We start from the raw sequence: 288,358 nt of genomic DNA on the forward strand, positions 1-288,358 counted from the left end.
TATATATATATATATATATATATATTTCTCTTAGTCTTTTTGTATGTCTGTTCGTTTTGCTTTTTCTCGGTAACTAATTTATCGATCTGAATTAATTTTTTATGGATTTTTGTTATTATACGATGAAACAAACTATTATGGAAATTTTTCTATGCAAAAGTAAGTATTAACAGGAATTAATCCACCACGATACAACATTTATCCTATAAGTTTCTCAGGAAGTAATGAGAAGATAAGACTTAAATTTTGTGTAAACAGTTGTTATGATAAGGTGCAGCGAGTATAGTATTACAGAATTCGTTTAATGCACAGTTAAGGATTAATAGAGATTAATAGATATCATTCAATACAAGTTTGTCATAATTCTAAGTTAACAAAGTAAAATTCTTGACAGGTCATGACGGGCCGTTACTGTACTGTATCTATATATTTATCTTCTATACTCCTATAAATTCGTTTTTCTTTTTTGCGTATTGATATTCATATTAAAAACGATCTTTTCAATTTATTTAAAAAGAAAATACAATTTTCTTATATATGGGTTGTGAAAATGCATTCACTAGCAAATGATCTAGCAAGTTTGCATATTCCTTTAAACATTCATTTCAATTAATTCCCTATTAGTTTTTTCGGTTTTCTTATGGGATGATCATCTAGAGTTAACTATTACGTGTAGTTATATTCATGCAGATATTCTACGTGATTTATACTTGCATATTTGCGTAAAATCTTTACAGTAAACAAAACATTGTTTCCATGTATATTTATGTATACGTATATATTTTTGTTTAATCTATCTATCTATCTATCTATCTATCTGTCTATCTATCTATTTATCTATTTATCAATCTATATATCTATAAAAGTGAAAGTGTTTATTGTCTGTGTATCTGTGTATCTGTGTGTCTGTGTGTGTACATTTCCCTACGCAATAACTCTGTCAATTTTACATCTACAGACTCGAAATTTGATATACAGGGTACTGAGATTTGGGAAAATCGATATGATCGGTTTTCGGTCAGAAATTTGGCGATTAAGGGCCTAAAGTCAAACGATTTGACATTTGAGAACTCTATCAAAATCCTCCGACAATTCTGGGTCTAAACACTTGAAATTTTAGATATAGATTCCTTGGACAGAGCTCTAACTTGATTTGAGCCCCAAACAATAAATCTTTAGGGGTCATAATAGGGGTCAAAGTTTAAAAAATTGACCGTTTTTTTATTTTTGCTCAACATACACCTCCAAATACCCGGGCAATGCCGGGCACCCATGCTAGTATATCTGTAAAAGTGAACATGTATGTGTATCTGTCTGTCTGTGTATCTGTCTATCTGTGTCTCTGTGTGTGTACATTTCCCTACGCAATAACTCTGTCAATTTTAAGTCTACAGACTGGAAATTTGATATACAGGGTACTGAGGTTTGGGAAAATCGTTGTGATCGGTTTTCGGAGAGAAATCTGGCGATTACGGTTTTGTATGGCAATCGAGATAGTGACTGATTTCCCGTGGCGCAATATACTTGCGTTCTCAGTTCTTCAGCGTGATTATGCCATTTTATTTTACATATTTCCCCACCAAACCTTATACCATTTCTCAACTCCGCTATTCCGAATGCACGTGTCTCACATCTTGTGTGATCAATTCCACGCATTTTCATATTAATTACACAATCAATAAAGAAGAGGCGAGCCGCTAGATGATTCGAAATGTTAGTGACCTGCACGGTAGAGAGCATTTACAATTCACTCGACTTCGCACCGCACGTTTCCTTTTGTAATCCAGTCACGTCATAAAAACTGAGGCAAGTTATTTTCAAATTATTTTTTAAATTTTAGTCATTTATTTCATTTATTATAAGTATCTTATTTTATTTATTTAATTACGTTGTATTTGCTTTTTGTTTGTTTTGCGTTCGTTTCTCTTTATTTTTAACGATACCGCTTTATTATTTCAAATAACATTTTGAAAGTAAATTAATGTCACGTACTATTATAAAGTATATTCTGGTATGATGTTATCCGTAAATTATTATTAAACCTAATAGTTTTTTTATAAAAGTATATCGAATTCTTGTTATGATAATGCTGTTTAAATTTATATTATAAAATTATCAAGGGTGAAATGCTTCAGTCATTGAATATATAAGAATATATTAAGAATTGCAGAGGCAGAAATAACATTTTTTTTCGGCATGCTTTAAAATTCATTTGAAATTTGAAATGATTACGAATATTAAAAAAAAATGACTACGCTTGGTTTGTTTATGAAAAAGCAGAAATGCACTCTGGTTAATTAAATGTAGTTATTACACACACACACATACACACACATATATGTATGTATGTATGTATCTATATTCTTTTTTACCTGAAACAAAACGTATTGCAACTTGAACATGAATATTAAAAAAAAATGAATACGTTTGATTTGTTTACGAAGAAACAGAAATGCATTGTGGTTGATTTAAATAATTACACACACAATTATATATATATATACACATATATATGTATGCATATATATACAGATATATACAGATATATACATATATATACATATATATACACATATATATGCATATATATACACACATATAAACATATACATATATAACAGTCCCACACTGGACCTTGATTCTTCGGCACCAATGCTGACAAGTGAAATACCACAAACACCAGCAACACTCCCTCAGGAAATGCCCGAGGTGGATGATGACCAGTTAGTCTTGGAAGAAGAACTATGTAAGACCAGTGAGGAGGTCCAACGGATGGGACTTCAAGAAAGACAAATGCTGCCTAAAATAACAACCACGAGAGCAACAAAGGTAGCAATAAAAAGGGTTAATGTTGCTCTCAAGAGACTAGTGCCATATAGCACAACCCTGACTGAATTAAATCAGGTGTCTTATGCCTCAGGACTCTACATTGTAAGGAAAGTAATGCCAACATTCCCAAAACAACGGGAACCAGAGGCAAAAGACAAAATACCACGCTGGAAACAAAAGATCCAAAACCAGCTAAACCTGTGCCGAAGGGAATTGTCCCAGATTAAATAATTCCTAGCCGCCCCTGCTGTACAGGGACGACTGAAGAACATCATCGGCAAACTCAGCAGGAAATATGGTACAAAAGCAGGACAGCTACAAAACGTAGCTACAGAATTAGAAGGAAAAATCCCAGCACTTTCCAAACGCATTAAGAAAAGAGAAAGCAAGAATAGGGCAAAGCATGAAAACAAAACATTTAAGCAGAATGCTCGGTTATTTTACCGTAACCTAATAAGGGACACTATAACGGTGAATAACCCGCCCAAAATGCAAGAACTGGAGGATTATTGGAGGCCTCTCTTTGAGAACGAGATCACCCATAACAAAGAGGCTCAATGGATCCATACCATTGAGAGGAGCCTAGAAAATAAGCCAGAGATGCCGGAGCCAAAGATAACAGCTGGCACTATAAAAACGAAGTTAAATGGCGTCTCAAATTACAAAAAGCCTGGCATAGACAATCTCCCCAATTTCTGGCTGAAACAACTAACATCATTACATGGGCATTATAGCAGTTGTTTCAACAGAATATTGAGCGGTGAAGAAACCACACCAGAATGGCTATTAAGAGGAGATACAACCCTCATAGCAAAGACAAAAGAAACGAAACACCCTAATAAATACAGGCCCATTTGCTGTCTCACTACCACCTACAAACTCTTCACTGGCCTTGTTGCGGACAGTATATACCAACACCTCTCCTGCGCCACATATCTTGAAAAAGAACAAGCAGGCTGTAGGAGGGACTGTCTAGGTACCAAAGACCAGCCCTTAACAAATAAAACTATCTTGGAAGACTGTAGGAAGAGACAGCGAAATTTAAGTATGGCTTGGATTGATTATCAGAAGGCTCATGACAGTGTACCACACACGTGGCTTCTACGCTGTCTAGAGCTATATAAGATACACCCGATAATCAAACAGGCCATAGCTACATAAATGAAAATGTGGCAAACAAGCATGACATTAAGCCACACAAAAGGAAATATAAGGGTCACGGACGTAAACATTAGGCGAGGAATCTTCCAAGGAGATAGTTTATCCCCTTTACTCTTCTGCTTGGCAATAGATCCGTTAAGCAAACTTTTAAACAAAAACAAATGTGCTTACAATCTAATCCAGGACCGCCGAAAAGACCCAAACAAACGAATTAACCACCTGCTCTTCATGGATGACCTCAAGCTGTATGCCAGTTCTGATGCCGACAAATGAACTCTTGCAAGTCGTACATAACTTCTCCAGAGATATTGGCATGAAATTTGGACTGGACAAATGTGCCAAGTGCTCCATCAAATCTGGGAAGAAGATCGAAAGTGAAAATATACAGCTTGATGAATATACCACCATCAAGGACCTAGAAGGGCAGGAAGGATACAAATACCTTGGCATAGAAGAGAATGATACCATCCAGCATGCCAAGATGAGAAACAAAATTGGAAGTGAGTACATACGCCGAGTCAAGAAGATATGCAAAACAGAACTCACAGCCAGAAACAAAATAACTGCCATTAACCAACTAGCCATGCCAGTGGTAACATACAGTTTTGGTATTGTCGACTGGCCACAAAAAGACATAAATAGACTAGACACTAAGACACGTAAAATGCTGACAATGTATAAAGTAATATACAGAAACCAGTGTCTGTCTAGAATGTATCTGCCCAGATGGAAAGGAGGTATGGGGCTCTCGGAGATTGATCATCAACATCGTGCAACTATTGTGAGCACCGGACAATATCTGATGAGCTCTAAAAACCCAACTCTCAAGATGGTACACCAACATCAGGAATCAAGAGCCAGTAGAACAACATCCATCACAAAACTGGCCAAACATTTTGGGAAAGACTGTCTTACAAGTGAGACAGAAACAGAAAAGATACCTGCGACTGAAATAGCCAGAAAAAGTCGCCAGAAATACACTAAAGCTTTCCATGACAAGAAAGTTGAAGAATGGGCCAACCAACAACGGGCCAAGTATTTTCTGGGCGAATATAACCAAGACTATATTGATAAGGAAGGGTCTATAAGCTGGCTAAAGGATGGATCGCTCCACTATGACCAGGAGAAGTTTATAATAGCTGCCCAAGATCAAGGCTTGATGACCAATGCGTTTAAAAAAATGAGTGGTCTCAGCAAAGACAAGAAATGCAGGTTCTGCCACACAGAAGTAGAGAGTGTGAGCCACCTGATTTCTAGCTGTAAGGTTCTGCTAGGGGACAGCTACTATACAATGCGACACAATGAAGTATGCAAATATCTCCACTGAACGATCTGCAATAAGTTAAATATCGAATGCAGTAAGAAGTCATGGGAACATATACCCGAAAAAACAGTCGGAAACAAGTCATATACCATCCACTATGACTATGCAATCCCTACAGCCACGTACCTAGAAAACGGAGCTATAAAACCCGACATTGTAATATGGGACAAGAAGGAGAAGGAAGCAACCTTGGTGGAAGTTAGTGTCCCGAATGATGCTGGGTTAAACAGAGCTGAGAGGGAAAAGATTACCAAATACCAGGGTCTTATGTATGACATGAAAAGAAACTGGAACCTTAAGAAGATCTCTATCATTCCAGTAATTATAGGAGCAACCGGACTTATGAAAAAGAATTTTACAAACTATCTTACAAATATACCAGGTAAACCAAGTGCAAAGGAGAGTCAAACAATTGCACTTAAAGGGACGGTTAGAATCTTAAAAAGATCTCTCGGTTGGAGTGTCTAAAATAGCAGGTGTATGTTTGGCATCTGGTAGGATGCCCCATCCCTGGCTGAAACAAAATGATAAGAAAAATGAAAAAAGGAAAAATATAAATACATGCACAATTATATATATATATATATATATATATATATATATATATATATATATATATATATATATATATATATTCTTTTTTCATCTGAAGCAACTTGGACATAAAGATTTTCTTTGGCCTTTTGGTCAAGATCAAAGTGTAGTATCTGTTCTTCAGATGCTGCACTTCCATTTCTTGTTCTCTTTCGGTGGAGGAGAAATCCTTCACGACTGAGACAATTTTTATTTTTGTACCTTTTCTCCACGTTAAAAAACGACCCTGGTGTCTAACTCTACCCCGTGGGGAGGCATAGTAAATAGGTACTATTAATAGTTGTGTCTGCAACTAAACGAAAATTCAAGGAATAATTTTTTTCCAAAACGGAATATCTGTGGGACACAATACCGCGTGGTTGCTTCTCAGCTGACTACAATACAGTCGTTTACAAGTCCAGCATTTTTTGTTAGGTTGTCCTCTAAAATAAACACATTTTACTCAATTTCCATCATCACCGACTATCACGGTGATTTCTCACAAGCCACGCGACACTCATTTAACCCTTATTCTCGAGTAGCTTTCACGTCTTGATAAGCGGTGACTCCCCCCAGTGAAAAAAATTAAATGTTCTTCGTTGATAAACATGAGGAAATGGATTTAACCTTTTTACGAGGAAGATGCTACAATGCCTCAAATGAGTGTTCTCTAATTACTTCTGTATAACTCTAGTTATAAGTCGCGTGTCTACTTCTTCATTATTTATACTTATAGAACGCTATTTGTATACTATGGTGTCAGCACTCATCAAAACACAAAGGCAACTTGAGGATAACGTTTTTTGTTTTACAAAGGGTCACCACTTATCAAGGCCTGGAGGCCACTCGAGGATAAGGGTTAATAAATGTACGGTAGTCGTTAGGACAATAGCGTATTAATCGTTAGTAGTTGAAATTGGTTAAATTGGATTATTTAAGGGAACGACTCAGCAAGAACTTGTTTACGTTGGATTTAAAGACTACCGTATTGTAGTAATCTGGAAAGCAGGCAATCAGAACAGAGTTCCAAATGCGGACAGTTCTAAGAAAGACGCTTTGTCATGGAATCTACGTTTAGGGCATGAAGAGTGGGGGAAATTATTGATAGCGGCTTTGATTAAATGAGTGTTTTTCGTGAAAGTTTGGCGAGGGGAGGGGACATAGACTTGAAATTAGACGAGCATTTATCATCAAAATAACGATGGAGCAGAGACAGGTTTGCAACGTCCTTCCGTGGGGAAAAAGTTGCTGAGAAGAGAAAAGGTCATCACCTACTAGGTTACGAAGTCTGTTTTGAACTCTATCAAAGCATGAGAAGGTGCTTCAAGCAGCTCCTGCCCAGATGTGACAGCAGTATTTCGTCCTTGGACGTACTTGGCTCTTATACAGGGAAAGAATTGCATCGACAGTGAGATATCTACTGTAGCGGTAGAATGATCCGACTATTTTTACAGTGACCTTTTAATATTTGTAAATATTTAATTAGAGATTTGTTGTTTTTTTTTTGTATTTTTTTTGTTTTTTGTTTCTTTTGTAAATTTTCAAATTATTGCATAAACCCCCGGGTATTTTTTCTCAAATGTTTTCGTTGTAATGTATTGCAAATTGAAAGACAACAAAAGGTTTAATATAAATTTTAAGCAAATCCAAATTGTATTAGTTTCTCGTTACGAGGAATTAATACAACATGCTACTTGAAAGTTTTCATAAACAGTCGAAAATAGCTGACGATTGGTAGGTAAAATGAGAAAACGGTGTAAGAACAAAATATTAAAAACGGCCCCCTCACATTGTTACGAACGAATTTCTAAATAATAATGTTACTATTTGGAAAACCATTTTTAACATGGAGAGGGCGTTGGGCGTCGTTAACTATTGTGTGCCTTCCTTCTATGGATGTTCAACTTTTGTTTTAATTATATAAATTTGGTTTATTATTAATTTGATTTGCTTTGCTGTAAAAAAAATCGAAAACCAAAACGAGATGCAAATAATAATAACAACTAGTGGGGCCTGTGGAAATTCCACAGAGGACTCATTCATATGTAATATATTGGTGTTTGGAATTCATGGCGTAAATAGAGACGCTCTGAAAGTATTGGAACTCTTGTTAAAACTACAAAAAAATATTTATCTAAGCTAGCAGGGACGTCTGGCATAGCCAGGTCATAAAGTACGCTTAAATATGATATTTTAATTCTTGCACATTTCGTATATATTATTATAGAGTTAATGTTCTATCGATTTTATATAGGATAAAATTGCGATTTTAAAAATAAAAACATATATCCATATGACTTGGGTACATCAGCTTGAGTTCCTTCAGCTATAATCGAAACTGAAACCAAAATTTATGAAGAATTCTTGATAAAATTATTTATAAAAATAAATGGATCACTGGAGTTCCATCAGCTATAATCGAAACTGAAACCAAAACTTATGAAGAATTCTTGGTAAAATCATTCATAAAAAGCAAATAGATGACTTACGTGCCATCAGCTATAATTTAAACCAAAACCAAAACTTATGAAAAATTCTTGGTAAAAGTATTTATTATAAGAAATGGAAATCCATAACAATTAAACAATAGTCACTCAGATGTAATCGTGAAAAACAAAATAAATAACACATACTATTGTATTAATATATAGTATTGTTAAAAGTCACAACACCCACGCTCTTTTCCTACTACTAACCCTCAGTACGAGTGGCAATATAAAAAATATAGCAATGACACGTAATTTATGATCAGCCTTAGAATTAGTGGTAAAAATTACTTAACTGCTTAAAAAGTTATAATGTACCGGAATAGGATCAGTTTACATTATATTTATATGCACAACTGAACCCTCATTCTAAAAAAGTAGAATCTTATATGTTTTGGGTATTTTAAATGTAAATGAAAGTTTTTTTTTAAGTTAATAAACTTCTCAGTGTTTGCTCTTCCAAAGTTTTGATAAACTTATGAGATTTTCATCTATATTTTCACTTGTGCCAAAACCAAACAAAATATAAAGAAACATGAAATATTTCAAAAGATGTGGTGATCAGACAAATCCACCGCTAGAAAAAAATTCCAAGCATTTTAAATCTTGATATTAAAGTGTGAAGTCTCTAATAGACACCATATAGCCATTTATCAAATGAGTGCGAAAAGCTTTTTAAAATCTGTGATATTGAATAGGCAAGTTAACTCTAGAATATTTACTTTGCTTGCAGTAAAAACTAATAAAAACAAATTAAATTAGGTTTGGGGAGTCTACATCTGGGAATGGATTTTCAAATATGCTTGAATTAACAATTGCCACAGCCGCGAAGGATTCCCTTGTGTCAAAAGAGATCCCAGAAAAATGTAATTATTTTAGAAGAAGCCGATGACAGACATTCCAATGTACAGCTGGCGGCAACGGAATTACCCTCCTCCCGTCCAGAGCATTTAAAACTTTTTAATAACCATATGAACTCCCTCGGGTGAGGACACATAGGCATTTTAGTGAATATATGCAAAACGATTACAAAGGCAATAGGCAAGTTATCTCTTAATAAATGACCAATAAACAAGTTAAACCTTGCTAATCGATGTTAAATCTATAAATGAGTTTTATAATTCATTCTGGGGGCCCTTCTCAGTCTTATTTTGTAAAGGAACAACTTCTAAAAAAACAAAAAAAAAGCTGTGCTTGTTTCATTTTTTATTTTAAACCTATTAAGAATCGGGTTGGAATAAGAAATCAGACAATAATTTTTCCAATTCCTATACCCTCAAAAGTTCCGATTTTTCCGATTCCTTATTCCAATTCTGATTAATCGTCCCAACACTAATTATTCCTTACTTAAAAGTAATTTCGAGATAGGTAAAAACCATAAGGTGCTTTTGTGTATTAGGGATGTTTAAACCTACACATTTCAGGTGAAAACATTATTACTTATTTGTTATTGTTGTTGTTGTTATTATTATCATTATTATTATTATTGCAGCAAACTATGTACGTAATGGGTTTTCCCTTTCCCTTTTACAAAACTCAATCATGTTCTGAAAAACCAATAACAACATTTAAAACATTTGTTTAATCTAAAAAATAATCAAATTAAGCACAATGAAAAAAATATTTGAAGATGAAAACAACCTGAAGAATAAAACCCTTTTTAGATAATTAGTATAGTATATAGATAACCTAATTTGATGGTTGTAGTATGCTGCCACCTTCTGTTCTCCTTTATAATAAATGGGAGTATGTCGCGGTGGGGTGATTTGTACCCCACAACACACACACACACACACACACACACACACACACACACACACACACACACAGAGGAGAATTACTTACAGGAGTCCTGTGTTTTATACTAATGGGTCAGCACTTATTAAGTAACATAGCGCAAATGCATGCGAAACAGCGTCACCGGTACGGATAAATAAAAGTTTTAAACGAAAGACCACGTTAGAGAGTGAGATAACGTTCCAACGCACATTAAATTGATACAAACATTCTCGGAATTTCCCCAAGAATTTCCGATATAAATCTTTCCTTGTAATGTCCAGAAAATATATTTTACTTTTATGTATCTCGAAAGGAAAATTTACAAGGACTTAAATCTTTTCATTTTATTGATTATTTCACTTCACGAGTAAAAACTGTGGTACCAGTTTACAAGAATTGTATCAAAAGAACTTACCCATCAAATTACTACCCCATTTTATCGTCAAAATATTTGAGTCTATAATAAATCAAGCTGTAGTCTACCATCTTACAGTTGCTAAACTTCTGCCCGACCATGAATATGGATTTAGGAAAGCCCATTCTACTGCAGATATCCTAACTATAATCTCTGAACGTATATACCATGCACTAGATAAAGCAGGGGAAGATAGGGCAGCAGCCGTAGATATATCTAAGGCTTTAAATAGGGTGTGGCACTATGGTATTCTCAGGAAAATTATATGATATGGTATTACTGGAAAAATAATTAACATAACTAAATCTTTTTTAAATTAGAGAAAAATCCAGATTGTCCTCGATGGTCGTACGTCAAAATAATATGATATAAATGCGGGTGTACCTCAGGGGTCAATCTTTGGACCTTTATTATTCCTGATATTAATCAATGACCTCTCTGATAAAATAGTCTCTGAGATGAGTATAATTACTGATGACATTACGCTCTATGGTAGGCATGAGGGGAAAACGAATGAACACACATCCAAGGCAATAGCGGAAATCCTAAAGGAAGACCTCCAGTCTGTAGTAAAATGGGGACAAAAATGGAGGGTAACATTCAATGCTGCAAAGACTATGCTCGTTTCCTGTAATAATTACAAGAAACCTTCTCAACCACCAATAGCTATGGCTAACGATAAATTACCTGAAAGTATTTCGTTCAAACTCCTTGGTTTACCGTTCACAGGGAACATGAGTTGGAACAGATACATCGAGGGCATTGCCAACGCTGCTGCGAGGAAGCTTGGCTCTCTACTGTGCTAGAAAGTTACTTACACCTTAAAGTACCCTGTACTTCTATAAGGCTACTATTCGCCCATGTATAGAGTTTGTTGTCATATTTGGACTGGTGAGTGTCGCCAACCTAATAGGCCCCGAACTCTCAGCTAAGCCTGAGCCTCTCTCCCGAAATGTTGCATTCCTCTGCCTGTTTTACAAGTATTTTAATGGTATATGCTTCGAAGAACTACAAGCGCTTGTACCACCTGAATGTAAAAACCCCCGAGAAACCCGACAAGCAGCAAATTCGCACCCCTATTCATTAGAGACAACGAAGATTCCAGAAAGCCTAATACTGTAATAGTTATTTCCTCAGAACTGCTAGACTTTGGAATTCCTTTCCAGGTTCCTACTTCCCCGACTGTACTGACATGCAGAAGTTCAAGTATAATATAAACAGACATCTTGCTGCTCAACTCCCTACATAGTATCTCTTCAATTGTGTCCCAGATAGTAGTCCCCTACATCAAAGTGGCACCGTGCCTTGTTTGGGATGAAAATGCAATAAAAAAAGTCCAATAGTCATTTCATTGAATACTCCACGATAAACGATAAAGAAAGCGATAATAAACTTATCTTATAGTAATTGTACAAAATATAAAGTATAAAGAGCATAAGATATCGATTAATTCCATGAAGTCGCGCAGTACCCACGGTAATTATGCAAGATTGTTACGGCCCACCCTATAGCATATTCATTACAGAAAATCAATGCCTACTGCTTAAACAATAATACATGGACATGGTGTGTCTCTTCAAACGGACAGAGTTTACTTCTATCCAACATTTGCTATATCAAAATTAATTGATTATTAGAACACTCTGTAATCATAAAGGATGTAACGTATTCATTCCTAAACTAATTGATTGGAGGTAGCGAGTTCTGGAACAAAGTCGCAAGATGTAAGTATATATATGTAGTTTAATTGAAGTTCATGCAAATAATGGATAGAAGTACTTCATTTAAATTTCACATATTCTTCTCACTATCCATTTGAATATATATATATATATATATATATATATATATATATATATATATATATATATGTATATATATATATATATATATATATATATATATATATATATATATATATATGATATGCACCTTGTATGCTCGTAATAATATTTACCAATACAAAATAAATGAAAATACGTAACTAAAATATAAACAATAAGGCGACTCATTCAAATATATATATATATATATATATATATATATATATATATATATATATATATATATATATATATATATATAGTGGAAGGATAAAATTGTCGCCATAGAAAAAACGACATTTCCGTTCGGTTTTCTTTTTTCGTAGCAGACCATTTACCAGTTCGCCAGTCGTTTACAAATCCCAAGAGCGGCAGAAGTCTTATATCATGTATGAAAATGACACAATGTTGAACGAGCTCTGCTGTACAACTAATGCTTTCTACCGATCCAAGTTATCAATCAGCCAAGTATTCGCCCAGCTTTCGCCGGCGCCTGTGGAAATGGCATGTTCCCAGTTCCGTACTTGTATCAAAGCGGTGATTGAGGCTAAAGGCGGCTGCATTAACTAGATGTCAGCTCTACTACATAATCAAGCTATCCGAGTTGATTTTTTCAATAAAATTTTAAAATAAAACTATAGTAGTGTTTTCTTTAGGGCGGAAAATTTATCCTCAGTTGTAGAGCATACGACTAAAGATCGAATGATCCCGGGTTTTCCTCACCATTTTATTTTATTTTTTTCTTATTAATGAGTTCAATTTACAATAAAAAAAAACGATCAACTTACAGCAAATCATTTCTTCGTTTGCATGTTTTAAAACTAATCGTTAATCAGAAGTAACTTTTCTAGAGCATTCATCAAGTTCAAATATCAGCTGACGTGATACTGTAAACAAACACAGACGAAATTCGATGAACGATATAATCATTGTTATTTTTTATATTGTTTTTTAGCAAATTAGTCCACCGGCAATATTCTTCCAAATTATATATAATATCTATCTATCTATCTATCTATCTATCTATCTACAATTATACAAATGCAACTTTGTCTGCGTGTGTGAGTGAGTTGGTTCCTTATATACTCCGAAACGACTCAATAGATTTTCTTTAAAATTTACAGGACTTTAGTGTATAAGTCTGGGAATGATCTTAGTTAAGCTTTCTTTCAGATTTACCTCGATAATTTTACAACCATGTTTGTTGCACCATATGTGCACATAACTAAAATATTGTGAGAATAACCTCTAAGATGAGAACACACCGGTTCTTATTAGATCATCAAAGTTAAGTAATGTTGAGCTTGGTTATTATCAAATGAATGACCATATGGGAATATTAGGTGCTGTATGTATTCAGGTAAACACGTAGGTATAATACCCAGGAGATATGACCTCCCTCTTGTTTTACACAGTTTCAAATTATCCTTAGCCTCCCTCTGATATTCTGGGGGATTACCATACAAGGGGTAGATGGAGTTTGTCAGCCATCCTGAAAGCAAAACATCTAGGAAAATTTTATTCATTTTAAGATTATTAAAATGTTATTCATTTTAAGATGACTAAAATTGTGTTTAGCTTATTAAAATTTGATTCATTTTAATAATTTAAAAAAAGATTAAAGTTTTCATGATCTTAAAATGAATAAAACTTTATTCGTTTTAAGATTATTTAAATTTTATTCATTTTAAGATTATTTGAATTTTATTCATTTTAAGATTAATAAAGTTTTTATTCATTTTAAGATTATTAAAATGAAAACCAATTTTATTTATCTCCTCTCTAGGAGGTAGACAAAGTCAGTTGTGGTTTTTAACAGTCAGCACACTAAGGGAAGCACACACTCTCTTACAAAAAATTCCTAAGCAACCCTGTTGGTATTTCTTTTAGAAAGTGCAGCTCACAATATTAGCAATAAACTAACAATTTTTCAAAGAGAAAAGGCCGGAAAAAGTGGACTTCTTATGATTGAACAGAAGCATACCTCAGTTTGACATTAACAAAGTCTCTGTCAGACTGACTTTCTAGAGGTGAGAAAAAGTATGCCTTAAAAGAAATGATTTTCTTTGTACTTGCTTAATGCAATTATTTACTTTGAAAAATTATGAACTTCAAAATGCCAGTATTTATTACTAAGGTAAGGTGTTTCTGGTATTGAAAATAGATTTGTATATTTGTTGTAAAAAAAGTACCTATTTACTATGCCTCCCCACGGGACAGAGTTAGACACCAGGGTCGTTTTTTAACGTGGAGAAAAGGTACAAAAATAAAAAATTGTCTCAGTCGTGAAGGACTGATCCTCCACCGAAAAAGAACAAGAAATGGAAGTGCAGCATCTGAAGAACAGATGGTGTTTATTTGCTCCCCCACTGAGCAAATTAGGCACAAGGCCGTTTTTAATGTGAGGTAAAAACCAGCTCCCCTAAAAGGGGTCACTCTGGTTACCAAAAATAATAATTGTCCCAGTATAGAGGGTTTCCCCTCCATTGACTGGTACAAATTATCTTAAGTGCAGCATCTGAAGAACAGATACTACACTTTGATCTTGACCAAAAAAAGTAATACATATACATGAATTCAAATAAAAAAAGGCGTCTGATTCAGCCAGAAATTATGCAAACATAATAGATAGAAAAGGAATTGGCTTAAATCGACAAGAAAGCTGTGTAGACGCATGTATAGAAAACTTGCAATATATATATATGTATAGATATAGATATTAACCAGCACAGAGGCCCAATATTGCCCAGGATCAATAAAGGTTTCACACCTATATTTTTATTGTAATCAAAATTGGTGAAATTTTCTATTTTTCAATTAAATCAATTGATTACCTGCTCCTTACGGTGCACCGGGAAGATGCTGCACATGCCTCCAAACAGTGACTTAGTTTATAATACATTGTAATCTACATTGCACTGTTGAGAATCTACTGTTAATTTTATAAAATTATTTTTGCATATAACGGCTTGACTTAAAGTTTAAAATGCAAAAGTCAAATATCATAGTTCAATTGTACTCTTAGCAGAAAAATTCCAAAGTCCAGCAGTTCTAGGGAAGAAACTATTAGAGTAGAAGGCTTTCCAGCATCTGGAGATTTCTACTGTGTAGGGTGGGATTCTGCTGTTTGTCAGGGGTATTTACGTCGGTGGGGTACAAAGATTTGTAGTTTGTGAACACATACTATTAAAATACATGTAAAACAGGCAGAGAAATTTGTTTTTAGATCATTAAAGTTAAGCCATGCTGAGCCTGACCAGTGCTAGATGGGTCATAATTATTGATTAATAAATTTAAATGAGCCTCAAATGTACACACTTAATAAATACATATAGCAATCGATTATTTAAGATAAAATAAATCTTCAAAAAGCATACAATAAAAGTATTAGATGCCGCTATGCAAAGGATAAGCTCTGCTGTCCAAATACTGTGCATACCGACATTAAGAAATATATAAGACTAGCGAAGGGTACCCGGCGTTACCCGGGTGTTTGGAGATGTGTGTGGAAACTTCAGGGGGAGGGGGTTAAAAAAAAAGTAAGTATGAGGATCAAACCCGAACCCTTGAGACAAAGTTGTAAATTAAAGTGTGAAAAAAAAAACGTGCGACGTTAACCATTGCCCCACCGTGACATGCTAATGGAAACACGTTTGAATTTATTTAATTACTTGGATTTAGCAGGTGCCAGTTTTAATGAGTTAATGAGGTCAAGATTGACTGTGGGATTTCATTTACTGCTGAACGCATTTTTTCCCCCCCAAGATGTTATAGGAAAAAGACTAACCCACATGCGGTGAGCGACAAATGTTGAATATTTATCTTCCCGAAATCGAACAAATTAAATAGACAGACGAGCTTCGTTGTTAACTGTGCGATATTATGATTTATATGTGATATAAAAAGTTTTAAAAAGTTGTGAAGCGAGCGACCGCTTCTCTGAAAAAAGCCTTTTGTAGACACACAGAAAAAGCGAACACACATACAAACATTTTCGCTTTTATATTTATAGATTTTGACACAAGATGGAGGATCCTTGTTATTTTTGTCCAAATTGGAAAGATTTTCCAATTTTCACCTTTACAGAATTGTATTTCTTTTGCCCATGTCTTTTTAAGTTGAATCACTTAAGGATAACTAAACAAAGCAAATAAAAAAAATGAAAACAACAGCAACAACTATATTATATTTTTAAAACAGCTCGATTAGTTAGAGTAACGCATCAGTATTTTTAGTTGGAAAAGTTAAATTCTTGAAAGTTTGATGTTTTCTATTTTTTTGAAAATAACTAAACAGATAACTAAAGAAAACAACTTATTAAACAACAAAAATACAAGAAAACAACAGCAGCAACAACATTTTATTTTCATGTATTAGAGGAACGCATTGGTTTTTAAGCAGAAAAAAAATTAAGAGCTAGAAAATTATGAAAGTAGCACAATGTGTGAGAACCCTTTTAGAGGGAGCCCCACATTTTGGGGACTTGCACCAAATTTGCTCTCATGTCATGCAGGTGTTGTTTGATTTTCAACCAGGTTTGACTGACAGGTGTTTACAAAACTCGATTGTATCCAAACGATCCGGGACCCCAGGCTTCAAAAGGTCAAATCCAAAGAAACTCTTAACCGAGCATGTGAGGTATGCATCTCACCCCCTCTCTCTCTCTCTCTCTCTCTCTCTCTCTCTCTCTCTCCAGTCTATTTCTCTTACTAAGAAAGAGAATTGAATTATAATTGTAATTCTAAACAGTTTAAGCTTGGATTCTGACGGCAATGGACGGGTCTCAACTGTCAATTCTCAAAATGTTCCGTAATTGCGTAATTTGATTAAAAAAAAAAAAGATGATTTGCTCACTATTTTGTGAAGCTTTCAATTTTCAGCAGCAGAGGTCCCTGCCTGCCATTACGGACAATGGAAATGTTACCCGTAAAGACGACCCACTCGAACCGCCGCATAACTAATTATAGCCGACGTCATATTGGTCCCTTCATGAAAGGAGATAGAACTATTGTTTCATTGGTTTTATTGCCCCGGGGAGCTGGTGCCAAATCAGGACGGAACAACCTTCTCTCTTAAGAGAAAACCAACGAACCAACGATATTTTTGTTGGATAAAAACCTTTAAAAAAAATGAAAGCTGCGGCAACTTTTTTTAACTTAAAAAGTAAATGTTATAAGGTTTAAAAAAATAGTTTTTAACCTTAAAAAATGCAAAGAATTAAATTCTTTGATAAAACCAGGGTGAAAACTTTAAAACTCCGTTTACATTTCCTCTACAACTATCGTGGCATTTTCATTTTCTGTAATGTTAAAAACTAGATGTTGGTGGTATTAATACTGTAAGCTTTGTTACAGTAAAAAAAAAAAAAAAACACAAAGTCGCTGCAGCTTTAAAAGTTTCGTCCTTGTTTTATTAAAGAGTTTCATTCTTTGTATTTTTTAAGGTTAAAGAGTTTTTTTTTTTTAAACCTTACTATAACATTTACTTTTTAATTAAACAATAAATAAATAAATAAAATAAACAGATGCCGCAGCTTCTTTCTAAATGTTTTGATCTAATGAAAATAGCGTTGGTTCGTTGGGTGTTCTCTTGTAAAGGACTAGGATATATAAATCCTTATCCCGTTAAAAAAGAAAATAATGAAACGAATGGAATGAAGTAAACAATAACTCAATATAAACATGTCGTTTATTTTCTGTGAAAATAAAATGGTTTAGGTGTAACACGTGTTCATTCAGGCGTTGACGACTATACGCGTGAAAAAGAAAGAAATGAAGTCGAGGGAGAGAAATGGCCGTCCCGCACGTAGAAAGGAAAAATAGAAAGGGAGTGTTTGACTCAGCAAAACCGTGCGTTCATGTTTCGTGTTTACATAATTGGCGCTTTAAAATAACGTCCCTATGTAGTAGACATTCCGAACGTGAAAACGTACCCGTATTTAATAAATCTAGGAAAAATCAACTAATGGTCAGATTTTCGAGAAATATTCGATACTTATCCATTTTAGAATGAAATTACATATAAAATGCAGTTTTCGTAAAATATACGAGGGGAAATATTCTTTTAGTGCGTGCCCGCCCGCCGTATTTATTTTTTCGAAATTCGAACAAAATATATTTAAATCTATCGAAATTTCTATTTATTATGAAACATAAGAGTTCAAATAAGTAATATATATATATTTTTTTTTTAAATTTAAATACACATATTGAACAAAGATTTACCTTGAAGTTGCAATTAAAAAATTTATAAAAACTTAATATTATTATGTTTTTTAATAGCGTTTTTTTAAATTAATATATATTATAATCAGTTGAATTGCCAAGAAAAAGAAACTTCGTAAACATTAATTAATTTTTAAAAGATTAAAACGATTAAAATTCCATTATTTCAAAATGTTCCGTTACAACAGAGATTTTTAATTAATTGTGTTTAATTTTTTTAAATATTAAGTTTTTAATATAGACATGACTCTTGTCAGCTATTTTATCGCCAGATTAAAACCAATTTGAAAATATTATAGCACACATATGCAGCATTTTATAAGGCCCCTCATATTTTGTTTGTTTCTTTTTACCGAACAAAATATGGAAGCCCGTAGGTAACCAAATGAACATTCAGTAAAACCGTATGTCATATTTAATATACAAATGTTTATAATATTATTAATCGTTAAACTGTGTGAATCTTTAGACCTAACAAAATTATAACACAGATTAATTATTAATTGCAGTTTGAAGAAGATAAACAAAGGTTTTAAAAAAAAATTATTAAGTCGCTTCTGCTTTTCCATAGTTCATATAGTTAACACAAATCTGGATTTGTTGTACTGTACACCTAGATTCGAAAAAGTTGTCACAAAACAAATATCGGACAAATAAATGTTATCAAAGACAAGATAAGTTACTTTTCTACTCAACTGGATATGTTTTTAGTGTTTATATTTAATGTAACATGTTTATTCAGCTCGAAAAACATAGAGTGCTTACCGATGTATTGGAAAATTCAAAATGGCAGCCGACTCTCTCTTTGAGGCGGTAAGTTTGAGATAATGAGTTATAAATAAAAATCCAGTCAAAATACTGTTAGATATGAACATATCGGAGAGAAATGATTTAATAATTGAGAAAACATTTCCAGTGTTACCGTAGCTGGAAATCTTGTGAAGTAGGCCCTTATGCCATACCTTATCGAAGGCCTTTGATATGTCAAGAGCAATAGCCCTGGAAAGGAAGCCTTTGTCAAGAGATTCACTAATCCTATGAGATATAACCGTTAGCACATCTGCTGTAGATCTTGTGGAGTGGAAGCCATATTGCATGTCACTAAGAAGGTTGTTTCTGCTGAGGTGGTTGACTACTTATTTAATATGGATTCCAACAACTTACTTACGACACACAGGAGACATTGGTCTGTACTGAGAGGGAGATGACTTATCACCCGAATTCTTAAATACAGGGCATACTGATGAGGTTTTCCAGGGTGTTGGAAAGCACTATATATATATATATATATATATATATATATATATATATATATATATATATATATATATATATATATACGTCGTATGAATAAATTGTCTGCATAAAATTTAGTAGCTTATCTGTATCTGAGTACAGAAAGCTAGAAGCTTATCTGAAATTTTTCTTGGTCGAAATATAGATTACGCGTGTAGATGAATACATATTCTCTACATGACCCATCTTGTCTCCGAGACCCCCTTTCTCTCTTCATCTCCGTTTGTCTGTCTGTTTCCCTTTCTATGCCATGCACCCTAAACAGGCCCATAGGTCAAAATTTGTCTAAAATAACAAAATAAATAAATAAATAAAAATAATAAAAATAAAAAAAAACAAACAAACAGATAAGTCACAATTGAATGTCATCGCTTTTACATCAATTAATCGTTTTCAGAATAAATTCAGTTATTTATTTTGATAATCCTGCGTTTCGCTAAAAAGAAAAGAAATAAATATTAAAATCCGCCCAATACAGCTTTTATATCACACTTTATGGTGACAGTCGATATTTGTATATAATTATAATACCCTGTGGACTTAGCTTGCTTTGTTGCTTGCTTCGATTTTGGATGATAATTCCATCTTCATGCAGGATAATGCTCCCATTCACACAGCTGACAATGTCAAGAGATTCCTGGAAGAGCATGATATTCCGTGTTTGGATTCGCCTGCACACTCTCCAGACCTCAATCCTATCGAAAACGTATGGCATTACATTAAGCAACAAAATTTGGACAAAATTAAAGTAAAGTGGGATGCCCTTTTCCCGGAGTATTGCTGCAATCTAATTAAAGAGATTCCCAAAAGATTGCAGGCTGTCAAATTGCAGAAAGGCTATGCTACTAAATATTACCTAGTTCATTGTGTTCCAGTTGTATTTGTGTTGCATTAAGCCAACCAAATGAGTTATAATTTGTTTAAACAGTTACATTAAGTTTAGCGTTAATTTGCAGTTTTTGAAAAAATTACAAGTGCGGACTTTCTTTTTGCTGCCTGTATATAATCGAGGAGTTATCTTGTTCTTCTGATGCATTCCTTTCCAATTCTCTCTTTCATTTCTGTTGCTTTGATGTCTGCTTCCAGCACTCCCAAGTATGTGTAGCCATCATGTTCACCTAATGTCCTCATCGCTGTCTGATTAGGTAGGATTATATCTTCTGTTGTTTCTATTTTTCCATTTTTCATGGTCAACAATGTGCATTTTTTCATACCGAATTCCAATCGGATATCCTGGCTTAAGATTCTGGTCGTGTTTATTAGCATCACTAGTTCTGTCTTTGTTCTTGCAAACAGTTTCAGGTCATCCATGTACATCAGGTGGTTCATTCTTTCTTCTGTGTTGGTGAACTTGTATCTGGTTTGGCATTTTCTTCTTCTTCTTCTTCTTCTTCTTCTTCTTCTTCTTCTTCTTATTATTATTATTATTGGCTCACAAGGAGTATTATAACAGGTCACAGTCTGCATTTGCTGTTATTATTATTATAATTATTATAATTATTATTATTATTATTATTTACTTTTTGTAACGTTGTCCGTTGTGACTTTCTGTAATGTTATCCGCCGAATCAACATGCAAACAAAGAATAGGAAAGAACTCCAACTCGCTTGTTCTTTGTAGTAACAACATTGTATTTCCTCATTCTCTCTTTACTCTCTGTGACGTCTCTCACATGATCGTCTTTTCGACTGTCCTTCATGCATCGCACATGATCGCGAACGTTATCCACGTCTCTCACGTGATCGTTCTCTTTGGTTTTTATAATCTCCACCGCTAGTAACGTTACATCGCATACATTTGCATCCACGCTATGTTTCATTTCATATTCATTCAACCACTTTCTCCGTAAACGCAACCAAATTATCATCACTTAAACGTCATCCCATCTTATACTAATATTTACAGATAAGTTAACATTGGATTAATTCCTAGGCTTACTTAGCGGTGTTTTGTGAACTTCGTAAGTCTCTTCACGAAAGAGATATTATTTACGTCTTGAAAATGTCTGTTCTTGAGATCGTATTACGTCTATGTCATGTGCGCTCCTATCTTTCTTGGGACGTATTTCTTGTCAGACGAATATAGTATTTATTTATATTAAGATCTTCATGTTCTTTTATGTGAACCTAGTAAACAACAGATGTTTTTATACATTTTTGTTTAAAGGAATTCTGACTTGCACATACAACTACATGTTTACAACTACATGTTTACAGCTACATGTTTTTGCGTTCTTATTGTGGTTAGATTCAGTATTGTCATTTAGAATTTTGTTATTATGATTCTTTATTATTTTCTCAACTATTAGTATAACTATAGCCTAATTTAATAGTATTTTTAATTTATTTTTAATTTAATAGCATTTTTAATTTATTGTTAATTTTATAATATTTTTAATTTATTTTAATTTAATAGTATATTTAATTTATTTTTAATTTAATAGTATTTTTAATTCATTTTTAATAGTATTTTTAATTAATTTTTAATTTAATAGTAATTTTAATTTATTTTTAATTTAATAGTATTTTTATTTATTTTTAATTTAATATTATTTTTAATTTAATAGTATTTTTAATTTAATAGTATTTTTAATTTATTTTTAATTTAATAGTATTTTAATTTATTTTTAATTTAATAGTATTTTTAATTTAATAGTAATTTTAATTAATTTTTAATTTAATAGTATTTTTAATTTATTTTTAATTTAATCGTATTTTTATTCAAAATTTTACGAAACATGTTACTAAGAGGGAAATGTGTCTTAATAAGATTTAGAAATCTTTTTCCTGGGTTGATTTTAACCATTTAGTTAAATGATCTTATTTTACATTCTTTGTTAAGATTTATTAATAAATTAGAATAGAAAAATGAGAGCATGAAAAGTAATATCGTTAAGCTTATGAATTAGTAGCAGGACTAGTCGCTAAAGCGACATGGTTTCTATGGACACCGCCATAAAAACCTTCGCTCGCCTCCTTATATTTTTTACGATTTTGAATACCAGCAAATTAATCATAATTTTTGTTTTACTGAACGAAAATTTAAATCTTTTGCAAAATATAGCTGAGAAGGTTATCTATTAACTGTAATAATTGTTTGAAATTTGGTCGAAAAATTAGTGAGCAGTGAAGCTTTAAAGCAGTTTTAAATGACTAAAACTGCCCCTTAAATATATATTCAAACACGGTAGTGCTTGAATAATAATGCAGGTTCAGTGTAGTCTAGTGTGGTGTTTTTGTAGGACCTTATAAAGGTTTTGTGAGTGTCAAAAAATTATTTACTTTTTTACTGTTAGATTTGGAGAGGTTTTCTTATAGATTTTGGGTGGTTGGAAAGTACGTGGACGTAAATAGGATTTTTATTCTCTTTTTTATAAGGTTCACACATTTCTATACTAAGGTTAAGAAAAACATTTTTTTTAATATTTGAGGTTATTAAGACATTTCTCCCATGATTACTTTTTAAAATTTTATCACGTTTAGGAACATCAACATTTTTACTACGACAAGGCTGTCATCCCTATAAATACCAATAGATTCTACTTCTATACCTCTCGTAACGTTATATCCTATATATAGGCCTACTAAATCTGCCATCCTGGCTAAATCGAAAGAGTCTATAGAAACATTAAAAGGGTCCAACTTGTTTTTTATCCATTGTTCAATTCTGCTATTTAGCACACTATTTATATACTTTCGGATACTGTCTATTTAATCATTTAATATATTAGAAAAAATAGTTGTAAAATCCACAACATCATAATTTTTAATACAATGTGACTGCTCTCCAAACCAGAACTTCTGTGAAATTTCTCTAAAATGCATTAATGACTGAATTTTTCGAAAAGCAACATCGCCTGATGATTTCCGTAGTTATTTATGACTAGCTAATTGCAATATAGGCACGATTGGGTAGCGATATATAAATGATTATGTAAACACAAATAAAAAGTATATCTTGCTTTACTTTGTACTTGTGTAAACCTCGATAAATTCATTGGGTGTTTTACCTCTGAATAGTTTTAACCTGGAATATATATATATATATATATATATATATATGTATATATATATATATATGTATATATATATATATATATTTATATATATATATATGAAAATCATTGAAATTATGGAAATAAAAAATCAACAGGATATAGAGATGAGTATGAAAAAAATACAACAAAATTATATGTACATCAACGTTACGTCTTTATTTCAAGTCTTCCTTGGAATGATTGATTTGAAGAAATAAAATACAAGTGCAACATTTGAAATAAAAAAAAATACACATTTTGTATTGTTATTTAATTTCTTCAAATAAACCATCCCAAAGAAGGTTTGAAATAAAGACGAAACGTTCATGAACATATAATTTTGGTTTGTTCTTTTTTCATCTCTTCACACACAGAAGACACACACAGACACACACATACACACACAGACGAACAAACAGACACACACACAGACACACACAGACATACACACACATATATATACACACACAAACAGAACGAAAACGAAAAAAAACAATATAAAGATATATCCTAATGCATATAAATTTAATCGTTCATTCCATAGGAAGATTACATCAATTATGGGTGCGAGATATATATGCTCTTTATGCTTAGGTATTTAGAAGCCGAATGCTTCTCATCAGAAGAGGTGAGAAGGTGCTATGCAACATATTAGCGATAACTACATTAGGAACGAAATAATGTGGTGTAAAAGGAATAGGTATGACTTAACCGTCTTGAGGAGCGATACTGCTTCCCATTGGGGAGGTTAACATCCCCAAAAATTCTGAGTAAGACCGGGTAAATATGCTGAGATTGTCCGTTAAACGTTAATCGAATCCCGGACAGCGGCGGGTGGCCTATAAAAAGGGGTGAGTTTATTGTGTTTTGTAAAAAAACGGACAGACATTTTTATTGTTTAGAACAATGACAGGAAATGTCAGAATAATGTAGAAACGAAACCATGTACTTGTTGGCCTGATGAACCCCGGCTCAGATGTTCTGGGTTTCTGAGTAGAGAAAATTGACAGGATTTTACCCCTTGGGGTCGTGCGAACGCACAGTTGAGACTTGGTCTCAGATTTACAAAGCCCTGGACGTATTGCTGAAATTCACACACGCAAAACGGAATTTCCCCAGAGACGTGGCTCGCCTTGATTGGTCTAGCGAATCGTCAGACCCACCCTGTCACCTTAATATTAGAACACGTACCCGGGCTGAATTAGACAGTTTGAAGCCAAATCTCCAGAGAAACACACGCTCCCGGAGGACGCCAGACACCCCCTCCATTCATCCTGACCGCCATCAAGAGAACGAAGAATAAGATTTTGTGAGAACTTTGATGTTTTGGTGAACTGACGATGTACATATGTAAAAACCTTGTAGGGTAGAGAAAAGGGCATCCCCCACTAATCCACGAAGTCTATTTTGTACTCTATCAAGGCAGGATAGGCTGTTTTTAGCAGCTCCTGCCCAGATATGGCAGCAGTATTCCATCCTTGGACGTACTTGGCTTTTATATAGATAGAGAATTGCATCAGTAGTGAGATATCTTCTAGAGCGGTAGAAGGATCCCACCATCTTTCCAGCTATTTGCTTTTCAGCAGAAATCAACACAGAGCTGAGGCAGGTAGAGTCTTTATAAACATAAAGTCTTAGAAGAGGTGTTTCTTGAAATAGAGCAAGGAAGTTAAGTCAGTATATAGAATATATACAAGGCAGTCTTAATCAACGTATTAATTATAAGAAAATAAAAATTTTAAAAATTAAAAATTAAAATAAAGACCAAATAAATGAAGAATAATGAAGCAAAGATAAGAATTACACACATTTAAAACAATAAAATGAATAAAGAAAATGGAAATATATAAAAAAAATAATTAAAAAGATGAAAACAAATGCAAAAATATAAAAAAATAGAAAAATTAAAATAATAGAATGAAAAGTATGAACGATAAAAAACATCAAATGAAAGTTATAGCATTAATATGAATACAGTATCTAATGATAAACCAAAGTAAAACGCATAGTGCATAAAAACACATAGAGTGAAAATAAAGATGTGATAAAAACAGTAGAACACATGAAAATCTAATAGTTAAGATCAACAGCGGACACAAAAGAAAATTTAATTATGAACTTATTTTCGTCAGCTATATGTTTAGTATTACTTAATTTATAAGCTAGGTCGTTTGTCATGGGGGAGAAAGTTGCTCGCTTTAAATATGTTTTTACTTTTATTTTCTCATATGTACCCCAGAAGAAATGTAAATAGACCCTGAAAAATAACGAAGAAAATAAAAAATGACGCTAAAACTAAAAGAAAAAGCAAAAGAAAAATTAAAAGAAAAAAATTAGGGTACGTTCCAGGTTGTCGACTGAATTTCAGTTTGGAAGAGTTTTCTGTCTTTCTAGAAATATCTCACACACTCACACACGCACACACATGCACAGAACACACACACACACACACACACACACACACACACACACACACACACACACACACATATATATATATATATATATATATATATATATATATATATATATATATATATATATATATATAAGCTGGCCGCCCATAATATACACTTGAACTATCGTCTGATGGATACCAAATAGTTAAAAATGAACTGACTTTAACGTATAAATTTGCGCATGCGTACCAACCCATGTAGTCGGGCTGAACATGACCAGTTCCATATTTTTCAATTTTGACCTTTTAGCAGCTATTTCTATCGACTAACCCCCCCCCCCAAAAAAAAAGATCCGGCCACAAAAAAAATGCAATTGTTTGACCCGCATCGCTTTGCTTTGCAACCTGGCGTCTCGGAGAGATGCTTTTTGAAAAAAAAAATGGAGACAGACACACACACACAGACACACACACATACACACACACTCAACATAATGAGTTATATATATATATATATATATATATATATATATATATATATATATATATATATATATATATATATATATATATATACGTTTATTTGAAAGTGCAATTTTATAACCGACTTTGTGTCGGTCTAACTTGAATCTCGTTTTATGAATATAAATATTTATTAGTATAACATAAATAAACAGCTGCGAATTGTAAACTGAAAATCAGAAAGAAAAAGAGATTCATAAACATGACGCTAATCTATCACACGTTACAATGTGTAGTTTAGATTTCTGTGTCAATATTTCGAGAAAGGTTGAGTGGAAGAAGACGACGTTTTATTTTCTTTCGACGCTTGCAAATGCATCCATATAGAGCTTGTTCAATTACTGCTTCGTTTTATACATGAAAAATTCCTCTTTTAACACTCCGCAAATAAGACGTTCTAAATAAGTTAGATCCACGTCCAAGGAACCTTTATCTAAAATTTAAAGTGTTTAGACTCAAAATTGTCGGAGGAGTTTGGTAGAGTTCTCCAAGGTTAAATCGTTAAAATTTGACCCCTTAACAGCTTAATTTCTGGCCAAAAACCGATCACATCGATTTTCCCAAATCTCAGTACACTGTATATCAAATTTTGAGTCTGTAGACTAAAAATTGACAGAGTTATTGCGTAGGGAAATGTACACAGACACACACACATACAGACAGACACTTTCACTTTTATAGATATACTAGCATGGGTGCCCGGCGTTGCCCGGGTATTTGCAGGTGTATGCTGAGCAAAAAAAAAAAACAAACAAACAAAAAAAACGTATTTTTTTAAAACTTTGACCCCTATTATGACCCCTTAATATTTATTGTTTTGGGCTCAAATAAAGTTATTAAGTTAGATCCATGTCCAAGGAATCAATATCTAAAATATCAAGTGTTTAGACCTAAAATTGTCGGAGGAGTTTGGTAGAGTTCTCAAAGGTCAAATCGTTGAACTTTGACCCCTTAAAAGAAAAATTTCTGGCCGAAACCCGATCAGATCGATTTTCCCAAATCTCAGTACCCTGTATATCAAATTTTGAGTCTGTAGACTAAAAATTGACAGAGTTATTGCGTAGGGAAATGTACACATACACACACAGACACGTTCACTTTTATAGATATATAGATAAGATAATAAAAACTTATCCTGTGAAACTTAAAATAACAAATGGCGTACCATGGAGCCCGAATGACAACAAGTCTTCCTAGATTTCCAACACTTCCCATCTCTTTCGATATCCATTAGAATGTATTTTGCGTTATCTCAACATCGGTCTATCATTGAATTTTTTTTTATCTATGTGTAACTGGTAATGTATCATTGAATTTTTGTGCTTCTATGTATAACTGGTAATGTATCAATCTTTTCGTTTTCTGGAATTCCTTCTGATCTTCACGATTATTTTAGGTTTTGTAAATTGTTTTCTTAATTCTACTGCTAGAACATTTTCCACATGGTTGTTAAGGAACTTTTCTGACTTTTTGGGATGAAGATCGGTTATTCATATTATTTAGATTAATCGGACTACTGTTCTCATATTTAGTGTGATTTTCACAACGTTTGAGTCGATGTAACTTCCGACCTTCTTCAGGTATATCTTGTCGAACTCGGGAATGTTTCTGTCGAACTCGGGAATTTAAGAGTATGCTACCACCGTGAAGTAAATAAAGGGTTATGCTCGAAATTCCACTAGAATTCCCGAGTTCGACCAGACACACCTGAAGAAGGTCGGAGGTTACATCGAATGAAACGTTGTGAAAATCACACTCAAGATGAGAAAAGTAGTCCGATGAATCCAGATAATACGTAGTAAAGTAGATGATTTTCTATAGTTTCTTGGGATGGTTCTTGTCTGTTAATATAGATGTAGTTCTTCATTTGATCATCTAATTTGTTATGTCTGTTTCCTATACACACATTCTCATGTTCTGTGCGAACTTTTTATGTAAATTCGTGAATTATTTTTAAGCAGAATGCATGTCTTGCCATCTTTCAGTTTGCAATTTTCTTAGGATCATCTTGAACATTTTTTCATTAATTTCGCTATTATTAATTTTGTCTGTTTCTTCCACATTTTCCTGCTTCTGCTGGCTTTCCTTTATATTTTCCAATTATTTATTGTTGTGGTCTTGTCTCCCTTCCCACATATTGCTCCAGTAGTTTTTTTATCTCTCAGATCCTATTCCTATGCTTTTCTTACTCCTCAGTTTATGTTTTAGTCAAACTAGATTTCATTGTTTCCAAACGCAATGTTTTTGTGTGTACTGTCAATTTTGTATTTTTTATCGTCTCAGTCGTCGCTTTAGTATATTTTATTTTAGTTCTTGATATTTCTTGTTTAGTTACACTATTTATCATGCGCGTTTCATCTGTTCTCGTTTTTCTGCTTTCTTTTGCCTTATTTACTATTCTACTTTCTTGTTGTAATTTGCTGATCTAAATGTCAAATCTGGCTTACCATCTGGACATTGATAGTTTATTGTGTTAGTTTCTATTTTAGTCTCAGATTTACTGATTTGGTTCTTGCGTGAATTAAGTTGTTTAGATCTGTAATGTATGTTAGGATATATGTGATGCGGTTTTTCAACTTTTCTGTTTCTAATTTATATTTTCTTCATTCTTCATTCCTTAGGGATGGAAGGTTGGTTTTGTATCCGGCTTGACATTTTCTTAGTATAATGTTCAGGGGCATGGCATCTATAATGAACAGTAATGGTGATAGAGAATCACCTTGGAAGACCCCTCTTTGTATTTTGATTTCAGTTATGCATTGTCCATCAGCTATTAGTTCAAATCTCCATGTTCTCATCGCATTTTCTATCAAATTGATTATTTTAGCCGGTACTTTGCATATTATCCGCCATTCTATTATCCTCTCTTGCGGGATTCCATCATGTGCATTCTTATAGTCTATTCATGCCATGGCAAATTCTTTTTTTTTTTTTTTTTTACTTCTAACCTCTTTCAGAATCCTTTGGTCTATGTATAAAAATCATGTGTTCCTCTTTTTCCTTTTTGGCTTCCTTTCTGTTCCTCTGGGAATAGTCCGCGGTTATGAAGAAAATGATAAATTTGTCCTCTCAGTTGAGAAGTTAGTATTTTCCACATTGTAGGTAAACAGGTTACATGCCTGTAGTTTCTGGGGGTGTCCCCCACCTTTGTGTGTCTTTTAATAAGAGTGTCGTTGCACCTTTTATTATTATTATTATTATTATTATTATTATAAATTTTTCCAACAGCACGTCATGGAAGCAAAAAAATCTAAGGGAAAAGACTGTCCTGATAATGTCTCAGACCAGAAAAGCAACTCGACAACTAAAGATGCAGATCAACAAGAGCTTTTGTCTTATGCCGACAACTTATTCGAGGAAAGAAGTGACCTGATGTGCGGCATTGGTTCCTTCCATCCGACCTGTTTAACGCCGTGCACCAATATGTACTGCTTCGTGTTTTTCTACTCGCTTGCAGGCCTCTCCACATCCACATTAAATTTTTATATCGCATCACAAATAACCGCTCTGGAACGCCAGTTCGGCTTCAGTAGCGCCGAAAGTGGGTTTCTCCTCGCTTGCAACGATATTGGATTCCTGTTGACGGTCCTTTTCATCAGTTATTACCTTCGCAATGGCCACGCACCAAGATGGCTATCATTTCTGACTGGGCTATTCGGAATTTCTGGTCTAATATGTGCATTGCCATACTTTCTAGGTTCAACGAACGAGGGGAGCAGAAAAATAATGGAAACAATGGATAATAATGGTAAGTACCTTTAAAAGAATTTGTTTTTATTAAAACTCTGTAGATGGAAAATTGGATGTGTTTTCTTGCCATATTGTTTTGGAAATCGTATTAGCATATTCTTTGTTTCCTGCTCTATTCTATCTCTCAAGATATAAAGTGAAGTTCAAGTGAAATTAAAGTGAAGTTAAAATTCCCCTATGCCTATGACCGGAATAACTTTCCTAGCAAGAGGTTGATTAAAACATCTGTTACCCATGTGATTTAGTCCACTTTTAGACCGGAATTGACCATGTACAGCATAATAATATCGACACACCGTCCCCCGTTAGATCACCGAAGTTAAGCCTCGTTGAGCTTAAAACAGGCGACCATTTGGGAATACTACGTTCTTTATGTGTTCTCCGCTTATCGCGGCATTGTTTCCAGTCGTCTTTGACTTTTTCTTGTCTCTGGAATGGCTAGAGATTGTGCAACCCTTGCTTCACAATTCAGTGATCCAGGATGATCGGTGATCCTCTTCGTTTCAACGGATGAACATCCTATGACGCTCATTTAAACTAAAAGTATATTTTATTTTCAATATCTGTGATCGCTTTTAATATTTATTTTAATATTTTAATATTTATTTTTTGTTGATAATAATTAATCCATGTATATTTTGTTTGTAATAAATTTCGATTTAAAATACCATATTTTTCGCATTTACAAAATAAAATCAATGACTCACGTTAAACATAACATGCTCTAGTCCATCACCTTACAGATGCTAAACTTCTGACTGACAAACAATATGGATTTAGACATGCCCGTTCCACAGCAGACATCCTTACTGTAATCTCTGAACGTATATACCATACACTGGACAAAACAGGGGGAGGGCAGATCGGTAGCTCTAGATATATCTAAGGCTTTTGACAGGGTATGTCATGAGGGCCTCCTCAGGAAAATTAGATCATATCACTGGTAAAATACTGAACATAATTAAATCCTTCTTAGAGAAGAGAAAAATCGAGGTTGCCCTCGACGGTCGTACATCTAAACAATATGATATAAATGCGGGAGTGTCTCAGGGGTCTATCCTTGGATTCTACTGTTCCTGATATTCATAAATGACCTCCCCGACAAAATTGCCTCTTATATGGGTATATATGCTGATGACACCACGCTCTATAACAGGCACGACAGGAAAACAAATGAACACATATCTAAAGAAATGGCAGAAACACTAAAGGATGACCTCCAATCTGTAGTGGAATGGGGACAAAAATGTATGGTCACGTTCAATGCCTCCTAAACTAAACTAGTTTCATTCAATAATTACAAGAAACCCTCTCTACAACCTATAGCAATGGTCAATAACTCTTTATCTGAGAGTACATCTTTCAAACTCCTTGACCTAACGTTCACAGGAAACATGAGTTGGAACAATTACATTGAAGGCATCGCCAGGGCCGCTGCAAGGAAGGTGGGCTCTCTCTGCCGTGCTAGAAAACTACTAACACCCAAAAGTATCTTGTACTTGTATAAGGCAACCATTCGCCCATGTATGGAATATTCCTGTCATATTTGGGCTGGTGTATCTGCTACTAGTCTCTTGCTCCTTGACAAGGTTAAAAAGAGAGTCGCAATTCTGATAGGCCCTGAACTTGCATCTGAGCTTCAGCCTCTGTCCCATCGACGAAACGTTGCATCCCTCTGCATGTTCTACAAGTATTTTAATGGTGAATGCTTTGACGAACTGCAAGCACTTGTGTCCACACGACGTGAACACCCTCTACAAACCCGACAGGCTGCTAAATCCCACCCCACACTGTAGAGATCCCTAGATGTAAAAGATAGTTCTACTCCAGTAGTTTCTTCCCCAGAACCGCTAGACTCTGGAATTCAATTCCACGTCCCTGCTTCCTCAACTGTTCTGGCATGCAGAAGTTCAAGTGTAACGTGAACCGACATCTTGCTTCCCAAATCCCAACATAGTAACCCAGTAGTTGTTGCTCCTGATAGTAGCCCCCTACACCAAAGTGGCAATGTGCAGCCTTGTTTGGGATGAAAATGTAATAAAAAAAAAAATAAAAAATAATAGTATGTGAATTATAAGTGTTGATGTATTTTTAATATTTCAAGGAGTGCACTGTACTTAATTACACACGCACGCATACACACACATACGATGCGTTTTTTAAAAAATCTTTTTAATTTTGTATTAGGACTGGACGTGAATTTCACAAAGTACCAACGTGATTACGAATACATGTGCCACACACAACCAATCTTAACAGTTGGTAACAATGAAGAAGGTGGGGCGGACGCTGGCGGTAGAAGTCGTTATTCACACTGGAAAAACACGTTGGCACTGGTGATACTAGCAAATGGAATGGTCCTGCAAGGAGCAGCTAAATCCGGCAGATCACCCCTCATTACGTCATATGTGGATAACAATGTCAAGAAGACACAAACTGGTAAATATATTGGTGAGTTTCCTTCTTTAACTATTCCAATCTTTATCCTTGTACCTTTGATTTTTAACTATTCTGATTTTGACCCTTGCTTTTTTATCACTATGAGACACCATTCATCAAGGCCTAAATACCGCTTAAAGATAATTGTTCAATTGATTGTCATTTGGTATTTCACAATACTATGAAGGGATTGGAAACGATGTTTGAAATTGCAACATTTGATTGAATAAGAGAAATTATTGATAAGCATTTGTAGACAGAAGATTATAAGACGATTCATTGTTTGGTTGCTTTGTTTTACGGCATATCAACCGAATTCCGAATTAAACGTTTGTATACTTCAAATGTGTTTTATATCTTAAAATATTGATTCATGGTGTTCAGTTTACTGATTTCTTAAGGATAAATTGTTGCTTTTATTTTTAAATTTGCAGAATATGATTGAGTTTAGTAAAGGAAATGAAGAATGCAATAACACCACTGTTTGGTGAATTTTAAGTCAGGAAGACTATGTTTTAAGGCAGCCTCATCTAGAAGCTTTAATTAATATAAGACGACTATGTAGTAGTAAGGAAAGAATCAGTCATACGCTATTGTTACACGAACGGGAAATTCTTGAAAATTATTGTGGAGACATACACACCCTATAACCGCTCAGATGGACTTGTCCATTAGGTATATAACCAGCACGTCTAGACTGTTCGATGAGAGCTATCCCGGATGTCGTACAAAGACGACTCTCCCTGGACTTACTTACAATTTCTGTACCACTAACCTTTGCTTGGTATAAATGTTCTTATTCTCATCAAGTCGTTGTATTCCTACTTCACCCTTTCCGACTGCACTTCAGAAATAAACTATGATTTTAGATCCACAGAAAAATAATGGACAGTTATTTGTTTGTAGGACGAGTTCTTCTTGTGAATATTTTACAGAAAGGAACCAGAAAAAAACGTTCTGACAGTTATATATTATTTGGGCTAAGATGTTTTTAGTGTGTAACGTAGACTTAGTTATTAGGTATGATTTTACCGTCTATGGTGGCCACATATGCTATGATTGATATAAAATATCATCGGATAGTCAAGTAACTTGTTATAAAAAAAAACACATTTAGTTACCATTTAGAATTTAGAAGTCCGGATATATAGAGGTTATATATCCGTCATATTTGAGAATATATAGTCTGGTTAGATAGGATATTTAGATACTCCGTATTTTAGAATGTAATGCGCGAATATATAGATTATTATTAGCCTGACGATTTGCCCCGAGAATGTAGCATATATCTTTATGGGTATATTTTCATACTACGATGGAACCTTAATAACATGTTGAGCACTGTTGAAGTAAATACTTAAAAACATTATAATATATTATATCACTTTCTAATATTATATGTGAAGTAGTCAGTGTGTATATATATATGTGTGTGTGTATTTGTGTGTTTGTGTTTGTGCACGTATGTGTGTGCGTGTGAGATAAAACTTTTTTAAAGTTGGAAATAGTTTGGTTTGACAAAGATCTTATATTTGTTCTTACAAAATAATTTATTTCATCGAAAAAACTTTGAAAGATTTTTAAAAATTTTAAAATAATATTTAAAACGTTTTATTATATCACAGGATGACGAAAACGTATTGTGTTTGAAAAATTCGGATTTAAGATAAATTGACTTTTAGTAGAACATATTAAGAAAATAAACATATTAGGGTGTTCAGTTTTGCAAAATATTTTCTTGGGTTTTTATATATTTGTTATCATTGATCTGTTTACAATATTGGTCATCTACTATCGTATTAGAAATTACGATGATATTGTTGGATACCCTCCTTTAGGACAGCGTTTCACAACTTGGCCCTTAAGTTGATCACAGCCTTCGATCGAAAAGCCAGAAAAGGACGCTTGAAAAAGGTAATTGAAAATGCAGAAATTTGCAATGTTAATACATAAGGTGGCCATGAAAAAAAGTCATTATTTTTATATACAATAGAACCTCTAGATACGAAATTAATTGGTTTCAGCTTGGCTTTCATAAATCGTCTAATTCATTCCATGGTCTATGAGAACACTCATTTGATAAGAAGAGTAAAACCAGAATAAAATAAGAGCCAAACAGTACCTAACCCAAACGTTAATACATTTACATAAAGTAGATATTAGAACATAATGCAATAATAAATAAAAAAAAAAATAATACGAAAATGTGGAACATTAGTTTTTAAGTGAGGCGATGTTCGAATTTTACGAAAACCAATTTTTTTCAGTTTCTAATTTCCAAGATATTCAGATTTCGAAAATTGAATGACAGCTACGTCAAGTTTACACCCATGATTCAAAGACGTTGTCATGACAACAGGGAGCTGGTCGAGCTGATTAATTCAGATCCCGCAGTTCAGACTTTTCTACCTGCGACCTTTGGTTATTTCCTTAGCTCAAGAAAATCTTTGAAGCGGTCGTTATAATAATTGAGGACAACTGAGAACAATTGAGATGAAATAGGCTGTGACGAGGGTCATTGACACACTCACACAAGAGGACTTTCATGGGGCTTTCCAGAAGTTGTTGGAACGGTACAATATGTGAATTGCAACCGGAGGAAATTACTTCGAAGGGAACTAGAGTTTCATGTGTGTACTATCAATATAAGTGCCTATAGGAAAAATTCTGGAACTTTATTCAAGGCACCTCGTATCTATACATGGCTTAAAATTATAATCGAAAAGGGATACTTGTATAAAATTTGAACAGGAATGTTATTTTTAATCCTAAATGTAAATTTCACGTAAGTTAGTTTGAAAAATGTCGATACTCAAAAAGGACTGATTTTACAGAATTAGAACTTGAAAGCACTTTTTTAAAACTCTAACTGTAAACTAACCGTAAGTTAAGTTTAGGTTTAGTTTGAAAGAAGTTTATCTGGCAAGGTTCAAATTCTGTAGGAGCAACTCCCTCCTTTTTATTTGCTCCAAGATTACATATTTGAAAAGATTGTTGTTTAAATATAATGGGATGGATTCAAGAATCTTTTTAATTCCATTTGTTTCTTCAGCCTCTGCCACATCGACGAAATGTTGCATCTCTCTGCCTGTTCTACAGTACTTTAACGGTGAATGCTCTGACGAACTGCAAGCATGTAAATACCCCCGACAAACCCGACAAGCATCTAAATCCCGCCCCTTCACAGTTGAGATCCCTAGATATAAGAGAGCCTACTACTCCAGTAGTTTCTTCCCCAGAACCGCTAGACTTTGGAATTCCCTTCCGGGTCCCTGCTTCCCCAACTGTACTGACATACTAAAGTTCAAGTGTAACGTGAACCGACATACTGCTGCCCAACTCTCTACATAGTAACTTGATGCTTATGTCCCTGATAGTAGCCCCCTACATTAAAAGTGGCAATGTGCCTTGTTTGGGATGAAAATGTAAAAAAAAGAAGAATGGAACAATGAAATATAAATGTCCATGGAGGAAATCTGATGCCTGTGCTATAAGGACACGTGTTGGAAGCATGTGCATGAAATTCACGTGTCTAGCCCACTTGCTGACGTCAAAGAGAAGGATTAAATTAATATATACACTTAAGTTAGCTCTAGAAGAGCAGTTTGCGACAGTCATTAAGAGAGTTTGAGTGAGTCCGGTAGAGCGAACCGGGGAGACTGACAGAAACTCCTTAGAAAGCTAAGGGGAGGAAAAGACGACAATATAGCATCGAATTCAAATCACCAGCTTAAAGAATAAACGTTTTGTATTTATTATGTAAGCCTTTTGTCTTCGTTTGTCATTCAACTGCAAGGTAATGTGTTTTGTCTTCATCGTCTTGTATAATGAACTTTGTATGTAAACCCCTTCCAAAGACTGACTGTATCACCCTTTTCGATAATGCATCTCGCTCCAGTTTAAAGAACTATCATTAACACTTCTCCTCACTATACCTCAGTCCCACTGTCTATCGCTTCTATTATAAAGATGAACCCCTAGTGTGTCGTTTTTATAAATACGAGGTACGGAGAGTAAGGGCGAGGGGAATAGAATCGTCGATTTTTTTTACGCTATATTTTAAAGCAATATGCTAGCTAAAATGAGTACGTTCTTGGACCAGAAACTCTTATACATTTAATAAATTTTCGCAAATTAACAAATTATCTGCTATCAGCACCCATCTTCAATACATAATTCCAACACATTATTCTATGTTTTATTATTAGTAAAAATGTGGTTTCTGTACAGTAATCATGTTTTTGTATTTATTTTCTTTTCTTTTGTAGGTATCATCACTTCTGTGTCGATCTTCGCACCATCTATTTCATTCTCTTCCGCCACAATCTTTAGTCGACTTTACTTCACATTAGAAGGTAAGAATTTTACATTTTTTCCATTCAGACATAGCGATGTATTAGTGTGAAAATGGATGCCCCAAAAGAGATCTCGGTTGGTTTCAATAAAAAAGCAGGGCAATGTTGGCAACTGGTGTGGCTGCTCCATACCCAACATTACAATCTTCAAAGGAAGAAAATTAAAAAAAAAAAGTCAGATGAAGTTTGACGGAAGGTTAAAATTTAAATCCTATAAATTCTTTCGAGTTTTAACTTCATAAATTATTAAGAACATAAGCATTTTAAATAATCAGTTTTGTAATAGAAATCAGACGTCTTACATTTAAATTGCAGAAACACTTTTTACTCAGAAATCTGTTTTTTTTCCAGCAGAAATTTGTGGCATTCATTGAGTTCAATCTGTCTTTGTTGACAATATCACGTGAGATGATATTTGGGCTTGGGGATGAATACCCAAGAACAATCATTTCTGATTAATGTTTACTAGTTTTAAAACATGCAAACAAACTTGATTGTTTTGCAGAATAACGGTATATTTTAAAACTGGTAGAAATTACTCCTCATAAGGTGACGTGATATTGTAGACAAACACAGACGGAACTTGCCGAATGCTGGATTTATTTTCAATATTTTCGTACGCTAGAACCAAGTTTATGAGAGTAACTAAATTTTTATATATGTACGTATATATATATATATATATATATATATATATATATATATATATATATATCAGTCTGAGACAGATTAGAGATAACGAAAAACAAATAGTTTAAGTATTTTGGAATACTTATTACAAACAAATTTATAATTACTTCAGTCTAATAAGGATTCTCAATAAAGGAAAGAGTTGAGACAGCGAAAAGTGAATAGTTTCAACATTTAAAATATTATTTATGAGACTTAGTCTTTCTTTTTTAGAAACTGCGAGAGGGGTCTTATTGTTCTTCTAACAGAAAACTTGAAGCTGACAGTTTCATATATTAATTTCTTTCATGAAGGTAGTTCTTAATTCTTAACTAACCGACTACTTCAGAAACAAAAAATTTCAAAGACGAAAAAAGGAATTATATTTTTTGGTCAACACACTGAAATTTCCAGTTCAAATACACATGTAAACACAAAACATGTGCCAGATGCATATAACATTTTTCAACAATATTACCTTAGTCTAGAAGTATTGCTTTTTCACGGAAAGACTGCATACCTAATGGTTTCAGCATTTTTTAAAAATAATTCTTAATAAACATTTAATCATTCAATTTTAGTTATGGTGGGGGGGTTATCAGTTTCATACGGAGAATTCTGTTTTTAACTGTTTTCAATACACACGAAAGTATTTTTCGAGTTGTTTATATTTTAATACTTAATTTACTTACCTCTTCATGAAACAAATACATTTCAATTTCACTAATTTACGAAACTAACATAGGGAATACATTTTCTTTGCTACGCCTAAAGTATATTATTGTTTTCTAGTTAACACGTGCATGTAAACAAAAAACAAGGTTCCATGTAAATTTACCATTGGGAGATTGGGTGCAAATGTACGCGCAAACATAAAACAAAAACAGGTTTTACACAAATTAAATAAGAAAAGAAAAATGTTAGCAATTCCAAATCAAATAGTCAATATTATATATACCAAATGTGTAGCCATATGTAGAATTATGTACGAATATATATATATATATATATATATATATATATGTGTGTGTGTGTGTGTGTGTGTGTGTGTGGAAGAACTAACGACACAAACAAACATCACATAAAAACAATACTTGAATGAACTCTACATATAGAAAATTAATAAATTCTGAATTATAGTCTCTTTTTGAGTCTTTTCCATTTTAATCGCACATAAAATCGTTACCAACCTACAGTAACTACATTTACATGGATAAAAACCTTCACTAACTGACTTGTAGAATCTTTTCTATAAATTAACTCGTTTTTTTCATTGATTGGTATAGCTTCATAAACAAAACATTCTTTTTCGTAGACACTTCAGTCTCATTCTTGATGTGTTTTTTCTGTCATTATCGGGCTGTTTATTTTTGTATTCAGTACTTTTAACTGATATCTGATCATCGGTCTTCTTATTATCTAATTTCACGACTTGAGTAGGAGTGACTACCCTCTCACAGCAATAAATACTATATCGTCGAACCAGAACACCTTGATTTAAATATGTTCATTATTATTCTCAGTTTTTATAATTATTTAAATTTGATTTATGACAAGGCTCATAAAATCATAAAATATTACAAACATAAAGCTTAGTCAATTTTCGCAGTTGAAGTGATTATTTCATCTCAATTTATTTTTTTAATAAAATCCAAATTTTTGCAACTTTCTAACTTTACACTATTTAAGATATTTATATAAAATAGTATATGCAGTTTTGGTGTTTGTGTATAGACGCTACAGTTAGAAATTACCAAACAGACAAAAGCGTATACCAGCTTCTTTGTAATGTATATTTCTATATTTATTCAATAGAAACGGATTTGACCCCGGAAGATCCACGATGGATCGGAGCCTGGTGGCTTGGTTTTCTTTTATTTGGTTGTGTATCTCTCATCGTTATGCTTCCGGTGATGTTGTTCCCACGAAAACTGCCAGGGAAAAAAAAGAGAAATGAGATTCCACTTAAAAACGAGATTACACGCACAAATGAAATTATACTCGACCATAAACCAAAGAGGAAATCATCAGAAAACGTAAAAAACATGGGAAAGGAGTCTAAGAAAAAAGTTAACATTTCCTCTTTGAAACGTTCATTTCTTGGTAAGTAAATACTAACATAAGTCACTGATTATTGTTCAACAAATTTCAAGTTAAAAAAATATGTAATACCTATTTCGGGGTACAAAAAGTATCCTAACACTAAATCTAACATTTTTTTTTTTTAGACAAGACACCGTTTTCATGTACCATGAATCATATTTTATTATTGGTTATGAATGAAAAAAAAAAACAGAATTGTCGGTTGAAACAAAATGTGCTCTATTAATCGTCTGATATTGAGTATCATCCTCCCTTTTAATATTCCAGCAGTACTCCGCCAATATGGTAGGGTTCCATTTTTATTTAAAATGTTTCTCAATTACTGAAATATCCTAATGAAATCTCTCGCCATGTTTATCGCTTACATCATTAAGATTCTCCGTAAAATTCTTGAAAGTGACAATTTTGCAAAAGAACATGACCTAATTCGATAAAAAGGGCTCGAAATAGATTTTCCATACCAATGTATATATGCCTTGTACTTTTCAATGTTGCACAGCGTTATTGATGATGACAACCCCCCCACACATGTTAGAAAGTAAAGTAATATGTTTTTTAAAGAGGACCAAATGCTTTATATGGAAAAATTAAATGTGTACATCTATTTAATTGAAAAATTAAATAGATGCACACATTAAATTATTGATCTTTTTTATTGGAAAGAAATATGATACATAACTACAGGTGCAAAGAGCTTTAGGATGGTTCATGAAAAATAGAATAAAATTAAATTAACAAAAACACTTTAACAATTTTTTAATTAATCAAAACTAAAAAAAATTTGTAAATATTATCATTAATTAATGTTAAAATTTGAAAGTAATTTTTTTTGTATTTATTTTAGCGATTATCTTTTTAGTACTTCGTGAAAAACCTTTGCCCTTCTCAGGGGCCTTATAGTGTCCTGAAGTTTTGAAAACCTTGGTCCAATCAATAGTTTTACTTAAACCGAATGCTAACTCTAATTCTGTGAATTTCCATCTACGACTGTAAATAACTTGACATCCATATGTATGTCCAAAATATTGCCAAACTTATCAAGTTCCTTAATGCCAGCAAGTAAGGTGATAATATTTCAATGATAATGCATAGCAAGCTACTACGAGGACTAGCTACTATTTTTACGAGCTTTCCAATCGTTACGTCATGTCACCCGAAAAACTTTTGTTAGTTAACCTTATATTTAAAAATACTGGATCCTCTGCATCTTAATACATATCAATCAGTTTCTTATACATCACGAGGAAGTTATTTGAATCTGTGGTAATTAAGAATTTGTCAACTGACTAAGCAAAACAATATGCACGCAGAATTAGTACATCTATAGAACAGTCCATTTGGAGGGTAATTCCCCCACAACAACCCCCTCCCAAGCTGATTTCCGCGGTTGTGAGAATTAGTATTTCTTCCTTTTGGAGCAGACCATCAAGGGGTCTGTGCGTTTCCTCTTTCTGCCGGAGCGTCTCGGTTCTGACATCCCTTTTGAAGGGTCTATATCAAAACAGTCATACACAGTTTCAATCGCCTCACTGCCGTCCTGCGGTGGTTCTTCTTGATCCTTGTAGAAGCTTTTCCTGATTTGATTCAGGTGCTTCTTATGTTGGAACTTTGGGCCCTGAATTATGTATGTAATATGGCCGATTCTTCGTAAGATCGTGCCCTGTTCCCAAAAAGAAACGTTATTTCTAAAATGTCTAAAATACACATTATCTCCGCTGTTAAACCGTTTCGTTTGCATTGTAGAGGTTCTGTTGTGTACTATGTGTTTGTGTAGTAGTTTATCAAATACGGATTTTATTTTCCGTCCAAACATGATTTCTGCTGGGGATCCCGCATCTGGTTTGTCTGGATTTCTCGTGATTCTGTAAACCTGCAGAAATTGCTGAAAGGCCTTTTGTGTCGGTGTACCGGACGCCTTTTTTTAATGCCATTTTAAGTGTATCGACGAAGCATTCGGCTTGGCCGTTGCTTCTGGCGTGGTACTGGGGTGTCGTAATATGCTTGACTTGATACGTCTCGCAGAATTCTCTGAATCTGTCGAGATGAACTGTGTAGCGTTGTCGCTAACCAGACAGTCTACAACCCCAAACCGAGCAAACACTTCCAATAAAAAAATTGTCGTTGTTGCCGTGGTCGGTTTTTTGCATCTTAGTACCTCTGGTCATTCAGAATAAGAGTCAACTACTATCAGGTAATAAAAATCCTCCATAGATCCAGAACCAGAAAAAATGTCTGAACTGGTGTCACCCAGTGCTAATTTCTGCTTCGTGGTTTGAATGAAATTGTCATTTAGGGATTCTGACTTAATTTCCTGAAGTGTGACCGGCAGTTCGCGGATAATATTGTTTATCATGGTTTTTACATCACTATTAATACGTAGTGCCACGCTTACTGAATCTTCAAGAGGTTTCATTTTGGCAGGAATCAGTCTCGATAGACATTCTGCATGGGCTAGTTGTTTTGAGGGAAGAAATTGAATTGTAAAATTATAGTTCAGCAGAATACTTTCCCATCTTAATAGTCGGTTCGAAGTGAATGTTGGAAGTCTTTTTTTTTTATCCAAAAATGGATATCAATGGCTTACGGTCGGTTTGTAGAAAAAATGTCTTCCGTACAAGAACCAGTGGAATTTTGAAACTGCAATTATAATTCCTAGGGCCTCTTTCTCGATCTGAGAATAATTCTTTTCCGCTGGCAAGAGAGTCCGTGATGCGAAAAGCAATAGGCTGTTTCGAGCTATCCGGCATTCGATTTAGCATACGGACCCCAACGCCATATTGACTAGCGTCGCTAGCTACTATTATGTCCAACTGCGGGTTGAAATGCGCTAGGAATAGTTTTGAAGTCAGGATTCTTTTTATTTCTTGGAATGATGTTTGGCAATCTTCTGTCCACTCCCAAGCCTTATCCTTTTTCAGCAATTCATTAAGTGGTGCGCACAATTTGTGCATATTTAGGATGAACCCCTGGTAATAATTTGCCAAACCTAAAAAACTCTGCAATTGAGTTATGTTTACTGATGCCGGCATTTCTTTAATAGCGGTCTCTCTATCTGGGTCTAGGCGTCTGCCATCTTTGTCGATTATTTGACCCAGGTATTTAATTGTTTGTAAAAAGAACTCGCATTTATCTGCTTTGATCTTAAATCCATAATCTTGTATTCGACTTAATACTTGTCTGATATGCTTTTGCTCGTTATGATAAAGATATGCGATTGTGGTGTCCAAGCCGGACAGCATAGTATCCATTACTTGCTGGAATATTACGAGTGCCACCTTGATACCAAACACGAGTCTTTCGTATCTGTACAAACCCCGATGAGTGTTAATACAGAGGAGGTTAGCGCTTTTTTCGTTTACCGGAATCTGCAGGTAAGCGTCGTTTAGGTCGATATTAGAAAAAAACTTGCCGCCATTTAATTTCGTGAACACTTCTTCTGGACTAGGTAATGGATAATGAAAATCTTCTAAGGACCCGTTGAGTCCAGTCGCGAAGTCGGCGCAAACGCGAATTTCCCCGGACCTTTTCTTTACATAAACTACTGGAGCAGTCCACTCACTATATTCAATTTTAGCCAGTATACTGATGCTTTCCAAGCTGTCTAGTTCCTGATTTATTTTGTTCAAGGAAGCTAACGGGACATTATGTTTCTTTTTAAACATCGGTTGTGTGCCAGGTTTCAACTTAAAATCTGCGGCCATTTTTGTACATCTCCCGAGGCCAGGAGTAAATACGTTTGTGAATTCTTTTTTAAAACAAGTTATAAGTTTCTCCGTTTCTGCTGGGCGGGTATCTATTTTCTTGCAGAATGTGGATATAGGAAGATCCCAGAGACGAAACTCCTCCATGCTGTCAGAACAGAACAGGTTCTCACTATCTTTTAGCACATACAATCTTAGTTGTTTTTGTTTTCCCCCGTAAAGTGACGTTTGTAATTTATTCACATTCAAAATGAATTTTTGTACCATTAACGGCCGTCGCCGTTCTATTAGTTTTTAACATAGTCGGCTTTCGTAATATTTTCCACGTTTTGATATTTATTATTGAAAGATCCGATCCAGTGTCTAATTGGAATTTAATAACCTTGCCGAAAATGTTAACTGTTACATATTTGCGTAGATTTTCATCTACGAGGTCCTTAGTTCTGGTTTGACGCACACGGCTTCTATTCTGAGTTTTGCGAACTTTTATGACCGATCTTATTGCATAAATGGCATCTTTTTGTTAAAAATGGGCAATCCCTTACCCAATGTATTCTACCACATCTGAAACAAGCGCTCGGTGCTTTTAGTTTTCTGAGTTTCGGTGGTTAGTGTCTGTGTGCTATTTCGACGGTTTTTTTCTTAGTTATTTTTTTATATTCGCGATGCTTGCTTCGATATTTCTTGCATCTTTTTTTATAATTTCTACTTTTTGACAATCCTCAGTCAACTTTTGATGCGTTAAGTTCGGTTCATTTTCTAACTTTGTAAGGACTCTGCGACTGATTTCCGCATCTTTTCCCGAGGTTAACCCTTACGCAAACACAGACATTGAAAATTGTCTGCTGTTAGTTTAGACAACTTAAAGTCATCACAGTGTTTGTTCACTACAGCTGCGTAGGTGGCAAAATCGTCAATAAGCCACAAAGAAAACAGAACAACGGAATAGAGTTTAAACAATATATTACTGGAACAACAATGTAAAAAGGTTACAACTGAAAAGAGTAGTAAACGTCACCGAACAGGCGAGGGTCGCTCTGGCGTTTAATCCACACCTGGGTCGAAAGGTCTATGGTTTATATAATGGATAGAACATTTAGAGGGTGATTCCCCCACAACAATATCAAAGGCTTTCAGCAGGGTTTAGCTACTAACTATGTAATATATGAAAAAATATTTTCAACCACAAACCAACCCTCTCTGTCTCTGGTACGATTATAAATCTAGTCGTTGATGCCTAGAAGTATAAAGTACGTCGTATTAATGCCACGGATCAATTCAGGGCTCAAATTCCTTCCTGGTCTTTATCAGTGATTTTCTTACATTCTAAAATCCTGCTTTGAGATTTCTGCAAAATGTCTTCTTAAACATTCATTTATTTATGTTTGAGATATTTGATCGTTGGCTTTAGTGTAGTCAATTTATACCTGTTCATGTCTAGAATATTTATTATTATTATTATTATTATTATTATTATTATTATTATTATTGTTGTTGCTATTATTATTATTATCATTATTATCATCATCATCATCATCATCATTATTATTATTATTTTTTTCTTCTAATGACCCAAAGAAAAACAAATATTTGACCTTTTGTATTTGGTTTCTTTCTGAATTGATTGCAAATGGTAGGGATTGTCTTACTTATTATCTATTTTTTCACTTCCTGTCATCACTTGAAATCGTTGCATCCAGAGACTAGCAAAACATACGGTTATTACTAGTTAACTTTCGTGACGGGAGGGATATATATTTATTAATATGAAAATATACGAATAATTGCACATTGGTCTTCATTATAGAGTAGGGTGTAATGTTTTTCGGATTTCTATTGCAACACTACGAAGATTTATGCTGAACATCTTTTTGATGCTCTTTATTCTAACATATAATTAGGAAAAGGTTTGTTTTAATGCATCTAAAACACTATTTTCTCCTTTTACCACCAACTCTCTAGCCCTCAGTTTGCCCCAATTGAAATGGATGTTTTTTTCACAGAGGAAAACTCCATCTTTGATAAGCCTCTATTACTGACCTTGAGACCAAACATGAAATGAAAGAATTCTATCAAATCTGATGCATAGGTTGCTGCAAAACTGATGGGATCATTCTACCACTCTAGGAAGCATCTAACTCCGATTCAATATCGTACAAGGGTAAAATATATCTTACGATTGAGTACTGTTGACACATATGCAGATCTGCTGCTGAGGGCGCCCTTCCTTTGTTTAACAGATTAAAAAAAAATGACTTCGCAATCTAGTGAGCATCTTTTGTTCCAACAGTCTTTAATAAAAAGGAGGTTGATATTCTTTTTCTACTCTATCGTTATTTTTATAGCAGGTGCTCGACTGAGCTCCAATCTATGCCCTCTGTAAAATATTCACAGTGAAAAGTTGTCTAGCTACAAGTACTCTAAATAATTTTCCTACTTCCTCTGTGTAACTAGAACTAATTAAAATTTCCATCATTAAAGTATGTTTCCAAGAACCACCCGTTTGTGGAAAAGAATCGTACTCGGGTTCTTTCCAGCTGATTACAACAAGACTAATGTAAATAATTCGTTGGCGAAGCGTCATCTCAAATAATCAAATTCTGCACAGTTTTAACCAGCGTTAACAACCCTCAAAGTGTTGCCTCGCCACATACTTGAAAAAATAATGTACCTCTTAAATATAAGGGTAATATTATAGATCAATCCAAGGCTTCTTTGTTTATAAAATAAAGGCGTGATATATTACAAGAGTTCTTTATATATATATATATATATATATATATATATATATATATATATATATATATATATATTTATATTTATAGGTTTTCTAAAATCATTAATCCGAATTATTCGTCACGTTCCGTATGTGTTGATTACGGCTGCCGTTTCCGTGAAACTTGTTGGAATTGCAGGAATTCTTTCTTTCAACGCCAAATATCTCGAAGCCCAATTCTTTCTACCTGCTTGGAAATCAAACGCTCTCATGGGTAAGTTGACGTTCTGAAAGGATTCATTCTTTCGTATTAAAAATTTCTTATTCCTATTTTCTTATCTACACTCTCATTGACGCACACACACACACACACACACACACACACACACACACACACACACACACACACACACACATACAATTTCTTTTAAAATTGGCATAAAAAATCATTCCAAGCACGTAGTGTTTTAATAAGATCGCCTATTAATTCGAAGCATTCAGAAAAAGGGTGCATCACCCCTAAACAGAACAAAACACATCAAGAAACAGTGAAAGTCAGCCAAACTTTAGTTTGAAATAAGCTCTGCCATTTGCTAACCGAGACATTGACTTGTGGGAGGGAATAACAATAAATTCGTTAGAGAGCTAAACTAAACGCCATATGTATAAAAACACTCAGTAACGCGAATTTAATTGATTTTAGCCTGAAGAATGATGATTCCCTATAGGGATAATCCGTCAAAGCCTCTGTATGGCTTGTCATACATATATTTTCATAAGTTATTATATCCACACACAGAACCCCCACCCCCATAATAGATATTCTTTCTTATTCTTATTCTGTTCTTTTAGAGGTGACGAACTTTAAATTGACAACTATATTTTCTTTAATTGCAGATTTGGCAATTATAGGTTATCTTGAGTTCAGCTTCGTTTGGCAATTCATAATGAAGAGGCTGACACCCGAACAGCGTTTGCATATTGTGCAAATTTATTTTTAAGCTTTTTTTGCGTAGAGTCTAAAGGAAAGAGTGCATAGATTAAAACAAGATATATGCAAATCATAGCCATTTTCAAGTTCAATGTAAACAAGTTCTTGTTGAGATGTACTTTTAAATAAGCCAATTCTACCCAATTCCCACCAATACCCATTATTACGGTGTTGTCTTGTCGACCTCTTAACAGATATTAATACTTATCATCGAGTGGCTTTCGGGCCTTGATTAGCGATGAATACCTTGTAAAAACAGTTGGAAATACTAGATGTATGTGCTCTCCGCATATCTTGGCTTATTTCATCTTGAATTGCTTGCTGGACTGGCATCAAGCAGTACCGAGTCAACAAAGGTTTGATTGCGATTGTGAAACCTTTGCTTCGCAATTATACACGAAGCAACCTTCACAAGTTGTATCTATTGGCTCTCGAGATTAAATGGGGGCCATGATTGTGGATATTTACAATTCTCACTTTATATATAGGATTAGGATTGACTTAGCTTCTATGTCAATAATTCGATGTCAGTAGACGTACATTAAACGTTGACCAATTTGAAAATTCCAAAGCTTGAGCGGTGATTTTGTCACGTTTTTACGTTATGTATAGGAATTGCCACGCCTGTCACAGTATAGAAAAAAGAAGAAGCCCAGCACCCTGTACTAGTCAGACTTAATGCTGCTTAACTTCGGTCACCTAACAAGAACTGATGTGTCAACATTATTATGCCTTAAATAAGATTGCTCACATTGATTAATTTAAAATATGTTACCATGTTTTCCTGGGATTTAATGATGATCAACGAATGCTTCGCACTCCCATATTTTTATTGTGATCGAAATAGGTGATATCGTCCACTTTTTTCAATCAAATCAGTTGATTGCCTGAACTCATCGCGGTGCACCGAAAGGAAGCTTCACTTACTTCTCCGCAGTGAATTAGTCAACGATACATCGAAGTCTACATTGCACTGTAGAGAACCTACTTTTATAATTATTTTTATATATAATGGTTTGAATTAAAGTTTAAAATATAAAAGTCAATTATCATGGTTCAGTTGTGCTCTAAACAGAAACATTCATTTCTGATGCTCCTCTGTTATTTGAAATAACTTTTGTTGGTTTTATGTGTGGGGTCTTTCGGCTTTTGTGGTAATAAAACTTCTCAAATGCGCTTGTGATGTTAGGTTATGCAAGATGTTAACTTTAGTTAAAATCGCCTGTTCCTTTTTTCATCGGATTATTTTCGATTATCGATTATCGATAATTTTTTAGACATTTCGATACAAAACCTATCTAAAAACACTATCAGGCACATAAAGCAAGTTCGTGTGAAATTTCTATAAAAATCTGCCCAGCCGTTTTTGAGTCCTTAGGGAACGTACTCTCTCACATACACAAACACACGCACACACACATACACACAAAGTTCCTTTTATATAATAGTAGAGATAATGATTGGTTAATTATTTCCTTTATGTTACTTTAATGATGCTGTCCGGTGGTTTTGTAGTTATCTGGAAGTTGCGACTCAATTTAAAAATTAATTGCGGAAAAAAAAACTCAAGGTGTATGTGTAGGTAAGATAAGATAGGTTTTAGATTTAGATTGTTTTTTTTTTTGCAATCCGTATTTTGACTTTGATGGTTATAATTGTATTTTGCTTATCCTGTTTGTTTCTGACAAAGTGGTAATAATTGCTGTTGTGTTACAATCTACTTTTCTACCACTTATGGTTGGCAAGTTTTTGTCATTAATGTGGCATTTTTCAAAGCTTGTTACATCAAATGGCTTCATGTATTGTTTGAGACGATTTGTATACTACTCCTCCTACTACTACTACTAATAATAATGATAGTAATAATATTAGAAATAGTAATAATATACAATCGAGTTTCGCCAATATAGACGTGATTACACACATAGTATCTCTTGCTTTTTTCATTATTTGAATTTTCATTTCAGAACGTTCCAGACGATATTTTTTAACTACGCGGTCTGTATATAAAACTCAGGAATTTATACGAAATTTAGAAATTAATCCTATATTGCTTTAACGTGGGTAGATTGTTCTCATTCAGTAAGCCATGATCGGATAACCTTTATCTTAGCACTCTTCTGGGGATTGAAGTTTCAATCCTCAGTGTGAGCGATACTAAGCATACGATTACAAAATACTTTAAACTTTACTTTTCATAACCGAGTGAACAATAAAAATTTACCCTGTAGATTAAATGTTCCAAAATTCAACAACAACAAGATATATTAGTACACAGAGCAAACCACGGTGAGGATAACACCTAGGATGAGAACAGTAATCCGAATAATCCAAATAGTATACATTATCAATCCGCATCTACAAAATCATGAAATATATTTAACGTCATTATTTTCATTTTGGTTCAACATTTTTGAATTAATTTCAGGTATGATTAAGCTGCTAGCTCTATCATCAGGTACACTGCTTGGAGGAATATTTACGTCGAAACTGAAAATATCTGCAAGAGGGAGTCTCGCCATGATCACCGTGGTGCAGGTTCTCACCGGCTCCATTGAAAGTTTATATTTAATCGCTGGCTGCGAATTACCTCCAATTGTTGGACCGGATACTGTTCGATTCAGGTAGAGTATGTTAGTAAAAAAATAATTATATATATATATATATATATATATATATATATATATATATATATATATATATATATATAAACATAATTAGTTCAGACTTGTAATTTGGCACATAACTCACAGAATATATATATATATATATATATATATATATATATATATATATATATATAAAATAAACATAATTAGTTCAGACTTGTAATTTGGCACATAACCCACAGAATCAACATTTCAGTTAGGTCAGAAAGTAGGCCAGGCGTATTACCTATTGGGCAACTCTTCTATAATTCAGTAATTAATGATTAAGTCCTGAAAATAAAATTGAATTTGGAATATTTACTTTTTAAATAGGGTGATCCTTTTTATATATTAAATTACCAACTGTTAGCCTGATTTGGAATTTCTTAGCAAATTCCATTGTGTCTAGACGCATTGTAATATTTGAAAGCAGATATTTAAAACGACACTTTGTTATACTGGTTTCTGTTTTTTTTTTATCTTCCCTAGAAATCCAGCTCCTGCCGAACACATGATGCCAGAATGCGTCACTTCCTGTTCCTGTGATGAACATCGATTTCTTCCGGTTTGTTTTAATAACACCATCACTTATTTCTCCCCTTGTTTTGCTGGTTGCCAGGATAAAAACGGAACGGTAAGAAAAATCACCATTTTCGATTATTTAAAGATACAATCGTCTCATAATGCTTATAGTCGCAACTTATATAACATTAGCAAATGCTTCTATAGAAAATAAACTTATAGCATTATGTTTAAGACAGAGACGATTAACACAACGGACAAATAAGAAAAAGGCATTTTCAAACACTTTAAGATCTCGAGAATTCAACGACAAATTATCTGAATTATTCGAACTACTTTTCTGAATTTTCTGAATGAGGATTGATTTTTCGTATTATTTGGATGTTATCATCTTGAGTGTTATTTTTACAACATTTCATCGCCTGAAAAAGGTTGGAAATTACATCGCCCGAAACGTTATGAAATTAATACTCGCTCAAGTTGTTAAACTAACTAAACGAGCTTCATTCAATAATTACAAGAAACCTTCACTACCACCTATAGCAATGACCAACGACTCTTTATCTGAGAGTACGTCTTTCAAGCTCCTTGGCCTAACGTTCACAGGAAACACGAGTTGGAACAATTACATTGAAAGCATTGCCAAGGCCGCTGCGAAAAAGGTAGGCTCTCTCTACCGTGCTAGAAAACTACTGACATCTGAAAGTATCCTGTATCTTTATAAGGCCACCATTCGCCCATGTATAGAGTATTGCTGTCATATTTGGGCTGGTGCATCGGCTACTAGTCTCTCGCTCCTTGACAAGGTTCAAAAGAGAGTCGCAATTCTGATAGGCCCTGAACTGGCATCTAAGCTTCAGCCTCTGTCCCATCGACGGAACGTTGCGTCCCTCTGCCTGTTCTACAAGTATTTTAATGGTGAATACTCTGACGAACTGCAAGCACTTGTGCCCTCACGACGTGAATACCCTCGACAGACCCGACAGGCAGCTAAATCCCACCCCTACACTGTAGAGATCCCTAGATGTAAAAGATCTTTCTACTCCAGTAGTTTATTCCCCAGAACCGCTAGACTTTGGAATTCCATTCCAGGTCCCTGCTTCCCCAACTGTACTGACGTGCAGAAGTTCGAGTGCAACGTGAACCAACATCTTGCTACCCAAATCCCTACATAGTACCCCAGTAGTTGTTGCCCCTGATAGTAGCCCCCTACACCAAAGTGGCAATGTCTCTTGTTTGGGGTGAAAATGTAATTAAAAAAAAACGTTGAGAAGAATAGTCCGAAGAATCTTAATAATACGAATATTCGAACTACTGTTTTCTCGTATTATTTGGATTATTCGGACGACTGTTTTTATTTTGAGTGTTGTCCTCACTTCATCCGATAGAACCTCCGACTTTATTCATATTAGAATCTTTCTGTTGAATTCGGGTTCGTCGCGTAACGGATAAGGTAGTGACCAAAATTCGGTTTTAAGTGACACGAGACATTTTTCTGGAGATGGAAGATTCAATTAATTCAGTGCAGGAGATGCTAAGAATACAACTGCGAATTATGCAAACTTCTACCAAGTTATGATGGAATGGAATCATGCTACACCAATGGATTGAATAAAGCATGTCATTCCATATTTCAGTGCAGATTTCTATTCAACAAACGATGCTATGTGTTCGCAATATACACTGAAAATAAATCAGAGGTAACATCGGCCAAAACGTTGTAACACTCAATATGAGAACAATAGTCCGAATAATACAAATTATCAATCCTCATCTAAAAATTTCAAAAATATGTACTCATCTCGTTTCTTATATTCCCAGCGTTTTGACCGATAACATTTTTGATTTAGTTGAGGTGAATATTTTGTGACTAGGAAATTTCTAGTCGGAATTGAGAATATTTTCCGTCGAGTTTGGAGCTTGTACGCAATTTCGAAACGAACCATTTATTCAATCAACATATAGATTACTGCCATTTAAAGGGCTATTTATTAATGGTTAAAAACGTTGGTTAATAATCTTCTGGAGAGTGAAGGGTTATATCCTTAATATAAGATACTTAACAAAATGTTGAAAGAATGAGAAGAATCTATCCCCATACTTTTAAGGAAATCGCTTCATACAAGGAACGAAGCCACTTGATGTAAGGAGCTAAAAGACTTCTTAATTATAAATGTGGAAGGGATAGAGTAGGGTCTAAAAACAGCAAGTCTTCCTCCTTGCAAGAAACATCGGTCATGGAATGTGAGGACAAAAGAATAAAATAAGAGAAGCAATAGTTACAAAGCTGCCAAAAGTAAAACCAAGGTCAACTTTCTACTCTCCTTTAAATGAAGGCTTCAATTCGAAATACCATTCAGATTTCCAGTTATACATAAAAGGTATTAGATTCGAGTAGAAGATTGCCAAGTTATAAAAAAAGATACACGTGAAGACAGCTAGAGGGTCGATCAGCCGAAATCTCATGAATGTAAGACAAAAGATATGAACAGTAATTTTATAAATACAGCTTATCAATCATAAACTCAAAACTTACGAAACCGATTTATATTGAAATTTATCTTAAACATGTTTATTTTAACCAAATTCGATTTGATTTTCTATCGAAGATGTACACGGACTGCAAATGTTTACCAGCCGGAACAACAGTGACCAGTGGAATCTGTGACACCGGTTGCAATTCACTGTATTACTATATCGCAATCGCCACGATGAATGCATTTATTGGAGCAATGGTTATCGTCCCTACCTATATAGCCAACTTAAGGTAAGATGTCTATTATTTCGAATTTTGTCTGATTTCTTTTGTAAACAAATCTAGATGATCAAAAAGACTTGTGGAAAATGAGTGTTGTTTGATCTATGAAACCTGATAGTAAAACAAAAGACTACACGTCTGTTACGACAGAAATACACAATAATCCCCCCACTATCTTACAAACATTAGGTCGCTTGCTCAGCGACCAAGAAAATTAATCTGCCTGCCCAGAGATTTGCCTCTAATTCCACTTTAGACCCCACAAACCAGTTTCCCAAATTTCCCGTTGCAGGCAGAAACCATAGTCATAGATCTGAGAATGGCCCCTTCTTATGTCCATGACATCATAAAAAACCTACCCACCTCTAAAGCATGTTGGTCTGATCTCATCCCTGACATACTAATTAAGAACTACTTTGCTGAGCTAGCCTGTCCACTTCAAACTCTTCAACAAATGCCTAACCTAGTCTTGCTTTCCTGATAGCTGGAAAATTACATCCGTTGTACTAATATTCAAGAATAATGGCAAAAGAACTGAACCTCTCAATTATCGTCCGACCAGTTTCCTGACCCCTTCGCTGAAATCTATGAGTCTTTAATTAATCAAGCACTAGCTCACCATCTTGTAAATGCTAAACTTCTTTCTGACCAATAGTAAAGACAGATAAACCTGTTATACTGCAGACATTTTAACTGTCGTTTCTGAACGCATATACCATGCACTGGATAAGGCAGAAGAAGCGAGAGCTATAGTCCTTGAGATATACAAAGCCTTTGACAAGGTCTGCTATGAAGTGGTTGTCTCGAAAATTGAATCATATAGCATTTCTGGACGAATACAGAGTAATCAGATACTTCCTAGATGAGAAAAATTCAGGTTGTCTTCGATAGCCATACGTCTAAACAACGTTGGATTCTTAGGACTATTATTCTCATCTTGAGTGTCATTTTCACATGTTGTAACCACCGACCTTTTTCAGGCTGATAGAACGAGAGCACGCTACCCCTGTGAAGTAAAAAAAAAAGGTTCCGTTGGAAATTCCGTCCAAATTCTCGAGTTCGACAAGATACACATGAAGAAGGTTGGAGATTACATCGACCGAAACGTTACGAAAATAACACTCAATATGAAAACAATAATTCAAAGAATCCAAATAATACGAATAACGAATCCTCATCTCAAAAAATTCAGAAACGTAACATGATATTAATACAAGTTAATACAGTGATCGATCTTTGGAATTTGATTATTCTTGATATTCATAAATGGCATCTCTGAAAAAACTGTACCTCATATGGGTATATTTGGTGATGACACTACGCTCTATAATAAACATAAGGGAAAACACTAATATAGACCTTGGCCATGACAGAAATACTAGCAAACGAACATCAACCTCTAGTGAAACTGGCCGCCAGTGGATGATAATATTTAATTCTACTACGACTAAGTCTCTTTCTTTTAATAACTACAAAACCTCTTCCAAACCAATAATTGCCGTAGCAACATCCTAACTTGAGAACTCATCTTTCGTACTTTATTCATAGGCAACATAAATAGGAAGAAATGCATGGAGAGTATATATTTACAAAGCCATAATTCGCCCATGCATGGAGTATTGTTGCCACATCTGGGATGGAGAATCTATCACTAGTGTTACGTTGTGGGATGGTGTTCATATATAAATGTGTGGTTGTGTGTCGTGTTACCAGTTTCTATATTGTGGGGTTCTTCACTATCTGAACCCTAAGTTATCGTGTTGCAGTCTATTTACATTTCGTGATCGTCTGAGTATGTTGCGTGCGTGTGTCAGACATAACATAAACACATATATTTCGACATACCTTATTAACTTTTCAACTGCGTCGTTGGGAATTTCATCTGTTCTTGGATGGAAGCTGGAACCTGTGGACGAATGCATTTCAACTCCAAGACGATGGCTGGTTTTATATAGTGATTTTTATTACTTCGCAGTTGTGGATACGGAAGAATGGGAAGTAAATATCTTTGCTTGGGTGGTTATTTCTATTAGTCTCCATTTTGAGATACGTCAGCTCCCTCCTCGGTGAGGGGACACGATCTGTTAAATCGTCCGCTCTCTTTGACGTCCTTTTTCCAACACATCTATTTTCTCAGCTTACTAGAACACATGACAACAGAAATCTACTTCCGATACGGGTTAACTCTTTTCCGGTGCAGCTTGTCCAGTTTACACCTCAACATGTTTTGACAACTTTTATCAAAACATAACTTCACATCTCATCTCGCTCACTTCTATTTAGCTAGCTAGCTAGATACATTGATTGATTGAATGATAAACAGATACAAAGATAGATAGAAAGCTAATTCATCTTTTGTTCCACAACTATATAACACTAATCTCTCACTATTAGACAGAGTCCAAAAAGAGTTTCAGATCTAATAGGTTCCGCACTATCGACCAGACTCTGACCCTTGTCTCATCGTCGAAATATCGCATCCCTGTCCTTATTTCACAAGTATTTTAATTGAACACGGTCTTTATATATATATATATATATATATATATATATATATATATTGTGTGTATGTATTCGACTCTGATTAGTTGTATGATGAAAAAATAATAACGAAACGTATGTAAAACAACCAAGAAAAGAATATAGGCATTCGTTTATATTACAAATAAAATAATTAATATTAAAAAAAAAACTAAAATTATAATTGTGGACCGATTCAATTCTGTGCCATTAGAGTGTAAAGTTATGCACATGTCATATGTTGAAGTTATGAAAATATATGCATTGTAGCTAAGCGTCCCTGTTTTATTTCCATAGTAAATAGTCAGGCTAAGATGCATAGAATTCGAAGCACTCCCTTTTTATATGTATAATGTGTTTAGTCAATTTAGTTTGACAATAAGAGTTATTATTAAAATCTCCCAGGGATTAATGTTTTAATTAGCTAATGTCAGGGGTTTTCTCAAACAAAGTCCGACTGACTATTACTTCCTTTTCTATTGTATTATATTGGCGTGAACCGTTCTTTTGTGAACGTGTCTAATTAATAGGTGATTTTATACTGACATGTGAGTACTTTGAATAGCATTTCCAGTTGCCGGTTGGGTTTTGTTTATTTATTTTTTTGTGTTATGTATCGTTATTCTAAATTAGATTTTATTTTGTGCATGCGGTTGTTTGCTATTTCACTTCTATAGTGTAATAGATTCGGTAGATCTTCGAAATACCATTTAGGTCTAACCAGATTTTTTTAAATCAGATATTACAACTATAAAAGCGCATTCAATAATAAAAAAACGCGGAATACAAACAGGACCAACGACCCATTACTGGGAGATTGTAAAAATCCTTAGCTAATTATAAATGTGTTTCATACGAACAATTTACATTTGAAAAATAATCTTCACGCGTCATTTTTTAATAGTTTATACCATTTTTAGTATTTATGTTTCGATCATTTTATTTACAGAATCGCCGGTGATGAAGACAAAAGCCTGGCAGTTGGGATGTCAACTTTTTTTAGTTCCTTAATAGGTATGTATCCTCAGGTATATCATATAGAAACATAGAATTTCACATAGAAACATTGTCAGAAATACGACAGAAATAGTGTATATATATTTAAGAAAGTTTTAATAAACAAATAGATACATGAAGTAAGAGCATATAAATTATGAGTTATCTCCCCCTTACAATCGTTACTATTTAAATAATGTAAACCACCATTGATAACAACTTTAATTAGTTAAGGCGAGGATCATATAAGTGTAAATATCCAAAAATTTACCGTACTTGTGTAAGATAAATAATTATAAATCTTAACATTTAATACATTTCGAGTAAAATCGTATTTTAAATATTTTCAGCAAAAATACCTTTAGTATAACGATGGCAACGATATTTGCTGTTTATATTTTAATGTTCTTTTTTTCTCCCCTTCCTTTGTTTTCTCTTATTATTCTCTGTTCTCCTTTTCATATATAACCACGTGACTTTTAAAAATCTTTAATTATAAATTTTGTGTCATTTGTTTTTCCGTCTTCATTTAAGGACTCGAACTTTTACAAGAAAGAACTTTACGTCGCCTAACAAGATCGTTAGCTATTTTTCCATGTTGTAGAAACCTGTGCTTTCCCAAAATATAGGGATTTCTCTCTTCCACATATACGTTCCAAGCTTTGGTCAGAATGAATTTCGGCTTTCTTGAGATTTTATCTATCATTGTTACAACAATCTGTTAGATATAATGCCGAAAGATGTACTTTTCAACACTTATTATGATCGTTATTAAATTTATAAAAATAGAATGTCAGAAAGAATGGTATCATAGCGAAATCAATATTTGCAGATAAAATTATTTATGTTAAGATGTTTTAATAGAAAAGAATGTAAGAACACAAACAATAATTTAAAAATAAGGTTGATATCTAGAGTCTGACATAGCATGACGTAGAGATCATTTAAAATGACGTGGGCTTTAGGAGAGAGATAGAGTAAGAGAGAGAGAGAGAGAGCTTGAAAGACACACATTTTTTTTACTGAAGAGTCATAAATCAGAGAGAGAGCAGACCGAGTCAGTGACTAAGAGTAGAAAGATGGTCCACGGACGGTGATGGCTTAAAGAAGGGAAAGTTGTCGAATGTAAGTCTTCAGGACCAGCTTTGAATCTTTCCAATGGTTCAAACATCCGGAAAAAAGCTAATGTAAATACCACCAAGATTGTACGAATCTTCAATTTCAGCTTTTCCGATGGTCCGTCAAAACAAGACCAAAGATGGGCAAGGTATGTTTCTCCATTCGCCGACATAAATCCCAGAAATTGTAATTTATCCCTTTCTGTTGTAAATGTTACATGTTCCTTGTTAAAGTGTATCTGTTAATATATTAGCACTGTCGTAATTGTTATGCACGCATCAATTCAACGAACAACAGAAAAACTAGAATAGACGATCACACCCCTAGGGTCATAGACGAATACACGTATATACACACGTCATATAGATGACTTTGACATGTATATACAAACGTATTGACCCTCTGTATACAAACATTCATATATATATATATATATATATATATATATATATATATATATATATATATATATATACGTGTCTAAATTCGTGTATCGTCTAGTTATATAAAATGTTCTTCTAATGAATATATATATATATATATATATATATATATTACAAAACACAAGTACATAATACATACCCCTCCAGTATACAACATATCCGTACAATCTCATCTCCAAAGTTTTCATTCTGAATGCTGAAAATATGGCATAGCCCATTTTGTCCGTTCATGTGACTATAACCACATGGAAAATGTTTGTATAAAGTTCGTCTTTTGATTCCGATTTCTCCTAGTCATTTTCCAGACTTTTGTGGAGTGTTCCTAGTGCTCCCAAATTTATTGACAATACAGTAGTTATATTTATGTTATATATTCTCTTCAATTGTTTGACAAGTTTTATCTATACGTTTGTTTTCTGCTTCTTAACCGTGTGAATTGCTGGGATGACAAAATTCACTACCTGGACATTTTATTCTTTTTGTTGCATATTATCATGTCCTGTCGTTTTATTTGAATAAGTTTGCCGTTTGTATTTTAATGTTCTTATATACACTCGTGAGCAAAAAAAAAAAAAAAAAAAATGGGCCAAACAAATTTTATATATTTTATCGCACTAAATGCCATATTGAACAAAGAACAATTGAACAAGGAAACTTAAACGAGACTAATAACACAGAAGACATTTACTTTAATAAATGCTTAGGATGGAATTGCATTCCCTTTTCATTTCTTTAAAAGATCAATCCTTTTAGACATGCTCTCCACTAAAGTGGAACACTGTGAAGAGGAGATGCTATTCCATTCACTTTGCACAGCTTTCCACAATTTGTCATTGTTCGAAAACGTTCTTTCATCCAGTGCACGAGATATTATGGACCAAATATTCTCGATTGGGTTTAAATCGGGGCTTCCATCTTGCCAAAATATCACATTAATTGAATTATCAAAAAAACATTTTTTGTGACTTTAGCAGTGTGTGCAGTGGCATTATCGTGTTGAAAAATAATGTTCTGAGATATTCCCAGCGCCTGGATACTTGGTAACAGTCCTGTTTCTAATATTCGAATGTATTCCTTTGCATTGATTGACTTCTCACATCTAATGTTCCCCAATTTCTGCTGCAGTAAAAGTTCCCCACACCATTATCTCTCTATTCCTATGTTTAGCTGTCGTTTTCATGCAATTTGGTGAAAATCTTTCTCCAATTCTTCGATTACACCATTCAAGAGCATCAATAACAAGACAAAATCTTGATTCATCTGACCAGAAAACATTCATGAACCAATCTGTATCTTTCTTGCCATAATACGAGAAAAATCTCTTTTTATCATTGATGTTTTTCTCAGATAAAAATGGCTTCTTTGCACACCTTTTAGAAGAAAATCCCATTTCTTTCATTCGTCTAGATTTTGTATATCTAGAAAGAGAATTTCCAGCCCCTGTTTTGAATTCTTTGCTATGATCAACATAAGTTTTCTTTTAATCCTTCAAAACAGTTAATTTAAGTATGCGGTCGTCCTTCAAAGTGAATACTCTAGGGCGACCAGATCCAGATTTTCCTTTTGCCAAGCGTTCGACTTCGAAACTTTCATCAATTCGCTTCATATTTTCACTTTTTCTTTTCTTAAAATATCAAAAATATGCTTGTAAGTCATTTTGGACTGCCTTACTCCTGCAATTCAGTTTTTTATATCCTCGCCAAGATGCGGTTCTACCATATTAAGAATTAAGTTTTCCACTTATTATTATATGCTATAATAATAATGATCAGCAAAATAGAAATTTTCAGTTAAAAAAGTTCATGGAAAAGTATTGAAAAATCGATTTCTTACTTCTTTCACTCCTGGCCCATTTTTTTTTTTTTTTACTCATGAGTGTATATCTGTTATACATTTAATTTCATCATCATCATCATCATTATTATTATTATTATCATCATCATCATCATCATCATCATCATCATCATCATTATTATTTATTTATTTATTTATTTATTTATTTTTTTTATTTATTTTTAGGTTGGATGTCAGGTCCAGTGATTTTCGGAATGATTGTCGACTCCGCCTGCCTTGTGTGGAATTCTTCATCCGAGGAACGTGGTTATTGTGCTTTATATGAAAATAGGAACTTAAAGAATTACATGTTCATCACCCGAACGGCTTTGACCTTTGCTGCAGCGGTGCTAACGTTTCTTGCATTTTTGGTTCAGACACGCGATGAGAATAGACAGAAGCGTAAGACTGAGGGACAAGAAAGAGCTGAAAAGGAATTGGAAGTGTCTGCATAGAAATAATTAAAATATGATCCATTGCCATTTTATCATTAAAATTAAGAATCGTCCAATCACTTAAGTTGAGCTATATGTATCTTCATCAACCTTCAAACGCATCTATACAACTATGGGCATTAGAGTGATGCATAACTACGGTACGTTACTCGGGAGGTTAATATTTATTTTAAAACGACACGTGTTTAATACTATAAAGATATGCGGTCGGAGTGGTTATAATGCAGCGTATTAATCGCCCAATTTATTGCAAATCTTCTTGGATTATCATTCAATTTCGTATCATCATAATCGAATAAACCATCTTCAAACAATATTACCAGTAATTTGCTTGTAAGTACAGAATAGTTAACAGTTGAAAACTGACCCCCCCCCAAAAAAAAACATTACCCCCCCCCCCCCCAAAAAAAAAACTAACAAATACGTTATTGGAAATACAGTGTACTTTTTACGGGTGGAAACTCTATTATTATTTATTGTAACATTTACGGTTCTGAATTTTTTAGATGAAAATTTATTATTTGTATTATTTAGATTCTTCAGGCTACTTCTTTCATCTTTAATGCTATTTGCAAAACCTTCGGTCAAAGACTCGTGGCGCAGGGGATATAGTACTTGGTGAAATTGAGTTGTAATATTTAGATTCATGGAGATTGAAGGTTCAAGCTTCAATGCGGGGGTGCTAAAATACAATTTCGAATTACTTAAGAATTCTACCCAGTCATGGCTGACGGAGTAAGAGCATGCTACACCCATGGATCAAATAAAGGATTCCGTTCGAAATTACGTGCAGATTTCAAATTTCGACAGAAAGTTTCCCGAGTTCATGAAGATATACCCGAGGAAGGTAGAAGGTTACATCGACCTAAAAGTTGTGAAAATGACACTCAAGATAAGAGCAGTAGTCCAGAGATTCTAAATAATACGAATTGTGAAATGTAATTTCAATAATAACTGCCTTGTTTATACACGAAAAACAACAATGACCGCTGAGATTATTTCTTAACTTCGCTAAATTAAGGTGATTACGTATGGTTTCATAAACTTAGGATTGACGGTAGATAAGTATCTTTTCAGCGTAAAGTAAACCGAAGGTAAGTGGTTGTCAGTTCCATGTTCGTTTGTCGATAAAATAACTTTCGTCAAAACAAATTTGGAAATAAATAATAAAAACAGCTTCCACAAATTAAAAGTATAAAGGCTGGCAAAGTATTTAAGTTTACTTATTTTGCAACAAATTATTTGTTGTATTTACTTTTTGTCGACTATTGACTATTGTTATCTTGTATAGAACAGATATCCAAGATGCAAACAGGGATTCCCGAGATTTGATGTCAAATTAAGGACTTGGTTGAGATAAATCGGCAGACAATACGAATGAAAATGTCACTTCTGTACAAGTACTTAAAAGTGATGAATCTAATAAACATAAAATGGACATCCCTCACTTTCTTATTATTTTCTTCTTCATTTTTAAAAAAAAGATGAAGAGGATGAGAGCGATACTTACGACTTGTGAGCTCAGCGTAGTGGATATTGTTGCCTACATGAATGAAGATTAGTAACTGATATTTATAAAATGGGAGTATGACGGATGGTATGAGGTGATTACAAATCTATATATCCAGGTTCGGTCATTCATTTCGTGAAGTCTCATTTTTGTTATCAAAGGGATCAGACCATTATTTCTTTAGTTCATCCAAAATTAGATACTTTTTGTTACTAGACCTTGTTGAGCAGGTCGCTTAAAGAACATTTCTTCTTGCAACCCTGATCGTTGCCTGCTCACTTTTGAGTATAACCCGTCAACCATTTTGTAATATATTGCTAAAAAGAAATAAAAGTTCTTCCCTTTCAGTGACCTTTCTGCTACATAATTTGTCATCCAGTTTCTCAGTAGGGAACAGATCCTTCGACGGATGACAATAGTAAAAGTCAAGGTTGAGGAACGGCTGAAGCTGTGCCACGGAGATAGGGTGATGCCGCATATTTAGTCCACCTTACCGAAGGATATCTTGGAGTATATCCATTAAATGGAACGGTTCATTAGCTAGCTAGAATTAGGTCAGATCCAAAAGAAGTATGTACTGGAAACTGAAGTTAGTTGGGCTCCAAAACTCATGAAATATCACACGGAGCTGGTGGACTGGATAATTATTTGGCTGCACCGACTGCCAGTCCTTTCATGGATGCAATTAATTGGGCATCAGGAAGAATTTCAGTTTCTTTTATAGTTAACCATATTTGATGGTTTTGAGATGGCCACAGGTCACATGAGTTTACAGAATTTCTTGTTCAGATTCGAAAACAGTTATAAGTACTGTTTATGTCGCCGTACGCTTAAATTTATTGGATTGCTCCGTTACAGACAGAGCGTCACGGCTAATCAACCAGCTAAACAAAAGAAAATTAGCAACTTGCTGTTTCTTTACTAAAGAGGGAATATTTGAACATCGACAAGATCAAAGACACAAACATTTCAACGCATACTGGCTTAATTACCTAAAAAGGAAATCTACTCAGATCTTGAGTTTATTTACAGGACTACATCTCTCTTGGAAGAGCTAGGAAAAATTTATTCATGCGATGTTTCTGTGGATGATCCGAATGGAGCTCATTTAATGGCTAATATCCGTTTTCCGAAATTTCCGAAGTAATAAAAGGGGAAATGATTGGGTTAATGTGCATACCTTCCTTGTCTTCCATATTGGAGCTCATAGGTGAGGTAATTAAGCGACTTCAGGTCAAGGAAGGCGAATGTACCAGTTCTACATTTGATACTAGACGGAGTTCTTCTTAGGGAGCGGCAGGGAGACTCAAAACGATATCTTCCTTTCACTTAGACACCAATTCCCAGAATTTGCCTGGATATTTTCAAATCTTGTCCCGCATTCTGTTTGTGAATTTCACTAGGGGAATGGAGTCTGTTGCGGTTAATTGCCTCCTGGACACAGGAAGTGGGTGTTTATATTTGTCTGCTAATGTGCTACATGACTTGGGTTTGATAGAGACAATTGATATGGATTGCCAGATTAGATTTTCCACCCTTCTTACCTTGTAATGTTATGACCCTTTAGGCTGTGATCATAGCGTAGTATCTGTTAACTGTGGCAAGCGGGGTCAATGGTCAAAACATTATTATTGTTATTGTATTCTTATTAATTGATTTGAGCGACGGATGGTCGCTGTATCAGTTATTATGATTAGAAGAATAAACAATTAAATTGGGGAAGAAATGATTGACGTGTGAATCGCAAAAGAAATGTGAAAATAGAAAATATATGTAAAAATTCTTTTGACTTTTGAATAAACAAATAACTTGTTGTGGACGTTAGGTTGGTCTGGGACACGTAATTAGGTGACGTAAGAGAACACGTGATGTAGCTAGTTTTGGAGGGATTCAGAAAGTTAAGGATTGACCACCAGAGCGGACAGACGTCTAGACAAGGGTGGACAGACAGCTAGGGAGCGAGCTGTAAGAATAGAAATGTAGACAAACTGCAGATCCTGTGAAAACCATTTGATGCAATTGTAATAAATTTATATTATAAAAATATAAAGAGTTGTTTTAATGGTTTCACAAATAAGAACAGATGTCTCAAAAATGGTGCTGATCGTTTCATGGTTTGTAACGGAGCAGCGGAAAGATACAGAACTCTTCAAGAAAAAAAGGTATGAAGCATATATTATTCTTATTACATATGAACTGCAAAAATATTCCGTGCGATAAGTCTGACCCAGCATGATTCACTTTACACGCCAATATCATGTTCTCCTGGCTAAACAACATACATACGATTTATACGTTTATTATATGTCTGTTAAAAGAACAATATCTAACATCCACTAGATAACACATGACACGTTTTAATATATCATCTTCTCCAATATAAACCAATATACAACAATCGAATGTAACCAGAGTTTTAGGGAAGTGGTTCTGGAAATTGATTTGGGTTGCGGAAATACAATAAAGTATTCTGTTTTGGGAGCTGAGTTGATAGACTTATCTGTCCGAATAACAAACTTGGAATCTTTGTTGAGTGCTTTCGAGATGCTAAATGTTTCCTGTGCGACAAATTTGAGGCTAGATCAGACTTCATACCAATCAAATCTATCATCGGATTGAACCTCCTTCATCAATTAGATCCCTTTCAACTTGTCCCTTGTATGAAGGGCTGGGCCTTTTTCATCCCAGCAGGTGCCGTTACTTTTGGAGCCATAGAATCTTTTTTGTTTGAGGATCAAACGATCCCACGATAGGGCTCAACTTTTATATAACTCTGTAATGAAGCAGACTCCACAAGTGGATTTATCCCACTATTGTTTCGTTCTTGATAGCTATACCACGTATCGTGATCCCTTGGAAGGGGTTCTCCCTAATAGTGAAGTTCAGAGTGGGTTGTAACAGATGTTCAACATAAAATTTCTGGAGATATATAACAAATATATCTTTTCGTACTATGATCAACAGCGGATAACGTGCTTGAAAAATGTCATAGCGTTCAAAGCTGGCACATACTATGTAGAGCTCCTCTGGTATGTTGACGTTAGTCAGAGTTCCGCCCAATCATGTTATTTCTTTGTGTATCTTGAACCGGGTGACTAAGGATCTAATAAACATTAACAGAACTACTTGGAAGTGTTCTGACAATAGGAACAGGATGGTGTAATTAAGATTTTCGTGCTCCTCTATGGATTTGATAAATATGCATGGATACCGGATCGACCTGGATTTACGCCTGCCCCTACAGCTGCTACCACGATTTGCCTCGTCTTCAACTGCAGTTTGGAATCCGGTAACAGAATGCCCCTAAATGTGGAAAACTTCGTTATATCTAAAGTGAATCAATATAGACTTGTTGAATTGTACACCTAGTATTTGATGGAGGAAGGATTTATTTATTATTTAGTCTAGTAACACAAATGTTGACGCCCTCCGAGATATAACGAAAATGAATGGTACGGCAAAAAATGGTGAGGCACTGTGATATTGATACAATTTCCTTTCAGAAAAAAAATGCATGTGGCTCCTGTCCAATCCGATCCTGGTGCTTCAACAAAGAGAAAGATCCTTTCCGAAGCTGCAAAGATTCTTGATCGACTGTCTCTCCACCTCTGTTTTCTTATTAGGACGATGTGGAATAATCATTTTGGTTGGGACAATCCTCCTCCCCCAGGAGATTTTTAGTGGCTGAGGGTAACTTGTTAGGGACCTGTCAGGGTCAAGTGATTTACATTTTAATCGACAGGCCCTTTTTATGAGACAACTCAGTGACATGTACCTATTTTGTGATGCTTTTAAGGAGGCATATGGATTTGTTGTGTACGTGGCAAAAGACAAACGATCTTACTTGTTGTTTGCTAAAATAAAGGTTGAACTAATGAAGAAAAAGGTCTGTCAGCGTTAGAATTAATGGCAGTTTAGTTTTCTCTGAAATGCCCGTCAACTTGAATAATTGTGAGCAGTTTGTCCCAACTAATGTATGTATGGCCTCCGATGCACATGTAGCTTTTGTATGAATGTTATTCCAATCTATGGCCAAGAAAAACATTTTTGCTAAAGACAGACTGAAGGACATCCTACGAATGAATCGTAAATTAGAATCTCGATGTGGTCTGTCGATTTGATATATGTCTTGTGAGTTGTCAACATAAATGAAGATCAACTACTAATATTTATAGCCCAGAATGAGAGTAGGAGAATGGTAGTAGGTCATTAGAAATCTATATATTCAGGTTCTGTCATTCCCTTGTAATGGGGTCTAAGCTTTGTTATCAAAGAGACAAGACTATTATTTTTTACTACAGAAAAAAATAGATCATTTTTGTTGCCAGCCCCCGTTGTGAGGATCGCTTAAAGACCAGTTTTTGCGACCCCGATCGTTGCCTGTTCACTTTAGCGTATTTCCTTCACCATTTTTGACATATTGTACCTATTTGTCTACGTCGTATTCTTCTTTGAATCTTTCTGTCTTTTCGCATGCTTTTACTTCATAATCTTCGTATTTTTTTATTTTCTCCTTAAAACCTTCCGTTTTTCATATACTTTCTATTCGTATTCTTTTTCATCTTTTTCTTCGTTTTCTTTGTATTCTTTTTCTTCTTTTTTCGTATTCTTTCTTTGTGTTCTTCTTATTTTATTCTGACAACATCGTTTCCCTTTACATATTTTCCCATTTTTCTAAATTTGATGCATCAATTTCCGTCCCTTTTTTTCAGCCTTTCGACCGTCACAAAAATGCACTTGCACCTTCTACAAATCCTTACTGTTATTCCAGTTTGAAAAGGATCACACACCTAAAAATGAAAACGAAAATATAATAAATTAAATATTTTTAACGATACACTTTATTTGAAATCTCACCTTTCTCCCAAAAAAAACTATGCTCTCTTCTTCAAAACCAGGAAAAATACATAATAAATTGTTGGCAAAAAAATTATCTCGATTTTGCACGTCTACATTCAATCAGACGCTCCATAAAATTCCAATATGGCTACGCTTCTTGTCATAACTAAATGCATCTTTTCAGAAATCATTATCAGTTTCATTCGAGCTCATTTCCTGCCAAAACTTAGAGTAAGTCGCTGTAAGTTTTACTCACTATCAAAATTTACTACCACTCGCATATAAACACCAGAAATTGTCATTCCTTGCATACTATTTCACATAAAACCGTCAGCTTTCCATTTATTTATTATGTGATATTATCTGTCACTAAATATAATTTCCTTCAATAAAGTTTGACACGGCTCGTTGCACCTAGCGAACTTATTTTTACAGTAATTTGAGTAGGTATACAAATCTTATTCCACAAATACTCGAATATAATTGCCGAACACAACAAAAACATAGTCTCCTACTTCGATCAATTACAAAAATAATATTTTGAAATTTGATGGAGTGTGTTTTGTATCCGAGAGCAGTTACATTCTTTCACATTCAACAGCAACCGCTTAGTAAAATTTAGTATCTTTTTAACCATTTATCATAACTTTCACGGAATAAACGAATATTCTATAAAATTTCCTTCTTTAAAAACATGCTGACGATTGCGTATTGTAAATTACTTAGATCGACTTTTTCTTCAGAATAAAAACAGCTAGCTCTCTGTTACAATGGTTAGTAGCGACCTTTTCCTTTTCATTAGATTTACGCTGTTGTAACTAATTTCAAATAATGTATAGAAACCATCTTCAATCATTAAAACGGTTTCGGATCTATTGTTAAAGTATTAAGTTTCCTTGTTTTTTTACCTTTTCTTAAGTCACACGGTTACTTTCTTCATCCTATTTTTCTTGGAAGTTATATAATTTCAATCACATTATACTAAAATATTACTCTAGCGTTTACAAACTTATTTTCATACAACTATTAACACTGATTTCTCAATACTAAACGAAAAAAAAATACGAAAAAAGAACACACCGCCCTTTCAAGAAATTACGTTTAGGACATGTGTTAGTCCCAACTTTCAGCCGAGACTTATTGTTGGCAAACATCTATTTATTGTTATACCTGCGAAATATTTAACAAAACAAACCAATCATTATTGCTTTTTTTAATATTTCCACTTATCCCTAAAATATTTTATATTTCATGTTACATGGGAGCGCTTGATAAGTAATGCTTTTAACCCATTTTCAGTAGTCTGTTCTAGCAGAAAGTTTGCATGTGCAATGATTTATTTTTTTGTGTGTTATGTACATGTGCACTGATTTATATCGACTAGGGTAATATGGAAAATTATATCATCGAATTGTCGTTACTTAGTTTCAGATATAACCGAGTCAGATGTAGAGCATGCTGAATGTCGCGCAAGGATCCGATTATTGTACTTGAAAGGAAGCACACCGCAGGGAACTTTGAATGAAATGAAAGAAACGCAGCGTGTGAAATTGTAATATCGTAAATTAAAATATGAAGAGAAATTTGTGAAAATAGTTCCCAAATATCGTCGCTCCCTTCTACCGTCTATGACGCGTCTATCAGATTAGTTGAGGCTGCCATTTTAGAAGATAGGATTGTGACTATACATCAAATAAGTCATGTGGTATAGGCTAAATGGAAAATATCATCCACGACAATTTGCATATGCATAAGCTGTCTAACATATGGAATTTAAGGTTTCTGACACCTTTCCAGAAGTTAGAACACGTCGAGAGTTAAGGAATGAATTTGGTGATGAGTCAAAGTTTTAAAACAAACTGATTACATAGAATAAAACCTGGGACGATCGCTATAGTTCAGAGACAAAAGCCTGGTCAATGCAGTGGAAATAGTTGGACTCATCATCTCGGAAGAAAGATCATGCTCTTCTGGAATCATAACAGAGTAGAGATGCCATATTTCCTGGCAAAGCGTACTGCAATTACAGAATCCTTACATCACGTTTGGGGAAATTAAAAGAATCTATCAAAATCAAAAGTCGAGATCAGCAAAGGTATTTTCGTCCTGCAAGACAAAGTACAGATACACAATGTGCATATCGCAAGATTAGAAGCACATGCGTATTTCTATATAACACACTCCAAACACTCTACTCTCCTGACCTTGCACCCTCTGGCATCCATCTCTTCCCAGCCAGAGAGTTTTTTTAAGGAAAGCATTTCCTAAATGATGCAACCTTGATTTTCGAAGGCACAGCGTCGTTGGTAGATCAACCTGAATTGTTATATGAAAACGGTCTCCCGCGGTATATTACACGATGGGTGAAATGCGTAACTCTTGGTAGTTGCCATGTACAGAAGGACTAATAACTGCGTTAAATTTAATTTCGTACTGCGGTGAGATATAGGTCAGGGGTATTACTTATTTAACGTCCCTTATCAAATAAAACTAACTGTTTTGCTTGCATTTTGATTTTTTTTACACAGTAAATAATCTGAATACCATTATAGCAACACTAATTATAAAATCTTCGTAGAAATTAAATACACAAATTCTTTTAGAAATAGGAAAACAAAAATACTACTTAAAATTATAAAATAAAACGGGGTTTATTCAGATTAGCACTTATAACGATAAACAAAAACGAGGAAAAATTATTATATTGTACCCACTTGGCACGGACGAAGATTTTATATTTCTAAAATCCCAATTGATCAAGTAGTTTGCTCATTTAAGAAATTTGTCGTTTTTTTTACTAAGTGACAGATGGGGCTATGTTTTATTAGATAACACAAGGGGAGGTTAGCCGTGATCATTTGACAGTTGATTTTCTTGAAAAAAAAACTACTTGATAAAATTACGTGATAAGGCGTTAATGAACATTTTTTTAAACACGAAGTGGAAATACATTGTTGAAGAGGGGGATACAGTCACTACTTTGGAAAGAGTTCCATATAACGTTCATTGAACAAGACAATGAAGACAAAACACATTACCTTGCGGTAGCTAACAAAGGAAAACAAGGGCTTACATAACAAGACGAAGACATTTATTTTCCAGTTGGTGATGGGTATGATTAGAATCCGATTCCGTGTTAGATTGACATTCTTCTCCTCCTCCTCTTCCTTCTTGAAGGCTCTCTCCCCAACTCAACTCGAAAACTGACAGCTCTGTCTCTCCTCTTTCTGTTTTCAACTGTTTTCGGATCCAAACTTAAGTGTATATATTGAATATATATATTTCTTTGTGACGTCAGAACGTCGTCAAACTTGTATGTGTTTTGCATGTGTATATTGCATATTCTTCCAATACGTGCCCTGATGACACAAAGGACATTCCTTGATTTTATTGCCCATTGTCCCTGCTTTGATCTAACTTTGTTTTCTAGTTATTTCTTACTACAATGGATAATTTAACTGCATTCATGGAATCGTATCTAAATAACAATAATGTATTCATTTTAACTTTTGACATCTGCGTTCGATTCCAGCATTCTCCTTTAATATTAATTATATTTGACCTTAATTACTTCGTTACTCTAAATACCGGAATTTGCCCTCTTCAATACACAAGACTAATATCTAGGATATAATTTGCAGGGATACTATGTAGGGAGTTGAGCAGCAAAATGCCTGTTTACATTACACTTGAACTTCTGCATGTCAGTAAGGGAAGCAGGGACACGGAAGGGTATTCCACAGTCTTGCTATCTGAGGAAAGAAACTTATAGAGCAGAAGGCTTTCTGACAACTAGGGGTCTCTACTGTGTATGGGTGGGATTTAGCTGCTTGCCGGCTTTGTCAGCGGTATTTACGCCGAAGGGGTACAAGGCTTGTAGTTTGTCAAGGCATCTACCATTAAATACTTGTAAAACAGGCAGAGGGATGCAACATTTTGTGGATGGGACAAAAATTGAAGCCTAGTTGGCAGTGCTGGACCTATTTTATAGTGTATATTTATATTATAGTTATATTACCGGGGAGACTCGACACTGCCCGGGATTAAATGATAATCAACGAATGTTTCACATACCCATATTTTCATTGGCATCGGAATCGGTGAAATCGCCCAGTTTTCAATCGCATCGTTTGATTGTATGCTCTAGTTGGAGACCCATCGCTGTATACCGGGAGGAAGCTTCACGTACCTCCCTGTGACTTAGTTCACAATATATTGTCGTCTACATTGCACTGTAGAGAACCTACTGTTTATTTTATAACATTATTTTTTATGTATAATAGCTTGAATTAAGTATAAAATGCAAAAGGCAAGTATCATGCATCAATTGTGCTTTAAAAAGAAACATTCATTTTGAACGCACCCTTGTCATATCAAAAAACCTACTGTTGATTATATATGCCAGCTCTTAATGCTTGTGCGGTGATAATGTCTTGAATTTAAATTTAAAAATTAAAAGTTAAGTATCATGCTTTAACTGTGCTTTAAATAGAAACATTCATTGCGAACGTATCTCTGTCGCAGTTAAGTGCCTACTGTTGATTTTGTATATCGATCCTTTCGGCTTTTGTGATAATAAAACTTCTCGAATGCACTTCTGATATTAGGCTGTATAAGGTGTTAACGTTGGTCAAATCGATCGCTCCTTCTTTCATCGGATTATTTCGATTATCGGTTATTGATACTTATCGAAAACATTCCGATACAAAACCTATCTAAGAACATTGCCAGCCCTATAAAGTACCGTCGTGTGAAATTTCATAAAAAACGGTTCAGCGATTTTCGAGTCGATAGGGAACGAACTAACATACAGACACAGACAGTTTATTTTATATAATACTAGAAATAGTTTGAAATAACATTTGTGTCGATATGGCATGTTTAATTTCCAATAGAATGTTTGTCGGTCTATCGAGGTTAAATGTAAAATAGCCTTTTCATTAGTCTATCATGCATGATAAGTTACATTTTAGATAACATATTCGTTCACTTTCCTTCAAGTTTAGAATGACACGTTTATAGTCTTCTTCCGTATCGATTTCAAATAGTATATTCGTCAATCCACCTCCTACTTAAGTGGTCCTCAGATGACGGTAATTTTTCTATTCTAATAGCTTCTTTGATCAAAGCGATTACCTGTAAATTCCATCCTTGTTCTCTGTTTTCTCAATTGTACAGACATCTGGATATTTTTACGAAGGATTCACCTCTTATACAGACCCAAATGACATTCGAGGATAAGTTTTTAATGGAAATAAGGTGGCTAGTGCGATATAACACGATCAGCCGGTCACTGGCATGTGGTTGGCTTCCCCTGTTACACTAATCGTCTTAGACACGGTTTCATGATGAAGTGACGATGGGCCAGTCATTAGGGCCTGAGTATAAATAGGAAAAGCATACCTGAGATGTTGGATGTGGCTGTGTGGCTCCTTCTTCTCCCAGGAAACGTCTTGACCTTTGGTGGCATTCGGGTTAGAATCTTCCTTTTCCTCAGGGCCGCCTCATTCTTCAATGAAGACATTTATGGCAGACACACAAAAGAAAAACGACATGCGACACAATTGTAATATATATTGTATAATCGTAACTATTTATTTTACAAAAATATATTACAATACAATATACAAATTATAATTACTTTTTTTACAATTAAACCTAAACAATAGGCTCTTCAAAACTAATCAACCTACTTTAACTAGTGTTGAGGGAGGGAGTGCTCCCCCCCCCCATTTACGGAGAGACAGAAATATGCGCGCTCACCTCATAACGGTCCGGACAGAAAGAGGTCGATCTAGAAAGGGAATTCTGGGAATGCATTTCTTTGTATCTCTACGCTTATGGCCAAATCACCACTCGGTCATGTTGTAGAGTGTGTTAGCAATTGTGGCACTTAGATATAGTGCCACAACGACATTACGGTAATGGTAGAAATTGGGTTGAATGAAATTATTTAAAAGAATGGTTCAATTAAAACTTGTTTACATTTCTCTTAAAAACGGCTGTTATAATCAACTAAGAAGCAACCTTGCGGTATTGTGTTTCAAAACGGATAGTTCTAGGAAAAAGACCGAGTATACGGGTTTCCATCCCGGGATTCTCACATGAAAAGTCAGTCCAATTTAAGGTACACGCTTTCTTTTACAATTCGAGTATGCGTTTTCGTTTGTGTGCAAAGATGAATTTCGTGGCCAAGTATTTTAGCGTTAGTTATTCTTTAGCGTTATTGTGCCATTTATTTTAAAACCTTTCCACGCCCTTATACCATTCTTCAACTGTCCCGAATGTACATGTCTCCCATCTTGTGTGATCAATTCCACAAATGTTTCTACTAATTACACAATCAATAAAGAAAAGGCGAGTTCGCTGTATGATTCTAAATGTCGCTGACTTGCACCCGAGAGAGCATTTACAGTTCACTCGTCTTCGAAGGGTAGGTTTTCTTTGTTAAAACAAAGGCAAGTTATTTTGAAATGATTTAAAACCTTCATTTATTAACTTTATTTAGCCAGAGATAGAAAGTAAAGAAAACTATTGATATTGGCTGTAGCTAGACGAGTGCTTTTCGAATATTTCATTGAACGGACCATAGATTGAAGCTTATAAATGTAATGCTAACAAGCATTTAACTGCACAACTCCCAACTTAAGATGCAAAAAATAAATGTGGTTTTAAGTGTTAATTTTCGCCGGTTTATTACAATGTTTAGTATTTGCGTTGACTTATCATAGTAAGATTTACATTCATGTTTTTCATGCCACGCTTTGTTTAAGATAAAATTTAAATTGATTTAACAAATTTTAGTTTGAAATAGATTTATCTTCGCTAAAATTGTGAATGGAATGACCATTTTATAAATGTGCCTGAACTTGTAAACTTACTAATATCGAATTGTACATAAATAAATTAATTCCCACTTTTTTTCAATTGAAATAATTGTTTTAAATCAATAAAACTATAAAATTTAGTGTTGTACACATCAAACGTCGCTCTCATAAAAAATATAGATTTTACGTGGGAGAAAGTGGTCGATAAATATTCATTTGACACATATATTTAAATGTGCTCTCACGTATTGAATGTTACGAAAGACTTAACTAGACAGTTGAATAATTCTTTATTCTTTCTGGGCTCGGAGAATACTAGTTTGAATTTAATAAATTTTAGAATGCAGAGACAAAAAGGTGATATTCCAGTTTAAAAAATGTAATGGTAAGGCCAACAAAGATATTTCCGGTTTGTTCAATACAATATTATAAAACACCTTGCGCGTCTCTAAAACGGACTGATTATATTATCTGTGCATTAGTTCCATGTTGAGCTTGATTTCTATGGGGTTTAATAGTTATAGGGACTTCCGATTACAACAACTTCTTAGTCATTTAAGAAACAATAAGCGAAGAATTCGGTGATTATTTTTGAAAAGGGGATTTTAATGACGAACTATTAGAACAAAAATGAATACATAAGACTAATATAAAAATTCAAACGAGAATATAATACAGATAGCGCCCTATCATATTTACGTCATTATATTATTGCTATTTTATCTTTCTCTCTCGTTCTCTTGTGCGCTCTCACTCCCTCACTCCCTCTCTCTCTCTCTCTCTCTCTCTCTCTCTATATATATATATATATATATATATATATATATATATATATTTCTCTTAGTCTTTTTGTATGTCTGTTCGTTTTGCTTTTTCTCGGTAACTAATTTATCGATCTGAATTAATTTTTTATGGATGTTTGTTATTATACGATGAAACAAACTATTATTGAAATTTTTCTATGCAAAAGTAAGTATTAACAGGAATTAATCCACCACGATACAACATTAATCCTATAAGTTTCTCAGGAAGTAATGAGAAGATAAGACTTAAATTTTGTGTAAACAGTTGTTATGATAAGGTGCAGCGAGTATAGTATTACAGAATTCGTTTAATGCACAGTTAAGGATTAATAGATATTAATAGATATCATTCAATACAAGTTTGTCATAATTCTAAGTTAACAAAGGAAAATTCTTGACAGGTCATGACGGGCCGTTACTGTACTGTATCTATATATTTATCTTCTATACTCCTATAAATTCGTTTTTCTTTTTTGCGTATTGATATTCATATTAAAAACCATCTTTTCAATTTATTTAAAAAGAAAATACAATTTTCTTATATATGGGTTGTGAAAATGCATTCACTAGCAAATGATCTTGCAAGTTTGCATATTCCTTTAAACATTCATTTCAATTAATTCCCTATTAGTTTTTTCGGTTTTCTTATGGGATGATCATCTAGAGTTAACTATTACGTGTAGTTATATTCATGCAGATATTCTACGTGATTTATACTTGCATATTTGCGTAAAATCTTTACAGTAAACAAAACATTGTTTCCATGTATATTTATGTATACGTATATATTTTTGTTTAATCTATCTATCTATCTATCTATCTATCTATTTATCTATCTATATATCTATAAAAGTGAAAGTGTTTATTGTCTGTGTATCTGTGTGTCTGTGTGTATACATTTCCCTACGCAATAACTCTGTCAATTTTACATCTACAGACTCGAAATTTGATATACAGGGTACTGAGATTTGGAAAAAACGATGTGATCGGTTTTCGGTCAGAAATTTGGCGATTAAGGGCCTAAAGTCAAACGATTTGACATTTGAGAACTCTATCAAAATCCTCCGACAATTTTGGGTCTAAACACTTGAAATTTTAGATATAGATTCCTTGGACATAGATCTAACTTGATTTGAGCCCCAAACAATAAATTTTTAGGGGTCATAATAGGGGTGAAAGTTTAAAAAATTGACCGCTTTTTTATTTTTGCTCAACATACACCTCCAAATACCCGGGCATCGCCGGGCACCCATGCTAGTATATCTGTAAAAGTGAACATGTATGTGTATCTGTCTGTCTGTGTATCTGTCTATCTGTGTCTCTGTGTGTGTACATTTCCCTACGCAATAACTCTGTCAATTTTAAGTCTACAGACTGGAAATTTGATATACAGGGTACTGAGGTTTGGGAAAATCGTTGTGATCGGTTTTCGGAGAGAAATCTGGCGATTACAGTTTTGTATGGCAATCGAGATAGTGACTGATTTCCCGTGGCGCAATATACTCGCGTTCTCAGTTCTTCAGCGTGATTATGCCATTTTATTTTACATATTTCCCCACCAAACCTTATACCATTTCTCAACTCCGCTATTCCCAATACACGTGTCTCACATCTTGTGTGATCAATTCCACGCATTTTCATATTAATTACACAATCAATAAAGAAAAGGCGAGCTCGCTAGATGATTCGAAATGTTAGTGACCTGCACGGTAGAGAGCATTTACAATTCACTCGACTTCGCACCGCACGTTTTCTTTTGTAATCCAGTCAAGTCATTAAAACTGAGGCAAGTTATTTTCAAATTATTTTTTAAATTTTATTCATTTATTTCATTTATTATAAGTATCTTATTTTATTTATTTAATTACGTTGTATTTGCTTTTTGTTTGTTTTGCGTTCGTTTCTCTTTATTTTTAACGATACCGCTTTATTATTTCAAATAACATTTTTAAAGTAAATTAATGTCACGTACTATTATAAAGTATATTCTGGTATGATGTTTTCCGTAAATTATTATTAAACCTAATAGTTTTTTTTATAAAAGTATATCGGATTCTTGTTATGATAATGCTGTTTAAATTTATATTATAAAATTATTAAGGGTGAAATGTTTCAGTCATTGAATATATAAGAATATATTAAGAATTGCAGAGGCAGAAATAACTTTTTTTTTTCGGCATGCTTTCAAATTCATTTGAAATTTGAAATGATTACGAATATTCAAAAAATAAAATGACTACGCTTGGTTTGTTTATGAGGAAGCAGAAATGCACACTGGTTAATTAAATGTAGTTATTACACACACACACATACACACACACATATATGTATGTATGTATCTATATTCTTTTTTACCTGAAACAAAGCGTATTGCAACTTGAACATGAATATTAAAAAAAATGAATACGTTTGATTTGTTTACGAAGAAACAGAAATGCATTATGGTTGATTTAAATAATTACACACACAATTATATATAGTATATATATACATATATATACACACATATATATGTATACATATATATACAGATATATACAGATGTATACACATATATACATGTATATACATATATATACACATATATATGCATATATATACACACATATAAACATATACATATATAAATACATGCACAATTATACATATATCATATATATATATATATATATATATATATACATATTCTTTTTTCATCTGAAGCAACTTGGACATAAAGAGCTACTATTAATAGTTGTGTCTGCAACTAAACGAAAATTCAAGGAATAATTTTTTTTCCAAAACGGCATATCTGTGGGACACAATACCGCGTGGTTGCTTCTCAGCTGACTACAATACAGTCGTTTACAAGTCCAACATAGACACGTTTTTGTTAGGCTGTCCTCTAAAATAAACACATTTTACTCAATTTCCATCATCACCGACTATCACGGTGATTTCTCACAAGCCACGCGACACTCATTTAACCCTTATCCTCGAGTAGCTTTCACGTCTTGATGAGCGGTGACTCCCCCCAGTGAAAAAAATTAAATGTTCTTCGTTGATAAACATGAGGAAATGGATTTAACCTTTTTACGAGGAAGATGCTACAATGCCTCAAATGAGTGTTCTCTAATTACTTCTGTATAACTCTAGTTATAAGTCGCGTGTCTACTTCTTCATTATTTATACTTATAGAACGCTATTTGTATACTATGGTGTCAGCACTCATCAAAACACAAAGGCAACTTGAGGATAACGTTTTTTGTTTTACAAAGGGTCACCACTTATCAAGGCCTGGAGGCCACTCGAGGATAAGGGTTAATAAATGTACGGTAGTCGTTAGGACAATAGCGTATTAATCGTTAGTAGTTGAAATTGGTTAAATTGGATTATTTAAGGGAACGACTCAGCAAGAACTTGTTTACGTTGGATTTAAAGACTACCGTATTGTAGTAATCTGGAAAGCAGGACATCAGAACAGAGTTCCAAATGCGGACAGTTCTAAGAAAGACGCTTTGTCATGGAATCTACGTTTAGGGCATGAAGAGTGGGGGAAATTATTGATAGCGGATTAAACGAGTGTTTTTCGTGAAAGTTTGACGAGGGGGGACTTGAAATTAGACGAGCATTTATCATCAAAATAACGATGGAGCAGAGACAGGTTTGCAACGTCCTTCCGTGGGGAAAAAGTTGCTGAGAAGAGAAAAGGTCATCACCTACTAGGTTACGAAGTCGCTCCTGCCCAGATGTGACGGCTGTATTTCGTCCTTGGACGTACTTGGCTCTTATACAGGTAAAGAATTGCATCGACAGTGAGATATCTACTGTAGCGGTAGAATGATCCGACTATTTTTACAGTGACCTTAGCAATGAATTTGATGTACGTGTTCTATTTCAGATCAGGGGTAAAAGTCAGACCCAGAAGATTGCCAAACATGGAGCCTCCTCAAGACGAGAGCCATTCGTTTCATTTGATGGTAGATGGGGATCAGAGCGTTGATGGTGTAAAGATGGAAGCTTGGTTTTAGATGCAATAAAATTAACCAACCACCTCTTTCGTCATTGTACCACGTGCTCAAGATCGGAGGAGAGAGAACCAAAGAAAACTTGGTCATTTGCGGCCTTTGATGTGTTGCTACAGATAGTAGTGTCGCCAGTATAAATGTCTCCGAATGATCTTAGGATGTGATTTGGGAGATCATTAATGTAGATCAGGAAGAGAGTTGGGTCCAGGATGGGCCCTTGAGGGACTCCAGCATTAATACTGTGAGCTTCTGATTTCTGCGCATCACTACTACTCTTTTATGTTGAACCAGTACAAATTCCATCATATATCAGGTGAAAAAATTATTACGTATTTAAGTGTCATGTCAAATAAAATAAAATCATATAAAGCTTTCGTTGATTAGGAATCTTTTAAACCGACACATTTCCGGTGAAATCATTTTCACCCACTTATATGCCATGCATAAAAAAATGAGATATCATAGGGTGCTTTTGTTGATTAGGGATCTTTTAAATCTTCGCATTTCAGGTGAAAACATTTTTACTTACATATCATGTTGAAATTAGTTCGAATTCAAACACATTTCAGGTGAAAACATAATTACTAGTGATGGTACGAGTCCAAAATTTTTCCCGATTCCGATCCAATTACCGATTCTGTTCTAAATTTCCGATTCGAGATTCGATTCCTGAGTTCGATTCCGATTCTTTTAATATTTGTAAATATTTAATTAGAGATTTGTTGGGTTTTTTTTTGTTTTTTTGTTTTTTTGTAAATTTTCAAATTATTACATAAACCCCCCGGGTATTTTTTCTCAAATGTTTTCGTTGTAATGTATTGCAAATTGAAAGACAACAAAAGGTTTAATATGATTTTAAGCAAATCCAAATTGTATTAGTTTCTCGTTACGAGGAACTAATACAACATGCTACTTGTAAGTTTTCATGAACAGTCGAAAATAGCTGACGATTGGTAGGTAAAAACGGTGTAAGAACAAAATATTAAAAACGGCCCCCTCACATTGTAACGAACGAATTTCTAAATAATAATGTTATTATTTGGAAAACCATTTTTAACATGGAGAGGGCGTTGGGCGTCGTTAACTATTGTGTGCCTTCCTTCTATGGATGTTCAACTTTTGTTTTAATTATATGAATTTAGTTGATTATTAAATTGATTTGCTTTGCTGTAAAAAAAATCGAAAACCAAAACGAGATGCAAATAATAATAACAACTAGTGGGGCCTGTGGAAATTCCACAGAGGACTCATTCATATGTAATATGTTGGTGTTTGGAATTCATGGCGTAAATAGAGACTTTCTGAAATTATGGGAACTCTTGTTAAAACTACAAAAGTATTTATCTAAGCTAGCAGGGACGTCTGGCATAGCCAGGTTGTAGAGTACGCTTAAATATGATATTTTAATTCTTGCACATTTCGTATATATTATTATAGAGTTAATGTTCTATCGATTTTATATATGATAAAATTGCGATTTTAAAAATAAAAAACATATATCCATATGACTTGGGTACATCAGATTGAGTTCCTTCAGCTATAATCGAAACCGAAACCAAAATTTATGAAGAATTCTTGATAAAATTATTTATAAAAATAAATGGATCACTGGAGTTCCATCAGCTATAATCGAAACTGAAACGAAAACTTATGAAGAATTCTTGGTAAAATCATTCATAAAAAGCAAATAGATGTCTTACGTGCCATCAGCTATAATTTAAACCAGAACCAAAACTTATGAAAAATTCTTGGTAAAAGTATTTATTATAAGAAATGGAAATCCATAACAATTAAACAATAGTCACTCAGATGTAATCGTGAAAAACAAAATAAATAACACATACTATTGTATTAATAAATAGTATTGTTAAAAGTCACAACACCCACGCTCTTTTCCTACTACTAACCCTCAGTACGAGTGGCAATATAAAAAATATAGCAATGACACGTAATTTACGATCAGCCTTAGAATTCGTGGTAAAAATTACTTAACTGCTTAAAAAGTTATAATGTACCGGAATAGGATCAGTTTACATTATATTTATATGCACAACTGAACCCTCATTCTAAAAAAGTAGAATCTTATATGTTTTGGGTATTTTAAATGTAAATGAAAGGTTTTTTTTTAAGTTAATAAACTTCTCAGTGTTTGCTCTTCCAAAGTTTTGATAAACTTATGAGATTTTCATCTATATTTTCACTTGTGCCAAAACCAAACAAAATATAAAGAAACATGAAATATTTCAAAAGATGTGGTGATCAGACAAAACCAGCGCTAGAAAAAAATTCCAAGCATTTTAAATCTTGATATTAAAGTGTGAAGTCTCTAATAGACACCATATAGCCATTTATCAAATGAGTGCGAAAAGCTTTTTAAAATCTGTGATATTGAATAGGCAAGTTAACTCTAGAATATTTACTTTGCTTACAGTAAAAACTAATAAAAACAAATTAAATTAGGTTTGGGGAGTCTACATCTGGGAATGGATTTTCAAATATGCTTGAATTAACAATTGCCACAGCCGCCAAGGATTCCCTTGTGTCCAAAGAGATCCCAGAAAAATGTAATTATTTTAGAAGAAGCCGATGACAGACATTCCAATGTACAGCTGGCGGCAACGGAATTACCCTCCTCCCGTCCAGAGCATTTAAAACTTTTTAATAACCATATGAACTCCCTCGGGTGAGGACACATAGGCATTTTAGTGAATATATGCAAAACGATTACAAAGGCAATAGGCAAGTTATCTCTTAATAAATGACCAATAAATAAAACAAATTAAACCTTGCTAATCGATGTTAAATCTATAAATGAGTTTTATAATTCATTCTGGGGGCCTTTCTCAGTCTTATTTTGTAAAGGAACAACTTCTAAAAAAAACAAAAAAAACAAGCTGTGCTTGTTTCATTTTTTATTTTAAAGCTATTAAGAATCGGGTTGGAATAAGAAATTAGACAATAATTTTTCCGATTCCGATACCCTCAAAAGTTCCGATTTTTCCGATTCCTTATTCCGATTCTGATTAATCGTCCCAACACTAATTATTCCCTACTTAAAAGTAATTTCGAGATAGGTAAAAACCATAAGGTGCTTGTGTTGATTAGGGATGTTTAAACCTACACATTTCAGGTGAAAACATTATTACTTATTTGTTATTGTTGTTGTTGTTATTATTATCATTATAATTATTATTGAAGCAAACTATGTACGTAATTGTTTTTCCCTTTCCCTTTTACAAAACTCAATCATGTTCTGAAAAACCAATAACAACATTTAAAACATTTGTTTAATCTAAAAAATAATCAAATTAAGCACAATGAAAAAAATATTTGAAGATGAAAACAACCTGAAGAATAAAACCCTTTTTAGATAATTAGTATATAGATAACCTAATTTGATGGTTGTAGTATGCTGTCACCTTCTGTTCTCCTCTATAATAAATGGGAGTATGTCGCGGTGGGGTGATTTGTACCCCACAACAGACACACACACACACACACACACACACACACACACACACACACACACACACACACACACACACACACAGAGGAGAATTACTTACAGGAGTCCTGTTTTTTATACTAATGGGTCAGCACTTATTAAGTAACATAGCGCAAATGCATGCGAAACAGCGTCACCGGTACGGATAAATAAAAGTTTTAAACGAAAGACCACGTTAGAGAGTGAGATAACGTTCCAACGCACATTAAATTGATACAAACATTCTCGGAATTTCCCCAAGAATTTCCGATATAAATCTTTCCTTGTAATGTCCAGAAAATATATTTTACTTTTATGTATCTCGAAAGGAAAATTTACAAGGACTTAAATCTTTTCATTTTATTGATTATTTCACTTCACGAGTAAAAACTGTGGTACCAGTTTACAAGAATTGTACCAAAAGAACTTACCCATCAAATTACTACCCCATTTTATCGTCAAAATATTTGAGTCTATAATAAATCAAGCTGTAGTCCACCATCTTACAGTTGCTAAACTTCTGCCCGACCATGAATATGGATTTAGGAAAGCCCATTCTACTGCAGATATCCTAACTATAATCTCTGAACGTATATACCATGCACTAGATAAAGCAGAGGAAGATAGGGCAGCAGCCGTAGATATATCTAAGGCTTTAAATAGTGTGTGGTACTATGGTATTCTCAGGAAAATTATATGATATGGTATTACTGGAAAAATAATTAACATAACTAAATCTTTTTTAAATTAGAGAAAAATCCAGATTGTCCTCGATGGTCGTACGTCAAAATAATATGATATAAATGCGGGATTACCTCAGGGGTCGATCTTTGGACCTTTATTATTCCTGATATTAATCAATGACCTCTCTGATAAAATAGTCTCTGAGATGAGTATAATTACTGATGACACTACGCTCTATGGTAGGCATGAGGGGAAAACGAATGAACACACATCCAAGGCAATAGCGGAAATCCTAAAGGAAGACCTCCAGTCTGTAGTAAAATGGGGACAAAAATGGAGGGTAACATTCAATGCTGCAAAGACTATGCTCGTTTCCTGTAATAATTACAAGAAACCTTCTCAACCACCAATAGCTATGGCTAACGATAAATTACCTGAAAGTATTTCGTTCAAACTCCTCGGTTTACCGTTCACAGGGAACATGAGTTGGAACAGATACGTCGAGGGCATTGTCAAAGCTGCTGCGGGGAAGGTGGGCTCTCTCTACTGTGCTAGAAAGTTACTTATACCTGAAAGTACCCTGTACTTCTATAAGGCTACTATTCGCCCATGTATAGAGTTTGTTGTCATATTTGGACTGGTGAGTGTCGCCAACCTAATAGGGCCCGAACTCTCAGCTAAGCCTGAGCCTCTCTCCCGAAATGTTGCATTCCTCTGCCTGTTTTACAAGTATTTTAATGGTATATGCTTCGACGAACTACAAGCGCTTGTACCACCTCAATGTAAAACCCCCCGAGAAACCCGACAAGCAGCAAAATAGCACCCCTATTCAGTAGAGACAACGAAGATTCCAGAAAGCCTAATACTGTAATAGTTATTTCCTAAGAACTGCTAGACTTTGGAATTCCTTTCCAGGTTCCTACTTCCCCGACTGTACTGACATGCAGAAGTTCAAGTGTAATATAAACAGACATCTTGCTGCTCAACTCCCTACATAGTATCTCTTCAATTGTGTCCCAGATAGTAGTCCCCTACATCAAAGTGGCACCGTGCCTTGTTTGGGATGAAAATGCAATAAAAAAAGTCCAATAGTCATTTCATTGAATACTCCACGATAAACGATAAAGAAAGCGATAATAAACTTATCTTATAGTAATTGTACAAAATATAAAGTTAATAGAGCATAAGATATCGATTAATTCCATGAAGTCGCGCAGTACCCACGGTAATTATGCAAGATTGTTACGGCCCACCCTATAGCATATTCATTACAGAAAATCAATGCCTACTACTTAAACAATAATACATGGACATGGTGTGTCTCTTCAAACGGACAGAGTTTACTTCTATCCAACATTTGCTATATCAAAATTAATTGATTATTCGAACACTCTGTAATCATAAAGGATGTAACGTATTCATTCCTAAACTAATTGATTGGAGGTAGCGAGTTCTGGAACAAAGTCGCTAGATGTAAGTATATATATGTAGTTTAATTGAAGTTTATGCAAATAATGGATAGAAGTACTTCATTTAAATTTCACATATTCTTCTCATCATCCATTTGAAAATATATATATATATATATATATATATATATATATATATATATATATATATGATATGAACCTTGTATGCTCGTAATAATATTTACCAATACAAAATAAATGAAAATACGTAACTTAAACATAAACAATAAGGCGACTCATTCAAATATATATATATATATATTTCAGAGGAAACATAATTTAATTTAAATACCAAAAAACAAGAAATGGGCAGGTGAAATTAAAATTTCCTTAAGACCTTATCGTCTGACCCTCTAAGAGGAAACGTCAGAATGATAAATTAAAAACTAAGAAAACGAATGAGGGAAGAGGGGAATTTTGGTTTCAGTTGGAAGAACAGTGAAAAAAAAAAATTCTCACTGTTCAGGTGGTTTTAAATCAATGAATATCTCCAACTGATGTTTCAGAATCTTTTGTCTACACAGGCTAGGTCGAGAGTTGTTAATAACTAACGCCTCAATGATATTGAGATGATAGTTCGACCTAGCACTGTATAAAACAGAAAACCACCCATCGGAATATTGATCGGCACACCTATTTATACTCAACAGGTGATTGCCAATGGCGGACTCATGAGCTTGGGAGTGCCCGGATGTTCTCGAAACCTGGTGTAGTCGAATATCCCGAGGGATATGTTGGGATATTCTCATTTCTAATCTTTGGGATGTTTTGCCAACGTAGTCAGCTCCACACTGACAAACGAATTTATAAACAACAGAGTTCTTTTGAATGGTTGGCAAAACATCTTTACGAAAAGAAGAGAAAAAGGTTCGATTTGTGTAAACTACTCTAAGCATGGTAGCTGGAAAACAACGTTGAGTAGCAGAAGAAATCCTTTTAACAATATGAAGGCCATCAGGACCCAACCATGGTAATTTTAGATAAATGGGACAACGTGATGGACCAATATGTTTACCACTATTAAATGTAGTAATTTTACGTTCAATAGTAGATTTTATTATATTAATGGGATATCCATTATTAAGAAAAATATTTATGATTTCACCAAGTTCCGTATCAAGACGGTTTGGTGAACAAATCATAAGTGCACGATGCGTAAGAGCGCTAATGAGGTTTATTTTTCTAGACTGAGGGGCAAAAGAAAACCAATTAAGATAGAGCCCTGTAAATGTAGGTTTTCTATAAACAGAGGTCTCAAACGTAGTACCAACTTTAGAAACACGAACGTCGAGGAATGGGAGAGAGCTACAGTCTTCAACCTCCATAGTAAATTGTAAAGATGGATGCAGGTTACAAAGAAGACGAAGAAACTGTTCAGCTTCGCTCCGAGAGGGAAAGCATGCAAAAGTATCATCAACGTAGCGTGTGTAGAATGCTGGCTTAGTAATTTTGGAAAATAATTCGTTTTCCAAAAATCCAACGAAAATGTTGGCTAACGAAGGACCAAGAGGGCTACCCATAGATATCCCATCAATTTGACGGTACATAATGTTGTTGAAACTAAAGGAGACTGATTTAGTAGCAAGTTCCATCAGTTCAACGAAAATTCGTTCAGGAAATTGTGGAGATTTTAAGGGGCCATGGTATAAATAGTCAGCACAAATACCAATGGTTTCATCCAAAGGTATATTAGTAAAAAGACTATTAATGTCAAAGGAAGCCAAGAACTCGGTATTTTTAGATAAAGGTAATTTTTGTATCTGAGATACGAATTGAAAAGAATCAGAGATACAATGGACCGAATAAAAAGAAAGCACAGGTTTAAGAAGATCAACCAGCCATTTACCAAGTTCATGTTGTGCAGAACCCAGCATAGATAAAATGGGTCGCAAAGGAATGTTGGGTTTATGGACCTTGGGTAAACCGTACATTCTAGGCCTTTGAGAACCGATGGGTCGGATTCTATCATAAATCTCCTTAGAAATAAATCCGCTTTTATGAAGTTGGAGAAATCTTTTCTGGATTTTTATTTCCATACGAAAAGTATCATCATGGCTTAAATCACCCAAACGGAGAAATTTACTTTTATCGTCCAAGATTTGTAACATTTTGGAGATATAATCCGTTTTGTTAAGTATAACAACGCCCGATCCTTTATCCGGGCGAGAAAGATAAATGTCGGGATTAGACCTAATTAATTTTGCCGCTTCAAAATGATTTTTCTGCCAAACAAAATCACTAGATTTAGTATTTATGGCAGAAAACCTCCGACCTAATTCGCCCAACTGAATTTTAACACTAGTTAATTCATCAGTAGAGATAGGCGAATGGTGTTTTAATTGAGTATACAATAATTCAATTTCACTAAATACTGAGATTTTATCAACAGAAGGGGGAGGAATGCAAAATTGTAAGCCAGCAGATAAAACAAATTCTTCTGTATTGGACAAAACATGAGAAGAATAATTAAATATATGTTTATCCAAATTTGTTATAATCCCAAACTTCTTAGTAATTAAATTTTTAAGAAGAAGTACATTTAATACGGGTAAAATTATCGCCGATGGATAAAAACCTAGAAAAACGGAGTTTATCAAAGAAAGATAGTTCTTTCCAAACCGTGGCCCAAAGTAAAAGGTGTATACTACGTAACGAATTATATGTATCAGAATTAAACAGGATTTCATCTTGTAGGAAAACACGTTGAACTGCCAATGTATTTCTACATTTAATTTTAGAAATACGATGGCAGATATAACCGGGAGCAACATGATTTAGGCGGCAAGATTTAAGAAATTCCATCCTACACTTCAAAACGATTAACTTATTTTTAATACGTATAACTTTGTTTAACGTTTTGATAAATTGTGAGTTGTACCGACCTCGAAAATATGTAAGTAAATTTTTGGTACAACAAATTCCCCTCTTCCCTCATTCGTTTTCTTAGTTTTTAATTTATCATTCTGACGTTTCCTCTTAGAGGGTCAGACGATAAGGCCTTAAGGAAATTTTAATTTCACCTGCCCATTTCTTGTTTTTTGGTATTTAAATTAAATTATGTTTCCTCTGAAATTTCTCCTTCCATTTTGTTGTACCAAAAATTTACTTACATATATATATATATATATATATATATATATATATATATATATATAGTGGAAGGATAAAATTGTCGCCATAAAAAAGATGACATTTCCGTTCGGTTTTCTTTTTTCGTAGCAGACCATTTACCAATTGGTCAGTCGTTTACAAATCCCAAGAGCGGCAGAAGTCTTATATCATGTATGAAAATGACACAATATTGAACGAGCTCTGCTGTACAACTAATGCTTTCTACCGATCCAAGTTATCAATCAGCCAAGTATTCGCCGAGCTTTCGCCGGCGCCTGTGAAAATGGCATGTTCCCAGTTCCGGACTTGTATCAAAGCGGTGATTGAGGCTAAAGGCGGCTGCATTGACTAGATGTCAGCTCTACTACATAATCAAGCTATCCGTTGATTTTTTCAATAAAATTTTAAAATAAAACTATAGCAGTGTTTTCTTTAGGGCGGAAAATTTATCCTCAGTTGTAGAGCATACGACTACAGATCGAATGATCCTGGGCTTTCCTCACCATTTTATTTTATTTTTTTCTTATTAATGAGTTCAATTTACAATAAAAAAAAAACGAGCAACTTACAGCAAAACATTTCTTCGTTTGCATGTTTTAAAACTAATCGTTAATCAGAAGTGACTTTTCTAGAGCATTCATCAAGTCCAAATATCAGCTGACGTGATACTGTAAACAAACACAGACGAAATTCGATGAACGATATTATCATTGTTATTTTTTATATTGTTTTTAGCAAATTAGTCCACCGGCAATATTCTTCCAAATTATATTTAATATCTATCTATCTATCTATCTATCTATCCATCTATCTATCCATCTATCTATCTATCTATCTATCTATCTATCTATCTATCTATCTATCTATCTATCTATCTACAATTATACAAATGCACCTTTGTCTGCGTGTTTGAGTGAGTTGGTTCCTTATATACTCCGAAACGACTGAATAGATTTTCTTTAAAATTTACAGGACTTTGGTGTATAAGTCTGAGAATGATCTTAGTTAAGCTTTCTTTCAGATTTACCTCGATAATTACCGGTAATCGATAATCGATATCGTTATTTAAATTTATCTATCATCGGTAAAGTGATTTTTATTATGTCGTCGCTTAGCAACAATGCTAGAACAACGGGCTGTGAAAATTCTACTGTGAGTAAGTTGATAGCGTGTTTTTTTTTTTAAATTCCGCACGTAAATACTCTTAATGTCTTTTTATTAACCGCAAAGAATTTTATAAGACTTGAAAATTTACGTTTTTAGTTAAAAGCCTGCACGTAATTCCTTAATTTTATTTTTTCGTTAACTGGAAAAAAGTTTATTTATAAGATTGGAAAATTGACGAGTGTGTGCATATTTTTAAAATATCTATTATTTTCGCAATATAAAACTGGAATATTACGGTATTTTAATTCAACTTTATAATTGATTATAGAAAAAAAAACAACATAGTAAACTATGCAATGATAATTTCTTCGTTGCAATAAGAAAATACACCTAAATTTTACTCATGTAACTTAATATAATAATATAATAACACTTCAAATAAAACATTTTTAAAACTAAGTTTGCTTTAAACTAAGTGTTAAGTATAAAATGTCTTTTCTTTAATCAAAAAATTCACAGACGATAATACCTCACGCAATATTACAGTACAAACAAAACTTCACATGTTTTTATATTAACAAGAAATGTTCTTAAATTTAACAACTCTACCCCCCTAATACCACTTTATTTTTTAACACATCTCTCCACCTGGGCTGAACTGTTGCTTTTATTCTCCCTTCCCCCACCTCTCAACATCCAGGCAACGCCGGGTACCCCCGCTTGGATATATATATATATATATATATATATATATATATATATATATATATATATATATATAGGGTGGCCCCAAAAAACAAAAGCTAAATGGAGGTCGTCTAGAACATATGCTATGTAGAACGGAGAAAAAAAGGCCAAAGACCTTAGTGTTTTGATGTGATGTTTTGAATATAATAAACTAGTTATGACCAAAGTGTCATTTCATTCGGACAAAACACTAAGAAACGCGGCCTAATTAGATTTGGGGCCTGTTTTCTTTCGGTCACCCTATATATATATTTATATATATATATATATATATATATATATATATATATGTGTGTGTGTGTGTGTGTGTGTGTGTGTGTGTGTGTTCACGTGTATATTTACACACATATATATGTACACACACACACACATAAATATGAATTAAAAATAATAAAAGAAGACCTAATTACTGAACGGTTCGTTCACCATCTCTAGTTTTTTTCAAGACTAAAGAAAATAGCTAAACATGGTAGATGACAAATTAGGTATTTTCTTCGATCTTGTATAACGTTGTCCGGGAACCAACATACGTAATGCAGTTTCAGTCGCAAAGGATACGAAGACAAGGAATAGGAAATAAGTCATACCTGCTTTTTATTTATATTCAACGGCATTTATTTGCTCAATGTTACGGACGTGATGTAACCCACGTGATCTCGAACCTTATTCACATCTCTTTTGTGATCGTTCTCTTTTTTCATAGTCGTTTTCTCTTACCAGTGACGTCATTACACATGGATTCACATACGCGATATTTTACGCTTGAAAAAGCCCAGGAAACTGTGGGTGACACCTATTATAGTTCCATTTTGAATTCGTATTGTCGAATTTGTTTCATTATTTTATTATGATACACAAACACAGGCGCATATATATATATATATATATATATATATATATATATATATATTTATATATGCATATATTAAATGTTTTTATTTTTCAATAATAAGTAGAAATCCCCGAGGTTAAAAAATAAAAACATATTTAGCTCTACTCAAGTATTAAGCACTTTTCCCCCTTATTTAAGCAAATGCACCTCCTAATATATATATATACTAGCAAAAGTACCCGTTGTTGACTGGGTTCAAAAACAGCTTACAGGAAATGGACTCTGATTTATGAAAGTATGATAGGTTATGAAAAGGAAGAGTTGTAAATTTGGGTTGAATTTGGGCGTATCAAAACCAAAGCAAAATATGATGAAAGTAAAAATAAAATAGGTAATCCTCATAATTTATTATACCATACCTGTTCACACTGAAACACTTGTCACAATATTCTGTGGATCTATATTAAAAAACCTTGTTAAACATTGTGACATATTTCCATTCTATGGAGGTCAGGTGCAAACGAACACCCCATATATCATATTTCTTCAAACTGAAACATAATTATCAAAGTATACTTACGCAGATATATATGAAAAGTCTTTATTAAAGTTTGTGCCTATTTCCATTCTATGGAGGACAGGCGCGAACGCACACCCCACAATTTTATTATACACTCCCTATTCAAGTTAAAACATACTTATCAAAGTATTATTATGTACATCTATATCAAAAACACTTGTAAACGTTTTTTTTAACTTTTCATTTCCATACTTTGTGGACCAAGCGCGAACGCAGACTCTACAATTTTAATGAACCACCGTCCTGCCAGATCAAACATACCCATTCCTGTGTCTCGATACATCTTCTATCATTATATGTAATCAGTTTTTTAAAATAGTCAACCATATAGGAACCTATTCGTGACCACACACACACACACACACACACACACACACACACACACACACACACACCACATTCAGCTTTTTTATATTATAAGATATATATATGTATATATATATATATATATATATTGCTGACCGATTATAAGAGTTTATTATTAAAAGAGAGTGCCTTATTAATTTACTAAGTTTCTTCATCGATATAATAAGTCGCTCCGTCATTTACACTTCATACATACGTTATCATCTTTCACCCATTTATCAACAAAGCATTGATGTTTTTAAGGGAAAAACATTTGCCTTTATCCATTCTAAAATAAATTGTTGCAAAAAAAATTGTCATTTGCTCTAATAAAACAACACAGTCTATAGAAATATAAGTGACCTTGTCTGTCTGTCCGTGTAAAAACAGTCTTCTTTTTTAAAATTTTATTTTCACCCTAAACAAGGTACAGTGACACTTTGATGTAAGAGGCTAGTATCGGGGACATAATTTGCAGGGATGCTATGTAGGGAGTTGAGCAGCGAGATGTCCGTTCATATTACATTTGAACTTTTGCATGTCATTATAGTTGGGAAAGCTATAAACCGAAGGGAGTTCCAGAGTCTAGCAGTTCTAAGGAAGAAACTATTAGAGTAGAAGGTCTTATGGTATCTAGGAATCTTTACTGTGTAGGGGGTGGAATTTTACTGCTTGTCGGGTTTATTTGTGGTATTTACGTGTAAGGGGTACAAGGGCTTGTAGTTCGTCGGAGCCTATTAAACTATGTCAATTTTGTTCTATCGTCTTGCAATTTGATATATAAGGGATTTGGATCTGTAAAACAAATTCGATTTGAGTATAAACAGGTAAAATAGCTGCTAAAGGGGCCACAATTTATAAAATTGGAAATGGGTATACATTTATACATTAATGTCGGTTTATTTTTAGTGTTGATATATATCTGTTGGTGGATCAGATGGCAACGAATAAGGCTGGAAAGCTATGTAATTTGGTTTCGATGCTAGCTGATTTAAAACCACCATTATATTGGTTATAATATAATAATCAATCGAGTGTTTGCTCTATAGTAATATATATGACATTTTTTTTTTTTTTACACAGTGATCACCACTTATCAAGGCCCGGAAGCCACTCAGGGATAAGGGTTATTGCAAGTACATTACGTTAGTGAGGAGAGTTGCTGAAATGTTTACTTAAGGGGGCGGTTCATTAGGACTGCGAGTAGTAGTATATCATATTTAGGTGTTACAGCTGGGCCACGTCGATGTTTCACTACCATTTATTTATGAATGGAGAATTGGCTCAATAATAATAAATACGAAATCTGCATAAATTCAAATATAATATTTTACGAGGTAATGCCGGGCGATCTGCTAGTTTAAAATAAATACATGACACAAGCGAGATTCACATTATAAACAATTATTGTTTTAAAAATAATTAAACTGTTAGACTTTTTACTATATATAAAATAAAAACGACATTCATTTTTTAGTAATATTTACCTCATAGTGACAATATTGCTTTTCAGAAGAAAAATCATTTATTTCTTAATATTCTTGATATTGGCAGGTATTATTTCAACATAATTATTATTAACAGTAAATTGTAAATATTGACGTAGAAATTACCATGAAACAATTCATCTAGTAAAAGTTATAGAACGTTGATTTTGAATGAGTGATTTATGCTAAAGTTATGTCATGAATATGGTTAACTTTCTGTTCATTTTAGCATTAAATACTCCATCCATCCAGCGCGACAGTAGTCGAGATGTAACTCACTACACGAGTTTGTAGTGTAATTCAAATCTTGTCGGTAGCTGAATACTTGATGCTTCGCAATGGCTATCAAGGGTATTTTTATCGTGACGCCATCACTAGACGGGGTGCCTACCACGGTTTAAGAGAGTCCCATATACCCCCGAGAGAAGGATAGACCGCGCCAGTTTCTCAACCTATTATTTTATCTCTGGATACATACAGCGCCTCGCCTTCCCAAATGGTCATCCATCTGGGCAGACTCAACGTTGCTTTACTTCGCTGATCTGGCGAGAACAAGTGTGTCAATGTGTTTGTGCCTTATAACATATTAAATACTAGTCCCTATTAATCACTAAATGTGCATAGAACGGATTCCATATACTTAAATCGGTCCAGTAATTTCCGAGAAATCGTCTGAAGTAAATGTGGTGGTGGTATTTTTGTGACTAATCCCTGTTAATCGCTAATTATTCCTAAATGTTCATCTAACGGATACCATAATACTTAGTTCGGTGCACCTTAAAATAACAAAAGTCCATAGAAATTTTCAGTCAGATCGGACATGCAATGTCCGATAAAAAATTGAACGTTAATGACAGACAGACAGATAGACAGACAGACAGACTATGAAGAATATAATACAGATTTTTCATGGTTGAGTACAAAATTCGGTCAAATTGTTTTTCCTTTGTTATTTTGTTTTTTAAATTATTCATTATTTTGTATTCGTTCGTTTTTTATGTTCATTTTTTATATCACTGCATACTCAAATAAAGCGTGAAATCACTTTTGTTTGTTTATTTCTCAAAGCCGGGAATCTTCATGGAATTTTGAATGGAATACTTCATTCAATAAACCAGTGCAACACGCTTTCGTTCCGTCAGTCCTAATTCGGTAGAAGTCTCGAGTGCGAACTTTAGGAACCTTAAAGCCATATTTGTTATTAGATATAAATATTACTATTTTTATAGGCACCAACCCTCGGAAAAAAAAATGAATTCAAGACACACGAAAGAGGAGAACGACGTTTTAAGCCGTTATGTTTGATTTTCTTAAAAGATTATACACATATTTTCAGAGATATACTATTTAGGGTAAAATTAAATTAAAAAGAAAACAAAACTCTAGGAGATGATATTTCTAAAATATTTCTAATAAAAAAACAGCCTAAAAACTAATTAGAGTCATCAGCCAATCGTAAAGTCTTAACATATAGAAACTACTGACAAAACTATTTACTTGTTATTAAAACCATTATTCTCACAAATAAATGTTCTTACTTCCCATTAAGGAGATGCTATTTTTAATTTTTATATAATTATTTTTATATATTGTCTTACTAACTAGTATAATATAAAAAGAAAACGGGATATTACTAATTAAAATTTAATTTTTGATATTAACCTTTTAAAATTCGTTCTAGGAGTGGGTGCTTATAAAATAGTAATGTTTACATCTAGAAACAAAAATAAGTTTAAGGTCCGTAAAATTCGCACTAGAGATTTATACCCGGTCATGGCCGGTGGAGCAAGAGCATGCTGCTCGTTTGTTAAATAAAGAATTCCGTTCGAAATACCGTGAAGATTCTTATGTTCAACATAAAAATTCCCGAGTTCGACAAGATACACCTGGAGAAGGTCAGAGGTTACATCGACCGAAATGTTGTGCTAATACCATCTAAGATGAAAACAATAGTCCGAAGAACCCTAATAACACGAACAATATTTCCAAATCTCAAACCTACATAACTTTAATATCAAAATATTATGTTCGCATTCAACTAAAAAAAACTTTTAAAAAATCCAAAACTTAAATTAACTCATGTATTATCTACATTGATCATATTTTTGTTTATTCTTAGAACACGATGGAAGCAAAAGATTCTCAAGCCAAAAGCTACGGTTCAAACGTTCACTACCAGAATCTCCAGACACTGGCGCGAGATGACACACAGCACCAGAATCTTATTGGTACCAATGAACCGGATATTGACAAGAGTGATACCACGTGCGGTATTGGCTCCTTCCGCCCTGCTTGTCTTCAGAAATTCACAAACATGTACAGTTTTGTGTTTTTCTATTCCTTAACTGGCCTTACGACGTCTACATTGACTATTTATATTACATCACAGATAACCGCCCTCGAACGACAGTTCGGCTTCAGCAGCGCCGAAAGTGGTTTCATCCTCGCCTGCAACGACATTGGATTCCTGGTGGCCGTCCTTTTCATCAGTCATTTCCTTCGCAATGGCCACGTGCCGAGGTTGCTTTCATTTCTGACTGGGATTTTCGGGATTTCCGGCTTAATCTGCGCATTGCCGTATTTTGTAAGCTCGGCATATCAAGGAAGCGGGAAAGTAATGGAAACAATTGAAAATAATGGTAAGTATTTTAAACAGAAGTTAATCCTAGAAAAAAAAATGTCACGCATTTTTACTTCATATAACTATGAAAAGATAATCCATTCGAGGACGGATAAAATTAATTTCTCGCACACAATACACAATGCTTCTGATTTTTTTCAGATGAGGAATAATAATCCGTATCATATGGATTATTAGGACAACGGTTTGAAAAGGGAAACCGTCTACCTGCATAGGCCGAATTAAACATTATAGACTGAAAAAACGGAGGAAATTAAGACGACTCAAACATGCAACGCATACGCTAGGCGACTGTTACCTTAGTATAGGATTTAATACGGGATACGTATTTATCTACATTATTTATCTCTCTCTCTCTCTCTCTATCTATCTTTATCTATCTATTTATCTATCCACTATTATATAAATGCAACTTGGTCTGTGTGTGTGTGAGTTCGTTCCTTATAGACTCCGAAACGGCTGAACCGATTTTCTTTAAAATATACAGAACTTTAGTGTATAAGTATGGGAATGATCTTATTAAAGTTAGACTCGGAATATCCCCGATAATTACCGATAATCGAAACCGTTATCTTAAGTTATCTATCATCGATAAAGCCATTTTTCCATGTCGTCATGTAGCAACTATGACAAAAAAACGTTTTTTTTTGTTTTTTTTTTTTGTTTTTTTGCATGGCATGGTCTGTAAGTTACAACTCCGCACGTAAATTTCTGAATTTTTTCATTAACTCAAAGAATTTTATAAGACTTAAAAATTATGTGCTTTTTCTTTCTTTCTTTTTTTTTTTTTTTTGCATGACGCAAATTTCTTAATGTTTTTTTTTTCGTTAACTGGAAAGACGTTTATTTAAAATAATTTTATAAAAGAAAAAGTAATATTCGTTAATCATCATTCAATCCCGGGCAATGTCGGGTCTTCCTGCTAGTAAACAATACTGGTACAATTAAAAAAAAGGACATGCATATATATATATATATATATATATATATATATATATATATATATATATGTGTGTGTGTGTGTGTGTGTGTGTGTGTGTGTGTGTGTGTGTCTGTCTGTCTCTCTGTCTCTCTGCGTGCGTGCGTGTAATAATAAGTAAATGTCTATAGCTATAAGTATAAATATTGTACATATAAAAGCAAAACTAGGTTTAAAGCTCTCAAAATTCATACCAGAATTTTCCACAAGGATAAAGTACTTCTACCTGGCCATGACTGACAGAACGAGAGTTTTCTATCATAATGAATTAAATGAAAAGCTCCGTTTAAAAGACCGAGCAGATATCTGAGTTTGACGCGATACAGCTGAAGTAGGTCGTAGGTTACATTTACAAGAACGTTCTGGAAATAACACACAAGATGAGAACTGTAGTCAGAATAGTAAAAAAATACACCAGAATTATGCCCCCTTACGAAGGGGAAAAATCAAAATATAATGCTATTATATCTAATGTCTAGAATCCTTGTTCCAATTTTAATTAAAATTAAATTACATAGTTTTGGTTCCTTAAAGTATAAAATTTCTTTAAGATTTATATTTTAGGAATCTTAAAATGTAATTGGAATTCTATGAATGTTTTTAATTGGTCTCCGATAACTTTAGATAAAATTCAATGCAAATCTGAACTGTTTGATTTTTTGGAAATAACAGCTCATACCCATGCATGCACCTTAAGAATTCCTTTATGGTAAAAAAACACTCTTAAGTTTGTGAATATTTATTAATTGATACCTAAAACTAAAACTTAAAATTTTGAAAGTCAGAATTATCTGAATTTTCAAGTAAGATGGAGAGGACGACTGTCAAAGAGATAAATCTACAAAAATAAGGATTTAGACTGGTCTATCGATTCAGACACCTAGCGGACTGACCCAATGGCGTGCTAAAGAGTGTTTTCAAGCGTGTGACACAGCTCTCTAGTATATGATAAGAAGAAAATTGCAGATTAATTATTAAGCATGAAAACTTTTGTCTGTTGTATAAAATATATGTACGTAAGAATACCAATATAAACCGTTGCCTTACGATTTAACATTGAATGCAAATTTGAGTTTTAATTGAAACTTGTGCCTATTCAATTCAACTAAAAAAAAACAAACCCTAAAAACTGAAATTAGAGGAACATTTATTATGCTTAATGCGTCTAGTTAAATGTTCACAAAAATAAAAAGTGAGCTGAATCGTTACGGAGGGTGTCCACTAGTGATGGGACGATTCTAATATTTTTCCCGATTCCGATACAATTCCCGATTCCCTATTAAATTCCCGATTCCGATACAATTACCAATTCAGACTTTATATATATATATATATATATATATATATATATATATATATAAATCTCTAAATATTTAACTATAGAGTTGTCATTTTCCCCGATTTCTGTAAAAAACACGTTAAATATGCAGATATTTTCCTAAACGTCAAAGCACACTTCTGGAGGATGATCTATCGATTTTAGTTTTACTGGTATTTTAAAATCAATAAATATTTATTATTTCATCATTATTACCAGCAATGGAAGATTTTGATTTAAACAAAATCAAAACAAAAAAAAACAAAAAAATTAAAAGAATCGTTTTGACATCGGAAAATAAGCACCGATTTTTCCGATTCCAATACTCCAAAATTTGCCGATTTTTCCGATTCCCGATTCCGAATAATCGTCGCAACATTACTGCCCGCTTCCGTTTTACCGTTACCGTTGCATTAAACTAAAGTAAACTATTAACAACATGAACTACACTTAGCTTTCAGTTATGGTTTTTAAATTTATAATTGATATTTTTCTTAGGTCAGGAGTGTATCCTATACACATGTAATGTTTTCCGGGAAATTAACTCACGTTGTATGCAGTTTCAGTCACGTTTTATGCAATTTCAGTCACGTTGTATGCAGTTTCAGTCGCAAAAAAGGCAAACAATAGAAAATAAACTTCAATTTACTATTTTGTTGTACAACGATATTTATTTCGCCATTCTCTCATTACCGCTGTGATATCCCTCACGTGATCGTCTTCTTGAGCGTGCTCTCGTCTCGAACGTATCCACATCCCTAACGTGATCTTCAACGTTATTTTTTTCTCTAACGTGATCTACTTTTTAGTCTTTTTCCTTAACGGTAACGTCATTTCGCATGCATTTGCATACGCACGTCCGCGCTGTGCTACACCTAATAATATATAAACATATACATATAGCCAACTTTACATAAATAATACAAACAAATCGTATAATAATATTCCTTCTACAGAAGACACGTAGTGCGGTTTAGTCACAAAACTCACGCTGACGTTTTCCTATTTTCTAGGTATTTTAATGTTCTGTTTATGCATGCAATGAATTCTTAACTTCCCTGCATACTAAAACTAATCCAGGAGGGTCATTCTAAATGTAAGGCTTTCTACTTTTAAACTCAAAGACTAAAACGTTGAAGAGCTATGCAAAAGGAATGACACCATTAAAACGAGTGACCTGTTGTGCTTTAGAAATTATTTTTCTACATAGTCACCACCATTCTCAATGTACTTTGCCAGCCTCTTTTCATGCTTCGGTCGTAGAAGTCCAGAGTGCACTTAGCCACTTACAACTCTATCGCCACTCTGGAATCGACGTGGTCATTCAACAGACGTCAATGAATGTTGATCGGTTCAAATATTCTGACCTGAAGGAATTCAATGACGCATCTCTGCTTCTGGCACACATCCCTGACAGGGGTTACTTTCTTAGAGTCTCACACAATTTATATACGCAATAGGTCAGAGATGCATAAGTTCAGTCATCATAACAATGCAATTTGCAATCCACTCTGATTCGAATATTTTGTATAATCTGACTCAATCGTTTAAATATCCTCATCTGACATTAACTTTCATGCAACGTAATATGTGGGTGTTAAAAAATGTACTCTTAATGTTTTATAATAACGTAAACACACTGGTACTCCTTTTTTTTTACAAGGTGGTCACCACTTATCAAGGCCCGGAAGCCACTCAGGGATAAGGGTCATTGTAAGTATAGTACGTTAGTGTGGATATTTAGAGTGTCTACTAAAGGGGGCGGTTCATCAGGAATTTGTTTACGTTGGACTTGAAGACATCCAAGTTGTAGTCAGGAGGGAAGCAGGCAGACGGAACAGAGTTCCACAGCCGTGCAGTTCTAAGAAAGAAGCTTTGTTTATGTAATCTACGTTTTGATTTAGGCATAGATAAAGAGTGGGGAAAGTTTTTGACAGTGGATTCAGGTAGACGGGTGTTTTTTGTAAAAGATTGGCGAGGGGGAACCAGAGATTGGAGTTCAGGCGAGCACCTGCCATGGAAATAACGATAAAACAAAGATGGGCTTGCAACGTCTCTTCTGTGGGAGAGAGGTTGCAGGGAAGAGAAAAGGGCATCCCCCACTAAGCCACGAAGTCTATTTTGTACTCTGTTAAGGCAGGATAGGCTGTTTTTAGCAGCTCCTGCCCATATATGGCAGCAGTATTCCATCCTTGGACGTACTTGGCTTTTATACAGATAAAGAATTGCATCAGTAGGGAGATATCTATGTACTCTTAATGTTTTATAATAACGTAAACACACTGGTCCTCCTTTGATCATTAAAGTTAAACAGCATTGAGCTTGGCCAGTAGCAGATGCGCAACCATTTGTGAATATTGGGCTCTTTATGTGTGGTGTTATTGACGGCTGTTGTCATTCTAAAGTGGCGTGTATGTTTGCGAGGTAGCAAGCTTCTTCACACGCTTGAAACAAAAATTTCATCATTAATCACACTAAGCTTTTCGGCGTTCGTACAATGCATTGTTAGTTCCTATCGTTGTATATGCAAGTGACACATGGCTTATACTGGCAGAGCTTGAAAGCAAGTTCGCATTCTTTAAAATGGATTGTGTAAGAACTAACCTTTTGATATATTTGCAATATAGAAAAAGATACGCAGATATCTTAATAGATTTATGAACAATATTATTTTTAAAAAAGGGGGGGTTAACATGTCATTACCACATTTTCCGGCTACCAGACTCCAGCTATGCAAATAAATCATATCAAGAAAATTTCATACAAGAAAGATAAAGAGGACGACCAGCAAAGAGATGGACCTACTAGATAATGATTTAGATTGGTCTACCATTCTTGACGGCTAAAAGACTTAATATCGTGATAAGTGGCGGAATTTTGCTTTCATTTTACTATAGCACGTATGGCGCACGTATGAGAAAATTAGCAGTAGTTGTAGGATAGCTGACTTACGCTAATATTAACAGCAGCAGCAAATTAAGCAAGTGTGCACGCACTAACCTCACAAGATGGAGAAGGAAAACAGGCAGAAAATGGACAGCACGTGGTTGAGCAAAAAAGAAAGAGAAGCAAAGTACGCGCGGGGAAAGATGGACGTGTGAACTCGAAGGCGGGAAAGCGCTGACTATGGCTGGCGTCAAGTGACAGAGAGACTTTTAAAAAGCAACATGTTAGATGGCAGAGGGTTGTAAAACAAATGTGCGAAAAGATATTCGGAAAGATAATGAGCTGCGTTATTGTTGGGAGAACCACGAATATATGCCTATTATTTTAACTTATAAAATACCGAGTCGGATTTTTATTTCTTTCCTGTTTTTCTTTGTTCCTTTGCGACGACAGTACCAGACAATGTGCTGGTCCGAGTAGTTGAAATATAACAAGACGGTTAAAGAGTAACAGCCTCGTTACATCAAGCGTGTGGCAAAGAACATTACTCATGTACTTTTATCAATGTAAATTCATGTTTCAAAATTGTATCGACAAGTCGACCAAGCTTTCACAACAAATTATTCTTTTTTTGTAGATATGAGAGCAAATTCCACAAGATACGAGCGTGATTATGAATACATGTGTAAACAGCCGATTAGTTTTGGAAATCAAGTAAATAACGGCACCGATGGAAATAATTCCAAAGAGCAACGAACTCCACAGTCGACAGACACATTTGCCTTGGTTTTCATAGCTATTGGGATGATCATACAAGGAGTTGTAAAGTCAGGCAGGTCTCCCCTCGTTACAACCTATCTTGATGACAATGTGCCGAAAACAGAAACTGGGAAATATATCGGTAAGTAATATTCATCTCTTCTACCAAACCAACAGAATGTCGTTCTTACAGCGTTGCAGATATGTTGCAATATTGTATATTTTGTAGTCTTCTCAACGTTTGCACAACATTACATAGACGTTACAAATATGCACTCTTGTGACCCCCCCCCCCGACGTAAATACCCCCGACAGACCCGACGAGCAGCTAAATCCCACCCTTTTACAGTAGAGATCCCTAGATGTAAGAGAGCCTTCTACTCCAGGAGTTTCTTCCCCAGAACCGCTAGACTTTTGAATTCCTTCCGGGATCCTGCTTCCCCAACTGTACTGACACGCAGAAGAAGAAGTGTAACGTGAACCGACATCTTGCTGCTCAACTCCCTACATAGTTCCCGTGTAGCTTATGTCCCTGATAGGAGCCTCCTACATCAAAGTGGCAATGTGCCTTGTTTGGGGTGAAAATGTTATAAAAAAAAGGTGTCAACGTACTTCTGCGCACAGCGCTTGGAATTCCCAAACGAGTTACCGATCTTGAACTGACTAGGCTCAACGTTGCTTAACTTCGGTGATTTAACTACAACCGGTGTGTCAACGTGATTATGCCGTGCATGTTGCCTTAGCATATATTTCATTGAAATTCATCAACGTTACTTCAGTCTTACATATACGTTACAAACATGTACGTGAATTTTTTAGACTCTCCTTGAGGTACTGACTAGATTACATGGACGTCACATGGACGTTACAAATATATACGTGAATTTTTTAGACTCTCGTTGAGGTACTGACTACATTACATGGACGTCACATGGACGTTACAAATATATACGTGAATTTTGTAGACTCTCGTTGAGGCACTGACTACATTATATGGACGTCACATGGACGTTACAAATATATACGTGAATTTTGTAGACTCTCGTTGAGGTACTGACTACATTACATGGACGTCACATGGACGTTACAAATATATACGTGAATTTTTTAGACTCTCGTTGAGGTACTGACTACATTACATGGACGTCACATGGACGTTACAAATATATACGTGAATTTTTTAGACTCTCGTTGAGGTACTGACTACATTACATGGACGTCACATGGACGTTACAAATATATACGTGAATTTTTTAGACTCTCGTTGAGGTACTGACTACATTACATGGACGTCACATGGACGTTACAAATATATACGTGAATTTTTTAGACTCTCGTTGAGGTACTGACTACATTACATGGACGTCACATGGACGTTACAAATATATACGTGAATTTTTTAGACTCTCGTTGAGGTACTGACTACATTATATGGACGTCACATGGACGTTACAAATATATACGTGAATTTTTTAGACTCTCGTTGAGGCACTGACTACATTATATGGACGTCACATGGACGTTAAAAATATATACATGAATTTTGTAGACTCTCGTTGAGTTACTGATTACATTACATGGACGTCACATCGACGTTACAAATATTTCGCATTAATGTCTATTTTGATGGTATCGTGTCAATGTTTATGGGACATATGTATGGATATATATATGTATGTATATATAGTGTAGACACGCCATTGATTTTCTGTCAACATTACATGTACGATTAAATACATTTTACGTCAACGCATATTTTGTAGAATCTCCTCAAAATTATTTAATCATTACGTATTATATAGTTTAATATACCATAACAAGGTTTACTGCTTCTTTCGATCGTTAGATGAGAGACGGCACAATGCGTGGATTAGGGGTCAAATATAAGCGTTTTCATTATTCTCCCTTGTTTATATGGATACACACACATACACACACACACATATATGTGTGTGTATATATATATATGTGTTTGTGTGTATATATATGTGTGTGTATATATATGTGTGTGTATATATATATGTGCGTATATATGTGTATATATATGTGTACATATATATATGCATAGTTATATATACATATGTTTGTATATATATATGTATATATATGTGTATATACATGTGTGTTTATTTATATGTGTATATATATGTGTGTATATATATGTGTATATATATGTGTGTATATATATGTGTGTATATATATGTGTATATATATGTGTATATATGTGTGTATATATATGTATATATGTGTGTATATATGTATATATGTGTGTATATATGTTTGCATATATATGTGTATATATATATATGTGTGTATATATGTGCATATATATGTGTATATATATGTATATATATATGTATATATGCATATGTATGTGTATATATATGTATATATATATATATGTATATATATATGTATATGTATATGTGTGTGTATATATATGTATATATATGTATATATAAGCTAAGACTCTATAACGTCATCTTTGTATAGATACTCCCTCAGGCACTCGTCTGACAAGACGTTGCAAATCATCATATATATGTGTATATATATGTTTATATATGTTTGTGTGTATATATGTGTATATATATGTATATATATGCATATATATGTATATATATCTATATATATGTGTATATATATTTATATATGTGTATATATGTGTATATATATGTATGTATATATATGTGTATATATAATTGTATATATGTGTATATATATATGTGTATATGTATACATATATATATGTATATTTTTATGAATATATATGTATATGCATATATATATGTATATATATATATATATATATATATATATATATATATATGTACGTATGTATATGACTGCTGCATCCAATGATGTTAACTTGCTCTTCTTTTTGGATCAATGTGGAAGTTGTTTAGAGAGGGGGATTGTATCGGTGCAAAGTCTTTCCCCACTATAACAATCCTCATGCACAGGCATTAATCAAATACACTTTTATATCGAGGGATGACAATGTTCGAAAGCGAATTGGCTGTCATCATATATATATATATGTGTGTGTGTGTGTATATATATATATATATATGTATATATATGCATATGTATATATATATGCATATGTATATATATATGTGTGTATATATATATCTATATGTGTATATATATGTATATATATGTGTATGTATGTATTTATATGCCTGTATATATATGTTTGCATGCATATATGTATGTATGTATATGCATATACATGTATATGTATATATATGTATATATATGTGTATATATATGTGTATGTGTATATGTGTGTATGTGTATGTATATATATATGTGTATATATATGTGTATGTGTATATGTGTATATGTGTATATATGTATGTATGTATATATATATATATATGTATGCATGTATATATATGTATGTGTATGTATATATGTATGCATATATATTGTGTATATTTATATATGTATATATATGTATGTATATATATGTATATATATGTATATGTATATATATACATATATATATACATATATATATGTATACATATATACCAAATTATATGAATCTCAATCACTATTTCTATATCTACTTTTATACATAAATGAAATTTTGTGTGTGTATGTCTGTGGCCAGATCGATTTTTATTAAATTTCACGCAGTGGTACTTCATGTGTCTGGAAATATCCTTAGATATTTTTTACATGTTTTCCACACCTTATTAAGGCCCAGATGCCACTCGGGGATAAGGGTTATTGTGTGTCGTTTCGAATGCAATCTTGTATTATCAAAGAGCATATTTTTTATTTTATACACAACGCTCTTTTGATTGTGTGGTGATAAGACTTCTCAAATAAATGTTTTAATCCAAAACAAGTCTGTTCTTTTTTCTTTTTTTTTACACGGTGGTCTCCACTTATCAAGGCCCGGAAGCCACTCAGGGATAAGGGTTATTGCAAGTACGGTACGTTAGTGTGGAAATTTGATAAAGTGTCTTTCTTAAGGGGGTGGTTCATCAGGAATTTGTTTACATTGGACTTGAAGACATCCAGGTTCTAGTCATGTGGGAAACAGGTAACCGGAACAAAGTTCCACAGGCGTGCAGTTCTTAGGAAGAAGCTTTGTTCATGGAATCTACGTTTTGATTTTGGCACAGATAAGGAGTGGGGAAAATTTTTGACAGTTGTTTTAGCTAGGCGGGTGTTTATCGTGAAAGATTGGCGAGGGGGGACCAGAGAATGGAGTTTAGACGAGCACCTGCCATGGTAGTTACGATTAAACAAAGACAGGCTCGCAAGGTCTCTTCTGTGGGAGAGAGGTTGCAGGGAAGAGAAAATGGCATCACCCACTAGGCAACGAAGCCTATTTTCTACTCTGTCAAGGCAGGATAGGCTGTTTTAGCAGCTCATGCCCAGATGCTTGGACGTACTTGGCTTTTATGCAGATAGAGAATTGCATCAGCAGAGAGATATCTTCTGGAGCGGTAGAAGGTGCATACTATTTTTCCAGCGACTTTGGCGACTGACTTGATATACGTGTTCCATTTCAGGTCATAAGTAAAGGTCAAGCCCGGAAGCTTATCAAAACATGGAGCTTTCCCTAGACGAAATCCATCCATTTCAATTTATGCCAGATGGGGATCAGAGCGTTGATGATGTTTAGATAGGAGCTTGGTTTTAGATGCATTAAAAGTAACCAGCCACCTCCTCCCCCACTGTACCACGTGCTCAAGATCAGAGGAGAGAGAATCTGAGAGAACTTTGTCATTTACGGCCTTTGATGTGTTGCCATAGATGGTCGTGTCATCAGCATAGATGTCAACGAATGATTCAAGTATGCGTTTTGGGAGATCATTGATGTATATCAGGAAGAGAGTTGTGCCTAGGATGAACCCCTGAGGGACTCCAGCATTAATATTGAGGGCCTCTGATTTTTGCCCATCAACCACTACTCTTATGAGCTTAACGGAGAGAAATGATTTAATGATCGAGAAAACATTTCCAGTTATACCGTAGCTGAAATCTTGTGAAATAGTCCCTTATGCCATACCTTATCGAAGGCCTTCGATATGTCAAGAGCAATTGCCCTATGTTTTGTATCGGAATATTTTGGATAAGTATCGATAATCGGTAATCGAAATAATCCGATAAAAGAAAGCAGAGGCAATTTTGACTAAAGATCAAACCTTACACATTCTAACATCACAAGTGCATTTAAGAAGTTTTAATTTATGGAACGCTCGACATATTAAAATCAACAATGGATTCTTTTAATATGATAGGTGCCTGTTCGTAAAGAATGATTCTGTTTGAAGCACATGATACTTGACTTTTTCTGTTTAAACTTACATTCAATCCATTATCATCACAGAACCAGTAAAGCCAGGCATATAAAATCAACAGTTTTTTAATATGACAAGGGCGCGTACAAAATGAATGGTTTTGTTTGGAGCACAATGAAAGTATGATTCTTGACTTTTGTACTTCAAACTTTAATTCAAACCATTATACATGAAACTAATTTTATAAAATCAGCGATAGGTTTTCTATGGTGCAATATAGACTACAATGTATTGTGGACCAGGTTACTACGAGAGGCATAGGCGCTTCTTCCAGGTGCACGACGATAGGTTCTGAACCAGAAAAATGAACTTGAAAAATAGACGATTTTACCGATTTCGATAATAATAAAAAAAAATATGGGGTGTGAAGAATTCATCGTTGATTATCTTTCAATCCCGCGCAACGTCCCTGCTAGTCTGTCTGTTTGTCTCTCTCTCTCTCTCTCTGCCTGTCTGTTTGTCTGTCTCCCCTCTCTATATCTCTCTCTATGTCTCTCTCTCTCTCTCTCTCTCTCTCTCTATATATATATATATATATATATATATATATATATATATATGAACAAATGATTAATAAAACATGTTAAAAGACATCTTGAAAAAGAGTTAAAAACATATTTTATTTTAAAAAGGAAGCACAAGATAAGTGGATAGTCCTTAATCCGCGGAGTTTCGAAGAAATACTCTCCTTCTCATCAGAGGGCAGGAATTAGCAAAATACGGGATCGGATTTTGCATGTAAAAGTATTTAGTGAAACTACAAGTAAGTCACAGATCTTACTTGGTTAAAAAGAAGGGTGAGATAAGGGGAGTAGGAGGTAAAAGAAAAATGATAACAAGATTTCACATGAATGGATAGTCCAGTGAAGGGTAAAAAATCCAAGAAAGGTAAAATCCAAACACGGTAGAATTAAAAATTTCCAATCCAACAGGTAAGTTCCAAATGGTCCAAAATGATCCAAAAGGAAGAATTCATATATATATATATATATATATATATATATATATATATATATATATATATATATATATATATACAGGGTGACCAAAAAGAAAAAAGAAGCTAAATGGAGGCCATCTAGAACATATGCTGTAGAACGAAGAAAAAAGGCCAAATGCCTTAGTGTTTTGATGTGATGTTTTGAATATAATAAACTAGTTATGACCAAAGTTTCATTTCAATCGGACAAAACACTAAGAAACGGGGCCTAATTAGAGTTGGGGCCCGTTTTCTTTGGGTCACCATATATATTTCGGCTACACGGCCGTTTTTTTTTGGCCGTCTGTAGCGTCCTCAGACTTTTACAGAAACGGTTCAGGTTTCTGTAAAAGTCTGAGGACGCTACAGACGGCAAGAAAAAACGGCCGTGCAGCCGAAACAATAATGTAACTTAACAAAAAGATACGGTAACGACAAATAAAACGCATATTTGTTCTACAACAGTATTGAGAACTTTCTTCAGTTTTTATTAATTACCATCTCCACTATATATATATATATATATATATATATATATATATATATATATATATATATACACCAGCCACTCTGATGAGTCGTGGACGACGAAACACGTGTTAGTGGATAATTATATTTTAAAAATAATATATATGTCGCTCCCCATTAAAAGGGGGTACCAGATTGGTCAATGGGAAAATTATTCCCAACAAGCATTTAGGTAAAAATGCACTTTCGTATAAATACTTGAATTCATTCAAGAAAGTATCGCTAACAAAACAAATAAAAACTTCTACGTAAAAGTGATACATTTAGTAGTCCGGAGAGGTTAGCACCGTGGTAGAGGTTTAGGCTTCTTATCACGAGGGGCCGCTTTCGAATCTCGCTAGATTCAGCCACTCTGAAGAGTCGTGGACGACGAAACACGTGTCAGTGGAAAATTATATTTTAAAAATAATATATATATATATATATATATATATATATATATATATATATATATATATATATATATATATATGCCAAAACAAAGTGATGAAACATATTATAGGACCCGTGGAAATCCTACGGAATAAGACATATTTAATGAACAAATATATTTTGATAAAGGTGGTATTTTTATGGATAGCACAAACATTAGTGTTTTAGACAGAAAAAGAAACAATAACACGCAGCAAATATGAGCTTATTGACACTTCTATGAAAATAGTATTCACTGTATTTTAAATATAAGACTGAACGAAATTAATAGTTAATACAATTACTCAGAAAGTAATATTGTGCTACATAGTTCAATAGAAATAATAAAATCACAGTAAAGAGACAATCCTTAATTTGCTCCTTTAGTTCAGCGCCTCTTGCAAACAATGTTCTTTTTTATCATGTGTCAATTACCATCCCTCTTGAGAAGGCCCGCATAAACGGGCGAAATGTGTAGCCTCGAGGTCTATTTGCCTCCATTTTAAATTTCATATATATATATATATATATATATATATATATATATATATATATATATATATATGTGTGTGTGTGTGTGTGTGTGTGTGATGCAAGTATAATTAATTTCATATTTGTAGTTTTTTTCAAGGCATAAACCTGCAAAATTTATTGTACACTTTACCAACCTCTTTCCTCTGATGAGAAGAATTGAAATTTTTCGAAACTCCAAGCAATAAGGGGTTTCTTGTTTATTTGTACTCCTTATTGGATAATTAACATTTTGTATACATTCTTTATAGGTTTATAATGTTTTTGAAAATTTAAACAAATTTTCAATAAGATTTTTCTATTGTATATATATATATTTTTTTTCTATTATATATATATATTACTTCATTTAATCACAAAAATTAATATAGGAAAGTATAATTTTATGCGTAAAATTTAAGTATTTACTTCAACAGTGCTCAATACACAGGTAGAGCTAGGTAGTAAGTTATAAAAATATATATGGCAATTAAACTACACAGAATATTTCGCTAGGCTTATGCTTATGCCTGACGAATCATAGCGTGGATGAAACGCGATATATTCTGTGTAGCTTAATTGCCATATATATGTTTATAACTTAATATATATATACATATATATAAATATATATACACACATATATATACATATATATACATATATATATTTACATATATATACACAAATATATATACACATATTTAGGCATATATATACATATATATATATATATATATGAAAGTAAATTTTTGGTACAGCAGAATGGAAGGAGAAATTTCAGAGGAAACATAATTTAATTTAAATACCAAAAAAAAAACACAAGAAATGGGCAGGTGAAATTAAAATTTTCCCTAAGGCCTTATCGTCTGACCCTCTAAGAGGAAACGTCAGAATGATAGATTAAAAACTAAGAAAACGAATGAGGGAAGAGGGGAATTTTGGTTACAGTTGGAAGAACAGTGGAGAAAAAAAAAAAAATCTCACTGTTCAGGTGGTTTTAAATCAATGAATATCTCCAACTGATGTCTAAGAATCTTTTGTCTACACAGGCTAGGTCGAGAGTTGTTAATAACTAACGCCTCAATGATATTGAGATGATAGTTCGACCTAGCACTGTATAAAACAGAAAACCACCCATCGGAATATTGATCGGCACACCTATTTATACTCAACAGGTGATCGCCAATGGCAGACTCATGAGCCTGGGAGTGCCCGGATGCTCTCGAAACCTGGTGTAGTCGAATATCCCGAGGGATATGTTGGGATATTCTCATTTCTAATCTTTGGGACGTTTTGCCAACGTAGTCAGCTCCACACTGACAAACGAATTTATAAACAACAGAGTTCTTTTGAATGGTTGGCAAAACATCTTTACGAAAAGAAGAGAAAAAGGTTCGAGTTGTGTAAACTACTCTAAGCATAGTAGCTGGAAAACATCGTTGAGTAGCAGAAGAAATCCTTTTAACAATATGAAGGCCATCAGGACCCAACCATGGTAATTTTAGATAAATGGGACAACGTGATGGACCAATATGTTTACCGCTATTAAATGTAGTAATTTTACGTTCAATAGTAGATTTTATTATATTAATGGGATATCCATTATTAAGAAAAATAGTTGTAATTTCACCAAGTTCCGTATCAAGACGGTTTGGTGAACAAATCATAAGTGCACGATGCGTAAGAGCGCTAATGAGGTTTATTTTTCTAGACTGAGGGGCAAAAGAAAACCAATTAAGATAGAGCCCTGTAAATGACCTCTGTTTATAGAAAACCTACATTTACAGGGCTCTATCTTAATTGGATCCCACCATTTTTCCAGCGACCTTGGCAACAGACTTGATATACATGTTCCATTTAAGATCAGGAGTAAAGGTCAAACCCAGAAGCTTGTCAAAACACGGGGCATCCCCTAGACGAGAGCCATCCATTTCAATTGATGCCAGATGGGGATCAGAGCGTTGATGATGTAAGGATAGGAGATTGGTTTTAGATGTATTAAATGTAACCAGCCACCTCTTCCCCCCACTGAACCGCGCGCTCGAGATTAGATGAGAGAGAATCAGAGAGAACTTTGTCATTTACAGCCTTTGATGTGTTGCCGTAGATGATCGTGTCATCAGCATAGATTCTTTCTTTAATCGTTTTTTTTTTCGATTATCGATTTTTAATACTTATCTAAGAACATTTCTAGACACATAAAATAAATTTGTCTGAAACTTCTAAAACATCAGCCCAGCCGTTTTAGAGTTTATAGAGAACAAACTCATACACACGTACAAAGTGAATTTTATATATAAGTAGAGATTGAACAGTTTGTTTTATTTTTATTTTTCTAAATCAAAGATTATATATATATATATATATATATATATATATATATATATATATATATATATATATATATATATATATAAGCCAAGTACGTCCAAAGATGGAGTACTGCTGCTACATCTGGGCAGGAGCTGCTAAATAACCTATCCTGCCTTGACAGAGTACAAAATAGTCTTCTTGACTTAGTGGGTGATGCCCTTTCCTCTTCCCCGCAACCTCTCTCCCACAGAAGAGACGTTGCGAGCCTGTCTTTGTTTTATCGTAATTTGCATGGCAAGTACTCGTCTGAGCTCCAATCTCTGGTCCCCCCTTGGCAATCTTTCACGAAAAACACCCGTTTAGCTGAAACCACTGTCAATAATTTTCTCCACTCTATATCAGTGCCTTAATCAAAACGTAGATTCCATGAACAATGCTTCTTTCTTAGAAGTGCACGCCTGTGGAACTCTGTTCCGTCTGCCTGTTTCCCTCCTTACTACAACTTAGATGTCTTCAATTCCAACATAAACAAATTCTTGATAAACCGCCCCCTTTAATAAGACACTTTATCAAATCTCCATTACTAACGATTACTACAATATTATCCCATTGATTACTGTACTTACGATAACCCTTATTCGTGAGTGGCCTCCGGGTCTTAATAAGTGGTGACTACTATGTAATATATATATATATATATATATATATAAAGATGACAGCCCTTTTTGAACCAGATCTCATTTAATACCTGCACACACACACACACACACACACACACACACACACACACACACACACACACACACACACACACATATATATATATATATATAACTTCTTCATTTACTCACATAAAATTAATATACGAAAGTATAGATTTATGCGTAAACTTAAAGTATTTACTTCAAAAGTGCTCAATATGTAGGTAGAGCTAGTTAGTAATTTATAAAATATATATGGCGGTTAAGCTACACTGAATATTCAGCGTTTCATCCACTCTAGGATTCGTCAGGCTTATGCGTGAATTCTGTGGTTGTTTATCGTTTTTATATGGTCCTCTTCTGTTGAGGATGTTAGTTAGCCAATCAGCTTTCTAGTATCCACCTCGCCCCTTCCTATCAGCCAATGGGCATGCATTTTATCGAACAAAGGATCTGTTTTGAAACTAGTTTAGTGGTTTAAGGCAGACCTTTTTTATATATATAAATATACGTATGTGTACATACATATATGCACATATATATGTATATATATATATATATACATACATATATATGTGATCGTTTATGTATATTCATGTTTATTTAATTTATTTATTTGTTTATTTTCTATTATTTTGTTAGTTTTAAAAGTATTTTGTATCGCTATCATTTTAAAACTAACAAAAACAATAGAAAATAAACAAATAAATAAATTAAATAAACATGAATATACATAAACGATCACACATATATTTATGCATATATATATATGTATATATATGTGCATATATGTATGTACACATATGTATATTTATATATATATAAAAAAATCTTCCTTAAACCACTAAACTAGTTTCAAAACAGATCCTTTGTTCGATAAAATGCATGCCCATTGGTTGATAAGAAGGGGCGCAGTGGATACTAGAAAGTTGATTGGCTAACTAAAATCCTCAACAGAAGAGGACCATATAAAAACGATAAACGACCACAGAATTCGCCTGACGAATCCTAGAGTGGATTAAACACCGAATATTCAGTGTAGCTTAATCGCCATATATATTTTATTAATTACTATATATATATATATATATATATATATATATATATATATATATATATATATATATATATATATATGATGGACTTTCTGTCGATTTCGACATATGAGGTTCTGCCACAACAAGAAAATTGTTCGGGAAATTCACAGAGATGATTTGCTTATAAACGTAAATATGCGGTCGCAGCCGAGATTGAACTCACTATAGGAGTTTGTAGTATAATTAAAATCTTGTCCGTATCTGAATACTTGATGCTTCTCTAGGGCTTTAAAAGGTATGCTACGGGACAGGGTATACAGTAGACTGCAGGTTTTTACATAAAAGTTTCCTTCTCCTGGATGCATGTTTTAATGAAGACTAGGGCTGCATTTCTCCCAGCAAATTAGTGCGCCCCCAGATATCAACACACACACACACACACACACACACACACACACACACACACACACACACACACACACACACACACACACATATATATATGCATATATATGTGTATATATATATATATATATATATAGAGAGAGAGAGAGAGAGAGAGATAGATAGATTGATAGATAGATAGATAGATTTGTTGTCGTTTTTTAACGATAAATACGATTAAATAGTGGCCTCGTCCCGGAGCTCATTTTTATTTACTTAGAAAGTCGCCCATAATTTATTTGGACGTATATAACATTTTTATTTATTTTTATTATTTTATATATATATATATATATATATATATATATATATATATACATATATATATATGTATGTATATATATATATATAAACCGTTTCCTATTCCAAGGTAATCTTTATAAATAATGATAACCCCATACAAACATGTAAAACTAGTTTTTACTTTTATTATCAAGGAATTCTTACAGGACTGATTCTGCTGGCACCTTCAATATCATTTTCGTCAGCGACCCTCTTCAGTAAACTTTATTACACACTAGAAGGTAAGTATTAAACAGTTTGTTCGTTTTCTTTTATCGGCATTTCAGTCTATTCATCAGACTATTCATCTGTTATAAACTAATTAGTGTTATTATCACCAAATAATGCAGAATTAAGGCTGTGTATGATGCAAATTTGAAGGTAATCTGAACTTCTACGAGAAATTTTAATGCGTGGAACAGATTCGTACTTTGCGATCCTTGTTTCGTATTTCGTTAAGTTCAGTCACGCTTATATTCATATTATATATTATATATCATAGGTCATAAATGAAGAAACATAATTCTAATGAAAATACATATGTAGTTTTCAATCTGGGTATATCTTAATGTAGAAATCAAATAAAGCAGTCAGATATAAACAGCTAAATCCTGCACGCTAAAACAAACTTCGCAAAGAAAAAAAAAACTTTTAAAAAACTGAATAAAACGTTTTGACCTGAAATGGCTTTACAACGGTTGAAATGTTAAACACAAACAAATACGCAATACTATAGCAAGGTCAGCGTCAAATTCGATTATGTAGATTTTGCAAGTGTATTTTGTAGTGATAGAATGATTGATAGAATGATTCCAATATTCTCCCGATTCCGACACAATTACTGATTCTTGTTCGGACTTAAAAAAAAAATCTCGCAATATTTAACTGCAGAGTTATGCAATTTAGAAAATTATTTTTCGGATTGCCGTAAAAAACATGAAATAGATTACTATATTTTCGCAAATGTAAAATACACTAATGGGGAGGGGGTTATATATAGATTTTAATTTTATTGCCACTTTAAAATTAATCATGTTTTTAGAATCAACAATGAAAAAATAAGATTAAACAAAAACAAATAATTTATTGAAGACTATTATCCTCATCTTTCTTCGTCGTTGTTTCATGACGTTTCAGCCAAATATTCCTCTGTCCTTCGTCAGACAAAACATCGTGAAATAATAGCTAAGAAAGACGAGGATAATAGTCCGAATAAATAAATTAATAAATAATACTCATCTCAATAATTCTAATTAAATGATAAAAACAAACAAGCAAATACACAATCAAAAGAATCGATTTTCGCATCAGAAAATAAATGCAAAATTTTCTGATTCCGATACCGACTCTGATACATTAAAACGTTCAAACCTTCACGAATCCCAACTTTTACGATTTTAATTAATTATCCCATCACTAGTATTTTATATAGTTTCTGACTTTTAGTCGGACGAAAAGAAAATTACGGCCTTTCTTTATATAATAAAGTCCTTCTGCAAACTCACTTGAGAAATATTTCTTTCACGTCTTACCACTGTTAGAACATGCTTCTGCTCTATATCTAATACGTGATATCCAGCGTTTGACTACTGGAATGTTGCGAGCTCTATCAGGTCTGCCCTACACAATCCGACCGAAGAGCTTCAAATTTTCTCCCGGGAGCATCGACGATTATATTGCGATGTTATTTTAGCCTATAATCTTGTCAAGCATGATTAAAATATTTCTCAAAACCTATTATTTACTCCTGCATAAAAAAGAGTCTAGGCAAGCATCATCAGAACTGTTCGCCGTCGATTTCTGTTGAATTATAAGAAAGCCGTTTTAATAAGATCAATGGCCTTTGGAATCGACTTCCAAGAGATGTAATAAATGCACCAAGGACTCGGCAATTCAAGGCAGATTTGGACAAATGTTGGGCTATTGCATCCAATTCTGTGTAGATTTCTACTAATCAATTTTACATGAAATTTTTGAATTGAAAAAAAATTCTTTTTCATTTAGTGGGAGTGAGACAATTATAGCGTTCTGATCCGAATAAGACCCAAACGTTATTGATGTTACTTATTCCTTCTGTGATGACAGAGACGAAATACAAATACCATAAAGACGTATTAACTAATAAAAGTGGAGTTCCAAAAACAAAAAGCTGCAAAAAAGTTGGCCTCATAACCAACTAGTTTCCGTCTGCTAGTTCTATATTCGATTATATTTTCATATTAGTTTGTTTATTATTCAACAGAAACGGATTTGACCCCGGAAGATCCACGATGGATCGGAGCCTGGTGGCTAGGTTTTCTTGTATTTGGTTGTGTATCTTTCATCGTTATGATTCCGGTTATGTTGTTCCCAAGAAAAATGCCACAGAAAACCAAGAAATGGAAAAATATACCGACACCTAAATTACAAATGAAATGGACGAACACTCATGCGGTATATAATAAAGGCGATACACGTTCCTCCTTGAAAATTTCGCTTAAAGGTAAGTAACTGCCTTTTTCATTAATCGTCTACTGATCGTATTTCACTGGTCTCAACCATATTTATATATTTATTTTATTCGATGATCTCATTTCAATCTGAAAATATTCATCTCGCGATAAAGCCTTATCATCGAGTGGACCCCGAGCCTTGATAAGTGGTGACCCCTGTGTAAAAAAATATATATATCATAATATGCGAGTTTAGAGAAATATATATATATATATATATATATATATATATATATATATATATATATATATATATTCCACAAGCAAACAACGTCGCAGTTCACACAAGTAATGAAAGCCACAGATCGGGAGTTCAAGATTCGAGTTTTGACTTAAATTGGGATAATCAGTTGGGATTCAAAACCGGAGTTACTTGTATGAGAGACGTGTGCCCTGTAACCTGGGATACCGCGAAACATACAAGAACGTTTATTTGGCTAACACAAATCAAGCAATCCGCGGCCGAAGCCAGATTATGAAATATACCTACCTTTTCTCAACAAAAAAGTGGTCACCCAATAAGAATCCACATCGATATCTCACAAGTAGGATTTTACGCTCGCTAGAAGCGATTTTCGAATGTGAGATATATAATTATTTCCGTAATCAAACACCATCATAGCTCACACAAGCCATAAAAACCACAGGTCGGAAGTCGAAGACTCCGGTTTCGTTCTCATTTGGGCTCATCAGTTAAATATATCCGAACTCCTCGTTAACGCGCGCGCACACACACACACACACACACACACACACACACACACACACACACACAAAATCTCGTATCTGCCCTGGACAACATTTTACTATCGACAAAACTATTGCATATATGAAGAAAATATTAAAATGAAATTACAAGTAGAAAGAGTCAAGACATTGTAGAATTAAATTTACAATATTTTATTCCAAACAAGAAATAAAAGTAAAAAGTTCTTTATTCCATGGAGTTTCAAAGTATCATTTTTGCTGGTTAGCTCAATTTTTTGAAAACATTCAAGAAAGAAAACTGAAAGAAAAGTGTAAGTTTATATATGAAATGAAAGCGAATACTCAGCAAAGTCCAATATGTATGGTTGTAAATATCTATTAATTTCCAAAAATTCGCAATAGGTGGGCGATTAGAAAAAAAAACGGCTCCGTAAGATATCCTTTAGAATCTCTTTAAAAATGTCTGGGGTTAGAAAAAGAATAGACAATCCGTGTAGAAAAATCATGTAGTAAAATGTGGGAGTAAAATCCAATCCATTGAAATAACAGTTCATGTGCTGAAGAGTTCAAATGGCATAAAGTGGAGCGAATAAAATAGGCTGGTCTTGAGAGAGTTGTAGAGGGGGGGGCTAGCAAATGTAAACATGAGCGATGGATTTAAGTGGAAATAAATTTAAATTAGGATATATATATATATATATATATATATATATATATATGTGTGTGTGTGTGTGTGTGCGTGTAGTAAAAATGGACTCTTTCGTCGATTTCGAAAATGGTCACCCATATGGTACTGGTATACAGCATAATCATGTGTAGACACCAGTTCTCGTTAGCTCATTGAAGATAAGAAACGATGACCTGGCCAGTACCAGATGGGTGTTAATATAGGAATGCTAACCACTGCATGTACTGCACTGAGACGTAGAAAATTCCAGGTTTGTATCTGAGAGAGAGAGAGAGAGAGAGAGAGAGAGAGAGAGAGAGAGAGAGAGAGAGAGACATAGTTTAACTTCTCTGAGAAATGTACTCTCAAAAAAGCATTGTCAATAGAATTGAAGAATTAAAGAATCAACTACTTTTTAAGAACCAGAAAGAAGACTCTATAGTCTGATTGTTTAATGAATTTGAGGGATTTAACCAATGTAATTTAGTTAGGAATTAATAATATAAATGTGTGTGTATGTGTGTTTAAGAAATTCTGATAAAACATTCCGGCCAGATATATATATATATATATATATATATATATATATATATATATATATATATATATATATATATATATATACAGAGGCTAAAGACAGTTCGACAAAAACAACCATATATCGGTTCTTTCTTTTTTATTTGAAACCTACAGTACCGATGCTTTTCTGATCTTCTGTAGCACAAATATAAATAAACTAATTGTACATACCCGGTATTGCAAGGTAAAAAGCATATTGCCGGTTTGATCACATACTATTCGTTGTTGTTGTTGTTGTTATTATTATTATTATTATTATTATTATTATTATTATTATTATTATTTTTAATAATAATAATAATAATAATAATAATAATAACAATACCAAAATATCCTAATTTTTTACGATTTTTCTGAAAGCTGACTATATTTTTGGAAGCATAAAACAGTTATCTTCATCTATGAAATTCAAACATGGAAAAAAATCTCATAGCTTAAAGGGAAATAACTCATAGGTTAAATGAAAACATAATTCTGTTTTTAAACGCAACTTGGTTATAATAATAATAATAATAATAATAATAATAATAATAATAATAATAATAATAATTAAAAATCAATTAAATTAAAATTAAATTAAAAATTAAATAAATAAATAAATTTTATATAATATTTCTAAACAATTTTATTACTAATTTCCGTAAAAGAATTAGAGCAAAAACAGATTTTCTTCAATGCAATATGCAAATGAAATAACCTCTTGAATGTTGATTCCTTTCAAATGAATAGTATATGCGGAAATTATACAGGAATAAAAGTATATAAGAGTCCGTTTTAAGAAATAAAATCTATTTATGGACCATTTGTATATATTAACCCAATTGTAAAAAAATAAACAGACAGGAATACGGCTGTAATATTATATACCACGCTTTTATTTTATTAGTTTTTTTATAATCGAGCATTCTGATAATTTTTTTTTTCCCACGAATCTTGCACAGGTATATAATTATAAATATTCAATTATTTTGATGATAAATATACTGCAATGTTTATGATTATGTTATTCATTTTTAATTGTAGGTTTTCTCAAGTCAATTCTGCGACTTGTTCGGACGCGTGCCTATGTGTTACTTATCATTTCCCTTTCCATAGAGTTTACTGGAGTTGCAGGCGTTTTGTCTTTCGAAGCAAAATATGTTGAAGTCCAATTCTTTCTACCGGCTTGGAAATCGAATGCATATCTGGGTAAATATACGTGCTTTAATTCATACACATTCTATTAAAACACACACACACTCACATATTATTCTATGTGTTCATATAAAATATTCTAACAAAACAAGATGTTATGTATCGATTTTTAGTATTTACTTAAATAGTGCCTAGTACATATGTGATTAGAGTTAGGCAGTACGTTATAAAAATAAATATGGCAATTAACCTAGACAAAGGTTTCCGCGTTTCATTCCTGTAGGGAATCTGCAGGCTAAAATGTTAGTCTTGTGATTCTATACGAAAATGAAACCGGAAGTTGATGTGGAGATTCAAGATTCATTGCCGCGTATGTATTAATAAGTTACTATATATATATACATGCATATTTTATATATATATATATATATATATATATATATATCTTTCGCACTCTATTTCTTTCTCTCTCTCTTTCTCTCTCTACACACACAAACATATATATATATATATATCGATAGATAGATAGATAGATAGATAGATAGATATAAGAGCAAACAGTTAATAAAACATGTTAAAAAACACTTTGAAAAAGAGTTAAAAACATATTTAATCTGAAAAGGAAACACTTGATAAGTGGATAGTCCTTAATCCGCGGAGTTTCGAAGAAATACTTTCCTTCTCATCAGAGGGTAAGAATTAGCAAAATGCGGGATTGGATTTTGCATACAAAAGTATTTGATGAAACTACAAGTAAGTCAAAGATCTTACTTGATAACAAAAAGTGAAGCAGAGGGAATATGGTGAAGAAAAAGGTGATTTACACGTGAATGGATAGTCTGGTGAAAGGTAAATACTCCAATGACGGTAAAATCCAAAAATATAACTCCAAGAAAGTTAATTGAATTTCCATTTGCACAAGTAAAATCCAAGGAAATCACGTAAGTGGAAGATGGTCCGAAATAATCCAAAAGGCCGAAATCCATGGAATAATTCACAAATATGTACAAAGAAAAGAAAAGGGGAAAATTCCAATAATATTAATAAAAGAAAAATAAGATATGCTTTTCCCACGACTACCGAGACATAATAAAAAGATTAGGGAAGAAGAAGAGGGATATATATATATATATATATATATATATATATATATATATATATATATATATATAAATATATATATATATGTTTGTGTGTGTAGAGAGAGAAAAAGAGAGAGAAAGCAAGAGAGTGCGATATATATATATATATATATATATATATAGAGAGAGAGAGAGAGAGAGAGAATAAGCAAGAGAGTGCGAAAGATATATATATATATGTGTGTAGAGAAAGAGAGAGAGAGAGAGAGAGAGAGAAAGAGAGAGATCAAATACACAAATACATAAAGCAATATGAGCAAACAACTCGATATAAGAATTAAAATTTCAGCTTTCATTGATAAAATTCGGGGAGGCAAATTCCGAGCAGGGTGCGAAATGACATCACTGTAAAGAAAAAGAAAAAAACTACAAAACAACGTACTCAAACAGAACAGCGCGTTCGAAACAACGTTCGAGCAGACAGGTGTCAGAGAGAAGGATCGCGATTACGTTTTATTCGGGGAAAGTTCTTGGAAATTAATGTCGTTGCTACAAAAGAACTTCATTACATCAAAATCATCAGACAGAGAAGTGGAAAGATGAAAATCAAAAGAACTTTTTTAATAATAATTATTTTAGAACAGTAAAAAATGGAGAAGTAAACGAAAGCAAAAGAGGAGGAAATATATAGAAAATTAAAATTTCAGAAGGAGACTTTATGCATCGGTAAAAATTACACCAATGTCTTCAAAGGAGAGGGACGAGTACTATTAAGAAACTTATCAATCTTTATATCTTATTAAAAGATAAACAGAAAATCATTAGAAAGGAAGCGTATTTAGTATTTACGTACATTTGTTGAACGATAAGTGAAATTAGAATTTTAGAGAAATGTAAGGAAAACATTGTGTGTAGGGTTTTGATCCATTGAATGAATTTATGTAATTTTCTTGAAGTTTGATTTTAATTTACAAAGTGTAATGTGGCTGGAATTTATCTCGTTTTCTGGAGTGTTTTAATATGAAATTTAATAGCAGATTCTGTAAATGTCTTTATCATGAATTTAGATGGAGTAACATTAAATTAGTGATTGAAATCTAACACATGAGAGAAAACTGCATGTTAGTGATCACACATAAGTAAGAGAGAGTTGCAACCTTGGTTGAAGTGAGTGCCCCTAATGATGGAGTTTTGTACAGAGCTGAAAGGGAGAAACAGACTAAATATCAAAGTCATGCATGATATGAAAAGAAACTGGAATCTTAGAGAGATATCAATCATACCAGTTATTATAGGTGCCACATCGCTTATGAAGAAGAACCTGAAGTCCTACCTAACTAATATTCCTGGTGAACCAAGTGCAAAAGAGATCCAGACAATTGCACTTAAGGGAACAACGAGGATACTAAAAAGAGCTATTGGCTGGTTTCAATAAAAAAGTAGGGCAATGTTGGCAGCTGGTTTGGCTGCTCCATAGCCAGCGTTACAATCAATTTTCAAAGGAAAAAATTAAAAAAAAGCAAAACAAAAAATCAGAAACAGGCGTACACACACACACACACACACACACACACACACACACACACACACACACACACACACACGTGTGTATGTGTGAGGTCATGTCACATGCTACTGGTACCATGTAACCCAGTACTACCTGCCTCATGGTCGTGTCACCGGCAACTAAACTGGTTCCTTCACCAGACTGATTTGGTTAGGAGGATGTCTAGTCTTCCTGAAGAATTAAAAACAAGACCTTCCAAAGGGCAAATGAACCCTTTTTCGGAGTCAACGGCAAACTAGCACCGTGTGCGTTTGTGTGTATGTGTGTGTGTGTTGCGGTGGAGAGGGCTCCCGTAAGCCATGGTGAAGGCAACCTTTCTAGGAGAAGCAAATCTCTGATTTAAAAAAAAACATAAAACGGGAGACCAGTGCCCGCATTAAGCTGGTCTGCAGTTTAATTTGTTGCTGGCTATCTTGCTCTTACTTGTTGCTGGATCTCAACATTTTGAACCGAGAGAGAGAGAGAGAGAGAGAGAGAGATAGAGAGAGAGAGAGAGAGAGAGAGACTTAGCTGACGTACAAAGCTAAGACTGTAACATCATATGTGTATAGATACTCCCTCAGGCATCTGTCTATAAAATGGTCCTGTGGCGATGGAAAAGTTGTGACGCGTGGAGGCTTGAAACTCTGAAAGCATGTACTAATTGATCTCAATGACCGTGTCATGCTTGCTTGAGCGTGTGAATTCACTGGTAGGACTAAAAAGAGTCATTTTTAGGCTCTGAGGGAGTGGCACTCGATGACAAGGCGTTGCAATCATAATATGTATATATATCAGTTTTTTTCTTTCTGGTGTGCTCGAAGTATTTTTACAATCTGATAAATTAATACTTTACCAGACCGAAAAAAAAGACTTTGCGTACTCTTTAATAAAAGTGAAAAGTAGACAAAACAAAAGGAAAAATCTTTTCATCCAGAAAAACAGTTAATAAAACAAAGCTAAGCAGTTCTGTACCGACGAATACAGAATTATTTCCATTGTTTGTGGTTGCTTCAATTTATAGTTATTTCGACCAGATGAAATAATTTTGTGAACGACTTTAATGGAATTGCTGGTTTATTTGCTAAAATCATTAAATATTAATTATCTAGGATGAAAGCTATCGGTGACTGACGTTAAATTTGAACTCAGCCTCAGATCAAAAGTCTCAAACTCAAATCCAATTGTTCTATTCTCTGTGCGCTTTCCACACTGACGCCCAAAATAAAGAATACGGCTCTTTTATAGAGAGACCCAACCACATCTCATTTGATCCCCCCTCCCCCCGATCGTCACATCACGTGATTTTAAGTCCATAAATACCAGCGGGCGGCCATTTTTTTATTTTCTATTTTTTTTCTTTCCTAACACGAGCCGCACGATGCATGAGGTAAGGTTCTTTACTTTTAACCACAGTGAACAAAATCTAGAGGCTATATCTATATAATATTCTGCATGTTCCCTCTCTTAGTTCGAACGTTATGCTTTGAAAAAGATGATACAATTTTTAAAGGCGAAACTGTTTAAAAAGGCCAGATTCGCAATATTGGACTTTAAAGAGATCAAAAAAAGAGTGCTTTTTTTTAAAATTATTTGTATGGAACTATGTAGCACAATATTACTGCCTTGGTATTTATTAGTCCTTATTAATTGAATCAGTTCTATATTTAAAATGCAATTGATACTTTTCCTAGACATGTTACTAAATAATTTGCTTCGTGCTATTGTATTTTTGCGTGCAAAAAATATGTTTTCCCGCTATCAGAAAATATCTTTATTTTAAGTTGATGCTTAAAATAAACAACCAGATTGTGATCTGAAACAGATTGCCCCTCATAGACAATGCCTAGACATGAAACCCAAGTCACTAACCTAGCTATGGCTAGGATCGCTAGAAACACCAACCGTTTCTCCCCACCAAACGGCGGGTCCACATTGTCAACAACGTATGCTAAATAAAGTAGCACTGATCGCTCGGGGTCGATACGAGCTGTTAACTCTCCGACATACTCCCAGAGTCTCCGAACTCCACTTAAATGAAAGAACGTGTGTTCTTTCGTCTTCACCTCCTCTTTATCATTGCAACGTGGGCAGTGGGGATAATAATATTTTCTATCCCTGCGGTCCCTGGCCAGTCTGACAAAGTACGTCTCGCACAGCTTTCATGTTATGGAAAACTCTCAATTATTGATATAGCTACTGGCTGGCGCCCAACTCCACAGCGAGAGAACTTCCCCCCTCGACAGATGCAGCGGCTCCACCAGAGGATCGTTTGCGGTTCCCACCACTAAATCCTCATATAGCCTTCTCCTAGACCGCGCAAGGTCACTGGAACCCGGCAATGACCTAAGGGCGGCTCGGCATTTGGAGAGAAATTGCGATTCCCCCACTGGTTCTCTGCGACCTTCAGCGGCAGGGGCGGATATGAGCTGTCGAAAAGCTTGCTCCAGAGCTGGTACCCAGTGCAATTCCTCAAGCAGTGTCCGACTCAGGATCGCCAATCTTTTGGCGTGCTTGTTACTTTTCAGGTCAGGCATTCCTAAGCTTCCCTCACCAAGTTTCTGCGTATAGACCTGTCTACGGACATACAGCTTTCCTCCCTTCCAGAGAAGTTTAAACAGGAGGCACTCTAAAGCCTTATAGCGGTCCGCAGGCAGGGAAAGAACAGACAAGCTGTAAAGAATTAGCGGAAACATGCACGTTGCACATGCCTCCGCACGACCCTTCATGGACAATTTCCTCCGAATCCAAATCCTTACTGATGACTCGACCTTCGTTTGTACCTTCGACCAATTTTTGTCCAGCTGGAGTCCAGGCCCGAACCACACTCCGAGGATCTTACCCGAGCCATCTGTCCAGCCGACTGCACATGGAAGCGAGTTAACCCCGGTCCAGGCGCCCAACTGCAGGCTGATGGACTTGCTGCGATTGATTACGGCCCCGTGATAACTTCGTACTCAGCGATCGCCTCCATCGCTCTAATATCGCTATGTTGTGAAATGAACGCAGTGACATCATCAGTGTACGCGGACACCCTGGCAAATTTGCGACCAGGTAGAGCTATGCCACGCATGACTGGTCCAGCCGCCTCGTCCCTTAACTTGTGAAGGAAGGGTTCCAATGCCAGGACATATAACACAGGCAACAGCTGGCACCCCTGGCGCACTGACCGAGAGACTCCAAAGGACTCCGACAACCTACCATTGACTTGCACTTCCGTGGGATCACGATACAGAACAGAGACTCATTGCGGAAGTCCGGACGAAAACCGGCGGTCTCCACAACAGATCTCAAAAACCCATCGTCAATCCTACCGAACGCCTTGGACTGATCTAAATTGATCAGTGCGGCTTCTGTGTCGGCTTCTAAACCCTCTATGATCATGCATATCAAGTGCAAGTTGTTTTGATCCGGCTCGACCAAGACACTGATAACAACCTGCAGTCGGTTCGCAAGAACACGGGACAAAATCTTCAACTCTGCATTGAGCAGAGTGATGGGCCTATAGTCATCTAGATTTCCCCCTTCACGCCGTTCTCCCTTCTTCAGAAGCGTGACCACTCCTTGGTAACCTGCCCCGGGATCCAGCCCTGGGAAAACCAGTGGTAAAACACGCCCTTCAGAAGAAGCACGAACATAAGAAGCCAGCCTCAAGAACAGTTCGTAGGGCAAACCATCGAGCCCCGGAGATTTGTTGTAGCCAACCTGCTTCAACGCAGTAATGATCTCACGCTCCGCAACCATCCCCTCGCAGGTAGCCGCTCGGGGCCGCAGTAAGAGGAGGTGAGCTAGCTAAATAGCTGCCAAACTCCTGGCCGCAGAGTCTGGGTAGTTGAGTGAAGCGTTCCTCCAAATGTTGTCAAGACCCATTGCAAATCTCTCGTGCCGATACGAGAGTATGCCCTTCCAGGTTTTTTACCCCCCGAATGTACCCGTCCGAACCGCGTCTTAGGGCGGCCCCACACTCAGCAGCGTCAACGTTTACGGCTTCATTGGAGACTCTTTTTAACCTAACTCTAACTACTTGACTTCAACTCGCACCCCCTTCCTGCGGGGCTGGGCTCAAAGTTCAAGCAAAGATCATTGCCATTGTGGCAATCAGTTATTGGTCAATGTAGCGGAAACCCTTTCATACCAATTGTCACTATCCAGCTCTCCTACTCCTCGGGCAGCCGGTCCCCATTTCCCCTTCTCTTTCCACATTAAAAAACGGCCTTGTGCCTAATTTGTTCAGTGGGGAAGCAAATAAATCCACATCTAACTACTTGACCTGTGTATCGCTCGCTAGCAAAGCAATTCAGGTCCCCCTTAACTAACGCTAGATTACCTGCAACAAATAGAAAACAAAAACAGTTAATAACAAGCTCAATAGCGGCACAAAACAACAACAATGCTTAAAGAACCACTCACCCAAAGAAGGGGTCGGTCCCTATAGCCAAACACTGAAAAATGCCTTAAATGACACACAAATAGTGGTCAAATGGGTAGTCACCAGGACTTTTTCAAAAATTGTATGCTGTCGGAACCGATGCCAAATCCGAAAAGTACCGGGTAAGAGTTCATAGCATTCTGCTAAACATGGTATAGAAGTCTCTATTTAGTCACTGAAACCAGTGGCATTCATACGACTGGTTAATTCCACTTCGTACTCAAATTGGGGTGATTTGTACCCTACAACAGTTTATTTTTGAAAAAGGAGCTCTGCATATTTAAAATTGTTTAATTTTGATATTATTGTTTACACATTGTTTGCATAGTAACATATTATTGATTATGAGAATTTGGGTTATGTGATGTAGGGATCGAAAGTATTTTGCCATTCATCTCCAATCTTGTCCGATATTTCTTTTTTAAACACAAACCAATTTTTAAGAAAATATTTACAAAAAGGTTAGATGTTATTATGTTGTTTTTTATACATAGGAATTACCACATATTAAGGCCAAGATGCCACTCGAGAATGAGAGTTAATGTGTATACATTAGACATTGTGATTATAGCGTAGTAAATATAAGAAGTGGGAATTTTGTAAATTGGATTACTTAGGGGACGGTTCATCAAGAACTTGTTTACGTTGGACTTGAAGACAATCAAGATTGTAGTCAGATGGAAAGCAGGCAGACGGCAGAGAATTCCACAGGCGTGCAGTTCTAAGAAAGAAGCTTTGTTCATGGAATCTACATTTAGATTTAGGCACAAATAAAGAGTGTAGAAAATTATTGATATTGGTTTTGGCTAGACAAGTCTTTTTTATGAAAGTTTAGCGAGGGGGATCATAGATTGAAGTTCAGATGCGCGCTTGCCATGAAATAACGATAAAGCTCGCAACGTCTCATTAAATAATTTTATTTGATTAACACGGATTTCAATGACTAGGCAAATTGCTGTGAGTAAATTATAAACTGTCAATTACAGAATATATAAAAGACATTGAATCGTAAACATATTTGTTTCGTTTTTGTTTGAAAACAACTCCAACTTTCAATAAACAATACTATATCTATGTAATAAAGAAGCAAAGAGGTTTACAGTTTTATTTTTATTTGCATATTTTAAACGCAAAAAAAAAATGTCAATGAAAAGCTTACATGGCTTTGTTATTTACTTAGACATGCGCAGAATTTTTCAAACCGGAAGCTGTAATACTAGATGGACGGTTTCAATGCCTAAGCAAAACGATTTAAGTTTTATAATATAATACAGGGTGTCCAAAAAGTCACTGAATGATTTAGAACTTAAATAAATTCTTTATTTTTGATGATATATTTCTGTAATTTTTAACACAATCTGACTAAGATATTGGGAAAGATTAAAAGTATTGGAAAATTCAAACAATCTTTATTTCTTTAATATAATGTCTTTAAAATGTTGCCTATCCCTTCGCATATTTGTGATTTTTCCAAACATTATGCATGACAGATTGCATAATGTATGGATTGCAATTAACTTCCTTATTTCGTTCCTGATGTTTTCCTTGAATTCTTGCAGGATTTAACGGGTTGACGTTTCGCGGTCTTCCAACTCGCGGAACAAAATAAGGGAGTTAAATCGCAATCCAGAGATTCTGCAATCTGCATGAATCATGTTTTGGAAAGAGCACAGATATGCAAAGTTGAAAATGGGCAACATTTAAAAGTTGAAAATGGGCAACATTTAAAAGACATTATTTTTCATGAATAAAGATTGTTGAAATTTTGCATTTTATTTTTTTAAATTTCTCAATGTCTTAATCAGATTGTGTTAAAATTACAGAAAGATATCATCAAAAGTAAAGAATATATTAACGTTCAACCCCTCCCCAAAAGTGACTTTTTGGACACCCTGTATAATATATAATATAATATAATATATATATATATATATATATAATATAATATAATATAATGTAATATAATATAATATATATAGTATAATATAATATAATATATATAGTATAATATAATATATATATATATAATATAATATAATATATATATACATATATATATAGTATAATATAATATATATACATATATCTATCTATATTTTTATAAAGTAATAGGGTTCGTGTGTTTCTGTCTGTGTGTACAGCTCTCCACCATCAACGAAATATAAAGGAGGTAAGAGGGTAGATCTCTCCTGGTAGAGAAACATTAGAACCCATTTTAGGATGTTTCTGTTATAGGAGACATAAGAATCTTTGCCTAATTTCTTTATATACTATTCTACAAACCACCCCCATATCGAATGACTTATGCTCATTTGCATATCACATTATATTAAATCTCTGTAACTAATTACCTACACCTTCTTACATATTGGAAATATTCTAATCATTTCAACTGTACTATTTACAAAATCTATTTAACATTTAATCTATCTTCTATCTTCTATCTATCTATATCTATATCTATATCTATCTTCTATATATCTATAAAAACAGAGATGTGTGTGTGCCACAGACGATTTCTGATTGGTTAATCCAATAATCACATCTCCTAAAAAACAATCGTTTCTACGCTCTTACTTTTACCATAAAATATTACGGCTTTATTTATTGTCCATCTTGGAAGGGTTTAATTTTTTAATAACTTGTTATTTACAAATTAAAAAAATACGAAACTATTATACGAAACTAAACTACACGAAATACGCGCACACACGCACACACACACGTTCACTACCGTCACGTTGTTATGGCAACCAAACCCGCTGACTTCTTTTTCTCATTTCACTCGTGGTCTTAAATTCATTTCGGGTTTGTATTACTGTACACATAGATTCGAATAAGTTGCCAAAAAACAAATATATAACAAATAAATGTTATCAAAGGCAAATTTTTCGTGTTTTTATTCAATTTAACATGTTTATTCAGCTCGAAAAGCATACAGTGTTTACCGATGTATTGGAAAATTCAAGATGGCGGCCGATTCTCTCTTTAACACGGTAAGTTTGGAAAAAGGTGTAATAAATAAAAAACCGGTTAAAATACTGTTAAAAACTCGCTCAATATATGTTACCGTGACATAGGTTGACATATATTCGGCGGGTTTTTAATAGTATTTTGTATAGTTTTTTATTTATAACACCTTTTCCCAAACTTACGGTGTTAAAGAATGTGTGAGACGCCATCTTGAATTTTCCAACACATCGGTAAACACTGTATTCTTTTCGAGCTGAATAAACATGTTAAATTGAATAAAAACACGAAAAATATATCCAGTTTTTATCGGTTTTTTACCTTCTCTGCAGAAGTACAAAAAAACAAACAAACAAAAAAAAACGGAAGGTACTTTTACAGAATGTTAAACTAACCCTAACCGATGTTTTATGTTTAGTTTAGGAAAAGTCAGAAGAAATAAAAGTCATTATTGCATGAAATATACGTATTTAGTTGAAGTATTGTTTATGTCAATTCTTTCGAAGAAATTTAGCAAGAATACCTGTAAACCAGGAAATCGGTAAAATGTCATCATGGATGAATACTTGTCTATTATAATTTCTACCCTTGACAAAAACTTAGCCATAACAAAAGAGATTTATTGTTCAGATTGTTTTTGAGATTGATTTCTAAAAAGATATTTTATAAATAAAATCGACTTTAAAATTAAAGACTTAAATTACAATAATTGAATTTAAACATTCTTATTTCAATATTTGGCACATAACACCTGCAAAAATGATCACAATGTCAGGATTTCATTTTATTTCAGAATCGATGGCAAATACTAATATTTAACATTAGTTTATCATTTAAGCCGATAAAAAGCCCCTTTTTTTTCCGAGTCATAAAAGGATTTGGAGTTTCCTAATCAACCTTTCGGGTGCAGTTGCACGCTCTCAAAATAACTAAAGTGTTGGCTTTAAAAAAATTGGTTCATAAACAGGTTTAGTTTTAATAAAAAAAAAATTAAAAAAAAATCGCTTTGGTAATTAGATATGTCGTATGGTTATCCCTAATCGCTGAATAAAACCGCTAACGAGTTGAATGATTACGACATAAAATTAAACTCGGGTTCCTGAAACGGAAACTTCGTTTGTTTTTGTTTTTTTCTTATCAATATATTTACATTGTTATTTTGTTTTCAATCATTCGAACAGTTTTCTTTTTCAAGTAATCCAAGTTACAAAATTCCCACTGTTTACTATGCTAAAATCACAATGACTAATGTATACCTATTAACCCTTATCCTTGAGTGGCCTCTGGGCCTTGATAAGTGGTGACACCCATGTAAAAAAAAAAAAAAAATCACTCGAACAGTTTTCTTTTTATAATGTACAGTTTTAAAAGTTTAAAAACTATATAGTTTTTACTTCAGGAAAATTAATGGGTCAGTTTTTACGATGTGCCCTGTTAAAATACTGTTAAAAACTCGCTCAATATATGTTACCGTGACATAGGTTGACATATATTCGGCGGGTTTTTAATAGTATTTTGTATAGTTTTTTTTATTTATAACACCTTTTCCCAAACTTACGGTGTTAAAGAGGGTGTGAGACGCCATCTTGAATTTTCCAACACATCGGTAAACACTGTATGTTTTTCGAGCTGAATAAATATATTACATTGAATAAAAACACAAAAAAGATATCCAGTTAGGTAGAAAAGTAACTTATCTTGCCTTTGATAACATTTATTTATATATTTGTTTTTGACTATTTTTTCGAATCTATGTGTACAGTAATCTTGCCAGGATGCGGAGGAAAATGAATGAAGGGGGAGGGGAATAAAATAAAAACATTTTGGAAACAGAGTAAGTTTGAAAGAATTGCTTTGCACAGAAAGAAATTAATGAAAAAATAAAATTAAATTTCTTTTCTTTCTTGATTTTTTTTTTAGTTTTTTATGAAAAAGGAAGTCAAAATTAAGACTATAAAAAACAATTTTTATTAAGAGCGAACCTCAGTCGTCAGGTCTGTAAAAGAAAGACGTGGAATAATAAATGTTTTCTAATACAAATTGTTTTTACTTATGTGTTCATTTGTCTCTTTGAAGTTCGTTTGTTTAATATATCGGTTTGCAATATAATTTTGTCATTCTGTCAGACTCAAATTTTAAATCTATATATCTATAAAAGTGAAAGTGTGTGTGTGTGTGTGTGTGTGTGTGTGTGTCTGTGTACATTTCCCTACGAAATAACTCTGTCAATTTTTAGTCTACAGACTCGAAATTTGATATACAGGGTACTGAGATTTGGAAAAATCTATGTGATCGGTTTTTAGCCAGAAATTTGGCGATTAAGGGGTCAAAGTTCAACGATTTGAGCTTAGAGAACTCTACCAAACTTCTCCGACAATTTTGGGTCTATACACTTTAAATTTTAGATATAGCTTCCGTGGACATGGATCTAACTTAATAACTTGATTTGAGCCCAAAACAATAAATTTTCAGGGGTCATAATAGGGGTCAAAGTTTAAAAAATTACCCCCTTTTTTTTGCTCAGCATACACCTCCAAACACCCGGGCAACGCCGGGCACCCATGCTAGTATATAATATAATATAATATATATACATATATATATAATATAATATATATATACATATATATATAATATAATATATATATACATATATATAATATAATATAATATATATATAATATAATATAATATATATATAATATAATATAATATAATATAATATATATATATATATATAAATAATGTATGTACCCATACATTATATATAATATATATATACCCCATCCATACACACACACACATATATATTTAAAAAAATGGATTCTTCTGTGGATTTCAAAAATGGTCACTCATCTGATACTGTTATATGGCATAATCACCTTTAGACACTGGTTCTCGTTAGATCATCGAAATTAAGCAACGATGAACCTACCCAGTACTAGCTGCGTGACAATTTGAGAATGCTAGGCGCTGTATGTATTGCACTGGGACGTAGAAATTTCCAGGTTTGTATCTAAAGGCGCGTTAAACCACTTGGAGAAATGCATTACTAGTTCTCGTTAAGATTTACAAAAAGAAAAACATTGAATTGCACCGAGTAAGATTAGCAGTTGTCTTAAAAAGTGTGGATGGTTTTACACAAGCCTTCACCACTATAAACAATTCGTCTGTGTGGATTTCAGACAACTTAACTGTTGTGTGAAACACATATGTCCAAAAATAGACGAGAGAATCTATTATATATATATATATATATATATATATATATATATATATATATATATATATATATATATATATATATATATATATATGTTTTGTTTTTCTTAGTCCTGATGTTTTCCTTGAATTCTTGCAGGATTTAGGGGTTTAACTTTTTCTCGGAAACTATTACGTTAATGTGGCTAAAATTTTGTAGCGACCTTTGTTATAATAAGGTGCATCGAATTAAGTATTATGGTATAAGTTCCATGCGCGATAAAGAATTTGGCATAAGATGCTCATTTTTAATTTACGGGCTATAACTTTTGCCAGTTTTTAATGAACAAAAACGTCTCTATATGCATACACGTTTGTCTTTATTATAAAAGTGGATTGTATATCCTTTTACCCATTTAATAGAAAACTACAGGTTTTTATAAACTAGTCTTGCAATAAAAAGTTATGTAATTCGCATATTTGATTTTATTTCAGGTTTAACGAAGATTCTTACGCTTTCTGCGGGGGCAATCATTGGCGGAATATTTACCACAAAATTTAAATTATCGGCACGTGGAAGTCTTGCCTTGATATCCGGAACATTTTTCCTCCTCGCTCTGATTACTTGTGTGTATTTAATCACCGGTTGCGAGTTACCGCTAATTGTTGGACCAGCCTCAGTACCCTTCAGGTAGTGTATGCAGTAAGATAACATTATTATAGAATTTGACTTTAATATTGCTGATGTTGTTTTTTCTGACAAGGGAGTCACCACTTATCAAGGTCCGAAGGCCACTGGAGGATAAGTGTTAATGAGTGTACGGTGGTCATCAGGATAACAGCGTAGTAATCGTTAATGGTGAAAATAGGGTATGATTTGATTATTTTTCAAATCAATTTCCACACAAAAGAATTACATAGAAATAATAAATTACATAACTAATTGAATAAGATTAACTAAATTATACATATATATAATTTAGTTAATCTTATTCAATTAGTTATATAATTAATTATTTCTATTTAAATTATTTTTATATATTTATATGTAAAGGATTCATTCCTAAACTAATTGATTGATGGTAGTGAATTCTATAACGAAGTCGCTAGATGTAAGTATATATATTTAGTTTAATTAAAGTTCATGAAAATAAAGGGTAGAAGGACTTCATTTAAATTTCACATACCTTTCTCATCATCCATTTGAATATTATATATATATATATATATATATATATGTGTGTGTGTGTGTGTGTGTGATGTTATAATCATTAGATTTAGCTATATCAAATTGCTGAACATTGTTTTACTTTCAATTATATTTGTAACTAAAACACAGTGACCATAGCTACGTCGCTAGGACTTTTACTGAGCCGTACTTTAATATGAATCCCGACGCACCATACACTAATAGTTTTTCTCTCATTACGGTACAATCCCTGCTGGATTCTATGTATATCCAATATATATACTTTACCTCCAAGACGACTGCCTATGTCTGATTTGCATGTTAAATTAAATTAAAAAACAAAATAAATTTTTTTCTTTATTTTTTATTTAAATTTCTTTATTTGACACTCAAAATTCTAATAATTAATTCTACTGTATTCTGTAAGTTTAACCCTATCCTGAAAACTAACAATCTGCCCTACTCCCCAAGCTGCCAGTAACATGCATACATTACACACGACTTGGATGGGGGTCCTCAACTTTCAGCCCTCAACCTTCGCATGCTGACCGATTGGAAGTTATGATCACTAAACATCCATTCATTTCTACCCCTAAGGCATGCACTAGTTTGTTCTTAACCAGGTAGATACTTACTAACCACGGGCTGTACTTAGATTTACAACTATCTATATTACATAGCAATAACTGTCTCTTTCTTAGCCTTACAATGTTAACTACAAAAACTGAACCGATACTCTGTAACGCAAAATACAATTTCTTGATTTATAAACGAAAACTGACGATATCCTTATTAGAAATGGAAACCTACTTAACACCCAAAACCCCCATATATTCGCATCTACTGGAAATCTCCCCATATATCTATTTACTGTATTATACATAATGTAGACGCCATAGCGTATAATTTACTTCCACCTGTACCGTATTGCACTTATCAAAAAATGACGTTACTTGTATATATTGAATACACATAACCCTTCTGCCATCTAAAATATCCAGAGCATATATATACAACAATTTTTAGTTAATTCGTAATATCAAACCATTCTGTAACGCATTATCCTATTCCTAAGCCAACACAAAAATAAAAGGAAGAAAATGTTATTTTACTTTTTATTTATTTATTTTCTCAATTATAAATTTAAAGGGAAAAACATTAAGACATATTAACTCCTTCCAACAGACCTGTTTGCAAATATAGCTGCTTCCACTGCATGAACTCTTACTCAACCCCTCCTCCAGTAACAAACAATGAAATAGCGATGTCCCGTAATCACTTTGAGGAGTATAATCTCTCAGTAGATATATAACCTTTATAAACTAACCCAGAAATAACACTAACCACCCTCGCGGGGTCGCAGAAATACCTGGATTAGGACCCAGGCGTAGAGCAAACCCTCTCGGTACTGATGGGCCCATAGATCTTCCCAGATCATCCGACTAGGAGAAGGAAAACTCTGAAGGTAAACCTAAGGGGAGGAAGGCCTCTTCAGTCTTGGATGACAATCTTCCTAGAGCTGGTGACTCAAACAAATTACCGGTCTTCAAACCTAAACTGCTTAAGGAGTAGATAGGCACTGTCTATCGCCCAGCTTCCATACTCCTTCTTTGTCTTGTCTATTAGCCAGGCGGAGAGATCGAACCACTAGGAGTCGACAGAAACACTCGATAGTCGTTCTTGTTTCCTGACTAGGGCAATGAACGCCATTTTTGCCCACTCCCGACACATCCCAACCCATAAACTTGGCACTTGGTAGTGCTTGAATACTGTAATGCCAGTGCAAGCAGATTTGGTTGACCATCATCTCATGGGTTGAGGGTACTGGCTGCTGTTCCCAATTGGTAGAACAGGAGTCCTAACCATTTGGTAGCGCTTAGAGTGGCTGCTCCATCAACAGTTGTATAATATCGGGATGTTTGTAGTCCCATGTCGCGCATGGAAAGAGGCTCTGCACTCGTTCCCGGTGGGCTATCATGAGGCCACAACCCTAGTAGATGGAGGGACAGCTAATGATCTGCCTGTGTTGCATGTCTGGGGTTGTTGCTCAGCACCCTTTACCTAAACTGAAACTCTTAAAAATAAAATGACAGTACATTAAAAAATTACGCTAAAACCAGGCTAAAACTCAAACAAAAACAACCTGCCTTCTCCCTTGAGGCTCGTATTTACGAATATCCGTGGGCTTCGAACTAATTTAAATGATGTTGAAGCATTTCTCCTAACAAACACCCCGGATATCTTAGCACTAAGTGAGACTAAACTACACTCATCCATCCCCTCTAACTACTCTAACATGTCCGGATACTGCCCACTCTGCCGTAAGGACTCTGACAGACATATGCATGGGCTTGGAGTCTACATTTGAAACACCCTCCTCTTGACTGGAGAAACTAAACTAGAATCGGACGATCAAGCCTTTATGTGCGTTAGACTTAATATGCAACAACATTAGCTACTTTTATTTTCTCTACCACTCTCCATCGACTCATGACTGTACCCTAATAAACAAAGTCTCTGACAGCATAGATACAGCACTTCCCCTCGACACTAGCACACAAGTGCATGTATTTGGTGACTTCAATGTCCACCACAGCAACTGGCTTGGATTTTCTACTCACACAGACGCAGCTGGTACCACAACACGTAACTTCTTCATATCTCACTCCTTATCACAGATGTTTACATTTCCAACCCGTTTCACAGACCAGCAAGAACAACATGCATCGCTTCTAGATCTGTTTCTGACCACAATTCCCGATGACTGTGTAACGAATGCCCAAAGACCTTTTGGAAACGCCGATCATGCAGTGGTAGTGGTTGAAATCGCCATAAACTCTAGAGTCAAAACTGAAGAGCCATTGCTCAAAACAACGAGATATTATATAAAGGCTGATTGGGAAGCCATCAGGGATCTCATCTGGGATGCTCCATGGCAAAATATCTTTTCACTTTCTGCTGAACATTGCGCAAATGAGACCACCGAATGGTTCAAAACGGCAATGGAAGCACATGTTCCCACACACAAATTCTATAGCAACCCCTATTCTCCCCAATGGTTTACTTCGACTTGTGCAGCTGCCATAGCACAAAGGCAGCATGCTTACCACAAATTTAACCGGCATAAGTGTAACGTGCATCCAGGAGATAAGCGCCCGCGTGTTTGCGTGTTGTGTGGGTACGTGGGAGAGACGGATGAGGGGAAAAAGACTTACCTCGAGACCAGCTCAGCGTTACCGACCAAAAATAGGAAAGAAAGACCAAGATGGCGGCCGCCGTCTTTTGTAAAGTATGATGTCTCGCAAAGTCACACGAATTCTCGGAATATGCAAATTTAGCCGGCCTAGAACGACGATAAAAGCGGGTGAGGGGAAAGACGTGCGGCAGTGACGATTGAGTTGGTTGGGGAATCGTGTGGCTGTTGCTTCTTGTGCCGTGTGAGGATATTTTACCGTTGTTGGAATCCGTGCAGAACCGGTGTAAAAAGATTATTGAATTGCTGCAACATTTATAACATCTTTTCCTGAACTTACCGTGTTAAAGAGAGAGTCGGGCGCCATCTTGAATTTTTCCTTACACATTTCTGTTACAAGCTATCTCGGCCATTTGGCCTCTAGGACTATGACCGAGTCGAAATTTGACTTAAAGCTCATATCCGAGTTTGACGGGTCCACATCCATCGTCGACTGGGTTGAAAGGGTCGAGCTGACATGCGACCTTTGTGAGGTGAAAAGGGTACACACTGTGATTCCCCTGAGATTGGCTGGGGGTGCCTTGAGTGTATATCAGCAACTCAGTGCTGCCGAAAAGGGAGATGTCACCGCAATTAAAGCTGCGCTGTACAAGGCATTTGCCATGGATCCTTGTACGGCCTATGAAAAATTTGCTTCCCGAAAACTTCTACCAGAGGAAAGCGTGGACGTTTTCTTCGCTGAGTTAAAGAAACTCGCAGTTCTGTTCGGTGGAGGGGTGTCGGAGCGGACGCTCGCGTACGCGTTTGTGGCGGGTCTTCCCACTCGGGTGAAGCAGCTACTGAGAGCCTCAACCAGCGTTTCAACAACGACCATGGAACACTTGATGGAACGTGCTCGAGCCATCATCAAAGATGAGGAGGACCTGGGGGAACCAGTTGTGATGGCGACACAGACAGGCCAGATTGGCGCTCGGGAGATTCCGAATCAGAACCCTGCAAGCAATGGGAAATGTTTTCGCTGCGGCCGACACGGACATTTTGCAAGGAATTGCACCAACAGGGGGCGTGTGTGCTGTTTTAAGTGTGGCGATTTGGGGCATCTAGCCCAAAACTGTGCGGGAAACATATCAGGGGAGAGGACGTCAGCGCCGCCCTGCTCCCAGAGCAAAATTTGAACAAGGCGCAACCAGTGATGACCGTCTACGTAAACAGGATACCCTGCTCAGCACTTCTCGACTCAGGCTGTTCGCATACTATAGTGAGCGCCAGGCTGTGTCCAAGTTGGACTAAGAGGAAGATCAAAGTCACCACGATAGGAGGCGAGACCCAGACATGCTGTGGAGCTGGAACTGTCAAGATCTACATGGACATCGGTGCAGCCACTAAGATCAATGTGCTCGTGACCCAAGGAAATCTCCTGGGGTTTGACCTGTTGCTCGGATACGATGCCATCAAGGCGCTGGGGGGAGTCACAATTCATCGGGATGGAAAGGTGCGATTCTTGGAGGCCCCAGTGTGTGCAGCGCTCCATATCGATCGGCCGGATTTTACAGTGGACTACGACTCGCGCAAGAGGGCCTGGATTGCATCTTGGAAGTGGACCGAGGGAATGGCACCGACTAAACTCAAGAATGGGGTTGCAGAGTACCCTATACCCAGTGAGGCCCGAGCAGAATATGAAAGGGAACTAAAGGCGTGGATCCAAGATGGCTGGTCAATCCCTTACCCTGAGGACAAGCTTGGGCCTCCCAAGGGTCTAATACCCTTGATGGCAGTAGTCCAGCGTAACAAGTCGAAAGTACGGCCCGTGCTGGACTATAGGGAGCTTAACAAGCATATTGAAGCCTACACTGCCGATGCTGACGTATGCGCCAGTAAGTTGAGGGAATGGCGTCAGAAAGGCACTAATGTCTCGATATTGGATTTGCGAAAAGCCTAATTACAGGTGCGAGTTGATGAGACGTTGTGGCCGTTCCAGACAGTTTGGTTCCAGGGGCAGAGGTACTGCCTTACACGCCTTGGCTTTGGCCTAAATGTGGCACCACAGATCATGAAGACTATTGTCAACACAGTATTTTCCCAAGAAAAGCCCATGAGGGACTCAACGTCAGCTTACATTGATGACGTATACGTCAATGAAGATGTACAGTCTGCGTCGTGTGTCAAAGAAAAGTTGGCTCAGTTTGGTCTGGAATGCAAGAATCCCGAACGTTTAAGGGAAGGAGCACGTGTATTGGGATTGGATGTTTATGAAGAAGATGGCACCCTACAATGGAGGCGTGGCAGTGAAATTCCAAGCATCCCCAACCTCGTTACAAGGCGGACCGTTTTTTCTTGGTGTAGAAAACTTGTTGGTCACTTACCGGTCTGTGGCTGGCTCCGCGCAGCTGTTGGTGTGATTAAACGCAGAGCAAATTTAACAACCATGGGTTGGGATGACATATCCGATGATGTCCTACTAACTCTGATGATTAAAGAGACACTGGAGAGAGTGAACAAGAAGGACCCTGCCTGTGGGCGGTGGTGTGTTAACGGAGACGACGTAGGTGTGTGGGTTGATGCCAGTTCTTTGGCGTTGGGAGTATCGTTGGAGCAAGGGGAAACGTGTTCGAGAATGCGTGTTGGCTGCTGCCCGTAACAGATTCTCAGCATATCAACCTGGCAGAGCTGGACGCTGTTGTAAAGGGGGTAAATCTGGCCCTGCAGTGGCAGTCTAAGAAGTTGACCTTGTACACAGATTCTCTCTGTGTCTACCACTGGGTGTCTGACACACTTTCAGGACGGACACGAATCCGTACCAAGGCAGCAAGCGAAATGTTAATACGGAGAAGGCTAGACACACTAAAACACCTGGTATCTGAGTATGGGCTATCACTGAGCGTCACTCTGGTGCCATCACATTGTAATCGTGCTGACCAACTGACCCGTGTACCTCACAAATGGTATGAAGCCGCGAAGATGGGAATGGAGATTACTGCTCGATCTTGTGCAGTTGCAATCGACCCATGTCAAATGCAAAAAATTCATGCACAGAGCGGACATCCGGGTATCAAGAGGACCCTTTATTTTGTGAGGCGCGCATACCCAGCAGTGACCAAGATGGATGTCAGACAGATCGTCAGAAATTGTGAGGCTTGCCAGTCTATTGATCCTGCACCAGAGCGATGGCAGAAGGGTCGCTTGGAAGTTGAGAGTGTGTGGCAGCGGCTGGCCATGAATATTACCCATTACAGTGGCAAGCCCTTTCTAACTCTCATTGATTGCGGGCCTACAAGATTTGCGGTGTGGCGGCAGATGACCAGACAGGATTCAGCAAACGTTGTTCGCCACCTATCATCCATTTTTTTTGAGTGAGGTGCGTCGGAAGAGCTCCTGACTGACAATGATGCAGCGTTTTGTAGCCAGCAAGTTCGGCAGTTGTTAGATGAGTGGGGCGTCCGACTACGGTTGCGATGTGCGCATGTGCCGTCAGGAAATGGCATTGCTGAAAGAAGTCATCGCAGCATCAAGAGAATTGCTGCCAGGAAGCGATGTACTATTGTGGAAGCCACATATTGGTACAACATTACGCCAAAGGACGGGACGTCCCCTTCAACCGCACCTGCAAATGCTATTTACACGTACCGAGTCGGAGTGAAGGGAATCAACACTACGCAGCCAACCGACAAGGGAACATATAACAGATATGTAGTGGGAGATCCAGTGTGGGTGCGGCCCCCAGGAAATCGGTGCACCGACAAGTTTAAGCGAGGACAAATATCTGGAGTGATTAGCCAGCAGTCTGTTTTGGTCGATGGAACCCCACGACATGTGCGAGATCTTCGCCCAGCTACCGAGGTGTGTCACACAACTACAGAAGAAAGCAGTGAAGCGTCTAGCGATGAGCTGCCGATGCACGGATTCAGTGAGCCCCCTCCAGAGACTGATAGCGATACTTCATCTGATGAGGCGGAACCAGATCCAGAGCCCGAATCTGAAACAGTGAATGTACCTCTTCGCAGAAGCACACGCACTAAAAGGCCACCCCCCAGTGCTCTCTATGTGATCATCAGATCAGGGGGGAGTGTAACGTGCATCCAGGAGATAAGCGCCCGCGTGTTTGCGTGTTGTGTGGGTACGTGGGAGAGACGGATGAGGGGAAAAAGACTTACCTCGAGACCAGCTCAGCGTTACCGACCAAAAATAGAAAAGAAAGACCAAGATGGCGGCCGCCGTCTTTTGTAAAGTATGATGTCTCGCAAAGTCACACGAATTCTCGGAATATGCAAATTTAGCCGGCCTAGAACGACGATAAAAGCGGGTGAGGGGAAAGACGTGCGGCAGTGACGATTGAGTTGGTTGGGGAATCGTGTGGCTGTTGCTTCTTGTGCCGTGTGAGGATATTTTACCGTTGTTGGAATCCGTGCAGAACCGGTGTAAAAAGATTATTGAATTGCTGCAACATTTATAACATCTTTTCCTGAACTTACCGTGTTAAAGAGAGAGTCGGGCGCCATCTTGAATTTTTCCTTACACATTTCTGTTACAATAAGTCCAGTTCAAACAGACAGAAGTACATAGAAGCCAGAAATAACTGTAAGAAAGAAATAGCGACAGCTAAGAGAGAATTTACTGAAAGCACAAAAAACGCATTGAAGCACAGAAATTAGAAACCCAAGACTTCTGGAAAATCTACAACAGTGTAGATAATAATGGGCAATCAACAATTCCCCCACTATCCAACAACCATGAGGTTGTTTGCTCAGCAACTGAGAAGGTTAACATGCTTGCCAGACGGTTTGCCTCCAACCCCACATTGGACTCTGCTAACCACCCCCCTCCCTGACTTTCCTTTGCAGACAGACGCCACACTAGATGATCTGAAAATCACCTTTGCTCAGGTGAATGCTATCATAAGAAAGCTTGACACTGCAAAAGCATATGGACCTGATCCCATCCCGGCTGTGCTATTAAAAAGGTGCGCTGCCGAAGTCGCTCCAGTTCTCTCCAAACTTTACAACAAATGTCTTAATGAATCTTGCTTTCCTGCCTGCTGGAAAACTTCTTCTGTAGTGCCAGTTTTCTAGATTTCTGTGAAAAAACTGACCCAGTAAATTATCGCCCCATTCGTCTCCTCCCACTTTTCGCCAAAATATTTGAGAACATAATTAACCAAGCTCTAGTCCATCACCTTACAGATGCTAAACTTCTGACTGACCAACAATATGGATTTAGGCAAGCCCGTTCCACAGCAGACATCCTAACAGTAATCTCAGAACGTATATACCAGTCACTGGACAAAGCGGGTGAGGGCAGAGCGGTAGCTCTATATATATCTAAGGCTTTTGACAGCGTATGGCATGAGGGTCTTCTCAAGAAAATCAGATCATACGGCATCACTGGAAGAATACATGGTTGTCCTTGGCGGTCGTACTTCTAAACAATGTGATATAAATGGGGGAATGCCTCAGGTGTCTATCCTTGGACCTCTGTTATTCCTAATATTCATAAATGACCTCCCTGACAAAATTGTCTGTGAGATGGGTATGTATGCTGACGACACCATGCTCTATAACAGACAGGACAGGAAAACAAATGAACACATATCAAAGGAAATGGCATAAACACTAGAGGAAGACCTTCGATCTGTAGTGGAATGGGGACAAAAATGGATGGTCACCTTGAATGCTGCCAAGACTAAACTTGATTTGCATTTTGAGGGCTGCTGCCAAATGTTGTTTTGTTATACCTTGTTGAACATTGTGTCGCTTTCAGACATCATAGAAGGCTCTTATCGCTCTTGTGATTTGCACACAATTGGCCAACTAGTAGATGGTCTGCAACAAAACAAAAACGGTTTTCATCAAACAGAAATTAAATCATGTCGTCTTTCTATCGTTCAAACCTGTATATATATAGGTATCACACACACACACACACACACACACACACACACACACACACACACACACACACACATATATATGTATATATGTGTGTGTGTGTGTGTGTGTGTGTGTGTGTGTGTGTGTGTGTGTGTGTGTGGTACCTATATATAGAAGAGTTAGAATTAAAAGTCAGAGAAATCGAGGGTTAATAATTGGAATTCTCTTCCAATTTTCGAATTTTTTAATCATGTCAAGCATTGTATTTCCTTTTGGTGGATTGATTGGTACAATTTCCTCTGATGAGTGTAGGGCAAAATAGATTCACTGATTGATATAATGATTAAGTGAATGATTTTATGCTATGAAACAAATACTGTCAAGAATTGTAAGTATCAACTGAAATAAAGGAATACATAGTAAGATGGTCAACATCATGAATTTTGGAATATAGACTTTTGTCATTTATACATTATATGCTCTATAATTATATTGAGCTTCTTAAATAAGGATTAGTTTATATAAAAATGAAACATAAGTGAATAAATAACAGTTTCACTGAAATATATATAGTTTAACAGTATCTGTTTCGTAACGCAAAATCAATCACTTAATTATTATATTAATCAGTGAATCTATTATGCCTTTAACTTACCAGAAGAAATAGCAACAATTAATCCGTCAAAAGGAATATATATATATATATATATATATATATATATATATATATATATATATATATATATATATTTATTTATTTATTTATTTATTTATTTATATATACCGTTAATGTATATTGAACAACCTTACCAGATTTTTTCTGGGCAAGTTATACCAATTTCTATGCAAACAGGTTTAAACTAATAAATCCTATGCTTATGTAAACTATTATATATGTACACGTAAGCCCCCTCCCCCGTCGCATTTTAATTTTTTGTAATGATAAAAACTAGATGCTGATGTTATTAATATAATAAGCTTTGTTACAGTAAAAAAGTTTCATCCTTGTTTTATTAAAAAGTTTCGTTCTTTGTATTTTTTAAGGTTAAAGTCTCATTTTTTGAAAACCTTATCATAACCTTTACTTTTTAATTTAAAAAAAAAACGTTGCCGGAACTTCTTTTTTAAATGTTTTCATCGAGTGAATATATCGTTGGTTTTCTCTTAATATTCGCATAAAAACTACATTTTGTATTATTAATGTTATCAACTTTGTTACATAAAAAGAAATCGTTGCAGCTTTTTTTTTTTTAATGTTTTGATTTAATAAAAAATATCTTTGCATCGAGCGTCCTAAATTTTGAGATTAAAAAAATGAACGAATCTCTTTGTAAACGTGAGTTGTCTCCCTCTGCACAGTGACACATTGTAAAACAGTGCCAACCTAAGACTTATTAGCTTTAACCTCATAATTATTGGTAATAAATACAGCATAACTCCTATAATTTGAACATCCGCTTCGTTCAAATTAGAGGATGCTATTCAAGTTTTGTGATAAAAAATGTGCTTCAGTTAACTTTACTTTTCTAAGAATTAAGAAATAGTAAATGAAATTCATTGCTATATGATACTTCAAGTATGTATTAAGTTGAGTTTACGATATATTTCAAGTAAGAATTGTTAAATATTATTACTAGGAACAAAAACATTGAAAATAAATTAAATCTACTCTTACTTGTTAGGTATTTATTACCTAAGTTGTCATCTATAGAAATCATACATTTATGTAAAATACAGTTTTTATTTATTTATTCAATGAATGAGTCTCATTTCAGTTTCTATTTTCACCGATTGAGCTCTCGGGCGCTGCCATTGTATTCCGTAAGCGATCACAAAAATCTGCAATTTCTTGGTTATGTAGCTTCTTTATGATTATATCTCTTCGGATTGACATTGCTTGCAAACCATAGTTGTCACTAAAGTAACGACTTTTTTCTAGAAATTTTATAACCGTCTCCATAGATTTTTCTGCATCATCCTATGATATTGCTTCATCAGAGTGTTCTTGGTTATTTACATTAGGGTCAAGAGAATTGAGCTGTCGCTATTTGCATCACCATTACTGCCTTCAGGATATTGATCAGTAGTTTCCTCATCTTCTTGCACCTATATTTCAACATCATTTGCATTTAGTGATTTAAGAACAGCGTGGTTGGTCGGTAACCGTTTGGTTTCAAGATTTTTTTCTAGACAAGATGTATTCTCTGATTCTTTCAGTTCAGAAGCCTTTGGCGCTGGGCATAATTTACGCCATGCTTTTGTTAATGTGCTTTCTAGAATTTGATTCCATGCACTTGCGAGAGAAAATATGGCATCTTTGATAGTAAACTGGCGCTGAAAATCGCTGATACTCACGGTACTATTTATCATATTCATCATGAAATCATTTCTGTAGAAACATTTTAAGTTCCAAATAATCCCTTGATCCATAGGTTAGATGAGAGAAGTCACATTAGGTGGTAAGTAGCACACAAAAATATTCCCGCATGATGACACTAGTTCGGACTCAGGAGGATGTGCTCTACAATTGTCCAACAGAAGCAACCACTTTGAATCAGGTTTACCTAATTCAAGAAAACGTCTCTGGACAACTGGCACAAATTCTTGCAAAAACCATTTTTTAAACAACTGTTGATTCATCCATCCATTTCGTGAAGAATAATAGGATACTGGCAAAGGCGAAACTCCTTTCAATGCTCGGGGACACTTTGATTTGCCGATGACAAGAAGCTTAAGTTTATGAGTTCCAGAAGCATTAGCGCATAGCATCACTGTTAGTCTTTCTTTATTTAATTTTAATTCTTTTTATTTTCTGCTCCTCGGATCTGGCTAATATTTTTGCAGGTAAGAACTTCCAATTTACGCCACTTTCATCAGCATTGTAAACATCCTCTGGTGTAAAACCATAATTGGCAATTATCGTTTTGAATTTGTCACAATAATTTGATGCTGCGTGTGTATCAGCAGACCATTGTTCGCCTGACATTGTTAATTGTCTTATACCATGTCTACTCTTAAAGCTGCTAAGCCAGCCTTCACTGAATTTCATATTTTCTGCGATATTCAACTCTTCCTTAAGAGATTTTGATTAAGCAATTAACATGGACCCAGATATTGCTACACCTTCATTCCGTTTTGCTACAAACCCCTCATGCAATATTCGATCGAATTCAACTTGCTTGTGTCTGTGAAGAGTCTTTCTTTTGACATATCTTTTATTTGGAGAGAAAGGAGCAGCCTTCAATATTTCCTCCTTTTTCTTTTTGATGTAAAACAGTGTACTTCTTTCAATCTTATAATCTCTCAATATAATGCTATATTCAATATGCAGAAGCAAATTGAGGAATAAAATTCTGCAAGTTTCTTCAGGCCACTTAAGAAAGGGTATAGTCCCAGAGCCCAGATGACTAAGACCTTCTTATCAAAAGATGGAAACGCTACCTTGACCGAACCAAAACAGTTAATTAAAAGATGGTAAGAGTACTTTGGTACCTTATTGAATGTAGAATCCAATGCAAATGAGGAGATCTTAAGCCACATAATAGTCTTCCCACAGCAGATGGACCTGAATGACACAAAACTCTTGGGGAAGTAAGGGAAGCAATTAACAAAACTAAAATGAACAAATCTCCACAAATTGATGGTATACCAGCTGAAGTATACAAGTTCGGAAGAGAGCAACTCATAAAAAAAGCTTCACCAACAACAATAGCAACAAAGAATGCTGCCACAAGAATTCAATGATGTCATGATCATCCCAATCTATAAATACAAAGGTGACCACAAGGACTGCAGCAACTACCGAGGTATATTCTTGCTGGGAAAATAATAGCTAAAGTGGTGCAAGCTCGGCTTGCAACACTGGCGGAAAGGATCCTAACCGAAACACAGTGCGGGTTCAGTCATGAAAGATCTACAATAGATATGATCTTCAGCCTACGGCAGATCCAAGAAAAGGCCATTGAACAGTACTGGGAGTTCTACCTAGTCTTTGTAAACTTCCGTAAAGGATTTAATACGCTTGACCGATATTGCTGTAGAAAGTCCTTAAAATGTTTGGATGCCCTGATCACTTTGTGGGAATTATCAAACAATTTCACGAAGAAACAAATTGGAGAATCATAGTAGGGAATATAGAAAGCGAACTCTTGGAAGTAAATCACTGCACCAAACAAGGGTGCGTACTGGCCCTAACATCCGTCTTAATGCTGCTTCATCAAAACATCGAAGAAGGGGTCTTCATCTGCATGAGTTTCGACGGGAAACTGTTCAACCTTGCAAGACTGAAGGCCAAGACTAAAACCAGGAAGGAGCCGATAACAGAACTGCTGTTCACAGACGGCACTGCTCTGATAGCTCACAATCAAGCTCAGATGCAGAGAACTATTTTCATTTGTATGGCCTCTTTCCTACCCCTCCTTTCTCCTCTTTCCCCTCTCCTCTAATGAATTTATACCCCCTCTATATATCTGTGGTATCCTCTCCAAAACTATCCTTTTACCTTTCTCCCTTAACAGGAATTTGATTTTTGTACTTAAATTTAAATCTATAGGAACATTAACCTTGCTTCATGGCAATGTATATTTTCTCTCCTCTAAAATTGAAAATGGTTTTGTATCTTTTGAATTTTTAAATTTTCTTGCCTGATGAAATCAATTATGATCGAAACGGTTTGCACATCGTAGCAAGATATGACTGTATTTACATAAAGAAAAAGAAAAACTATAATTTGCTCGCTTTGATTAAGCACTATCAACGACCCTTGTTGAAATTCAATTATTTTTAATATTTGGATATCTTTCAACCTGCAATATATATATATATATATATATATATATATATATATATATATATATTTATATACAGGTATAGGTGTATTTCAGTGACAAAGGAACGAGGGTAGAGAGTTGTATGTTTTTGTTTCGATTGTAGCAGATGGCAACCAAGTTATATGTATATATTGCTAATTTTGATCTCATTACTATATATTGGGTTCAATATAATAATTGGTAGAGAATTGTCTAAATAAATACCCTATCTGCATAAATTAAGATTAAGCATATTTTACAACCAGGCAACACCGGGCGGCCTATGACTACAATCATATATATATATATATATATATATATATATATATATATATATATATATATATATATATATATTCAGAATGTGAGAGGTTATATAATAATTTCCATGACCAAACAACGTCGCAAGCCACAAGAGCCAAGCCAGTCAACGAACTGGAAGTCCAAGACTCGTGTTTCGCCCTCATTTGGGCTCATCAGTTAGACACATCCGAACTCAGGATTCGAGGCAAGCACTCTGCCAACTTAGCAAATGCCCTGCACACAATAAATTCTATTAACTAACACAGATCAAGCAAACTGTGCCGAAATCTGACTGAAATTGACCTACTTCGTCTCGACAAGGAACGCGGTCATCCAACCAGGTAATAATCCCAAGCTGATATCTCACAAGTAGAAATTTCAATTCGTAAGGACAATGCCATCCAACAATGCTACTCTAGCAAGTCATTGGTGAGAGAATTTTCAGAATGTGAGAGGTTTAAAAAAAACAAACAAACAATACAATGCATGGAGGGTAACTCAAGGAAAGAAAGAGTTTTCTATGAAGTTATCTCCCTTGGGCTGGTCATATGTCTTCTTTGTTCTTTTTCTGTGATTTTGTGATTAGGGGCGTCCAAATTCAATTTAGTTCTATGCTCGGACGACTAATGATGTTATTATTTTCTGTCATATGTGCTGCCTCTTTAACGTTTCTGATCCGCCATTTTTCTTCTGCATCCAGTATTTTGACATCATCCCACATTGGGCAATGGTTACTCCCTTTCTTCCATATATGTTCACCTACGGCTGATTTTTTTTTTATTTCTCCGCGTGTGACAACTTTTCGGTGTTCTTCTAGTTTTACTTTGAGGGTGCAGCATGTTTCACTTTTGTAAAGTTTCCCACATTTACATGAAATCTCATAATCGCAGTGTTTTGTCATGAGTTTTTCAGTCGGGATTTTACATGCATCAGGTATTTTCGGAGTGTTGAGTTGCTCTTAAACACTGTCCTAATATCGTATCGGCTGGATATTTGTTAATTTTTTCGGATAGACCGTTCAAGTATGGTGTGCGGATCGTGGTGGATTTTTGGGTGGTGTCTTTTGGTGTTTGAGCTGATGTCATGCTTTTAATATTTACTTTATTATATTTTGTTCATATATCAAATTGGCAGATCGTTGTCCAATTTAGAAATTCCTAACAAATCTCATTTTGTCAAAACATTATAATCTTTGAAAGCAGATATTTAAAACGACACTTTGTTATACTGGTTTCTGTTTTCTTTTATCTTCCCTAGAAATCCAGCTCCTGCCGAATACATGATGCCAGAATGCGTCACTTCCTGTTCCTGTGATGAACATCGATTTCTTCCGGTTTGTTTTAATAACACCATCACTTATTTCTCCCCTTGTTTTGCTGGTTGCCAGGATAAAAACGGAACGGTAAGAAAAACAAACAACTTTTTATTTCCTTAATTTTAAGATACATAATACCCATAGACACACTGGCAAACGACCTTAACAGAATGACACTTCTTTTCACACAAATCTATACTAATACCCCCATATTAGGAGAGAACAATTCCACAATCGCATCAATAACACTCCAGTATTACAACTTACGACTTCCCACACTCTCTATCTGTGCATAAATCTAAATGCAGATTCCATGATCAAAGCTTCTTTTCAAGAACTGCCCGCCTTTAGAACACTGTTCTGCTGACATGCTTCCCAGTTGAATATAACACGTTGTTATAAGTCAAGTCTAATATAAACAAGTTTTTGTTGAGTTGTATCAATAAATAATCAAATTCTATTTAATTTGCACCATTAGCGATTACTACACTACCACCTTACATTCATTAACCCTTATCCTTGAGTGGCTTCCGGCCTGAATAAGTGGTGACTCCCAAATAAAAAGAAAAAAAATATGATTTTCCTTTGATATAGCCTCCTTTTCGAATGTTTTTACATAATATTCTGCTTGTTCCTTCCTTAGTCTGGACGTTACGATAAAAAAAAAAGGCTAAACTGCGTCATAAAAGGTCAATTAACAACTTTTGGACGTAAAAAGGCCAATTTGGCAATTTAAACAAGAATATAAGTATAAAATAAAATACGCATCTAGTGCGCTTGGAAGCCAAATCACAACTTAATATTAGGAAAATAAACAAATATTTTACTTGTTTGAAATTTATAACATAAATATATTTCGCAGCTACACACCATCCTCAGTATGTTGTTTTCTTTCTTTTCTTTTCTTCTTTCTTGCCATGTTGTAAAGTTGGAGTAAGAAAGTCTGTTTGTAAAGAGTCGCCCGTTGTATCTCAGCGTTTTTTTTTTAAATGTTTATGTTATAAATTTCAAACAAGTAAAAGATTTGTTTATTTTGCTATTATTACATTGTGATTTGGCTTTCGATCGCAGTAGGTGCGTATTTTATTTTACTCAAATTAAATCAACGTTTCTATATGGAACTCACACTCTTGAAGAATATAAGTGTTATCTTTCTTTGGTGTAGTCTAAATTATAATAAAATATGATCATTGTCGGAATAGTGTGAGACAAAAAAAAACAAACTTATAATAATTTCGACGTGCAGTGGTTCTTCACCGAAGAAAGAAGCCCAAGAAGTGTAAAAAATGGAACATTTAAATTTGTATCAGGGCAAAAAAAGAAGAAAAAAAAGAAAAAAAAAAAAAACATTGTCTACCAAGAGATGCTGGACTGAAGGAGTAAAGTAAAGGTTGTCTCTTACAAAGTAATTTTATTATTTGTATTGAACTATGTAGCACAATATTACTTTCTGAGTATTTATTAGTATTTATTAATTCGTCTCATTTGATTAAGGTTTATATTAAAAAAAATACAATGAACACTATTTTTCTAGATATGTTATTAAACTACGTGTTATTGATTTTTTTATTTTTTTTGCCACTAAAACACTATTTTCTGTGATATCCAGAAAAATATCAGATTTATCAAAACATATTTGTTAATATTAAATATATTTCTCATTCCATGGAACTTCTACGGGTCCTGCTACTTATATATAAACTATGAGGAAAAATGTGTACATATCTATATAAAATTTTACATAAATTGAACACACACACACACACACACACACATATATATATATATACATATATATATATATATATATATATATATATATATATATATGTATAGAGTCATCCACATACAGTGCTGTTTCACTGTTTCACAGCTCATCAGTGCGGCTAGACAAGCAACTACCTCAAACCAGGATCGAAACCCGATCGTCCAAACGACAGTTGGAGCTACTAACCATTGCGCTATATGGCTGCTGTTATGCGGGCAGTGAATTAACAATGTTTTTACATTGTCCAAATACCTAAGCTGAATTTGTTTACACAAAAAGCATCGCTTCATATGCTAATGGTAATTTGTGTGTGTGTGTATATATATATATATATATATATATATATATATATATATATATATATATATATATATATATATATATATATATACTGGTAGCCAAAGATAGATAAATAGATGGATAAATAAATAAATGTGTGTGTATGTTTAGTATTAGTGGTACCCACCTGTAATTAGTGCTGTTTAATAATTTATTTTATTAACAATTAATATTTTTTTTTACATTCATGAATTTCTTACAAACTTGATTAAAAAAATGTTAATTAACGAAATCTCTACCCTTTCAAGTTGCATTCTTAACGCTTCTGTAACATCGTCTTTATATTTCTTTAATTTTGTTACTTAGATATAATTTAATAATTAAAATTTTTTCATTTAGATTAAACCTGTAATTAAAAAACAACAACAATATTTAGAGAAATTACTTTCCTTGTGTGCAGTAAGAAAATATAATGAGAGTGATCTCCCTTGAGTATTTCAAAAGAGTTATCTCTCCTAACCATTAATAAGCACAATATTTTATATAGTTCAACCTGTTCTATGAAACCACCTCCTTCTCATTCACACTCATACACATTCATATCACATGACAACGATACCACTTTAAGGTAGTGTGTGTGTGTGTGTGTGTGTGTGTGTGTGTGTGTGCGCACGCGCGTGTGTAGTGATTTTATTGAATCGTGTAGAATGTAGCTTGCGAGTTCGGAAATGACGACAAAAAAGAACTGTTTCAAACACTCACGCTGTAGCAGTCAAGGGAGATAACTTTAGTAAAGGGAGATAACTTTTCTATAAATTCGTAAAACCACAATAGTAAAACATATTTTGTTAGAATAAAAATGTTATTAAATTGTATATTCTTAAAATAGTGACTAAATATACAAAAAAAAAAAATTTTTAACAAGAAATCTCTATACATTTTGGGTGCAAAGAAAACAATAAACAATAACACGTGCCTACTGCCTAACATAACAATATTTCGACTTAAAATAGACCGTTTTAGGTCAAAATAATTATTGTCTTTTATGTGTTAAGACTTTCAATCATAAAGGATGTGAACAATGCAGAAAATTGGAATAGTGAAAGAGCGTGTGAACAAAAATAAACAACAATGACAAATATGGTGTATAATCAATCTTTTTATTTATTTTATGACAAGTGTTTTAAGTCACATATTGTATGAGAAAATATGAAATTTACTATTAATATGCATAGAATCCGCGATGACCGAACATATTTTGGTTTTGCAGGGTAAAAATGATAAAATTATCGCCTCAGTAAAGGCGACATTATTTTATTTCCCTTTTATGAAAACCGATTTTCTTTTTTTGTTGCAGACTCTTGAATTGGAAGCAATGTTTAATTTTAGAAGAGTTTCCGATGGATAGCTATTCTATACAAGTCCTGGATATGAAGAATTTTCAGTAGGTAGCATATCCCATTATCAATCAAAGTATTGCAAAACAGACCATCTACTAGTTGACCAATTGTATGCAAATCCTAAGAGCAATAGGAGACTTCTATGATGTCTGAAAACGACAGAATGTTAAACAACCGAGATCGGAGATGCGACGTTGTACAACATGCTCTCAACTGATCCATGTTATGACAACAGAATCATTACCAGCAACTGCAAAATGCAAATCCAAATGGCTCAACACTTGAAGGTACAGCTCAACAAAGTTTCCAGCCACGGTTATAATCTTTGGTGCGGTTTCAAGTGAGGGTTATATCATGCAACCTTACATCTTACCAAAGTGTACCTGGATGGGCTCAAGAGTGTGATGGTCCCCTGGTGAAATCAAGTAGCTGCTGGCAGACCCTGGGTGTGGCAGCAGGACTTAGCACTGGCCCACAAGGCCAAAGAGACCGAGGCTTAGCTTCAGAAGGAGCACTACGAATTTGTTCCCTTTTCTCGCTGCTCCCTCTTTTCCTTACCTGCACCCACTGAACTGCTTCGTTTGCTCATACATCGAGAACATTACCAACATGACATTCGACAACACAAGGCCAACCATATCGCTGCCATCTGCCGAGTATTCACCAAACTCCTGTCGGCACTTGTGGAAAAGGCACGCTTCCTGTTCCAGACCCGTATCGAGGCAGTTATTGAAGCAGAAGATGGCTACATTGAATAGATATCAGTTTTACTACATAATCAAGTTACCAGAATTGATTTTTTCAATGAAAGTTTTAAAATAAAGCTGCAGTATTGTTTACTTTATGGCAACAAATTTATCGTTTTGACCTGCAGTTAGATATTTGTATATGTTTATATAGGTTTATGTAAAGTAGATGTGCACGTATTCCTTAATCCTCTGGGGTCATGAGTGAGCCGCATTATTTCATGCAGTGTGTCTTTGTCTAGAATATCCTGGCGGTGCGCATTCCTTTTCAGCCTCTGAGCACATACAGCATCTAGTATTACCGAATGATCACCTAGGTTCAACGTCGTTTAACTTTGGTGATCTAATGGAAACTGGTGTGTCAACATGTCGAATATTTAAAGTATCCACTCCTAAACTAATTAAACGAATATTATGAATTTGGGTGAACAGCTTCTTCTGCATAAGCGATTGTAACATGGGGCTATATTTAGTTTGCATTAGTTTCGTGCAAGGGGCATAAACAGTGGTGGAAACCCTTTGAGAATATTATGATAATCTTGTTTTGGTGAAATTTTAACAATGACGGCAATTCTTAAACAATCTCCAAATTTAAAAAAAGTATTTCTTCACTTCTTTTTCTCCTTTACTTTCCCTCTAACCAAGTCTGTCGACCTATTCCACAAATCCTGAAAATCCACCATGAAAAGTCTCCAGAAAAAATACACGAGTAAACTCAAAACTCCAACTTCCAATGTAAACACCCACAACCATGTCTCCGTCTCCAACATCAGGGGTCTATGTTCTAACTTTTCTGAGGTTGAAATCTGATTACCTAACCAGACCTATTCTTCCTAAGCGAAACTGGCATTGGACCAACTATGAGTTCGTAATCAAAGGATTATTATCATTATAATTAAACACCCAAATCTGACCCCCCCAAAGATTGCCATGGGCATGGAATATGTGCCTACATTAGAGATGGCTTTTCATGTGGAAGGAGTATCTCCAGAGAAGAACATAAATTGTCCTATATGTGCTTTTGGATTGCACTTGTTTACACCCCTGCGTTTATGTTAGCCCTCTATCACCCCTATAACAGCGGAGTTACTATCTTTAAGCAAATATCTGAGAAAATTGACCACATCCTGTCTGCTCATCCCTCGGCTAACATCCACGTCTATGAAAACTTCAATGTTCACACTGTGGAACAAAACACTCAAACAAGACAACTGATAAAGAGGAGGTTCTGTAACGATTTCTCCATTGCTTATGAACTAACTCAGATTGTTCACGACCCTACCTGTGTGCCCAACACTGATAGTCAGTATGTAAGTCTCCTAGACCTTTTTCTCACAACTTGACCTGAGCTATGTTCATCTTTCGTTTTGTCCCCACTGGGATCTTCCAACCACTGGTTGTCTCAGTTAAGATAAAAACAAAATGTTATAAGCCCTTGGACATACCTCTCCATTGTACATTATATCGATACTCTATGGCTGACTGGGATAGCTTTTGTACATTTATATCAGATCTATTTCTGCGTTCCATGTTCAAAAAGGATGTGTCTTCTATAGTATAATACTTGATAAAATTCCAGCAAAAAACGTAACAGCCAGCCATGGTTTTCTCCAGAATGTGCTGCTGCCATTACGCATAGAAATCACTATTTCCATTGCTAATTAATGTATTGAGAATAAAGCCGTTTTCAGGGCTGCCAGCACCAATCATAAAAAAGTAATAAAGAATGTGAGAGAGTTGTATGCTCAGTCTAAAGTAGCTGAGCAGCGGCTGGGTTTTCACCAATTTTGGCAAATAACAAACAGGGCCCTGAATAGAAGTGTGTGCTCTATTTTAACCATCATCAATGGACCTGAGATAATTTCGTCAGCATCGGACAAAGCCAAACTGTTTGCCAAAAACTTTGCAGCTAATTTTACCCTATGTGATCAGGGCTGCCAACTCCCTGTATTTCCTCCCGTGTCTGAAAACACACTAGGCAACATACAAATATCTGCACATGATGTTTCCAAGCTAATCAAAAACCTCGATTCCAGTAAAGCAACTAACCATGATGGCATTCCTATTATACTGCTGAAAAAGCTTCAACCAGAACTAGTTCCCATACTTACAAAGCTGTTTAAGCGTTGTCTTAAGGAGAATTGCTTCCTAACACCCTTGAAAACCTCATAAGTATGCCCCAAGTGATTGGTCATCTCCCTATCAGTACAGACCAATAAGTCTCCTGTGCATCACAAGTAAGTTACTAGAGTTCATATTTAATAAGGAAGTAGTCAACCACCTCAGCAATAATAACCTCCTTAGTGACATGCAATCTGGTTTCTGTTCTGCTAGATCTACAGCAGATATGCTAACAATTATATTGCATAGGATTAGCGAATCTCTCGATGGCGGCTTCCTTTCTAGGGTAATTGCTCTTGGCATATCAAAAGTCTTTGATAGGGCATAGCTTAAAGGTCTATTCCACAAAATCTCCAGCTACAGTATAACTGGAAATGTCTTTTCAATTATTAAAACATTTTTTCTCTGATAGATTCATAAGAGTAGTGTTTGATGGGCAGAAATCAGAAGCTCACAGTATTAATGCTGGAGTCCCTCGGGGATCCATCGTAGGCCAAACTCTCTTCCTGATCTGCATTAATGATCTCCCAAATGATATCCTAAGATCATTCATAGACATTTATGCCGACGATACTACCATTTATGGCAACACTTCAAAGGCCGTAAACAACCAAGTTCTCTCTGATTCTCTCTCTTCTGATCTCACATGGTACAATAGGGGAAGATGTGGCTGGTTAATTTTAATGCATCTAAAACCAAGCTTCTATCTTTCCATCATCAATACTCTGATTCCCGTCTGGCAATTGAAATGAATGGCTTTCATTTTGGGGAGGCTTCATGTTTTGACAAGCTTCTGGGTCTGCCCTTTGTCCTGATCTGAAATAGAACATGTACATCAAATCTGTTGCCAAGGCTGCTGGAAAAATATTGGGATCATTCTATCACTCCAGCGGATATCTCACTTCTGATGCAGTTCTCTATCTGTATCAGAGCCAAGTACGTGTAAGGATGGAGTACTGTTGCCACATCTGGGTAGGAGCTGCTGGAAGCAGCTTATCATCCCTTGACAGAGGTCAAAATAGTCTCTTATTGGAGGTTTGTTAAAATTTTCCTATGACCCACACTTCTATAGCATTTTTTTTTAATGAAAAAGAGTATTTCGATCAATTTACTTTCATCAATTTTTACTTGCAGCATTAGAATACAGGTCATTTTAGTTAAAAGGAAAGTCAGTATAGTAAAGTTGGTATCGTAAAGTTGGTATAGTAATCCTTGGATTGAAATCAAATTTTCCATCACCAAACAATTTTTTTCTTTCGATTACACATCCACAATATTTCATAAATTCTCTTCAACATCAAATTTGGACTTGTGTAGGCCAATTAGAACACTAGAGTTTATTGACCAAATAAAGAATTTCATGGATAAGGACCGTCTTGTGTCTATAGAGACAATAAGTGCACAGTTTGATATCAGTATGGGAACTGTATACACAATTATTCACGAGGAACTGAAGATATGGAAAATTGATGCAAAGTTTGTTCTGAGGTTGTTCAGAGAAGATCAGAAGAAAGACGTCGTCATGACAGCAAGGAGATGATCCAACTGATCAATTCAGATCCCAATGTTCTTGATGCTCTGGTGACCTACGATGAAAGCTGGATCTACAGCTATAAGCCAGAGAGCAAGAGACAGAGTTTCCAGTGGAAACATGCTGGCTCTCCCAGATCCGAGCATGACAGACAGAGTAAATCGACCCAGAAACTTATGATGATCCTTTTTTTTATAGCACTGGCATGATCTACATGCACTGGGTTCCTACTGGACAGACAGGCAACAAAGAATACTCTGTTGAGGTTTTAAGGGAGTTCAGAAAAACTTCCATCGGAAGAGACAGCACTCTTCAAATCGGGTTGATTACATTTCCACTAGAACAATGCACCGGCCCACAACTTCATCCTTGTCACAGACAAAGATGGGCATCAATACAGTTTCTTACCCTCCCCATAGTCCAAGCCTTGCTCCTTGTGACTTCAATTATTCCCTAAGCTAAAGGAGAACTTTAAGGGCTGTTGTTATGAGACAATCGAGGAGATAAGAGAGGCTGGCATGCTCACACAAATGGACTTCCATGGGGGTCTTCCAGAAGTTGTTGAAACGGTACAACAAGCGTATTGCAGCTGAAGGAGATTACTTCGAAAGGGATTAGAGTTTCATGTGTGTAGTATCAATAAAAGTGCCCACACGAAAAAGTCTGGAAACTTATTGAAGGCACCTTGTATTTTGTATGTTTTTTAATGGACTATTGTAATCATTTTATTTTGTTCTTTGTTTATCACCTTATAAATATAAAGTAAGAAAGGAGAGATAGAACTAAAGATATATATATATATATATATATAATATAAATAATACATATATATATATGTATTATTTATATTATATATATATATATATATTTAGAGAGAGAGATAGATAGATAGATAGAGAGAGAGAGAGAGAGAGAGAGAGAGAGAGACGCATACGAATAAAAGTGCATTCTTGAACATCATACAGGGCGAAAGTAATGCATAAAACTTATTTTATATCTGTTCTTGATTAAAAATTTATTCATATTTTTTTACATTAAGATCCATAAACAATTATAACATTATTATCTATATGGCGATTTTTACGTTATTTGTCCATTTTCACAAATTTAAATCTATTTTCTATCAAAGACGTACACGAATTGCAAATGTTTACCAGATGGATCAACAGTGAACAGCGGAATCTGTGATACCGGTTGTAATACTTTGTATTACTATATGGCAACTGCCTTTCTAACTGTGTTCATTGGATCAACACTTTTTGTTCCTTCGTACATAGCAACTCTAAGGTAAGTATGATGCATTTCATTTTGATCGCTGTCTCTTCCTTTTCTAATGTGTTTCGTATGAAAGATAATCCTTCGCCCGCTCGTATGATTCGAACAATCAAATATGATACCATTTTACTGTAACTTCTGACCGACTAATAATGTGGATTTAGGCAAGCCCGTTCTACAGCAAATATCGTAATTGTAATCTCTGAACGTATATACCATACATTGGACAAAGCAGGGGAGTTTAGAGCGGTAGCCATAGATATATCTAAGGCTTTTGACAGGGCATGATGCTCTTCTAAGGAAAATCAGATCATATGGTATCACTGGAAGAATATGTAACATAATTAAATCCTTTTTAAGTAAGAGAAAATCCAGGTTGTCTTCAACAGTCGTACATCTAAACAATATGATACAAATGCAGGAGTACCTTAAGGGTCTATTCTTGGACCTTTGCTATTCCAAATATTCATAAATGACCTCCCTGATAAAATTGACTTTGATTGGGTATATTTGCTGATGACACCATGCTTTATAACAGGAATGATGGGAAAACAAATGAACACATATCTAAAGAAATGGCAGAAACACTAGAGGAGGATCTCCAATCTGTAGTGTGATGGGGACAAAAATTGATGGTCACATTTAATGCTGCTAAGACTGAGCTTGTTTCCTCCAGTAATTACAAGAAACCATTTCAACCAATAATAGAAATGGCCAAAGAGACATTGCCAGAAATCTTTCTTTTAAACTCTTCGGTCTAAAATTCACAGGGAACATGAGTTGGAACCGATACATTGCGAGCATTGCCAAGGCCGCTGCGAAGAAGGTGGCCTCTCTCTACCGTTCTAGAAAGTTACTTATGCCTGAAAGTATCCTGTACCTCTATAAGGCCATCATTCGTCCATGTATGGAGTATTATTGTCACATTTGGGCTGGTGCATCTGCTACTAGTCTCTCACTCCTGGACAGGGTTCAAAAGAGAGTCACGAACCTGATAGGTCGTGAACTTTTATCTAAGCTTCAGCCTCTGTCTCATCGACGAAATGTTGCATCTCTCTGCCTGTTCTCCAAGTATTTTAATGGTGAATGCTCTGAAAAACTACAAGCACTTGTATTCCCTCGGCGTACATATCCCTGAAAAGCCTGACAAGCAGTAAAATTTAACTCTTGCACAGTAGAGATCTCTAGATGTAAGAAAGCTTTCTACCCCAAAAGTTTCTTCCCCAGAACTGCTAGACTTTGGAACTTCCTTCCCAGATTCTGCTTTCCCAACTGTACTGACATGCAAAAGTTCGAGTGTAATGTAAACAAACATCTTGCTGCTCATCTCCCTACATAGTATCTCTGTAACGTATGTCCCCGATAGTAGCCCTTACATCAAAATGGTACTATGCCTTGTTTGGGGTGAAAATAGAATTATATATATATATATATATATATATATATATATATATATATATATATATATATATATATAATTCTATATATATATATATATATATATATATATGACTACTTAATTTATTTAATCATAAATTAATAAATGAAGATATAATTTTCAGTATTGACTTGAACGGTGCTCAATACATAGGAACAGCTAGGTAGTAAGTTATGAAAATATATGTGGCAATTAAGTTACACAGAATATAAGCCCGACGAATTCTCACGAGAATGAAACGCGGAATATTCTGTGTATTCTACGTAGCTTAATTGCCATATATATTTCTATAACTTTATATATATATATATATATATATATATATATATATATATATATATATATATATATATATATGCAACTTTGTCTGTGTGTGTGAGTTCGTTCTTTATAGACTCAAACGGCTGGACCGATTTTTATGAAATTTCACACAAAAGTACTTGATGTGCCTGGCAGTGTTTTAAGTTAGGTTTTGGCATTGAAATACTTCCAACAAGTGTCGGCAACTGGTATTCGCTATGTATTGTGCGTATGCAAATGAAAATGACCGGTCATTTTTCCAGATCGTAGCTTAGCGACAAGCCAAACCGACGCTGCCACTTTTATTTATTATATGGAATTGTTGATGACACACCTTATAGCGCACGCACAGATGCACACACGCACACATGAAAGATATCTGATAACGTATGAAAATGGTTAATTGGGGAGAGGAAAATTATTTTCTCAATTTCTTTACTAACTCAGTGCTTGAGACATAAAGAACTTTAATGGAACATTCGAACTTCAAGTGTTAGCCCTAGGTTGATTTCTGAGAACTTCGACTGACGTAAAATAAAACAAAAAGCACACACGCACACACGACCATTGCAGCGTGTTTTCTCTTTCTTTCCTTTTCTTGTTTGACGACGTAACTTAATGCTGTTTCGTTAATTGCAAAGGCGATTATTAATACAATTTACTTTCTTGAATCAAACATTCAGAGACATTTACAGTATAAATACAACTTAACATTTTTTATATTTTATAGTAGTTCTTCCATTTTCTTCATTAACTTGACTTTAATTAACACTTTAAATAACATTTATTTATACAAATACAAATTTATTAATTTATTAAAAATGATTGTTTTCTTTGACAAACTAATTAAAACAAAACACTCGTCATAACAACAATAAAACCACTGTGCTTATACAATACTCATGCATTTACGAACACTTATTTAAAATTCTCTCTTCTCATTTAATCTTCTCATAAATTTCGATTGAGATTTTTTTTACGAAAATTTATATTTATACATATTTATCTTATCTTACACTTAAAAACCATAAAAAATGGCATTAAATCAACCCCCGACCAAGGGCGGGTAATACTGCTAGTATATATATATATATATATATATATATATATATATATATATATATATATATATATATATATATATATATATATATATAAATTCAATTTTCACTCCAAACAAGGCACAGTGCCACTGTAAAGCAGAGAGCTACTATCAGGGACTTAATTTGGAGGGGAATTATGAAGGGAGATGAGTAGAAAGATGTTTGTTCACATTACACTTGAACTTCTGCATATCAGTACAGTTGGGAAAGCAGAATCCCGGAAGGGAGTTCCAAAGACCTGCAGTTCTGGGGAAGAAACTATTGGAGTAAAAGGCCTTCTTGCACCTAGGGATCTCTACTGTAAAGGGATGTGACTTAGTAGCTTGTCGGGTTTGTCGGGGGTAGTTACGTCGGGGAGGTACAAGTGTTTGCAGTTCGTCAGAGCATTCACCATTAAAGTATTTGTAGAACAGGCAGAGGGATGCAAAATCTCGTCGATGGGACAGAGGCTGAAGCCTAGATGACTGTTCAGGACCTATCAGGTTGGCGGCTCTCTCTCTCTCTCCCTCTCTCTCTCTCTGTATATATATATATATATATATATATATATATATATATATATATATATATATATATATATATATATATAATCATTATGCAAATATAAAGGATTTTAGTTTATTTTTTGCATTAACAAAATATAACATCATTAATTGCAGAATCGTAAGAGAGGAAGACAAGAGCTTATCGATTGGAATGCTAACATTTTCTACGTCTTTGCTCGGTAAGTTAAACTATTACTGAATCCCATCTCGCCATCACTAAATAATATATAATAATAAAACGTAGACACAATAAACGTTATTTTTATTTTGAATTATTCAGCTCTAATTAGATGCTTAAGCCTACAAAATTTTATAATCTATTTCGACCCTTCTCTGTGTGTGTATATCTATATATTTATAAAAGTGAACATGTCTGTGTGTCTGTGTATCTGTCTGTATACATTTCCCTACGCAATAACTCTGTCAATTTTAAGTCTACAGACTCGACATTTGATATACAGGGTACTAAGATTTGGAAAAATCTTTGTAATCCGTTTTCGGCCAGAAATTTGGCTGTTAAAGGGGGCAAAGTTCAACGATTTGATCTTTGAGAACTCTATCAAACTACTCCGAAAATTTTGGGTCTAAAATTTTAGATATAGTTTCCTTGGACATGGCTCTAACTTAATAACTTGATTTGAGCCCAAAACAATAAATGTTAAGGGGGTCATAATAGGGGTCAAATTTAAAAACAAATGACCTTTTTTTTTTACTCAACATACACTTCCTACCATCCGGGCAACGCCGGGCTGAAATGCTAGTATATATATATATATATATATATATATATATATATATATATATATATATATATATATATATATAATCCAAGGTTAATATCTGTACGATGTTCTTGTGTATTGAAATACTTTAAAATACTGTTAAAATGTTATAAATGTATATTTGTGCATGCGTGCAAGAGCACTTTCAGTCGACTTACGCCTGCCAAATGCCATCTTTTTTAATGTTGACACCTTAGCCGCTATTTTTACCGGCTAAAAACCAAATCGAATTTGTTCTATACTCAAAATCTCTTAGCTATCAAGTCTCAACTATGTTGACTAAACATTGACAGAGATAGTTTGGTAGAGACTGTTTTTCAGATAAACAGACAGACAGACAATATGAATTGTCTATCTGGATATATATATATACATATATATATACATACATATATATATATATATATATATAACTGTGCAACGTTTATGAGATGGAACCCTTCCAACGTGTTCAATTATGAAGAAAAAAAAACAATATAAAGCATAATATATATATATATATTTATATATATATATATATATATATATATATATATATATATATATATATATATATATATATATAAGAGTATGAAATGAAGACACAAAACTATATATTGGTAGATATAGAATGGATATAATGGAATATAGGCAAAATTTGGGTGATATTGGCGACTCTTTATGCCAGGGCATTTCGAAGCTTAATGCTTCTTATCAGAAGAGTAGAGAAGGTGCTAGGTAGCATGGGGAAGCTGCGGCGTCTAGCGTAAGGTTCATTAGGGACGAAAAAGATTAATAGGAATTATAAAATGTTGGGGGAAACTTTATTGAATTCTAAATAAATAAGGAGAAGCTTGGTATATATAGTATGATATATAAGATTGTATATGGTCTTTAACATAGTGTTGAGATTAAGGGGTATATGTATTAGGGTTAAATTAGGGGTGTAGTTTTGCTGCGTGGTAATTTATTTTAACATTTATTTAAACATTAAAGATAAGTTGTGATAAAAGTAAATTCAAATTTAATGTTAATAACAGTGAAAATGAAGATAATGATAGCGGCTATGGTAGCAATGACGGGGATAATAACCGGGATAATAATAATAACAACAGCAATTATAATGATGATAATAATAATAATAATAATAATAGTAATAGCGTTAAAAAATGACAGTAATAATAATGATAATAATAGAGATAGTAGTAAAAATACTACTACCACTACCTCCACCATCACCACCACTACTACTACTAATAATAATAATGAAAATACTGTTAATAATAATTATTAGGGGTGCGTAAAAGAAAGACAAGTGGAGGAGTAGGGGGTCAGAGTTGTATAATAATAATTATTGAGCTTGGCATTATCCGCATACTTATGCTATATATATATATATATGCTAAAACTGGTAATTAATAAAAACCTGAAGAGAGTGCTCAATACTATTGTAGAGCAATTATGTGTTTTATTTTTTATTACCGTTTTATTTGTTTGGTTACATATGTTTCGGATGTTGGACCACGTTTACGATCCAACAGCCTCGTCAAACCTTACAGAAATGGATGTTAGTATTAGGAAGAAGTGTTTTAGAAGAAATATGAAAAGGGGGGTTGGGGTAGGAAATAATAAGTGGGAAAGAGACGGGTATTAACAATATTTCAGTTTTGAAGGTTAAAATACATTAGATTGCATTGTGTGTGTGGGAATAGCAGATTCAGATAGGCGTGGGTGGAGATATATGGATATAGGGATCGGGGAAGTGGAGAGAGGATAGTAAAGAAAAAAGAGAGGGTGGTAAGGAGAGGAGGGGGAGGAGTTTCAGTTTTTAGGTTTTAAATTTTAACTGCTTTTTGCTTGTTTAGCAAAGTGTATTAAGTATATGAGAGAGAGGGAGAGAGAGAGAGAGGAAAAGAGAAGAAGAGAGAGAGAAAGAGAGGAAGGGTTAGTGTAGATATCATGTTTTTTACAAGTACAAGGTTCCGTTTAAAATTTTCGTGGTCGCTATAGGTCGACTTGTTCATTAAAAAAATAAAACACAGACATATATATATATACACATATATATATATATATATATATATATATATATATATATATATATATATTTCAGAGGAAACATAATTTAATTTAAATACCAAAAAAAACAAAGAAATGGGCAGGTGAAATTAAAATTTTTTCCCTAAGGCCTTATCGTCTGACCCTCTAAGAGGAAACGTCAGAATGATAGATTAAAAACTAAGAAAACGAATGAGGGAAGAGGGGAATTTTGGTTACAGTTGGAAGAACAGTGGAAAAAAAAAAAAAAAAATCTCACTGTTCAGGTGGTTTTAAATCAATGAATATCTCCAACTGATGTCTAAGAATCTTTTGTCTACACAGGCTAGGTCGAGAGTTGTTAATAACTAACGCCTCAATGATATTGAGATGATAGTTCGACCTAGCACTGTATAAAACAGAAAACCACCCATCGGAATATTGATCGGCACACCTATTTATACTCAACAGGTGATCGCCGATGGCAGACTCATGAGCCTGGGAGTGCCCGGATGCTCTCGAAACCTGGTGTAGTCGAATATCCCGAGGGATATGTTGGGATATTCTCATTTCTAATCTTTGGGACGTTTTGCCAACGTAGTCAGCTCCACACTGACAAACGAATTTATAAACAACAGAGTTCTTTTGAATGGTTGGCAAAACATCTTTACGAAAAGAAGAGAAAAAGGTTCGAGTTGTGTAAACTACTCTAAGCATAGTAGCTGGAAAACATCGTTGAGTAGCAGAAGAAATCCTTTTAACAATATAAACATCGGTTCTCAAAGGTTAACAATATAAACATCGGTTCTCAAAGGCCTAGAATGTACGGTTTACCCAAGGTCCATAAACCCAACATTCCTTTGCGACCCATTTTATCTATGTTGGATTCTGCACAACACGAACTTGGTAAATGGCTAGTTGACCTTCTTAAACCTGTGCTTTCTTTTTATTCGGTCCATTGTATCTCTGATTCTTTTCAATTCGTATCTCAGATACAAAAATTACCTTTATCTAAAAATACCGAGTTCTTGGCTTCCTTTGACATTAATAGTCTTTATACTAATATACCTTTGGATGAAACCATTGGTATTTGTGCTGACTATCTATACCGTGGCCCCTTAAAATCTCCACAATTTCCTGAACGAATTTTTGTTGAACTAATGGAACTTGCTACTAAATCAGTCTCCTTTAGTTTCAACAACATTATGTACCGTCAAATTGATGGGATATCAATGGGTAGCCCTCTTGGTCCTTCGTTAGCCAACATTTTCGTTGGATTTTTGGAAAACGAATTATTTTCCAAAATTATTAAGCCAGCATTCTACACACGCTACGTTGATGATACTTTTGCATGCTTTCCCTCTCGGAGCGAAGCTGAACATTTTCTTCGTCTTCTTTGCAACCTGCATCCATCTTTACAATTTACTATGGAGGTTGAAGACTGTAGCTCTCTCCCATTCCTCGACGTTCGTGTTTCTAAAGTTGGTACTACGTTTGAGACCTCTGTTTATAGAAAACCTACATTTACAGGGCTCTATCTTAATTGGTTTTCTTTTGCCCCTCAGTCTAGAAAAATAAACCTCATTAGCGCTCTTACGCATCGTGCACTTATGATTTGTTCACCAAACCGTCTTGATACGGAACTTAGTGAAATTACAACTATTTTTCTTAATAATGGATATCCCATTAATATAATAAAATCTACTATTGAACGTAAAATTACTACATTTAATAGCGGTAAACATATTGGTCCATCACGTTGTCCCATTTATCTAAAATTACCATGGTTGGGTCCTGATGGCCTTCATATTGTTAAAAGGATTTCTTCTGCTACTCAACGATGTTTTCCAGCTACTATGCTTAGAGTAGTTTACACAACTCGAACCTTTTTCTCTTCTTTTCGTAAAGATGTTTTGCCAACCATTCAAAAGAACTCTGTTGTTTATAAATTCGTTTGTCAGTGTGGAGCTGACTACGTTGGCAAAACGTCCCAAAGATTAGAAATGAGAATATCCCAACATATCCCTCGGGATATTCGACTACACCAGGTTTCGAGAGCATCCGGGCACTCCCAGGCTCATGAGTCTGCCATCGGCGATCACCTGTTGAGTATAAATAGGTGTGCCGATCAATATTCCGATGGGTGGTTTTCTGTTTTATACAGTGCTAGGTCGAACTATCATCTCAATATCATTGAGGCGTTAGTTATTAACAACTCTCGACCTAGCCTGTGTAGACAAAAGATTCTTAGACATCAGTTGGAGATATTCATTGATTTAAAACCACCTGAACAGTGAGATTTTTTTTTTTTTTTTTTTTTTTTTTCCACTGTTCTTCCAACTGTAACCAAAATTCCCCTCTTCCCTCATTCGTTTTCTTAGTTTTTAATCTATCATTCTGACGTTTCCTCTTAGAGGGTCAGACGATAAGGCCTTAGGGAAAAAATTTTAATTTCACCTGCCCATTTCTTTGTTTTTTTTTTTGGTATTTAAATTAAATTATGTTTCCTCTGAAATTTCTCCTTCCATTCTGTTGTACCAAAAATCTACTTACATATATATATATATATATATATATATATATATATATATATATATATATATATATATATATATATATATATGTGTGTGTGTGTGTGGGTGTGCGCGCGCGTGTGTGTGTGTGTGTCTGTGTCTGTGTGTGTATTACAGAGGTCAGAAAAACATCCGTACCATCAGTATCAAATATCTGTCTCGTATTTCCGGAGAGGCAGATATAAGCTCAAGAGAGTTCAACATAGATTGGTCGCCGTTGTGTTCGATTTGAAACAGACGATACCAATGTTTACTGATCTTCTGTAACACACACACACACACACATATATATATATATATATTTATATGTTTTATTTACAGAAAGTTTAGATGAGATAAGCCATCAGTACAGTCGGTTTCAAACCTGATAATTGAGGACCGTTTTCGGCGGAAGAGTATCCAAAACGGTCCCCAATTCTAAGGTTAGAGGCCGACGGTATCTAAACTTTCTGTAAATAAAACGTAAATAATACGCTCTTATTGTCGGATTTTTTCTGCTAATAGAGCACTCTGCTGGAATCCTTTTTTCCAAAAAATATAATTAAATATATATATATATATATATATATATATATATATATATATATATATATATATATATCAGAAATCAGAGGCCCTCAGTATTAATGCTGAAGTCTCTCAGGGATCCATCCTGGGCCCAACTCTCTTCCTGATCTACATCAATGATCTCCCAAAACACATACTTAAATCATTCGTTGACATCTATGCTGATGGCACGACCATCTATGGCAACACATCAAAGGCCGTAAATGACAAAGTTCTCTCTGATTTTCTCTTCTCTGATCTCGAGCGCGTGGTACAGTGGGGGTAGAGGTGGCTGGTTACTTTTAATGCATCTAAAACCAAGCTCGTATCTTTACATCATCAACGCTCTGATCCCAATCTGGCATCAATTGAAATAGATGGCTCTCGTCTAGGGGACGCCCCATGTTTTGATAAGCTCTTGGGCTTGACCTTTACTCCTGACCTTAAATGGAACACGTACATCAAGTCTGTTGGCAAGGTTGCTGGAAAAAGGGTAGGATCCTTCTACCGCTCCAGAAGATATCTCTCTGCTGATGCAATTCTCTATCTATATAAAAGCCAAGTACGTCCAAGGATGGGGTACTGCTGACACATCTGGGCAGGAGCTGCTATAAACAGCCTATCCTGCCTTGACAGAGTACAAAATGGGCTTTGTGGCTTAGTGGGGATGGTCTTTTCTCTTCCCTGCAACCTCTCTTCCACAGGAGAGACGTTACGAGCCTGTCTTTGTTTTATCGTTACTTCCATGGCAGGTGCTCGTCTGAGCTCCAATCCTTGGTCCCCCTCGCCAATTTTTCACGAAAAACACCTGTCTAGCTGAGACCACTGTCAAGGATTTTCCCCACTCTTTATCTGTGCTGCCAAAACCAAAACTCTTGGAACCAAAATAGATTCCATGAACAAAGCTTTTTTCTTAGAAGTGCACGTCTGTGGAACTCTCTTCCGTTTGCCTGTTTCCCATCTTACTATAACCTGGATGTCTTCAAGTCCAACATAAACAAATTCCTGATGAACCGTCCCTTTAAGTTAGACACTTTATCAAATCTCAACACTAACGTACTGTACACGCAATAACTCTTATCCCGAGTGGCTTACTGACCTTGATAAGTGATGGCTACCTTATATATATATATATAACTCAAATGACCTTGTAACGTTGTTTGTAACCCAACATCCGGTTTACACGACTTCCGGTTGTGCATGCGTACTTTTGTAGAATTTTACCTGCGCACGTGAACTGTTTAGAAAAAAACAATACTCGCATGTACATGTCTTAGGTAATGCCCAGACAAATTCAACTACTACTACTACTATTACTACTACTACTACTACTACTACTATTATTATTATTAGTAGTAGCAATAGTATTATTATTATTATTATTATTAGTAGTAGTATTGTGTCTTTGTATTATAATTGCTATTATTTTTAATGTTTTCTATTCTTTAAGGTTGGATGATGGGGCCGCTGGTTTTTGGATTGCTCATCGACAACGCCTGCATCGTTTGGAATTCCTCGTCAACTGGACGAGGTTCTTGTTCTTTGTATGACAATACAAATTTGAAGAATTATATATACGTCACTCAAATGGTATTGACGCTTATTGCTAGCATGCTGATGCTCCTCGCACTGATCGCATATATACACGATCAAAAACGGCGCAAACGAATTAACAATGAACAATGTGCCGAAATGGAAATCATTACCGATACCGATTTATGACTTTTGATACGCATGCGTATTGGCTACGTTTTTCAATGGCAAATGAAGAACTGAATTAAATGAACAAATTCATCGCTTTGTATAAATAAAGGATATGTTTTAAACGACGGTTGAGAATTTGTATTATTTGGATTATTCGAACTCTTATTTATTTATGCTCACTGCATTTCGTGTGACGGAATCTCCAATCTTTTGCAAGCGAGCCTTGTAAAATTTAGGAATTTATACATCGACATAGACCCCTGGAACAATAGATAACGTGCTAATAATAATCAGTTCAAAGTGACAGTCATCAGGAGGTTGAAAAGTCAATTTTCATTATAAGAAATACTAAGAATATAATCAATAATTATGAAAGAGTTATTCGCGATCATAGCTGACAGAACTAAAGCAAGCTATCTTACCCGAAAAAGGTTGGAGGTTACATCTGCCGCAGTTTTGTGAGGAAAATATCCTAGATGAGAACAGTAGTCCGAATTATCTAAATAATATATTGAACATTGAGCTTTTTTGTCGTCTTTATTCTTTCTTACGGGCGAATGATAATTTTGCATGTTAGGGGTTTCATCTTATATGTGCTTGTAAAAAATTCAGTAATAAAGCCTTTTAAAAAATACTTTTTTTTGTTATCATGTTTTAAATGGATAGAAGCGATCGTTTCAATTGAAATGTTTTAAAACAGATTTAGAACATTTACTAAAATATATATTCATATATATATGTGTGTGTGTGTGTGTGTGTATGTGTGTGTCTACTAGCAGGACCCGTTAACTGGCGTTGCCCGGTTAGCATGCACCCCCCCCATAAAAATTTTAAAATTTGTGGTTTTTGCTGTTGGCCAACCCCCAACCTCTTCATATTAAAAATGGCTTTCGGAATAGACACCCCATTTTGTGCTTAGGGATGGGGTTGTCACAAAATTTGCTGGAAGGTTAAAGATATTTTTCAGGGTATGTTTCAGGGTAAAGTTCAGGGCAAGGTATTTTTGTTAGCAAGACTGGAGTTATGGTGGCAAAAAACTATCGAACCCTGTGTCCATTAAAGGGAACTCAATTCCTGTAGTCACCTGTACGTTAGCAAGTATAAATGTAAACGGATTTTAAGAAAGTGAGCGTTTTGATTAAGCTGTAAAAGTAAACATTATAAACAGAACGGCTTATTTAATGGTAAAATAGGAAGAAACACTATATGTTTGCTTTAGACCTATTTGCGTTTCCCTAAAAACGAATGGAAAAGAAGAAATCCAAGCCTTTTGATGTTAAGAAAAAAAAAAAAATGAAAAACACAAAAACTATCCGCAGAAGTCAGGAGCGAACATGCAGCGAAATTTGTAGAAGCAGTTGTGAAGAAGGAATCGCTTTAACCTCCTGCTCCACGAGTAACGCAATACGCTACGACCCTCGAAATGACTTCTTTAAACAATCACTGAAAGTGACTCGTTCAGTTGACATCGATAAGTCGCGTAATGTAAACAGAAGTTTATCTACTGTAGAATTAAACCAACAGCTTAGTTTTGTTGGACAATGTTTATAAAATTTAATGATAAAACAGAGCACCTGCAATATTTGTATTCGAGAACGATATCCATGTTAAAAGTAAATGTACATGCTATTTTGAATAATCAATGGGTTAAATATTAAACGCCCTAAGGTTGAAGAAACAAGTCTGTAATGCCAAAATAGGCTAATCAGTTTTATTTTTTTAATAAGTGTATAATAGGTACCTCCAACCCGCGCCACAGTTTTAACATGGTGCATCTAACATTATGTAACTGTAATTTAATCCTAACTTTTTTTTACCATTTAAATGAACAAGCTTTAAATAAACTGCTAATACTTTCTACAAAATTTTTTATAGCATACAAAAATAATGAAAATGCGAGACAAAAACCATGTTCAGATTATCGACGTTTTAAAACAACGTTCCTATGTAGTGACGTTTGTGAAGCCGTAGACATATCCATGTAAAAAAAAAAAAACCCAGTAAAATAATCAAATAATAATAGTCATATTATTTTCCTGGAATTTTCGATATTTATTCATTATTAAATAAAAGTAGATTCTGTTAAATATATTAGAGGAAATATTTTATTTTAGATGTTATACCCCCATATTTAATGTTACGGAAACTAAGAAAAATAAACGTAGGTTCATAACAATTTCAACATGTTTTACAGCTGAAAAGATCAAATAAATAAATAATTTTTATATATATATATATATATATATATATATATATATATATATATATATATATATATATATATATATATATATATATATATATAATCCAGTTTATTTCATTTACCTTAATGTTGTAAATAAAATTTGACATAAACTCAATATTATTATGTTAAAAAAATATTAATTGATAATTTTTTCCTGGGTAATATAATTTGATTTCCTCCTCCTCCTCCTCCTCCTCCTCCTCCTCCTCCTCCTCCTCCTCCTCCTCCTCCACCACCAACAACAACAACCACCACCACCACCACCACCACCACCATTACATAATTCTAAAAGAATAATTATTTAAAAATATCGTGAAACACGATTTTAACCTGAAAAAAAAATATTCACCAATAGCTTGATCCCAAATATGTAAAAGCATTAAAGTTTAGTTTAATTTAATCCGCCTATTAAACTGTAAATGGATTAAATTTTGAAGATGTAACATTTTTTTTTTTTACACAGTGATCACCACTTATCAAGGCCCGGAAGCCACTCAGCGATAAGGGTTAGTGCAAGTACACTACGTTAGTGTGGAGATTTGATGAAGTGTTTAATTAGGGGGGCGGTTCATTAGGAATTTGTTAACATTGGACTTGAAGACATCCAAGTTGTAGTCCGGAGGGAAGCAGGCAGACAGAACAGAGTTCCACAGGCGTGCAGTTCTAAGAAAGAAACTTTGTTCATGGAATCCGCGTTTTGATTTAGGCAAAGATATAGAGTGGGGGAAATTTTTCACAGTGAATTCAGCTAGACGGGTGTTTTTCGTGAAAGATTGGCGAGGGGGGACCAGGGATTGGAGTTCAGACGAGCACCTGCCATGAAAATAACGATAAAACAAGGATAGGCTCGCAACGTCTCTTCTGTGGGAGAGAGGTTGCAGGGTAGAGAAAAGGGCATCCCCCACTAAACCACGAAGTCTATTTTGTACTCTGTCAAGGCAGGATATGCTGTTTTTTGGCAGCTCCTGCCCAGATATGGCAACAGTATTCCAATCCTTGGACGTACTTGGCTTTTATATAGATAGAGAACTGCATCAGTAGTGAGATATCTTCTGGAGCGGTAGAAGGATCCCACCATCTTTTCAGCGACCTTGGCAACAGACTTGATGTACGTGTTCATTTTCAGATCAGGAGTAAAGGTCAAACACAGAAGCTTGTCAAAACACGGGGCCTCACCCAGACGAGAGCCATCCATCCCAATTGATGCCAGCTGGGGATCAGAGCGTTGATGATGTAAGGATAGGAGTTTGGTTTTGGATTCATTAAAGGTAACCAACCACATTTTCCCCCACTGAACCACGCGCTCGAGATCAGAGGAGAGAGAATTCGAGAGAACTTTGTCATTTACAGCCTTTGATGTGTTGCCGTAGATGATCGTGTCGTCAGCATAAATGTCAACGAATGATTTAAGTATGTGTTTAGGGAGGTCATTGATGTAGATCAGGAAGAGAGTTGGGCCCAGGATTGACCCCTGGGGGACTCCAGCATTAATACTGCAGGCCTCCGATTTTTGTCCATCTGCCGCTAATCTTATGAGCCTATCGGAGAGAAATGATTTAACGATTGAGAAAACATTTCCAGTTATACCGTAGCTGGAAATCTTGTGAAGTAGACCCTTATGCCATACCTTGTCGAAGGCCTTTGATATGTCAAGAGCAATTGCCCTAGAAAGGAAGCCTTTATCAAGAGATTCACTAATCCTGTGGGATATAACCGTCAGCACATCTTCGGTAGATCTTGCAGAGCAGAAACCATATTGTGTGTCACTAAGAAGGTTATTCCTGCTGAGGTGGTTGACTATTTCTCTATTTAATATGGATTCCAGCAACTTACTCATAACACACAGGAGACTTATTGGTCTGTACTGAGAGGGAGATGACTTATCACCTGAATTCTTAAATACAGGGCAAACTGATGAGGTCTTCCAGGGAGTCGGAAAGCACTTCTCCTTAAGGCAGGGCTTAAACAGTTTCGTAAGTATAGGAGCAAGTTCTGGTTGAAGCTTTTTTAACACTATAATTGGGATGCCATCAGGGCCAGTTGCTTTACTAGAATCTAGTTTTTTTATTAGCTTGGCGACCTCATGCACGGATATTTGTATGTTACCTAGCGTGTTCTGTTTTATAGGAGGAAATATGGGGAGTTGATGGCCTTCGTCGCATAGGGTAGAATTCGCTGCAAAGTTCTTTGCAAATAGTTTGGCCTTGTCTGACGCTGACGAGATGACCTCTGGTCAATTTATAATGGTTGGGATAGAACGTACACTTCTGTTCAGGATCCTATTTGTTATTTGCCAAAACTGGTGGGAACCAAGCTGTTTATCAGCTTCCTTGGATTTAACAGACTGGGCATATAACTCTCTTGCATTTTTTTATTACTCTTGTACAGTGGTTGCTGGCAATCCTGAAAGGAGCTTTAGACCCAGTGCATCTATTACGTTGGTAGCTATGGCAAAAGTGATTTCTGTGCGCGATAGCAGCAGCACATTCTGAGGAGAACCATGGCTGGCTGTTAGGTTTTTGTTGGAATTTTTTAGATAGTATGAATTGGTCTATGCTTACAATTAACCATTCGGTCAGATCTGATACTATAGAGGACACTTCCTTTATAAACATGGAGTGCAGAGGTAAATCAGATATGACATGCGATTATATTTTAATTTAAGCTATACACGTTGTTTAACAAATAAGAAAAAGAAATAATGCAGGTTCTGGGTACTTATGTATATTTTGTTCCGTGCTGGAATAATAATGCTATTATTTTGAAAGCCATTCTTTACATGGAGAGAGTGTTTTGTAACTAATCTATGCTTCAGTTTTTACAGATGCAGATGATGGCAGATGATATCGCGCTCTGCCATCATCTGCATCCGAGATAAATATCAACTTTAAACTTTTGCAATTTTATTACCGCGCTATTTGTAAATAGTGTTTTCAGGTTAAATTCAAGTTTCACGGTAATTTTTTTCACTTAATCGTGAGGTGGAAAAATAGTGACAAAACACTCTCCCCCTCACCGAGGTTAAAATGGCTTTGTAAATAAAAAAGGTACCAAAAATAGATAAGCACCTATAATTGTACTTTGTATTTATTTAACAATAATAATAAAAAATATCGCGAAACTTGAATTTAACCTGATAAAACTATTTAAAAAAAATGCAAACGCACCAAAAATATATTTGTTCACTAATTCATAGAAACTAAACTTTTATTACGAAAAAAAAGAACAAAAAAAAAACAGTTGTCATAAATATAACAGAAAAATGTATATAATTATTATGGTTAGTCTTTTTTATTCGTTTGTTTATTGAATTCTGTTCGCTCGGTATAATCTGGCGGTTTCCGTCGTCCACCGGGCGTTGTCGAGTAATAATAACGGAATAAAAAAAAGGGAGGAAAAACAAACAAAAATACTCCGATTTCTTCTTGTCAAATAACAAAAAAAGTAATAAACCAATGTTTTTTTTCCGAATGGAAGGTATGTCTAAACGAAAGCAGTTATTGTATATAAAATTATAAATGTATAATTGTAAACACATTTATTGAAAAGTCTGCGTAATTTAGTAAAACAATTTCGTAATGTAAAAAACATTGTATTTTTATAAATTTAAAAAAGTTAAAATAATTAAAAAGTGCGCATGTAAAAAACATGAAAGAATCGACAATGGTATTTTAGTAATAAGAAAAGGAAATAGTAATTCGTTCTTACTAGAATAATAACAGGAGAAGCATATCTTTTCTGGTAATAAAAAAATAAAGTTCGTTTCATTTTTTTTTCGAGTTTCCGAAGTTTGTAATCGGGATATTTAATCATAAATGATTACCTATTATAATCGTCAAACCATGTTTGTTTCAATCTCTGGAGAGAGAAATCATTATGTTTTGGGATATTTATAAGGAAATATTAGTGTGTGTGTATAAGTATATAGGCCAGAAAATTAGGACAAACCCCATATATGACCCTAATTCAGAAAACCTCTCGGTGTCATATAGTAGTGGAGTAGTACTTATTTTTAGAGGGGGGGGGAACAGCTACTTCCATTGAATATCTTTGGAGTTGTGATGATGTCACTCTTAGGATTAAATGTAATGCTTTAATATTACGAATTAATGTAGTTCTATAGTTTAATAATGTAATGGCTAATAGTGTACACCCAATAAATTTGTATGTGGCATCTGTTTTGTAAACCTAGGGTATTTACGTTCAGAGGGGAAAAACTGCGCATAGGTATATATATATATATATATATATATATATATATATATATATATATATATATATATATATACATATATATATATTCTTCAATGAAATACGTTTGTTATATTTTTATAAGCCAAACACAACGCAAAGACGTATCAACTGTTGATTTGACGAAAATGAATGTTTGTTTATAAAATCTTCGTGTTGCATTTAGCTTATAAACACATAACATACGTATTTCATTTTAAAATTTAGACAGCGCTTATGGCACGAGCAATACAACCGTAACTATTCCCTGCACGCACGCCACGCGTTTTTCTCGGATATTTAAAAGTTGTCACCGTTGAAGAAAATCACACGGATTTTTACTACTAAATTCTCTTCGTCTTAACATCAAAGCACGAAAAAAGAAAAAGATACCCCGGGGAAGAAGGAACACGTTGATATATTGACTTTAAATGAATAAATGTTGTTTATTTTATAAAACCTTTGCGTTGTATTTGACTCATAAACGTATAAGAAACTAATTCATTTGAAAATTTAAACAACGCTTATATATAGAATAACATCACAAAAATTATATATAGAATAACATCACAAAAATTATATATAGAATAACATCACAAAATTATATATAGAATAACATCACAAAAATTATATATAGAATAACATCACAAAAATTATATATGGAATAACATCACAAAAATTATATATGGAATAACATCACAAAAATTATATATAGAATAACATCACAAAAATTATATATAGAATAACATCACAAAAATTATATATAGAATAACATCACAAAAATTATATATGGAATAACATCACAAAAATTATATATAGAATAACATCACAAAAATTATATATAGAATAACATCACAAAAATTATATATAGAATAACATCACAAAAATTATATATAGAATAACATCACAAAAATTATATATAGAATAACATCACAAAAATTATATATAGAATAACATCACAAAAATTATATATAGAATAACATCACAAAAATCATATATAGAATAACATCACAAAAATTATATATAGAATAACATCACAAAAATTATATATAGAATAACATCACAAAAATTATATATAGAATAACATCACAAAAATTATATATAGAATAACATCACAAAAATTATATATAGAATAACATCACAAAAATTATATATAGAATAACATCACAAAAATTATATATAGAATAACATCACAAAAATGGCCCCCAGTTTTGAATATCTCCGTTCTACTTTTATCTGCATCTCTTTTCTCATGTTTTTCTTTTCTTTCTTGTTTCGTTTTTATTAGTATTTTCTATTTCATTTAATTGTTAATTCTGGTCCTTTTTTCGTGCGAAATATTCTTAATTTTAGGCGGCGTGTTAGTTCGTTACAGTACTTTTGAGAATCTTTTATTTCCTTGGAATAAAATCAGTGTTGATTTTAATTTGGTTCATGTTGTTCAAACAAATACAATAAGTTGTATTATGACGATTTCATAATCCTTCACATCCCTGACTTAAACAAAACATTGCCCATTTTCGTTTGTTCGTACACAGGAAACTCTTGAATCATCGTCACCCTTTCTCAATTATTCTCGCGTGAATTGATGTGGGCACACGACATGCAAGTTGATATGCCGTGAATTTACACGATAACTTAACTAAACGGGACGTGGGATTTCCTGCGCCTTTTCTAGGCGCTGGCCATATGTGAAATTATTTTTGAGAAAAATTTTATCACCTCATGGCCTTTGTTTAATATTTGTCTCTTAAATTAACAAATTAGAGACTTTGTCCCGTTCTTTGCAGTAGTTTACTCCATTTATTACTACGTTTATCTTCCTTTATTTTAAGAGGTAGAGGGAAAAGAGGGAGATATAGATGGGCAACAGTTTCTTCATCTGACTATCTTCCTTTCGCATGGAAGGTTAAGGTATATTTTTAAGGTAAGGTATATTGTTCGTGGGCGAAAAAAGAAGAGGGATCATCTGACTATTTGGTAGCGGAAAACAACATGGGGTTGTTGACTATAATGCATATATATATATATATATATATATATATATATATATATATATATATATAAAGATTTTTTAGAGGCGGCGTGGCGAACTTTAATTTTACAACTATATTTTCTTTAATTGCAGATTTGGCAACATTCGTTTTTAAGTTTAGCTTGGTTTAGCAATTCATCGAGAAGAGACTGATAATTGAGCGGCATTTGTAAATGTATGCAAATTTATATTATTTACATTTCATGAAGTAATAATTTACATTTTACAAAATGCGCCTGTCAACTGGCCAGTTTCTTCGTGCGCTAATTAATCAAAATAGATTACTATTTTCGGGAATATGTAAACTCCCATGTCTCCGCCGATAAACCAGCCACAATAGACTACTTAGAATACAAAATTCGAAGCCTTATTGTAGAAACTAGCATAGTTGGTTGCGTAGAGTTTGTGAAAATGAGATCTCTAGATTACGTGTGAGCTACGGTAGGTAATTTAATTTCTTTTTTCAAATTTGTTATCATTTTGTTCTAGGCGAGGAAGGGGCATAACAGACGTTTACCTGCTATCTCATACACCCCAACTGAAACATCTTGATTGTTCCATTAATGGTAATTGTTTGTATTTCTCTTGCACTTGATTCTCCGGGTATATTTGCCAGGTAGTTTTTGTAAATCCGTTTCCATGAGTCTGACTGCTCCTCTAATTGCTGGAATGATGAAGATCTCATTAAGATTCCATATCGTACATAAGACTTTGGTATTTCATTATCCTTTTCCTCTCAGCTCTGTTTAAGCTAGTTTTGTTGGAACATTAAAATAGTTGCTTTTCTTGTTGTTGTTGTTGTTGTTCTTATTCTTCTTCTTCTTCTTCTTCTTCTTCTTCTTCTTCTTCTTCTTCTTCCATATCACCATATCAGTTTTAATAGCTTTGTTTTGTAGGAACGTAGCTGTATAAATTGCATAGCCATATTGGATGATATTTGACTTTTGTCCAACTATTCTTTTATGTTCAACTATTATTTTATGTGTATATTCTCTGAATTGACTGCTACATTCTATATCCAACTTTCACAGATAGTCCAATGAAGATATGTGTACACTCCACAATGTCGGATTTTGTAACAATAAGAGGACTTGCTCGCAACATAGTATTAAGATCCCATTAGTTCTGGCTATTTTATAAAACGTTACTGTTATTCGCAAAATAAATAGACAAAAGTTTCTCACAATAAACTATATTCAGAATCTTTTAATCATCATATCATATAAATCCGAAGATTCTATTGTTGGCATTGGTTTCCCCGATATATTTTAGTCAGAATTATTTCTAGAATGACATCGGGTACTTTAACGAGGAACGACGAGAAAGTTGCCAACGTCTTAAGTGAAAGTGATTGTTGTGGAATAAACTAGATTCGAACTTTGAACATCTAGATCGTCGGTCTGTGTCGTTACCCACTAGACCACCATCACCTCTCATTTTGTCTAATAAAAGAACATTTTCTTTTATATAAAAAGACCATACGAAAAGTTCATATATTCCAATCCATTCGTACATTAATCAAAAGCATAAGAGTACATTGCAGACAGATTTATTCACATAAAGTTGACAGAATATTTGTAACAAGAGTATAATAGAAACGGCACCAACCCTACGCGGGTTTAACCGGCTTCATCCAAAGGAAGAATTTTCATGAGAGTATAAAATTCACAAACGGTTCCCAGTTGCATTATATCCCGGTTAGGGGAGATGATGACGTTAGAATTTTTGCAACTCTTGCAGGAAGATGTCGACGTCCTCCTATATACAGCGCCTGGAATTCCCAAATTAATCATCCATTTTAGTAATGACCAGGCCTAACGTTGCTTAACTTGCGGGGTGTCAACGTGATTATGCCGTACTAACAAGAGTATAACACATAAAAGAAGCTACTCCTGCATGCCTGATATCAAAGATTGTAATTTGGTTTATTCAAACTGCTGTTCTCATCTTGGAAAAACTTGTCACTGTATTGACTAATGTACCTCTTATGTTTGACGTTCACCTTCGTCGCCAACTGTTATGTTTGCCAGTTGAACCAAATAACGTATAAGACAATACAAATGAAGACTCAACAAACAAAGGTAGATCAATAAGAAGTGTATTAGAAAAAGTATATTCACAGTATATTTACATAATGGTTGTCAGGTAAGGGAGTCCTGGCTGGAGAACATATCTGCTCTCGGCTCGGCCTTCGGTGGCTTCTGGTTAACGCACACTCAGACTAACCAAGTCTTGCTATTTATGTGTAATATTATCCACATATGTAAATGAGTGAGTGCCACCACAACAGTAACTTTTGACCGATTTCAGGCTCCTCTTGTCTAACTCGGTAATATACATAACTTTAAACTGTATGCTTTATTTAATCCAAGGGTGTATTTGGAAGGCCTAACCGTGTGATGTCCTAAAAAACGTCCAAACAAATGGCAGTATGAAAAACCAAAGAAGTAAGAAGTAGAAAAAATGATAATGATGATGATGATGACGATGATGATGATTATGCTGCTGCTGATGAAAACCGCCTTTTTTTATTCATGAGTAGGACTATGACAACAGAATATTCTTTTCATTGTTTTGACTTTCAGATGAATCTCCGACACAGTTAATCAACCGTGAACTACGAGGAGCGTGCAATAAGTAATGCCCCTGAGCCACTTCCCATAGCAGTAGAGCAACGAAACTTGGCACAGTTATTAGTCTTTCTCTACATAGGAAGGACTCAGAGTTATGCATTTGTCCCATCGTTTGATGCAGCTCTGGAGACTGTTTTTGTAGAAAACCACAGGTTGGTCCCCCAACCACGACATGACTTCAGAAATCAAGGCTGCATCATATGGGAAACGCTTTCCTTTCAAAAACAACTTCATAGTTGGGAAGAGGTGAAAGTCAGAGGATGCAAGATCAGGAGAGTAGGGAGGATGGGAGAGGATTTCATAACCACACGCCCGTGCTTCTGATCTGGCGACATGCGAGTTGTGGACCGGAGTGTTGTCCTGCATGAGAAGGGTACCTTTGCTGATCTTACCCCGCCTCTTGATTTTGATAGCTTCCCTTATTTCGTCAAAAGTGAAGCATAATAGGCTCCTGTAATTGTGGTACCCTTTGCCAGGAAATCTGTCATCACCACTCCGTCCTGGTCCCAGAAGACTGTGAGCATGACCTTGCTAGAAGAGGGCTGCATCCTTTCCTTCTTTGGAGGTGGTAGTCCAAGTGCTTCCACTGAATTGACTGGGCTTTGGTCTCTGGATCATAGTTTTCTCAGGTTTCATCTTGTGTAACAGGCTCCATTTCACACCTGACTTAGTTCAAACACCTGTAAAACAGAAACCACAATTAGTTCAGAGATGTACTTTTCCACATACCCGTAGAGATATAAATCATTGCACATGCAAAATTTCAGCAAGATCAGACAACTAGAAGTGGATCAGGGGCATTACTTATTGCACGCCCCTCGTACATCACTCTATATAAAAGCATATAAGATATCTACAAATACACACTTGAGAGTCAAAACAATGAAACGAATATGCTGTTGTCCTAGCCCTATTCATGAGCATTGTACGAGGATTGTTCCGAAAGTAAAAACTATTATTTGCTTTACTAAAAAAGTTGAGGAGTTACGCAGACGGGAGGAGTACCATTAGAACGAGAAATATTTTATGCTCCAGAATTTCGTTTATTGTTTTTATTGTACTTTTCTTCCATTTAAAATAAATCCGGATCCCTAATGCTTAAAGATAGAATTAAAAAATAATATTAAACAAATGATGACTTTTAGGAATCTTTTTATTTTGGTGAGAGTTGGAGTAAATTTTTGAACTACTGTAATATTTTATAGTTGAAATTTCTACAATTACGGTCTGACCTTCTACCAACTGTACGACTCGGACTAACTTGATCTTGGTTAGCTTAAAAGATTACCGTAACAAAGTAATTATAAATTTAGTATGGCGTCATAGTTTTATGATTTACGTCAACATGAACCCAAACGAAACAATAAAAAAATGAATGGGTGAATATTATCAATTGCCATTGAAAATTATTTCAATATTTTTAAACAATTCATTGTGTTTTAACTATCTACTGGCTTTAAAAACAGTTTAATATTTAACATGGCTGAGGACATAGGTCCGTACAACCTATAATTCTAGTTTGTTATATGAATACAAAAAACTATTTTATCGTTTTATAATTGTTTTATAACTGCCCTGTTACGTTAGTAATTTCTTTTTGGCTATAACACTTAGATCGCACGGCATATGTTTTTCATTAACTTATTCTCATTATAAAATGTTTCACAGAAACTTGCTCCTATTTTTTTTCTTTCTTTCACTATCCCCTATCTATGTCACTTTCTCTTTTCAAGGATTAAACTCATCGATGTGTGCAACTTTATTCAATACTGTGCATAAAAATTAGTAGCATACAGATATATATTAGAACTTGCTGTATTCGGCCATACGTTGCTGTGGCTTAGTTTGATTAAATGGAAAAGAAAAAAAAGAAAAAAGAAAATACATTTTTATGTTTATGTTCTCAATACTTGTGAATGCACAATATTTTTGTGTGTACTATCTTCTATATATATACAAATATTGCTTGATTTACTGACTGTAGAACACGCAACATATACTTGTATATGTTGGAAGAAATCAGTGTGTAGATGTAAGTAACACAAATATAAAAAATTGTCCCTGAGCTTTGTTGATGGTTATTGCAAACGCCAAGCGAATTGTGAAGTGCAATACCTAAATTTGAAATGGTATATCCGTTGAAATCATTTCATGTACATCGCTTATGCCCATTCTTCCTGAGCTGTACAGAGCGGAAAGTATGAGGGCTTAATTTTAATATGGACATGTATGTGAAAACACACAGGAGAATGTTAAATAAAAAAAACTTACCCAACAAAGTAAATGGGAGACCGATGATAATTCAGAAGGGAGACAGAAAGGAGAAAAGAGTGTAAAAATGGTGTAGGATAAGTTTTAAAAGAAGGAAAAGTTTGGCAAACTGTTGTTTTTTTATTCAAATAAATATGGTTAAATTCACACATTTTTTAGAACAAATATTGCTTTCAAATATAATAAATATAAATAAGAAAAATTTTTGTTATTCTTCGTTATTGCAACGAAATTCAAAATTGAAATATTAATTTTAAAGTGAAATTTACTGAATTGCCATGTCGTAGTAATGAAAATATCTAAAGGTTAAGAAAAACGTTAAGGTAGAAAATTTATTATTAAAGAATAATTGTCGAAGAAATTAGAAATTTTAGCTGTTTCCATTTCTGTTTACATCACATGTCACGTGACAAAACAAACATGGCCGAAATCATTTTTTCATTGAATAATATAAGAAAAAGTTCTATGTAATATTACAGAAATATTTAACTAATTGTAACAAGCCAATTAGGTAGATAACATTGCTTATTGTTGAAATTGACAAAAATTTAGGTAGTTATCATTGATATTTTTTTAATGACAAATCAACTTTTCGGCTGTAGGATTTCGCTACCATAACTAAGAAACATCCCTGATATATACACTCTTTTATTTTCATATTGTCTTTTCATTTTTTTTGAGCGGCCTATTAACGATTGGAATCTAATCTTCTATAGTATTTAAAACAAAATACAAAATAGATTTTTAAGGGTGCTCAGTTTCTAATACAAAGTTCTAGTAAATCGACCTCCCCTTATTGGAAAAACTGTGTGGAAACAGGAAACCGAATTAATGTTCGTATGGTTGGGGGATGATCTTTTCGTAATTCTCAATATGTTTAGCAAATGATTATTCATTAGACCCTCATCTTCCAGATTTTGCAAAAATAAAAAAGTGCCAAAATCAATAATTAAAGATTTTTAAATGCCGTTCGGTTTCTAATACAGCGTTAGTAGTATTTTGTACGGGTTAAAATGTCTAGTTAAGATTTAGTTTGCATGCGACTGATTATTGCATATGACTTAATTGCTTAAACGTGGAGAAATACCAAATTTAGACAATGTTTTTTGTCAAGCAGACACACCTTTAGGGACGACAAAGTTATTTTCTTTCAGAAAAATGAAATTTTGAGGTCAGATTTTTTATAATCTTGAGAGAAAGGGGTCAAGAAGGTCGTAGATATCATGAAACTACGCGACCTAGCCTCATCCCACCTGAGATGATGAGATCCTAGGGTTAGCCTTTTTTCCTTCCTATTTTATTTGCTGTTCAACGAACGAAACGGACCTACCAGATACTGATCGGTCTCTTACAGAAGAACACTCATAGAACACCTGTAAGAAATTTCTTGTGTTTCGCACGACTTTAACTTCATACAATTATTTGAATTCAATTGTTTTCATGTTTTTTAAAAGGAAAAATGTTTTTGGCTGTAAATTCCAAAACTCATTTCACTCTAAGTAATTTAGGCGACTAAAATATGAATTAACTACAGTTAGTAAAATTATCCCTCAAACAATGACAAACAGAATCTTCAATAAATCGGTTTCGTGTACCATCGAGTAGTTCTAAAACCAGAAGATTTTATTAGCACCCCCTAAAAATCATTAAATTTTTTTTCGCGTTTTCTTTCGGTAGATTAAAAAAAATTGAAAAATGACAGAAATAATATATATATATATATATATATATATATATATATATAAAGGGTGTGTGCCTTGTACAGTTAAACAGTTTATCAATTAAAGTTTTAACGATTTTTTATGTCAAATATTTTTTAAACTCATTTTTATAAAAATATTTATTAAAAAAAAACAATTATATATGATACATTTATAAAACTAAATAAACATCATTCAATAAACGGTTGACAGATATTCTGCAGTTATGTATTTTTATGAAAATGTCTCTATACACTCTAAAAGTGTTGTGGACAGTTTAATGTTTTGTCGGTGTCACATGGCCGGTGCATCACAGGTAATGATAGTTTTCCATATAATAAAATGGCCACCTCGTTACCAAGAAAACTACTTAATTTATTAAATAAATAAATAAGTAGAACGTTATAATTAAAAAAGACACACAAAAACACGCATGTATACGATGAAAATCCTATGCCCAAATGTCGAAGCAATCGGTCCAGTAGTTGTTTTTAGATTATCTATTAGTAATGCACGAACAATAAGGTTTTTATAGATGAAAACACTGTTTCTATTTTTTAATATTTACTTTTTCGGTTAAATAATTATGAAATTATAAAAAAAATAGATATAAATTGCTTGATTGTTCTCAACTCTACAAAAATATGAATTCTAGACTAAAATCTTTCAAAATGTTCAGTACGTCATATTTGAATTAACCTAAATGATGTGAGAATTTTTTACTCGTTTTCACAAGTATGCAAATACCTATGTATAAACTTATATATAAATGTAACATAGAGCGCATGTGTGTATGCAAATGCATGCGAAATGACGTCACTATAGGAAAAATAAAAAAAAATTTAAAAAGAAGATCACATAAGAGATGAGAAGAACATTCGAGATCACATTAGAAGCACAAATGACGTCCGAGAAAACGCCCAAGAACACGACCACTCAAGGGACGTCACAGCTGTAACGAGAAAATGAGGAAATAAATGTCGTTGTGTAACAAAAACGCGACTTAAAGTTATTTTCTATTCTTTGTCTACTTTGCGACTGGGCTACAACGTGTTAGTACCTACGATTCCCATGGTTCCCAGGAAGTAACTGAACAACTATTCAATTAGTGATAAAAAAGGATAATTAACTGTGTAAAAATCAAATAAAACTTTACCTTTGCTCATAAACTAATCTTTGCCAGAAATTACTTTTAAATACATATCGTAACATATGTTAGACCTGTGATATCACGAGATACAGCAATGAATTTTCACCAAAGATTTCCTTTTTTAACTCATTTGTTTATATATTAAAAATAATTATATTATTAGCATATTATTTTTATTAACGAATGCAATAATGTAACATTATTATTATTTACATACAGAAAAGAAAGATGGTGTCCGTTTGAAAAAGTCTTGCGGTATCTGAAAAGAGAATAAATATTTTAGCGAAAAAATACATATATTTTCCTAAAAAAGTATTCAATTTAATTTATATATAATGCAATATTGACACAAATAAATTATTTTTCAAGGAAAGTTAATTCCGAATTCACTTTAATAACAGACTGAAATATTGGTGAAAGTAAGCTATTAATTAGAGAGGCCAAAGAAGTGACTGACATTACTTTATGGAAATGCGATTTGAATCAATTTTCTTCGTACACCTAATATTGTAAAACATATTTAAAACTATTTAAACAATTAATTAAGATTGAAGTTTTTGGTCTTGTAAATTCAATTTTGTGTTCTTATCTGCTCTTCCATTGTCGGATTCGTACCGAATGGTATTATTTATTTTAGTTTTAGTTTATTTTAAAATCTATTTAGATGAGGCTTCATCATTTTTGTATTCGTTCTATTGCGTACAGTTATCCTCATCTTCATAGTTCCTGTTGTTTTACCACGTTTCGACTAACTCATTCTCTGGCCTTCTTCAGGCGATTAACAGATACAGGATATAATATTGAGTCCTGTAACTGCACCCTCAGTAATTACTGCATTCCATAGTTGTTGTTTTCTCCCCACGTTTTGGCCAACTAATACTCTTGCCTGAAGAGACTATCTTCTTAGTAGATTTACTGTTGTAAAATATATTTTAAACTATTTTAAGCAATTTAATAACCTATGTAATTTTAAAATTGCACAGCGCTAAAGGAATCCCCGTATAAAGATGGATAAAATTAATGTTTCAAATAGAACAGTTATGTACAAGATTTATGCCCCTTTACAAAACCTTATTTTATTTTCCTCCTCAACAGGTTAGACACAAGTTCAAGTAACGGCCCGATCTCCTTCATGTCTTGTCGGAATTTCGAGCCGCGTTATATTTAATCCACGGGGGTAGCAAGCCCTCTTTCCGTCAGCCATTGCTGGGTAGATCCTTAGTAATTCGCAACCTCCTTCGATTCTGTTCCGTTAACATTGATTTTTCTGATATAACTAGGTGTTCCCGAGAAGGCTAACATTACAGTTATCAACATCCCTCACGAAGAACACACAGAACTCAAACATAGCATTTCTAGGAGTCGTCACCGGTATCCATTACACCACCGGCATCCACAATTTTGACCATGAGCGAAACTTTGAAGAAAAAAAAAATCTAAATGAAATCTAATTTTAATCTGCAAGATAAGTTATAATAACTTTAAATGTAGCGATGGGGTTTTCGACGATGTTTCGGCTGATGCGCTCTCCTACCTTGTACCATGCGATCATGTATTTTCTGTATTTAAAATTATTTTCATTATTTGTGTACTAGTGTTCACTCTTCAAACATGACGAGGAAAATACGCATCACCTGTATTCGAATTGACATTCATATAAATTCCGAGAATTACGTAATTAATGTTTTATATGTAAATTACTATTATAATAGTAATATAATAGATAATATACTAATATATGTAAATTACTATTATAATACTAATATAATATATAATATACTAATATATATATATAAATTACTATTATAGTACTAATATAATATATACTATACTAATATATGTAAACTACTATTATAATACTAATATAATATATAATATACTAATATAATATATTACTATTAGATCTTTTAATGAACTAAGAATAAAAAGACACTAATCATTGATTTTTATCATAGAATGGAGAATTTCTTTTCGAATTAATTTCAGACTAACATTTTGTTTTCCAAAGTAAATAATTAAAATCTTTTTTATTCTTCTAATAGAACTGAACGATCATAAGTTAAAACGATATGAAAAGAAACAGAATATTGATTTTTTTCTTTTGATTATTAGAGGATAAGCAGAGCTAAGCGTTAGAAACGGAAATTAAGAACAAGAAAACATTTCTAATAGAAACGTTTAAGAGAACAAAACATAAGAAGAACAAAATATCAATCGACAAGGAAAGCAGAGGGGAAAACAGAAATAAATGATTATTATAGTATGGAAATAGATTGGCATTCTATGTTTTGTATGACAGGCGGGTATTAATTTATAAATAAATATATCGGTTCATTATGATTGAATACAGGATTATATATGCTGAGGTTTCCTATATACTCAAGTCTGAACAATTTGCAAATTTGATGTTAATCTTCAAATACATATTTAAATGCATAACGTGATCAATTTTATGAGGTGTGGCGTGAAAAGTGTGTGAGGTTAAGTTTTTCATTTGTGAACGAATACTTGATGGAACACAACATTATGAGATTTAAAAAATAATAAAAAATGATTTATAGATTGTCAAGTATTCAGATAATCAGACAGTTAAGTGGAAACTAAAACAAAGGCCATTGATTAACTAACACATGTAAACTATGTCAAAATGAAATGTGTGATTCAACAGCAAGGACTTGCCCTCGGCTTGACCTGCTTTTGGAAGCTTTGCATTTAGATTTCTTTATTGTTTGAATAAGATATATTCAGACGCTTGATTTTTTTTTTACACAGTGGTCACCACTTATCAAGGCTGCAAGCCACTCAGGGATAAGGGTTATTGCAAGTACATTACATTAGTGTGGAGATTTGATGAAGTGTTTAGGAATTTGTTAAAGTTGGACTTAAAGACATCAAAGTTGTAGTCAGGTGGGAAGCAGGCAGACGGAACAGAGTTCCACAGGCGTGCAGTTCTAAGAAAGCTTTGTTCATGGAATCCACGTTTGGATTTAGGCACAGATAAAGAGTGGGGGAAATTTGTCACAGTGGATTCGGCTAGACGGGGGTTTTTCGTGAAAGATTGGCGAGGGGGGACCAGAGATTGGATTTCAGACGAGCACCTGCCATGGAAATAACGATAAAACAAGGATAGGCTCGTAACGTCTCTTCTGTGGGAGAGAGGTTGCAGGGTAGAGAAAAGGGCATCCCCCACTAAGCCACGAAGTATATTTTGTACTCTGTCAAGGCAGGATAGGCTGTTTTAGCAGCTCCTGCCCAGATATGGCAGCAGTATTCCAATCCTTGGACGTACTTGGCTTTTATATAGATAGAGAATTGCATCAGTAGTGAGATATCTTCTGGAGCGGTAGAAGGATCCCACCATCTTTCGAGCGACCTTGGCCACAGACTTGATGTACGTGTACCATTTCAGATCAGGAGTAAAGGTCAAACCAAGAAGCTTGTCAAAACACGGGGCCCCTCTCAGACGAGAGCCATCCATCCCAATTGATGCCAGCTGGGGATCAGAGCGTTGATGATGTAAGGATAGGAGTTTGGTTTTAGATGCATTAAAGGTAACCAGCCACGTCTTCCCCTACTGAACCACGCGCTCGAGATCAGAGGAGTGAGAATCAGAGAGAGAGCTTAGTCATTTACAGCCTTTGATGTGTTGCCGTAGATCGTTGTGTCATCAGCATAGATGTCAACGAATGATTTAAGTATATGTCTAGGGAGGTCATTGATGTAGATCAGGAAGAGAGTTGGGCCCAGGATTGACCCCTGAGGGACTCCAGCATTAATACTGCAGGCCTCCGATTTTTGTCCATCGACCACTACTCTTATGAGCCTATCGGAGAGAAATGATTTAATGATTGATAAAACATTTCCAGTTATACCGTAGCTGGAAATCTTGTGAAGTAGACCCTTATGCCATACCTTGTCGAAGGCTTTTGCTATGTCAAGAGTAATTGCCCTAGAAAGGAAGCCTTTGTCAAGAGATTCACTAATCCTGTGAGATATAACCGTCAGCACATCTGCGGTAGATCTTGCAGAGCAGAAACCATATTGTGTGTCACTAAGAACGTTGTTTCTGCTGAGGTGGTTGACTATTTCTCTATTTAATATGGATTCCAGCAACTTACTCATAGCACACAGGAAACTTATTGGTCTGTACTGAGAGGGAGATGACTTATCACCTGAATTCTTAAATACAGGGCATACTGATGAGGTCTTCCAGGGAGTCGGAAAGCACTTCTCCTTAAGGCAGCGCTTAAACAGTTTCGTAAGTATAGGAGCAAATTCAGGTTGAAGCTTTTTTAACACTATAATTGGGATGCCGTCAGGGCCAGTTGCTTTTCTGGAATCAAGGTTCTTGATTAGCTTGGCGACCTCATGCACGGATATTTGTATGTTACCTAGCGTGTTCTGTTTTATAGGAGGAAATATGGGGAGTTGATGGCCTTCGTCGCATAGGGTAGAATTAGCTGCAAAGTTCTTTGCAAATAGTTTGGCATTGTCTGACGCTGACGAGATGACCTCGGGTCCATTGATAATGGTTGTGATAGAACGCACACTTCTGTTCAGGATCCTATTTGTTATTTGCCAAAACTGGTGGGAACCAAGCCGCTGATCAGCTACCTTGGATTTAACAGACTGGGTATATAGCTCTCTTGCATTTTTATTACTCTTTTACAGTGGTTGCTGGCAGTCCTGAAAGCAGCTTTAGTCTCAGTGCATCTATTACGTTGGTAGCTATGGAAAAAGTGATTTCTGTGCGCGATAGCAGCAGCACATTCTGGGGAGAACCATGGCTGGCTGTTAGGTTTTTGTTGGAATTTTTTAGATGGTATGAATTGGTCTATGCCTACAATTAACCATTCGGTCAGATCTGATACTATAGAGGACACTTCCTTTTTAAACATGGAGTGCAGAGGTAAATCAGATATGAATGTACGGAAGCTATCCCAGTCAGCCTTAGCGTATCAGTATATAGTAGGGTGGAGGGGTACGTCTGGGGACTTATTACATTTCGTTTTTATCTTAACTGATACGACGGACTGGTTGGAGGATCCTAGAGGAGAATGAACGGAACATGAACATAGATCAGGGGAAGTTGAGAGAAAAAGGTCTAGGAGGCTTGCATATTGACCGGGTGTATCGGGCACACGGGTGGGTTCGCGAACAATCTGAGTGAGGTCATAAGCAATGGCAAAATCATGACAAAACCTCCCCTCATCGTCTGTCTTATTTGAATGGGTCAGCCATTCCACGTTATAGACGTTGAAGTCACCACAGATGTGGATGTTAGCCGAGCGATGTGCAGACAGGATGTGGTCTATTTTCTCAGATATGCTCTCCGCTGTTGTGGGGCCGATAGAGGGCAAATATAAATGCAGTGGCGTAAGCAAGTGCAACCCGGAAACACATATAGGGTAAGTTAGGATCTTCTCTAGAGATATCCCTGCCACATGGGAAGCCATCTTTAATGTAGGCACACATTCCATACCCATGGCGATCTTGGGGGTCAGATTTAGCTGTTTAATTAGAGTATCCGTTAATTATGAACTCATCTAGGGAAGTGGTCGGCCCTATTCCAGTTTCGCTTAGAAATAATATGTTCAGTTTCGTCTCCTGTAATTGGGTTTCACCCTCTGGAAGGTTGGAACGTAGACCACTGATGTTAGAGAAGGAGACCTGGTAGTAGGGGTCTACGTTGGAAGATGGGGTTCTAGGTTTATTCGAGTTTTTTTTCTGGAGATATTTCATGTTGAGGTTTTGAGATTTGTGGAACAGGTCGGCATATTTGGTTAGAGCAGTACAGAGAGGGAAAGGAAGAGAGAAAAAGACAGGAATTTTTTTTTGTAGCACACGAAAAGGTAAAGCCGTAACAATTACCCACTAGTATGGCATCGAGAGGCCCCACCAGAGACCTCTGCATGGTTCAGATCCACTCACCAAATGGCAATACAGCAGTCCCAGTACTTTGCGCCTGCTGATAGGACAGCCTCCTTAGTGGTTAATCCAAGGTTTGGGGCCCTGACTATCAGGTGGATCTCAGACTAATGTTCACCAAGTACTACCGACCTTTAAGCAGCTTTTTCTTCACCCTTTGTCAGAAAAATCTCTCATTGAATGAGGACTGAGGGACAAAAAAGGAGAAGCAAGAGTTACTGGAGCTGCCGATAACACATCCACTGTATTATATACTCTCCATTTAAAAAAGGGGGGAATGGGTACAAGTGACTTATTTATATCTAAGTAGTAAGTCCGGTGCTAAGTTATCAATTCAGGACACTTTTGATGATAATCTCCCCCCCCCATATTAATGGGTGGAAGTTTGTCATTATCTATCTCGAGTTTGCTAATGTCACTGTATTATATTTCGAATATAATAGAAAATAAGACTAACTATATTAGATGGTTTGATTGGCTAGCCAGGAAGCAAGCATTTTCAATATAGGCAAGCTTGCAGTAATAGTATATATTAAGTATATTACTTAAATAAAGTTCTAACTTTATCTACTCTAATAGAGAAAATAATTCCCGGCATTTTTTTTATCGCTGGTTTACTTTGTAGCATGGGGGTGACGAATAAGACAGGAAAGTAGATACAAATAAATACATAAATAAAACAAGAAAAACGAATTTAAACAAGGTAACATGAAAAACATTTAGGATGAATTTTAAAAATGATACACACAGCAAACATTTTTCCCAATCCGAGTATATTCTAATTACTTGTAATTTAGACGTCGACTAAAAGCGCCATCAGTGAATCAAGGCATTTATCCATTGAATAATATAGCATACGTACGTATATATGTTCTCCGTATAGTGTGTGCTTGGATGCGTTGTTTTATAATATGTTCAAAATTGATGTCAATTTTGTTATAAATATGTTTTTATGTAAGGAGGTAAGCATACTCTTCAGCTTGCAAAATTGGTATAATTTTGAACCTACTTTTGCGTCATGTGTGTATATGTTGTGAAACAAATAAATGTCTGCCTTCTGCGATAATTCTGTTGCATAAAGGGTTTCTATTGCTAAGTGTTTTCGTGGCGCCTAAACAAGATTAGTCACAAGTTATGCATTTTAGTATATGGAGCAGATTTTAGGAGGTGCGGTTTTTATTTTTAATGTGTTGTTTTTTTATAATGTGTATGAGTTTCCCTCTATTGTTATAAAGCGGGACTATATAACCGTGTATATAAGACGCGCAAGACAATATACATAGACTGTGTATTTAAAACGTGTAAATGTTGCATAACGACAGTATCGTCTAGTGGTGTGTTTACAGTCCTTACAATGTATGAACAAAATATACTGCCGTTGTCTTTGTACGTATAGACAGTGACACCAATCATGTCTCTTTAAAGGTTTAAAGGGATGTATAATATACTAATACTGTCTCTTAAATGAATGTATAAATTTCATTACCATTGCGCGCATGTATGTTTGTAACATATTAAATTAACAGTTAACAAAACGGGACGAATAAACACATTATTGCTTGCGTGGCATACAAAGGCAAATATATCTTATTTTAGAACGTCCTTCTCTTCTGGTGGTTGGCACCTGCTCAGAACTTTACAAAAGAAGATCTTTATTTCCACCCAGACACCTGCTTTTTATATTTTCTGTAGACTTATTTAATGTTTCTACGGCTTTCGAAGTCGCATCTGTTTTACATACTACGCTGATTACATTATTAGTTCAACTGTAAGTCGATGAATTCATCAAACGAACATGTCGGTCCAAGCTCAAATCCCCGACTGGCACATTTTTTTCTCGATGTGTTCGATATCCTAATTTTTATCGAAACCTTCCGATCTACGTACCTCAAGACAGCCTTTATTCAGTGTTAAACTATTTTTTGTACAACAAATTTTTTAATGTAAATATTCTAATATTTTTATCTCTTTGCTTAAACTAAGTTTCTAATTCCTTTGTTTACAATTATCTTTATTGTAAATTTATTTCCATATTTTTCTTATCGTAAATTCTATTATGTCAAACATTTCCTTTTTTTATTAATATCATAACTTAGTTTCTACATTCTGCTGTATAGCTATGCAAACAGGCCAATGTATCTGAACGTTTCTATTCGTAGGGTCAAATCTTGCAGTACTATTATTATAGTTTTCTTTTTTTTTTTTTTTTGCATTTTGTAGTTGCTTATGTTGTGTTCTGGTGGAGTTCGGGAGAATTTAGAATGCTTGAATTTTTTGGGGAATGGCGTTTACGTTTTATTATTTTTGCCACTTTTAATACGATGATCGTTCCAAAAGTACAGGGCCCCTTTTTAACTCAAAAAGTTGAAGAGGTACGAAGACGGGAGTAGTACCATTACAACAAGCGACCTTTCGTGATCTAGAATTAATTTTTCTACATAGTCACCAATCGCAATGCACTTTTGCCATCAATAAACGATGGCTGTGCATGGGCGTCCGGAATATGCTTTGTTTTACGAGAGTGGTTCCAAAAGAAAAGCCTGATATTTTTATTAATTAGATTAAAAATTAAAAATTAGATATACTAGGCATAATTTAAAAAAAAAGAATCATATCACAGACACCTATTACAAACAACATGAACCTGACAATATTTTCATTTTAAATGTCATCATCCTAAAATCTAGGCAGAATTAAAACAATCATATTATTAAAAACAGAATACATCAAAACTGCTTGTAATATCATTCAAACACGGTAGTGGCAGTTCTAGTCATTTAGAACTTCTTTAAAGCTTCATCGCTCACTCATTTTTTGACCAAACTTAAAAAAATTATTATAGTTTATAGATCACTTTCTCAGCTATATTGTGGAAAAAATCAATTTTCGCTCAGTAAAACAAGTCATAATGGATTTTCTGGTGTTCAAAATCATAAAGATATGTAAGAAGGTGAGCGAAGCTTTTTATGAATGGTTTCAATAGAAACCACGTCCCTTCAGCGACTACTATTGCTACTAATTCATTGCTGTCGGGAAAAGTGAAATTACAAGTGAAACAAACAGAATGAAAGCAGGAAATGGAGACAATTGGGGATTTTATTGAAAGCAGACGAGTGTCGTATATTGTTATTACATATGTGTTTATGAGGGCAAAAAAAGAAAGACTGAAATTAAGCAAAGTAAAAGTGAATTTATAGGAAACCTGGAAAAATCATAGATTACAATAGAAAAATGCGAACATGGAAAGTAATATGGTTAAGATTAAACATGGAAAAGTAAAAGACTAGTTGTTAAATCTAGAAAAGAAAAGGACAAAATATTCTAGTAAAATATAATAAATTCATAACTAAAAATATTGCAGCATTAAGAAAGTTTTTAAAAATTTAATTCATAACATATAATCAATTCTTAATGCTGCAATATTTTAAGTTACAAATTTATTATATTTTCTACTAGAATATCTTGTCCTTTTCTTTTCCAGTTTTAACAACTAGTCCTTTACTTTTCCATGTTTAAGCTTAACCATATTCCTTTTTGCAGACACTTGTGCCCCCACGACGCAGACACCCTCGACAAACCCGACAGGCAGCTAAATCCCACCCCCACACAGTAGAGATCACTAGATGTAAAAGATCTTTCTACTCCAGTAGTTTCTTCCCCAGAACCGCTAGACTCTGGAATTCCATTCCAGGATCCTGCTTCCCTAACTGTACTGACATGCAGAAGTTCAAGTGCAACGTGAACCGACATCTTGCTGCCCAAATCCCTACATAGTGCCCCAGTAGTGGCTGACCCTGATAGTAGCCCCCTACACCTGAGTGGCAATGTGCCTTGTTTGGGGTGAAAATGTAATAATATATATATATATATATATATATATATATATATATATATCCTATCTCCTAGCACACAGAATCTGCACTCTAGTCAGTGACAAACGCCTTCAAATAATTCAACTGGGTGAACTACAAGAAATAAGATACACATTACAAATAATAAACTAATGCATAGAAGAAATACTATTAGAAAAACTATAAAATACAAAACAATGCCACGTAAATTAGTATACATCTCTACACACAACAAAACTGATGCAGATTCACGTAGATAACAAGAAACCTAGAACTATTCAACCAAAACGGTAAAGTGATGTTAGTTCATTGTGTGACTTGCGTGTGAAATGTTTGTGGCAAAAGTTGCGCAATCTTCAACCACACCTCTCCTGGGTCGGCAATGTTTTATTCCAATGACAAGTAGAAATTCAGGACCATTGAAAACCATGCTAAGATAAGCGGAGAACACATAAAACGTCTGCTATTCTCAAATGGTCACCCATCTCATACTGGCCAGGCTCATCGCTGCTTAACTTAAGCGATCTGAGGAGAACTGGTGTCTTAACGTAATTATAATGTATAACGAAAACAGTTAACTAAACAACATACGACTGGCATTTCAAAAGTAATGCTTTCCATTTTTATTCCGACCGAATGGATTAGAGAGCATTGCAAATTGCATTGTTATGATAACTGAACTTATGCATTCACGACCTGAAACTCTCACTTCTCTGCTGCAGGTGTTGGCGGTATGAGACTCTAAAAAACTAACCCTGTCAGGGTCGTGCGTCAGAAGTAGAGACTTGTCTTTGAATTCCTGGCAAAAAGTGCATTTGGAATGGTGGTGACACTGTATAAAAACACATTCTGGTCGTTCGTTTTAACTGTATCACCTCCGTCTTCGTAAGGGTGACTATGTAGAAAAATAAATTAGTGATGGGACGATTCCAACATTTTTCCCGATTCCGATACAATTACCGATTCCATACTAAATTCCCGATTCCGATACAATTACTGATTCCGATTGCAATTCTTTACAAATTTCTAAATATTTAACTATAGATTTGTTATTTTTCCCAGTTACCGTAAAAACACATGTTAAATGTGCAAATATTTTTCATAAACGCAAAAATACACTTGTGGGGTATGTTCTCTCGATTTTAGTTTAAAATCAATAATATTTTTACTATGTTATCGTTAATATCAGCAATGGAAGATTTTGCTTTAAACAAAATCAAGTACAAAAAGACAATTAAAATAATTGTTTTGGCATCGGACAATAAGCACAATTTCTTTTTGATTCTGATACCGACTCCAATACCTTGAAATGTTCCGATTTTCCGATTCCCGATTCCGATTAATCGTCCCAACACTAAAATAAATTCTGGAGTACAAAATGCCGCTGAAATGTTTTCGTAACTTTTTAAATGGTGAGCTAAAAGAAAATAGGAGGCTTTACTTTTGGAACGTCCCTCGTTTATATATGCAAGCCTGGCAGTGGACAGTAATGCAAATTATGCATGCTATAGAGTAAGATGGTTATTTTTGTTAAGAAAGTATCTTTTATTGTCACTTCTATTCCTTATTAAGCACCCTCATTTCTTAATTAATAACGGGTAATCTTTCAATCAGAAATGAATTTAGGCTCCTTGTGTATCACTCCCTCGTTCTCTCTTTTTCTTTATCTTTCTGCCTCTCTCTCTCTCTCTCTTTCCCCTCTCTCTTCTAGATGAACATCAATCATGCCATGCATACGCATTTACTTTCCATAATGAATAAGTGTCGTCTAAACCGTCGCCATTTTTTTCCTTGTTTCTACCTTAGAAGTCGGATAGTTTTTCTCACTGCTAAACTTCCTTTTCCAATGAACGAAGCCGTAAAAAGTTTGAATAATAATAATAATAATAATAATAATAATAATAATAATAATAAACTGTTCAATGCCATCAATTTTAACTTCCATAAAGATACTTTTAGATACGTCAAAGCGTTTTCATAAGATGTTCTGTCAGTAAGGCCGAAATTAAAAAAAAACGGTGTATTACTGTTCCTTTGTTGATTATAGGTTCAAAATAGTTGAACTTTGTTCCGTAAAGCTTAAGTTTGAAATAGCATTTGTAGAAGCGTACATGCATCTTAATAAGTGACTTCGTCTATCCGTCTGTCTGTTACGTTGAAGTTTTATTTTTCTTGTGAAACTTTTAGACAATATTGTCTGGGCTTATTATTTCATTACAAACACACCAATCAATTAACTCATATCTCATCATTTTTGATAATTTAAACCCTCATTATCGCCCCCTCATTACTAAAATAATAAGATTTATATATTATCTGGGCTTATTCTTTCATTACAAACACACTAACCAATTAACTCATATTTCATCATTTTTCATAATTCTTGTATATGTTACTAATTTTAACAATCATTTTTCATAAATTTGACCCACATTATCGCCCCCATCTTTACTAAAATAATAACTTTGATATATTGCCTGGGCTGATTATTTCACTACAAACACATCAATCAATTCTGGGTATGCTCATAGAATATATGTTCCACCTATCTTATCAAATCCTAGGCAACACCGCATATTCTGCTAGTATATATCTTTCAGCTATCTCAGTCGATCTGGAGCGACGCTGAGTATTCTGCTACTATATATTTGCACTTATCTCATCCAATTCCAGGGCTGACTTCATGTCCGCCACTCCACTGTTAAAAATGTACATGAAATAAAGTAGTGTTTAAATCGTAAAATGTTTTAGCCATTTCCGGGACTGACTTTTTATGCCCAACCCACTGTTAAAAATATACATGAAATAATATAATACCTAAATCGTAAAATTTTTCAGCCATTTCCGGAACTGATTTCATATCCTTCACCCCACTGTTAAACATATACATGATATAAAGTAATGTTTAAATCATAAACGGTTTCAGCCATTTCCGGGACTGACTTCATATTCCCCACCCCACTGGTAAAAATATACTTGAAATAAATTAAGTTTTGAATAATAAATTGTTTCCGCAGCTTTTCAGAATTAATGCATAAAAACATTAACACGGTTAGAGATTAGGCAACCATTTATTCAACATGAGTTTCTGAGTGCAGTATCAGTCTCGGCATTCCAGTAACTTTACCCCCTATCCTTGGAAGGGAGTTTGCAATTACTGCCATGCGGACATTAAGGAAGAAAATATGACCCCAGGATTACTTGATACGATTACATGATTTTTGGAATGCTATAAATAAGTTCCCAGCTTATTCAGCTACACTGATCCATTTACCTGATTTTTTGAATCAGCAGTACATTCATATGATTATGTCAATGTAGTACATCATAAATATATTACGTGCATATTTTTTAACAGAAGATAATTGTCATCACCGGAAGTAACTACGTCAGACTATCACCACCCCCTATTCGAAAAGAAGATGGTGATTATGTCTGGGATCTCATTAAACACTCACTAAATCCATTAACTCACATTTAGTATAATATATATATATATATATATATATATATATATATATATATATATATATATATATATATATATATATCAATGCGATAGGGTGCGTGTTCTTAAATCTCAACCAATTAAATTTGTCACAAAAAAGAACACACACGATATCGTATTAATATATAAACAACAACAACAACAACAACAACAACAACAACAATAATAATAATAATAATAATAATAATAATAATAATAATATTTAAAATAATACATTAAGCTAAATCACTTCATCAGATGAGCTTCTGCCTTTTTCTTAGATAATTACGTAGGCGAAAGAAAACCAAACAATTGTTTTAGAATTTCGAGTAAGAAATCAGTTTCGTATGAAAATCTAATGCAAAATGACCATCAGGTCCAGCCGATTCTTACTTTTTATAGGCATTAACATTTTTTATCACTGATTTTAAATTATCACGAAATACTAATAGCAGATTACATTTTATATAATTGTTGACATTTATTTGATGCGTTTCTACCAGTATTTTGATTCATTTTTGATTCTGGAAAATGAGACTCAGGTATTTTTTTCTGCAACAAACAGATTAAGGGGTCCTAGTGTAGGGGCAGCAATTTTGTGGACACTGTGTTAATCAAAAATAAAAACATAATCTTTTTTTTTTTTTTACCCAGTGGTCACCACTTATCAAGGCCCGGAAACCACTCAGTGATAAGGGTTATTGCAAGTACATTACGTCAGTGTGGAGATTTGATGAAGTGTTTACTTAAGGGGGCGGTTCATTGGGAATTTTTAACGTTGGACTTGAAGACATCCAATTGTAGTCAGGTGGGAAGCAGGCAGACGGAACAGAGTTCCACAGGCGTGCAGTTCTAAGAAAGAAGCTTTGTTCATGGAATGCACGTTTTGATTTAGGCACAGATAAAGAGTGGGGGAAATTTTTCACAGTGGATTCGGTTAGACAGATGTTTTTCGTGAAAGACTGGCGAGGGGGGGGGCCAGAAAATGGTGTTCAGACGAGCACCTGCCATGGAAATAACGATAAAACAAGGATAGGCTCGCAACGTCTCTTCTGTGGGAGAGAGGAGCAGGGTAGAGAAAAGGGCATCCCCCACTAAGCCACGACGTCTATTTTGTACTCTGTCAAGGCAGGATATGCTGTTTTAGCAGCTCCTGCCCAGATATGGCAGCAGTATTCCATCCTTGGACGTACTTGGCTTTTATATAGATAGAGAATTGCATCAGTAGTGAGATATCTTCTGGAGCGGTAGAAGGATCCAACCATCTTTCCAGCGACCTTGGAAACAGACTTAATGTACGTGTTCCATTTCAGATCAGGAGTAAACGTCAAACCCAGAATCTTGTCAAAACACGGGGCCTCTCCCAGACGAGAACCATCCATCACAATTGATGCCAGATGGGGATCAGAGCGTTGATCATGTAAGGATAGCCACGTCTTCCCCCACTGAACCACGCGCCCGAGATCAGAGGAGAGAGAATCAGAGAAACTTTGTCATTTACAGCCTTTGATGTGTTGCCGTAGATGGTCGTGTCATCAGCATAGATGTCAACGAATGATTTAAGTATGTGTTTAGGGAGGTCATTGATGTAGACCAGGAAGAGAGTTGGACCCAGGATTGACCCCTGAGGGACTCCAGCATTAATACTGCAGGCCTCTGATTTTTGTCCATCGACCACTACTCTTATGAGCCTATCGGAGAGAAATGATTTAATGATTGAGAAAACATTTCCAGTTATACCGTAGCTGGAAATCTGTGAAGTAGACCCTTATGCCATACCTTGTCGAAGGCTTTTGCTATGTCAAGAGTAATTGCCCTAGAAAGGAAGCCTTTGTCAAGAGATTCACTAATCCTGTGAGATATAACCGTCAGCACATCTGCGGTAGATCTTGCAGAGCAGAAACCATATTGTGTGTCACTAAGAACGTTGTTTCTACTGAGGTGGTTGGCTATTTCTCGATTTAATATGGATTCCAGCAACTTACTCATAACACACGGGAGACTTATTGGTCTGTACTGAGAGGGAGATGACTTATCACCTGAATTCTTAAATACAGGGCATACTGATGAGGTCTTCCAGGGAGTCGGAAAGCACTTCTCCTTAAGGCAGCGCTTAAATAGTTTCGTAAGTATAGGAGCAAGTTCTGGTTGAAGCTTTTTTAACTATAATTGGGATGCCGTCAGAGCCAGTTGCTTTTCTGGAATCAAGGTTCTTGATTAGCTTGGCGACCTCATGCACGGATATTTGTATGTTACCTAGCGTGTTCTGTTTTATAGGAGGAAATATGGGGAGTTGATGGCCTTCGTCGCATAGGGTAGAATTAGCTGCAAAGTTCTTTGCAAATAGTTTAGTTTTGTCTGACGCTGACGAGATGACCTCTGGTCTATTGATAATGGTTAGGATAGAACGCACACTTCTGTTCAGGATCCTATTTGTTATTTCCCAAAATTGGTGGGAACCAAGCCGCTGATCAGCTACCTTGGATGTAACAGACTGGGCAAATAGCTCTCTTGCATTTTTTTATTACTCTTTTACCGTGGTTGCTGGCAGTCCTTAAAGCAGCTTTAGTCTCAGTGCATTTATTACGTTGGTAGCTAGGGAAAAAGTGATTTCTGTGCGTGATAGCAGCAGCACATTCTGGGGAGAACCATGGCTGGCTGTTAGGTTTTTGTTGGAATTTTTTAGATGGTATGAATTGGTCTATGCCTACAATTAACCATTCGGTCAGATCTGATACTATAGAGGACACTTCCTTTTTAAACATGGAGTGCAGAGGTAAATCAGATATGAATGTACGGAAGCTATCCCAGTCAGCCGTAGAGTATCGGTATACAGTACGGTTGAGGGTACGTCAGGGGACTTATTACATTTCGTTTTTATCTTAACTGATACAGCTGAGTGGTCGGAGGATCCTAGAGGAGAATGAACGGAACATGAACATAGCTCAGGGGAAGTTGAGAGAAAAAGGTCTAGGAGGCTTGCATATTGACCGGGTGTATCGGGCACACGGGTGGGTTCGCGAACAATCTAAGTGAGGTCATAAACAATGGCAAAATCATGACAAAACCTCCCCTCATCGTCTGTCTTATTTGAATGGGTCAGCCATTCCACGTTATGGACGTTGAAGTCACCACAGATGTGGATGTTAGCCGAAGGATGTGCTTATCTTATCCATACAGCTATTGAAGTAACTTATCTTGCGTTTGGTTACATATTTGTTTATTTTTAATATCTTTTTTTTTTCTGTTAGTGACAGTAAAAAATACTCGATATAATTCTTCTTTTGGAGACAGGGTACGTTTAAATGAAGGTATAATTCATTGTTTAATTCGACAAAATTTCAAAATATTTTTTTTTATATATTTTAATCAAAATTTTTATGAGAGTCTTATCCATATTTTTCACTTGTGTTTAAATTGAAAAATTAATGCAATAAAACATTATTTATTTCAGAAGACAATGACCAGACAACGGATATCAGGCCAGCGCCGGGGAGATTGAAAAAAATATCGTCCAAAGCATTTTAAATCTTTTAAAACTCAACTGCGAACTTCCGGATGGACTGCGTAAGGACGTTTAACTAATAGGCCGAGAACCATAAATAGTTCCGCTTATTAGGATTCTAAATTCTGATTCCAATCGATCGTTGTAACACGAATATATATATATATATATATATATATATATATATATATGTGTGTGTGTGTGTGTGTGTGTGTGTGTGTAAAGTATAACGGTTGGAATGAGTCTTATTGCCTAAGGTGCCGTAATTGACTTAATTGGCTTGATCGTACAACACTGTTTGAACAGTAATCTTAACAATGGAAAATTTCCTAAGATAAATCGCATATGTATATGGATATTAATTAAATATTTAATGAATAGTACATATATATATATATATATATATATATATATATATATATATATATATATATATATATTGTCTACAGAAAGTTGTTAGATGAGACAAGTTATTGGTACCGTCGGTTTCAAGCCCGATAATTAGCACCGTTTAAGATATCCATATCAAGTTCTCTCCAGCCAATGCTCATCTATTTTATAACCGAAAGTGGAAAATATATATACCTCACGAGTTCACGTTTAACTCTCGTTTTGTCACCCCTTCCCCCGCTTATTTATCGGATGATGATTTCAGTTTGACTTTTTATATATAAAAAAATTGAGTTTTAAATTAAATTTGTTTCAAGTTAAAATCGTTTTATACATAAAACATTTTATAGAAAAAATTTCAATCTAAATTAGATTTTCAAATTAAAATAATTTAAATTTTAAAGTTAATGAAATCATCATATTTCATTAACTTTAAAATTTAAATATATTCCAAAAATATTTAATTTAAATATATTCCACTTCCGGTTATAAAAACAGATGAGTATTGGCTGAAGAGAGCTTGATATAAATATCTTAAACGGTCCTAATTATCGGGCTTGAAACCGACGGTATCAATGACTTGTCTCATCTAACAACTTTCTGTACACAAAATACAAAATATAAATACGCTCTTATATTTCGGATTTCCTTTTAATTGAGCAATCTGCTAGATTTCTTTTTCCAAAAAAAAAAACTAATCACATATATATATATACATATATATATGACAAAAAAGTCTATATCCCAAATTTCAAAATGTACATCTTACCGTTTATTTCTATCAACATTTTATAAGGTTCAATTCTTGACAGCACCTGTTTCGTAGCGCATGTAATTATTATGTCATTCTTTAACTTTATTCAACACGTACTCATCAGAATAATAGAGAGTCGTTCACTTTAAAATAAAATAAAAAGAATATACGCATGAATACCAAATCCGAAAAATCAGAAGCGTGGTTACAATTGTGTTTTGTTTTAGTTACGCCATCTTTGAATTTTAATGCAGAGTCGCCAACCCCATACCAACGTATTAATATATATTATTTTATTATTTTTTGTCATTTAATTTTATATGATACGGTGTTACATCATTTGTCATTTATTATATATGCTCTGTTGATACATAGGGCTTCATAATTTAAAGTGTTGGTATTAATAAAAGATAAAATCTAATTGATAAGCATATTTTTCCCATAAACATTATTGCATACACGTTTCAATGGAATCTCAATTCAAAGAAACCACCCCAATGGATAAAAAGGACGATATTTGAACGAGAGTTAATATTACATTCGTTTTTATAAATATATTTGCGTGTGATTTACGCTCTGTAAGAAAGGGAGTGTATAGTTGCGAATGTGAGCAATAAAGGCTTTGAAGTAAGGTGTAGTGCAGAAAGGGATTAGGGGTGGGGATTGTAGGAAGAAAGGGGAAGTACAATCCGTGTGGTCAACCTGTCGCAGCGGGGAAAGAATTGGTTGCATTTTAACATGGCGGTTGTTTATTGCCCTAAGTTTTTGTTTACATTTGAAGTAATATTATACCTTAATCATTGTTTCTTCTTTATTAGTCTTTATGGTTGGGTTTTCTTTTTTGGTGGCGATTTCCCTATCAATCTATTTTATTGGTAAGTGTCTATTTATTCATTTATTTGTTTGTTTGTTTATTTTATTGCTCTTTTTTATCCGTTCTTTTGTATCGCGTTTTTAATTATTTATTTGTTTATTTACAAAATAGAAGTCCACATCACATGCACAAAATATACCCCTTTCTTTTAGGTCGTAACCACACCCAAATATAATGTAAAGCTGACTCTCGTTTCAATATCGTTCCTTTTTTTGGTCTGATGAGATGATCTCTTTTAACTGATATTTCATTGGAGCCTGTATGCACATATGTAACTAATAATGCTTGTATAATAAACATATATATACATACGAAAACGCCGAGAAGTAAATTTACCGGATTTAAGATACATAATGTAACGTCAACTGTAAATTTTAACCCTGGGGATAGTTGTTAGTGTTTCTGTGAAGGTATAGATGGGAGATAGTCGTTAGAGAATACATTATTGTAGGCTGTATTAACGTAATAGCCCCCCTCCCCCAAAAGTAGATAGTATTTATTTGTTAGATGTTAAAGGACGCTGGGTTACGTCGTACAAAAGTACTAAAATTACTTTCCATGCAAAAAAAAAAAAAACGAAAAATATATTTGGTAAATTAATGAAGACACAAAACCTAAAAAAAGAAAAGGTAAATTTTTATAATGGGTTCACCTCCACATTTTTCTTTGAATAACGACTCATTGGTTTTCGGCTATGCTTAATAAGAAAATCTCATTATAATTTTAAAAAGAAAGTAGTTTTTGAGATATAATACCTGTATCATGCACTGTAATTCACTGGCCGTCATGTTTGTACGCATGCGCAATAAACAGATCCACTTTTCTGCAACTGACACTGCGTCCCTCCCAATTATTTTTTATAGTATTTGCGGGTGAATATGCTGAAAGAAATAGGAACTAAATTTTGGGGAAATATTTTTTCAACTCCTTCTCAAGTGGGGTGTTTATTCCGGAAGTCGTTCTTAACATGGGGAGGTCGGGGAGTGTTTATTCCGAAACTGTTGTAGGTAAACCTAAGGTAAAGAAATTAAAAAAAAATTCAGAAAAAAAACCCCAGTTCGAAACGAAAATAAATAATCAAAAATAGTAAAAGATATAAATTTATTAGGGTAGGTTATTTTTTGTCGTTTTTTTTTTTTGTTAAGTGACTTCCGTTCGTTCGGTATAGGCTGAGGGTTGTCGTCGATACATAAAAATAGTAAAAGTTATGAAATTAATAGCGTAAGTTGCTTTCATGGTCGTTTGTATTAATGACTTTCGTTCGTTAGGGAAAATCCGACGGTTTCGCCATTCGCCAGGCATCGCCGAGCGAGACACACAGAAAAACGAGATTTAAACCGCAGAAGTACCAGTTAATGTGTATAATTTGATGCATAAATAGAAAAAATAAGGAAATATTAATCATTAAACCCCGACTGATATAATATTGGTCAGCAACTAAAAAAAAGAAAGGCTATACGCGTGTTTGTGTATAGTTTAGTCTTAGCAGAGAAGCTAAACACATAAGTAAACAGGTAGAAGATTCGTTCGCTGTTGGTATATGTTGGAAATAAATATGTAATAACTGAAATTGATGTCGTGCGAAAGAATGTGTGTCCTAGCGACGCCATATTATAATGTTCTGTATTGTTCGTTTCGATGATATAATTCCGGAATAAGAGAATTAGCGGGCAACCAACCAGAGACAGCAGATTTTCCCGAGGGAAACTTTATTATTTTTGATTCTACTACAGGAAAGCTAATGATGTATCTGTGTATCTATTAATCAGTTATGGGCAGTGTAGGAGTAAAATCTGTAGATTTCCTTCCGGTGTCGATTGGTAGGACTAAATATTATGAGGGGAAAATAGGTACCCCTTCTTCTAAAGATGTTCCGATTGTAATAGTTTTGTTCTAAGATGGAATGTAATATTTTATTATAACGATTGGATGTGCCTAAAAATAGTGTTAGAAAGTTACATAAGATAGTGGCTAATAGCGGATATGTATTGAATTTGTATGTGACATCTGTTGTTGCAAACCTACGATAAGTTGGTCCAGAAGGGACATTCTGCAATCATTTTATCATATATGGAGATATTTTCCTGAACAAGTAACAAAGTATTCTTGATATATCTGCTATAATTGAATCACATACATCCTATATATATATATATATATATATATATATATATATATATATATATATATATATATATATATATATATAGTATGGAATGCAGATCTCACTATATTATTGTACCATCTTTAGCGAGAATATATAAATAAGCGATCGTTGCTTTCGGCTTACTTTAACAAAAGTTGTAGCCAAGAGCCAAAAAAGAACTAACATTTACTCGAAGGTGTTTGAATAGTCTATTGAAATATGCTTCTTGTGCATAGGCGCTGAACGGCAGACGTCTTTAGATCAGTGTCAAGTATCTAGCCTGGGGATATGTCACCCCATCGCATTTACCTACGACATTATTTTATTATTTTATTATTTTTCTTTGAGTTCCCCAATTCTGAAAGCGTTTTATTTTTCTTTTCTTTTTTTTTATTATTCCATGCTATTATTTCTGCTTTTCTTTTTCGGTGAAAGAGGATGGAGGAGATAGCTCTTCGGCTTTATGGAAGGAACCCCCACTGCGAAGGCGAAGCGCATCGATTCAATTAAAAGACGTGCCCTAATTATGTGGCTGTCCCCATTTTGCAACCAATGTATCTAGATTTAATTCTCAATTAGTCCTTTCATTGGCTTCGAACGAGGCGTTAACTGCTACTTTGATCTATACAACCCTGTGCCCATCACCTGCACACAAAGAAACCCCCCTTGCGATAAAACATACAAAAAACTACCGATATTCCGAGCGATTAGCTTCTCATAGTTTCACCGATGTTGGAAACAATAATCATGGATTTTTCTATTGCTTGTATACAAGTTGGGCACTCGAGTGCGTGTGGTCCGCTTATCTGTTACTACATGTATGTGATTGTGTTTTTCTTTGGGTTGTGTTTCTATATGTGAATGTTTGTGTGCATATCAGGACGGGACAGCACGTGGATGAGATGGGAGACGGCAAGTCTACGCGCACATGTAAACTGGGCGTGGATGTAAAGCATTCACACACGAATGAACTTTACATATCATACATATGGACAAGTATGTCTATTTTCTTACGTTCATGCAAGTCTGTTCTTTGTCGCGCATCCACTAATGTAATGATGTTACTTTAAAATAATTATCTTTAAAAAATGATGCGAAATAGTTTATACATCAGCCGGGGAATAATACATACACACACATACGCACATACGCACATACAACAATGCCTACTAGACATTTCTCAGGACAACTTGGCATAATGGTCATTTTCCTTACAAGTAAACGCTGACTAAATATTCAAAATCACATAATATTCACGACCCAGATATGATTTCCCCGCTGTGTTTTACCCACATTAGCCCTAACAGAAAAAGGTCATGTTACTCTACAAGACTAGATGAATTTTTGTCCAAGAATCGAGTAGAATAAAGAAAACACAAGAAAATATATTATAATATATTTAAGTAGCCAATTGTGGAGAGGTAAATTATGTGCTCCACGTCTTTACTAACTCTGTGTTGGTAAGGTAAACGATAACTTTAATGGAATATTCGAATATCGATGTATTTCATAAAAATAGTCTTAGTCCGAGGAAGTTGCCCCTTGATTTCCGAGAACATCGACTGAAATAAAAGAAAACAATAATGATATATATATATATATATATATATATATATATATATATATATATATATATATATATATATATATATATAAGTTGCTATTTTCCCAATTTACGTAAAAAACACATATGATATGTACAGATGATTTCTAAAACGCAAGGAAAACACTTGTGGCGATGATCTATTTATTTTAGTTTTTAATTTAAAACTAATAAACATTTATTATTTTATCATTACTACATGCAGTTAGAGATTTTGCTTTAGACAAAATCAAATAAAAATTCCAATTATCAGAATCGATTTTGGCATCGGAAAATCGGCACAACTTTTCCGATACCGATTCCGATACCTCCGACTCATGATTCCGATTCCTTTTAGTCGTCCCAAAATTTATATATATATATATATATATATATATATATATATATATATATATATATATATATTTCAATTTGTCTTTACATAAGCAGTAATTTGTTACTACATAGTCATGAGCATGTTTCTGTCTTCTAGTATTTAGTAACTAGAGACCTCTTTAGGCAACAACGCTTATTTTCGAAAGCGGAATTCTTATAAGCATTGTTGCCTGATGAGATCTCTAGTTACTAAATACTAGAAGACTGAAATATGCCCATGACTGTGTAGCAACAAATTACTGCGTATGTAAAGACAAATTGAAAATGTAACTTGCTCTACTTCCGTATTGAGCACTCTTGTATTAACCTCACTATATTTCACTGGTTACCCTACCTTTAAAAAATAGTAACCTCTAATAATATATATATATATATATATATATATATATATATATATATATATATATATATATATATATATAAGTGCGAATGTGTTTTGTGAGGACAGTTATCAACCTATATATCCAATGCAGTTTTGATCTACAGACTAAAACTTTGATATATAAGGTATTCAGACGAGTGGAAATTTTTTTAATCAGTTTTCATCCGGTAAAAGGGGCTGCTAATAAGTCATGATTGAAAAATTGGTATGTAGTGGTCATTGGACTTTTATCTGTTTGTCAACTGTTTCACAAATTTGCATGAGTGACTGATTCACATAACGTATTCCTTAAGAATAAGTAGGTTCGAAACAGTATATAAATATCGTATAAAGTTGGCCTAATGGTTATCGTACTTAACTCGCTGTCTTTAGGTTTTGGTTCTGATCCAATCCCGAGTATCTTTTTTACTTACAAAAGATGACTGTTTAGAAAAAGCATAATACCCGCATGCACACTTCTCAGTTTCTGTTTGAATTAAAATAAAATATTCATGTGAATTTTACGACCAGTAAACATCAGCCGACCTACTAGTACACACACACACACACACACACACACACACACACACACACACACACACATGTATTTCATTTTATATGACATATATATATATAATATATATATAATTTCATGTGTCCACGTGAAATACGCACACACACACATATATATATATGTGTGTGTGTGTTCACATAAAATCCGCACACACACACACACACACACACACACACATATATATATGTATTTCATTTTATATGACATATATATATATATATATATATATAATTTCATGTGTCCATATAAAATTTTATAAGGAGATATACTATTTTGTGTACCGATTTTCAATATTTCCTTATTAGTGCTCAATAAGAGAATATAGCAATGCAAGTAGTTATGGAAATACATATGGCATTTAAACTATTTTCACGGGCCAATTTTCTTGCTTTTATTAGGTTGGTTTCTATTCTAATTTGACTTGTCCTTGTTTATTTTTAGAGAATAAAGAGCCATGCTTAATCCATTATATATATACTTACTTTTATAATATATATATATGATTAGATTTAAAAGCAAGTAAAATAAATATGTATGAATTTATTTTTCAGTTCAATAAAGAAAAACATAATAGAGAGAAAGGAGTCTTTATACCCAGGCATTTCGAAGCCTAATGTCTCTCGACAGAAGAAAAGGAATCTATGTTACAGATATATGGAAATACGACATCTAGCTTAGAATACATTATGATAAAAATGTAAAATAAAATAAAAGATAAAGGGCATAAACGACGAAGAAAAAAACAAACAAAAGATATAGTTGGGTCCTAATGTTTTTATATGCTTTTATTTTGTTGCCCTTTTGTCTACATTTCTACATTTTATTACTTCTGCATTTATTTATTTTGTTATATTACCGTATTTCTATGTTGATACGTTTCTCTATTTGCTATACTTATTCACCCTAAAACATGCCATGCATTCTTTTATTAGAGTTAATGACTTTTTACTTACCCCACCGACCCGTCTCTAACTTCAACACCCCCAAGTTATATGACTGCAATACCATATCTTTAATTTTTGTTTTGTTTTTCTAATACCATATCTCTAATTTTTGTTTTGTTTCATCCTGGCAAAAGCACATTGAGAATGTTGGCGATTATGCAGAAAAATAAATTCTAGAGCCCAAATTTGAACCCCTCTATCTTCGTAGCTCTTAAACGTTTGGTGTAAAAAAAATAGTAAGCTTTACTTTTGGAACGACCCTCGTATTAAGAACAATACTTATATCACAAGAAATGGCAATGGCTCAAACTATATTTTGAATGCATTAGTTCAGACATCCTAACAATGTAATTTGCAATCTCCTCTGTTCCATTCAGATATAAAAACGAAAAAAATACATTAGTTATATTTTCGCATCTTGCATTTTTGAAAAATCTTTTCTCTCCTACTCTCGTTTGATATTTTGTTATTGTGGCCTCTGATTATCATTTCCACAATACATCTTTAACCTTTATAGATTACTTTGTGCAAGTGATTAGTTATGGTGGAAGTGTTTTATATCGATATTTGTGCGCTGACGAAGATGAACTTGTTTCATCATTTGTACTGTAGAGGCACCAATCATCTCACAATCGATTACGTAAGTTAACTTTTTCCAGATAGGATACAACGAGATACATTCATCTGCAAGGAAGACCTTTTTGGTATAATGAGTTGAATCTCGGCTAAGGCTGCCGGATGGTGTTGTTGTTGTTGTTGTTGATGATGATGATGATGTGCTCGGAACAACGCCGAATAACTCTGCTGGTGTGATGATATTGTCACATTAAAAAAAAGGAAAAAGAAACCTACAAATTTATCAAATATTGTGAGAAATGCAAATAAAAATTGTTTTCAAGTAATAGGGATATTCGAATAACAGGTGTGACCTGTGACCCTGCCGCGATTGTTTGCAATTGTCTCCAATTAAGCTCGTCCAGAACTTGAAGACGGAAAAACGAAAATCTAATACCAAAACAGTGCATATATTAAATTCGCTGCTTTTTCTGCTTCTCGGAAAATCGGTTCTCTGTATCGCTCTAAACACTTTCTCACACTTGAAGCCATACTCTCTCTACAAATCTATCAGATCACGCTGAGTACTATTGTGATATATAGGTTTGTAAATCTTTGTTCCATTTGAAGGTTTATGATAAATTGCAGAAACGAACCTGTAATTTGATTGGCCCCAAACTTTCTTCTTCACTGCAACCTTTCACAGACGTGATGTTGCTAGTCTCAGTCTTTTCTGCAAATATTATTATGACATGTGTTCGTCAGAATTGTCTTATCTATTTCATGCTTCTGCTGTTCCAGCTCGTTTGACTATTTGGTCTAGAAGTCTCCATCTATTCGTTGTTTTTTGTACCTTATTTTAATACAGCTTTCTATTTTAGTAGCTTCTTTCCAAGGACTGCAAAGTTGTGGAACTCTCTTCCTGCTCACTGTTTTTTCTACCTACATCCTATTTTTTTTCAGACTAAGGTCAATAGGCATCTCCCGTCTTCACAATAAACAACTTTCGCTCTTGTTAGCTCCTTACATCAAGTGGCTTCATGCCTTGTCTCGAGCGATTTCCATAAAAATTATTATACATTGTTTTTATTCCTCAACTCTATGTTGTAACATTTTTTTTTAATTCAATTTTCAATCCAAACAAGGCTCAATGCCACTTTGAAGTAGAGGCTACTATCGGGGGACATGTTGCGGGTAATTTGTATCGTGAAAGTTAGCAGGGAATATTATGAAGGAAGATGAGCAGCAAGATGTCTGTTTACATCACACTTGAATTTCTCCATGTCAGTATAATTGGGAAAGCAGAATCCTGGAAGTGAGTTCTAAAGTTCAAATAAATATTTTTATACAAAAAAAGAACAGTTGTCAAATTGTTATTAATTTTTCTTGTTAAAAAAATGACAATTCTGATGACCAACGCCGGAGAATCGCATTCATAATCTGGATAATGTAGGGTAAGTGGTGATCACATTTCTAGTGTGAAAAATAAAAACAGTATTATTTTGGCCTCAGATAGAAAATCATTATTAGTAATACATTAATAGAGGTTATAGCATATATCAGGTGCAAACAAACACTAAACCTAATAGGTTATGCCATTTTCTATTCTCTGTAATCTTTTACCCACAGAAAAGACGTTGCGAGCCTGTCTCTGTTTTATCGTTATTTTCATGGCAATTGCTCGTCTAAGCTCTACTGTTTGCCCCCCCCCCTTGCAAAAATTTCACAAAAGAACATTTGACTAGCTACAAACGCTATCAACAATTTCCCTCACTCCCTATCTCTGGTTAAATCTAAACTCAGATTTTACGAACTTTTCCTAGAACTGCCCACCTGTGAAACACTGTCCCGCTAACCTGCTTTCTGGTCGAATACAGTTTGGTATCATTCAAGTCAACGTAAACAAGTTCTTGTTCAGCCGTCCTCTTAAATAATTTTTTTTTACCCAACTTACACCATTAACGATTACTACACTACCACCTTATTATTAATTAAGCCTGATCCTTGAGTAGCCTTTGGACCTTGATGAGTGGTGACTCTCTTCTAAAAAAGTCCCATTATTAACTGATTCTCAAATTTGCGGAGAGTTACTGGAAACAAAACTCCGCTCACTAAATTTCTGTTTAGCTTGAATTACACAAAGTAAATAATGGTTGTAACTAGTGGTGCTTTTACCAAAGATTGGAGCTCAGTCTAACACCTCCCATGAAAATAACGCTAGAGAAACGCAAATAATATCTTTGTCATAAAAAAAGATGCTGAATGAAAGAAAAAAAGAACACCACCCACTCAATTTCGAAGTCTACTTTGTACATTGTCTAGACAAAAGTGAGTGCTCTGAGCGGCACCTCTCCAGATGTAGAAGCAGTACTCCAACTCAAGCCGTATCTGGCTCTTATGAAGGTAGACGATTGCATCAGAAATGTGATACTTTCTGGAGGTATAGAATGATTCAACTGTTTTTGCAATGATTTTGGAAAGATATGTGATGTATCCGTTCCGTGAAGTTCTAAGAAAGAAAATTTATTCATAAAAGTTAAGTTTGATATTCGGTACACAGAAAGGTAAAGAAAAGTTCTCTGTAATTTTTGTGATACATGTTAGGGACGCTACATTTCCGAATAGTTTCTCCAGGAAGCAGTGCGAACGAGACATCGCCAATAATGTAGGAAACTTAAAATCTAAGGCGAATGTTATTGTGATGCCTATCTGAGGGCATTATTAATTTTGTTAATATAGAAAATGAAGTTTAAGAAGTAAATAATTAGGAAGGATATCAATGGTCCCTCTCCCTTATCGTAACGATCTACGGCCATTCATGAAACCCAGCGAAAACAAACAACGCCGTCAGGCAAGGAAATAAAAGACCAGCACATATAAACACCCCGCTTTTTTGTATAAGGACTTAATTTTTTACAGTTTAAACCAGAGAGTTTCTGCTGTAATTACTTTATGATGGATCTCGTGATTGGAGTTTATCATGAAAATAGTGATCGAGTCATCATTATATCGTATGAATCCGAAGATTCCGTTATTGGAATTAGTTTTCCCGATATTTTTCTAGTCATAATTCTTTCTAGGACGACATCAGTTACTTACATAAAAGACCACGAGAAGGTTGCTAACGTCTTAAATTAAAGTAAGATTTTGTGGAACGAACTGAATTCGAACTTGAGACACCGAGGTTGTCAATCCGTGCCGTTAACCACTGAACGATCGTCACCTTCCAATGAGTGAGTAAAGAAAGACTAGCCACGTCTTTTCTGTGAGAAAGAGAAGAGCTCATCCGCAAGAGAGGAAGCTTGGAACGGCAACTGAGCAACTTAAGACATTTTATACAGATATATATTTGTGTCAGAAGTGAAGTAATTTCTGGAGCTGTAGAATGATCCAAAACTTTTTCCCAGCTAAATTAGTAAAATATCTCTACTATTATATATAAAAAGAAACCTTGTCTCCATATGTGTGTATGTGTATGCGAGTTCATTCCCTATAGACTCCTAAACAACAATAGTGATTTTTAAAAAAAAATTCACACAAAGGTACTTTACGTGTCTGACAATGTTCTTAGATAGGTTTTGCATCGGAATGTCTTCGATAAGTGTCGATAATCGATAATCTAAAAAAGAAATTTTGATCAATGTTAATATCTAAGTGTATTTGAGAAGTTTTATTACCGCAAATGCAGACAGGCCAGGCATATAAAATTAACAGTAAGCGCTTTTTGTTATACAGGAGCGCGTTAGAAATGAATGTTTCTGTTTAGAGCACAATTTAACCATGATACTTGACTTTTACATTTTAAATTTTCATTCAAGTCATTATAATCGCACAAGTAGAAAGACCCGGCATATGAAATCAACAGTAGTTTTTTTTTAATATGAAATTCGAAATGAATGTTTATGTTTAGAGCACAATTGGACCATCATACTTGATACTTGCATTTTAAACTGTAATTCAAGCTATTATATAAAAATAATTTTATAAAATCAATAGAAGGTTCTCTGCAGTGATTCAGACAATATATTGTGGAATAAATAATTGCGGGAAGGATTGAAAAAATGGTCGAATTTACCGATTTCGATGACAATAAAATATGGGAGGGTGAAACATTCGTTGATCCGCATTCATTCCCAGGCAACGTCGGGCGTTCTGGCTACTTTCATAGAAGTCTTCCATTTCAGGTCTGGAGTGAAAATTAGTTCGAACGGCTTATTTATTAAAAACAAAATTGTCAACATGACAGACCGACTGTTCAGTACATAATCCTCTCATCCAGATGGAAAGACGTATCTAAAACTAGTCAAAAACAAACAAATTAAAAGAACGCGCACCTCGTGACAAAGGGACATAATATATATTGAACGTGATCTGCTCTACAGAGCTACTATGATCATTGAACCTTAAATGGAAACAGGTTGATGGGAGGGTGTTTTTGAGGAAATGTGGTTGCTGTTTTATAGCCTTTGGAAAGAATGCTAAAATGGTAGCCAATCCTTATTTAAAAAAATTCGACTCAACCCAACTTATAAAGATCAAATACACACAGAAGAGTTTTTTAGTGCATTATAATAATTTGAGTGCGGCTGATCTGATGAATGTCGAAGTTGGTTGTATAAATATAAAAATCAGATGCATCCATTCAATTTGTAGCATCGAAGTTTACACTTCAGTATCCAAAATCAAATTGCGTAAACTCGTCTCTGCGTGTCGAATTCACGCAGGTCTGTATTAATGAAAACAGATAATTATAGTTTGACTAATCAGAGAAATTTCTGAATTTATTCAAATTAGTCTTTCTAGGAGCAGCCTAAACAACTTAAAAGGGCCACATTTTATTTCAATAAACAGTTGAGACCAAAAATCCAGACAGTACTATGCTTCCTTAATTTCCGTAATCCTCAATTCACGTAATCATACACTGACACTCACATGCTCATACTTACAAAACGCGACACACACACACACACACACACACACACACACACACACACACACACACACACACACACACACACACACACACTGCTGTACTGTCGTCTGCTCATTTAAAACAACTCATCAATTAAAATATTCCCAAACTTTATCACTGAACTACCTTACTAAAATAAAAACCCAATAAAAACATCGACTCTCCTCAACAACTTCCAATGAATTATAATTTATTTAATTGAGCAGATAAGTTTTCTAAACAATTTTTCTCACCCTTGTAACGCAATCGATTCATACTTCTTCAATGTCTCAACTAATGAATTTCTCTTGATTTTATAAAACCTCTGAAATATTCACAGACATTTTATGTTTTTCTTATGGCTGTAAGATTCCATTTTAAACTGATATAAACTTCCTCTTTTGTGAATATACAGGATGGAACGATAAGTTTGTCGCCCTAAAGAAAACAACACAATCGCTTTATTTCAAATCTTTTATTAAAAAAATCAATTCAGGAAACTTGACTATGTAGTAGAGCTTACATCTATTCAAGGTAATCGCCTTTAGCCTAAATCACGGCCACGATACGGGTCAGAACCGGGAGCATGCCTTTTCCCCAAGCGACGGCGGGGGCTCGGCGAATACTCGGCGGATGGCGGCGATCAGGCTGGCTTTGGTGTTGTAAGAGGTCATGTTGGTGATTTTCTCGAAGTATAATCAAACAAAGTAAATAGCGAGTTCAATTCGAGTGAGGAGCGGGCCAGTGAGAGAAGGCTACAAAGTCGTAACACCTCTTCTGAAGCCAGCCTCGGTCTCTTTGGACTTGTGGGCCGGCATCGAGTCTTGCTACCACACCTAGGGCCTGCCAGCCGCCACCTGATTGTACCAGGGGATGACCACACTTTTTAAGACATCCAAGTACACTTTAGTGTTGGCTCTCAAACCGACTTCGAAAATGTGAGGTGGCATGATGTGGCCCTCACTTGAAACCACACCAAATTCCATAATTGTGGCCGGAAATTTCATTGAGCTCTGCCCTTAATCGTTGAACCGCCCAGATTTGCATTTTAAGAGTGCTGGTAATGATCCTGTTATCATAACTTGGATCGGTAGAGAGCATGAGTTGTACAGCGGCACATCTCCTATCTCGCTTGTTGAACATTGTGTCACATTAGGACATGATAGAAGACTCCTATTGCTATTGAGATTTGTACACAAGCGGCCAAATAGTGGATGGTCTTCAACAAAAAAACAAAATCGGTTTTTATCAAACGGAAATGAAATCATGTCGTCTTTTCTAGGGCAACAATGTTATCGTTCTACCCTGTATACCTTCTGGACTCATTATTTGGTTGTTTTTTTTTACCTTATAACATGTCCCTCGTTTTTCTCAGAATTGATTATAAAACTTGCAAAATATTCTCACTGAAAATATTTTTATGAATCCAGCTCACCCCAAAGATACTCCTCTTATTACAAAACACCCTAAATTATTTGTTTTCATTAATTAAGGCATGCACGAATTTGGTGCTCAGAAACAAGTTTATTCACTTCGATTTTGGATATCGAAGGGTGAACTTCGGTGCTACAAATTAATAAAATATTTAGTTTAAAACTTAACCGTGACAGATAAAGTGAAAAACGGATATACAGGGTGACCCCCCCACCAAAAAAAAAACAAAAAAACATAGAAAGTATATCTAGAACATATGCTGTAGAACGGAGAAAAAAAAGGCCAAAGACCCTAGTGTTTTGATGTGATGTTTTGAATATAATAAACTAGCTATGACCAAAGTTTCATTTAATTCGGACAAAACACTAAAAAAAACGGGGGCTAATTAGATTTGGGGCGCGTTTTTTTTTGGGGGGGGACCCTGTACTTCGTAGGGATTTATTCGCATTTACAAGATGAAAAAAAAATGCGAGGGTCGTTCCAAATGTTAGACCTCCTACTTTTTAACTAAAAAACTTAAACGCTGAAGAGCTACGAAGACGAGAATGGTAACATTAAAACGAGAAACTTCTTTGTGCTCCAGAAGTTATTTTTCTACAGAATTACCATCAATCTCGATGCACTTTTGCCAGCGTTTCAAAATGTCTCGGTCGTAAAAGTCTAGAGCGAGCTTTATCATTCACTTCTCTGTCGCTACTCTGAAAGCAAAGAACCCATCTCCTTACTGTGCTGACACCAACTGTACTGGCTTCGCAAAAGTTTAACAGGCACGGTAAATGCTGATCGATTAATTTTTTTTTTGTTACAACATTGAGGAGCGGATATTTATCGTAGAGTGTTACTTGCGGTTAAATTTAAATTTCAAATGCGTCAGCTTATTTTGGAACACCGTATATATATATATATATATATATATATATATATATATATATATATATATATATATATATATATATATATATATATATTGTTTTAATTATTATCTATGTACATACGTAGCCGTTTCATCCTTGCAGAATCTTTAGTGCCGATATAACTGCCCAGCCTTACTACAAATCATACTCCAGGACACAAACACCCTCTTTATATCATTTCTTATAGAAATTGACAAATTGCGTGAAAAGAAACTCGCATTTAGCTTAGATTAGACGTCATATTCATTTTCTCTTATAGTGTATAGCCGAAATCAACTTATAAATAATTATTTAATAATAAATATTTAAAAAATGTTATTCACATCCCGTCGTACGATTCGAACTCCCTGACATGAATCAAATTTTAACTCTATATACGCGAGAAAAAGACACAGCTATATTTACTGGTATATCGTTACACCAAGGCTTATTTATGATAGTCTAATTCAAAGGTATCTATTATCATTAATAAGACTGTCGTTTATTAATACGCAGGCATCATTTCAAGCGACCCTTATGGTCAGTCGAATGAATTGAAAAATCAGAAGCTGTCACAGGCTCGTTACGTATATCTAAGTAGACAATTATGAAGATTCAATTATTCATTGCCTCGGTGTACGTAGTTATGCCCTTGTTTCCATCGTAGACCAATAAAATGATACGTTCATCAAAGCATGCCAAACGAACCGTTTTCATCTTAAGCGATCATCATGAAACTTGAATGCTACATAATTCAATCGGTACATCAAATTGTTATGTGATCACAATAAGCAAAAAAAAAAAAAAAGTTTTAGACATTTATTTTAATTTATTCCCCCTGTGAGTTTCCATACTTCTCTGTTGTGCGTCATCGTGTTAAATTGTTTAATTATATATTAACTATATTACACGTGTCTCAGCGTTGACCGGGAAATCAGAATATGTGACAAAATTTCAACACATAAGCTTAACCTACAATTAATAACGAATATTGATAGTGATGTTAGCACTATTAATCTTTGGCTGGTTGTTTTTGTTTTACGGCATATCAACCCTTTTCAGGTTATTTAATGCCGAATCCAGTGATTTTGAAGAACATTTTTTTAATAGAAGAGATTTGTTTTTTCCGAGTCGATTTCTATTAAACGCATAGTTGGGACACTAATAGGTACTACCACTCCGGGTCAGAGTGGACCTGGGAGCAATGGCAATTAAAGAGTGGCTCCACACTTCCCAAAGCCCGCAAGTTGGGACCTCACCATCGGATATAGTTTAAGATCATATCCAGAACCAATAACTATTAATACAAACATTATAACAACAAAAACTGTAATACAACTACTATTAATACTACTAGTTATAATATTACTGATAATAGTAAAATTAAAAAATACTAATAATAATGATAATGATGATGATAATATTGAGAAAATATAATAAAATGTGTAATGATAATACTGATAGCGATACACACACTGATACTAATAAGAAAATTAGCCGACAAAAGTCAAACTAAAAATATTAACTAAGAAAATAAATGAAATACAAAATAATAATATTAAGAAATGAAATGTCAATAATACTAATATTAATGATATTATTAAGCGTAAAACAGATAATAATCACAATAATAATTGTAACAGTGGTAGTTACAATAGTAATATAATTAGAAATAGTAATAACAAAACGTAAAACTGGTAACTCTCCCGAAATTCTCGAAAACATTTTGGTGTAATTAATGAACTTCATCATTATGTCGGTTGACAAATATCGAAAAATTGACCAAAAACGTTAATTCTTTAACACTGGGCACTTTTTCACAGTGAAGGGTCGCTTTTTTCGCCGATATTTTCAAAATTAATCCCTTTTTTCTATGTCTAGCCTTAATTTAAACCTGCGTCACATTCGGTATCATAAAACATAGTTCCGAAATTTTGTAACAGAACTTATGCCCCACCTGTATATAGAGTCAAAAATGCTATGTATGTCAATTCACCCGCCACTGAAATAGTCTTTAAATAATCCGTTGAAATTGTTTTTAGTTGCGTTCAGGCATCTTTATAAAGCGTTCTATCTGTCCGTCAGGTTTAAAATAATATTTTAATGACCCCACGAACAGATTTATTAAACACATTTTAAACACATCCATTCGGTTTCGTAAAGTTTTTAATATTTCCTTTTTTTTTAACTTGCATGTTGTTTTTTTCTTGTTTTGGTCAGTTGTGGTATAAAACATCCTACAAAATAAAGAGCAAAAGAAAAAAGTGAAATGAAATGACTGAACCCCCCCCTGATTTTTTCGCCTTAAATGTAAAAATATTGTCATTACCAAAATGAAAGAACGAACACAAGAACAGTGAAGATGGCAAAAAAAATGTCAATGAATAAGAGCAGAACAAGATAGAAGAAAAATAAGCGTTTATTCTTTCTTTTAATCAAGAATGCAGGAATAAAAATGAAATTAAAAAAACTGTCATTATGTCCTACCTAGAGAAAATGGACGGTATCAATTAACACACACACACACACACACACACGCACACACGCACACACACACATATATTCGATTGTGTTAGATAAAATGAAATCTAAGTTCTCAAAAATTCTATAACAATATCATAATTTATTATATATTTTCTGGAAATCGCTTTTGACAAGTCGTGGAAACTAACAAGAACAAAAGAACCAAAATTATAGGTAGGAGGAAAACAGTCGGCATGAAGAGAGTTCCATGACCTGTTTTCTTTTTTTTGGGGGGGGGAGGGGGGAAAGAAGCTACTGGAATAAGATAAGGGATGAGAACAGAAAATTGATGGAGACCACTAGACAAAGTAGTGAATCAACCCGGAAGAAAGGAGGTAGGAAATAGACGAGAAAATTCTGAAAGACACACACCATGATAATATTTAGAGAAAGGACTGATACTAACAATCTTACGTCAGTGGCAGATAAAAAGTAACGATGCGACCAATCAAATCACTGCAAAAATGCCCGAACAAAATGAAATAAAAAATAATACCATACATAGAGAAAGTGGTCGAAATCAATTACGATATATATATATATATATATATATATATAATTATTTTTTTACTATAATAATTAAATACCTACAGACACTAGTGTTTCATCCTTTCGGGATTCTTCAGTGCAGGGTGTCACAATTACTACCAGTCGAACGATTCGAACCCCGCGACACGAGACATCTCTGGCTCGATTAGCGGAGGCCGTATCCATTCGGCTACCATTAATCGTGTGAAATAGCGTTGAATTTTAAACATTTTAATTTAAATGTTCATTACGTCAGACAGACAGTGATCAAATCGTTATACGACGATCTACGCATAAGAGCTAAATTGACCGACTTTTATTCAACACAAAGTGCTCAACGATAAGAAACGTATTTCTTAAAGGTATATATATGGTAAAAATGGTAATTAGTAAAACCTGGAGAGAGTGCTCAATACTATTGCAGAGCAAATATGCATTTTATTTGTTATTAGCGTCTTATCTGTTCAGTTACATATGTTTCGGTTGCCGGACCATATTTACGATCCAGCAGCTCGTCAGACCTGAAATGTGCAAGTAGATGTGTCTTTGTATGTATGTGTGGATGGATGTGTGGTGTATGTGTTTATGTGTATCTGTATACGTGTTTGTATATCTACGTATATGAGTGTGTGTGCTCATGGTTCATGCATATATGGTATGATATATTTTTTCATTTTTCTTATCATTTTGTTTAAGCCAGGGATCGGGCATCCTACCAGATGCCAAACATACACCTGCTATTTTAGACACTCCAACCGAGATATCTTTTTAAGATTCTAACCGTCCCTTTAAGTGCAATTGTTTGAATCTCCTTTGCACTTGGTTTACCTGGTATATTTGTAAGATAGTTTGTAAAATTCTTTTTCATAAGTCCGGTTGCTCCTATAATTACTGGAATGATAGAGATCTTCTTAAGGTTCCAGTTTCTTTTCATGTCATACATAAGACCCTGGTATTTGGTAATCTTTTCCCTCTCAGCTCTGTTTAACCCAGCATCATTCGGGACACTAACTTCCACCAAGGTTGCTTCCTTCTCCTTCTTGTCCCATATTACAATGTCGGGTTTTATAGCTCCGTTTTCTAGGTACGTGGCTGTAGGGATTGCATAGTCATAGTGGATGGTATATGACTTGTTTCCGACTGTTCTTTCGGGTATATGTTCCCATGACTTCTTGCTGCATTCGATATTTAACTTATTGCAGATCGTCCAGTGGAGATATTTGCATACTTCATTGTGTCGCATTGTATAGTAGCCGTCCCCTAGCAGAACCTTACAGCTAGAAATCAGGTGGCTCACACTCTCTACTTCTGTGTGGCAGAACCTGCATTTGTTGTCTTTGCTGAGACCACTCATCTTTTTAAACGCATTGGTCATCAAGCCTTGATCTTGGGCAGCTATTATAAACTTCTCCTGGTCATAGTGGAGCGATCCATCCTTTAACCAGCTTATAGACCCTTCCTTATCAATATAGTCTTGGTTATATTCGTCCAGAAAATACTTGGCCCGTTGTTGGTTGGCCCATTCTTCAACTTTTTTGTCATGGAAAGCTTTAGTGTATTTCTGGCGACTTTTTCTGGCTATTTCAGTCGCAGGTATCTTTTCTGTTTCTGTCTCACTTGTAAGACAGTCTTTCCCAAAATGTTTGGCCAGTTTTGTGATGGATGTTGTCCTACTGGCTCTTGATTCCAGATGTTGGTGTATCATCTTGAGAGTTGGGTTTTTAGAGCTCATCAGATATTGTCCGGTGCTCACAATAGTTGCACGATGTTGAGGGTTAATCTCCGAGAGCCCCATACCTCCTTTCCATCTGGGCAGATACATTCTAGACAGACACTGGTTTCTGTATATTACTTTATACATTGTCAGCATTTTACGTGTCTTAGTGTCTAGCCTATTTATGTCTTTTTGTGGCCAGTCGACAATACCAAAACTGTATGTTACCACTGGCATGGCTAGTTGGTTAATGGCAGTTATTTTGTTTCTGCCTGTGAGTTCTGTTTTACATATCATCCTGACTCGGCGTATGTACTCACTTCCAATTTTGTTTCTCATCTTGGCATGCTGGATGGTATCATTCTCTTCTATGCCATATTTCGTGTATCTATGCCTATGTGCACATACAGACGTATGTATACTTCTGGGTGTTGGTATGTATATATATATATGTGTGTGTATGTATATGCCTACATGGGTCAACGTACGTATGCAGGTATATCTATATCTGAATACGTATGCGTGTATGTGTCTGTATGTACATATCTATATTTGCAATGTTCAGATCATGCCATATGCTACTGGTACCATGTAACCCATTACTACCTGCCTTATGGTCGGGTCACCGGCGACTAGATTTGTTTGGTGAGGAGGGTGGCTAGTCTCCCTGAATGATTAAAAGCAAGACCTTCCAAAGGGTGATTGAACCCTTTTTCGGGTTCTACGGCCAACTAGCACCGTGTATATTTGTGTGTATATACATATATGTGTTGGGGTGGAGAGGGCTCCCGTAAGCCGTGGTGAAGGCAACATTTTTAGGAGAAGCAAATCTCTGATTTAAAACAAACCATAAAGCGGGAGACCGCATTAAGCTGGTCTGCAGTTTAACTTGTAGCTGGCTATCTTACTCTTGCTTGTTGCTGGATCTCAACATTTTAAACCGAGAGAGAGACTTAGCTGTCATACAAAGCTAAAACTCTATAATATCATCTTTGTATAGATACTCACGCAGGCATTTGGGCTCATGGACATTAAGTGTCTGAGGGAGTGGCACTCGTCTGACAAGACGTTGCAATCATCATCATATTTGCAATACACCTGACACTGAAAATAAGGTTAGACATAACCATTTCCCCAAACACCAAATTAGGCGCCCACCCCCTATATATATGAACTTAACGAAGCTACAAGAACCCCTAACTGACTAAAACTTAACACTACATTTATAATCTTTAACCTTTATACGTTCTGGCTCTCTATATCGGTCAAACCACATTTAAACTCTTAGACATCCTACTAACCATATAACTATAAATATAGCTCAACCTAACTCTGAATATCCTAGTCTTACTAATAACTCTTACTACTTACATTTATATCCCCGATACATATAAATTTAACCAATATATACACAAACACCATTTAAGAAAATAAAAGTTAATCCCTCAACTCATTCACACATTCTTTTTATTTTATTTTTAAATTTATTTTTATTTTTATTATTTTTATTTTATTATTTAATTTCTGTTTCTTTTTTTTATTCTCTATTTAGAAATCTAAAATTTTATTTTACTTTATTTTATATTATATTAAATTTTTTTTTTACAAGCCAATATAGCTTAACCCCCACCTCATAATCAGCAAACCAAACCCATACAGACTCCTAAATATTAAGCCAGTAACATATATTGGAACATATTTTATCATGCGTCTACCTAAACTCCCATTATTAACTACAACATTTTATTTTTTATTTTTTTATCCTAACTTTACTTTAGTTACTTAGTATAAACAGACACATATCTATGCATATGTGTATGTCTGTATATGTATGTATATATTTATGGATATGTATGTTATTATATAAGTGTATGAATGTAAGTATACATGTGTGTGTATGTATGTATATATACAACAATATCCTACTGGAGATATATGTCTGTGCATATGTGTATGTGTGTGCATGTATATATGTGTATGTGTGTATATATGTATATATATATGTGTATATATGTATATATATATATGTATACGCGTGTCTGTGTGTATACGTATATATGGATGTGTGCATGTGTGTGCATTTATTGGCATGTATGTTTCCGCATACTTTCTGGATATATTTGTATGTGCGTATGTGGTTGTGTTTATATATGCTGATGTACTGTTATGTATACGTTTATATTTGTGTATATATATATATATATTTATATATATATATATATATATATATATCCATGCACGGGTTTATATGAGTATGTATGTGTGCGTATATGCGCGTGTATTGGCATATTTATTCACTCTTAACTGCCTAAAACAATTTATTGTTGGATGTACGTCTGGACTTGCCGTGGCGAGCGTTCTAAAATTAAACCCTTACCAAACGAATATGACACGTTCACTAAACGTTTCTCTCTCCCTCTCTCCCCCTCTCTCCCTCCAATCAATTCATATACTCCAGTATATAGCTAAATAATTTTACTATATACAGCCAAATCTTAAAACCCAAAATTGAAATTCGTCCTCCCTCCTCCCCTTACCCCTCCCTTTTATCTTCCCTCTATCTCTCTCTCCCTATATCATTACTGAATTTACTAGCTGAATTTACTACCCCCAACACACTACAATCTAATGCATTTTAAACTTCAAAACTTAATTATTGTCGATCTTCACACCCTTATTTTCTCTTCCACTCTTTCTTTTTTCCTCTTTATTTTATTTTTTTCTCTCGTATTTCTTTTAAAATCGTTTTTCCAAATAATAATAGCCATTTCTGTAAGGTCTGACGAGACTGCTGGATCGTAAATATGGTCCAGCAACCGAAACATATGTAACTGAACAGATAAAACAGCAATAAAAAATAAAATGTATATATATAGTTTAGTAGAAATGGTAATTAATAAAAATCTGAAGAAAGTGCTCAATACTGTTGTAGAGCAAATATGCGTTTTATTTATTATTACCGTTTTTTTTTCTGTTCACTTACATTTTTGTTTCAGCTACGCGACCGTTTTTTGACGGTTATGTAGCCTCTTCAGACTTTACAGAAAAGTTCGTTTATGGTGGAATGAAGGAATGAATGATGTCAGGGGAGGGGTGCGAGAAAAGTGGAAAGAGAAAAGGGAGAAGGTGGGAGGCGGTGTGCTTGGTCCGTGGGTAATGCTTTAGTTTTGGAGTTTTTTTTTTGTTTTTATTACATTTTCACCCCAAAAAAGGCACATTGCCACTTTGGTGTAGGGGACTACTATCAGGGGAAAATTCTACTGGGGTGCTATGTAGGGATTTGGGCAGCAAGATGTTGGTTCACGTTGCACTTGAACTTCTGCATGTTAGTACAGTTGAGGAAGCAGTGACCTGGAATGGAATTCCAAAGTCTAGCGGTTCTGGGGAAGAAACTACCGGAGTAGAAAGATATTTTATATCTAGGGATCTCTACAGTGTGGGGGTGGGATTTTGCAGCTTGTCGGGTCTGTCGAAGGTGTTCACGTCGTGGGGGCACAAGTGCTTGCAGTTCATCAAAGCATTCACCATTAAAATACTTGTAGAACAGGCAGAGGGATGCAACGTTTCGTCGATGGGACAGAGGCTGAAGCTTAGATGCCAGTTCAGGGCCTATCAGATTTGCGACTCTCTTTTGAAACTTGTCAAGGAGCGAGAGACTAGTAGCCGATGCACCAGCCCAGATGTGACAGCAATACTCCATACATGGGCGAATGGTGGCCTTATAGAGGTACAGGATACTTTCAGGTGTTAGTAGTTTTCTAGCACGGTAGAGAGAGCCCACCTTCCTTGTAGCGGCCCTGGCAATGCCCTCGATGTAATTGTTCCAACTCATGTTTCCTGTGAACGTTAGGCCAAGGAGCTTGAAAGACGTACTCTCAGATAAAGAGTCGTTGGCCATTGCTATAGGTGGTAGAGAAGGTTTCTTGTAATTATTGAATGAAACCAGTTTAGTCTTGGCGGCATTGAACGTGACCATCCATTTTTGTCCCCATTCCACTACTGATTGGAGGTCATCCTCTAGTGTTTCTGCCATTACTTTAGATATATGTTCATTTATTTTCCTGTCTTGCCTGCTATAGAGTGTGGTGTAATCAGCGTATATACCCATCTCAGAGGCAATTTTGTCGGGGAGGTCATTTATGAATATCAGGAACAGTAGAGGTCCAAGGATAGATCCCTGGGGCTCTCCCGCATTTATATCATATTGTTTAGATGTACGACCGTTGAGGACAACCTGGATTTTTCTCTTATCTAAGAAGGATTTAATAATGTTAAGTATTCTACCAGTGATACCGTATGATCTAATCTTCCTGAGGAGACCCTCATGCCATACCCTGTCAAAAGCCTTAGATATATCTAGAGCTACCGCTCTGCCCTCTCCCGCTTTGTCCAGTGAATGGTATATGCGTTCAGAGATTACAGTGAGAATGTCTGCTGTGGAACGGGCTGGTCTAAATCCATATTGTTGGTCGGTCAGAAGTTTAGCATCTGTAAGGTGCTGGACTAGAGCATGGTTAATTAAGGTCTCAAATATTTTGGCAAAAAGTGGGAGGAGGCTAATAGGGCGATAATTTAATGGGTCAGTTCTTTCGCCAGAATTCTTGAATACTGGTACCACAGAAGCAGTTTTCCAACAGCCCGGAAAGCAGGATTCATTAAGGCATTTGTTGTAGAGTTTGGAGAGAACTGGAGCTACTTCGGCTGAGCACTTTTTTAATAGCACAGCTGGGATGAGATCAGGTCCACATGCTTTTGAGGTGTCAAGGTTTTTATGGTAGCATGCACCTGAGCAGGGTGATTTTTAGATCGTCTAGCGTGGCGTCTGTCTGCAAAGGAAAGTCAGGCAGTGGGTAGTTGGAAGGGTCCAGTGTGGAGTTTGAGGCAAACCGACTGGCAAGCATATTAGCCTTGTTGGTTGCTGAGCATACAACCTCGTGATTGTTGGTTAGTGGGGGAATTGTTGATTGCCCATTATTTACTACACTGTTGTAGATTTTCTAGAAGTAACGAGTTCCTAGTTTTTGTGCTTCGATGCGTTTTTTAGTGGTTTCCGTAAATTCTCTCTTAGCTGTCGCTATTTCTTTCTTAACGTTACTTCTAGCGTCTATATACTTCTGTCTGTTTGAACTGGACTTATGTCGGGTAAATCTGCGGTATGCATGCTGCCTTTGAGCAATGGCAGTTGCGCAAGTAGAAGTAAACCATTGGGGAGATTGGGGCTTGCTATAAAATTTCCGCATGGGAACATGTGCTTCAATTGCCGTTTTGAACCATTCAGTGGTCTCATTTGCGCACTGTTCAGCAGGAAGAGAAAAATATTTCCCCATGGAACATCTCTGGTAAGATCTCTGATGGCTTCCCGGTCAGCCTTTTTATAATATCTCGTTGTTTTGAGCACTGGCTTTTCAGTTTTGGCTCTAGAGTTAAGGGCGATTTCGACCATTATCACTGCATGATCAGCGTTCCCGAGTGGGCTGTCAGCATTTGGTATACAATCCTCGGGAACTGTGATCAGAAACAGATCTAGAAGTGATGCGGGTTGTTCTTGCTGGTCATGGAAACGGGTTGAAACGTAACCATTAGTGATAGGGAGTGAGATATAGAGAAGCTATGTGTTATCCTGCCCGCTGCATCAGTGTGAGTAGAAAATCCAAGCCAGTTTTTGTGGTGAACATTGAAATCATCAAACACATGTACCTGTGCGCTAGTGTCGAGGGAGAGTGCTGTGTCTATTTTGTCAGAGACTTTGTTAATTATGGCGCAGTCCTGGGTCGAGGGAGAGCGCTAGAAAAAATAAAAGTAGCTAATGTTATGTTGTATGTTTAGTCTAAAGCACATAAAGGCTTGATCGTCAGTATCTAGGTTTGTTTCTCTAGTCAGGGGAAGGGTTTTACGAATGTAGACTTCAAGTCCGTGCAAATGTTTGTCATAGTCCTTACGGCAGAGTGGTAGATACCCAGGCATGTTAAAGTAGTTAGAGAGGATGGAGGAGTGTAGGTTAGTCTCGCTTAGTGCTAAGATATCCAGAGTATTTTTTTAGGAGAAATGCTTCAACATCAGCTAAGGGAGGACGCAAGTTGGATTTGTTTATCCCTAGGTCTGGTTTAAGCTTATTTTTTTTATTGTACTGTCATTGTTTTTTTTTAAGAGTTTCAGTTAGGTAAGGGGGAGCTGAACAAGAGGTTATGCAGGGTATCAGACATGCAACACAAGTAGACCATTAGCTGACCTTCATCGGGGATGAGTGCAGGTCCCTTTCCATGCGCGACATGGGACTAAAACATCCCGATATTATACAACTGTTAATGGAGCAGCCGCTCTAAGCGCTACCAAAGAGTTAGGGCTCATGTACTACCAGTCGGAAGCAGCAGCTAGGAACTGTCAATCCGGTACCCTCAACCCATCAGAAGAAGGTCACCCTAATCTAATTTCACAGGCATGTGTGGTACTCAAGCACTCCCAAGTGCCCAGTTTTGAGGGGTGGGATGTGTTATTGCCCTAGACAAGAAACAAGATCTACCACTAAGTGTTTTGTCGATTTACTGTGGTAGTGTCTCTGCGCCTGACTAATAGGCAAAGGAGGAGTATGGAAGCCGGGCGATAGACAGAGCCTATATAATCCTTAAGTAATTTAGGTTTGGAGACCGGTAATTTGTTTGAGCCAGTGAGATAAAGGAACAAGTCGTAGCACTGCTTCTGAAGCCCAACCTGGGTCCCTCTAGACTCGAGGCCAAGTGCCAAGTCCTGTTGACACACCCAGGGTCTGTCAGTAGCCACGTGATTACACCAGGGAATCACAATACTCTTCAGCACATTCAAGCACACTTCAAAGATGTGAAGTGGCATGATATGGCTCTCACTTGAAATAACAACAAATATTATAACCGTGGCCAAAAACTTTGTTTTCATCACTCTGCCGACTATCAGCAGGACCACCCAATGTTGCTCCGACATAATCCACCATGGTCAGCAACAACAACAACAAAAAAACAGTTTTCATCAAACGGAAATGGAGTCATGTCGTGTTTTTGAAGGCGAGAATTTTATCGTCCAACCCTGTAATTATATATATATATATATATATATATATATATATATATATATATATATATATATATATATATATATATATATATATTTATAATTATTTTTTTACTATAATAATTAAATACCTACAGACACTAGTGTTTCATCCTTTCGGGATTCTTCAGTGCAGGGTGTCACGATAACTACCAGTCGAACGATTCGAACCCCGCGACACGAGACATCTCTGGCTCGATTAGCGGAGGCTGTATCCATTCGGCTACCATTAACCGTGTGAAATAGCGTTGAATTTTAAACATTTTAATTTAAATGTTCATTACGTCAGACAGACAGTGATCAAATCGTTATACGATGATCTACGCATAAGAGCTAAATTGACCGACTTTTAATTCAACTGAAAGTGCTCAACGATAAGAAACGAATTTCTTAAAGGGGCTGTCATAATTATTTTTTTACTATAATAATTAAATACCTTATATATATATATATATATATATATATATATATATATATATATATATATATATATATATATATATATATAAGCATTTCAGCCCGGCGTTGCCCGCGTGCTTGGAGGTGTATGTTGAGCAAAAAAAAAAAAGCGGTCAATTTTTTTTAATTTGACCGCTATTATTACCACTTGACATTTATTGTTTTAGGCTCAAATCAAGTTATTAAGTTGGATCCGTGCCCAAGGAACTTATATCTAAAATTTCAAGTGTTTATACCTACAATTGGCGGAGGAGTTTGGTAGAGTTATCAAAGGTCAAATTGTTGAACGTTGACCCCTTAATAGACAAATTTCTAACCGAAAACGGATTGCAAAGTTTTCCCAAACCTCAGTACCCTGTATATCAAATTTCGAGTCTGTAGACTTCAAATTTACAGAGTTATTGCGTAGGGAAATGTATACAGACACACATACACACACAGACACACACACACACAGACACGTTCACTTTTATAGATATATAGATACTCATCAAATGACTATTTCTATATATGTAAATATGATCACCTTCTGAAAAATAGTTGTTCCAATACGATTTCGATGTCGAGCCGGTAGTGGAGTTTGTATATGTAATGGACTCAGTATTTTTTAGATAGATTTTAAAGCGAAGTAGATGTGTTATAGTTGTATAGTAAATAGAGTGTACGTTACAAAAAAGTATAAGAATTAGATTACGATTATATATATATATATATATATATATGTGTGTGTGTGTGTGTGTGTGTGTGTGTGTGTGTGTGTGTGTAAAAAATAGAAAATGTGAAAAGAGATACAAAAATAAAATTACAAAAACAAAATTGAACAAAAAAAACAACAAAACAAAACAAAAAACGAAGAAACTAATGGCTTCCATTTTTGTGTGAGGGCGGGTGGGGAATTTGTAACGGCAATATCAAAATATATACGGTTCCCCATGCGACGCAACTGTGGTGACATAAATGTCCATTTTGATAGCTATGAAATTATTGCGTTAAGATTACCAGAAAATACCGCTGATTACACCTCGCTCCGATCAAGAAAGACCAATTACGGGCCGAAATTTCGACATTTTCTTCCATAGCTCTTATTTTTTCCTCCCCCCTATATATATATATATATATATATATATATATATATATATATACATATATGTGTGTGTGTGTGTGTGTACATATACATATATATGTATACATATATATATATGTGTGTGTATACATATACATATATACATATATATATATACGTATGTACATATATATGTGCATGTGTACGTACATATATGTACATACATATTTACATATGGACATATATAAATATGTATATGCATGTGTGTGTGTATATATATATATATATATATATATATATATATATATATATATATAAGGAATACAGTCAATATCTATTTGCGAATATAAAAAGCGAACATTGTGTTCGGCTAATATATATATATATATATATATATATATTCATATATTCATTTTATATCTATATGTTTTTCTTGTTCTGCTTTGGTTAATAGCTATTGTCGCTATCATTTCATTCTAGTGTATAATTTCACGTTTCCTTTGTAGATGAATGGAGAGCGGATCGTTAAGGGGAGAGAATCGAATTGGCTTCATTCTGTTTCTGTTAAAACGAAAAGCATCTAAACAAAATAACTGCAACAAAACGAAACAAGCGACAGTGAAAAAGAAAATGACAGGGGAGGTACATGGAAAAGTAGACATGGAGAAATAAAGAAATAATGACAAGGTGAGAATGGGTTTTACTTGGTGTATGGTTGAAGTGTTTAATTGTTTTCATATGCTATTTGTTTATTGCGTTCCGTGTTAGCTGAGTCCTCGTTCTGGTCTGTCACGCTTCAGCTTCTATTTTTTTTTACTTTGGAGTCACCACTTATCAAGTCCTGAATGCCACTCGAGGATAAGGGTTAAGGGATGTAAGGTTGTAGTGTAGTAATCGCTAATGGTGTAAATTGGGTAAAATTTGATTATTTATGGGGGCGACTCAACAAAAACATTGGATTTGAAGGCTACATACCTGACATTGTCACAAGTATTGTTCTTTGCTTTCGAGCCAGGATCAGAGTGTAGTATCTTTTCTAATGCTTCACTTAAATTACGTTAATTGGTCCTTGGTCAATGTACGGGAAACCCTTCATACTGAGACAATTACTATTTTTTTATACTGCCAGAGTGTTACTTTTTTTTGGGAAGCTAGTTTTTCCCCACATTAAAAAAGACCTTGTGTCTTATTTGCTTTCGTGGGGAAGCAAATAAATATCTACTAATAGACTTCGTGGCTTAGTGGGGGGTGCCCTTTTCTCTACCCTGCAACCTCTCTCCCACAGAAGAGACGTTGCGAGCCTATCCTTGTTTTATCGTTATTTCCATGGCAGGTGCTCGTCTGAACTTCAATCTCTGGTCCCCCCTTGCCAATCTTTCACGAAAAACACCCGTCTAGCTGAATCCACTGTGAAAAATTTCCCCCACTCGATATCTGTGCCTAAATCAAAACGCGGATTCCATGAACAAAGCTTCTTTCTTAGAACTGCACGCCTGTGGAACTCTGTTCCGTCTGCCTGCTTCCCACCGGACTACAACTTGGATGTGTTCAAGTCCAACGTTAACAAATTCCTAATGAAGTAAACACTTCATCAAATCTTCACACTAAGTAATGTACTTGCAATAACCCTTATCCCTGAGTGGCTTCCGGGCCTTTGTAAGTGGTGATCACTGTGTAAAAAAAAAGAAAAAAAACCTACTATGTTGTATTCAACCGGGAAGTAGCTCAACGGAATAGTGTTTCACAGGCGAGCAATTCTAAGAAAGAAACTTTTTTTTTGATTCGGACACAGATAGAGAGTAGGGGAAATCGTATCTAGAGATTGTAACTAGTCGAGTGTTTTGTGTGAAAGTTTGGCAAGAGGGGGGGGACATAGACTGAAGCTCAGTCGAGCATTTGCCATAAAAATTACGAAAGAACTGAGATAGGCTCGTAGCTTCTCTTTTATGGGAAAGAGGTTGCAAACAAAAAGAAAAAAGAGCATCGCCTACTAAGTTTCGAAGCCGATTTTGTATTTTCTATTGTGAAATGTAAAGACTCTATAGGAATATCTTAGATTTGTTCAAATATCATCATAAAACGCCGTAGCCGTTTTCGTGACAAGATATTATAAAGTTTGAAACAGCATTTTCGTTAATTTTACAAGCTTGTTTATTTGTGCTTACGTTTCAAATAGAGTTTCCTCGCTATGTAACGTTACACACATGTTAACATGTAAACAATGTCGCAAGGAAACCAAGCCAAAGAATAAGTCGATTCACTTTTTTTCTGTTGATATATTTATTTATTTTTTCTTTATTTTTGTACATTTTGTCGCCAATTTTCGATTTTATAATTGCTCACAAATTCTCTTATAAAGATTACAAACTTTCACAAGAAACACTCGTCTAGCTGAAAACACTATCAATAACCCCCCAACTCTTTATCTGCGCCTAAACCTAAACGGAGATTCCATGAACAAAGCTTCTTTCTTAGAACTGCACGCCTGTAGAATTGTGTTCCGTTTTCCTACTTTCCAGCTGACAACAATATGGTTGTCTTCAAGTCTAACGTAAACAAGTTCTTGAGCCGTTCCATATAAGTTAACAAATTTACCGAATTTCCATTACTAATGATTACTATATTGTCCAATTTCTACTGTACACTCTTTAACCCTTATCCTTGAGTGACATCTTGGCCTTGATAATGTGTTGATGCCTGTGTAAAAATAAGCACAAAAAGCCCCCCAGAAAACAACAAAAAACAATCATATGATTGTGCCGGCCAGCTTTCATAGGCTAAAGAATTTTCTCTAAAAACGTCCATGATAAGCTTGCTAGTGTAGTTTGTATCGTTGTCTTGGACAAAAATGTACTCGGAAAGTCTCAATATACCACATATTCTAACATAATTAAATAAGGAAGAACTTTAGAATGCTGTACTAATATGCCGCATCTGTTTTCACACATATGAAAACTAATTCTCCGACGCCATAATATGAAAAATACCCCACTTCTCCAAATTTTACAGTTTTTTTTTATTTAGTTGATCAGCGTTTTTTGTCTTCTGTTTCTACGTAATTGACTGTTGATTCCATCATTTTAACGTTTATTTATAATTTTTTAAAGTAGAGGGTGAGATTTCTAGATACCTTGAAATGTTCTTAGTGATTTTCCGACGTTTTTTTCACTCCAATATGTTCACGTCTAACTTGATCATAATAATATTTTACGATGATATTGTGTCGAACAATGTTTCCATTTCGGAGTCCCAAATGAAAACCCCAAGGAGAGTATGAGGAGTACAGTATGAATAGGAACGAGTTTACACATGCTCCTTTTCGACAGAGGACTACAGTATGCATAGGAACTAGTTTACACATGCTACTCTTAGACAGAGGACTACAGTATGCATAGAAACGAGTTTACATATTTTCCTTTTCGACAGAGGAGTACAGTATGCATGGAAACGAGTTTACACATGCTCCCTTTCGAAAGAGGAGTACATTATGCATAGAAACGAGTTTACACATGCTCCTTTTACACAGAGGAGTACATTATGCATAGAAACGAGGGTACACATGCTCCCTTTCGACAGAGGAGTACATTATGCATAGAAACGAGTTTACACATGCTCCTTTTCGACAGAGAAGTACAGTATTCAGAGAAACGAGTTTACACATGCTCCTTTTCGACAGAGGAGTACAGCATGCATAGAAACGAGTTTACACATGCCCCTTTTCGACAGAGGAGTACAGTATGCATAGGAACGAGTTTACACATGCTCCTCTTAGACAAGGGAGTACAGTATGCATAGAAACGAGTTTACACATGCTCCTTTTCGAGAGAGCAGTACAATATGCATAGGAACGAGTTTACACATGCTCCTGTTCGACAGAGGAGTACAGTATGCATAGGAACTAGTTTACACATGCTCCTCTTAGACAGAGGAGTACAGTATGCATAGACACGAGTTTACACATGCTCCTTTTCGACAGAGCAGTACAATATGCATAAGAACGAGTTTACACATGCTTCTGTTCGACAGAGGAGTACAGTATGAATAGGAACGAGTTTACACATGCTCCTTTTCGACAGAGGAGTACAGTATGCATAGGAACTAGTTTACACATGCTCCTTTTCGACAGAGGAGTACAGTATGCATTGAAACGAGTTTACACATGTTCCTTTTCGACAGAGGAGTACAGTATGCATAGAAACGAGTTTACACATGCTCCTGTTCGACAGAGGAGTACAGTATGCATAGGAACGAGTTTACACATGCTCCTTTTCGACAGAGGAGTACAGTATGCATAGAAAAGAGTTTACACATGCTCCTTTTCGACAGAGGAGTACAGTATGCATGGAAACGAGTTTACACATGCTCGTTTTCGACAGAGGAGTACAGTATGCATAGAAACGAGTTTACACATGCTCGTTTTCGACAGAGGAGTACAGTATGCATAGAAACGAGTTTACACATTTTCCTTATCGACATAGGAGCACAGTATGCATTGAAACGAGTTTACACATGCTCCTTTTCGACAGAAGAGTACAGTATGCATAGAAACGAGTTTACACATGCTCCTTTTACACAGAGGAGTACAGTATGCATAGAAACGAGTTTAGACATGCTCTTTTCCGACAGAGGAGTACAGTATTCAAAGGAACGAGTTTACACATGCTCTTTTTAGACGGAGGACTACAGTATGCATAGGAACTAGTTTACACATGCTCCTCTTAGACAGAGGACTACAGTATGCATAGAAACGAGTTTACACATTTTCCTTTTCGACAGAGGAGTACAGTATGCATGGAAACGAGTTTACACATGCTCCCTTTCGAAAGAGGAGTACATTATGCATAGAAACGAGTTTACACATGCTCCTTTTACACAGAGGAGTACAGTATGCATAGAAACGAGGGTACACATGCTCCCTTTCGACAGAGGAGTACATTATGCATAGAAACGAGTTTACACATGCTCCTTTTCGACAGAGAAGTACAGTATTCAGAGAAACGAGTTTACACATGCTCCTTTTCGACAGAGGAGTACAGCATGCATAGAAACGAGTTTACACATGCCCCTTTTCGACAGAGGAGTACAGTATGCATAGGAACTAGTTTAGACATGCTCCTCTTAGACAAGGGAGTACAGTAGGCATAGAAACGAGTTTACACATGCTCCTTTTCGAGAGAGCAGTACAATATGCATAAGAACGAGTTTACACATGCTTCTGTTCGACAGAGGAGTACAGTATGCATAGGAACAAGTTTATACATGCTCCTTTTCGACAGAGGAGTACAGTATGCATAGGAACTAGTTTACACATGCTCCTTTTCGACAGAGGAGTACAGTATGCATTGAAACGAGTTTACACATGTTCCTTTTCGACAGAGGAGTACAGTATGCATAGAAACGAGTTTACACATTTTCCTTTTAGACAGAGGAGTGCAGTATGCATAGGAACGAGTTTACACATGCTCCTTTTCGACAGAGGAGTACAGTATGCATAGAAAAGAGTTTACACATGCTCCTTTTCGACAGAGGAGTACAGTATGCATAGAAACGAGTTTACACATGCTCCTTTTCGACAGAGGAGTACAGTATGCATAGAAACGAGTTTACACATTTTCCTTTTCGACATAGGAGTACATTATGCATTGAAACGAGTTTACACATGCTCCTTTTCGACAGAGGAGTACAGTATGCATAGAAACGAGTTTACACATGCTCCTTTTCGACAGAGGAGTACAGTATGCATAGAAACGAGTTTAGACATGCTCTTTTTCGACAGAGGAGTACAGTATTCAAAGGAACGAGTTTACACATGCTCTTTTTAGACGGAGGAGTACAGTATGCATTTAAACGAGTTTACACATGCTCCTTTTCGACAGACGAGTACAGTATGCATAGAAACCAGTTTACACATATTCCTTTTCGACAGAGGAGTTCAGCATGCATGGAGACCAGTTTACACATTTTCCTTTTAGACAGAGGAGTACAGTATACATAGAAACGGGTTTACACATGTTTTTTTTCGACAGAGGAGTACAGTATGCATGGAAACCAGTTTTCACATGCTACTTTTCGACAGAGGAGTACATTATGCATAGAAACGAGTTTACACATTTTCCTTTTAGACAGAGGAGTACAGTATGCATGGAAACGAATTTACGCAGGCTCCTTTTACACAGAGGAGTACAGTATGCATAGGAACGAGTTTACACATGCTCCTTTTCGACAGAAGAGTACAGTATTAAAAGGAGCGAGTTTACACATGCTCCTTTTCGACAGAGGAGTTCAGTATGCATAGAAACGAGTTTACACATGCTCCTCTTAGACAGAGGAGTTCAGTATGCATAGAAACGAGTTTAAACATGCTCCTTTTTGACAGAGGAGAACAGTATGCATTGACACGAGTTTACACATGTTCTTCTTCGACAGAGGAGTTCAGTATGCATGGAGACCAGTTTACACATTTTTCTTTTCGACAGAGGAGTACAGTATGCATAGAAACGGGTTTACACATGTTTCTTTTCGACAGAGAAGTACAGTATGCATGGACACCAGTTTACACATATTCCTTTTCGACAGAGGAGTACAGTATGCACGGAGACCAGTTTACACATTTTCCTTTTCGACAGAGGAGTACAATATGCATAGGAACGAGTTTACACATGCTCCTTTTACACAGAGGAGTACAATATGCATAGAAACGAGTTTTGACATGCTCTTTTTCGACAGCGGAGTACAGTATTCAAAGGAACGAGTTTACACATGCGCTTTTTAGACGGAGGATAACTGTATGCATTTAAACGAGTTTACACATGCTCCTTTTCGACAGACGAGTACAGTATGCATGGAAACCAGTTTACACATTTTCATTTTCGACAGAGGAGTTCAGCATGCATTGAGACCAGTTTACACATTTTCCTTTTCGACAGAGGAGTACAGTAGGCATAGAAACGGGTTTACACATGTTTCTTTTCGACAGAGGAGTACAGTATGCATAGAAACCAGTTTACACATGCTACTTTTCGACAGAGGAGTACAGTATGAACGGAGACCAGTTCACACATGCCCCTTTTGGACAGAGGAGTACAATATACATAGGAACGGTTTACACATGCTCCTTTTCGACAGAGGACTACATTAATCATAGGAACTAGTTTACACATGCTTCTCTTAGACAGAGGAGTACAGTATGCATATAAACGAGTTTACACATGCTCCTTTTCGACAGAGGACTACAGTATGCATAGGAAATAGTTTACACATGCTCCTCTTAGACAGAGGTGTACAGTATGCATAGAAACGAGTTTACACATGCTCCTTTTCGACAGAGCAGTACAATATGCATAGGAACGAATTTATACATGCTCCTGTTCGACAGAGGAGTACAACATGCATAGGAACGAGTTTACACATGCTCTTTTTCGACAGAGGAGTACAGTATGCATAGAAACGAGTTTACACATTTTCCTTTTCGACAGAGGAGTACAGTATGCATGGAAACGAGTTTACACATGCTCCTTTTCGACAGACGACTACAGTATGCATAGGAACTAGTTAACACATGCTCCGCTTAGACAGAGGAGTTCAGTAGGCATAGAAACGAGTTTACACATGCTCCTTTTCGACAGAGGACTACAGTATGCATAGAGACTAGTTTACACATGCTCCTTTTAGACAGAGGAATACAGTATGCATAGAAACGAGTTTACACATGCTTTTTTTCGACAGAGCAGTACAATATGTATAGGAACGAGTTTACACATGCTCCGTTTCGACAGAGGAGTACAGTATGCATAGGAACGAGTCTACACATGCTCTTTTTCGACAGAGGAGTACAGTATGCATAGAAACGAGTTTACACATTTTCCTTTTCGACAGAGGAGTACAGTATGCATAGAAACGAGTTTAGACATGCTCCTGTTCGACAGAGGACTACAGTATGCATAGAAACGAGTTTACACATTTTCCTTTTAGACAGAGGAGTACAGTATGTATGGAAACGAATTTACACATGCCTTTTTTACACAGAAGAGTACATTATGCATAGAAACGAGTTTACACATGCGCCTTTTCGACAGAAGAGTACAGTATTCAAAGGAACGAGTTTACACATGCTCCTTTTCGACAGAGGACTACAGTATTCATAGGAACGAGTTTACACATGCTTCTCTTAGACAGAGGAGTTCAATATGCATAGAAACGAGTTTAAACATGCTCGTTTTCGACAGAGGAGTACAGTATTCATGGAAACCAGTTTACACATGTTCTTCTTCGACAGAGGAGTACAGTATGCATAGAAACGGGTTTACACATGTTTCTTTTCGACAGAGAAGTACAGTATGCATGGAAACGAGTTTACACATATTCCTTTTCGACAGAGGAGTACAGTATGAACGGAGACCAGTTTACACATTTTCCTTTTCGAACGAGGAGTACAATATGCATAGGAACGAGTTTACACATGCTCCTTTTCGACAGAGGACTACAGTATGCATAGATACTAGTTTACACATGCTCCTCTTAGACAGAGGAGTACAGTATGCATAGAAACGAGTTTACACATGCTCCTTTTCGACAGAGCAGTACAATATACATAGGAACGAGTTTATACATGCTCCTGTTCGACAGAGGAGTACAGTATGCATGGAAACGAGTTTACCCATGCTCCTTTTCGACAGAGGACTACAGTAGGCATAGAAACGAGTTTACACATTTTCCTTTTAGACAGAGGAGTACAGTATGCATGGAAACGAGTTTACACATGCTCCTTTTACACAGAGGAGTACAGTATTCAAAGGAACGAGTTTACACATGCTCCTTTTCGACAGAGGAGTACAGTATGCATTTAAACGGGTTTACACATGCTCCTTTTCGACAGAGGAGTACAGTATTCATAGGAACGAGTTTACACATGCCTCTTTTCGTAGCGGAGTACAGTATGCATAGGAACGAGTTTACACATGCTCCTTTTCGAAAAGGGAGTACAGTATTCTAAGGAACGAGTTTATACATGCTCCTTTTAGACAGAGGAGTACATTATGCATAGAAACGAGTTTACACATGCTCCTTTTACACAGAGCAGTACAATATGCATAGGAACGAGTTTATACATGCTCTTGTTCGACAGAGGAGTACAGTATGCATAGGAACGAGTTTACACATGCTCGTTTTCAACAGAGGAGTAATGTATGCATAGAAACGAGTGTACACATTTGCATTTTCGACAGAGGAGTACAGTATGCATAGAAACGAGTATACCCATGCTCCTTTTCGACAGAGGACTACAGTATGCATAGAAAAGAGTTTACACATGCTCCTTTTACACAGAGGAGTACATTATGCATAGAAACGAGTTTACACATGCTCTTTTTCGACAAGGGAGTACAGTATTCAAAGGAACGAGTTTATACATGCTCCTTTTAGACAGAGGAGTACATTATGCATAGAAACGAGTTTACACATGCTCCTTTTACACAGAGCAGTACAATATGCATAGGAACGAGTTTATACATGCTCTTGTTCGACAGAGGAGTACAGTATGCATAGGAACGAGTTTACACATGCTCCTTTTCAACAGAGGAGTACAGTATGCATAGAAACGAGTGTACACATTTGCATTTTCGACAGAGGAGTACAGTATGCATAGAAACGAGTTTACCCATGCTCCTTTTCGACAGAGGACTACAGTATGCATAGAAAAGAGTTTACACATGCTCCTTTTACACAGAGGAGTAGATTATGCATAGAAACGAGTTTACACATGCTCCTTTTCGACAAGGGAGTACAGTATTCAAAGGAACGAGTTTACACATGTTCCTTTTAGACAGAGGAGTACAGTATGCATTGAAAAAAGTTTACACATGCCCCTTTTTGACAGAGGAGTACAGTATTCATAGGAACGAGTTTACACATGCTTCTTTTCGTAGCGGAGTACAGTATGCATAGAAACGAGTTTACACATGCTCCTTTTCGAAAGGGGAGTACAGTATTCAAAGGAACGAGTTTACACATGCTCCTTTTACACAGAGGAGTACATTATGCATAGAAGCCAGTTTACACATGCTCCTCTTAGACAGAGGAGTTCAGTATGCATAGAAACGAGTTTACACATGCTCCTTTTAGACAGAGGAGTACAGTATGCATGGAAACCAGTTTACACATGTTCTTCTTCGACAGAGGAGTACAGTATGCATAGGAACGAGTTTACACATGCTCCTTTTAGACAGAGGAGTACAATATGTATAGAAACGAGGTTACACATGCTGCTTTTCGACAGAGGAGTACAGTATGCATGGAACCCAGTTTACACATATTCCTTTTCGACAGAGGAGTACAGTATGCATGGAGACCAGTTTACACATTTTCCTTTTCGGCAGAGGAGTACAGTATGCATAGAAACGGGTTTACACATGTTTCTTTTCGACAGAGGAGTACAGTATGCATAGAAACCAGTTTACACATGTTCCTTTTAGACAGAGGAGTACAGTATGCATAGAAACGCATTTACACATGCTCCTTTTCGACAGAGGAGTATAGTATGCATGGAGACCAGTTTACACATGTTCTTCTTCGACAGAGGAGTACAGTATGCATAGAAACCAGTTTACACATTCTCCTTTTTCACAGCGGAGTACAGTATGCATAGAAACAAGTTTACACATGCTCCTTTTCGACAGCGGAGTACAGTATGCATAGAAACGAGTTTACACATGCTACTTTTCGACAGAGGAGTACATTATGCATGGAGACCAGTTTACACATACTCTTTTTTGACACGCAGAAACACAAACTTTTCACTTCATCACCTTCTGCTATGGTTTAGAAACATACTCGTTGAAATAGTCCGTACCTTACTCATTGATAGTTATACTTAATTATTTGAAAATTGCATTCAAAAAGTGAATTCATCACTTTTTTTAAAGACGAAAATTTCCTTTGTAATAAAACTGTAAAAAAATATTTCATCACAAAGAAAATATATATCACACGTGAAAAATGGAAGGTTTTTTGAATATAATATATTGGTATTGTTAAAAATTTGCATAAATTTATTCTTATTGATAAAACTATGGATGGCCACTTTATACATACTGTATATATATATATATATATATATATATATATATATATATATATATATATATATATATATATATATATACATGCGTACTGCATAATTGCTATAGTACACCGGCTCCCGTTAGATCATTGAAGTTATGTTACATTGAGCCTGATAATCCCGTAAAAACAGTCATATTAAAGAGTCGTCTTCTACCACAGCTTCAAAGATTTATATTTTTTCGTCTATGTGCAAAGAATTAAACTGAAAATTTAGAAAGCTAAATAATGCTATACAATTTTTTAATGAAATGATTTCTTCTATTTTTTTTTTTTTTTTAGAGATTTTCGTTGTAAAAACTTAACATCTTAGGGTTAATTTAGTTTGTATTAGCAACATAAATTAAGAGTACAAAAAGAAAATCACGTAATTATTTTTTTTTACAAGTAAATTCTCAAAAGAAAAATAATTTTACTCATTTAATGATAAACAATTATATGACATGGTGTTGTAGATTTTTAATGTATTTATTTAAAAGTTTTATATAAGAAGTGAAAACTGATGCAATCTGTTCGAGAAAGAAGTTTTATGTAAAATAATAATAAATAACATATTTCTTTCCGCTTATTTCTTTATCCATTTTGTTTCTCATGTCTCCTTATTTCTCTCTTTCTCTATCTATCTATATTGATATCCACAGGCAGACACCGATACACACATACACACACAGAGACAACCCTCATATATATATATATATATATATATATATATATATATATATATAAGCTGTTTATTATGCAAACATTATTAGTTACATATGTGCATACATGTTCTAGTAGAATCCCAATTCAAGTAGACAACTTCATTAGACAAAAAGTGGCGATGCTTTAACTAGAGTGCTTAGGGAAAATATGGGCAAATATAGGCTATTATGTACCAGTTTGCATGTATATCTGCAAGAAAACCTATCTCTATAACAAAGCATATAAACCTATAAAATATATTTATATTCTACTATTGAGGAAAATATAAACAGCCCAATTGAAAGAATGATAACCACTGAAATTAAGTATAAACTGTCAATCACTATTTTGCAGATTAGTAAAATATCAATATTTCACTAAATATACGTCACAAAATATTTAAATTGTATCATCAAAGGACTGTTTTAAGGTTAGTTATTTCCAAAAATTTATTCAAATCCATGCGATATTCACGAGGTTATGGTATTTTATTCTTTATCAAGAAATTTCCACAGTCCATCGCTTTATGGCAGGTTTCAAGAAATGTTGTTTTACGGTGAAAATGCAATGTCTAGTCATGAAAGTTTCATTTTTTAATATATTTTTCTATCGAAGAATAATAAACAAAAGCTTACAATAAATGAATTATGCACTTAAAAAAACTTTAAACAACTTTTGTCCATCGAGTAAATCAATTGTGTGATCTAAAAAGGAGTTATGGCTCTATCGACATCAACTATTTTTTTTTCCAAAGATCATCTTTTGAAGTAAATTGCTCTGCTCCCTCATAAACCCTTCTTTTCGACATTGACCAGAGATGTTCAATGGGGTTAAGGGTTGGTAAACATGGTGGCCAAGTCATGGTTTCTCCAACGAAACCCATAGATTCAAGGAAGGCCGCAGTCATACTAGCAGAATGGGGTGGTGCATTGTCATGCATAAAAATAATCCAAAAGCGATCTAGCAATAGTATGTTATCTAGCCATGGCGATAAATGATTAATCAAAAAGTCTGTGTACGCATTGCTTGTAAGCTTTACACTCTCTGGCACTCGGAATAGTCCAACCAGCTAATTCCCAATCATTCCATTCCAAAAGATGATGCCCCACCTCCTTGTAGCATGGGCCTCAGCCATAAATAGGACAAATTAGGAATCCATTTTCATGTAATTCTGTGCCTAAGCCAGTCGTTTTACCCCATATTGTTTGCTCAATGGAAGCCTTGGAAAGGGTTTGATATTCCTTGCTATCTCATTCAACACATTGCATCGGGACTGTCTAGATCTTGAGCGATTTAAAAATGAAAACACTAATAGGGCTTATCAATAAAATAGACGGACAATGAAGTTGCCACCAGAAAAGAAATAACAGCAATAAAAACCTAGAATATGGAAGTAACGGCCATAAGCGTATAATGCTACTTTAGATAAAAGCGAAAACTTAGGCCAATAAAAAACTACCAAATTAAAATAATACCAATACTTCCCCGCTGCGAAAGATTGACCGCCATTCACCCTACCCTGAAACCTTTTCTTCACTAGACCTCCCTCCCAAACTGCTTACATTCACAAAGTATAACCCCATTTTCTTCCAAAGTGTAAACCACACTCGAATATTTTATATATATATATATAAAGAATGTAATTTGGACTCTCGTTTCAATATCGCTCCTTTTTGGGTCCTTGAATTGAGATTCCACTGAAATATGTATGCGCATATGTAACGAATAATGTTTGTATAATAAACATACTATATACCAGCTCTGATCTCCATCAAGCACTCTTTAATAATCACGCTGGTTTCATTGGATTTACATCAAACCAATATATAAACATCATCAAGCCAATATATAAAACCATTATATATATATATATATATATATATATATATATATATATATATATATATACGAAACGTGCATGAATGCGTATGGTTGTTTCCTTCGGTCTTGACAGATTATGGATACCCACAGTAGGGGTGTCTGCGCGTAGAATTTTTCTGGCAAGAGTTGTGCAGTCTTAGCCACACGTCTCCTGGGTCGGCGTTGTTAAATACTAGTGACAAGTGGAGATTCAGAACAACTGAAAACAATGCCGAGATGAGCGGAGAACACATACAGCGCCTAAAATTCCCAAATGGTCACCCATCAGCTGCACACACACACACACACACACACACACACACACACACACACACACACACACACACACACGCACACACATGTATCTGTAGAGATGAAAAAGGAACAAACGAAGTTATATGTTCATCAACGTTTATTTCAAGACTTTCTTGGGATAATTAAATTGAAGAAAGTAACATATCAATACATTATTTGGTTTGTTCCGTTTTTTATTTCTCCATCTCGTAAGAGTATTATTTCCTTTATTCTCCTCATATATATATATATATATATATATATGTGTATATGTGTGTGTGTGTGTGTGTGTGTGTGTGTGGGTAGGTGCGTGGGTGGGTGTGTGGCTTAAGTTTATTCTATATCCAAATTAAGCACAACTATTTCTTTTTTTATGGATTGAGCTTCCCCCGAATTTGTTATTCCGTACTCTTTCTTTTTGTTTGTTTCAAATATCTCAAATTGAGCCTAATTATCTACCCCCACCCACACCCACACCACCTCAAACATTCCCTTATATCTATATCAAATTTTTTCTTTTGTTTCTTCTTTTTTTATTCTCTACACTCGTCCCAACAAACAATTGTCGCCAACTCACGACAGTGACGCAAATTAAGCCTTCTGTCTAATCTTTACTTCTTTTCGAGTTGCAGTTGTCGTCCATTTTATTTCGGCCGGACAACCACCCCTTACATTCACCTGACCACTTCCTCTGCCAACCAAGTGAACCGATCTGTCATTTATACACATGTCTTGTAAATGACGCGTCCACTCGATAAAAAATAAAGACAAAAAAAAAAAGAAGAAAACAAAAACATAGAAACAAAAAATCAAAACAGAAAATAAAACCTGCCACTAGTCATGCGACCAAATTGATCGAATCTAGCTGAATGGACGTCTCGATGAATTCACGGACTCAAAAAGAACACACTAGGTTGGAGGACGGCAGGGTATAGAATGTTAAATGGCCGGATAATTGATGGCTTATCCTGTTGCCGTTCGACTCTTAATAATAACATTTCTATCCGATGTCGCGTAATTAAAATTATGCTACTTACTCTTTATGATTTGCAGACGAGAAGATCTTTAACTGGACGCCATCTTGACAATCATTTCTACCGGTGCTCTAAAAAGTTTTATACACCGTTCGGTGCAGTCGTTTCTAATTACCCTCCGCAAATAATTCCTATACTTAACCTGGCACATATCTGACCTGTAAATATCTCGCCAGAAAATTCAAATATAAAATTAACATGTACAGAGCACTTGAAATATAATTTTATTATAATACGAGCCGTATATATCCTGATTTGTCATACTGTCAGGCGGAGGGTTCATACTACTTAAGATACAACAATATCCTAACTCCTTACTTTTTTCTTGAAATTGAACCACATTGGATTTATGAAAGCATAAAACGTACCCATTTTCGACTATGAAAATTAAACGGGAAATAACTCTTATAGCTAAATGGAGAAATAAATCACATCTTAAATAAATAAACTTAATTCTGTTGTCAAAGGCAACTAGTAATCGCTAATTATAATTGAAATTAAATAAAGATAAATCAAATTAAAACACGTTACATAAATCGACTTTAAATAATATTTCTAAACAGAACAATTAAGTCAATTCTATAACAACAAACAATAACATAAAGCTAATTATTAAAATAAGTTTTTTTTTTAATATAATATAGAAATGAGGTTACTTCTAGAATGTAGATTTCCTTTGAATAAATCTATACTCCAATAAATTTGTTTTTTTTTTGTGTATTTATATTAATATCAACCCCCCCTTTTTTCTATCTATTTAAAAAGAAAATACAACTTTATTATAAATGGGTTGCGGAATTGCATTCATCTGAAAAGAATCTATCTAGTTTGCATATTTTTTTAACATTCATTTTAATTAATCTCCTATTAGTTTTTTTTTTTTTTTTTCTTATGGGTTGATCATCTTGGGTTAAATATTACGTATAATTATATTCATGCAGATATTCTACATGATTTATTTTTCCGTAATATTTGCGTAAACACAAACCTCTTTCTATATATACATTTATGTATGCGTATATATATTTATTTTTTAAAAATTGCCTACCAAACTCCTCTGTTAGTTTTTGGTCTACAGACATGAAACTTATTATATAGAGTATTCAAAGCCATGCGAAACTTTATTTAGGTATTAGCCGGGGAAAATCGGTGCAAAAAATGTGAAAATTAAAAAAAAATGGAATTGCCAGGTGAAGATGGAACAACGGCATTACAAATATGCATGCGTAATGTAATAGCTATTGGTTCATGTTTTAATTTTTAGCCTTGCAGCAAACAAACATGTCTTCATAGCTCAGGCATTAACGTCAAAGGAAAAAGTAAACCGCAAGGTAAACGTTTTAGTTTCAATTCTCGGTAGTGGCGCACGAGTCATTTTTTAAACTTTTTAAATCATTACTATATATTCGGTCCAATATAATATAATAATAAATATGAAATCTCCATTAATCAAACTTTCATATTTAAGCATATTTTACGACCAAGCAATACTGGAATAAAAGTGTATACGTCCCTTTTCAAAATGAAAATGAATTTGTAAAAGAATATACCTTTGTTTACATATTGATAAGGTTGTAGACAAACAAACAGACAGGAATACCACTTTATTATTATTATAATATATATATATATATATATATATATATATATATATATATATATATATATAGTTTCTTATGGATTGGTCATTGTTGTAACTAACACTCTTTGCTTGATATCGTGAGTTAAACAATTCGAGCCACGTCTGAAATAACGAAATCAGAACACGTCCATCGAGAGCAAGATGATTGAATGGCGGCTCATATTGTGGAACGTGAAACTCGCACATCATCATACAGCGCTTAGTATCACCTTGTTACCCAGCTTGTTATGACCATGGTTTAATGCTGGTTAACTTAACTTAAAGCGAACTGGTGTGCAAGTATGATAATATGCGTTGATTTTGTTGACCTTATCTGTATGACGGTGTATCAACAGCTTGGGAGATATGCATGAAATTAATATGTAGTTATTATGTATAAATTACAATTTGTTTTGTAGATTTTATTTAACACACGTTGATTTCTTTATAGCCGATGTGAATTATGGGTTTATGCTTTTCCAGCGATTATAGTCCCATACTAAAAACATAGGTCAGATCAGATGGGAATTGAACCTGGCATCGCTGATTTCAAAGTGTACATCGATTTCGAACATGCAATATTTTTCAGATATTCTAAGGAAAAATATATACGAAAATCTCCTGTAGACTTAATGAGGTTTGAATGATGGTCCAAACTTCTGAAAGACCCTTCTTAAAAAAAGTCAGGTGAGCCCTTAAATGGAGTAATGTGACCACATCTGGGCAAAACCTGCTCGGCACGCATTATCCAGCCTTGATAGAGTTCAAAACCGGCTACTAGGGTAGGTAATGGTTTTTTCTTTCCTGCAACCTCTTTTCCACAGAAGAAACGTCGCGAGCCAGCTATTTTCATGACAAGTGCTCGACTGAACTCCACTTTATTATCCACCTTGCAAAATTTACACAAAAATCACTCGACTACAACCACTAAAAATGATTTCCCCACTCTCTATCTATGCCTAAATATGAACGCAGATTCCATGAATAGAGCTTCTTTCCCAGAACTGTACGGCTTTGGAACACTGTTCCACTGGCATGCTTCCCGGTTGAGTACAACATGTTAGTCGTCAAATCTTATATAAATAAGTTCTTACTGATCCGTTTTAATAAATAATCAAATTCTATCCAATTTACACTATAAGTGATTACTACACCACCTCCTTACATTCCTTAACCCTTATCCTCAAGTAGCGTTCAGGCCTTGATAAGTGATGATTCTCAAGTAAAAATATTGGTGGTGATTTCCAAGACAAAATATTAAATAAATAAATAAAATAACATCTACACAGACATATTAGTTGCTAATAATGTTTAATTCTCTGCAATCATTAAAACGTATTCTCTTTCTGACTGGAAAGCAGTTGTCCTAGACACGAAGCATATAATATATTTTGAAACTGGTAAGTAATTATTTTCACCTCTATTGCTACAGTTATTTGGGACCAATGCTTTTAAAAATATAAGTGGTTTGGTTGTTTTGTTTTACGGCATATCAACACTTTTCTGGTTATTTAATGCCGAATCCAGTTATTTTGGAAACAGTATCCATGTTGCATTCAGTTATTTTGTAAAAGCTTCAAGCTCTTTGTATATTCAATCGCTAGTTTGTCGTATTTTTGTAGTATTTGGTTTGGTTGTTTTAGAGTGGATTTTATTTTTGTTCCCTGCCCTGTAAAACATTAATGAGTTTTGAAATGGGGTAGGGAAAAGAGTTACAGTTTTAATGTTTGGTACATTTTAAGTTAGAAAACCAGTCAGGAAGTAGGAGAGATTGAAAGCGAAGGTGAAATGGGAAGAAAGAAAAGGGGGGGAAAGATAGGATGTTATTTTTGATTTTTGGTTTTGCAAAAGGAAGTATAAACACAAAAAGCATCATTTCGTCTCAGGAAGCCAATATCTTCAAACAGCCTGATCTGGTAGCACCAGAAGATAAATGGTCTCAGCAATAACAAGTGCAGGTTCTATGGCACAGAAGTATAGAGTGTGAATCACCTGATATTCAGCTGTAAGGTCCTGTTGGGAGGCGCTACAATGGAATGTGTAAATATCTCCACTGGACGATTTGCAAAAAGTTGAATATCGAATTCAGCAGCAAGTCATGGAACATGTATACCAGAAACAACAGTTTGAAATAAGTCATGCACCATCTAACTGTTGTTTCTGGTATAACTATACAATTCCTACAACCACACACATTAAAACGGAGCTATTAACTCTGACATAGTGATATGGTTTAAGAAGAAAGAAGAAACTTTAGAAGTTAGTGTCGCCAATGATTCTGGATTAAACAGAGCTGAAAGGGAAAATATAACGAAATACCAAAATCTTATGACATGAAAAGAAACTGGAACCTTAGGTATATATCTACCATTCCAGTAATTACAGCAGAAACTGAACCCACCCATGAAAAAGAATTTCAAAAACTACTTGGAAAATATACTCGGTGAACCAAGTGTAAGAGAGATTCAAACAACTGCACTGCATTGTAACGACACTCAGGATCTTGAAACAATTTCTCAGTTGAAATATATGCGATAGCGGATGGATGTTTGGCATCTGGTAGGATGCCCCATTCCTAACTTGAGAAAACCGATAAGAAAATTAAAAAAAAAAACAAATAAATATACAAAAAACATTATTTTTCTCATAGCCACTATACTAATGAGTCGTATACTCAAAAGGGACAACGCCAGATACATATTCAGACATAAAACAACGCATCGCTACTGAATTGGCTGAAAAATGCGAGGCAAGCTGTTTGTTTGTTAACAAGCGGTTTGAGCACTATAAAAGTCGTGGACAAATGATTGTTTAAGATAAACATTTGTGGGCACCGCTCCTGTGGGTCGATGCGTAGAACAGCCGACTGTCAAAGCGATGGTTCTGGGTTGCATCTTTAGGTTGAGAGAGGTGCTAGTGTAGCGGCATTGATGAGTTGTGATATAACAAAACAGTACTGCATTTCGATGTCTACAACCATATATATATATGTGTGTGTATGCATATAAATATATTCAAACAAATGTTATTGAAGAATACGGACTTCTTATGTTTTATTATCTTCCTTTTCATTTTCTCCAATCTAAGTTTTCTTTGTGTGTGTGTGCTTTTTTTTTTCAAAATTGTATAAGTTGGATCCATAGCGAGCGCTTTCGACAGAGATACCTTTATCATCCTCAGGCTTGTTGTAGAAATTAGGGGTTTTCCTTTTCTTAATTATATATATATATATATATATATATATATATATATATATATATATATATATATATATATATATATATATATATACACATAGTTTTATCACGGTCACATGGTGGCCTATTATGAACTAGGTGGACAGATTTTTTATTCATTTATTTTTTTATATAATATTTTGAGTATATTAATTTATTGTATGTTTACATATGTACATATTTAAAATTTTAAATCTGCTATCCTAAGCATTTTAAAATATTTCGACTATATTCGTAATTGATATTATTGATCTGTGGTTTTTTTTAATATAACAACCTAACCCTTCCTCCACTGAAAATGAGCCGAACAATTTTAAAGAAGTTATTAATAACGTGTAAAACTAAAGTTCCATTTTATGATCATCTGGGAAATATACATACACAAGTTGATGGCGTAGCTATGGGCTCCCCATTATGACCAACATTCAGTTATTTTTATATGGCCAACCTGGAGAATAAGGCGTTCGATTTGATAACGAAGCCTTCTATTTATGATCAATGTGTGAACGATATATTGATTCTTGCCGATAACATAGAGGAAATAGAATATTTAAAGGGTGCATTTCAGAGTAATTCTGTTCTTAACGTCACATACGAATTAATTATCGATAATAAAATCTCATTTTAAGACGTTCTCATTGACTCTAGCAGCGACGAATTTATCACATCCGTTTTTAAAAACCTACATCCGCTAATTCCTGTACTTTAAAATTTAAAAGTGAATGTCCATATCGTTATAAAACCAATATAATAAAGAAGAGATTGGAGAAGATGAAAATGGAGTTTAATAAAACAGAAGAATTTCGTGCGAAAGTGATTTCCTCAAACAAAAAATATTCTCTAATGAATTAAGAAATACAAAACAATTTTAGTCAATAAACAATTCCCAAACTCTCTTGTAGATAAACAAATAAAACTAGCGATCAGCAACTTGAATCAAACAAGTAATAACCAACAAAAAGCTCTCAAAATATTCAAATATATTACCGTAATCAACTACACAAGAACTCCAAAACTGATGAAAGTATTCTAAAAAATATAATCCAATGAAAACAAAAAAAATAAATTTTATTATCTATTATAAAAAATTGCGGACAAGTAACATCGTAATCAAAAACAACATTTCACAGACAAATAATTTGTTATAAAAAAACCAAGGCAGTTTCCCAATTTAACTGTCCATTAGGAGAATATATCTCTAATAATACTAACTACATAGGCTATACAACAAACGCATTGTTGCGAAGATTAACTCTTCACCTCTCTGACTCTACTTCGATATCGCAACATTTGGGAAAACATGGCTGCCATCATTCGGAATTCCAGAAAATCGTGGTAGAAAACACTATGGTTTTGCAAGGCGAGAAAAATGTTAATAGACTAAAAGTACTCGAAGCATTGTACATTAAAAAAAACGCAGATCAATAATATCAATTACGAATATAGTCGAAATATTTTAAAATGCTTAGGATGGCAGATTTTAAATTTTAATATGTGCATATGTAAATATACAATAAACTGATATACTCTATATATAATTAAAAAAAAAATTATTTAAAATAAAGGCCGCCCACTTCATTCATATTAAGCCACGACGCGACCATGATAAAAATATGTATGTATATAATTAGGAAAAAACATAATTTCTACAACATGCCTGAGGATGATAGAGATATCTCTGTCGAACGCGTTCGCTATGGATCCAACTTATACAATTTAAAAAAAAACATAAAGAAAACTATTTTAATTGGAATTCATTATTGAGATGAGTATTATATTAATTTACTTTATTGCGGACTACTATTTTCATCTTTATTGGTTGCTGTTTTACGACCTTTCGGCCAACTGTTCCTCTTGGCGTTCGTAACCGCGACGGATAGGAACTTCGAATCTCCTAATTGTATTCTCAGCAATCACTGCCATCCGTAGTTGTTGTCGTCTCACCAATTAAAATAATATATATACCATTCGGTACGGACCCGACTATGGAAGATAGATTTATAAGATCCAAAAATCCAACCTTGATCGCCTTCGGGACCTGTTGCGCAGTTGATAGAGACGTTGAAACTCTACGGTTCCAAATGAGAATTGTCTGAAGATAGCGGTTTCAATCCTACATATAGCCAGTCAGAGGCTTACTTGGCCCAAAACGTGGTGAGACGACAACAACTACGAATGGCAGTGATCGCTGAGAATGCAGTTAGGAGATTCGAAGTTCCTATCCGTCGCGGTTACCACCTGACGTGAAACAACAACCAATAAAGATGAGAATAATAGTCCCCCATAAAATAAATTAATATAAAGAAAACTATTCGGAGATTGGAGATGAAAATGGAGTTTAATAAAACAGAAGAATTCCGTGCGCTTCAATAAGATTTGTTTGAATGAAATGCTGCAGCCTAAATATACACTATATATATATATATATATATATATATATATATATATATATATATATATATATACGATTTAAGACTCGATCGCCACAGATAAACGAAACTTAAAATCAATATGATTATAAAACTGTAAGCCTTATGCACTTGTTTGAATCTTGTGGTCGAGGATCTAGCGATTCCATCTTTTAAAGAAGTGATCACACACACATCTATCTATCTATCTATCTATCTATCTATCTATCTATCTATACATCTATAAAAACAGAGATGTGTGTGCCACAGACGGTTTCTGATTGGTTAATCGAATAATCACATCTCCTAAAAAACTTTGGTTCCTACGTTCTTAACTTTACCATAAAATATTATGCCCTTATTTATTGTCCATCTTTGGAGGGTCTATTTTTTCCCTAACTTGCCATTTACAAATTACAAAATTACGAAACTTACACCAGTCATCACAATCCAACCTCCGACACCACGCCCGCCATTACAACCAGCCGCACACACGTACACACAACACGAAAACAAACGCTGTCCGCCAAAGGACAGACTATTAGTACTACTACTATTCCCAGCACACGCGCACACAGGCACACACACACACACACGTTCACTACCGTCCTAGACACACAGTATACCATTAACTTTTTAAAAAATAACATGTTTTATTTATTTTTTTATTTATTAAAGGTAAGAGAGTAATTCGGGTATGCATACTAAACTGTTAACCGTTAGGTTGCGTGTTCGATCCTGATCGATTCTACTTTTTTTTAAAAATTCTATTTGTTTATTAAATCCTATCCGAAGCGGGGAGGGGCTATACCCTATCCTTCCACCTCCCCCCAAGGGTGGGTTCCTAACGGAAGGGCGTCCGATCCTCCACTCACCTACGGGCAAGCAGGGGGAGCTGGCCACCATCCCCCACCAAAAGGGGAATCCTGGCATTTTCTCACCCGAAAGGGGGGAGCTTGGCAGTTTCTACCCCCAAAGGAGGGAGCCGGTGTCCCCCCAAGGGTGGGGGGGCGAAGAGGCCAGGAGGAGGTGACTTTTTTCCTTGGGGGGATTATCTCTCCCTGAAGGGGGAGGCTGGCACCAAGCATGTAAATCCAGAGGGGTGACTTTTTTTGTTACCCCTCGGAGTGGGAAGGGGGCCGATCACCCAGGCAACGCCGGGTAACCCCTGCTAGTATATATATATATATATATATATATATATATATATATATATATATATATATATGAAAGTGTAGTATCTATCCTCCGCAACAATCTGTGATTTCCGTGCAAGTGCAAAGAAGAGAAATTAAGGTTTCCCCCAATTCGGAGTTCCCGTTTTGGGGAAATTGGATTTTCTCTACATTAGTAAGCGACTTTGTCTCTTACTTTGATATTTATCTCCCTCACAACGAGAAATGGTGCGGCATACGAGTCTGAAAGTGGGACATAGTGCTAGCATCTCAGAGGAAAAACACTCTTGCATGGAAAAAAATCTGTCTGGACAGAAAAAAAAATTATCTGTTTTGTTGCTATACTAAATCTTTTCTACCTTTTTCTATATACGGTATGATCACGTGACACGCCGGTTCCCGTTAGATCATCGAAGTTAAACAACGTTGAGCCTAGTCAGTACTAAATTGAGTGACCATTTGGGAATTCCAGGTGCTGTGTGAGCTCTCCGCTTATCTCGGCATTGTTTCCAGTCGTCTATCAGTTCTTCTTTCCACTGGACTCAAGCAGTGACGATTCAGGAGAAGTGTGGTTGGTATTCTGCAACCGTTGTCTCACAATTACACGCGAAGCTCTCCTTACAGGGGTTATCAACTGTCTCGTGAGACTTAACAGAGGCATCATCGTCTTTTTTCAGTAAAGGAGAAATCCTTCTAGTTACACTGAGCTCTTTTTGGGGGGGAAGTGGTGACGTATTTCCACTATATTAAAAACCGACTTTTTGCCTAACCTTGTCTTAGTAAGAAGACAAGTAAATCGAGACAGAACTTCTTACGTAGATGCTTGGACGTATCCACAATAAGATGAGTCGATTTAATCTCTACTTTTATGGATAAAAATGTTAGTCATCCTGACGGACAAAGCTTTTAAATTGAGATGTAAGGACACATGTAAAAAAAGAGATTTTATAGGAGGGAGGAAAAGAGTAAGAAAAACTGATAAAGAAAGAAGGTAAAGACGGATCGAAAATCGTATGAATATAAAGAGAAGAAAGGATGAACAGAGTGCGAGGGATGAGATCATTAATTAAAGGGAGATAATTGCGTTAGATTTTGTCTGATCAGCATTTATTTGGCCGTCTTAAAAGTAGAGATCAGGATGTCAACAATGGGGCAGGAGGAGGATGAAGAAGAGGGGGTGTGGAACCGAGAGGGTTGGCGAGGAGGGTGAAATAATTGTCAGCTTGAATGAAGTGATTAACTCCGGCTTGGTAAATTAGACAAAGAGTGGTAAATTAACCAAAAGGATGGATAACAAGAACGCCCCCCCCCCAACTCAAAACAAGACAAATAAAAAAGAGGAAGAGATTTAGTTATTTTAGAAACGAAATGGGAAGGAAGATTAAACGCCGGAAGGAAGAAAGGAAGGGGGAAAAGGGGAAATAAATGAAATAAGAGGAAAAACAAAACAAAAAAACATAAATAAAATGAGAACAAACGGAAAAATAGATGAAGATAAAACTAATACTATGGAAAATAAATATAAAAAAGGAATAAAAAAAATAATAAAATGAAACATTCGACGAATGCGTCCATCTAAACTGCGTGTTAAACGAGGAAAACGCAAGCGTGACAGACCAAGGAAGATGCTATTACAAAAAAAATAAAAATAAAACATAAAAAAGGGTAACATAATTAGTGAAAAGCCGATACGAATACAAAGCCTGTTCTAAATTTCCAATTTCGATACAATTACCGATTCATATTATTTTAATACATATAGATATTCACCTTTGAGTTGTATTTTACTTCGTAAAATCTTTGAATTGCCGTAAAAACGTTTGTAATAGGTGTATATATTTTCGCAAACGTATGAAATAAATTTATAATTCGACATATAAATTTTATACTGAATTATATATATTTTATGCTGGGATATATATATATATATTTACTGGGATATACAAGTTTTATACTGGAGTTAAGCGATTTTTTGTTGGAACGTATATATTTTATGCTAAGATATATGTATTTTATGTTGGGATATAAAGATTTCGTGCTGGAATATATGGATTTTGAACTGGGATATATACAGATTTTATGCCGGGATATATAGACTTTATGTCGGGATATATAGATTTATATTGGAATAAATAATTTTTTAATGGAATACATAGATTTTATGCTTTGGTATATATATATATATATATATAATTATTTTTTTACTATATTAATTAAATACCTACAGACACTAGTGTTTCATCCTTTCGGGATTCTTCAGTGCAGGGTGTCACGATTACTACCAGTCGAACGATTCGAACCCCGAGACACGAGACATCTCTGGCTCGATTAGCGGAGGCCGTATCCATTCGGCTACTATTAACCGTGTGAAATAGCGTTGAATTTTAAACATTTTAATTTAAATGTTCATTACGTCAGACAGACAGTGATCAAATCGTTATACGATGATCTACGCATAAGAGCTAAATTGACCGACTTTTAATTCAACGGAAAGTGCTCAACGATAAGAAACGAATTTCTTAAAGGGGCTGTCATAATAATTTTTTTACTATAATAATTAAATACCTACAGACACTAGTGTTTCATCCTTTCGGGATTCTTCAGTGCAGGGTGTCACGATTACTACCAGTCGAACGATTCGAACCCCGAGACACGAGACATCTCTGGCTCGATTAGCGGAGGCCGTATCCATTCGGCTACTATTAACCGTGTGAAATAGCGTTGAATTTTAAACATTTTAATTTAAATGTTCATTTAATGCGCAAACTGCAGCGCAGTATTCGAGGTGTGCTATAGGCCTATTACCCTTACACTTTTTCGATAACCGTACATTGCTATATTTTTCCTGGTGAGAGTTCATTCCCAAAATCGGTTTGATTCAATGGAAGTAGCAACATCTTTTCTCTCTATTAGATCCCTCCTTTTCCCGCTTCCCATTTACACGGCATCGGATGCGTTCACAAGGAACAGTTTGGAATCGTACAAGGTTATTTTTGCCGTTTTTTGTTTTTTTACCTTCTTTTCCCGATTTAAGCTTTCTGTTTTTTACCTTAAATAAAATAAAAAGAAAAAAATATAAAAAGAAAACGCGATTATTATTATTGTTTTCTTTTTGCTTTTTTTTTTAGTTAGTGTAAGACGCAACCTGCGGGACTAACGAGTTCTTACATCCGGTTTTAACGACTTTCTCCTTGAAATATACCTTTACCTTTATTCATTATTGCTTGCAACTAAACATTTATTTTTACACAAATAATTAATTCTTTACTGTTTATTATTACAACGCAACGATATTAATTCACTTGCATTACACTTGAATTAAAATTAAAACAAATAAATTCATTTTGAATTCGAGAAAACAAAAAAAATCATTTAGAATTCGTTCACTGCGGAATTGATATTTGACCTAATTCACTTTTTAGTTAATTCGTCACGTTTTTTTCGGGTTTTTTTACGCTTTCTCAATGATTCGAGTTCGAGCCCCCCCCCCCCTCCATCAAACTTTTTGGGGATTTTTCAAACACCCGGGCACCGCCGGACCGTTCATATACATCACGTTAATTTTTTTAATTGTTTTCTTTTATCAGGATTTTTTCTTGATAGCTTTATAATATTTAAACAGGGATACATAGATTTTACGTTGGGATATATACATTTTATGTTGGGATATATAGATTTTGCGTTGGGATATATACATTTTATGTTGGGATATATACATTTTATACTGAGATATATAAGTTTTATACTGGGATATATAGATTTCTTCCTAAGATATATAGATTTTATATTGGGATATAAAAGTTTAATACTGGGATATTTTGATTTCATACTGAATATATAAGTTTTTTGCTGGGATATATAGATTTCCTATTAGAATATATACTTTTATATTTGGATATATACATTTTATTCTGGGCATATAGATTTTATACTTGGATATATATATTTATACTGGGATATATTAATTTTATATTGGGATATATAGATTTTTTATTGGGATATATAGATGTTATACTGGGATATATAGATTTTATACTGGGATATAAAGATTTTATACTGGAATATATAGATTTTATATTTAAATATACAGATTTTTATTTGGGATATATAGATTTTATATTAAGATATATAGATGTTATACTGAGATATATAGATTTTATATTGGGATATATAAATTTTGTGTTAGGATATAAAGATTTTATATTGGGATATATAGATTTATATTTGGGATATATAGATTTTATATTAAGATATATAGATTTTATACTGGGATATATAGATTTTATACTGGAATGTATACATTTTTTACTGGGATATATAGATTTTTTACTGGAGTATATAGACTTTATATTAGATATATGGATTTTGTTACTGGGATATATAAATTTTTTACTGGGATATATAGATTTTTACTGGGATATATAGATTTTTACTGGGGTATATAGACTTTATATTAGGATATATAGATTTTTTTACTGGGATATATAGATTTTATATTGGGATATATAGATTATTTACTGGAATATATATAAATCGATATATTCCAATATAAAAATTGGAATATATCGATTTTAAGCTGAAATATACAGAATTTCTTCTGCGATATATAGATTTTATACTGGGATATATGAATTTTATGCTGAGTTATATAAATTTTGTCCTGGAACATATAGATTTTATGCTCGGATATATATATGTAAGGATATATACATTTTGTGCTTTGATATATAGTTTTTATGTTGGGATATATACATTTTATACTGGGATATATAGTTTTTATGCATTGATATGTAGATTTTAGTTTAGCTGGCAGTTTTAAATAAGAAACTATTCATAATTTTATTACCAGTAACTGCAATGGAATATAAGTTTATGAACATAAATATTAAAAAAAAAATCGTTTGTTTTCCTGAATTGTTTTTTCTCACATACTCACAACGAATCTCGAAGCACTTTTGATAGGAATACAATGACACATTATTGCTTTTGACGGACGTCCATGACAGCGGTTGATTTCTTAGAATCTCATACCGTAAATATCTGCATTAGAAGGATGAAACTTTCAGATAACTAATGTGTCAGATTAGTAACTATTACAATACAATTTTGCAATACAAAGCGGTGATTGGCTGAGCAATTCACGTGTTATTGCTAAATAAGTATTTTTGAATTACTTTCCTTTGCTAGCTAGGAAGCTACGTCATGCTTGATATTATACCAACTAATGCAAAACACTACACTGAATCTTAAATTCTGGTAGCTCTAGAGACCGGTGGCAAAACATTACCAAACCACACTTATGAGTCTCATTAAGAACACACACACACACACACACACACACACACACACACATATATATATATATTACACGACATAATCAAGGTGACTCACCGGTTCCTGCTGGATCATCGAAATTAAGCAACTTTGAACCGGGTCAGTACTAAATGGGTGAACATTCGGGGAATTCCAGGTGCTGTATGTGCTCTCCGCCTATCTCGGCATTGTTTCCATGCGTTCTGTACTCTTTGCCAATGAACTCAAACAGTATCGATTCAGGAAAGGTGTAGTTGACGATTGCGCAACTTTTGCTTCACAATTACATGCGCAGCTGCCTCCACAGGTGGTATTCTTTTGTCTTTCGAGACTAGATAGAGGCATCGATATACATATATATTTCTATCGAAATGTGTTTTTTTTTTCAATTATATTTTACTTTTTATTTTTTTCCAATTATATTTTACTTTTTATTTATACTGGGATATATAGATTTTGTGTTGGGATATAAAGATTTTATATTGGGATATATAGATTTATTTATAATTTAATTTATGAAGCTCAATGTAATTACAGAGCATATAACAAACAAATAACAAAAGTCTGTATTCCAAATTTCAAAATGTTGACTATCTTACAATTTATTCTTTTAAGTATGTTGACATGCACGATCCTTAACAGCACCTGTTTCGTAGCGCAAAGTCATTCATTTAATTATTGTATGAATCACTGAATCTATTCTCCCCTTAATTCCTCAGAAGAAATAGAACCAACCAATTCATTAAAAGTCAATGACATGCATGTGAACATGATTAAAAAATCCGAAAATTGGGAGAAAAATTGCAATTACATTTTCTTCTTTTATTACGCTATGTGCTATCTCTAAAGAAGTCGTTTGGAATTAGTTTTCTTTTGATAGTTAGAAAGTGTAATGAAAGAAATAAAAAGTAACAAACAGGTGCTGTCAAGAACTGTGCATGTCAACGTACTAAAAGGAATAAATCGTAAGATGGTCAACATCTTGAAATTTTGAATATTGACTTTTGTCATACATTTGTTATATATATATATATATATATATATATCCGCGTAATTAGTATTAGTTTTAACGTTTATAATATGTGTTAACACTTACAACAATTTAATCATGAAAAAAAATGATAAAATTGCAAGTGAAGAACACATCCGTAACATGCATCTGTCTTGAACATTTGCTCCCAAATTAACATACAGAACAATATTGAAGTCTACACTCCAAAATGCCCGAGATTTACTTTGAAGGACCACAAACCTGACTTTGAAATTAACTCCACAATAAGACTAATCTCTCCTTGTATTTCAGATATAGGAAACATTAGTAAAAAGATTCTAGATAGAATATTGCCAATGATTAAATCTAAAGTATCTCATAATCTATGGTCTTCATCAGACGAAGTTTTGAATTGGTTTGATGCATTGCCTAATTGTAATAACAGTAAGTTTATAATGTCTGAAATTGACTCATATTACCCATCTATTTCTCCTAAATTGTTAGATTTGGCATTAGAATTTGCGAAATCTGAAACTAACATTACTAAATTGGAAGTTGACATAATTAAATTAGCCAGAAGAACTTTAATTAAACATAATAATAAATATGGGACTAGGAAAAATAGAGGATCTAACGTTGATGTTATGACGGATCCCCAAGACTCTGCTCAGGTAACTGATATTTCGAAGGAGTTGGGGAAAAAGAAACCAAATATAAAGGGAGGTTTGTATAGAGATGATGCACTATTTTTCATTAACTCTGGAAGTAGAAATTTAAAAAGGATTAGTTAAAGATATTGACTTAACGATAAATATAGATAAAAATCATAAAGGAGTTAATTTCACCTTAATCTAATTAACAACACGTATGAACCTTATCATTAACCTAATCAAACTTTACTATATTGATTATTAATCAAACCACCTAATATCAATGAAAAAAGCAATTATATCTAGTATATCAAAAAAGAATTTCAAAATTATCCCATAAGGAGGATATTTTTAATAATAGGAAAGAATATTACAACAAAGGCGAAATAAAATATATTAACAATGTAAATAAAGCATCAAAGGAAGGTAAAATATCAAAACATACACCGTTTCATACAATGGGTAAATCCAATTATACAAATAGTAGGATAAATATTAATGGTAATAAAAATAATGCTATAGACAATATTAGTAAGTCCCGAATTAGCAATAGTAATACCATTAAAAATAAAAATAGACGTAGAAATTGTGTTTGGTTCAATCCTCCTTACAGTGCGCACCTAAACAAATAATTTACCAAAAGAGTTTTTCAAATTATCGATAAAAATTTCCCCACTGGAAATAGTCTAAGTAAAATTATAAGCCGGAATAATGTTAAATTATCTTTTTCCACGTCGACTATCATAAGTTCTAACAATGCAAAAATAAAAAAAAGAGACACATGTCGAAGGATTATTAAATAATGAAAACATTGAAGTGAATTCACTTCGCAATTGTAGGAAGATTGATGAATGTCCATTAGAAGGTAAATGTCTCATTTCTAATGTACTATATAAATGTGATGTAACAGATAATAACAGAATTGGGACATATATTGAGGCCACAGATTGTAACTTTAAAGAAAGATTAAATAATCAGATAGCATCCTTCAAAATTGTACATGTCAACAATAAGAAGAAAACAACATCATTAGAAAATTGGATTAGGGAATTCAGGAAAAACAAAACTGAATACAAATTGAAATGGGCGATATTGGGTAATGCCAGTAAATACTCACCAAACAAATCAGGCCGATGTAACCTTTGCAATCTCGAATCATATCATTCATATCATATAATAATATCTAAAGAAAACCTTCTTTACAAACATCAGGAAGTACTTCAAAACTGTTTACATGAATCAAAATATGCATTATCGCGATTAAAACCTGAATAGTAAAATTATTAAATTGATTAACGTACTTAGCAAGTAAAGTTAAGTTTGATTTATTGGGACTAAAATGTAAATAAATAAAGTTGAGAATAGAAATAAAAATAATAATTTTAAAGTAATAATAAAGCTTAGGTAAACAATTAAATCTAAATTAAATATAACAATGATTTTAAGGATAATATAAACAGTAAATAAAAAGGGAAGTTTATGAATGCTTAGTTTGTATTATTTAGTACGATTTCAAAATATCATGTTAGGATATAATATAAATAGTATTAAATTCTATAATAATAATTTATAAGTGGTTTAATAAGTAACCAATGGACTTAAATAAAACATGATTTGAAAATAGATTGGAAAATATATACGTATATATATTTTTGTGTGTATATATATATATGTAACTACCTTAATCGTATAATTTTAAGTATTTTCCATATGAGGATAAATATTTTATATAAATATAATTAGCTAATGAAAATAAACAAAATTAAAAAAAAAACTTTATAAACTTGTTATATAGACCGAATGAATTTAGGTAATGATAGCATATAGGATGGCAAAACATATCTAAATTAATATTTGATATGAACAATGAAGGTAAGTATGTTAATATATTACACATAATATATTATTTTACTGAGGGGTGATAAAAAAGAGCGTACATCTATATTATATAATTAGGAGTGGAGAAGAATTAAATATTAAATTAGTATAGGGAATAGAAATGGATCATGATGTTATTACTTAGTTGATTAGTAATGGTTTATAGATGGTAAAGTTGGGTTTGTTAAGTAAGGTAATTTATGGATTAGGAAAATGGTAATAATCATAATATTAAAAATATATTTTTAGTAACCAGACTCTGAATATTGATCTAAAAACAAAATTATATTATGTAACAAGTGATTATTAATTGATCGATAAGTGGTGTTCAAATGTATGAGCCAAATGGTTTAATTGCTAGAATGAATGTAAAAATCAATTTTATAGTTATAATAAGATATATCCAATAAAAATCTACTAAGATAAACTATATAGTTTTTTTTAACATAGATACTCATTAAATTAACGTCTATAAATTCATTTCGGAATTATTAGTTAAATGAAATAAATAAATAAATAAAAATAAATTAAAAATATTAAATCAAATTAAATTAAAGTAGATAGGAGAGGGGTTTTAAGTATGAGGAAAACCGTTGTTGGATATAGTCTATAAGTTTTAGGTCTAAACAATATTTATAAATCTTATTAACTTGAATTAAAATTAGAATTAGTTTTATCTTAAATATGCATTTATTTAATTATAATTAAAATAACATGTTACCAGAGGAAGAAACCCTGAAACATACTTTTTAGAGAATTATGATATATGCATCGATAACAAAAAATTATGCTTAAATAAGGAACAAGTTCGTAAAATGTTTATTAAAACCAGATTGCTGTATGTAGAATTGAGTAATGTTTGTGAAATGTAAAAATAAAAATTTAACTTTCAATATAAATAATAATGATGGTGCTGATATTGGTAATAATATGAATATATATATATATATATATAATTAATTAATTAATTAAAGTAAATGTCAGTAACTAATTAATTTAAAATTCAACATTAGCAAATATGAAGTATAAATTAATAACTTATGATTATTGATTGAAATACTCTGTAATACTAACATTTTGCATTGGAAAAATTAGTGAATTAATTTATAATATGAATTGATTTATTTTTTTAAAAATAATATTAAGTGAAAGACATTAAAACTATATTAAAATTACTTATTAGTTGAATATGGATGTCTACGCGTTGTGAAAATAAAAAAATGTATAAATATAAGTAAAGTTAATTTCGTTAGATTTGTTCCAAGGGAGGTAACTCTGCCTCACTTTATTAGGTAAATTTAATTATTGATAATTACGATATAAGAGAATTTTCAAATTATTTTAAAACTTAACAAAAAGTAAGTATAGTTTTTGTATTGTATGATTTTACAAATTATAATTGTAAGGATTGATAAGTTTGATTGTAATAGCTAATAGATTTGAATTATGCATGGTTTTCAATTCGGATCAATTGATTAGTTATGATAACTGACCGAAATGATCAATCTTTTTTAGCTTAGTTTAATTTCGTATATACAAACAGGTATAATAGTTTATAATTTGTTGATATCATTTTCATAAGTATGTATACACGACTTAGAAATAATAAAGTTGCTAATTATTAAATAGAACATTTTAGGGACAGATTCTAAAATGAATTAAATTTGTTAGTACGAATAGATGGGTTTAATGACTTTGTGTGACAAAAATTCAAAATGACGCAATGGAAAAATATAAAGGTATTTGCAGCTTCTCTTCCAATTTTTGGATTTTTACCATGTCAAATCACATTTCAATTCCTTTTGACGGATTGATCGTTGCTATTTCTTCTGATGAGTTAAGGGCATAATAGATTCACAGATTGATATAAAAATTAAGTGATTGATTTTGCGCTACGAAACAGATACTACCAAGAATTATATAGGTCAACTGAATTAAAGGAATAAATTATAAGAATTTTGGAATATAACTTTTTGTCATTTATTCTCTCTCTCTCTCTCTCTCTCTCTCTCTATATATATATATATATATATATATATATACATATATATATAAAGTTTTGAAAATATATATGGTACTTAAGCTACACAGAGTATTCCGCGTTTTATCCTCGTGAGAATTCCTCATATATATACAGCGCCGGCAAAAAGAAAGTCCGAACTTGTAATTTTTTCAGAAACTGCAAATTTTAGCTAAATTTAATGTTACTGTTTTGTATAAGAATTCATCCGATAAGTATTGAATATCGAAAAAATCTGATCTTAAAATTGGTATTTTTTCTCTGATAAATAAAAAAGAATTTTTATATGAGAATATTTTACGTTACACCGATGAATCTTTGGCGTAAAATATCCCCCTTTAAAAGTCTTTTCATCTCTAAGAGAAGAAAGACTATTTTTTAGATCGTCAAGCCCGAATAACAGCTGACATGATATTGTAAACAAACACAGACGGAATTTGATGACCGACATTATCATTATTTAACATTTCTTTTCGCGAATTAGTCCACTTAGCAAATTAGCCCTCATAATATATAATAATAGAAGACTGATTCTATAATATTGGAGATGCTATCTGCATAAACTGAAATATCATAATTAAGCGTATTGTACAACCGGGCAATGCCGGGCGTCCAGCTAGTAATATATACATATACATATATATATATATATATATATATATATATAGATATAGATAGATAGATAGATATATGTATATATATATATAGAGAGAGAGAGAGAGAGAGAAAGAGAGAGAGATAGAAAGAGAGGAAAGGGAGAGGGAGATGGAAATAATATAGTAATCCTGAGACAACCGTTTAGGTTTTATCAGTTTTACTATCATTTACTTAGAGAGAGAGAGAGAGAGAGAGAGAGAGAGAGAGAGAGAGAGAGAGAGAGAGAGAGAGAGAGAGAGAGAGAGAGATGGAAGTTATATTAAAAGATAGTAAATGGCACCTAGACAAGGCAAAACTAATTGAAGGTTATAGGATATCATGTCGCAACGAATAGACCATCCATTGATTTAGAATCAATTTTATGGTTTATGGATTTATGCATTTGTAATACAGCAATGTAGATGAAAGGAACACAACGAACGAATCAATTGAACACATTTTTAACAAACAATGATGTATATATATATATATATATATATATATATATATATATATATATATATATATGTATATATATATATATATATATATATATATATGTTCAATTTCCTTAGTTTTATTATTTCGGATGGATCATTCTACAAAAGCAACACATTCGCACGGTATTTCATACATTCCAATCGAAAGATCTTTTTTAGGATTCTAGCCACCCCTTTAAGTGCGATTGTTTGTATCTGTCTTACACTTGGTTCACCGGGTATACTTACTAGCTAGTTTTTAAAATTATTTTTCATCACTCACATTGCGCCTATAACAACTGGAATGATAGAGATCTTCCTAAAATTCCAGTTTCTTTTCAGGTCGTATATAAGACCTTAGTATTTCATTAGAGTTAATAGCTCTGTTTTCTAATTACGTAGGAATTGCATAGTCATAGTGGATGGTGTTAAGTACTAAAATGCCTAACCTCGCAGATGTTACCTTCTCTCTGGAAAGGAGTTTGTTTAATACAACCCCACCACTACTCAGTAGAGATCCCCAGATGCCGCAGGGACTTCTACTCTAATAGTTTCTTCGCCAGAACTTCTGGACTTTGGTATTCACTTCCGGGTTCCTGCTTCTCCGACTGAACTGACATGCAGAAATTCAAGTGTAATGTACACAGTCATCTTGATGCCCAACTCCCTCTATAGTGTCCCTACAATAATGTCCCAGATTGTAGCCCCTACATCAAAGTGACACCGTTCGTTATTTGGGGTGAAAATACAATAATAAAAACAAAACTTAAAAAAATAAATAGAATAAAGTAATCGCCTGGTATACCATAATTGGTAACGGTGCTGCCTAGGAATTTTTGTTGACCAAAATGTGCTTATTCTATCGTACCTGACATTCTGTCTAAACTCATGGCAAGGAATTCAATAATATGATGCAGTCTGTCTGTCTCTCGCTGTCTGCCATTCGACCGTTAGAGATCCCGAAAATACTGTATGGATATAAATCAAATTAAATATAAATCAAATTAAATATCTTACTGAAAATATTACAAATGGATCGTAAAAGTTTACATTACATTTAAACTTCTGCATATAAGTTCAGCTAGGGAAGCAAGTAATAGGGAGGGAATTCTAAAATCTAGCACTCCGAGGAAAGAAGCTATTAGGGTAGAAGACTTTCCAACGTCGATGGATCTCCACAAACAAAGGGTGGGATTTTTATGCTAAACGGGTGTTTCGAGGAATGTACATCTAGAGATACAAGCGTAATTAGTTATTCAGAGAACAGTACAGTTAAATATTTGTAAAATAGGCACAATGATGCAAAATTATATTGATGAGACAGAAGTTGGAACCTTATAGAACTGGAGACTCTTTTTTAAGCCCAGGAGTGAGAAACTAGTTGTAGATGCAACAGCCTAGATGTGACAACAATACACCTTGCATGGTCAAATGGTTGATTTGTAGACGTACAGAAGACTCTCAGGTGTGATTAATTTCCTATCACAGAAGAGGGAACCCACCTTCCTCACAGCAGATTTTGCAATGTTTTCAATATATTGATCCTGTTCATGTTGTCTGTGAATATTAAGCCAAAACAAAAGTTTTAGTTTGAGTGTTATTAGCCCTTTCTATCGATGATTGAAAGGACTTCTTGTAAGTGTTAAAGGACAAAAGCTTAGTTTGAGTAGCGCTGAACGCTTCTATCTGTTTACGACTCATTCAACTACGGATTGGAGCTCGTTTTCTAAGTAGCCATTGTTTCAGATATGAGTACCTCCGTTTTTCCATCATGCCTGTCATAAAGCGTAGTATCATGTCAAATACACCCATCTCAGACACATCTCAGAAACATTGTTATCAGGGAGGTCGTTTAAGAATTTCAGGAATAATAGAGGTTCAAAGATCAACCCCATATGCAATTTCACACAATTCTTTAGAGATGTATCCATCAAGAACAACCTGGATTTTCCTCTTGTCTAAGAAAGATCTAATTATATTTCTCATTAGTCCAGTAATACCGTATGATTTAATTTTAATTAGAAGCCACTTATACCAGATCTTGTGAAAGGAGTTGGATATAGCAACGGCTACAACCCTTGTTTTTCCCACCTTACGCAAGGCATGACATATGCAGTCAGAGATGACCATTAAAAGATTATCTAAATCTATACTGTCGATCAGAGAGAAGATTGGCTTTTGCGAGGTGGTGGACTATCACTTGATTGATTAATGACTCAAAGATTTTAGCGAAAAGAAAGAGAAGACTATTCTTTCGCCGAAATTCTTGTACACCTTTATTGCAAAAGCAATTTTCCAGCTATTAGGGAAACAATATTAAGCAAGACATTTATTATAGCGCTTGAAAAGTACAGGGGTTAACTTAATTAGGAATTTGTTAATTAGTATGACAGGGGTGAGATCCAGCGCACACTGTTTGGACGTGTCTACGTTTTTATAATGTTGTGAAGATGAGAAGGGAAATGTCGGAGGGGAACCGCTGGGCAATCTTCGGCTTTTTTGGTTTCGGTACAAACGACCTTCTGGTTGTTGGATAGTGGAGGAATTACTGATTGACTTTTATTTATATATTATAAATTTTTCAAAAATTAGAACTCTCTATTTTCTTCGACCTTACACGTTTTCTGGTTATTTTAGCATGCCTTTTGGCTGTGACTATTTTACTCTTACAATTATTTCTAGCATTTATATATTTTTGCCTATTTGAACTTGACTTATGACAGACGAACTGCATAGTGTGTTTGTGTAATAGCAGCTGCACAATTTGAATTTGTCCTATACTATATTTCTATGCTATAAACAAATCATCAATATTATTGTTCCAAGGTATATTCTGTTATCGAAATGTTAAGGCTTTATAACTAAGGCTATCACAACAATATTCTTTTTTTCGTTGTTTTGACTCTCGAGTGTGTATCCGTTGATATGTTATATGCTTTTTTTTAAGTAATGTGATTCACGGTTGATTAATTATGCCTATCGGATATATACTCGAGAGTCAAAACAATGATATATTATGTTGTCATAACTCTAGTTATAACTTCCATAAGCAGTAATATAATAATTATTAATTCAAACATTCAGATCATTTGGATTAATCAGACGACTGTTCTCATCCTAAGTTTTATTCGCATAACGATTTAATCGATGTAAACTCCGGTCTTCTTCACGCCTATCTTATCGAACTCGAGAATCTTTCCGTCGTAGTCGGCGTTTTGTAATTTCGACCGGAATCCTTTGTTTAATCCACGCAAGAATCCGCAGTACTTGGTAAAACACAGTTCTTAGTTACAATCTTCTGGAGGTTGACAGTTTAATCTTCAATGCGAGCTACACTTAAAAATACTATTGTGAATTACTTCTACGATGTCATGGATGGTAGAACGAGTGCATACAACCCCTGTGGATAATTTCGGTAGAAAAAGTCTATTTTGATTTACTGACAGATGTTTTCTCTTATACCTATAACATTTACCAATTACTTTTGCCTTTTTCTTTCTTTTTCCTTCCATTTCCTTTATTGTTTGGAACTCTTTATAATCTTAATTATTTTCTCTCTGTGAAATCATATCCGCTTCTGTTTCTTGTTCTGTCCTATCTTTATATTTCTTCCTCTTCTCGTCTTGATCTTACTTTCTTTTTACCCCCCACTTGTATCCATTTTAAAATTCTGATTAATTATTTTTCAGCTAATTCTATTTCTTGTTTTCTCTCTCATTTTTAATTATTAATTTTAATTAATTAATTTTTTTATTTCTTTCCTTTTTTTAACCTTTTCTCGTTTCTTTTTTTATTTCTATTTCTTATTGCTATATACTTTTTGCTTTCCAATCTATTTCCACTTAATATTTCTAAAATTACGTCTCTGGCTATATTGTTCATACTTTGGAAACCTATCTACCTATAGATTTTATGTAATTCAAAGCCATGTTGGATTCCAGAAAAGTTTTCGATGAGTAGCTAATGTATGCAAGTCCTGGAGATGAAGAAAAACTTTGGGCTTTAAAAGTTTGTACGCAAAGAGCAAAGATCCTTCTCGTGTAGACACCAAACATTATTTTTATGGGACAATTCCGGTTTCTGATTGGATGCTAGCAGAAAGTGACTATAATTTATTGGTCAGTTCCCATCGCTAGTGTCTATAAATAACGTTCATATTTTCTTTAAGCATACCCTCAAGTTAAACAAAATAGAACAGAATTTCTTAACCATTAAAAAAAATTCTATTCGTATGGATTCTATCAATTTATCTTTAACTCTGCTGTGATTTTCGGACGATCCATTTTTGAGTCAACTAAACTTCTTGGATTCATAAAGCTGAATTAAATATACTCAGTCTTTTTGTTTGGTGCATATTATCTTTTGAATACATTTACATACCAATTTATAAACATGAGTACACATTCAATTATAATGGTTGATCTGCAAGATTCTATTTCAGTATTTCAGATTATTAGATTCCAGATTTTTTTACCATTAGCTCGATATCCTTTCGACTATTTTTCGACTCGACAGATCCTCTTCACGAATTTGAATTTACTAAACTAGATTAGAATACTTTTGTTATATATATATATTGTTTTTTAAAATATAATTAGCCACTGCCAAGTTTTCGTCGCTATGACTCATCATAGTGGCTAAATCTAGCGAGATTCGAAATCTCATATATAAGTGTGTGTGTATGTGTGTGTGTGTGTGTGTACGTATATAGTTGTTGTATCAATTGCCTTCCTAGATACAAATCCAATGAAACTTGCGTGAGAATTAAAGAGTGTTCAATGGAGGAAAGAGCTGGTATTATATATTTATTATACATTTTTTGTTACATATGTGCATACATGTTTCATCAATCGATTCTATTTTTGGTTTGATGAAGCGTTATCCTTGATAATATAAGTATATATATATATATATATATATATATATATATATATATATATATACTATCATCAGTACCCGTCGTTGACTGGGTTCAAAAACAGCCTACAGAAAATGGACTCTGATTCATGAAAGTATGATAGGTTATGAAAAGGAAGGGTTATAAAGAGATAGCTTCGAATTTGGGGGTATCAAAACCAAAGCAAAATATGATGAAAGTAAAAATAAAATAGATAAACCCCATAATATATTATACCATACCTGTTCACACTGAAACACTTATCACAATATTCTGTGGATCTATATTAAAAAACCTTGTTAAACTTTGTGACATATTCCCATTCTATGGAGGTCAGGTGCGAACGAACACCCCATAATTTTATTATACCATATTTCTTCAAACTGAAACATAATTATCAAAGGATACTTACGCAGATAGATATGAAAAGTCTGTATTAAAGTTTGTGCCTATTTCTATTCTATGGAGGCCAGGCGCGAACGCAGACCACACAATTTTATTATACCATCCCTATTTAAGTTAAAACATACTTATCAAAGTATTATTATGTACATCTATATCAAAAACACTTGTAAACGTTTTTTTTAAATTTTTACATTTTTATTTCCATACTTTATGTACCAGGCGCGTAGGCAGACCCCACAATTTTAATGAACCACTGTTCTGCCAGATCAAACATACCCATTCCTTCCTGTGTCTCGATACATCTTATATCATTATATGTGATCAATTTTCTATAAAAGTCAACCATATAGGAGCCTATTCGTGACCAGACACACGCACAGACTTCAGCTTTATATTATAGATATGTATATATATGTTTTTCACTATGCTGATGAAGACGGAAGGATCGCTCGAAAATTATGTACTTGTAAAAAAGTTTTTTATTTATTTTTTCATAATATTATTTTAGATTCCTGCACGTCACTAATAGAAAACGAATAAAGAAAAGTTATAAGCTTTTATACTTTTCGTATTCTTATATATATATATATATATATATATATATATATATATATATATATATATATATATGTATGTGTGTGTGTGTGTGTGTGTGCATACGGTAATTTATATGTATATCTATACTTTTTTCCTGTGTATTCCTCTACATATATAACCTGATTTATGCAATTCTTTTTCTCTCTATATTATTTACACCATTTGTACAACTGTACATATACATTTTATTTACTAGGCATATACTTTTTATTTATCTCATTTCTAAGCTAATATCACTATACCAGCTATATCGTGGGTTGATAAACTTGACATTTGTTTCTTTTTCTGAGGGTAAGCATTAAGCTTCGGAATGTCATGTTGACCTAAAATGTTTTTGTCCCTTTTTCTTACCTGGTGAGGTATTTTACACCCTTGGCATCCCCATTCTTTATTTAGTTTAATGGTTACTTCACTTATTCGTGATGAGCTTTTGGTATTGTTATGGTGTGGGTAGAGGTTCATTTGATTAAAGATTGTTTTTCTCTTTATACATTCCATTTATCAACTATGTACATGTATGGACAGTGGAGAGAACGTGAATGCCACTAGACACTTTCCTCAAGGGTCTAAAATCTCTTTGTAAAGGGTTAAGCCAGGACAATATGGCATGAGGATACTTTTCCTTAAAGAAAACTCTAATTAGGTATTCTAGTCACATAGTATTTGCGAACAAAGTAAGATTTGGCCAATCCACACTCGCTTTTACGGAGGATGGTACATGTTCTCGTGGTATTACCTCAAGTAATAGCTCGAAACTGGATACTCCATCAGACCAGTTGAATTCTTGTCCTGGAATCCAGTAAAACCAACAGACCACAAGAAATATATAACACATTTCAATGGTCAATTGAGGAGAAGAAATTAATCCTTTATTAACTCGGTGTTTAAAAAGTAAAATATAGCTTTAACGGACAATTCAAATAATTATGTATCTCATATAGAAATCAATTGTTAGCCCCCGGAAAGGAAGCCCCGTCATTCCTGAGAGCATCAACTGAGGTAAAATGAAACAAAATTAATATATATATATATATATATATATATATATAAATATATGCATATATATATATATATATATATACACGCAGGCACACACGCACACATACAAACGCACACACACACACATATATACACACACACACTCACACACACATATATATATATATATATTCATCAAGTTTTCAAAAACGATGAGGCGCATATCTCTCTGTCTTATTATCTCGTGCCAAAAGTTCTCATGATTCTATCAATACGCCTATCGTGATATACAAGTGCACGCGTATCCGTTTAATGTGTGAAACCAGAATGGTGGGACGAGATGGGCGGCCACCCCTGAAGAAAGGGGTGTGTTTGTAGGCGATCCATTTATTGCTCAATACACACAAGAAGCACCCCCTTCAAAAGATGGGGAGCACAGGGTTGGCGTCGAATGAGAGGTGAGTAAAAGAGCAATATAAGGAGAGCTTAGGGGCCGAAAGGGGGAAGCAGTTTGGGATGAAGATGAGTGGGCGATAGGTTAAAGAGGTGGAAAGGGTGGAGATAAAAGAAGTATGAAAACAAACCTGGAAAGAAAGGAGGAGGATAAATGGGAGGAGAACGAGGAGGGCGATGAAGAGAGGGAGGATGGAACAGCGTCTATTATGTAGAGAAAAGTGTGTTGACTGTTTATGTTTAAAGGTAGCGGGTACAATGAATTGGGGGCTGTTATGAGGAGTGTTACAGTCAATAGGTGGAAAGAATAATGGCGAGCTGTTGATGCTGTAGAAATATAGTGAGGTGAAGGTGGTGAAGTGGTTATCAACACGGGTTGACGATCAGGGTGTTCGAATCCGGTTCGTTCCACAAAGCCACTTTCACTTAGGATGTTGGCAAATTCACATAGCCGTTGCTAGTGTGTCAACGTAATTATACCGTACCAAGGTCGGAAAGTGGGGGAAATCAACCGTTCCTCATGTTTGATAGCGAGGTAACAAATTATCGATGAACAGTTGTTGGAGAAGTCAGAGAGACGCCGTGGAAACCAATGAAGTCAAGATCCAAAATGTCAAATCAAAACGTTGTAATCTTCGAAATGGTGACATGTTGGTTATTGAATAAATGGTGTGCGAATGAAATATAACTTGCTTAAACTGGACTGGACCAATGACGTCGTCATATCGACATGTTACTTGGAGGGGATAACAAATGCTGCTACATCAGGGGGCTTCAAGCGACGATAGGAGACAATGTTCCATTGGTGGAGAGTTAGCCAAATGTTCTTTGGTAAGAAAAGGCGTATGTAAAATAAAAACAGTTGATATAATAGACACAGTCTGTAAACATTTAAGAGCGAGAGAAACCTGACACCACACAAATTATATTTCATTCTAACACCATTTATCCAATAACCAATATGCCACCATTTCGAAGATTACAAAGTTTTGACGTGACATTCTGGATCTTGATTTCACCGGTTTCCACGACGTCTCTCTAACTTCTCCAACTGACTTTCTCGACTGCCCTCCTCGATTGACTTTCAACTCTTCTAACTGATACGTCCGTGTATATCTTAAATTATTTCTTTTTGATTACGTCATTTGCACGTTCACAAAGAATAATATCAGCCGACATCTGTATCATGTATCTAGATATTATTATTGTTAACACTCATTCCTTTTTTCTGGAAAGATTTTTGTTTTATTTATCTAAAATTCCTCCTTGTTATTGCTTATAGAATCTAGTCAAGTTAAATTCCGAAAACATCATTTAACCATATTTGCATTTTTCTCTTTCAAAAATCTTATTCAATCTATAATCATAATCTTCTTGCTCAAATAATTCGGGAATGATATTATGCAACACTCAGTCAGCAAGAAAAATAGCCATTTTAAAAATGGCATATACTCCGTTGAGTTGGAAGCTGAGAGGTTGGTGCAAAAGGTTTTCAGAGATTTAAAATGTCATCTTTAAAACTAAAACCTGTATGTTTTTGAAAATCATTATTCATAGCTTTGTTCTCGATAATTTGATTCTATTTGTCAACAAGCTTATAAATGCTTCGCTTGTAAAATTCTTAAGCCCTTGGTTTGATTCAACCTGGGGATGTTTTTTTCTCTCGGCATCGAAGTGAAAAGAATCTAAGTCATATCTAAAATGGTATTTTCTTGTTAACTGCGGCACGTTTACAGCCATCTGTAATTCTATGAGGTATATCATCTGGGAAGTAGTCTTGCAGGCATGTGCGTCACAGACTGGTAGTTCTAGGAAATAAAATTTGCTCATTGAAGTTTCGTTTATTTTTACGTTGAAAAAGACAGTGGGAAATTATTAACGGTTCTTTCAGTTATACAGTGTCCTCGTATTATTTGTATTCATCGGACTACTGTTCTTATCTTGAATGCCATTTTCACAACGATTCGGTCGATGCAAGCTCCGACCTTCTTCACGTGTATCTTGTCGAGCCCAGGGATGTTTCTGTCGAACTCGGGAATTTCAAACGTAACCCATTATTTACTTCACGGGGGTAACGTTCTCTTATTCCGTCAGCTATGACTGGATAGAGGTACCTAAGTAATTTGCAATTGTATTTTTCGGTCGCCCACACTGAGAATTAAACCTTCAATCTTCAGGAGAATATCACTTCTAAAATTGATTTCTTTTCAAACACTTAGACGGGTTCTAAATTTCCGAGTTCGACAGGATACACATGAAGAAAGTCGGAGGTTACATCGAGCGAAACGTTGTGAAAATCATACTCAAGATGAGAATAGTAATCCGATGAATCCAAATAATACGAATAGCCAATCATCATCTGAAAAAGTCAGAAACGTCATACGGTTTCCTGTTGTGAATACTTTACAGAGAAGGACCATAGATTGACGCTCAGTCGAGTACCTGTCGTGAATAGAATAGATAGAATAGAGAATGACGAGCGACGTTTCCTCTGCGAGAAAAAGGTTGTAGGTAGGAGAAATTTTATATAATCACTCTAAAAATGTTCGCACCAGGACGGGTAAGATACATTTCTTAAAAAAGAACAGTTTGCGCCACTTTTATGCTATGAAAATTCAAAGCAAGATTACTAAACATTATTTATAGGATGCTTAGGACAATTTTTATATACGTAAATCTATATTTTTAATTCTAGAAATTTTCAGAAATCACAGTCTTAATACTAAATGAGTCTTGGGAAAATCTAAACTATTAAACTTTCTATATCGAACCTCTGCTCACATTACGCCCCTTAAAATCCCTTTAAAGTGCACCAAGAAAGTTTGTCTTCCCGCTGAGCATATATTATAAGTAGGGCAAGGACAACAGCATATTCTTTTCATTGTTATGACTCTCGAGTGTGTATCTGTTGATATCTTTGATGCTTTTATATAGAATGATGTGGTTCTCAGTTTATTAACTGTATCGGATATGTATTCGAGAGTCAAAACAATAAAAAGGATATTCTGTTGTTATAGCCCTAATCATAAGTTGCAAAAAAAGATGTTTACAGTAACAATATCATAAATAAAATTAGAATAATTTTATAAAAAATGATTAATGTAGGGACATCCTATATTATGATAATATTGAATTGGTTTTATGCAATAATCGGTGTAGACTCAGATATTTTACGGGATTATGTTATGGCGTAACTTCCAGAAATAATGGACTTACACAGAAACAACAAACATATTTACATCTGAACGTCCGTAGCAGCGATTCGTGAAAGTTATGGTTCAAGAATAATGCCATGTACTTCTGTGACATACTTTTTAATACACTTTTTGTTTTCTTAATTGTTATATCTCTGTGTTTGTCTTAATTACTTGCCTTCAAATGCAAAACTGATAACGAATTGATAAGGTCATTAAAACACATTGATCATCTAGTTTTTATCACTAATTGAAAATTAGGGTTGTGAAGATTTGCAGAGTTTTATAAACTGCTTGACATAGGTTCAGCCTTATTTGTTAGGAAACTGCTTTTGACCGATTATAAATTAAATTTCCGTAAAATAGCAGAGGGTTTGAATGCAACAGAAAGTTGTCTTTTCACCAGTTTCCACTAATATTTGCCAATTATAAAGCTGTGTTCAAAGCTGTATTTAAAGCTGTGTTCAAAGCAGGTTCAAAGCGGAGTTTTTCAAAAGACAATGTTTCGGCCGTCCAAATAATTGTCTGGAACTGTTTATATCCAACAGGAATCATCATTTATCAAGTCTCAGAGGCCACTAGAGGATAAAAGTTAATGGGTATACATTAATCAATGTGATTATAGCGTAGTAAACATAAGTAGTGGAAATTTTGTAAATTAGATTACTTAGGGGGACGGTTCATCAAGAATTTGTTTACGTTGGACTTGAAGACAATAAGATTGTAGTCAGCTGGAAAGCCGGTAATCTGAAGAGAGTTCCACAGGCATGCAGTTCTAAGAAAGAAACTTTGTTCATGGAATCTACATTAGGTTTAGGCACAGATGAAGAGTGTGGAAAATTATTGATAGTGGTTTTGGCTAGACTTCGTAAAAGTTTGCCGAGGGGAGACCATATATTGAAGCTCAGACGAGCACTTGAATTGAAAATAACGATAAAGCTGAGACAGGTTTGCAACGTCTATTTTGTGAGAAAGGGGTCGCAGGGAAGAGAAAAATGCATTCCTTCACTAAGTTACGAAGTTTTAACGCAAATACGAGCTTTTGCATTATTGTGTGACACTGGATTAAATATGAATCCATTATTTCTCTCTTCAGTTTCACGAGAAGTCAGATAAGTGGACAGCAGCAAGTGAAAGCCATTCAAAGCGAACGTAGATGCACAAAGAACAATTAAAAGCAAATATTGTATAGCATTAATAGTAAGCCTAGAAGAAATAAAATCGCACCAAATCATTCACCAACGAAAAAAGTGCTCTGTTACCAGAATTATGTCACAAGCCACAAATCGATTGTAACTGTGGTAAAACTACCAGGATTACATCCCGAATTACATCCACACCAACGCTATTTTCCTGATCTGGCCAGCAGCCTCTACTGGCTGTTTTCATACCCTACGAGAATGCTTTAGAGAAAGAGATTTGGCTCCAATAAAGGAGTAATATCAGAAACTGATGTGTATTATTAGATTAAAAAAACATGAGAAAGTTTAATATATCAGAAACGGTTTATTCATAATGAGAAATATGTGTTCAAGTGCACTTCGAATTATATCGACATAAGCGTTATTTTTCAGAGTTGACCGCCAGCGACAACTGGCTATTTATAAACCTCAAAGAACGTTAAAAATATATGACTTTAATAAAGAAGTGATTCTAAGATCAAACACACATACATACAAAAGAGATTCGACTTATTATAGTAACGTTTCAGTCAGTGTATAGTTGAGTTTTGCTAAAACGTTGTTTTATTAGTTAGGCCTAACCTTTATTAATGTGCTAGTTAATTCAATTAATCATTGTAAATCCTCTCATACCGTTTTTTTTATTTTTCAACTGGCCGACATTACTACCTTAAGTAGCTTTAACCTAGATAAGTGGTGATCACTTATAACGTAGCAAAACAATCGTGTCTATTTCCGTATAAAGTTCTTTCAGTTTTCAGCTGCAGTCGTTACATCTCCTAATTCTTATCCTTGAATAGATTTTGTCCTGGATAAGAGGTTATAACATGAACAATAACAAAATAATCGTGACTATATGAATCGCATAATAGGAAAAAGAAGGGAATGAGAGCTAAGGCAAACACTTGATAATATTTGAAGAGCTGGCGACGGTGACTGAAGAGGTTTCGAGGTCATGTCAATTTGTAAATCACTTGAACCGGCCACAATTGGCCAGTTTGTCCAGAGGTGGGTTTTTTATTTGGGGTACAAAAAGGGTGAAAGATATCTATGGCCAGCGCCCCTTTTCACTAAACGTGCGCTACAAACAATAAGGAATGCAATAGACAGCAAGACCCTTTTGTTGCTTGGTGGACGTGAAACGTTATAAAAGAATAATTACAAATGGAATAACAGGAAGATTAAATAAGTGGGGAAGGAACAAAGTAAACAAGAAAAGAAAGACAAGACCAAATGTGGTAAATAGAAGGAAGGAGAGATTTTTAAAAAAAAGGGAAGGAATAAGAGATGAAAAAATAAGTAATTGAAGAAGAAGAAAGAAAAAGAAAGAGAAAGAAAGAAAACAGCAGCAGAAGAAGTAAAATGAAAAGCAGAAGGAAAAAATGAAGAAAAATAATAAGGAGAAGAAAAAAGAATGAGGAGAAGAAGAAAAAGAATGAGAGGAAAAATAAACAAAAGAAGAAAAAAGAAAAAAACATAAGCAGTAGAAGAAAAAGAAAAAAATGGCCAGAAAAAGAAGAAAAAGAAGAAAGATTAGCAAACGAAAAAAATGGGCAAAAGAAAAAGAAGAAGAATGAGGAGAAGAAGAAAAAGAAGAAGGAAAAAAAGAAGAAAAAGAAGAAGAAGAATAATAATAAGAAGAAGTAGAAGAAAACGACGACTAAAGATTAATAGAATCAAGTAAGGACAATGCCGGTGAAATGAATGAGGTGAACGACCAGGGAACAACAACGATAAGAACAAGAACACAACCAATAACATGAGAACAACAACAAACATAAGAAAACAAAAACAACATAACAAAGAAATTAATAAAAACAATAAGATAAAGAAAGAAAAGAGGACAAAACAAGTGACAACAATTAGAAGAAAAAAGAAAAATAGGAAGGGAACAGGACTAACAATGATTAGAACAAACTGAAAAAAAAAAGAAATAAAAAACTCTGACATTATTAAATGGGAAACAAGAAAAGAATAAAAACGAAAAGAAAAAAATTCAATCAGAATAACTATCACAAGGAGAAGAAATAAAGAAATGCAGGGATAATAATTAAAACAGCGCAATTAATAATAATAAAAATAAAAATAAAACTAATAATAATAAAAATAAAAATAAAACTAATAATAATAATAATAATAATAATAATAATAATAATAATAATAATAATAATAATAACTAGCAGAACCCGAGGAAATTCCACGGTAGTAGAATTTTTTAAAAATACATTATAAATAAAATGAATAAAAGATAAAACAAATAACAACAAATTTAAAACAAATTCTTTTTAACCTAAAAAGGATTGATTAATAAAATTAGATTCTTCTCAATAAAAAATCAGCACACAACACATTGTTTTTTCTGTAAAATTTTTTAATATTAATTATAAAACATATATTGCACACATTTGAAATTGTTGAAAAGAAACTATAATAATAATAATAATAATAATAATAATAATAATAATAATAATAATGAAAACTTACAGTCTTCTCTCAACATGATTTTTTTAAATTATAAAATAAAATAGCCAATATTTAACCGTAAACTGACAACCATGTTTTTTAAAATTTTTAGAGAAGAAATGGTTTGAATGTTTTTTAAGAGCGACTATAAAGGGGGCATACTTCGTTTCTTATTACTGTTGGCGATGATGATGTTTTTTTTTGTCACACTGGTCGTACAGACAAGTAATTTAATAATAATAATAATAATAATAATAATAATAATAATAATAATAATAATAATAATCGTAGTGTCGGTATCAACTGACGCCACACAAAACAGTCGTGAAGGCTCCAGGAGGATGAACAGACCGAGAAGGCAGAGCACTAATAAAACTTCCACTAAAAGTGTGTGAAGAGGACTGGAAGCTTGGGGAGGCTTATTGCAACCCAAATTCTAGTGAAAGCCAATGGTTGCAGCCGCAGAAAATCAATGGTAAAGGGCTATTGCGATAACGCAAATTCATTTGCAAATGTTATCGAAAGATGGAAAGCGTATTGGAAATCTGGAGAGATTTGCTATCACCCAGACTCCAGGGAACACCACCGATTATTATCAGTGCGTTAACTCTGATGATGACCTGTGTGAAGACTTCTAATGACTTCTACTACTACTAGTAGTGCTACTATTATCTATCTATACTATCTATCTATATATCTATATAATAAATAATTGATTATCCTATATATTAGTCTGTCTTTGTCTGTCTGTTTATCTATCCGTTCCATTTTTTCTCAGAAGATATTGGGCTGATCATGTTGAAATTTTGTATGGACCTTTGTTATAATAAAGTGAATCGAACTAAGTATTATGGTATCCGTTCGATGCGTACTTATGGATTAGTAAGGATTAATAGTGATTAGTATTTAATTAAAAGATAAGCACAAATTTAACCATAGTCAACGAGCTATAAATTTTATCCGTTCTTAATCGCATAAAAGTATAATAATGATAATAATAATAATAAAAACGAGAAAAAAAAAGATAATTCCTGTTACCATGTAAATTCCTCAAACATCGTTCTTAGCCCTTTTCACACTGCAGTTACATGATATCACTGAACAATCACTTATTGTTGAGTAGCTTTTGGCCTTTATAAGTGGTAAACATTAATATATAAAAACAGATCAACAAAAGAACAAACGAGACTTCATCATGACAGACTAGGAACACCACAAAAAGGCGTTGTTTGTTAAAAAAAATCAACAAACGTTTCATCAATAAAAAAATAAAAAAACTAAAGCCACGCGGCCTCACTGGTTAGTGGCCAACTTCCGGCAGATGGAATGATCAAAAGTGTTTAGATAAACTGAAAAGGTACAGGGAAAGTAAATGAAAGTGGGTTGGGAACGAAATGTAGTTCCGGCCGGAGAGAACCGGGTGTCAGCAATGAGATGGGCGTCGTCTTTGAAGCATTGGCCGTTGTTTGGTTTTCGGCGAGTAATTACGAAACGACGGCGCACGCTTTTTAAGGTAGAGGGGGTGGTAGGATAAACCCATTTTTTTGTATTTTTCAAAGGAATTAGACGCATTATACTGATGTTAGAGTATAATGAACTATGTGTTTGATTATAATCATTGTGTGTGTGTGATGTCCGTCCATCGGTTCCGAAGAATACCACGAAATATCACTAATGATACTGTGACTCCGCGTGAAATTTTTGTGGCAAACGTTTCTCAATCTTCAACCACATCTCTCCTCCTAAATCGATACTGCTAAATACCAGTGACAAGTAGAAATTTCAGGACGACTGTAAACAATGCCGAGATAAGCGGATAGCACATAGAGCGCCAACTATTCCCAAATGGACACCCATCTGAAACTACCCAGGCTCATCGTGGCTTAACTTCGGTGATCTGACGATAACCAGTGTGTCAATGTAGTTATGCCGTATATATGTGTGTGTGTGTACGCATCTCTAAATATATCTATCTATTTATTTCTCTATATGTATCGAATATATATATATATATATATATATACATCTGCCTTACTTTTAATGCTAGATTTATTTATGATGTCTTTTAAATTTAATAAAAACCCTTCAAAATTTGCTGACGAGGAGACCTTGCTTATTAAAAAACTATATGTAATAATTATTGTCCGTAACTTGATGTCTACCACAATAAAAAGCACTGTTTTCCGAAACGATCGTACAGATAATTGATTTTGTTGTTGTTCCTTCTTGTGAAACGGATTTTTAATTTAATTATAATTTAATTTTTAAATTTTAAATTATCGATCACATTACTTAATATATACTTATATATATATATATATACTTATATATATATATATTCTGAATTTTGGATATTATATATATATATATATATATATATATATATATATATATATATATATATATATATAATTTTTTTATCTAATGACGTTTTGTCCCTGAATTGGCACTGAACTGAAATGTGTATGCACATATGTAACAATAATGTTTGTATAATAAACAAATTATATACCATCTCTGTCTTGTATTGAGACCTCTTTAATAACCAAGCAAATTTGATTGCATGTATATCTAGGAAACCAATAGATAAAACTGTATATATACCCAGCTCCACATTGTCCAGCACTCTTAAACGTATCTTATTAAACACGAACATGAAAAGGATCAACATTGAAATGTCTCTCAAGAACACCCCCACACCAAACCCTACGTTTGACTAATTAAAACTTATACGGAAGATGGAGATCTAATTAGACGACTGTAATAGAAGGCCTCTTTTTTTCTACAAAAAAAAAAAAAAATGGGACAACAGCACTAAAGAAAACTTTGGGTTCAAAAGAATAAAACTGACACCTATAAGTCCCTCCCATTAGCACTCTTCAAAAAGGACATTTACAACCAAGCAAGAAACAAAAAATTCCCAAAGAGTAAGAACTTCTTTCAGAGGAAACTATATACTATAGTAAAAACATTAAGAAATTTTAAAATAATGATAAAACTAGCAACTTTTCTAACATCAACCAGCAACAATACAGAGACCAAATAATTAAAAACTTAACAAAAATTTACAAAAAAGCAAACATCAACAATGAACGATATATATATATATATATATATATATATATATATATATATATATATATATAAATTAGTAGTGTTTCACATCTTAGAAAACATTTCGTTATGTTTAAATTGAAAATCTTCGAAAACGAAGAAATGTGTTAAGAAAATGTAATAATACTACCAGAATATGAAGAGACAGAACTATTTTAACACCGCAGGCTTCTACCCTTGATAAAGGTATGTTTCTTTATCAAAATTTGGATATTATATATATATAAAAAAATGATTGTATCATTTCGGTAATATTTTTTTAACATTTCTTGGTTTCCAAAAATGTTCGAATGTTAAAATATATATATATATATATATATATATATACAGAGAGAGAGAGAGAGAGAGAGAGAGAGAGAGAGAGAGAGAGACAGAGACAGAGATACATCGCTCGCTCTCTCTCTTTTTTCTTTCTCTCTCTCACTCTCTCTCTCTCTCTCTATATATATATATATATATACGTATATAACGGAATTCTGCATGAAATCGTATATTCAATTAAGATTTTCCCTGTATATATATATATATATATATATATATATATATAAACGGAATTCTGCATGAAATCGTATATTCAATTAAGATTTTCCCTGTATATATATATATATATATATATATATATATATATATATATATATATATATATATATATATAGACACAGGGAAAATCTGAATTGAATATACGATTTCATATAGAATTCCGTTTATATATATATATATATATATATATATATATATATATATATATAGAGAGAGAGAGAGAGAGAGAGAGAGAAAGAGAGGGAGAGAGAGAGTGAGACAGAGAAAAAGAGAGAGAGCGAGCGATGTATCTCTCTCTCTCTCTCTCTCTGTCTCTCTCTGTATATATATATATATATATATATATATATATATATATAGAGAGAGAGAGAGAGAGAGAGAGAGTAGGTTACTAAAAGGCTACAAGAAAATGAGGGCATGTAGCATTAAATAGGAAGGGCACTGTTTGAAGAGGGCAAGTAATTGTGTGATGAGCAAATAATAAAGCCGCAAGGAGGCGGGAAAAGAAAATATGTGCGTGCGACAATGAAAACAGAGAAACGAAACTTGGAATAGAACTGCACGGTAGGCGCGTGTTTGTGTGGGACTCATTCGCATGCGTGTATTTATTGGAATGATAACTATTACAGAAAGATTACCACACACACACACAAACAAACACACACACACACACATATATATATATTGTTGTATATAACATATATATATATTGTTGCATATATACTGTTATATACATATATATACTGTTGTATATATATATATATTGTATATATATTGTTGTATATATATATTGTTCTCTCTCTCTCTCTCTCTCTCTCTCTCTCTCTATATATATATATATATATATATATATATATATATGTATACATATATATACATGTGTGTGTGTGTATAAATATATTCAAATAAGACCAAAATGAACTAAACTAATAGATTACTGTAGGATCGAATTGTTTTACTAACGTTATAAGTGTTTCGTTCTCTTTTGAATACAAATTTAAATTTTTAGGAAATTCGTACATTGACGCTGTGTATTAATACTTATTATACAGAGATACATTATTTTCAAACCATCTATTGCAACACTGCAAAGACCGGAAAATACCAAGTTCCTGCCTTAACAGAATTTATAACCGACTTCATAACGTAGTAGTTAATGCCCGTTTCTCTTCCCTGCAACCATCTTCCGATGCAAGAGACGGTGCCAGCCTGTTTCTGCTCTTTCGTTATTTTCATTGCAAGTGTTATGGTCAACCCTTACCACACTTTCACAAAGACCATTAGCTAAAACCACTATAAATAATTTCCCTACTCTCTATCAGTGCCTAAACCTAAAGTGGATTCCATGGAACTGCTCGCGTATGGAACTCTGTTCCGCTTGTCTGCTTCCCAGCTAACAATATTATTGTTGCCTTAAAGTCCAACGTAAACAATTACTTGTGTAACCGTCTCCTTAAATAATAAAATTTCCACTACTAACGATTACTATTCTATTGTCCCAATGGCTACCGAACACACATTAACAATTATCCTCGAGCTGCTTCCAAGCCTTAATAAATAGTGAATTGTTTGCAAAAAAGAGACAATTTTAGTAATAAACAGACAAATCGTTTCGCTGTTTCACAAGTAATGATACAGCGAAACAATTTGTCCATGGATCTCTTTCTCTCTCTCTCTCCCTCTCTTCCTCTCTCTCTCTCTGTCCCCCCTCGCCAATCTTTTAAGAAAAACACCCGTCTAGCTGAATCCACTCTTTATCTTTCCCCACTCTTTTTCTATGCCTAAATCAAAACGTAGATTCCATGAACAAAGCTTCTTTCTTAGAACTGCACGCCTGTGGAACTCCGTTCCGTCTGCTTGCTTCCAACCTGACTACAACCTGGATGTCTTCAAGTCCAACGTAAACAAATTCCTGATGAACCGCCCCCTTAAGTAGACACTTTATTAAATCTCCACACTAACGTAATGTACTTACAATAACCCTTATCCCTGAGTGGCTTCCGGGCCTGGATAAGTGGTGACGACCTTGTAAAAAATATATATATATATATTGATAATCCCTGTATCAATTTTCAGCATACTAAATTTAGATAATTTCGATTCGCCGAGCAGTCTTTTTGATTTCGGCTGGCAGGTTGTATATTTTGGCGCCCAGTATTCAACAACTAACAATAAATAAACAACTAAATAAATAAAATATAAAATAAGAAAATAAAAATTGAAAATAAATAATTCACCCCTAGCCATCCTGCACCCACCTTTATAACCAATATAAATAAAAAAAAAAAACATCGAACTATACATACATCAAGCCTCAATACAGAAGAAAATGACAACAACAGCAACAACTCCTGACGACGATCGGATTTACCGATAGAAAACTCTTAAGAAGAACAATGACAACAACTAGGCGCTATATATATATATATATATATATATATATATATATATATATATATACTTATTTATTTACCAAAATGGTAATTGGTAAAAACCTAAAGAAAGTACCCAATACTACTGCAGAGCAAATATATATATATATATATATATATTTTTTTAATTATTTTATTACCGTTTTATCTGCTTTGTTAAACATGTTTCGGTTACCGAATCGTATCAACGATCTAATAACTTCGCCATACTTTAACAGTCTTACGACTGGATCGTTGATACGATTCGGTAACCGAAACATGTGTAACTAAGCAGATTAAATGGTAATATATATATATATATATATATATATATATACGCATAGATATATGTGTGCGCGTGTGTATATATGTATATATATATAATATATATATATATATATATATATATATATACACACACACACGCACACACACACACACACACATATATATATATACATGCATAGTGTAGCATGTAATAATCATAACGAGTTTACAGGTCCAAAAACAAAGGGTGGTTTTAATGTTTCTAATATTTAATAATTGTTCACTATGACCCTTAACGCAACGGATTTATGTGCGAAGCGTGTCCGTTATAAGTGGTAGGTCTATCCGATCTAAAGATGATCGGCGGTTACATCAGCAGGATCGTTGTGGGAATAAAAACCATGATGAAGCACTAGTTCGAATAATCTAAACAATATAAATTATCAACCATCATATCACACACACACACACACACACACACACACACACACACACACAAATAATTATGGGCTTATTGCATCATTTGATTTTTGTGTTAATAATCTAATTAATAGTAGTACCAACAGAGCCAGACTACAAACTTTCAAACGATTCTGCTATGAACATGAAATTGGAATATTAATGAATGAATATTAATGCGTAAAGATTTTAATTTTTTTAAGTTTAAAAAATGCGAATAAAATTGGTATATGGGTGGGTGCTGGGGTATACAGTGATCCACATTTATTTTTTTTAGAAACGACAGTTGTGACAATGTTAACCTATA

General features: G+C 34.5%; 2 protein-coding genes across 2 annotated transcripts; both read left to right on the plus strand.

Annotated features, from left to right (window-relative positions):
• The first annotated feature begins 30,101 nt into the window (after nucleotides 1-30,101).
• On the plus strand, nucleotides 30,102-60,885 carry LOC145286547 (solute carrier organic anion transporter family member 3A1-like). Its single transcript, XM_080135437.1, has 10 exons — nucleotides 30,102-30,408; nucleotides 32,805-33,068; nucleotides 37,325-37,411; nucleotides 39,896-40,183; nucleotides 47,498-47,572; nucleotides 50,020-50,215; nucleotides 50,729-50,873; nucleotides 53,371-53,528; nucleotides 56,989-57,053; nucleotides 60,617-60,885. Exons 1-10 carry the CDS (start codon nucleotides 30,102-30,104, stop codon nucleotides 60,883-60,885), a joined length of 1,854 nt encoding a protein of 617 aa, XP_079991563.1.
• A 6,493-nt stretch (nucleotides 60,886-67,378) lies between these two features.
• LOC145286548 (solute carrier organic anion transporter family member 2A1-like) lies at nucleotides 67,379-170,046 on the plus strand. Its single transcript, XM_080135438.1, has 11 exons — nucleotides 67,379-67,465; nucleotides 94,837-95,356; nucleotides 101,110-101,442; nucleotides 113,991-114,077; nucleotides 116,078-116,317; nucleotides 119,305-119,469; nucleotides 133,139-133,334; nucleotides 149,258-149,402; nucleotides 158,290-158,447; nucleotides 161,936-162,000; nucleotides 169,189-170,046. Exons 1-11 carry the CDS (start codon nucleotides 67,379-67,381, stop codon nucleotides 169,458-169,460), a joined length of 2,268 nt encoding a protein of 755 aa, XP_079991564.1. The 3' UTR covers nucleotides 169,461-170,046.
• The last annotated feature ends 118,312 nt before the right edge of the window (nucleotides 170,047-288,358 follow it).

Source organism: Euprymna scolopes, chromosome 10, assembly GCF_053919585.1.
Source record: "Euprymna scolopes isolate OS-2025 chromosome 10, ASM5391958v1, whole genome shotgun sequence".
Lineage (NCBI taxonomy): Eukaryota > Metazoa > Mollusca > Cephalopoda > Sepiida > Sepiolidae > Euprymna > Euprymna scolopes.

Bases quoted from the DNA above. Each gene is read 5' to 3' on its own strand.
- LOC145286548 (XM_080135438.1), top strand. From the start codon at position 67,379: ATGGCTACGCTTCTTGTCATAACTAAATGCATCTTTTCAGAAATCATT. The intron at 95,357-101,109 runs GTAAGTATTTTA...TTTTATCAATGT, and splicing joins GGAAACAATTGAAAATAATG to AAATTCATGTTTCAAAATTG. The intron at 101,443-113,990 runs GTAAGTAATATT...TTTATTATCAAG, and splicing joins AGAAACTGGGAAATATATCG to GAATTCTTACAGGACTGATT.
- LOC145286547 (XM_080135437.1), top strand. From the start codon at position 30,102: ATGGAAGCAAAAAAATCTAAGGGAAAAGACTGTCCTGATAATGTCTCA. The intron at 50,874-53,370 runs GTAAGAAAAATC...TTTCTATCGAAG, and splicing joins GCCAGGATAAAAACGGAACG to ATGTACACGGACTGCAAATG. The intron at 53,529-56,988 runs GTAAGATGTCTA...TTTTATTTACAG, and splicing joins ACCTATATAGCCAACTTAAG to AATCGCCGGTGATGAAGACA.